We start from the raw sequence: 225668 nt of genomic DNA, 5'->3' as shown, positions 1-225668 counted from the left end.
AGAGATTTTTCCTCCTTCTAGGCAACATTGTTATCCTTTCAGGAGGCAAAACAGTACATCCATGTCATGGGGAGAATGGAGAGTTTGCTATTTGGGGGCGAGGGGGGATTTCCATTTTGTGACTGGCAGAGAGAGCAGACAGTGATAGACCTGGTTCAGAGATAGCAACATGGCCTGCGCAGGCTGTGCTCCAGCTGAGGATACGTAAGGTGACAATGAGACTTTGCAGTTTAAACAGAGAACATCACTAAGGTTTAGGCAAGGTGCACATTATTGGGGTTGTCTGAGTGCTGCCCCTACCTGGTGCCAGCAGAGTCTCGAAAATGGCTTCTGCTGACAGGCACTGCGTGTGTAAATTAGTGTTGGGGAGGCAACAACCGCTGGATCTGGAGTTCCCTCTGAGTCACTTTCATTAGACATTTCCTAGACAGCATCTTTGCAGCCAACCCTGGCAGGTGTCTGTTGGGGAGGAATGGAAAATTAAGATAGACCCACAAGGGAGGGATGACATTGTTGTGCATCCTTATTGATTCCTAGAATTTAATTGGAATACTCTTCCTGTCAACGATGGGTTAATTTCCTTCTGCTCGAGATGCAAAAAACCCATAAGAATTGCTGAGCTGGATCAGACCAGCATCTTTTCCATCAGTGACTAACTAGTCACTAACTACTCAATGGTATTTCCCTTGAGTCGCAGTGCATCATATTTGCAGTCACCATCAACCCTCCCCTCTCCTCCCCTCCCTTGCATGCCATCCCTCACTCACTCCCTCCCTAACCCTAACCCTAACCCCTCCCCTCCCTTGCATGCCACCCCTCCCTTCCCCTTTCTCCGCTAGGGTGGGTGGGCCATGTCCAGATGCCGGGCCCCCTCCCCTTCCCTCCCTTGCATGCCATCCCTCACTCCCTCCCCTCCCTTGCATGCTACCTCCCTCCCTTCCCTTCCTCCCTCCTCCACTGCTTAGGGTGGGTGGGCCATGTCCAGATGCCGGGCCCCCTCCCCTTCCCTCCCTTGCATGCCATCCCTCACTTCCCTCCCCCTCGATCTTGTACCTCTCTATCCTGCATTGGTTAGACCTCACCTGGAATATTGTGTAGAAAAAAGGGGTTCCATTCCTGGCATAAGGCCTGATCCTCAGGGGTCTCACAACTTAACCATTCTTCTGTCAGAAGCTGCTTCAAGGTGGGGACCACCAGACAACCACAAGCCCCACCAGACTTACCCACTTTCCTTAAACATGGGGCAGGTGCCACATTGAGAAATTTTGCTCAGAAGAGCCACATATAACATGACAAAGAGTCACATGTGGCTTCCAAACCTCTGAATTAGTGTCACTGAACAATATAATCATAGGAAACCCACAAGCAGGGTATAAGAGAATAGACGTATGACATCTCTCCTCCTCCTAACAACTGGCATTCAGAGACACTGAACCTGGGTGCTGAGTTTAGTCATCATAATTTATAGCTATCCTTCATAGATTTGTCAAACCCTATTAAAAGCTACCCAACCCAATGACCATCAGTTCACTCTTATCTTGTGATCACAAAGCAGGATATTTAGTAGTATAGGTGCCAATTGAAGCCTTCTCTCAGATGGGACTAGCAGTTCCCAGCAGCATCCCCTGTCAGCATCATTCTGCAGGGGATGCTGGGAACTGTAGTCCATAACATCTGAGGGCTGCAAGTTTGACACACCTATGTTTCTCTAGGTATAGGTGTCAAATAATCTCGTGCCAGATGGGTTACTGGTTGAAAGTTCCTGCAGCTTCCCCGCCAGCATCATCATTCTGCAGGGGATGATGGGGACTGTAGTCCACAACATCTGGAGGGCCACAAGTTTGACACCTGTGCTCTAAGGCAGTGATGGTGAACCTGTGGCACGGGTGCCAGAGGTGGCACTCGGAGCCCTCTCTGTGGGCACACGCACACAGAGTTCGTTATGTGGGGGCAGAAAATTACACACCCCACACACACATATCTAGACTGGCCTGGGGCACTGAGCACAATGTGCACGTGCTGCGGTGAGCAGGGAAGACCCGGCTGGCGGGCCTGGGGCCTGTGCTCCGGGTGGTTGCTGCCCAAGGGGGACGGGTGGTGCAGAGGAGGCAGAGATGCTTGAAGGGCACAGAGAGGTGCACGTGGGACTTGCTGGAGGCTAGAGCAGGCTGGCCCCTGCTTGAGCGGGGGCGGGGGGGGCGGAGGAAGAGGGAGCCAACAGTTTTTTTCTAAACTAAAACCTAAGTATTCAGGTTAAATTGCCGGGTTGGCACTTTGCGATAAATAAGTGGGGTTTGGGTTGCAATTTGGGCACTCGGTCTCAAAAAGGTTCGCCATCACTGCTCTAGGGTCAAGCAATATGTATGTAAATATATACGGCTTTTTTCGTTGCTTGGCTTCAAAATTATTCTATTAAATTATTAAGCCAGAATTACTTTTCAGTGACTAATGACTTCCAATATGTCCACTAGAAGGTTCTTATCTTCAGTCACTGAAACAAATGCTGAAACTGCAAATATTGAATCAAGGCATCTGTTCTACATATAGTGAAGGATGCTTGCCTGCTGGCAGCTGTTAGTTTACTCTTGCCATGCCACTTTCTAGCAGAGTCATATTTCTTGCTAGCTAGACCATTCGTCCTAGATATCGTATTGCCAAACTTGGCATCAACAATCTGTGTCATTCAAAAACACAGTGTGAATATTAATCTTGTCTTGGCATGATATACTAATCAATGCTCATTTAGCAATGATATCAGGCATAAAGGTTCAGCCACCAAAAAATATCAGCTGCAACATCATCCTTTGTAGACTTCAAAGCAACTGAGGCATCTGAACTAGCAAATACGATATAAAGGCCAGAATATCAAATATAAACCAGGGAAATTCAAACTACAATCTGTGCCTATCCATAAAGCCTACTGGGTAACTAGGCGCCAGTTACTCTCTCATTTAACCTAATCTACCTCTCAGGATTGTTGTAATGGTTACAGTTAGTTCCTATTTTTCTTGCAGCCAGCAATAAATAATCAATTACAAATGATCAGTTTTTGTTCCCTTGAGAGCAGAGGTGTAGGTGTGTAAGTACTTTTTCATCTTGTGTCTGTCAAAAGCCACTACTTGTTATTTATATTATCATCATTTCATAATCCTACTTTGATTGTATAATGAAGCAGTAACGAGTAATAGCTTTGGCTAGAGGCAAAGTAAAGAAGCAATATGTATAACGCCTTTCCCAAGAGAATAAGAATTGATATTTTATCATTTATAAATGAATGCTGCTGGTTACTAGAGAAAACAGTAATAAATTAGACTGAAATAAAAATAGTAAGAGGGAAATTACAGGGAGAAGCGGAACTGTACTGAATGGAGTTTGTTTCCAAATAGTCATTTAACAGGATATGGTCAGTAGAGATGAATAAGGGGGGCGTATTTGTTTACTAAACACATTTTAGGCCAACTATTAATGGAATTATCAACATATCTTATAAGTAACACATGAAATGCAGCAAATCTAACAAACTATTCAGCATTATATTAGATACCATGTGGAACCCAGTTTAAATTCTGTTTCCATATGGTTTTGTAAGAGCAATCCTTCCATAGCAGAGAGCAGCTTTGGTGTTGATAATCTCATAATGACAGGATAAAAGTCAATGAGCTCCATGGCTGAGTGGACCTCCCTAGTCAGAATTTGAATCTGGGCCTCCTTGGTCCAAGTCCAGAACCCACGCTCTCTCTCAACTGGATTAATGTCATACCTAAGAGGCTTTTATTAATTGATCAACAAGGATCAATTACACATCCAATAGAATCAAAACAGTATAGATTTTCCTGCACTTTCCCACATTGTCCTGTATTCAGAAATCACCCTTTCAAATACTTTCTCAGAAAGAAACATTTGATCTACATTTTTAAAAAGCATACAAGGCAGAAGCATTTATCTTAAACATTCCCTTCTCATGCAGTTTTCCATACACTGCACATTTGTGTGTGAGAGAGAGGGGTGTGTGAGAGTGTGTGTATATATTAAAATATGAGCTAGATTTGAATCCAGTAGTGCCTTAGAGACAGGCAAGATTTGGGGGGTTTGAGAGTCCAAGCATTAAACATATGACTCTTACTGCTTGAGTCTGCTCAATGTATAAACTGTCCCCAGGTTACACTGAATGAGAAAGCAGCAGAACTATCATTTTTGTGCTGCAGATGGGAGATTTATATTTGTTTATTAAAATATTTATTCACTGTCTTTCCCTTGCAGCATAAGGCAGCTTACAATTCCTCGATTAAAAACACATAAACCAATGAGAAACAGGGACTTCTACTCTGGGCCCCATGCTAGCAGGGGCCCTGACCACCCAAACCCCCCCAAAGGTAGAAGGAAAAGAAGAAGAGTAGGCTCTTAGTTCTACTCATGTCTGAGTGTGGATCATATTTAATGAATATATTAAGGCTTCAGCTTCTGTAACCTTTGCTTGCTAAGGAATCCATAACTGCTAAGCAGGACAGTCATGTCTGCAGACATGTGTAGTAGAAGACTGCAAAACTTGCAAGAAAAACCAGACATGTCCAGTACAACTGGAATGTATATGAATTAATGAATTTAGGGTGCAGCAATATGAAACCTTATTTGGAATAGCCTTCATGCTTGTTTCAGTGTATAAAAGACTTCCTTTGGCACAGAGTATAAACGGCATGAGCCTCGTCTCTCTTGCCAGGAAACAATAAAGTTTTATTCCTGGAACTTTTGATGGTCCACGATTTAGCTTTTTGCTCAACACGACCAAATGGGGCTTGGGCAACTGACTTCCAGGCATAGTGACTACTCTCCATCTTGCACAGAATGAGTCCCGCCCTTTGCTTGGTGCAGGTGAGGGGAGACAGGGGGCGTTTCCCCACTTACCTTTGCTGCCCTTTGCTGTGTGCTACTCTCAGCCATGGTGCATTTCCTCTGGCTAAGCCTTAAGCGTCTCTCCATCGCACTTCGCCGCTTCTGCCAAGCAGGGTCATCAAAAGGCACCAATTTGAAGAGCGCCAGGGATGCCACGCGCTGAGTGGGCGCGAGAGCGGCAGCGTCGGGGCAGCTGCGTTGTCGCCGCCCCTGTAGTGGGGAGTGCCAGGGGACCCCGCACTACTTGAGGAGAGTAGCGCGGGGCTTAAGGTAAGTGGGGAAAGGGCCAAGGATTCCAGAGTCCCATGCTGGGTTTTTGCCCAAGGCCCAAGACACACTCTCTGCATATAAGACCAATTAACTTCCCCCCATCCCAAGAAAATACCAGCAGCTTAAGACTGATTGAAAGTCCTTACAAAAAATGTCTTCACAGCGCCTCCTAAAAACATCTAAAGGTGGTGCTAAATAATAAATCAAGATAGACAGCTATTGCCTGTAGTTTACCCCACTTTTCAACCAAAACAAGTTACCTTCTCAAACCACATACAGCAATTAAATGTAATAGAAATATCCATTCAAATATAACTTTTTTTGAGATTTCAGACCAGAGATGATAGAAAGACTGCTGGCCACTAAAACTTCTCCTTCTGGCCTTGCTGATAGCAGCTAGTCTCTGAAAAGAGGGAAGCACTCTGCTGAAGCCAGAAATGAGGATGAAAATGGAATCACTCTCTTTTTCTGACAGTCTGTTCCTTTGCTGGAAAACAAGCGGAAATTCATCAGCAACTCCTACAATGGAGGTAGAGCTGCCAACTTTCAAGACAGCTGCTGTAGCGGGCTCGTTATCAGCAACCTGATGTGAAGACATTAGCAAGTGAACCAATGTCCCGTGCAATGAAAAGCTTTGCCTGCTGACTTTGGGACAGCCATGACGTTCTGAAAGGCACAAGAGTAAGGCAGGTAATAATCTTAGGACAGTGGTGGCGAACCTATGGCATGGGTGCCAGAGGTGGCACTCAGAGCTCTCTCTGTGGGCATGCGCAAACAGAGTGCCCCCCCACACACACGCACACATCTAGGCTGGCCTAGATGCTCGATTATTAGCATTTAACCTAAGGCTTAATTTTGGGGAAGCAGTGTAGGTAACCCTGTTAAGCACTGTTAAACCCCACTGATTTTCATGTGAAGAACTAAAGCGCGATCCTTTACCTGGGAGTAAGCTCGGTTGCTGCCAATGGGGCTTGCTTCTGAGTAAACCCTCCTAGGGTCGTGATTCACCCGTTGGAAGAGTTGTACGGTTGCTTCAAAGCAAAGCCACTGACTTCCACCAAGCTTACTCCTGAGTAACGCACGCCTCAGAGCCAGACGTTTTTTCTAAACTAAAACCTCAGTATTCAGGTTAAATTGCCGTGAGGGCACTTTGCGATAAATAAGTGGGTTTTGGATTGCAATTTGGGCATTCGGTCTCGAAAAGGTTCACCATCACTGTCTTAAGATATTGACCATAAATGAATGAAGCTGCTGTGCACTGAACCAGACCTTTGGTATATTAAGAACAGTCTTGTCTACTCTGACCAGCAGTAGTTGTCCTGCATCTCAGGAGGAGGTATTTCACATTGACAACTACCTAATCTTTTTAACTGGAGCTGCCAGGGATTGGCCCAGGAATCTTCTGCAAACAAAGGAAATGCTCTGCTACTGAGCTGCAGGGAAACTCTTTGCTATACTCCGTTCCACAGAAAGATGATAGTTCCGTCAGTTGAGATGGAGCAGCTGAAAAAATTGTATGCTTCCATATTAGAAATATAGTCCCGAACAAATATTAGAATTATCATTCATTTTTATATGCTGCCTTTGTCAAAACTGTTATTTTGTGCGTAAGAAAAGTGGAATATAGCAGCCTGCCAAATCAGAAGGATGAGGCAGAAGGAGAAACTGAACCATATTCTTCCATATGAACTATTTAATCCCACTAACCAAACTGAAAATATTTGTTTCCTGTACTGACCAGTGTACGTGCTAATACAACAACTAGATTGGCTGCAATTGTTCCGTGCAAAGAGAGAAACCAGCTTTATCCCTGTTTTGAATTGGAACAAACCCAGAAAGTCTAGCAGCACTTCCTTCACGCTTCCTTCAGTGTTTTCCCAAGATTTCCTTCCTTTGAAGAGCTCAGCAGTCTGTCCCGTTTATCAGCATCTCCGGTCTCATTTGCAGCTTGGGATGTGGGCCATAGCTTCATTGCATAGTCTGGCTCTATCGCTTTTAACTATGGCCAGCTTGGGATGAAAAATCTACCCTCCTGTGTATCTTTTTAAAGCGTTGGCTAGTATATTATGTTAAGGTTGTGAACTTTTTTCTTTTACTTGTCCTGATTACAATATTTTCTGAATCTTTGCATCCTTTACAAGTATTCTTTGTAACACCCCTCTCACCTTCTGACTGGGATAAAAAGACTCCGGGATCTCCATTCCTACTTGTGTCTGACAAAGAAAGCTTTGATTCTGGAAAGCTTATACTTTGAAAATCTTGTTGGTCTCTAAGGAGTCGCTGAACTCAAATCCAACAGGCAATAATATTTATCCCACCTAAAAAGCTTCACTAGCTCGGTGTGCAAATCAGGTTGGTGTTAAAGCAGTGTGTGTCAACCCTTCATTATATTCTAGTTGCCTCCTGCAGTGTCTATGAAACAGGCCTGGTTTAATATGGACTCTTTTTATTTAGTTAGATATACCCCGTGTTTCTCCCCAGTTACTTACACTATTGTTTTCTCCTTGCTCCATTTTATCCTCACTACAACCCTGTTGTAGGGGTGCATTAGCGGACCCAGTAGAGCTTCAGAAAGTGCACAGGAATGCCTGCGCCATCTGTCCCCTCCTGGGCTCACACGTACGCACATCATGAGATCTCCCAGACACCCAGGTCACAAGATACCTGAATGTGGATTTGACCCAGACAGGAACGTTTCCCCCTGCACGTACGCAGCCCTCCGATGAGTCATGAATTGCACAACTTTCTCCCGCTCTCCCGCCTTCCCAAAACCCTTAATAAAGGTGCCAGGGACCCCAGCTCGGCAGATTAGCCTGCTCAGCCAAGCCTGCCGCTGGCTTCTCTCCACCGGATCCTTGATATCGCTGCGTCTCGTCTCATTCATTGCGTCGTCCGTAACGACTGCACCCTGTCATGATGTCACTGGTGACATCACTCCCTGTGCCCCCAGAGGTGCTGTCAGCGTGTCATCAGAAAATGCCATTTGGGGGAAATGCTCTGACATTTGGGGAAAACTCCATAGAATGTTGCCCAGAGGCCAAAAATGCCCCCAGCATTCCCTGGCACTGCACTGATATTGTTTCTGGATGCCCAGGGTGCAATTTCAGTATATTAGGATGCAGCTGAAATTCCCCATTTTCTGCCATTTCCCCGCCACCAGCTAGTGAAGAGGTATGGGGAAGCACCCGCTGGGGGAAGGGCAGCCCCGGGCAGGTTTCTCCAAGTAGTTGGCCACACAATGAAAATTCAGCACATGAGTTATAGGACTGGTCCACTCATGTATATTCATAATTTAATTTCTTATATTATTACACAGTGATCAGTAACTGCATATGAGAGCTGATTCCACTGCAAAGTATCATCTCTGAGATGACAGTGGGGTATATACAAGTTCTAACACTGTTGTTTGAACTACGATGGCTCATTGAAACATACAAGTCCTGCAATAATTATCTGTAGTAATTGACCAGGTTAAACTCAGAGGTGGGATCCAGCAGGTTCTCACCAGTTCCCAAGAGTGGGTTACTAATTATTTGTGTGTGCCGAGAGGGGGTTACTAATTGGGTCCGCTTTTCCATCTCCACGCCCTCGCCTCCCCGAGAGGCAGACTGCCTTTGAACGTGAAGGTTCCATATAGCAATTGCGACTAATAATGTAACTCCCTGAACTGGGTTAATCCCTTTCACGTACTGCAATTCATTGATTCTCAGCCTTTCGTACCTCTTATCTCACCAGTCTCTATCAAAGAACCTGTGTGTTTCACCATTGCTGTATTCAGATTTGTGAGTTGGGGCATTTTCTATAATGTGATGATGATTTAGAAATGACCCGGTGCAAACAAATTTTTTGGGGTCGTGTTGGGGTGGCTGCCCATGGGAAGGCATCCAACTCAGGTTTTGCCCAGGGCTCAGGTTTGCCTAGCTACGCCTCTGCCCCCTTTGCTGAGGGGGGGCTGGCAAGGGAACCTGTTACTAAAATTTTTGGATCCCACCACTGGTTAAACTACAGCATGAGTGACTATTTGGTTGGGAAACCTTTGGTTGGGAGCAGAAGTGGCATCGTGGTTAACAGCAGGTGCACTCTAATCTGGAGAACTGGGGTTGATTCCCTGCTCTGCCCATGAATAAGTATCCGTGAATTCAGCATGACTGACTTTGGAGCAAACATGCATAGGATTGGGCTTCCCATGTGTGAAGGAGTTAAGGAAAGGAGTTAGGCAGGGCCAAGTTTGATTTTGTGAAATAAATTTAGACAGTCTCATTTTGCAAACGGCTATTAGCATGCAATGAGATTCACCTTTTCAAAATCAACGCATTGCCAAACTGCACTGCTAAGAACCTGTGCAAATTTCTCCTTCGGTCGTCCAGCTTTTGATAATAACAACATGAATTATATACCAGTAAAATTCCATTCCTTCCCATTCCATACACCCCTGTTATCAGTTTACTTCATATGTTTCCGGGAACCTGCATAAGGATAAATGCTTTACAGAGTGCTTACTTGGATAAATATGATGACTTACTGGAAACCTGCCCAGGAATGCAGAGGGGAAACCAAGAGGAACAACATAATTTTTTTCACCCAGCAGTCTTTCCTTTTCAACATGACTGTCCAGGAAGAATGACCTGTGCTCTTTTAGAATCTCCTTAATAGTATTCTGTGTAAATTAAAGAGGAATGCAAAGAACCAAATCGGGCCTCAGATCAATGGGTGGATCTATGCTTCTGCCATGTTAGTTCAAAAGGTGGCAGAATGGGATGTCAGTTCAGGATGAGGAAATCAGAAGGGAAACCAAGATAAAAGCATAACAACTTAAAGGGAAAGGTAAAAAGGGAAAGAAAAGCCAGTGAAACCAGCCAAAGCAAGAGGACAGAGTAAAAATGGGAATTAAAAAAACAAAGATATTGTGGGAGATTAAAGCTATATATTTTATTTATATCCACATTAGGATTTGAATCGTGAAACTCAGGGCAGAATTTCTCAGGTGTATCCCTTCCAAACACAATTTGAAGTTGCCAGCTCCATCTTGGGAAATTCCTAGAGATTTGGGAAACATCCTGGGGAGAGCACGGTATAATGCCGTAGGCCCCTTCCGCACACGCAAAATAATGCATTTTCAAACCACTTTCACAATTGTTTGCAAGTGGATTTTGCTATTCCGCACAGCTTCAAAGAGCACTGAAAGCAGTTTGAAAGTGCATTATTCTGCATGTGCGGAATGAGCCAGAGAGTCAACTGGCTAAAATACTGGATTCCAGTTCAGCAGCACTTTAGAGACCAACCAGATTTTTTGGTGCATGAGCTTCGGAGAGTCAAAATTTCCTTCATCAGGTACCTGACAATAAGACTTCTGAGTTTTGAAAGTTCATGCCCACCAACATCTGGTTGATCTCTAAGGGGCTACTGGACTTGTATCTAGCTGTGTTCTACTACAGACCAACACAGCTACCCTCTGAAACTGTCCAAAACACTCAAGAGTGGAAATTCTTGAAGGCTTTTCTTGTAAGGCCCACTCCTCTAGTTGGGATCCTCCTCACAAGTTCTGCTCTCTGAGTGATTCCCCACAGGCCAAATGTAACAGGTTCAGGCAGGGGCGGAGCTAAAGAGAACTGCGCCTGGGGCACACGCATGCGCTGCACCCCTGCTGCGGCATCGCCTGCCCCAGCCATGCCCCGGCCACACCCCAACCACACGCTCGCTGTCCAGGACATTACGCCCCCCCTGCCCCGTTGACGCCCTGTTGGCGCCCCGTTGGCACTATGCCACTGGGTTCAGGGGACTGAAAAAAGCATTATGGGTGAGAAGTTCCCACAGAATACACTCCTCAAACACTTCTAAACCATTATATTTGGCTGAACGGGGTTAAATGAAAGTCATTAAATTAGCACCTATTGACTTTAATCTGGGTTTCACACGCTTCCTGCTTGCTTATGCAAACTATGACAAGCAGGAAGCATTCTATTTCCCCCCCCCCCCCCATCCACCATTATGGTGGATTCTACAGACAGTTGCCATTAGAGTGGATTCTCTTAGGCAGCTGCCATTTTGTGCCAGTAAATGTGTGTGGGATTCTCAAGTGGGGGGATTCTCAAGGGGGGGGATTCTTGGATGGGGGATTCTCGGATGCTTGGTTCGCAGGGAAACACAGTGTTTCCTGTACAAACCATGCTGCATCTTGACACTGGAATCTCAGCAATCCCAGATGGTCTCTGCACCCGCCCTGCAAACAGCAACAAAGGCAACACAGGTTCATTTGCCTGTGCAGAAGCTGCCTCTGTGCTTACAGAGATGACATGGGTGACAACCAGAGGCTTGTTTTAAGTTGCAAAATATTTTATGCTGTCTTTGTGATCTTGCAGGGTTGTTAGCAGTTTGTCGGCTTTAATTTCTTTTATACTTTGGGTGCTGTGTGGTTTCCGGGCTGTATGGCCGTGTTCTAGCAGCCTCTGAAGATGCCAGCCACAGATGCAGGCGAAACGTCAGGAGAGAATGCTGCTAGAACACGGCCATGATCCTCTGAAGATGCCAGCCACAGATGCAGGCAAAACGTCAGGAGAGAATGCTGCTAGAACACGGCCATACAGCCCGGAAACCACACAGCACCCAAGTGATTCCGGCCGTGAAAGCCTTCGACAATACATCTTTTATACTTTATTTTTATTTTTTATTTTATTAAACTTATAGGCCGCCTTATCCCCGGAGGGCTCAAGGCGGCTCACAACATGGCTGTTACATCAAACAGCAAATCAACAGCATAAAACATACTGGCTTATGTTTTGTCAGCATTCTACACTGCAAGTCACCTCAAGCAGTTCGTCTTGAAAGGAAGCACAGAAAGATTTTAAACAAATAAAGAAGAAGAAGAAGAGGAAGAGGAAGAGGAAGAGGAAGAGGAGGAGGAGGAGGAGGAGGAGGAGGAGGAGTTTGGATTTATATCCCCCCTTTCTCTCCTGCAGGAGACTCAAAGGGGCTAACAATCTCCTTGCCCTTCCCCCCTCACAACAAACACCCTGTGAGGTAGGTGGGGCTGAGAGAGCTCCGAGAAGCTGTGACTAGCCCAAGGTCACCCAGCTGGTGTGTGTGGGAGTGTACAGGCTAGTCTGAATTCCCCAGATAAGCCTCTACAGCTCAGGCGGCAGAGCGGAGAGTCAAACCCGGTTCCTCCAGATTAGATACATGAGCTCTTAACCTCCTACGCCACTGCTGCTCCATTCACCACTGCTTCCTCCATTTGGTTAGCATAGCTGTGGCTAATGTAATTGCAATATAAACATTGGTGGGCAGAATCTCTGGCGTTGGCTGTGAGTGACACGTGTCACAAAGGATGCTCATGTTCACTGACAGCCAGTGACATAGGTGTATATATATATATTTATGGGGTGGGTTCGGTAACTGAGGGCTTTCCGGCTGTTCCATTCCATGCATTGTTTCAAGCAAGCCGGACATGTAATGGGAGGGGTTTGAACCCGAGAAAAGAAAAACCCTTACCTTCATCCCTACTGACAGCCATTCTAGATGGCTTATTTCTAAGCCACATGATATTATACACGCCCAGTGACCTCTATCATTTGTATAAATTATTGTGAAAATGCTTGCCAACAATTATGTCATCCCTCTGACAACTGTATATCACTTTCGTATGTAACAGATAGGGAAGAGATGACTTTGAGATTCAGATATTCAGGTCCACTTCTCCCTGCATTGGATTTCCAAACAATTTTTAAAAAAATAATAGTGCAATCCTATGCAGAGTTACCCCAATCTAACCCTTTGAAAACGAACAGGCTTAGATTGGAGTCACTGTTCTTCGGATTGCACTGTAAGACTCATAGGGATACCTGGCTTGGCAGTTGTACATGTAAAAAGGAATTTAGGACTGTAGTTGGTCATCAGCTAATCCTGAGTCAGCAGTGTGCTGTGCTTGTAAAAAAAAACTATTATGATTTTAGGGTGCATCGATAGTTGTTCAGCCAGGAAAAGTTGTTCAGCCAACTCTCCCCTCCCCAGGTTCCACTGCAAATCTCCAGGCCAGTTGACAGCTCTAGCTGGGACAGAAGGGATCATCCACGCTTTCCAATACATGAAATCTATAATGGTATTCTATTTGTGTAGGGCCATTTATGCATGCACTGCTTATCCCAGGGCTGTTTCCTTCGCAACGGGGTTTCCTCCGTTTCTTCTTTACACGGGGATTCCCCTGCAAAATGTTCCTAGCCAAGCCAAATTGTCATTTTGCCCACCCACCACTTCCTCGTTGTTTCCATGCAACTTCCATTTTGGGGAGCTTTCCTGCCATCTTTGGTCCAGTGTTAATTTGCTGAACCATGTCAGTTTCTTGTCTACTTCGCTGGGTCTACTGCTGGAGTGATAAACCTTCTGATATCTCTGAAATGGTGGCCTGAAGAACTGGGAGGAACGGCTATGGTATCTTGGTCATTTTCACTTTCCTGGACTATGATTATGCCAGCATCTGGATCACAAATCAGGAAAATCCACTACAAATTACATGCTAAAACCTAGACCAATATATGAGAGATTTCCTGAAAAAAGGAGCATTGCTCTGTAGGGAAAATATTTCAAATGAGCTGCCATTTTAAATGAGCTGTGAAATTAGATGCTGGCTGTTCTACATTGTTGGCCAAAGCAGTGCATTTGAAGGCACTAATGAAACATTTGTAGCACCCCTGGAAATAATGGGCCACTATCCACTTACCTCTTCAAATCGCAACGCCGCAGCAACCCCGCAGTGAAAAACCTCCGCGGCTTCTGACCACGGAGACATTTGTTCCCCACAGGAAAATTGCGCGGGCAGCAAAGAGCAGAAGTTCCATGGAAATAGGGGGAATAGAGCGTTCCGATTGGCTGGAGAATTTGTGTGTCATGGCAATCCGAGGGCGGGTCTCCGTCTCGATTGGCTGGAACGCTTTTGGTTGTGATTGGTTTGTACGTGCGTACGTGCGAACGTCATCAGAAAGGCGCTGCACACCTTCTCGCGAGATCGAAATGAAAGCAAATATTTCGGGCAGTAAAACGAAAGAAAAACGCACTCCGTTAGAACCGAAGGTTGTGTCTTGAATGGGCGCTGCAAACCCGCACAACCGTGGAGCTCGAAAGCAAGAAAAAAGCAATGTTGAGATCGCCTTGTTGTGTACACGTCTCAATTTCCGTGAAAGAGATGCAATGGGTGCTCGACACGTGTCTACGTCATCACTTTCAGCGCGCAAGACTTTAGACGGGGACACCCCACTCTAACAAGATACGCTCCCTGTTCCCTGATTGGCCGTGAGCTGCGCGTCACAGCGAATCAGCTGCGTGCAAACAGCCGAGGTTCCCCACAACCCCGCGGCACCCGCGGGGTTTTTAAAAAAGTTAACTGTTGCTTTTAGCGGAGACTTAATTTGCCACGCAGCGGCCACAGTGAGGCGGGAGAGAGGTAAATCCCTGGCAGCCGCGCAGTGAGCGCCGGAGATGTGGGGAGCGTCCAGGACCCCCGTGGCTTTTACAGAGGTGACCCCGCGGCTTATGGTGAGTGGATAGTGACCCAATGTCAAAGAATTGTTAGGAATAATTTCTGTTGTGTCAATGAAGAAAAGAAAACCCTAGCTTAACCCAGGAAATCTGAGTGGTGTCCCCAAACTTGTCCATTTACCTTGAATATTAACTGCTAACAAGAGCATGTGCTAACAGCATTGTTAGGCAATCCTATCATTAGTGGTTCTAATTAAAACACCCTGCTCTCGTCAGTAGAGTTTCATCTAATGGTTGCATATTATCTGCTAGTGCCCCATTCAATAATGACTAATTTCCAGATACGAAAGCGAGCAAATAACCAGCTATTAGGGCCTGAAAGGCATTTTGCTTATCAATTAAAGCCTGCTTTGAAAATGAGTGTTTTTGTAAAATCCTGACTGTGCTGAAGCCTTTAGTACAGGCCAGCAATAGCACAATAGAGTATTTCTGCTTCAGCCAGGTCACAGGGTACGGCTCTAAATGGATGTCACGTTTTCAGTGACAGCCAGCTGAATGGGAGTGTTTATTCATTGATTTAGTTATCAAAACGTTTATACCCCACCTTTCCTCTTCATTCAAGACAGCTTACAATAATAGTTAAAAACATTACCTGCGAAAACCAAAGATAAAATAGCAAACCCCGAATCCCTCTCCTTAAAAGAGTTAAATCTGCCCAAAAGCCCTGGCAAGCCTTTCAGTGCCTCCTGAAGGTTGTCCAAGAGGATTCCCCTTACCTCTTTGAGGAGCCCATTCCACAGAGCTCGAGCCACAATAGAAAAGGCCTGGACTTTGGTCAAAGCCAGACGGGTTACCCTAAATGCTGGGATAGCCAGCAGATGGCTGCCTGATGACCATAGATGGTGCACAGAGCCCCTAGAGGATGGGGCGGTATAAAAGTTTAATAAATAAATAAATAAATAAAAATATGAAAGGAGATGGCCCTTCACTTATGTGGCCCTCAGGTTGTGAAGGGCTTTAAAGATCCTAACTAGCATGTCCATGCATGATCCAGAGCAGAGATGGGATCCAACCAGTTCTCACCACTTCTCTAGAAGTGGTTACTAATTTTTTCTGAGTGCCGAGAAGGGGTTACTAAAGCAACCTCCCTGCCCAATAGGGACTGGAGGTGCGTGTGTGCGGCGGCGCCACTGTTTGAATCCCACCACCATCGGAACCTGTTATTAAAATTTTTGGATCCCACCACTGATCCAGAGGCAAACCTAAACTTGGCACTTATATTCGGCATGCATATTCATTCATGACCCAGAAGCAAACTTAATTTGGCCACACACAGATGTGAAGTTCTACCAAGGGGTAGAAAGGATCTGAAATCTATCAAGGGTTCTTGAAGTCTGCTTCCTGATGAGCTTGTCTGTTGTGATAAGTATCTTAGTATCACAATCACAATAGACCTTCATTGGCATAAGAAGGATTTTAGTAAATATGCTCATCACTGATAATTTCATGCTTTTAAAAAGTGATTTGTAACATGGCAGCAACTTGTCCTGTTTTCACCTTCTAGAAGCATTACCCACCTAAGAACAAATAAATAAAATAAGCAGGGTTGTATAATGGCTACAATGTTGGCCTAGATGTGGGACTACTCTTGGGCCTTTTCTGAGGATAAAACGTAAGCAGTTTGGATCACCATTGAGGAGAAATATAGGGTAGGTATAAACAAATAAATGAAGCATCTAACCCCTCTGCTCACTTATAATGGTTTTAAGTACTTCCTGCTGCCTTGCCATCTTCCTGGTCATGACCAGATTAGTGGTGCCCAGGGACAGAGGGTACCCCTCCATCCCTAGGCAGATACGCCACTGGAAATAACAAGCCGCTGTCCTCCGACAGCAGCAGCAGGAGGAATGGGTGGGGGAGGGAGAATATCAGCTATAGCACAATGTCCCTTCTTTGTCAGCATGTGGTCCAGGGAATTGCTTTGCTCTTTCATTATTTTTGAAACAGTAGTATCGATAAAAGTGCAGTTTGAAGACTAAGCCAGCAATCTTGACTATTAAGTGAAATGAGATCTGTGCCTTCAATGGGATATAATGCCATAGAGCTGACCTTCACAAAGCAGCCATTTTCTTCAGGTAAACTGATCTCTGTTGCCTGAAGATAAGGTGTAACAGCGGGAGATCACCAGCCACCACCTAGAGGTTGGCAACCCCTCCTACACATATATAGCCAGGAGGATAGCCCAGCATATTTGGTATAATTTTTATTTTTATTTCAATATCCTGTCTCAACAAAAGAAAGAATCCCAGTGTGGAATCAATCTGCAGCTAGTTCCTGAGCCTTCGTCTCAGTGGAAAGCTTCACTGCGGTCCTAGTGCCTGCCCAGTTCTGCCCCCCACTTGAGTCCCGATTCTCCTGTTGCATTTTAAAAAACTATTTCAAGTGCTGCTGTAACCCCTATGTCCAGAATGGGTTGACCCAGAAAGGGGTGGAGACTCAAAGCAGCAGAAGGCTGCAAAAAACTGGTGAAGTTGGAGGAAGCAAGGCTACCAGGCTGGGACCTTGAATTAATTCTTTATAAGCTCTTAACTCCTTGTTTAAGGTAACTGCAAAGTTGTTGGGAACTAGTGGGGAGGGAGTTGTTTATTTTTGCTATATTGTAAATGTTAGAATTTATTGTTTCAGGGCTTGCTATGTATGTAGTTGATGGGAGTTCTTTTGGGGACCTTTATCATCATGGATCCCATTCACCAAGCCTCTGAAGTCTTCATAAGCCAACCACCAGCAGGAAGAATTGGACTTGGCATTATCAGTAGATTCTAAATATAAGGACTCGAAATGCAACCTAAAAGGATTGTAAATTGTTCAATGTTAAATGTAAATGCTAAAAGTGTTATTTGTTAAGGAAGTAAACCATTTTGTTTTAAATTTAGTTCTTTGCAACTCCTTCCAAGTTCTGCCCCACGGAACCCACAGGTAGAGGTTACACTGCATCTGTCAAAACCTTTCTTCTGCGCCCTGTTAAGCTTGTTACTATGATAAAAGAGCATTCTTAGTAAATCTAAAGTCTATCAGCAGAACCTGCCTTTTTCAATCAATCATTTCAATCATCCAAGTTCTGCATGGAAACTGGCAACCTTAAAAATGGGTGTGGAGCCCCAGGTTTTGCTAGGAAACTGTAGTGACATAAAATTTAATCCCAAATCCTGATTCTGAGGAATGTGACGGGAGTCCTGTTTATTTTTATGGCCAAAGAGTAAACCAGCTACACCACCGGAGTTGTTATCATGGAGTGCTGTGGAAAATATGTTTCCCTAAGCAGACAAACATAAGGATTTTCCATAACAAATAATTAATAAAATGGGTACTGTAAGCTGTGCCCAGTGATTCTTATGTCTTTAATATATATTCTAATATATTCTAAAGAAAATGCCCCACAGCGTTTCAGATTTAAATGAATCCCACACTGTCACCAAAAAAGGGAACATGACTTCTCAAGAGTACAATGTATGAAGTTCATTTGACAAAAGTCCCATCCATTTCCTGTGTTTTTTTCCCAATGATTAAATTGTTGACATTAATATTTGAACAAATAGGCTAAGGACTTTAACTAGATATATTTTATTCATGCTTTGTGCATTTCTGTTCCAAACTTCTATTAGGCTGTTAACATTTTCAGCATTTTGGGGGGTTTATATTAACACACATTCCACTAAAGGCAAACCTTTAGTTACAATGAACTGTGATCTACTATGATTAGTACTAATTGATTAATGTGAATTTGTATATTATGTGGGTGGGGTGCATTGTTTGAGAATTGTCTAATCTACGTCACTCATATGGATTTTTGCTTCAAGCATGATTCAGCCAAAGCTGAAGATAATTAATTTTACTGGTCTTTTGGACAAAGGTTTCACATGTCTTTCATCCCAGCTATTGGCCTGTCCTTCATCTTCTGCATTTATTGGATGTATTAAAAAAACACACACATGCTTCTCGTGGATTACAGCTATCCCTACCACATTGCAAGTTTTGATATATTGTGGGTTGGCATAAGAAATTAAATGGGAACTTTGGGGGAGTTTTGTGGAAGCCACAGACAATACACAAAGGTCAGCAGATGACGCAGAAAAAGTTTAGAAACACAGAAATGCATAAAATAAATGTATAGTATAGAAGCAGCAGTGGCGTAGGAGGTTAAGAGCTCGGCTGATTCTGCATGGGCCAAAAACAGCAGTGTGAAAACGGTGTGAAAACAGTATAAACCCTTTTACACCATTTTTAACCCTTTTATACCATTTTCACACTGTTTTCACACTGCTGTTTTTGGCCCATGCGGAATCAGCTCTCATGTATCTAATCTGGAGGAACTGGGTTTGATTCTCCGCTCTGCCGCCTGAGCTGTGGAGGCTTATCTGGGGAGTTCAGATTAGCCTGTATACTCCCACACATGCCAGCTGGGTGACCTTGGGCTAGTCACAGCTTCTCGGAGCTCTCTCAGTCCCACCCACCTCACAGGGTGTTTGTTGTGAGGGGGGGAGGGCAAGGAGATTGTAAGCCCCTTTGAGTCTCCTACAGGAGAGAAAGGGGGGATATAAATCCAAACTCTTCTTCTTCTCTTCTATAATACCAATATATTTTATCTTTTCATACCATAAATGTATACAACTCCTTTTTTAAGGTTAAATTTTAAAAAGAGAAAACATTCAGTCTTCTCTGGTAAGAAAGGGGAGCTAAACATTTTTATGTAGATTTCCAGATCATTGGGGGTGGGGGCATTTATAAAAGCATTAAATCCTGTGATGTGGAAGGGATAATTGTATATGTACCCTCACCACATCATCCATCCATATAGGAACACCTTGCTTCTTTTCACTCCCATCTACTGACTTTGTTCATTTGGCAGGGCTTCTTCACTCATCTGCCTTAAAAAAACAGTTTCCAGCCCTACCCAGTTGAACAAATCTGTAAAAATGTACTAGAAATTACACTTGTGTCTTTTGCTTACAAGACAATTAAAAAACAGGTGGGGTGCTGGCAATAAATGGCTGAGAGGGGAAGAGAGGGGAAATGGGTGAAAAGGAGATTTGTTACCATGCTCTTCACACTCACAAACACACAAACTATGCTTATCACAGACACACAACAACAGAGTCTCTCAGACTCCAGCGGTTTTGGAGGTTCATGAGAGAACTGAGAAAATGTAAGGCCTCAAATCTTATTGGCAAAGGCAGCCCACCTCTCTGCTATCTTTATCTTTGAGGGACTTAGAGAAGCGACAGACACTAACAAGCAAAACAGTCAACAGAGCTTGAGTCCATATGTATAAAAAGCATAAAAAAGAACAGCCTATGAAATGCCGTGAATTCAGAGGTGGGATCCAGCAGGTTCTCACCAGTTCCCGAGAGTGGGTTACTAATTATTTGTGTGTGCCGAGAGGGGGTTACTAATTGGGTCTGCTTTTCCGTTAGAGATTCCATTAGGTCCAAAAATCATAAAGTCCTGTTGTTTCCTGTGTGGCTGGTTAGCGAAGGTAGAAAACGGGATAATTCTCCCTGTTGGGCTGTTTTAAAAACATGTTTTAGTAATATGATAATGTTCCTTGTTTAAGGAAAGTATCCTTCTTTTGATTTCTAGAAACAAAATTAAGTATTTGAAAGTATTAAGCATTTGACAGGCAGTCAATTAGAGGAGAAGTAGTTGTTTCTGTTGGCAGTAGACGATAGGACTTGCTATAATGAGTTTAAATTATGGGCAGAAAGATACCAGCTGGAAATTAGGAACTTTTTTTTTTACTGTAAGAGTTTTTTACAGTAACAGAGAAATTATTAATGCCCCACCCCCGGAATGCCCGGCCACGCCCCCGTCGTGCCCTGCCCAGCCCCATTGGCGCTACCCCACTGTTTGAATCCCACCACCATGGGAACCTGTTACTAAAATTTTTGGATCCCACCACTGCGTGAATTCCTCCCCTGCCCCTTCCCTCGTGAAATGATGCTTCTGCATTTGATGACCTATGCATTTTATTGAGGACTTTCAGTGTAGCTGAAAATAACAATGGTTAAATAATTTATGTCGCCACATTTCGTAGATATTAAAGTTGTTGAACTGCATTAAATACACTGCAGTGATTCTGGTCACTTATATATTTTTTTCTTGGTAACCATGGCTATGTTGCATGTAACAAATGCTGCCATTTACATCCACTAAGCATTTACATAATTGTCTGGTTTGCAATCTTTGATTTGTTTCTATGGCACAGATAATTGTGTGTGCTGCAGGGATACATATCTCTCTGGGGGACTGAATGTGTCCCTGTACAGCATTACAGGCACGTTGTTTACAGTACATTTTAACTAGCCCAATGGTCTGCAAGAGAGGAGAGTCCCGAGGGAGCAATACGACCTCTGTCTGGGATTTTGAGTGACAATTTGCTGAGCTGTTAGAAGAGAACCAAACATTCATGAACGGACTGAAAAAGGAAAAGGGGGAAATGGGTCTAAAGCCCTACAGGCTTTAATGCTTTTATAAATGGCATCTGTAAAACATAGTATGTTTATTTTACTTAAGGTGTAAATGTACTGTTCTGAGATTGCACAGGCAGTCTCACTGCTCTGTAAATATAGTTGTATTTCTTGTGTTTTTAGAAGAATTAGAAAAAAACCCTTGATAAACCTAAGTCTGCAGTTTTTCAGTGTGGTGGAAATGAGAAAATCCATATACATGGGCACCTATGAACTAGTACCTGAGCCACGAAGAACCATCTTTCAACTCCCACTCTCCAGAACAGTTTTGAAAGTTATTGTAAATGTCTGTGATTTATTAAATGTATATGGGCCAATCATTTAAAAGATAGCTTTCACAAGGACGGGCAAGACTGACGTCTGAACCAGCATTTGATTGGTGTCCCTCTGACTCAGGTTTTGGCAGCATCCTTGGCCACTAAATTCTTCTTCAGATAAAAGGTCTTGCATGAATTTCAGAAGAGACACCTTTCTGTGGCTTCCCTGATCCCAAATATAAAATTGGGCTTGCAAAGGCTACAGGGCAAAAATATTTGGAAAAATCTCAGTCAAAAGTTGCCTCAGAAGAATCACTCGTTGGTACCACACAGAAGGGCACTGTTCATGTTTTTATGTGGGCTAAAACCAGTGCTTTGTGACTTCTGTGGAGAACAGCAGCTGGGACAAACTTCTCTGTGTAATTGGTCGTTGTGGGCTTTCCGGGCTGTGTGGTTGTGGTCTGGTAGATCTTGTTCCTAACGTAGGACAAGATCTACCAGACCACTGCCACACAGTCCGGAAAACCCACAACAACCAGTTGAGTCCAGCCGTGAAAGCCTTTGACATTCTCTGTGTAATGACTCATTCAAACAGCCATTTCTTCTCTCCTATAATTCATATAATTGGACATGTAATATACTTTGGTCGAGTATATCTATGATTTGTCTAGAACAGTGGTCCTCAACCTTCCTAATACCCTTTAATACAGTTCCTCATGTTGTGGTGACCCCCAACCATAAAAGTGGTATATATAAAATATAAAAAGACCGTTTTCCGATGGTCTTAGGCAACCCCTGTGAAAGAGTCATTCGACCCCCAAAGGGGTCGTGACCCCCAGGTTGAGAACCACTGGTCTAGAAGAAGGTCAAAAATACCAGATCTTCACTGATGGAACTAGAAAACATCAGCCCAGTGACCTGTGGGCACAGATATGAAAGAAGGCTCTGCATGAAAGCTTCAGTACGCTATTAGCAGGGATGTCGAATGACTTTCCAGATTCTCTCAGAAAGACCAGTGCCCTTCAACCTAACTCATCCCTCAGAGATTAAGTTGCAAATATGTTTGATATTGGAAATCCGAAAACACGAGATTTAAGAACAGGGGAGCTGACCAACACTAAATAGGTCACCAGGGCCTGAGAATGGATATGGTAGCACCCAGCCTCAAGAATATTATGCTTTATCCTCCATAGACTCAGTAGGAGAAACTGCTACCTATACATGTTTCCACTAAAAGAACTAAGTGCAGTCATGTGTTCTTCGGTGGAAGTTAAATATACATACTTCCACATTTAAAAGAGGTCCACATTCTCTTTTACCTCTAAAGAATCTTATTTAACTGGCAGCTTTGTCAAAACTATTATTCTCTGCACTGTTAAACATAGAATTTTGATAAAAGAACATTTCTATTGCCTTGAATGGCTATCAGCATGACCTGTATTTTTCTACAGATGGACCTGCCATTTTCTTTCCCATGGTGGGGGCAACTGTAGAAACATAAAAGTCTTGCTGACAGCTGTCTGAGGCAATAGAAATGCTCTTTTATCACAGTTCTATGTTTAACTGTGCAGAAAATAATGGTTTTGATGAAGCCGGTGCTTAAATAAGATTCTTTGAAGGTTGGAATGGAGGCGGGGGGGCAGGCACTAGGACCCAGACAGAGCATTCCACCACAAAGAAGGTCCAGAAAGATGTAGCGGATTAATTCACACATCTCCTGAGACCTTTTTGTGGAAGAAGGTATACTAATCACTGTTCTTGGCTGCCACCAATTCAAGTGGCCAGAAGCAGGTACTGCAACTCACTATATTCACTTCCCAATAGATTCTGCGGAACATCAGGAGAAAATACTACTGGAACACGGCCATACAACCTGGAAAACCCACAACGTCCTAGATTCTGCCTTGTTACCTCAGTCAAAGGAATGTCTCCTGAGTGAATACCAAGCTGTTAACACGCTGAACTGGCTAATGTGTGGTCCCTGTGTGTTCAATGCCTGCCTTATTTTGCCCCACCCTGCGTTGGACAGCATCTGTTCAACCGTTTCTGACCTCCCCCTTCATAGAGTTCCACTTGAGCCTTGAGATCTCTGCACCCTTAACAGGAAGAAAACGACCTTTTAGCCAAAAACTCTCATTCTAGTTCATAATTTACTTTTTTTCCTAGGCTTTTAATTAAAGAGTTGACCTTTTCAAATAATTTTTTACAGTCTGCTTCTAACCTCAGAGCTGTTTCATTGGGGCTAATTTAAAGCTATTTTATGTTCTTTGTGCATTCTTGTGTTTTCAATGCTGTGTTTTAAATGCTGTGTTTGGTTTTTGAAGCTGGGAATTTGATAAAATCTTTCATAACGTCTGCTTTATTATATTTTGCTTTTTAAGCTTCCTTGAGCAGCTTCTCTGGAAAGATCACATAGACATTTCCAAATAAAGAATTTGAATGAATTTGTCTTAATTTGGGAGAAAGGTGTTTTGTACAGTTTTTTTAAAATGGTACCTAAAATTATAGGGAATGAGTACATGGGAAGAGAATATTCTTGTTGCTGGCTCTAAGTTTTAAAGAATGGCTGCCAGAGATTTCCTGCCCTTCAGCATAAAGGAAGGGAGAAGTACCCATCTGTTCAAGCAGATTAAAAAAAAATAACGATATCATACATAAGTTCTTAAAATCAAATTATGTATTTGTGCAACTTGCCACCAATGATGTCACAAGAACAGTCCAGTACGTGCCTGTACCAGTCATGACCATATTCCAGATAGCAACTGTAAACAGCTGGACCCCTCCTTCTGCTAAGAGGTGCCGTAAAGGGGGACCAAAGACTGGCATGAGAGCAAAACACTTCTTCACACAAACTGGATGCCTCTCAGAAAATGTTGGGATCTGTCTTGTGTGTCAAGCCTGGGCAGGAAGGGGGTGGGCAGCAAAACTTTTTCCCTGACCCTTAGGTGTGCCTTTTTGGACAGCAAGGGCTACCTAATATCTGCTGTGTCACCCTAAGGTGATTTAATCAGTGCTCCAAGCAGACCATTAATTAGCTTATCTCCACCTATCCCAGCAATCAATCAGTATTTAAGAGATTAGCCCAGGTACTCTCATGGATTCTGACAACTCATGAAGCCTATACAGTGGAACCTCGGTTTTCATTGCCTTCGGTTTTCATCGGTTTCGGTTTTCATCGATATTTTCAGTGAAAAAGTTGTCTCGGTTTTCATCGATTTGCTTCGGTTTTCATTGATTTGCAGTCAGGTGCAGGGGTTTGTGGAGAAAAATCACCCAGACAAAGCTGTTGCAGGCCGTGTCTGCAACTTGTTTAATGACAATGTCTTGCCCCATTTCAGACAAATCTTAAAGAGGCGTCAGAAACAGACCTCTTTGGACAGCTTTCTGGTGCGACATTGGTCCACTGGCTCTGAAGCTGGTCCTAGTGTTATTGTTTGTTACTGTTTTCAGCATTAAGCACTATGTTTATTCACCAAAAATGTGTTTTTGGTATGTTTTTTGGAGTACCTAGAACGGATTAATTGGATTTACATTGATTTCTGTGGAAAAGTTTGCCTCGGTTTTCATCGGTTTCGGTTTTCAACGATTCTTTTCGGACTGATTACCAACGAAAACCGAGGTTCCACTGTATTATTGTTGGAATCCTGGAAAAGCAATCTATTCTTTGTCTCTGACTTTCCTGCCAACTTGACTCATACTGCCTTAGGACCCATGTGTGGGTTCTGTATCCATGTCCACTCCCACTTGTGTGTGGGCTCTTTCCTTAGTTCCTGGAAACACTTCCAGTACCGGTAACACTTCAGACATCCCTTCAAGATGTCTATCACCCATCCCTGAAACCCTATTCAACTTCCTCCCTTTTTAGTTAGCCCTTGTATGCTTTGCATGTGTGTGCTCATTGCCTAAAATATATTCCTTGTTTTCAATAATCATCATTATTAATGAAACCCAATTTGTTAACTGTACAACTACCTGTTCATTTGAGAGTTTTCACCCAGGATTATCCGGGACATGCAGGTTATCAATCCCAGTTAGTCCCTCTCGCTCTGTCTCTGCAACTAATTCCCCCAATAAAAGTGGAGTCTGCTACCGAGGGTAACATGTTCACAAGCAATATGGAAGCATCAGCTGATGAAGAAAATCTGGGGGGTTTTACATCAAGAAAACCGTGTGTTTCGAATGCAAGGTAAATACAATACTTCTACTACAGAAGTACTCCTGAGTGCACTTCCTTATTCCACTCAATAGTTCATCTGGAATTGTTCCAATTTAATAAGCAAGGTTGTACATAGAGATACAGTTCTACTGCAGTCCTTATTGGCATTTCCAACCACTGAATTTTACTTTTTGCTGTGTTATGAATACAAAATGTACAGGGTTTTCAGTATCCAAGAAAACAGAATGAAAACACCCCATTTCTATTGAGAATTATGGCCAATGGCAGCCTTCTGTTAAAACACTGTAGTTCAGATTTTGTGCGTGTGACCCTAATCCTTTTCTGTCTCTCTGAATGTGTATGATTCTGGTAAAGAAACAGTGCTCCGACCTTGCTTGGGAATTCACTTAACAGTGTCCCAATTCTGCCATCTAGAGAAACAATATGGAACTAATAAAGGAAACTAATGATGTAATCCAATGTATGTTTACTTAAAAATAAATTCCACTAAGTTCAATAGAACTTTATACCCACACAGTATGCACAGGACTGCAAACTAATGTATAATTAATATATTCCAACTGCTTGAAAACACCAGAAAACACCATGGCTTGACATGCTATCAACAAAGAACAAATAAAAAGAAAACAGTTTAGATATCATTGGATTCTTGGCATTTTCCCCCTGAGGTCTACTTACCTCATAATGGGTTTCATTCATCATAGACCATATACAAGTTCTTTCTTTCACAGAATTTGTAACTAGGCATGGAATTATATGAATCATTGTCTGTACTCAGGTATGTTACTCTACACAAGGTTTTTCATGCACAGCAGTGTCCAATTTGTACATTCATAATGGAAGAAATCCTATCTTTGTGTTTTCTGTCAGGGAGATAGTTTGCACTGACTTATGAATGGAAAAGGGGTGGGTGGGGAGGAAAACAGCCTTGAGAAATGCACAAGGTGAAAGAGTTCGACTAAAACAGTGTATCCTATTTTCTAGAGAGATCCCCAGGGAACACAGAAGGCCAGCCAGTGTTTGGCGTGCGATTTCAATGTGCATGCTGGAATTCGAAGGAAAAAAATATAAAAGGCTAATAGGTTCAGATGCCAGTCATATGGATATGAAGCATCTATCGATCTGTCAGGGAGAACAAATTAGTTATTCTATCAACCCCAAATATTCAGTGAAATATTCATACAAAACCAATAGCTGGACCAACCATTTCTCACTCTTCAAAGGTTGCTCAGAGGAACGAAGGGAGTAGCCATGTTAGTTCATTAAAATGTCCTCACCACAGTGGCGTAGCACCAATGGGACAGGGGGTGCGACTCCCCAGGCAAAGGCGTGGCAGAGGCGTGGCTGGGCAGTGATGGGCCGTGGTGGGGGCATTCCAGGGTGGGGGTGGGTGCTGCTGCGGCAGGGGCGCAGGGCGCGCACGCGCCCCTCCCTCTCCCTCTGCCTCACCATTCCTATACAGAGTTGCAGGTGTATGTTATGTTATATCAGAAGTGAAAGACTGGGTGAGGGAAGATTAACTTTCCCTCACCTCTTCCCAATTTACTTTCTTTCAATTGTAGCTTCAGGCATTTTTCTGCCCCGCCAACTAAAGGCTGGCATTTCGGTCAGGCTGGGGCCTGTGGTATGATGAATAATGGGGAGAAAATGCCAGTGAGAGATCACTTGCCCTCACCCATTCACACATTTTAAATGCATACTCTCTGACATACCTACTTGAGCACTGCAGTCATCTTCAGAGGGCCTACTTCAGGTGCTCCTGCCTTCTTAGATTTGGCAGCTGGCAAACCAGGACAGTACCTTCTTAGCAGTGGCTCCAAAACTCTGGAACTCTCTTCCGAGGGAAATTTGCTATCTACTGCCAGTGGGTGAAGACATGCTGAACTGGACCATAACACTGGCACGCTTACATTATGCTGCCACACCACTTTCTGGTGCTGGTACTATTGTAAATGCCCTTTATGCTGGCACAGGTGGCATTTATGCCAACACTGGCGTCACGCTACCTCCATATCACTTTTGGCCCCCACCCTCTGGATTGTGCTGTGAAAGGCAGGTACTTAACCTAAGTAAAAATAAATATAAATTATTGCCTGGTGATAATAGGAAGAAAAGGGATCCTTGGGAGAAGAATGTGGGTTTGAGCAGAGGCGTAGTGCCAACGGGATGGGGTGGGGTGCAACGCCCAGGGTGGAGCTGCGGTGGAGGTGTGGCCAGACCATGGAGAGGGCATGGCCAGGCTGCGGAGGGCGTGGCAGGTAATTAGATTAGAAATTGGGTTCTGTTCCCCACAATCAATTACATGGAAATATGCTATCAAGAAGAGGTTAAAATATTCTTGGTAGAATTCCTTAGTCAATTAGTATGTTTTATGAGGCAAGACTCTTTTCTATCAAGTAGTAATGCTTTTCTTGGTAAACTGTGTGAATTGGGCTTTTTGATACTGATAATATATTCAATTATTACTCTGTTTATTGAGGAGAATTTGTGAAGCTATTTTGTGGTAAGATTGGTCTGTGCTGCTTACTGCTTTATATTGAAGTGTTCTTCTCTATATTATGGGTATATCTCCACTATTTGTTTTATGGTTTACAATTATTTGATAACTAAGCAAAACCCTAAATACAGAAGTTTAATTGTATTAGCAAAATGCAATTTGCCTCCCACGGCTTATTTTTATTGGCGGGCTTAAAGGCATTCCCCGGTTCTTGCACATTCTTGTGCTTCTGGAATAATAGAAACTAGATGTTAAAACTAGATGGAGGTTTTTTTTTGTTAATTCTCATGTTCAATGTTCTAATAATTACATTAGCTTGAAATTGTTGTCGTCTAATGATATGGACTGGTTGGACGCTGTTGCAAAATGTCTTTTAAATAGTTGCTTTTAAATAGTTGTAAAATTCTATCGATCTGTTTGTTGTTTTTTTCTCCTTTTCATCCAAATCTTACGAACCTAAGGTTGAAGGAATAGGAAATAATGAAGTTTCATTCAACTGGAAATACTATCATCAACAATAAACACAATCACATCTATATTCTACTAGAATTGCCATCCTTCAGATGGGGCCAGGAGAGCTGGAATTACAACTGATTTGCAGAATACAGACATCATTTCCCGGGAGAAAATGACTAATTGGGAACATAAGAACATAAGAACTAGCCTGCTGGATCAGACCAGAGTCCATCTAGTCCAGCTCTCTGCTACTCGCAGTGGCCCACCAGGTGCCTTTGGGAGCTCACGAGCAGGATGTGAGAGCAATGGCCTTCTGCTGCTGCTGCTCCCGAGCACCTGGTCTGCTAAGGCATTTGCAATCTGAGATCAAGGAGGATCAAGATTGGTAGCCATAGATCGACTTCTCCTCCATAAGCCCCTTTTAAAACCTATCCAGGGTGGAGGAATTGTGCAAAATGCACTCACACTCCTGTGGCAACATAGTCCAAACACCAATCACGCGGTTCAGCGTGAAGAAGTGTTTCCTTTTACATGGTAGTCCTAATTCTTCCCCCCAGCATTTTTCAGTGTGAAATTGCCCCTGGTTCTAGGTATTGTGAGAAAGAGAGAAAAATTTCTCTCCTTGCCAACATTTTCTACCCTACGCCATAATTTCCGGAGACCTTATGAACTTCAACTTCCCTTTATCCCCCTCAGGCAAGACGTCTCCTCTCCAAACTAAAGAGTCCCAAACGCTGCAGCCTCTCCTCATAAGGAAGGTGCTCCAATCCTTCAATCATCCTTGTTGCCCTTCTCTGCACTTTTTCTATCTCTTCGATATCCTTTTTGAGATGTGGCGACCAGAACTACAGTTGCACCACGGCTTTATATAAGGGCATGACAATCCTTGCAGTTTTATTATCAACTCCTTTCCTAATTATCCCCAGGAAGGTAGACTCTGCTCTCCTCAGGCTCTGCCTCCAAAATCTCCAGGAATTTCCCAAGATGAAATTAGAAATCCTATATTCGACTTTTCCTCAAAGGCGGGGGTTCCCCAGATTGGTGGGATTCAGCAGGTTTGCACCACTTCGGCAAAACCGTTTGTTAAAATGGTGCTTGTAAAAAACCAGTTGTTAAATTATTTGAATCCCACCACTGGTTTCCCCATCTTGGTCGATTCCCCACTTCAAAAAAGAAAGTAGATACGCACTGTTTTGGTTCGCTTTGGGATCTTTTGAGCACGGTTTCATGGTCCCCACTGCAGCTGGTTTTCAAAAAGGTGTACTTTCAACAAGGTTCTAAAATACCGCACACTGAATGGTGGGAGGAGCGGCAGAATCGGGGTGACTGCGTTGCCGCTGCTGGTGTAGTGGGGAGTGCTGCAGGACCCCGGGATGTTTGCCGTGAGGAGCGCGCATCTAATGGTGAGTGGGAAATCGACCCTTGTTAAGCTTATGGGTACTCTTGGAATTTTGAGAATAAGGTGTGCTGTCAGCTGGCAGGGCGTGGTCAGGTCCAGCCCCACCGGGCCAAGCAGGCAGCAGGCAGCAGCGTAGTTAGAAAACAATCCACTGGGTCAAGGCAGGTGGCAGGCAAAAGCGTAGTCAGAAGACAGTCCAGTGGGTCAGGGCAAGCAAAAGTGTAGTCAAGAGTCAGTCCACAGATCGCGGTAAGGAGATCCGATAAACAGGCTGGGAATCAGAGGTAGACCAGGCACATGGAGGCAACAGGTAACATACTCATTGCACCCAGGCAGAACCAAGCTCAAGGCAAGGCTTATATACAGAGCCTGGCCCATGGGGCTGGGATTCTGCAAGGAGTTAATCCTCATCAGATGCAGACACTTCTATCTTCCCATATCTTGCTGCAAGACAAGCACTTCTCCTTTGCTCCTGCAGTAGCTGCCTCCACCGCTGCCTTCTGTGCACAACTGACTCATTACTGGGTTCCCTAGTGAGATCTGCAGGCTCTTCCACCTGCACGGCATCAGGCAGGGAAAGGCTGAGAGTTGGCTCTGCTGCCTGCTTTTCCTCATGAGCTCTGGCTGCACCATGTTGTCAGGTTCTGCATCAAAGTCCTCTGAGTCCTGGTACCCAGGGGCTGGCTCATGAATAAGGAGTGGGCTTTATCGCAAAATGTCTGCCACAGAGGACAATCTCAAAATGGATGCAATGGGGTACAGTGGCCAAACTGCTGAGGGGACCGGGGGGGGGGGGCGCGTCAGGCTAAGCATCTGTGGTGTATGTGGTTGTTTCATGAAGACACAAGTGTGATGTTGCATGCACTTTTATAAAGTTGTCAATTGCTCCAATGAGGTGGAAGAAAGCCAGGATTGGTCACTGGCTGTGGGGAAGCAATGCTTTCTTGAGACAACAAATGGATGACAGGGAACCCATTTGGGATGCCATTTCCAGGCCATCATGTACAGGTACATTGCAAATAACCCTGCCAAGTAAATTTAGAGAATCACTGGTTCACAGTCAGTCAATGGGGTTTTTGGTGAAGCAGAAATTTGATCTTCAGTCTTCCCAGCCAAGTGCAACATGCATTTTGTTAAGCAACACTGCCATCACAGCCTGCCTAATCTCCATAGCTGATGAGAGTCTGTTTTCCAGCCATCAAGCATATCTGAGCCCTCATGTTATATGAGGCTAAAGGTGCATTTTAGTAAGTGCTTTAGCTGAAAATCTGTATTGATTTGAGTGAAACTTTGCTTTTAACTTAGTGTTCTTCAGACTGTGATGTTAGGTCCCATTAATGTTAATTCCATTTTAAGCTCTTTGAAAAATCACAGTAGGCATTATGCAGCCAAAGGTGAGAACTTTTAGATCCCTTTGATGTTAAGATTAAGCAAGTGCATAAATCTTTCCCACTGAGATCAGTGGGGCATAAAAATGGTTAATAGCGGCTATTTAATGAGGGCTACTATTGAATGGTCCTGTTTTCTTCTTTTCACTGTTTAATTGGAAATACTGTAAAATAATTTGAAGCACGGATTATGCATACACATGGACATGCTGAAGCTGTATTTAGGACCTATTCACAATACTTTGTACATCATTCTTCTCTTTGAAAAAAAACAGACTTGGTAAGTAGATGCATTTGGAAATGAAAAAGAAGTATTCAAAAGCTAAGGATAACCTAGAACCGTCTTCTGCAAATGTGCTTATTTTCCATACGGAGGATTTTCTTTTTTACACAGATAAAGATTCAGTCCTATGAGTTGGAATCCCGACCAGCAGTCTGACTTTCTAACCATTTATTTTGGGGTTTTTTGACTGCTTCTTTCTAATACAGCCTCTCCCTGCAGAGGACTTAATTTGAGTCAAGAATAACGTCTGATATGAAGGCATATGTAGAATACTTTTCCTTCATTGTACAGTAACCATGTATGTCTATTAACCCGGTGTTAGGTAGAAATAGTTTACAGGCAAATATAACTCAGGAATTGGCAATCCTATACAGTACCCTTCTTAGACCACTGACTTCAATTTACTTAGAAGGATCTAACTCTGCTTAGGATAGCACTGAAAACACTGATTGGCTGTTTACCAGATTACCCATAGCTAGCTCTTGCCCCCAGTGGTGGGATCCAAAAATTTTAGTAACAGGTTCCCATGGTGGTGGGATTCAAACAGTGGCGTAGCGCCAATGGAGCTGGGCGGGGCATGACGGGGGCGTGGCTGGGCATTCCTGGGGCGGGGCATTAATAATTTCTCTGTTACTGTAAAAACTCTTACTGTAAAATAAAAAGTTCCTAATTTCCAGCTGCTATCTTTCTGTCCATAAATTAAACTCATTATAGCAAGTCCTATCGTCTACTACCAACAGAAACAACTACTTCTCCTCTAATTGACTGCCTGTCAAATACTTAATACTTTCAAATACTTAATTTTGTTTCTAGAAATCAAAAGAAGGATACTTTCCTTAAACAAGGAACTTTACCATATTACTAAAACATGTTTTAAAACAGCCCAACAGGGAGAATTATCCCGTTTTCTACCTTCGCTAACCAGCCACACAGGAAACAACAGGACTTTATGATTTTTGGACCTAATGGAATTTCTAACGGAAAAGCAGACCCAATTAGTAACCCCCTCTCGGCACACACAAATAATTAGTAACCCACTCTTGGGAACTGGTGAGAACCTGCTGGATCCCACCTCTGCTTGCCCCGCTCTAGTGCAAAAAATCATGCTAGAAGTGCTCTCACTTTCCATGGGGAAAGCGAGAAGCACTGCGGGGGGGGGGGGGATGCAAGAGGAAGTACTTTGGGACAAGAAATCTTGCCCTGATGCGCTTCAGCTCCTAGTGAACATCCAGAGCCCCCTCCATAATCAGCCATGAATTGTAATCTCATCTGCCCCTACTCTTCAACTTCCCCAACACAGTTGTGAATCTCACCTCTCAACCTTATGCCGAACAATATCTCTTGCAAGAGGTATCCACCCGACAGCTTAGCGCTTGGTTGGTGCTGTGAAAGGGGAACACTGCTTTAGGAATAAAGTCCACATGACGCTTGTCACTTCAGGAAAGAAACTGAAGTCCTTTGTTGCAAAGGAATGCCATACTTTGATAGAAAAGGAAGAACAAGCATTCTGTGTGGCCAGGTCAGGATGGATAGAGATTCCTCAGAGCGCAGCTTTCCCTCATGTTGGTTAGAAAAAGAAGCAGGAAGAGAAGAAGTTAGCTGGAAGGATGGAAGGGACCCCTAAGAATAGCATTCTAGGTAAACAAATAGACAGCAGCGGAATAGACAAAAAGGAGGATACAGGAACTTGGAGTCCTTCACTTCCAGGGACAGCCCATCCACTAGAGGGCTCTAGGCAATTGTCAAGAGAACAAGTGGTGGAGGGTAGCCCCCCATGGGCTGCTCTCCTGCTGGGGGAGTATGGGAGAATGATGACAGTGGGCAGGAATGTGGAGCTTGGATACCTTAACTTTTGTTGTGTGTGTGTGAAGTGCCATCAAGTTGCTTCTGACTCATGGAGACCCTGTGAATCAATGTCCTCCCAAACATCTCCTTGTTAACAGCATTGCCCGGGTCTTGCAGATGAGACCCATGGCTTCCTTTATAGCAGTGGTTCTCAACCTTCCTAATGCCGCGACCCTTTAATACAGTTCCCTCATGTTGTGGTGACCCCCAACCATAAAATTGGTATATGTAAAATATAAAAAGACCGTTTTCCGATGGTCTTAGGCGACCCCTGTGAAAGGGTCGTTTGACCCCCAAAGGGGTCGTGACCCACAGGTTGAGAAGCACTGCTTTATAGTGTTAATCCGTGTATTATTGGGTCTTCCTCATTTCTTGCTGCCTTCAACCTTTCATAGCATTATTGTCTTTTCTAGCATTTTTTGTCTTCTCATTATGTGACCCAAGGACAACAGCCTCTGTTTAATCATTTCAGCTTCTAGGGACATTTCAGGTTTGATTTGACCTAGAACCCACTTATTTGTGTTTTTGATGGTCCATGGTATCCATAACGCACTCCTCCAACACCACATTTCAAAGGAATCTACTTTCTTCCCGTCAGTGTCACTGTCCAGCTGTCACACCCATTTTTCTAACAGGGAATACTATGGCATGAATCAACTTGATCTTGGTTGCCAGTCACACATCCTTGCACTTAAGAATCTGTTCTAGCTTCATGTCTCCCTTTCCTACTCTTGATCTCCTGGTTTCTTTTGGGTGCAGCAAGGATTTTATATGCCTACAAATGGAGGGACCATAAAATTCCAACAAAACAAGACTAGATTTTAAAAGTCAAATAATATGCAGAGATGGCAAGGCTGATGGTGTTTATAAGAGACAAGAATGTGGACAATTTCCTTGAAGACTGGAAACCCTCTGTGGACTACCCACTGATGACCCAAGGCCCTGTTCTCTGCAACCAGAGGAAGCCATCTAATACCAAACCAGATGCCCTTCTCATCCTAAAGTTGGCAAGGGCCCCATAGCCATGAGCATGGGATGGGGCGGGCGGGCGTAGAGCTTTCAGAGCCAGGGCAAGCAAGTCCTAGAGATTTGGGAACGGAGCCTGGGGAGGACAGAGACCTCAGTGGGGGGCACAATGCCCCAAACTCCAAATCATCCTTTTTTCTCCAAGAGATGATCTGTAATTTGAGGGTGTTACCGCGAATTGCCAGGTAACAATGATTTCAGCTCAGCAACTTAATGAGGCGCAGAGAGCAAGCATTCTTCAAGCAAAAGGATTTTATTGCAGGTGGTGGTCACAGCTCGGTCAGGAGAGAATCGCGCCCTTGCAACGCAGCGCAAGAACTTTTATTCCCAAACTTCAAAGGGGGCAAAGGGGAGGTGAGGAGGCAAGTCCCTCGACCCAAAACACCAATCATGAAACAAACAGTTTTCAAACCAGATACAGTTACACTTTTCTGAATGGAAAGCCCAAATCACGCTGTCAGGCGTCTTCCCGCGGGATTTTGCAATGGTCCTGAAAGGACAGCAGATAGCGTCTATTGTCCGGGAAACCCAGATGGGCTCACTGCCGCACCCAGCTATCACCTATCAGATGGTTACACCCTTCAGAGATGCCCCAAGGCTCCCGCCTTGCTCTGCTGTAACAAAAGGAAAGTTCAAACTGTCCAATGATAGCTCCTGCACGTCTCCCAACGGCTGGGAGACCTCTGGGTGCTGGCCGCAGGTTTGATTTGTAATTCCAAAGAGGGTCGTTGTCCTTATCAAAGAGTCTGCTGGGCGTTGGTCTGAGCCACATTCCAGAGCTCACTTCCTTGTTCCTTAGTATCAGACCTTAACTGGCTATTGCTTTTTACTATCAGACACAAATTTCAAAAATAACATTTCTAACTTAAACATTAGGAAAACCTTAAAGGATAAACACACATACTTATACGTATAGGCACGACTGTACCTATATACCTACTGGCAGGGCTCACTTAAAACTAATAGAACCTTAACCTGGCTGAAGAACCTTGTTAAACTAAAATCCTAAATTGTAGGCATAAATTCAACTAAAAGTGCCTTTTATTCCATCCTAGAATGGCACAAACACAAGGGAAATCATATAGCATTGGGGCAAACATACAAATACATTCTTTGTGAACCTTATGAAGGCTTCTGACCCACACAGATCTCCACATCCTGGCTAAAAGCCAGTGTAGCTTAGTGACTTAACTTCAAGAAAATGTTTTTTTCAAAATTCGAATCGGTAACAAGGGCATCTGTCATGATGACCCTCGCCAAAGTTAGATCGGTTCCCTTCTCAGGCTTTTGGCCAGAGAAAGAGTGGGATCAAGTCAAGAACGTTATTTGCCTTGTGTACGTCCGAGTGAAACAGCCTCTGCTTTCCTCCCCCTTCTCCTACCTCTTTCTTTCCTGGGAACTGAATGTCTCGCTTGAGGGGGAGAAATTATTCCCGCTGAGGACATATAAACCTGCGCCTTGTCAAGATCTACCAGTGGTTCTCAACCTTCCTAATGCCGTGACCCTTTAATACAGTTCTTCATGTTGTGGTGACCCCCAACCCTAACATTTATCCATTTTACAGATGGAGAACACTGAAGCAGAGAGTCTTAGGACCCCCAAAGGGGTCCCGACCCCCAGGTTGAGAACCAGCCAGTTCAGACCACAGAGTTATTTGCTTTCCTAGGCTTGTTGTCAATAAAACAGGAATTCTGCATCTAGGGTACTGACTGGTTCCTGTGATTGAAGAAGGCTGGGGCTCTGACAGCATCCCCAAGTCCCCACGTGGAGGAGGCTGGCCTCCTCCCTACTTCCTGCTCTTCCGAAATAAAGCCTGGCTGCTTCTTCCTCCGCTTGGAGAAATTGCTTTCCCTCCCTCCCTCCGGCCGGTCGTCCTTGCAAGGACCATCGTTGGCCACAGCGCGTCGCCTTCCTCCCAAGAGCCGCGCTGGCTGCGCGCCCCGGTTGCGCGCTCGGCTTCCCAACTGCGCTCGGGAGGGCGAGGGGGAAGGAGCAGCAGCGGCAGCAGCAGGAGGAGGAGCCGGAATTGTTTCCCGGGGCTGGGAAAGCGTTTCCGGAAGGCTGCCTGCATCCCGCACCGGGGCTGGCGAAGGAGGCGGCTGGGGCGGGCGACGAAGCGAAAGCGACCTACGGCGCCGGCTGCTGCTGCGGCTGCAAGGTCGGTCTCCCGGGCTAGGGCGGGCGGGCGGCGGCGGCGTGGCTGGCTGCGCTGCAGGCGGCCACATCTGGCTCTTCCAGCTGCCACATCTGCAGCAGCGGCGGCGGCGGCGCCGGCTTTGGCGGGGACGCAGCCACCTCGTTAATGCGGCTGCTGGGGAGGGGGGGAGGATGCATAAGGGGAAGGGGGAGTGCCGCTGCTCCGGCAGGAGGCAGCTGGCTTTTTGGGGAGGGGGCATCCCGCGAAGCTTCCCGGCAGATCGCGCCCTGCCTTGGAGAGGTGGCAGGGGTGGCCTCCGGAGTTGTTCCGGAGGGGACCGTGGAGACCCGGGCGAGATGCGCATTGGAGTCCGGGTGGGGAAGCGCTGGGGCGGGGGCGACTGCGCTGCAGTGGGAGGCCGAGCGGATTTGCAAGCTGGGTGGGGGAGTCAAGGGGGGGAAGCCAGGCGAGGAAAAGGCAGGCTGGGGAGAATGCCGAGACGGAGTGGAGAAAGGCAGGGCGGTGAGGGCAGGGGGCGGGGGCGGTCTTGCATTTCCCTTGCAGCTCCTTCCTGGGGACCTGGATTCTCAGCACCTACTTGACAAGGCTGCGGCTCATTGACTTTCTCCCAAGGCCCGGTCAAAACGTCCTGGCTCAATCACATTATTGTCTCCCATATGCCTCCAAAGCATGCTGTGTTTGTGGCTCCCTCCCGATTGCTGCATGCTTTTGGGACAGAAATGAAGACCACCACCACCACCCCCATCATTGGTTCCTTCTTAGTGACCTCCATGGGGGGGATGCCGTGTGGTGTTCTTGATCAGGGGTCAGAGGATCTGGTCAGTGATGATTTCTCCCTAAAAGACTGTCTGAAGGAACCCAGCGTTGGCTCTGGCACTGTAAGGGCAAGGTTGAAGGTGTGAAGTAAAGAAAGAGCACAATTATCCTAACACCGCCATTGCTTTGCAAGGGACGTGTCAATATGCTGGGTTTCCTGCACTGTAATCCCATGGATGTCCCAGTGGAAAACAGATTGAGGCTGTGCATCTGGCATCACCGAGATCTTGCAAAGATGGCCAAAGGCAGCTTGAGTCCAGACTCCCAACGGCTAAGGGAGGAAATGACTTCTACAAGACGCAAGAGGTGTCTGTCCTTTATTTAGAGAGTGCTGATGCAGGGCCCCAGCCGGGGCTATTTTTGGACTGTTTGGTTGCTTGCTTAATTATTTATTGTATTTTTGTATCCCTCAAATTGGCTCGCAAAGCAGGTTGTGGAAAGGAAAACCACAACAAGTATCCCTTACACAGTCATAAAAAAGATGCTGTGAGGGTTTATTTCCCCCCAGGCATGTTGGAGGGATATTTGGCTGCTGCCTCCTTATCTTCTGACCTCACTGGAACTGAAGAGCGACCTCTTCATTGGATTTGAACCCTGTCACAAAGGGGGGAGACCTTGGTTGCTGATTTCTGCCCTCCCCTACCCCCACCCCCCCATAGGTCTCTAGTATTGTAAGATGTGCAAATACGGAAAAACTGCGATCAGTAATCTATTACTCTAGTTCAGTTGTCATTTTAAAAAACAAATCATTGTTTCTTTTTCTGGCCACTGTGTGCCAAGATGCTGAAGTGGTTGACGAGCATCTGGTACTTTCTTGAGTAATTTAAATCATACCCTAGATGTAAGCTTCGTCTGTTCTTCATTGACTTGTTCTGCCTCTTGCACACCCATTTCTATCAGAGTATTCACAACCTCAGGATTCTCCACCTGTGGGTCTTGGTACACTTTGTGAATTCAGTGACTTCAACTTCTTGGTCACAACTATGTTTGTTGGATGTTATGGATTAGGCTCTTATGGGGATAATTTGCAAAGGTGCAGTTAGCCAGAGCAAGAGCCCCATAAGAACCTAATCCGTCACATAGATGATATGTGGTCACTAATCCCTAACCATTGCTCCAACAAGGCTTGTTGGAAACCTCATTATCCAGAATGTCTTGGAGGGTGGGACATATGTGACGGATTAGGTTCTTATGGGGTTAATTTGCAAAGGTGCAGTTAGCCAGAGCAGAGCCCCACAGTAACAGCCAGAGCGCAACCTGATTGGCTGGGCTGTAAGGGTATAGCTGGCAGCCACAGATAAGGTGCGCTGTCTGCTATAAAAGCTGAAAGAAGCTTGTCAGTGAGAGATGGGGCTCTTTTCTGTCTAACTGCACTTTTGCAAATCAACCCCATAAGAGCGAATTCGTCACACTCAGCAAATCAAAGAACCTTTATTCAGAAATCACAATTTCACCAGTTTTAAGGGATGCCTCTTAATTCTAGAATTCCATGGAATATTATGACCCATCGTTCTACAGTTTCTTATTCTTTCTAGGGCTACTTCACAAAAATTCTCAGCTGGCCTCCATTATTAGCCAATTAATATATTGAACTGTGGAAGTATGTTGGAACCTTCTTAACATTTCGTCATGATGCTTTGAAACATTTACTGGAACTGATTTCAGTGAGATGGTTAAAAATATGTTTGTAGATCTCGGGTACTTAGTTGTGTGATACCAGGGAGAAATACCTGATAAAGATAATTTTTAAAGTTTTAATCTGAAGTCTGCGCACCTTTTACGAAGTAAAAAAAGCGTGTTTGCTGCTTCAAAGCTAATTGCCTGGCCTTACAATGGAGATATTGAAACTAGCAAATGAAGTCCATTTCTTTCTTTTGTTTCTTAAAGCATGAGGGTTTCACCCACCCCGATAGAACTACTTCATTTAAGCTAGATTTTGCTCAAGCAGGTTAGTAGGCTAGACTTCATTCAGTGCACTATTTTGAAATGTAACATTTAAACTTCTTATTAGTTTTTGTGTTAGAACTTTGTTCCAGTTAGGATTGCAGTAAATCGGTGACAGATATAAGTGAAAGGAAGACTTGACTAAAACACCTTTTCTGAGACATTTTGGAGGTCCAGTTGGTCAACCTTGGTGCACACTCAGTGATGTCTCCTCAGAATCCTGCTCAGGTCTATTCAATGGGGCTTACTCCCAGGAAAGTAACTGTAGGTCTGCACTGCTTGTCTCTTCCATGTCACACAAATATTAAGAGGCTCCTACCTTTGGACTTTGGTTTACTTGCAGTATTACTGTTTTCCCCTGTTGTCTTCTCTGCTACTTCTCATTCTGTTCTTCTACAGTCCAGCCTGGACCATTCAACCAGGCCTGGTTTTCTGAGATTGTTGTTTATTTCTCATTGACGTTAAATCTGTGTATTTTGAGGGACCTGTATTCCCTGTAGGTTTTAACTGTTCCGCTTCTGTTGGGGGTGTGATGGAGGGTTTGTAGTTGATTTTATTAAGATGTTGACTTTATCCCATCTTGCTGATGCTGGAACAGAAGAAGTTGTTTAGTGAGTTTTTATCCCATCGTTCTTTAAGAGGCCCAGAGTGGCAAATATTGTACTTCCCTGCTTTACTTTATGCAATAAATTAGGTTAATCCAGGATTACCATTTGCCATCTTTGGGTGGGCAATATCTCGACTGATGGGCTGTCTGACTTGCCCACCATTTTGACTGCTGAAGGAAATGTGGCTGGGGTGTGTGTGAGACGAAAATGGTGTTGTGTAGTGTGTCTGTTTTCAACGTATTCTATAGTAAGAGGAACGTTTGGGCAGCCGTCTCTAATGGTTGAAGGTTTCTGAGCTCATGTACTGCTGTATAGTTAGGCAATGCCTGTAATCTAGTTCTGACCCAGACTCGTGGCTGATACTATCTCCTTTCTATATCATATTTGCTGGCCAGCTTCATGTGTTTAAAATTGCTGTGCTGAAGCTGGTTAATGGCACCCAGTGGGATCACATCAAAACACTTATTGGTTAATGCTGCTCTTTTAGTTTATTTATTTATTAATTATATTTATATACCGCCCTCCCCCGGAGGGCTCAGGGCGGTGAACATGAACATATAAATAGAGCACAAAATAAAATCAATAAATCTCAAGTAAGTAAATAAATCATAAAGAAATGGCTCTATACAGATTAAAACCATTAAAACCCCATTAAAAGCAGTGTATTAGTACCAAAGCACAACAAGTGTACAGCAGCTGGCGACCTACTAACTGATCCCCTAAAAGATCTCCTAAAAGAGGGAGGGACAGCAGGGTCCACAGATGTTAAGGGGGGGGCGCATCAGCGGAATATCTTGGTCTTGCAGGCCCTGCGGAACTCATTGAGATCCCGCAGGGCCCGCACAGCTGGAGGGAGAGTGTTCCACCAGGCAGGGGCCAGAGGTGTGAAGGCTCTGGCCCGGGTGGAGGCTAGCCGCATCATGGAAGGGCCAGGGATCACCAGCAAATTGGCCTCTGCGTTCTACAGTCAAGCATTTGTGATATTTGGAATATTTTCTGATGAATTTCCCTGCCTGTAATAAACCTATAGAAACCCCAAGTTCACTTTCTGAGATTATTTACTACAATAGTGTTTGGTTCATTTGATAGCATGTGAGATTTTTAACAAGGTACTTCCCCCCCCCCCCCCCCCATCTCCTCTTTAACTTAAATTTTGTTTTCATATTTTTTTTTGTAAGTAATGATTTCATTCTATGATGCCTGAAGTGGGTTTCTTGAAAGAGCATAATATTCCATAAATTACTTTTGCATGTAGGAACATACAAAGGTTCCTTTCTACTGAGTCAGACTGCTGGTCTGTTTTGTTGCATGCTTGTCTACTCAGATCTAGGGAATGTGAGGAACTAAATTTCCCGCAGGCAAAGCATTTGTTTTATCATTAAACCTTAGACTTTATAAGATTTATTTGTTTAAAGTGATATTCTGTATACAAGGTGGGCTAGTCATCCATAATATTGTGTTTCCTGCATGTGTAGGAAACACCAGTGGGGCGTAGTGGTTAAGAGTGGTGGATACCAATCTGGAGGGCCGTGTTTGATTCCTCACTCCTCCACATGAGCAGCAATCTCTTATCTGGTTAGCTGGATTTGTTTCCCTGCTCTTCCACAAGGAACCTGCTTGGTGACCTTAAGCTACTCACAGTTCTCTCAGAACTCTCTCAGCCCCACTTACCTCACAAGGTGTCTGTTGTGGGGAGAGGATGGGGTTTTTCCTTGTAAACCGCCTTGAGACTCCACGGCTGAGAAAGGTGGGGTATAAAAAACAATTCTTTGATTTAAAGAAGAGTTTGGAATAAGAGTTTGGATTTATATCCCCCCTTTCTCTCCTGCAGGAGACTCAAAGGGGCTTACAATCTCCTTGCCCTTCCCCCCTCACAACAAACACCCTGTGAGGTGGATGGGGCTGAGAGAGCTCCGAGAAGCTGTGACTAGCCCAAGATCACCCAGCTGGCGTGTGTGTGAGTGTATAGGCTAATCTGAACTCCCCAGATAAGCCTCCACAGCTCAGGCGGCAGAGCTGGGAATCAAACCCGGTTCTTCCAGATTAGATACACGAGCTCTTAACCTCCTACGCCACTGCTGCTCCCTCCCCAAACCATCTCAGCTGAGCAAACCCCTGCTCTACGTAGGTCAGAGCCTTCGGACCTCTTTCTGCCATGGCTTCTATTCTGTGGCTAGAAGGACGTGTTTCTCAACATCCCCCAGGTAAGATCAAAAAAGAGCATGAAACTGTGCCCTCTTCTCATTGTGACATCCCAGAAAGGAGCATGACAGAAGGTGTTGCTAATATCTGACCACCGGAGTACGGCTGAGGTTTGCCAGAGCTGTTGGAAGAGGGACGTTCCTTATGGCTTGGTGAGTGACAATTAGCTGATCAAGAGCTCCCACCTTCCCCACAGATATGCCGCTGTGCAATTAATTTAGTTAATAAATACTAATAGTTTGCTTTAAAAATTAAAAACGAGAACAAAAATCAAATGATAAAAGGATCCTCAAAGGAAAGTGAGACTTGTTTAAAGATGAACATCTTAAAGGGAGTCAGAAGAAATGTTTTTTGTGCCTGTGAGGGAGCAGAGTATTAAAAGACTTTGCTGTTACACCTGAACAAACTTGGTAAATAGAATTTAAAGTCGGCCAAGTGACTAGTATTTTACAATTAAGAAGGAAATAACAACGGGAACCATATATCCCATCCTGAAGCTCTTGACAAAGGACACGGGAACTGGAGGGTGACTAATCTGGTTCCCATCGTTAGGAAATGAAGAGGGTGGACCCAGAGTAAACTGGAAGACCTTGAAACAAAGGTACGTTAGCAAAGGACACAGTGGGATATATTTATAGGTCAATACCATTTCCAGAACGGTCAGAATTTGTATAAATTATTCAGTTGACAGCATTTTAAAAAAAATTATATTTCTTCAACTATGCTCAAAGGAGTCTGAGTGCGTGGAAGTAAACTAAACCTGGTTATCAATGCAGCAAAATTAAAGGAAATTGGTAAAGCAGGGCAGAATAAAATCTAGGGATCTGACCTTTATGCATCCCCAGTAGCCTGCTGAAAAATGTGTTATTTTAACAAAGTTCATTTGGCATGCTATTGTCTCTTGGCCTGATGTTAATTCCTGTGTCAGAACCTAATTTGGGGGCTGTCACCTGGTCCCTAACCTAAGGAATACATGTGCGGTCTTTTTCCTCTTGCTGACTGTTTACTTCCTTCCCCAACTAAACTTTCCGATTTGCCTGGACTAATATCAACAGGGGGAATGCAGCACAGGGGTTTCCAAGATTTGTCATCGCAACCCAACCTCCCACATATTAAAAAATAACTGACCATGCATTCTCTGATGTGATCTGAAATCAAATTTGCAAAAAACAAAAAAAATGCCCTTTTTGTATTGTTCAGTAGCAACTGTATGAAATTTCTGCCATGAGCTGGGCTTTGTGAAGAACCTATTTTCATTATTTAATGGTTGTGTTTCATTTATGGTGCCGGAAGTTTGCATGTCACAAACCTGTTACGCGATAACCACCTTGTTCCTGTGAATCCGGCTGATGTTGCTTGTTCTAGAACCCTGGTCCTTTTGGTCAAGAGTACTACAAACCAAATCCAAATGATAAGATAACTGACAAGTTCTAATAGGCAGCCTTTCGCCATCACGTAGTTATGCTTTTAATCTACTTTATGGTCTTGGGTTGGGGGCAACAGCATGGAAGAGTTAGGCAGGAATGTAGTCCTGATTTAGTGCCACAAAACTGAGGGGAAAAACCCAAGACAATATAACCCCACAGGAAGAGACGTTTGATTTCCTGTCTCCCTGTACTGTGTTGGTTCATTCCATCTTTCATGGATTTCAGTGGTACACAAAAATGCCTTTCAGTTATACAGACTGCGTTCCTTTTAAAGAAAAAAAAATACAGTTAGCGGTACCGGTAAATACGCCTTGGAATATATTCCTAGAAGATGCTATTATATAGTCTAGTCTGCTTCAGCCAAGTAGCATCTTCAAGTTCCCAATCTAACCAAGTAATAACACTTGAGGTGATCTAGTATAAAATCAGCATTTGGTTTAAGGAACTGTGTGCTAAAGTGGATCTGTGAATTTGGAACTGGACTCCGAACTCTCGGATTTCTGTTTTGACAAATGGTATCACTTCCAAAAAGCTGCTAAGGTCTACTTCAGGAAGTACAGCGGAAGTCTTAAATTTGGATTATTTGACTGGCATGCATGTGTCAGCATTTAAAATAAGACTGCCAAGTTCATATTAGGTAGACAGGACAGCTGCAACATTGACCGTAGATCTGCTTCATAGCTGAGTGGGGAGATTTTGCGCCTCATAATTAAATTTGGATTCTTTCTGCACTCTTGATCAGTATTCTGATCAAGAAGGTAGCTTCTCACCTTATATCCCTGCTTTTGCGTCGTCTTAATGTCATAAACATGAATGTTATGAATGCAAAAATGTCTTCACGCTTCTTGGAAATGCCATTATTAATCCAGCTTGATCCAGAATGCAGTGCGAAAGTCTTCGGTGCCCTACTTAAAATTTTGCAGCTGAGTTGGGGTTCATTTTTAGGATTTAAGGGAGAATTCATATGGATTAATTAATATTATTGTAGTATCAGAGGCTTAAATGGTACAGAAATGCTGAATGCAGGTATCTCAGGATAGCGTTCACACATCAGTGAATACTGCATTTTGTGGCACCGTTGTAGTAATTTGTATCTGGATTATTCTGTGTGGGTAGGACAATCTTGTTGGAAAAGGTTGGCTATAACAGAAAGAGTGCACTATCCTGCAATGTGAGGATATTGTCTTGGGTATGCTTAAATAAGTCATTGCTTGTGAGATTCTTAGGCCGTTTCTGCAAAGCGGCAGGAAACAGGTCTCCACCTGCATAATTCATGCCAGTGTGCAGAGGCGGATTGTCCTGTTCATTTACCTCTCCTCCCTGCGCAGCTCTGGACGGTTGGAGGGACACGCCCACGCTGCCCTCCAACCTCCGGTGTGTCCCTCCTGCCGTCCAGAGTGGTGCAGGGAGCAGAGGTAGGTGAATGGGAAACCGGAGGGATCAAAAGTGGCGCCCTCACGCTAGTGCACTTTGCACTGCACCAGCGTGAAAGCGCCACTTTTGAAAAAACTCACCCAGGGTGTGAGTTTCAAAAGCAGCGTTTTTGCGGCTGTTGGGGTGTGTGTGTGAGCACGGCACTGCTGCAATGCAGCAGCACCAGCTGTGCAAACAGCGCCCCAGGGACAGTGTTTTTACGATCCCTAGGGCACTGTTTTTTGCCTGTGCAGAAACAGCCTTAGATAATTTCTCTCCACTAGCTAAATCTAATTTGGTTTCCGCTGTGGGATTGCATTGCATGCCCTCAGAGACAACTGGGGTAGTGACTTGAGTGTTGGACTAGGACTGGGGGACCCAGGTTTGAATCCTCACTCCCTCATGAAGCTTGTGACTTTGGGCCAGACACAATTTTTTAGCTTAACCTTCCTCTTAGGGTTGTTGTAAGGGTAAGATTGAGCAGGAGAGATTGATGCTCGTTGGCCCTGAGTTTCTTGGAAGAAGGATGTGGTAAAAATGTAGTAAAAAATAAATCACTGGGGCAAATATACTTTTAAATTCTGCATTCCCCTTTCTCATTTTAACCAATCTTTAAGAGTATTCCTGAAGTTTTAAAGATAACGCATCATTGGATGATTGATTCCATTTTTACAAATCTTAATTGAATTGCATTTGAAATCAGGCTTTTTGGATTTGGAACTGTGGACTTGCATCTTTAAGAGCCGGTGTGGTGTAGTGGTTAAGAGCAGGCAGACTCCTATCTGGTAAACTGGATTTTTTCCCTACTCCTCCACATGAAGCCTTCTGGGTGTCCTGGAGCTAATCACAGTTCTCTCAGAACTTTCTCAGCCTCACCTCCTTCACAAAGTGTCTGTTGTGGGGAGATGAAGGGAAAAGTCAATAGCAAGCCTTTATTGGCATAGACAACAGTACAACAATAATTTTAAAAAGGATTAAAAAGCATATACAATACAGGAAATAAATGTTAGGTCGAAGGAAATCTACTGCCATTTAGTAATTTCCAGGAGAAAGTCTGCCACTATCATACAGAGAGAAGGATCAGGATTGTCCAAAAAGTAGTGTAATCTAATTAAATCGGGGAGATGGGGTAAATGTAAAGGAGTAAGATTCACATATTTGGATCTGATTTCCTTGAATCTGAGACAGTGTAGTAATTGGTGGGCCAGAGATTCAACTGAGCCATTGTTACATGGGCACAATCTTTTAGCCTTTTCTTGCTTATTAAATCTACCATGTAACAAGGCAGAAAGCATAACATGAAACCTGGCGAGCATTATGGCTCTCCTTTGAGCAAGGTTTATTAATCAATGAAGGGAAAAGGAGTTTATAAGCTGCCTTGAGACTCCTTAAAAGAGAAAGGTGGGTATAAATCCAAAACTCTTCTTCCTCAGTGAAGGCTGTTCCTGTCACGGATTCTAAATGTAGTTGGAAGAATGCCGACTGAGCAGCTCATGGCACAGTAGAACTTGCCACAGAAATGTGAAAGTTGTTCTGAAAGAAAAGGTAGTTTGAGTTCCTCTATAAACCAAGAGAATAAAGTTATGGAAGAGGGTGGACAATGGGAAATGTTATAGCTTGAAATGCACATTCTAATAGACTGTGGAAGAGGAATATTTCAAAAGATACTGTGGATGAAGGCCATGTTTCACTGGTACATGTCTTTGCATGTACAAAGTCCCCAGTTGAATACGTGGACATGACTGGAAGAAAGGCCTGACAGATGAGAAGGAAAGTATCTAAAGAATCTGAATTATGAAACAGCAAGCTCGAACCGCAAGAATGATGCATGTCTTAAATCAGAGACAGGACTTCGGGTCCAAAAACAAGAGTACCCCAATGTGACTGGAGTTGGTAACATTTGTGAATGACACCAGCTGGAAATCTGAGAGCCCGCTTCTTGGAGCGAGCCGCAAAATAAAAATGCGGGCTTACTTTTGAATAGCCCTGCTTAAGATTGCTCCCACAGTTTCAGCATAATCTTCTAAGGAAATACAAGGTAAGCACTCCAAATGCGAGATCTATTGGCCATTTTCAGTGTTCTTGGAAGACCAGTGAGTCAAAACTAAAATGTAGCTGTGGCAAGGATTTAAGTTCCAGAGCAGGAGTGAGTTCCTACCAACGTTCTCTGTGCAGCCACTATATTGGTGCTGAGTCGATAAGAGGCTGGCCGGCATGGGGAGCTCTCCCAGAAGGCTCAGTGTTGTGCAGCACTGGGGAACTTCTGCGCAGCACTGGTGGAACACTTAGAGGGATTATTGGAGCAGCCGTGGCGTAGTGGCTAAGAGCAGTGGCTAAGAGCAGGTGCACTCTGATCTAGAGGAACCGGGTTTGATTCCCAGCTCTGCCGCTTGAGTTGTGGAGGCTTATCTGGGGAATTCAGATTAGCCTGGGCACTCCCACACAGGCCAGCTGGGTGACCTTGGGCTAGTCACAGCTGTTCGGAGCTCTCTCAGCCCCACCCACCTCATAGGGTGTTTGTTGTAAGGGGGGAAGGGCAAGGAGATTGTAAGCCCCTTTGAGTCTCCTACAGGAGAGAAAGGGGGATATAAATCCAAACTCTTCTTCTTCTTCCTATCCGTTTTCCCCAAGCCATTTCTATTCAGTCCATAGCATTGGGTGGATGAGCAGCTGACAGGCATAATTCATCAAAAAAGACCAAAAATGGGCTGCGGGTAAAGATGTCCTTTCTTCTTTCACTGTTCTAATGAGAACTGTAGTCCCCCATAGCTGCATAAAAAAAACAGTTCACAAGTCTCCCATGTCATGTCATATTTGGCTTTGAGAATCACCTTTGTTGGTAGACATGTAATATTATGGTACTTAGGTGTTCACACCATGAGTAAAGACACTGCAGTTCAACTTTTGACGGGCTCACACTGTTTTATGAGATTTGTCAGCAGTTTCTAACCTATGAAGCTTTCTAATAACAGAGTGTGTGATATCTACATAGTTGCTTTCAGAATACTTCAAGAAGAATTAGAAGCAATCAGATGTTTTACTGGAAAACGTAGAGCGTAGCTCCAGGGCATTTTGCGGGTACAAACGTGTTACTTTGCTAATTACAGATCTGATGTAAAAAACCTACATAGTTCTACTTTTCTTCTTCTTCTCCATTTACTAGGGTTCTCAGGAGAGGAGATATTATACTTGTGAAGCAATTAAGCCTACAAAAATAATTTCTCATTTCCACTTCTCAGGGGATTTTCCCAGATTCTCATAGTGTCATCATCCTTTTGTTGTGTGTGTGTCCCACAAAGAGTAGCCTTGGGGAATGCCTCTGTTGGATTGGTTGGGCTGCGTAAGGAGAGAGATGTCTTTAAGGAGAGATTGTATGGGGAGAGAGTTAGGGTCAAAAAGGAGCATGTTTGAATATATGGAAGATCAAGTTGCAAAAAAGTAATGTTGTTAATAGAGTTTCTTGAGGTTATTTTAAAAGATACTATTAATGTTATCTGTGAATGACAGTCTCCCCTTCCTCTTTTAGGATGCATACATAGGGTTGGATCTTACTAGCAATTCTGCTTGATCCAAGCCAGCATGCTCTAATGCTTAAGAGCAGGTGTACTCTAATCTGGAGGAACTGGGTTTGATTCCCAGCTCTGCCGCTTGAGCTGTGGAGGCTTATCTGGGGAATTCAGATTAACCTGTGCACTCCCAACACATGCCAGCTGGGTGACCTTGGGCTAGTCACAGTTCCTCTGAGCTCTCTCAGCCCCACCTACCTCACAGGATGTTTATTGTGAGTGGGTAAGGGAAAGGAGTTGTAAGCCCCTTTGAGTCACCTTACAGGAGAGAAAGGGGGGATATAAATCCAACTCTTCTTTTTCTTCTTTATTTCCCTGGTAGATTCTGAAGCTGCAGTTATGATATCAGGTAGGTTCATAGCGTCTTTGTCAAAACAGCTGTAATTTTTTTTCCTGGCCAGCTGTTGAGCAGAGTTAATTTTGAAAGGTCCTTGGATGTATTTTCATCACGGGATGGTAACTTTTTATTTCATGGCTTTAATGAGACTTTTAGTTTCTTGGAATGTGCACATATTTTTGTTTTGTTAAAATGGGTAGTAGTGTGGGCAGGATTGTGTGATTGGTAGTAAAGGTTCAGTTTCAAGAAATTTCAACAGAAAAAAAGAAATAAATAAATTTGTTCTTCTGAAGGCTATAGTGATACCAGCAACTGAATGGATTCAATTTCCCTCACATGTTTGTCTCTTCTCTTAAGAGGTTGATAATGTCACTTGCTAGTTTAACAAAAAAAACCCCCAGCTTACACAAAATTCCCGTGCTTGTGCAAAATTTAACTGATCCAGCCTTATCCTGAAAGAGAGGTTCTTTTCTCAGAAAACGGCTTACAAGTTTCTGTGTCTAGCTATTTTAGCTGCAGCTAAAATTAAACTAAATAAAACCTTTCTCCAACTACATTTTCTCTACTTAATGGTCTTACTTTGGTCCAAATGTGAGTTTGTTCTTGAGGTCATGGAGACTTCTTTTATATGTCCTAAACAGTTCTGACTATTTTTGTAAGTGTTATTATTTACATCCATACTGTTGAGAATGTCTTGTTCAGGATGGAATGTCAGGCTAGGGCAGTGGTGGCGAACCTTTGGCACTCCAGATGTTATGGACTACAATTCCCATCAGCCCCTGCCAGCAGGGGAATTGTAGTCCATAACATCTGGAGTGCCAAAGGTTCGCCACCACAGGGCTAGGGTTTGGAAGATTTGACTTTAGATCACCACTCTGCCATAGAAGCTTGCTGATTCACATTGGGTCGATCTCTCTCTGTCTCTCTCTCTGTCTCTCTCTCTGTCTCTCTCTCTGTCTCTCTCTGTCTCTCTCTGTCTCTCTCTCTGTCTCTCTGTCTCTCTCTCTGTCTGTCTGTCTGTCTCTCTCTCTGTCTGTGTGTGTGTGTCTCTAACCTGCTTTGCCAGGTGGCTATTATGGGGGTGAAATGAAGAAGGGAAGAATGCTTTAGGGTATCTACTGGGGGGAAAAATGGGGTACAAATAAAATTTTGTATATTGGATAAATAAAATCTTCCCACTTAGACAATTTATTCATTTAGGTCTCGCTTGGTTATCTGTTGGGTCCTATTTTAGCTATCCAAGGGTTTTCCTTTCACCTAAAGACAACTTAGTCTGGATGGACTTCTTTGGAATTAAAAAGGTAAAGGTGCAAACCCTGTGCAAACACTGGCTCATGGGATGATGTCACATCACGACATTTACCAGGCAGATTTTGTTTATGGGGTGCTTTGCCATTGCCTTCCCCAGTTGTCTACACTTTACCGACCTCAAATGGGTGGAAGATGGAGCCAACCTTGAACCGCCTACCTGATTCTGTCAGAATCAATGCAGCGTGCCACTCTGTGCCACGGGGCTCCTCTTCGGAATTAAATGGGCCCAATTCTATTACATCTGCAGGAACAAGCTACTTTAAATCTTAGGGTTGCAAATACTAGTTTGGGAAACTGCTGGAGATGCTAGGTGATATATAGCGAAGATGCACAGCAGGGATGCAGTGCCATAGAGTCTGCCTTCCAAAGCTTCTTTTTTCCTTTGGGGGCTTTCCCCACTACAGAAGGGAGCTAAGGTCGACTCGGTTACCTTCAGTGGAGGGCGATTCCAGGCTGTCCCCACAGCAACTGAGTTGGCCCCCTGGAACCGAGCTAAGTGGGCGGGATCATCTTGGTGCCTGTTTCGCTCCTCGATCGTGATTGGCGCTTGTGTTACCGCGGGAAACGGGAGCGTTCTTTTTTTATATAGTTTACAGTTACATGCGCTTTCTGCCTGCCACGACTCTCCCGTTCTGCGCATGCCACAAAAGCGGCTCGTGATTGGTTGAACAGATGAGGTGTCGTTTCGATGCTTCCCCGCTTCGAAGCAGTATCGACCTTGTTCCGGCAGAAAAGTATAGGTCATAACTGCGACAAGGATGTCGCAGTTCTGAAGGGGGGGGGGGGCTGAGACAAATCAATGTTGAGCTCGATGGCAGTGGGGATTCACTGAGGCGAACCTAGGTAGAAACCAGTTCAACTCTGTCAGTGGGGAAAGCCCCTTGGAGGAGCTGAACTCTGTAATTCCAGAACTCCAGACCACACCTTGGAGTGGTAACTCTGGAAGGGGCCCTGGTATAATCAGGTCCAGTGCTTTTCAACACAGATATCTTGCTGGCTACTTAAGTGACAGGTCTGCCTAAACTTTTCTATCATTATCTACTCTGCCTTCCTATAAAACTAGCTGCATATTTGAGCATAAAGACCCTTGAATATGACTTATTTCTGAGCAAGTGTACCTGTCCCATTGCTTTGAGTGGAACTACTTAGTTGCACCAAGCTGACTCATCTTGTTTCTGTTACGGCGCTGCCTAGTAACTTTTAATAACTCCAGACCACCCAGCTCTCGGCAGCGCAGGGGAACACAAACGGGACCCGACACAGCGAGTATAGTGAATAAAAGGAAGGTTTTATTGAGATGCTGACCTATGTGTCAGCACCTCTGCTCCACAGCAACTGCCACTGCCTAGCAGCTTTACAACGTCTTAAAATGCCCTTTCTCCCACCGGGAGTCCGGGGGAATCCAGGACAGCCCACCACCATTCATTAACAAAATACACAGTAACCAATCATGCATTTGCAATACATGGGGACCAGTCAGAGTTCGATGGGCAGCCCCTTCTTGGATTTCGCGGCTGGAGTAAGGCGAGGCGATGACGTATGCACTGGCGGGAAGAACACAAAGAGTCCCTTGGGTGCCTGGGGTCGGGAAACGAAACTTGATGACGATGGCCCCCTTATCTGCCTGCTGGTGAGATTAGGCAGGGTGAGGCGCTTCTTCCGGGGGTCCCCTTTGTCAGCGTCCATTAAGAGTTTTACAAGTGAAAGGGACAGGCTCAGGTGGAGCAGGGGTGGATTCCTGCCTTGAGCCAAGGAGGTTCCATGCAGACGCAAATACAGAGGATACAAAAGATAACTATAAATCCTATTTTCTATCTAACACAGTTGGTTCCTACCTATCTAATACAGAAATAAGACATTGTTTCGTCTTTATTCAAAACCAGTCCAGAAGTGGAATAAAATCACTTCTGGCTCTGCTATCATTTCCAATGCAATATAACTCCCTTAATTGAATTTATGACTTGTATCTTCCTTGAAGGGAGGGAAAGCAGCATGGTGTAGCCCAGGGGTAGGGAACCTGCAGCTCTCCAGATGTTCAGGAACTACAATTCCCATCAGCCCCCACCAGCATGGCCAATTGGCCATGCTGACAGAGGCTGATGGGAATTGTAGTTCCTGAACATCTGGAGAGCCGCAGGTTCCCTACCCCTGGTGTAGCCTCATCTTGCCTGGTTTTGGAAGCTAAGCAGGCTCACTGCTTGAAAGGGAGACCACCAAGGAAGGCTCTGTGGAGTAACACAGCGGCAAACCACCTCTGCCTCTCACTTGCCTGGAAAGGCCCTTGCCGGTGTTGCGATTTGATGGCACTTTTTACACACAGACACACACCCCTTTCTTCAAATGTTGTTCTGTTGCTTGTCTCTAAACCTCAGCTTGATATCCTTGGTTTGGTTCTGTTTTATTAACAATGATTGATGTATCACAGTTTTACAAATGGGTTTTATTCTTTTGTTTCTGGTTGGTTTTTGAAACAATACATTGAAATACTGCAATGTTGAATTGGACAGATGTATGTTCCCTGATATCATGAATTTAAAAATGGACACCAAGAACATGTAAATGTATTTGAGATATACAACATGAAGAATGTCAATAGTTTATCACTTCAGAAATTCAATGTTTGATCCATTGATCAAATTAAAGTCCTATAGTCACAGTTTTTGTTAACAGATACCTGTAGGTGTATCTGTTGCACTCAGGTAACCATGTAAGAATCTTCTCCTAGTTCTGTCTCTCTCTTATGCACATATGATCCTAATCCCTAACTCTAATTATCTTCCTCCATCATAACCCATATTTCCTCAGTCTCCTGCAGACCATCTCCAGAGAGATAGCCTTGATACCTTTCTACTTCTTTAGCAAATAGGATTCTTGTGGTACTTTAAAGACTTTTTCTGCTAGTGCAGGGGTCTGCATCCTGCGGGTCTCCAGATGTTCATGAACTACAATTCCCATCAGCCCCTGCCAGCATGGCCAATTAGCCATGCTGGCAGGGGCTGATAGTGGACCATGTTTCGGAAATGCTGGAGGTACAGATCTTAGCTCTCAGAATCAGGTAATTTCTCCTAGAGAAATTTACTGTCTTCCCACCCATCACTGGATCATTTTCTATCTCTGCTCTCTGATTCTTGTGCTAACATTGGCAAGACTTCAGTTTCAGAATGATAATGCAGTATATGTTTCTGTGACATGAGAGAGGATTCTCCCTCGCCCCACCTTAGTGCAGCCTCCAGCCATAGAAACCTTAAGAAATGCTTCTGATGGTGTGGTCTCCACTTGAGAAAGGCATTTGAATATTGCATGCTTCTCCAGGACTCCATGGGTGGGAACATGGGAGGTAGTTTAATATGGAGTTCTGATTCTGTGAACTTAGGCAGATTATGAGAGGGGATGCTGTGAGCCAGTCCCTGGGAAATGACAAATCCAACATGGACTCTGAAGGCACTGTGGACCAGGCAACAGATCCAGCTTCAAGCCCTGTTCTGCCTGCCAGCTCCAAGCTGTTCCCTGGCACGCTGGGGGCAGAGCCGGGAGCAGAGCCTGGTTCCATGCAGCTGAGAGAGTCTTCAGTTATTAAAATATTCATATGACAGACGCACAACTCTTAATCAACAATAAAGTATACATATTATAGATATCACCAACAAAGCAATGAATAAAACAAATACAGGGGATCCCAAAGACAATACTAAGATCAAGTCTCTGCTATAAAGGTATAACTTTCAAAGAGATCCACTAATGGTATTGGTGCAAAGGATACCAGGTGTCTGATGCCAGTAAGTATTCAACTTCAGCAGATAAACTTCGCACTAGAGCCAGACAGATTGTTTTCCCCCTTTTGTAAGCTAGATACTGTCTTTTGCTCATCCTGTAATTCTGTTGAGCCATCAGTTGCCTCAGACAAGCTGGATAAGGAGGGAGCTGCATGAAGAAGGCAAAGACAAAGGCAGCAGCTATGTGCTAAAAGGAGAAGCGCTTGCATTGCTGTTCTCTATGGCAGAAGGCTCTGTGAGCTGGAGGCATCTGCTTCAGAGGACTGAGTCATCACGGGATCCTGGTCCCATTAGGAGGAGCGTTTTACTTCAGCGCTGTCTTGGGCATAGCTCAGCCTGGGTGCAACGAGTGTACTTCCTAGTAAGCTCGATGTACCTGGTCTCCTTCTGAACTCCGGTTCTCAGCCTGCCTGCCTGACCTCCCCTCCATGCTTTGATTTTGCCTTTGCTTGCTGCCCGCCTTGACTTTGGATTTCCTGACCACACCCTGGCTAACATCTGGCAGCAGCACAGGGAGAGCAGGAAAAAGGAATCAATGCTTGGCTCTTATGGCCCTTTCTTACATGCCCAGGGTAATGCCAATCCCCACTTTGGGGTCAGAAAGAAATGTCAATCATAAACAGCAAATCCCCTGTCTGGCTCTAATACAGAATGAAAAACTCAATTTTAATATAAACATTTTAAAATACATCAATGAACATATAAACTATACATACAATGGACAACAACAACAACAATTCGAGACCCCACATACACTCATGCACAAAAAGGGATAGAGATTCTCTGAACCAATGTGTACACAACAAGTTTCTACTGGTCAATCTCCAGCCAATTTGTTCACCTCACAACCGTGCACAATTCATTGAATATGATGTTCTCATGGTAGAGACTTGTGTATACATTGGTTCAGAGAATCTCTCTCCCTTTTTTTGCATGAGAATGCTTCTATAATAGTCTCAATGTGTTGTTGTCCATGTATGTATAGTTATATATTCGATGATGTATTTTAAAATACTTGATAAAATGGAGTTTAATTATGTCGCTCAGACATAATTGTTGTTTATGATTGACATTTATACTGTCTCAGGCTTTGCTTTGTATTGCATTGGTCAGAAAGGAATTTCCCTGCAGGTCAGATTGGCCAGGAATTCTGCCCCCCCCCCCCTTCCTCTGGGCATGGAGCAGGAGTCACTGGGGAAGGGAGTGAGGTAGTTGTGAATTTCCTGCATTGTTCAGTGGGTTGGACTGGATAACCTTTGAGGTCCCTTCCTGGTCCATGTTTATAAAATTAGTAACTTGTACAGTATCACTCTGTGAGCTTTCATGATGATGTAAGTATTTGAACCTATGAGATTGAAAGAGATGTGGTGGTTGTGGGGTGGGGGGCAGCAGAAAAGGAGAAATGAAGGGGAAGCGAGGAGCATTGCTTGCCCTTCGTGTGATCAGCTAACTCTATAGACAAAAATATTCTCCAAAGCAAGGTTTGTTCTGTTGCCTCCGAAATAGTTCTGTTTAGTCCCTTTTTACATAATCCTTGTTCACAGCCAGAGCCAGTAATTTTGCCAGCCAACTGGAAGTTTGGTAGGGAGAAGCAGGGTAACTTTCCAAGCCAGGAGCGCAGTTGTCTTGGTAACTAATGTGGCTCTGTGAATTCCTGTTTGTTGTTGTTCAGTGAAGGCTTAGTGGCAGGTAACCCATCACCAGCTGTCTTTCCAAGCCAAGATGATTTGTCTAACTGTCTCCTCCTGTAGAGAGGCGGCGAGGTTCTGTTTTCAAAGAGAATTGGATGCTAACGCAGCCTCCAGTACACCAAAATGGCGGAGATGAGAGTTATACCTGGATTAGATAGGATAGGTCAGGGGTCGGCAACCTTTACCACCCAAAGAGCCATTTGGAGTCGTTTTCCACGGCCCTGAAGATCAACTGAGCCGGAGGCGGCTCCACATGGAGCTGCCTCCCGGTTGGTCCCTCCCACTCACCTTTCCTTCCAGCACTGGGAGGCGGAGGCGCCAGGACAGGGAAACCCCCTCTGCCTGACGGAGCAGGCAGCCGCCTTCTCCATGGGGCAGAGGGGAATGGTGGCTGTGGGGATGGCAGATGGGGGATGGTGGCTGCTTTGGAAGGACATGCCCACAGTACCCTTCAACCTCCAGGGGTTGGAGGCAGCAGCGTGTCCCTCCAGCCCTTCTCAGAGCAGTGCTGGAAGGAGAAGATGAGTGGAGGGACTGGAAAAGCAAGCCCTCACGCACCCGAACGCCTCGGTTCGGCCCCTCCACTCACCTTTCCTTCCAGCGATGCTCTCCGACCTCCAGGCCACGTGGAGCCGCAGTCTCAGGCTGAAAGAGCATGCAGCTCTGGAGCTGCAGGTTGCAGACCCCTGGGATAGGTGGTTAGGTGTCGCGTTCTTTCAAAGGACCATCGTTCATTTGAAGGAGGTCAACTTTTGCTCCTAACTGTGGGACAAGGACATTTTCCCAATAAGAAGAGAAGAAGAAGAGGAGTTTGGATTTATATCCCCCCTTTCTCTCCTATAGGAGACTCAAAGGGGCTTACAATCTCCTTGCCCTTCCCTCCTCACAACAAGCACCCTGTGAGGTGGGTGAAGCTGAGAGAGCTCCGAGAAGCTGTGACTAGCCTAAGGTCACCCAGCTGGCATGTATGGGAGTGCATAGGCTAATCTGAATTCCCCAGATAAGCCTCCACAGCTCAAGTGGCAGAGCTGGGAATCGAACCTGGTTCCTCCAGATCAGAGTGCACCTGCTCTTAGCCACTACACATGCTTAGTTTGGGTTCTTCAGAAGGAGGTACAAATTACCCACACCTATGGATATGGCTATATGGTTGACGTTTGGGGTAGCATTTGGGTTCAAAGTATGGGAAACTGCTTAGAGTTAGAAACGCTACACTGAACAAAATGCCACATGGTTTCCAGTTTCATCTGGGAAATCCATCAATCTGCACCTGATTTGCGGTGGGCTGACGTCTGGTGACAGGCTGTTGTTGAGTCTGGCTTTGCACTGTAAGCTTAGTGGGACACAGGCACTTCAAGTGCTGCTGATAGTACACCTCTGTTCCCAGCTCTACAAATCTGTTGACTGCAGTTGAAACCGCGTTTCCCCGAAAATAAGACAGTGTCTTATATTTTGCTCCCAAAGATGCGCTATGTCTTATTTTCAGGGGATGTCTTATTTTTTTTCTGCTTGTTTGTTAGGTCAGGCATGCTTCAAACAAAAAACTTTGCTTTCACGTCTTGGGATGCCTTATATTTCGCTTCAGCAAAACCTCTACTACGTCTTATTTTCTGGGGTTGTCTTATATTCGGGGAAACAGGGTAGCAATCCCCCCCTTCTAAAACCGATCCCATCACTTTTGGTTTTCCTGCCTTTTGCCTGTGAGAATTCCCTTTCTTGTAACGTGTGCATGCATTATCTCATACCTGGGAGAGTGAGACTGTCGCCAAATCCTGCACTGCTTTGGTTCCCCAGTCTCTCCCCCTTCCTGTTTTGCCTCCATTTCTCTGCCAGCTTAGCATCTGGCTCATCCCAAGCGTCGGATCAGCAAAATGCCAGGTTTTCTTGTACAACAGTGACAGCTGCCCATATGATCTGCCTCTACCAAAACAGGCTTCTGAGGCAGTGTGCTGATTTTTGTTCTTCCTCTTTGTGCTCTGCCAGAGAGGAATAGATGAACTGTGAAGGTTTACTGAGCTTGAATCTATATTTGGTCTTGCAAATTCCAGACATTGCCTGTTTGTTTTGGCATAAGCCGGCCAGTGGCACTTCCTCTGAATGCCTTGACTCAGGAAGTTGCACATACGCGTTCTCTGTGCTACAGCTGAGTTTGGAACAAAAATCTGAAGGAAAAGAAGAGAAGAAGAAGAAGAGTTTGGACTTATGTCCCCCCTTTCTCTCCTGTAAGGAGACTCAAAGGGGCTTACAATCTCCTTTCCCTTCCCTCTCAAAACAAACACACTGTGAGGGGGGTGAGGCTGAGAACGTTCTGAAGAACTGTGACTAGCCCAAGGTCACCCAGCTGGCATGTGTTGGAGTGCACAAGCTAATCTAGTTCACCAGATAAGCCTCCACAGCTGAAGTGGCCGAGCAGGGAATGAAACCCTGTTCTCCAGATTAGAGTGCACCTGCTCTTAACCACTACACAACGCTTGGCACTGATGGAGATCCCCCACCCCAGCCCCCAAGCAGTCTCATCTAAATCAAATAGAACATTGGTTTGTACATGGTACCAGACATCTTTGTTCTGCAATTCTCCGTACTTTGTATAGTGGATGCCTCGAAGATTAGCCCCCCACAATAACAAAAACTCACAGAAATGATGCAATATGCAGGCGAGGGGGAATGGAGAGTGAGCTCACAAAATGGTGCCAAGGAGAAAGTTTGGGGATGGCAGAAAGGCATGGAAAAACATTTTAAAGAGACACCGTTTTGAAAACTTTTCAGCGTAGATAATAGTTTTCAAAGGGGATTCACTGAAAATGTTTTGAGGCTGGAAATAAAACATTTTCAGAACCAAAGGGGAGGGGAAAAAAACAATGTGAAACTCCACGGAGGAAACATTTTATTTCCTGCCTCAAAATGTTTTAAAAGGTTTGTGTGGAAATGTCCTGTAATGGCTGGCATGGAACTTTACCATCCTTCACTTGTAGATCCATTTTCCACTTTTCATTCATTTTTATCTCCCATCACATCTGAAGCTGTGCAGAATTCCTCAGGGGTGCTCATTCATAAAACATCATTGGTGGGCTTCCTGTACTCTTGTGTTGAGAGCAGTGTGAGGGCTAAGTGACTGCCCTTTGAACTATGAGGTACCTCGTTCAAATCTCATTTCTGCTGCAGTCATGGGGGGGTCCGCTGTCTGTTTCAGCTTCATCTCCCCAATCTAATTAAATCTGCAGCAAGAATGATCTACTGTAAAGGGTAGTTAGACAGGCCAGTGCAAAGAACTTTGACCATTCCAAGCGCTATCTATTATTGTTAGGATTTATTTATTTATACAGCCAAAGGCCAACAAGGAAAAGAAAGAAAAACAGCAATAACATCTATATTCCGTTCCCAGCATACATGAAAACCATATGTGTGCAAATTACGACAGAAAGCATCCAATCAGCATCATTGCCATTAGTTCAAATATGAGTATTTGGCAACTTCATGCCTTAGCAGGAGTTTCCATTTCTTTTAAACCATAATACAAAATTTTGCCACCTGCTGAGATACATGAGAATATCTCTTTGAGCACGGTTTTTTATATAAAAGGTATCAAAATCAGACAACCCCACCTGTAATGTTGTGTTTTCACGGAGATTAATAATTAATTGAAGAAGGCGTCCATCTATATTAGCATCTGCTAACTTTGCCCAAAACCGTCCCCATGAAACATTATTAAAGGCGGTCTTCAGATCCACAAATGCAGCATACAGAGAACCCTTCTTAGTCTGCACATTTTTCTCCAACAGATAATCTAATACCAGACAATGATCTAATGTCGAGTGACCTTTGCGGAAACCCGCCAGTTCATCTTCTAACAGATTTTCCTTGTCCAGCCAGGCAAGGAGCTTTATACTCCAGTATTTTGTTATCCAGTTTGCTCACCATGTTGAGCAAACTGATTGGTCTATAACCGCCAGGGTCCGACGTTGTACCTTTTTTGAATATAGGAACTATAATGGCTGCTTTCCAATCAGGTGAAATATGAGCTGTGCTATTGATGTATGAAAAAAGCTGGCCCCAAATTGACACCCATCACCCTATATCTGTTTTCAACAGCTCTGAGGGTATAGAACTGTGGTGGCGAACCTTTGGCACTCCAGATGTTATGGAGTACAATTCCCATCAGCCCCTGCCAGCATGGCCAATTGGCCATGCTGGCGAGAACTGATGAAGTATGGTCTACTAACTATCCTGGAGTGCATGGTCTTCCACTAATCTCAAAGTCATTCCCTGGAGCTTTCCCACCTTTTAATTGCATGATCATGAGTTTGACTTCCTCCAGGGTTACTGGTGGCCAAGGAGGGATATTTGACATAGAAGAATGGTGCCATATTAAAGCCTGCTGGTCATTTAGAGGTCACAAAAGTACTTCTCCCAGATCATCCTTGAACTAGAGTGGACCATAGTGAAACTTACCAATTTGGGTGAAACTTACTATTTTGGGTGAAACATAGTGAAACTTACTATTAACTTCCAAAAAGCTGCTGTATCATTACAATTTTCCGCTCTGATTAGGACCTGCCATTTATTATGTCTATCTAATTTTCTTTTCCCTCTAATCAGGGATTTATAAGCTCTTTCCCCTTCAAATACATGAGTGTGAGGGATAAACCCTCCCCCCCCCGTTAACATCTGTGGATCCTGCCGTCCCTCCCCTCTTTTAGGGGATTGGTTAGTAGGTCGCCTCTTGTATTATTTATTGTATTTGATATTAACACGCTGCTTTTAATGGGGTTTTAATGATTCAAAGACTATAGAGCCATTTACTATGATTTATTTAACGATTTGAGATTTATTGATTTTATTTGTGCTCTATTTGTATATTCATGTTCACCGCCCTGAGCCCTTCGGGGGAGGGCGGTATATAAATGTAATAAATAAATAAATAATAAATTTTGAAGCCATTACACAGTTTTTGAAGATTTTATTTTGCTAACACACAATCCTGATCAAACCATTGTTTGTTATATGTCCTTGGATAAACTACTTCTCTGCTCTTTTTCGAAAGGAGGGGTTTAACAGTTTGTACAAGTTCATCATAGGTATTTAAAATGGACCCTACCTCCTCCTATTTCTTTAAGAACTTTGCATTCTCTTACTCATCTCTTGAGTCAAACCATTTAGAAAATAATTTTTTCCATGTTACTATTCCATTTACATCTCAGTCTGTTTCCACCGACAGCTCTATATGCTCAGTCTTAGGATATGTCAGGAAATCACAAATTATGCTGTACACCAAAATGAATGGAAAGTGATCGCTTTCTATTCGGGGGCTGATTGTGAAATGTTTGATTTTATTCTGTATTTCTCACGAGACCAGAAAATAATCAATTGTTGATACTTTAACACCTGACCAGGAAGTAAATTGGCCCGGATAGTCTCTTGGTTGAGTCCCATTTAAAATTATTAGGTTATATTTAGATGCTGCTTGATATAGGTATAAGCCTGAGTAGTTGACTGTCGTATCACGAGCAAGTCTTTGCCTGTAGGTGGAAGGAATCTCACTATCCTCAAAATAGAGCCCAAATCTATTCATCAACATTTTATCATTCTGTCCTATTTTAGCTTTGAAATCCCCACCTATAATCAAATGAGCAGTTGGATAGTTTTGTTGAAGCTGGGGTAACATTGCCACCACTTCATATCACCTTGATGTCACCTGAGCCTTAACTTGTTATCAAGGCCCACTTACATGAGGTGGGTAGTCTCTTAACATGTAACTATAGACGAGTAGAAATAAAAATTCCCAATCCACCTGATGGCCTACCACCCCCACCCCCCTTAGTACTCGGAGTTGCCTCTAATACTACCGAATAAAAGGTATCACTCATCAGGTCTCTTGCAAGAGAAGAATGTCAAACTGCTTTAAAAATAATGAAATTAGTATCTGCGGCCTTTGATACCCAACCTGCTGTGTTCCATGACATCATCAAAATTGATTTTCAATTTAAATGCTCTATTTTATCCAGGGCTCCAGTTGCATCATCCACCACACAGCCATTTCGCATTGGAGCTTGAGTCACCATTGGGTCACTGTTATAATTCCTCTCTTGTTGAAAATCAACAGGAATGGGGCTGATCATAGACCTGTGGTGGCGAACCTATGGCACTCCAGATGTTCATGAACTACAATTCCCATCAGCCCCTGCCAGCATGGCCAATTGGCCATTCTGGCTGGGGCTTATGGGAATTGTAGTCCTTGAACATCTGGAGTGCCATAGGTTCGCCACCACTGTCATAGACGGATTGTGCTTGCTATTGTCAGATAGCTGACCATTTGCCTCCAGAGGACCTGGTTGAAGGATGTATGTCGAGAGAGTTGAGAGTGTTAGTTCCTTAAATTCTTGGGCCCATGTCTTTTAATCTCTGGTTAGGTGTAGATCAATCTGTAATACTTTTTGAGATCTCATATCTACTTCATACTTGTGTGGTTTCTCTATCTTCTCCGTGGGTGAGCTCCCTTCCTGCGAAGCCAACTTTTCTTTCTGTTCTGACGACTCTCCCACGTTGAACTCATGTGGTTTCTCTATCGTCTCCATGGGTGAGCTTCCTTCCAATGAAGCCAAAATTTCTTTCTGTTCTGCTGACTCTTCCAATAAAGGAGATACTGGGAGATTTGTTCTTAAAATCATACTAAGTGCACCAGCACCTGGGTTGAGGTTAATTGCCATTGATTCCCTCAATTTATCTTTTAGTTCTCGCAATCGGTTCGTTATTGCTTCTTGGTCTATCCTGGGTAGGTTCTTGAAGGACTGTAGTAAATCCTCCTCAATTGAGTTGTCCAGGTACATTGCTCCAGATGGTAACAAAGAGGGTTGACTTCCAGCATGTTGTATCACATCCTTAGCTTTCCCAGGCAAAACCGAATTCACCAAAGGCAGCACTAATGAATTATTGAATACCCTTGTTACTTGTATGTTAAAGGATTCCAGCTTCCTTTTCTCTTTTAATAATTGCTGAGGGAGTTTTTGTGTACTGGAAGTGAGATGTATTTTCCAATATAAACCATTAGTGTTGAGAAACTCATAGGTCTTAAGGTCTATCCTCTTAGGACTATAATTAAGGATATAAACCAGGTGCTGACCATGAAGGTAAATGGCCTCTATATGGGTGGATTAGCAAACAAATTTTGTTCTTTTGAAGCATTAGGCTTTGTAAATACATGCTCCCTTGTTGTGAGTTCAGAGTTCTTAAGTAACACCAATTGCTGTAATTCCTTATGAGCCAAATCAGTTTTCAGAGTAAGTGCATCCGCCATAGATTGCATCTCCTTTAGAGACTCAAAAATTTGGGAGATGGGATTAGCTGTTTGCATATCTCTTTAAGAGCTCCTTGTCTGACTCCTCCGAAAAGTCAGGCACTGAATACTTGGTCTGAGGATACTGCCTGTGAGAAAATGACTCTTGCATATTAGTGTATTGTCGAAGACTTTCACGGCCTGATTCATCTGGTTGTGGTGGGTTTTCCGGGCTGTGGTGCCATGGTCTGGTGGATCTTGTTCCTAACGTTTCGCCTGCATCTGTGGCTGGCATCTTCAGAGGTAAATCACAGAGGGAAGTCTGTTACACACTGGGTCAAATTGATGTACAAATCAAACAAATGTGATTGTTTCCAGGGCTTTAGCTGATGAAAGAGATCCAACGTTTGTGGAGTTGTAGCTGGTTTAATAGATTAATTGGTTAAAAACGCACACATGTCCATATGAGAAATACAGTGCGGTTGCTGTTGATGGATGCTGTCTGCCTTTGCTGCGGCCTCGTCCTTCTCTCCTTACAGGAAAAATGGCTGTTCTAAGAAGGTATTTGCTAGCTTCACGTTTTGAGTAGTGCATGTACTGAAAATAAGGCTTTTAAATACCTACTTCCTGATTAAACCGAGGGGTCTTTTTTGTCCATCCAAATGTTCTAAAAGGGTTGAGTTATGGGTTACTCAGTGTTGCAGGCTTGGTTGTTTCTGAGATTGATTCTTCCTTCTCGGCACAGAGGAGGACAAAGAATTTTGTAACAGGCAAGAGCCCTTCCCTTGGAATTCCTAGGCAGGCCTACTTATGTCTATTCAGCTTTTATCAGGCATAGTTCACAGTCACTTTCAAGCTTATTTTCATAACCCTCCGGGCTCGAAAATTGACTTATTTAAACTGATCTCCCGAGGCGGCGGAGTTCTTGTTTGTATGTATTTGCCTCACGTTTATGGCCAGAATGAATAGGTCAAGGATTGGAAAGCACTTCAGACATGACTAGCTGATCCTGTGTATTTTTACTCCGAAGTAGACTTCACCACATTCAGATGAAATGAATGTCGAATCAGCATAAATCTGACAACCCTAAAATCAAAAGCACACTTGATTTTTGGTATTCTGCCCTGTTCAGGATAAAGATGAGAAGAGATTTGTGAATTCATTTGCCATTTCCGGGGCCATCTTTGTTTTAGAATGCTCCATTTGTGTCCCAGTTCTGTCCCCATGGCACTAGAACCCACACGGAGCATTCTAGAACAAAGAGCAGGAAATGGCAGATGAATTCACAAATCTCCTCCCATCTTTATCCTGAACAGGGTGTAAAAGCAGTTCATCTTGGGCACGTTTGGCGCCAGGTGCTTGTTTTGAATACTGAAATGCTTCCTGACTTGGGCCTACAGGACCAACTCACTCCTTATGAGACAGCGTAGCAGTTTTGTGCTTTTCAGCTGGGTTATATAGCACAGTAGCTACGGTGTCTGCTCGATTCTAGGATTTTACTGAGGCCATTCCCATGGATAGACATGTATGCTGGAAAAGTAACAGAGCAACCTTTGTGCTGTTCTGTAGGTGGTACCAGATGGAATTATAACAGTTTAAGGGCTTGTAGTAGCCAGAGGGGATTTATAAGTGGTTGAGTTGAAGACAATCCAAACAACCGATTTTTGTGCATATTAGATTTCTTAATAAATAAAAAAAATGACATTGTTTCTGATTTATTAAGTGTGAAGGCCTGATATTGACTTGGTTCGCTTAGGCCTGACAAGTATTTGGAAGGGAGACTCCAAGGGATACAAGGGTCAAGACATGGAGGAAGGCTGTGGCAAACCACCTCTGAACATATCTGGCCTTGGAAACCTCACTAGAGGTCGCCATACTTCAGAAGACTGAGGCGATTGTACACACCATAGTGAGAAGGGGCGACATCCGGTTTTGCGTGATCAACTATTCCATGATATGTGGATCAGCTCTGATACATTTCTGTGAAATACAGTTAGTAACCAAACATGCTGCGTAACTGCCTCACAGGTTATGGGATGGGCTAGTAGGTAATGAATATTGACTCATACTGTATGATATGATAAAGCCAAATTAATCCTTATTTGGCTTAGTCAAGAGGTACATTCATAGTGTTTAGTCTCTGGCCATGTAAGATATAGTGAGTCAAGAAATATGTATGTGGTGCGGGTCTGTGTGGGCTTGTTACCGCGCTACCAGGGTAACTTTTCAGTGATTCAAAGTGATTTCAGCTCCCGGTAGCGTGGAGGAACAGAACCGGGACCCAACACAGCGAGTATAGTAAAACAGCAGGATTTTATTGAGATGCCGACCTAAGTGTCAGCAGCTCCTTTTCACACAGCAACTGCGCTGCCTAGCAGCTTTACAAGACATTATATATATTTTCTCCTGCCGGGAAATCCGGGGGATTACAGAACAACCCGCCACCATTCATTAACAAAAGTGCAGGAACCAATCAGAGTCGAGAGGGCAGTCCCTTCTTGAATTTCGTGGCAGAATCCAAAGTGAGGCAATGATGTAAGCGCGGTTAAATCCAAGGCGGGAAAAACACAAAAGGATCCACAGGGTGATCAGATCAGGAAACGAAACCTTAGGGCAGTGTTTCCCAACCTTTTCAACGTCACGGTACCCTTGACCTCACTCTTCATATCTCACGGTACCCATGCCATCCCCCCCCATCTTACCCTCCCAGTGCCCGTTCTTGCCACCCCCCCCCCACACCTTCTGCTCCCAGGGTGAAGGGAAGCACTCAGGGGGAAGTGGCTGCTGACCTTGCGGCAGGCCTTGTGCCCCCCCCCCCCTCGGGCCAGCTCCATGTCCTTGCTGGCTCCGGCAGGAGACACCACAAAAGTAAGGGGGGGCGGTAGTGTTGCCGCGGTACCCCTGGGACATGCTCACGGCACCCCAGGGTACCACGGAACCCTGGTTGAGAATCGCTGCCTTAGGGTATAGCGCCCTTATCTGCCAGCTGATGGGATGAAGGCAGGGCAATGTCCGGAGGCTTCCTTTATCACAGTTCTGATCTCAGTTTTGTGAATGAAAGGAGATTACTGAGGTGGGGCAGGGTTGGGCAATTGCCAGCATTCCTGCCTTGAGCAAAGGAGGTTTTACACAGATACAGAGAAAATCCTATCTTCTATCTAATACAGAGCTTATTTTTGTCTAACTACTCAAAAATAAAACACAGTTTCATTTTTATTTGGGAAACAAAATCGGAAATGGATTTCTTTATTTCTGACACCGCTTTCAGGCTTTCAAGGGCAGAGGCTCACTGCATGCTGGGAGCAGGGTGGGGCTCCATGCTTGGGCTTCCTACATTCAGAATTCATGTGAGCAAATTTAAACACAGCAATATTGCCTCTGTATTAGGTCCCCAAAATTCAGGGTGGCGGTATCACAGGGTCTGCTGACAAAGTTTACTGTATTCCTGTCTGCCTGCCGGACTTCCTGAGCTTCCGTCAATCCTTTCTCTGCACCTGTTAGGTTGCTTCCTCAATCCTGGACTACCTTCTGACACCTCCCTACTCAAACATAAGTTCCTTTCCATTGATTGGCTCCAGGGGTATGGGTTAGCCCTCCCACCCCATTCCTCTTAACCCTAGGTACGATCCTTCTGCTTTGACAGCTGCCATGTGGATCAGCCAGCCTCTCCAAGCAGTGGGCATCCCAGGGCAGACCCGTCCTATTGGGTCCAGGGCAGACCTCCTCCCAGTAACCTCCCCCCAGCCCGTTTGCATCCGTCTCCCCTTCTTTGTCAGACGCAATGAATGTCTAGGAGTGGACGTATCCTCCCTGCTGGAGGCGCCCTGGACTTACCTGGGAGCTGTAGGATGCCAGTTTTGGAATGTACAGGGGAGCCGACTGAGACAGCGGCAACAAGAAGCAAAGCTGCAACAGGAGCAACACAGATGGGACTTTTACTGCTATATTTCATTCAGTGCCAATAGCGGTCTGCATTGTAGCTTGGCCAGGGTGATCGGAGTGGGGAAGAGGCTGCAGGCACGCCTAAGATTCTCTTGAGGTCTTACAAGATTACTAGGTCTCGTGAGATTTCTGGCGTGTGGGTTGAGGATTTGTAGCCTACTGCACTGGCCACATAAGGGGCTTATATTTCTGAGTAAAAATCTAATTAAAAAGTCTTTTTTCTTCTTTGCATTGACACAGCCTGCTTTTTTGCACTTTGAAGCAGGCCAGAGGAGTGTGACTAGGCCTTCTTTCCAGGTTGCTCGGGGGGGGGGGGGGCAGCAGGGAGGAGGAGGAGGAATTAGGTGCTGCAAACTCCCTTCTCCTGAGCAGTCCTGGGCAGGAAAAAAGGTATAATGAACAAGGGAGCTGTGGAGGGCCGGGGCTTTGAACCCCACAATGTTTACTGATGGTCTCCTCAGAGCTCTCCTTTCCACTTTCCGTTTTAGGTTTAGATTTTTGGCTCTTGTGATTTTTGATCAGAATTCTTGTGATTCTGATTTTTGATCAGAATTCCATTCCATAGAACAGATGTTCCCTATGAACTACAATTGCCATCAGCCCCTGTCAGTTGGCCATGCTGGCAGGGGCTGATGGGAATTGTAGTCCATGAACATCTGGAGAGCCGCAGGTTGCAGACCCCTGCCATAGAAACTGTGGCTCTCCAGATGTCAATGGACTACAATTGCCATCAGCCCGTCAGTATGGCCAAATGGCAGGGCTGATGGGAATTGTAGTCCATTAACATCTGGAGAGCCATAGTTTGCAGACCCCTGCCTGAGATGAACGGCCCTTGGTGGGAGGGTATGGGTTTTGCTTTAAGTCTCCCATATTCGCATTCTGAGAGGCACCAATAGTACCTAATTTGACTTTTTCCATTTGAGTTGTATGAACTTCACGATTTATTCGCCCAATGCTTTTAGTTGCTTCCTAAGTGGAAAAGTTTTCAGATGTGGTTTACTAAAACCCAGTCAAATGACGCATCTGTACTAGCTTGTTTGGAAACGTGACCAATCGGCATCTCCCGCAAGAAAATCCATCAGCGTTTGATTCTACCTGTAGAACTGCTGTGGCTGGAAACCAGTTCTGTGTAGAGCCAGCCGTGAAAAGCTGGTTCATATGCTTTTAATTAAGTGCTTCCCCCTCCCCCCCCAAATTCAGGTTTTAGAAAGCACAGTGTTAAGAGATTATTCTGGCCCTCGGGCACCCTTGATGTACAAAAGCCAAAGAATGTTTGTCTCTGGTTTAAAGTAAGTATTTGGCTCGGGTTCAGTTTGCCCTTTAGCAAGGGATGACTAAGGGTACGCCAAATCCAGAGAGATATGTTGGCATGGCCTTTTTGGCAGGCTGAGTGATCGTTAAATAATTTTTTCCTAGTCCTTCGTTTGGCTTCATAGAACTGTTGGTTCCAGCAATTTAGCTGGCATCGCTTTTAATTCATAGAACGAAGTCTGAGTACTCTTAATAGCTGTGTTCTTGTTCTGTCTCCGGTGGCACGTAAGCATGGCTGGAATGTGAACCCTTATCACCACAAGGCGAGAGAATTGCTTATATGGGTTCCTCGTTGAATGTAGCACAGTTGCAGCGGATGATTCATTTAATAGCTTGTCATTTGTTCACTGATACAAACAACTGTAAACAACCCTTGAACTTCGCTGAATTGAAATGCTAGTAGACTTTGATGCTTTCTCATAATTGCCAAACCTTTATAATCTAACTTTTAATCCATCACAACTGGAAACTGGTGCTCAGAAACAATGTGAGTGTCTTGCATAAGCTGCATAAGTTTGTGTGTGACAGTGAATACCGAGCTGAGATAATGGAGAATGCCTTTGTGGATACTGAGCGCGAGTATAGTTATAGAACACTGTGGAGATTGTTGGATACAATTAAACATGAATTAAAGCAAAGGGGCGGTGCCATTTAATGGAAAAGCCATAACAAAGACAGTTAGTTTTTGGCCTTGTGTTCCCTCCCCAGTTTTGTGTGGCCGGCTAGAATAAAAACTTTTGATTCACATGTAACTGAAGTAAAAGAAAATACCTTTTCCTTAAATTTAAAATAAAACTGAAGTCGCAAGCATAGCAGATAAAGGGAACTACATGAAATTTCCTGCTAGAATTTCTCCTTGTTGTCTTCTGTAATAAACAAAAGAAATCATAGTTTTAAATGAAAATTTGTTCTCAGAGATTTTTCTTTACAGAACTGTACACTACAATAACCCTGTTCCAGATAAAGATTGCCAAGAGATTTGTGTATTCATCCACCATTTCCTGGACGGTCTTTTTCTAGAATGCTCTGCTTTGGTCCTGGTGCCTACGTAGTTCTGTCTCCGAAGCACTGGCATCTTAGCAGAGCATTCTAGAACAAAGACCACCCAGGAAATGGTGGTTGAATTCCCAAATCTTCTGTCTTTATCCAGAGCAGGATATAAATGGACTCCAGACGTAAGTGCTGACATTGCCCCGGGAGTACCAGAGACAGTTGGCTGAAAGGTCAATGTTTTCATGGTTCAAGATGGTTCAAAATAGGATCTATACTGGCAGGAGTAAAAATGGTGTATCAGTGGAGGATGGGAAAGGGTGTGAGTGGATAGCAGACAGCTAGGCACACGAACCTAAATGCTTACTTTTAAACAGGATTGATTCATAGCCAGGCTAGGCTAGGGAAGACTGCTAGAGGCTGGATCATATCTGTACTTAAAGAGGAGAATTTGGCCAAGATTCTTCAACAAATACTGACTCACCATCCTGCAAGTCGGTGAAAAGCCCAGAAGGCTTTGCTCCAAGTATTGCTCATCCTTTCATATGTTGGAAAAAGTCTCCCTTTCCAGTAATCCTTTCCATTGGAAGATCTATTGACAGCGCAGATATGCTTTCTGGAAGAATGAGAAATTAGTCCTGAAAAAAAAAGACAAATAATTTATCAACCATTCACAATCTTTTCCCTTTCCTTTCTCTACTGTGATTCAAAACTAAAGAATCTCACAAGTTTAAACCAGCTGGTTTTATTTAGGTTCCGGGACTGAAAACGACTTTAAAATGGCAAGCGGTGCTTTTATTCTTCATTAGTCGAATGTGTACGAGTTGTCTGAAAAGAAATTGTTTTCTTGGAGACCCTTAATCAAAACTCCATTGCTGTTATGTTCAAGCTTAGAAAGCCAGCATTTAGTCAAGCTTGTTCGACATTCCTGAGGCACCCATACTGCATATTCTAAAACCTCCAGAGAGCTGAGTATCAAAGAATGTGGTATTACAAGCAGAAAATATTAGTGTGAGTTTTTTGGTAAGTAGTGGATCTGTAGGGAGCCGTTCATGAAATCATTGGAAGGCATGGGAATTTTGGTCATATACTTGTAGAGTCACAAACAAATTAGGCGTTCTGATTTTTGTGAAATTATGGTGAATTTGCAGAAAGCTGATGTTTCATATTTAGGTCTAATGCCAGTTATTTTATGAAACATAGCTTTGCCTGTCTCGCAGGTAGAAATGTAAGAACACGGTGCAAGTATAATGCAGTGGTTACACTCTAGTGGCTGTTTGCTGGGCAGTCCTGGGCCAGTTTTATTGGTTGGTGAAGATAAAATAGGAGAAGGGAAAAGAATGCTATACGCTGCTTTGGCTCCCATTGAGATAAGGAGGGTATAAATATATGCTGTAAAGTGTCAGACCACTCGAAAACTGTGTTTCCGAGTTGGCGGGTTGTCCAAAGAATAAACTAGATAATGCATGATTCTGGTTGGGACATCTGTGGCATGGAGGGAGGAGAGGCAGTTATGGGAGGAAGGAGTTCTTTGCCTTCCCCTCCTGCACCATTTTTCCACCAGGGGATGTTATTTGGTCATTGGTTCCCAGCCTTTGCCATTTGGGGTTAGAAAAACAGTATGAAGGGAAGGCAAGAACTCCTTCCTCTCATGCCCTGGTATCCCTGTCACGATATGGGCAGGAGCTTGTGAATATGCATATGTGTATCTCAAAGGGCGTTGTGCCGCTTCCTGTCCTTTTGCTCACCAATCTTTAGATTGCCACCATCCAAACTGGACTTTAGCCTGTCACATTTACAAGCAGTTTAGGGCACAAGCAACAGACTCTAGGTTGTCTTACATAGTTCTTAGAAAACATTAGAGGCAGCAAAGGGCAGCCTTATCATAAAAGAAAATTGTACTCATCGTTCTAACAAAGAAAAAATAATTAATGGATTCATTTTTCCAGCTTCCCTCAAATTTCTACTGTTTCTGATCGGGCAAACTGAGAAAAAAAACTCTACTATCCCCTACCCAAGTGTGCATTCCTCCTCCTAGACTTTTAAATCTCTGACATAAGACAGATCGATGGGAAAGGCAGACTGGCCCACTGTTTTATGATCCTTCCTATCTGCCATGTACGAAATCCTGACCCAAAATCAGGTCTACGAATGATTTAGTACCGGGTTCCCCACGAATGTGCAGTGAGCTTCGGGTAAGAGGCAGTCCCCTTTCAGCTGTGCTCCACTCCTGAGACGGATGGCTCTCCTTTTTCTTGGTACTTTTAGATGATGGAGGGCCAGCTCTGGAACCAAGCTGGGAAAGGACAATGAGCTAAGAGAAAATGAGCTGTTCTCTTGGAGTCGGAGACCTTCTCAGCTGGGTGATTTCCAGCCCATCTCAGGGAGGCAGGATCAAAAACATCACTTCCTGTTCAGGCTAGGACTCCTCCTCTCCCCAGTTCTATTTCCTGCCTGAACAGGGAGTGCACTGATCCTTTGGACTCCTTAGCCTTTTGAGTGAAATTTCCCCCTTTCTGTGTCTCTTCTGTGAGTGTTTGTTCCTTGTTCTCCTTTGTAACGTCTTTTTGTGTCTGTGTGTAGGGAGGCTTGGGGAATTTCCTTCTGTTGCCATGGGAGTGGACATGCTGCCCTGCCCATCATAGGCAGTGATATCAGATCAGCTGCCACCTATTGCCAGGCACTGAGGAGAAAGCCCTTGGTCTCATAACAAACTCACTGAGGAAAGGGGAAGGCTGCTTGCAAACAGCCTTTGTAATTCATTTTAATTGCCAGTTGCTAGTGGATTTTTCATGTTTCAGACACAACCATTTTTACTCCAGGCTGCTAATGTTTTTATTTTTTATTTTTCATACAAAAATGAAATACAAAATGTGTCCCTTTGCAAAGTAGGGTTGGGCTGTTATTGTTTTTAAAACTAATTTATTCCATCTTCAGGTGTCCTTAGCACTTCTGAATTGCTGTAGTCTGGTGTCTGAATTGTCTTCAGAGCTTGGAAAGTGCCACCTTTTTCCATCTTTTTTTTGCAGAGTATTCCATTTTGGCCTCTCTTTTTAAAAAAATGTTCTAACACTGGGCTGTAGTACTGGACCAATACGGGCAACATACCCTGTTTCCCCGAATATAAGACATCCCCTAAAAATAAGACATAGTAGAGGTTTTGCTGAAGTGCGAAATATAAGGCATCCCCTGAAAGTAAGACATAGCAAAGTTTTTGTTTGGAAGCATGCCCGACGAACAGAACACAGAAAAATAAGACATCCCCTGAAAATAAGACATAGCGCATCTTTGGGAGCAAAAATTAATATAAGACACTGTCTTATATTCGGGGAAACACGGTAGCACTGAATTGCTATGGGATCTGCAACCTGCGGCTCTCCAGATGTCCATGGACTACCATTCCCATCAGCCCCTGCCAGCATGGCCAATTGGTCATGCTGGTAGGGGCTGATGGGAATTGTAGTCCATGGACATCTGGAGAGCCGCAGGTTGCAGACCCCTGATAGCACTACAAAGCAAAAGCTAGACTGTTCCCCCCAAAATAAAAAAGAACATGCCGCAAAAAGGTGGGTGGGTAGGCAAGCGCCATGGTTTGAAACAGGCAGAACACTTCAGATACGGCTCACCAACTGAATTTAAAATGCTATCTGAAAGCTCCATTGCCACATTGCTTTACATGGAATCAGGCCACCTGTAGATGACATTCAGTTTTGGATGACCATCAGCAAACAATTCACAGGAGGCAGTATTTGAGGACCACAAGCAGTCATCTCCCTGGAAATTGCCTAAATGCCTGGAAACTGAATCACAAAATAGGGAAAGTGTGGCCAGTTGCCACTGAACTCCTTTACTTCTGTCTTAGCCTTGAAGGGAAGGCCAGCGTCAAGATTATAACTTCTGATTCCTATGTACAAATGTTGCCAGCAATGAGGAAGCTGGCCTTCCTTTGCTGCGTATTCTTATCAGTGGAAACCAAACCTTGCTACCAGACAACAAAAATACAGCTAAATCAATCCACATCCTGTTTTCCCTGAGGAAAATAAACAGCTTCAACAGGAGTTTAAGGACAAGTGTATTATTATTAGTATTATTTGCTGAAAGAGGAAGGAAGAGAAGCCGTTTTGGAAATAACAAAAATGAAGGATATTTCATAACATCTTGGCGTTGCTGTATTAAGAGATGTCTGAGAAAAAATCTCTACCATAAGTTTCTACAGAATTTCTTTAGGATATCGGTACTGGGGATCACCTTGTTTGCAAACCTCACCTCCTCATTAGGGAGCCATATTGTGAAGCTCATTTAAATGCCGTTAAGTCAAGACTGGAACTCCTGGGTGAAGAGTATCTTAAAACAAAAAAGAGTTTCAAATTTGGCTTAGGCTTTTAAATCGCCAGGTATGTAGGTGGGCGTGGCTCAAGCTCTAACTAGGCTCTCAGTCTGAGATGGTTCTCTCTTCAGCTGCCTTTTTATACCTCTGACTAGCCTTTGCCCCTTGGCCACACCCACAACCTACCCACCTGATGAGGTGCCTCATGAAAGCTTCTGTAGGTCAACCAACCACCTCCCAACTCAGCCAATCCATTAGGTCAGCAATCCATTTCAGTCTGTATGACACCATCGTTCATACAGGAGGCTGATATATCCTACTAAGGAAAGTCAAGTTGTTATTTAGCACTACATGGATTGTTTTCCGCAAAATTGGTAGGTATTATAGCCCCGTGGCTTCCAAGCAACCATATGACTGGAATGTCTAGGTGGAAAGGTGGAAAAAGACAAGATGAATTTTATCACCTTTGACATGTTCACCACTCCGCAACTGCTAGAGTAATACAGTGTCACTCACAAGGTTATAGCTGTCACTCATCTAAATCACTCCTCAGTCTACTTTCGATAAAAACATTCTTGCCATCTACTCCGCTTGTCAGTGAAGCAGACTAATGGATGAAGCCCTTCTGAAGAGCTTGATCCTAATTTTATGACACAGAGAATCTCCGCTTGAATGTGCCCTTTGGACAGCTTACAAGTCTGTCTGCTTTAATATCAGCAGGAATGTGCACTTAGATCTGGGTTTTCCAAAAAAGGTGTTTTAAAGTTCAAAGCTACCACCCTGTTAAATTGGATGGACCCTTTTATATTTTTGACTTTCAGATTCTCCCCCTCTCCTACTCCTATCCCCCTTCTCTTTCCCCCTTCTTTCTTTCCCTTCTTTTTGCCTCCTCCCTTGATATATCAAGAACTAGGAGGTAGGGCGAGAGTTTCTTTGAATCGAGAGGAGGTCCCTCGTAGAGGCCCCCTCCAATAATTATATTCTGGGAAGTCCAAAGTTTTACGTTGCCAAGCTGTGGATACTCAAACGATGTAGGTTTTTAAAACTGAAATGCATTGTTAGAGGGTTTCATTGTTTATTGTGTTTTATATCATGACAATGTTGTTCAACACCCTAAACCTAGGATAGGGAAAGGTATACATTTGAATAAAGTAAAAAAAAAGTAAAGTAAATTCAGTTTTTCATGCAGCTTCCCATATACTTCTGTCCTCAACACATGTATGGTTGACGCCAACATGAAAGATTGCATGATACAGCACTCCTGTGATTGTACTATGAGTTCACTTTGAACATGTATACACTGGTCCTTGGGCTGTGATCTTAAGCAAGCAAACTAATTTGGAAATCAGTCCCACTAAAGGCAATGCAATTTCCATTTGAGGAAATGCACTCAGACTAGCACAATAACACAACAAAACACACTGAACAGTGACTCCTGAGAGGGTCAAAACAGATGTTGCAAGCACATCCAAGGAGGCCCTTCTGTTTTCAAAAAGAGAGCTCCCACCTGGGAATGCCTTTTAACTATACCATAGAGCCCAATTCTGATGAACATTATCTTGACCCGGAGACATAAGATGCTGTGAAGCTTACCCGGGAGTTCCCAAAGCTCTGGGAGCAGCGCTGTTTCCCGGAGAAGAGGACCAAAAAATGCCCAACTTGCCAGCAGAGCCCATATGAGTTTCCTGCAAGGAGATAATCATGCACACAAGATGCAAAGCTATTTGCAATAACATGAGTTGGGCAATGAAACCAGGAAGACATTCACTCCACTCTGAATGGGGGACAAACTGAATCACAAGGGAATCACTTCCCAAATGGAGGATTTGGAAAGGGACTTCCAGCCAGCTTGGGCAAGAAGGGCAAGATCTGAGCATCCTGTTACATATGCTCAAGCTGGGAATTCAAGCTGGACCAGAAGATGTCACTCTATATCTAAGTTCCAGTAGCTTGCACCCTTCCCACTGAAATAATGCCAAGTTAATAACTGGAAGCTCTAAAGCTAGGCTAGCGAAAGTGTTTTTACTTTCTTTCCTTAGATCTGCAACCATCTAGAGATGTGCGCTGGCATGTACTATGCAATAGCAGCAAAAGTCCATTTTAGGAGGCCATAAAATGGGCTCCAGAAAGGATGAGTGGGGAAAGTGCCAGCCAAGTTCCCTGCCCACCATCTCCCGGGAACCGCGCCACCTGTCCTGCCCCCCCCCTTCACGACTCACCATGCGCCACCTGTTGGGTCGGGTGCATGTGTAAATGAGGAGGGGTTATAGTAGGCCAAGCAAGAATGCAGCTTGCCACCCCTGTTCCGGCGGTGCTGCTTGGCTTTTTAATGGATTGAGGGTGCATGGGGAAATGGGGAGGGGTTCTGGGGGGGTGAGCATGAGAGTGGCTTGCTGCCCCTGTTCCGGTGTGCCGTTTGGGTTTTAGGTGGGTGGAAGGTGAGTGTGTGAATTGGGAGGGCTATGACCACAATAAGGGGTTTTATGTATTATGTTTTGATCCCGACTTCCCTGCGGCATGCATAACTGTCTCCTTCCCATTTATCTTCATAAACAATCCTACGCGGTAGCCTAGATGAAAAAATGATTGGCTCAGTGTCCCCAAGTGCAAATATACGAAGTTGCCTTTTACTGAATTTCCACCCTCGGTCACTAATTGTCGGCCCAAATCGGCAGGAGCATTCCAGAGCGACATCTATAAAAGGTCTTCCACATTGCCTACGACCCAATCCTTTTTACTAAAGTTACGGGGAATCTTGCTCGTATAAAGCAAATATTCTACCACTGAGCTACGGCCTATTATCCTGTGCTTCATGCAAAGTGGAGACTGGGATTTGCGGTCTCTCCAGTCCAAGTGGCAACGCTACCGAGGCACCATAATAGCTCTTTAAAAGGCACATTGCATATTAACATAAAATGTTTACCCAAAAGCTACATGAGCAGCCTCAGAGCAAAGTTGGAGTAAAGCTCTTGGATCACTTAGGCCTCTTCCACACGGGCCAATAAGCACAGGTCTAGGACAGTAAAAAACCCGTTTGAGAGGGGGGACTTTGCACAGATCCCGCCCCTAAAACAAGTCTGCCCCATTTTATTTTTCCCAAACTGGTTTTTTTTTTTAAAATCGCGAGTGAGTCTTTAAAAAAACCCAGGGCTGCAGCAGTTCGCGAGTGAACAGCTGGACAGGAGGCGCTTTATTCACCACTGTTTTCCTTTTATTTTAAATTTTGCGGCTTACATCTGTGTAGTTACGCAAGTGCAGATGGTGGTATCGTTAGACATCAGCATGGCTGTGGAGGTTCATTTGTGCGTGCCTTGTAGCTACGCATGGGCAGAAAGTAAATTTTTTAAAAGACGCATCTCCGTGCAAAGGTGCGACAGCAACCCGGATTATTTCCGTGGGCTCCAATCGCTGCCTGCATGGATGCATGTAAATGTGAAAACAGGAAAACAGGTTACTTTATCCCAACTGCATCCAATTACACATTTGTTGTGTAGAAGGGACCTTAACCAGCAGCGAAGCTCCCAGGGGACGGGGGGGGGTGCATGATGCACCGGGCGCACGAATTCGGATCACGTGAGGGGGCGCAAAATCCCCCGGCCCCTCCCCCTTTCCCGGCCCCCCCAACGCCCCCCACCACCTACTTTAGAAAACCAAACTGGGCTGGAGAACAGGCTTCCTGGTCTCCTGGGAAATGTAGTTCCCACCATACACGCCTGTTCTCCAGCCCAGCTCGGTTTTCTAAAGTAGGTGGGAGTGGGAGGGGGGCGCTGACACGGGAGGGGGGGGCGCCGCGTGGGGGCCGCCAAAAAGCCAGAGTGCGCACCGGGTGCACTCTGGCCCAGCTACGCCACTGGCCTTAACCATCAATTATGCTCAAAATATTTTTTTTAAACTGCCTCAACACATCCAATTTGCCTCATCTTTTTCAACAGTTTCTCCTAGCTTTGTTTTGAAGATTGATATAGAGCAGGGATTTGAACAGAACAAATTTTGGAAACAGTCAGTACAATTTCATGGAGAATGACAGTAGTCTAAACCTACTGATCTCAGTGTGCTTGGACTGGACTTACTCAGCACAGGCTAACACTGTCTCTCTCTCTTACAGTACTTCCCAACAAGGCAAGCAGTTCAGTTGACCAGGTATTACTTGGCAGAATTGCTGAATAAAGAAATCAAAGCCACCAATGCAACCCAAAATTGGCTGGCAATCCGTGCGGCTGGCCTCGACCCGGGCCAGGGCCTTTACGGCTCTGGCCCCTGCCTGGTGGAATGCTCTACCTCCAGCTGTCCGGGCCCTGCGGGACCTTGGTGAATTCCGCAGGGCCTGTAAGACGGAGCTATTCCACCGGGCTTTTGGAGGGGCTGGCCGCGGTTCTATTGCCCCCCACTGAAACCGGAACTAAGCTGCCTTTTCCATCCTGGTAGGGCCCTGATTCCATCCTGGGCCCTACCTCTCCTCCCTTCTCCTTTGGCCTTTAGACCGGGCGCCTGTGTGTGTGTGTTTACACAACCTTGTTGTTTAATCTGTATTTATTGTTTTAATTGCTGCTGAATTTTAATGAGTTAGATTTTATGTTATATTGATTTACTATTCTGGAAACAGTCATGTTGTGAGCAGCCTCGAGCCCTTTGGGGATGAGGCGGCCTATAAATTTAATAAATAAAAATAAAATAAATAAAATAAAAACTAGGATTTACTAATCCCTCACTTTTCCATACACATAATTCATCCCAGTCTATTCCGCTTTCTCTTTCTTCTATTAAGCTAATCTGGAGTTTTGTCAGCTTCCTAATACCCCTTTTAGTTTTGGAGAAAAAGACCCCCACCACAATTATTATACTGTTAGCAGCTCACTTGGATCACAGAGCCCCACTACGAGTGACAGGCTAAAAACTGGAAGAGGTGGAAGTACGCCCACTCAGGCAACCTGCAAGCAGCAGCTGACAATGGAGCTGACAACTGAAAATGACTTTCAACTTGACTTGCAGGAAAGTCAAAGGCACAATCTGAAATGCAGGAGGTGAAAGTCTAACTCTGTTGGACAGAAAAGTCAGGCAAATGAGTTTCTGGGATTCTGCCAGTTCAAAGGTTTGGCAATGTCTGGCAATCCAAAGGGCCAGTGTTGCTCATCTCTGGTTTCCTTCTGCACCAGAGAAGGGATTTGGCCCTTTCACGAACTGGCGGCATTCAGACGTCATGAACAAACAGAACGTGGCTCCTTGAACACAGTGGGCAACGGAAGAGATTGTTCCATAAGCCAGGGGTCAAAAACCACAATTTACCTCTGGTTCAAAATACCTCTTTGGATGGGAAGAAAGATCCCCCATCAAACCTAGTCCAGATCTTGGCATTTAAACCTCTAAACAAATTTCAAAAGAAATAGGTCTCCAATAGTATCCCCTATATCAGTGGTGGCGAACCTTTGGCACTCCAGATGTTAGTCCATAACATCTGGAGTGCCAAAGGTTCGCCACCATGGCCCTATATCATGGGAGGCTTCCTGTTGTTTGTGATTTCTGCACAGAATGACATTTCAAGGGAGATTACTTCCTGGTTTCCTGACATCACCAATTCAAGCCCTGAGATCCTGACAAGGTATATCAGAACCTGACAGCATAAACTCCAGCAAGACCATAGGGTTGAACATTGGCCAGGGAACTAAATTCATTAGATGAACTTACTACGCGAGATGTATTTAAATTTTACCGCAGCAGCTGTCCCCAAATGTAACCAAGATGATATAGAGACTTGTCCTTGCAAGTCTCAACCTAGGAAGAGACCCAGTACTGCTCCAAGCAGAATGGACATTTTGTAGAAACCCCTGCATTGTACTGAGCAGTGACTGAAGATGTAGAGTTTCTAGAATTGTTGAAGGCATAATGGGGAAAAATTTCCCCCCATAAGGAAGGAAAAACAGACAATTCAGAGAGAAAAACATATGCATTGCTTATTTTCTTATCAGACATAAATCTATTTCCCTGCTCTGCAGAATATAAAATGCATGATATAAAATTCAGTTAGTGCAGCAAAGGTGTTGGTTTGCATGTTTATGAAAATGCCAAAGGAACAGTTTTATTCCAACAATGATTACAAATAAATGCAAGAGTTAGAAATGAAACGGAAAGCTTCAGCCTTAAGATTCAAAGCTCTGCACCTTTAAACCCTTTCAGATGTCTCCACCTGAAGATGTCAGCCACAGATGCAGGCAAAAGGTCAGGAGAGAATGCTGCTAGAACACGGCCATACAGCCTGGAAACCACACAGCACCCCATGAGAATTATCATTCATTTTTACATGCTGCCTTAGTCAAAATCATTATTTTGTGCATTATTGAACACGCTACTTTGATACAAGAGCATTGCCAAAAATGTATTTTTACTTTCAAACAGATATGGGGAGCAGGGCTAGGTAGGCGTTAGGACCCAGGCAGAGCATTCTACAACAGAGAGGGTCCAGCATGTTTTGTTCTGTGGTGGAAGAATAAACAGCCCTACTATCATCTTTCTGTGGACCAGAGCTGTGACTCTTCTAGACTTACAAAACATAGAGAGGAAAGTAAGATCCCAAAGTATTGTACTACTCAGGGAAAATCAATGCATGAAATGTGCTATGGATTGGCCATGACGGGTAGTTTGAAAAATTACTCTTGGGTGGGTAGCCTAATAGCTCCAAATATTTTTTCAGTGCCTGAAGTTGTGTTCAGCAAATCTCACTTAGAGAGATGTAAAGAGACGTACTTCTGGGTGGACATTTGATGTCATTTTGTTTTGTTTTGTTTTTCACTCTCCATTCTTATCTTTTTTATATATATAAAACCTGCCACCCGGAGTCCAAATTCATGTTCTCCCCATGGATATTATTTATCACCACCCTGTACCATCCTAGGGCCAAGAGTGTCATGGCAACAACACATCTATGGCAACCGAACATCTTGGCAGAACAGCTCCACAGCATCCTGCTTTCTTTTCAAAATGGTCTTGATCTCTGGCTAAGGTTCTATCTGGAATTCACTGCCTCAGAGAGTGGTGGAGTCTCCTTCTTTGGAGGTTTTTAAACAGAGGCTGGATCAGCATATGTCAGCAGTGCTTTGATTGTGTGTTTCTGCATTGCAGGGGGTTGGACTTGATGGCTCTTGTGGTCTCTTCCAACTATGATTCTATGGTCTTTCTGCCCAACAAATACACCTCCAAACGAGTTCTCTAATGCTGCAAGATAACATGGCCAATGTTACATCTTTCAAGTTCGGATGCACAAGGGGCGAGATGTTGGGGGGTAGCTTTCTTCAGCTCCAAGAAAATCCTAGAACTTGTGTTGAAATTTGGAGCAGATATACAAGCAGGTGGAAAGTCCAACACAGCTTTAAAACAGAAGAGTGTCAGTGACGGAGCAGAGGAGAATCAGTTTCATTTGGTCGAGAATTTACTGTGCTTTTATGACCAGAAAGATGTCTGGGGGGCGAGGAGTACCCTCGGGCTTTCCTTCTACACATCCTTGTGATGAAACTGACAGATTCATTAAACTCTGGCACTTCTATACACCTCATTTGCACTGTCTGCATTTTCACCTTCAGGCAGAATATTTGTTTCGGGTTGTGAGACTGGGACTTGCTGATGGGAAAGGAAGACAGGAGGTGAACACAGCCTGATTGTGTGCTGTACGTTGATGGAGTCCGGGATGTTATCGTTTGGTCCTGCTGCTAACAAGGATAAATTGCAGTTGCCATTTTTGTTGGTAGTCATATGGATTAGTAATTAAGCTCTCTGGTGTGAGATGAAGCCTTCGATTTTATGTGCAGATGGGTATCTTCTGTTCCCGTTTCTCTCTCTGATACCAAAGATGCTTAGGTCAATGTATTGTCAAAGGCTTTCACGGCCGGAATCACTGGGGTGCTGTGTGGTTTCCGGGCTGTATGGCCGTGTACTAGCAGCATTCTCTACTGACATTTCGCCTGCATCTGTGGCTGGCATCTTCAGAGGATCTGAAGATGCCAGCCACAGATGCAGGCGAAACGTCAGGAGAGAATGCTGCTAGAACACGGCCATACAGCCCGGAAACCACACAGCATCCCGATGCTTAGGTCGTCACCTGGTTATTCATGCACCTTTAAAAAAATGTGTGTTGTCCCCCCCACCCAAGGTGCTGGGGAGGTAACAGGAGCTTCAAGGAAGCAGGGATTTATAATTGAAGTTTACAAGCCATTGATTTGATAAAAGCCAAAACTGTGTCGGAGACCTGTTTCCATGAAGCCTCTGGTACTAAAGCAAAACCGCGGGTCTTGTGTTGCTTTCCTCAACCATAGGCATGGCGGAACAACTCTGTCTTACAGGCCCTGTGGCACTGCAATAGGTTCTGCAGGGCCCTGACCTTAATGGACAGAGTTCCACCAGGCCAGAGTCGAAAAGGCTCTGTCCCTGGTTGAGGTCAACCGGACAGGCTTCAAACCAGGCACCACCAACAAAATCTTAATTGCTATGCGTAATGCTCTCTGCGAGGTGTATTGAAGGTTTCCCGTCCAAGTACTAACTAGAACCAACCCTGCTTAGCTTCTGAGATCTGATGATATTGGGCTAGCCTGGGCCATCCAAGTCAAAGCTAGTGGTTGTATACTACAGTAGAAAAGAGTAGAACGTAAACTGGCACATGTATTTAAGCGAATTTGATCCAGTTAGTAGTTCAAGATAGACCATGTGGAGGGCTACTAGTTTAAATCTGTGCATTTGGGCAATGTAGAATTAGGATTACAGTCGTCTGTTTTCCATTTGAGCTTGAGGGCATCTGGGATTGGTAGCTGGAGGTTACCCAGATGTCCTCTTCTGCTCAAAGGAGTAAGTCTGGTGGTAAGTCTAGGGCAGGGGTAGGGAACCTGCGGCTCTCCAGATGTTCAGGAACTACAATTCCCATCAGCCCCTACCAGCATGGCCAATTGGCCATGCTGACAGGAAACTGATGGGGTGTAGTTCTGAACATCTGGAGAAACACTCTGATCTAAGGGGTCTAGTTCTCTCAAGAGAATACAAACCAAGTTAGGCTATTTGGTTTGGAAATTAGATTAAGCTGGAGGCTTCTTCTGTTCACATCTTGCTGTTCCTCTTTCTGTTCCTGATGACAAAGGGTTGTACACTGCCAGCCCCACACAATTGGCCATCACAAATAACAATGGAAGGTTCTGAAGCTTTCTTGGTTGTTTCTCCCTGTTTGCCCCTAAGGGGTGAGCAACCTGACTTAACAGATCCTGCAGCTTCTTAAAAACTAAGGCTCATTCCACACATGCAGAATAATGCACTTTCAAACTGCTTTCAGTGCTCTTTGAAGCTGTGCGGAATGGCAAAATCCAGTTGCAAACAGTTGTGAAAGTGGTTTGAAAACGCATTATTTTGCGTGTGCGGAAGGGGCCTAAGGCATCTTGCTGTGATGGATACAACCTGACTTGGTGACTTCTGACTTGAATGTGACTGATCCCTGATAACCTTCCAGTTCGATTGTTTTTGCCCTGTGATGCCACCAAGCGACTCTTCATTTGTTTTATTTTCATTTTGGGTGTCACCAAGAAGACTTGGTTTGCTTGTTAGTGTCAGCACGAGTCAAGTATCTGGCTGTTGTGGAAAGCTGTGGAAAAATTAGCTTTTCAAGCAAAGATGATCTGAGCAGAGAAGGCAGAGAGAGAGCAAGGACTAGGAGAAAGAGATGTGAATAATCAGAAATGGTACGTATGAACTTACTTTTTTTGTGAATGAATAATACCTGTCTTGGACCTGAACCTTTAAAAATATTGGAGCAAATATTCAGAATGGAATAGCTCTCCTACTTATGAGGTTAAGGCAGAGACAGCTAAGATCTTTTTGCTTTGAGACCTTATTTGGGGTGGTCTGCAGCTGGTCAGGAGGGCTATACACAAAAGGGACATTGTCTGTGAGCCTCACTGATCAGCTACAAGGCTGCTTTTCTGTACTGCAAGGGATCTCAAAACAACTTCACAGTCACAATAAGCACCTTGCGAGGTAGGTAGGGCTGAGAGGGAGAGTTCAGAGAGCTGCGGGTAATCCAGAGGGGTCACAGGCAGAGGAGGAGGAAGCAAAATGGGAAGAGTGACTGAGAAATGAGGGAACACTAGGAAAGATGTTCAGCGTTTGACACCTGCTGTTCTGCGGAACCTTTTGCTGGTCATATTTGAAAAGACGTGGCCGTAATGGTTTGGCCTCGGTGTTCTGGTTTCGTTGCTCTGTCATGTTTTAAATATGGGAAACAGGAAGTATGTAAACTTGTTTCTGGATGGTCTTCCCGTATTGTCTTGTTATTAATTGAAGCTTTGTCTAGAATATATAAGAACATCCATCACGTTGCCTATTGGGCAGAAAGTAGAAGCGGAGGCTTCCTGGCTTCTGTAGACTTTGTAAACTGCCCTCTGAGAATAAGCATGGATGCCTTAATCTCGGGCATATTGATTTGTGTAAATGGCTAGCCAAGTAGTTAAGACTATCAAATAATAAATCTCCATCTGTAAATACAATATGTCTGCTCATGCTGTCTTGATCTCTTCCAGTGCAAAAGAGTGGCTGGAAAAAATGCTAGAGGAATTTTTGGAATGTTCTGGAACCAAGTTTTCTATTCTCAGGAAGGACTCCTGGGGAAAATGGGGCACCGTTATTGGATCTTGCAGCCTCTGTTGACCCTCTCTTAAAGGGTCTGTAATGTGCAGATGCATTTCTTTGTGTATCTACCAAGTTTACTTGTCATTGTATTGTCGAAGGCTTTCACAGCCGGAATCACTGGGGTGTTGTGGGGTTTCCGGGCTGTATGGCCGTGTTCCAGCAGCATTTTCTCCTGACGTTTCGCCTGCATCTGTGGCTGGCATCTTCACTGAAGATGCCAGCCACAGATGCAGGCGAAACGTCAGGAGAAAATGCTACTGGAATACGACCATACAGCCCAGAAACCTCACAACAACCCAGTTACTTGTCGTTGTTTGATTCCCCACTTTGCCATGAACTTTAGTTGGGTGATCTTGAGCAAGTCACTCAGTCTCAGTCCAGCCTACCCGACAGGGTTGTCATAAGCAACAAATAAAGGAAAGGAGCATGATATGAGCCGCTTTTGTCCCCGTGAGGGAGAAAGATAGGGTGTAAGTGGAAGTAAGTAAATAAATAAATAACTTTTGACATAGTGATAAAAGAAAAGGTAAATACCTAAAACAAAAAATTAAGAGGCCTCATGAAGAGTTGAATGAATGAGCACAATTAAAAATTAACTGAAATGACTGTAGAACAGAATTAAAAGTACATGGTTATAGGGAAATGCAGTTGAATGGGATTTGTATTTCTGGTTTTGCTAACCGAGAAACCCCTGGTCATGTCAGATCTTGAACACTTCAGGATTTGGGTGGCAGGATTACCATGTTGCTGAGGCCCCTTCCACACGGGCAAAATACAGCGGGTTGCAGTCGGGGTTAAGCAACCCTGCCGTCAGGGCGTTCGCATGCCTCCATGCAGGCAGCAAACGGAGCCCACGGAGGCAATGCGAGTTGCTGTTGTGTCCTCCCACAGAGGTGTGGGGTTTTTTTCACTCACCTCCCTCCGCTGCGTAGCTATGAAGCCAGCCAAGCATGGACCTCCACAGCCCTGCTGCCGTCCCTGTTACCCTCCGTCGCTCCGCAGCAGAGAGGCAGGGTCTGAAAAAAAGGGAAACACATCCCAGGGCAGCCATTTGTTCGGCCGCAGCTGCAAACCACATTAAAACTAAAGAATCGCTGATAGTGTGATTCTTGAAAAACCCAGGGTGGGGGTGGGGGGGGGACATGGGGTGGACTTCGTGTCAGGAGCAGGATCTATGTGAAGTTCCCCCCCGAAACAGGTTTTATACTGTGGCTATCCTGCGTTTATTGGCCTGTGTGGAAGGGGGCTAGGACAATGTTAACTCCAGGGAACCAGAGTCACGAAACCGATGTTTTGTGCTGTTCTATTGAGAAGGATGTGCACCTGTCGTTTCCCCAACCGCCTCTCTGGAGGTACGATCTGACCTGTAATCCAGGTGCTTTCCTTATTCTTACTTTCAGCCTCTTGTATATCCTTCCTTCCTGCAAATAAATAACTTTTTACCCTATTTAAGAGGACTGTGTCAGGGTAAAAAGTCACCTCAGCAAGCCCGATCATTCTGGAGTTTCCATAGTGTTGGTTCAGTTTCCTTGATTTGTGAACAGAAAGCTTAGCTGCCCAACATCCTGTCTGTTTGCTCTTGTCTTTGTTTCTTGGCTTCCAAAGACATCAATCTGTTCGCCTCTGGCTCTCTGAGGCATGATTCTTTCCATTAGCCGTTGCTGGAACAACAGAAGCACTGCCTCGTCCAGAGGGAAGGTTATTGAAACAACAATGTACCCCATTGATTTTGGTGAACCTGTTCAAACAATATGTATGTTGCTCAGAATTAGAAGGGCATAGAACTTGACCACCTACACACTTCTCTATTCCAGCAATTTAAAGGAACATTGGCCAAAATTCTGTGTACTCCAGAGTTACTGAAGGCTTTTTGCTGTATTGTCCAACCAAACTGGGACTGTGAACCTTTTGGCCTGGAGACTGAAAGGTGTAGCCATGCAATGCAGCGGGTGATGTAGAGCCGGTTTAGTTAGTGGTTTTAGAGGGTCAGAATAGGATTTGGGAGACCCGAGTTTGAATCCTGACTCAGGCTAACCTATTTCACAGACTTGTTGAGGGGATAAAATGGAGGAGAGGAACAAAAATATAAGGTGCTCTGAGTTTCCACTGGTGAGAGGGGCTTCACTTTTTTACGCTTTCTTCTGCATCTTTTAAAAAGATATTTATTTCCTTTCCCAAATGCAGCTGTTGAGCTATGTTCCCCATTCCCGGGGAAAGTACAGTTTGTGGGAAGGGGGTCTTTATGACCCCCTCTTCCCTTGGCATTTTTCTGCTGCCTCTTTTCTTTGAGGAAAAAAATACAGGAACCTTTTAATATTTTTCTGCAGAGGCAAAAGTAGCTCAGGGTAGGATTTTTTTTCCCTTTCAAAAAGAAAACAGGAGTGGAAGAAAGATTTTGAGAGGTCTCCTCCACCCATGCCATTCTTCTTAAACAAACAGTCTAGAGAAACAAACATATCTAGAAAAGTCTTATTTTGGGGGGGAAATTGAGAAATTATAATTGAGACTCAGCCGTAACTTATTTGAGTTTATTTTTCAGATAATTATTGTTCTGGTTAATCATCTAGTTCTTGTGATTTTGCTAGAAACACCCTTCCTTGAGATGTTCAGTCACTTCCACTAATTCCTGGTTGAACTTGGATAAGGATGCCTGTACTTACACAGGAACAGTGTTTCACAAAAACCATTCTTCTCAGGCCTCAGTGTTCATTTCCCATGGAGGTTTTTAAAAAAACATATTATTGTTCTTGTTTTCTGTGCTAAAGGAATTGCTTGTTCAAAATGTTAGTGAGAGAGAATGTTAAGTAAAGCAAGTAATTTATTTGAAAATCTCAGTAACTTTGAGGCTTACCGTAAACATAATAAATGGAAGTAGGGGAAATACAAACAAGTCGTGCCTCTCGGGTAGAAGAGAGAAGATTTTTGGATTTATATCCCACCTTTCTCTCCTGTAAGGAGACTCAAGGTGGCTTATAAGCTCCTTTCCCTTCCTCTCCCCATAACAACTTGTGAAGCAGGTGGGGCTGAGAGAGTTCCTAAGGACTGTGACAATCCCAAGGTCATCCAGCAGGAATGTAGGAGTGCGGAAACAAATCTGGTTCATCAGATAAACCTCTGTCACTCAGATATGGGAGTAGGGAATAAAATCCGGTTCTCAAGATTAGAATCCACCTGGTCTTAACCACTACACCATGCTGGTTCTCCCTTTGGATAGCTGCGCAATATTTGACGTTCTTGTCAGTTTGCACTTACCATAGAGTCAAGCCACTTAAGCCTCTCATGATCTATATAGAGGACTATTATCACTTATGATAAATATGAGCATAAATATGAGAATGCCACCCCATGTAAAATTAATTTGCATTTACAGAATGGGTTGTCAGCTCAGGGCTGGGAAATCCCTAGCTTTCTTAGGGTGGAGCCTGAGGAGATGGGGTTGGGGAGGGGAAGGACTTCGCTGGGGTCTGATGCCATAAAGTCCACCTTCCAAAGCAGCCATTTTCTTCAGGCGGACTGGAGAGCAGGTGAATAGTAGATCTCCAGCCACTCCTTGGAGGCTAGCCACCTAAAGTATATGACTAAGTGCTGGAAAATTCTTCCTCGCATGGCAGTGAGATGTGTGAAAGGCACTTTCTATGTGTGAACGAGCATTCAGAGAGTCTGGTTGTGGACAGTTTTTTAAAATGGCAGACTGATAAGAACATAAGAACAAGCCAGCTGGATCAGACCAGAGTCCATCTAGTCCAGCTCTCTGCTACTCGCAGTGGCCCACCAGGTGCCTTTGGGAGCTCACGTGCAAGATGTGAAAGCAATGGCCTTCTGCGGCTGTTGCTCCCGAGCACCTGGACTGTTAAGGCATTTGCAATCTCAGATCCAAGAGGATCAAGATTGGTAGCCATAAATCGACTTCTCCTCCATAAATCTGTCCAAGCCCCTTTTAAAGCTATCCAGGTTAGTGGCCATCACCACTTCCTGTGGCAGCATATTCCAAACACCAATCACACGTTGTGTGAAGAAGTGTTTCCTTTTATTAGTCCTAATTCTTCCCCCCAGCATTTTCAATGAATGCCCCCTGGTTCTAGTATTGTGAGAAAGAGAAAAATGTCTCTCTGTCAAAATTTTCTACCCCATGCATAATTTTATAGACTTCAATCATATCCCCCCTCAGACGTCTCCTCTCCAAACTAAAGAGTCCCAAACGCTGCAGCCTCTCCTCATAAGGAAGGCGCTCCATGATGATCATGTCCCTGGGCTTTTGGATTGAAAACAGTCAAGCGATTTACACTGCAGTCATTCCAGCCATTCCAAAGCCATTCCAGTTCAAGATTGGCCAGGGTTCATATCCTCATTCAGTGGACTCTATTGATTCCCCACCCAACCGCATGAGTGGCTGACTCTAATCTGGTGAACCGGATTTGTTTCCCTGCTCCTCCACGTGAAATCTGCTGGCCGACCTTGGACCAATCAAAGTCCCCTCAGAACTCTCTCAGCCCCACCTACCTCACGAAGTGTCTGTTTTTGGGAAGAGGAAGGGGAGGAGTCTGTAAGTCACTTTGAGACCCTTTACAGTTGAGGATCGTGAGGTATAATTTCCAGCTCCTCCTCCTCCTAGACAATGTTGTAAGGATAGAAGGGAGGACATGGAACCAAGTGTGTGCTGCCCGGAGCTCTTTGAGAAAAGGACAGAGTAAAAACATGACAGGTTATATTAAATTGGAGCGATAGGAGTGATCTTTCAAACTTGATGATCGTGATCAAACCTTTTCCTGCTCTCTGGAAGATCAGTGAAATGGCAAGGAGATTTAGGTGAATACCCAGTCGTGTTTAATACAATACGGTGTGTGGTATAAGGCCCTGATTCTTGTGGAGGCACGCAATTAAAAAGAATGAAAAATATGTCAGGACTTAAAATCTGTAGAGAGGAGCACGTCCACTGGATTGCCGTAGCTAATTGGCAAAATATGATTAGGAAGGGGGCCGGGAGTAGAAGGAGAAAGCGGTGGCTTGCATGATCCGTTCTTTTATTTCCGTGGTTAAGGGCAGCAAAATATCCTGAGCATATGCACACAGTGTCTATGTTGACTTATGGGATTGTAACTGCTAATTTTGTCCTTTTCCTGTGATGCTCAGTGTTGTTTCTGCATTCAGAGCCTTTGAGCTGTCAGTTTTGCTACGCTCTGCAGTTCTGTTTCTTTCTCTCTTTCGCTTCCTCCACTTCAGCGCCGATGAGAGGAAACAGGCAGAGCTGAGTGGCACCGAGACATAATGGGGCTGTTTTCTTTTCCCTTTCTTGCCCTTTGACATAACGTGACAGTCCAGTGATGTGCAGCAAGCTTGTGATATTGTGCTTCTGGGCATCTGGGCTGGAGGAGAAGAATCGCATTGTTGCTGACAGCCAGGAGGTTGGCTGTTGTGTGAGATGATGACTTGGCTGCATGGAACAGCACAGATGTTCAAGGCTAAAGCCAATACCCTAATCTGTACTTAAGTGCAAGTAGGGTAAGTTTTGGATCTGTTGAGCATTATTCTGAAACTCCTTTTTAATAATAGTGGGAACTGCAATGTGGCAAATCTTCAGAGGCCTCTAGCAATCTTCCTTCCTTCCTTCCTTCCTTCCTTCCTTCCTTCCTTCCTTCCTTCCTTCCTTCCTTCCTTCCTTCCTTCCTTCCTTCCTTCCTTCCTTCCTTCCTTCCTTCCTTCCTTCCTTCCTTCCTTCCTTCCTTCCTTCCTTCCTTTCTTTAAGAACATAAAAACAAGCCAGCTGGATCTTTCTTTCTTTCTTTCTTTCTTTCTTTCTTTCTTTCTTTCTTTCTTTCTTTCTTTCTTTCTTTCTTTCTTTCTTTCTTTCTTTCTTTCTTTGCAGTTAAGTTAAGCCTGGCCCTACTTACCAAACGGTTTCTTTTCCAGAGTCCCTATCATACACTGCCTGTGGAATAGTTTCTGCTGGTCTAATACAGGTCACAAAGGAGTTAAAATATCACATAATAACAAAATCTTCATTGATGGTCTAGCGCTGAAGACAAGTGTGTGCCTTCCCTTACAGGTATAATACTAACAGTTGTAATCACCAGGAACAATCATGGCGATATCTTGACGTCTGTAACTGTGATAATATCCCATGTATCAGTTGTGCTGAATCAACTTAAGCCCGTCACATTTGGCCTAGCCTTAACTGAGGGAGGGGACAGCAATGTTGTAAGTGACTTTGGGTTTCCTTTGGGGACAAAAATGGGGTATAAATATTGGAACAAACAAAATAGGTTGGCTGCCTTGCATCACAGAAATACTTTCCTGTATTTTGAGGTAGTTATGATCAGGGTTGTGTATCATTCTGTTATCACAGGACTTTGTCCTGGCATCCTGAGATGAGAATCTGAGTTTTGATTGAAAAGCCAAGCAAGTTTCTATCCCTTGAAATTGTGGCTAATCCCTAACTCAGTCTTGGAAGTCAAAGCTGGGATTAAGCAGGATTTTCCAGTGGACGGGTAAGCAAGGGGGCAAAGCTTCAACTGTTTCACATAATTCTTTCCTTTTCCCTCTGATTATAAAAAGCAGAATAATTTTTTGTAAAATAAGCACACCCACTCTTCATAGTTTCAGATGCAGATCAAATGATTTCTCAGTGCAGAATTTAAGAAGTACTTCACTTATTGTTCAGGTGGGCAATAATGTCTGTGAGGTTATCATAGTTGCCCAGGAATGCGCAACACAGGTAATTTACTACTGGTTGTGCATGGGAGGCTGAATTTGATTAAGAGGGAACCAAGACAAATTGACTGTCTAGATCAGACTCCTGCTAGATATCAGCCCAGAAAAAAATAGCAGAAAAGGACAACCATCTGGGCGTCTGGTACTGAAATAGAGCTTTCTTATGTAAGGAGAATGACAATTGCCAAGAGAACAGAAGCCGTTCAAAAGAAATGGAGGCAGTGCTTTAACATACCAAAAGTCATAGAGACATTAAACAGCTTTTCTTTTAGTTCAGTTATAGCGGAAGTTCTCGTTCCATTGAGTGAATAAAACAAGTTAACCAAGCATCTTGTAGTCTTCATTGATGGACTAATTCAAACTCCTTTTGTGCACCCCCCACCCCCTCCTATTGACCTGACCAGACATGCTGTTGAACATTCTTCAGTTTGCATTGTGCAGTTTCATAGCGCCCCCACCTCCCTGCAATCTAGGAATGAGAAAATGGTTTGGCTGCAAAAGAAGAGCGAGCTGGCTCAGTAATTAGAGAATTTATCCCTTTCTTTATTTTGGTGGTTAATGATGTAGGAGGGTTGTAGAGTTTACTTACCTCCAAACAGCATGGAGCTTACTGCTCCGCTAACAGGCAACTAAACAACCGTATGTTTGGTTTCATAAAAGCTCAGGGCTACTTTTAACCTGGGGCTAAGCTTTATGGGCTACCATGCTGGCATTATTATATTTTCACAAAAAAGGGAGAGCAGGGAAGGGGGAGGGGGGCTAGAATTTTTCAGCTCTGCGAAATTGCCCCTAAATGGTCTTAGGGAGAAAAAAAATCTTTCTGGCTTGCCGTTATGGTAAAATCAGAGTGGATTTTTGGACTGTTAAACAAATACAACAAAGTAATAACGGGTTTCATAGTGTGAAAAATGAAAGCCAGATGTTTTTTTTATTAGCTGTAGAAACAACATTTAGACAACATAGGAATGCCATCAACCCAGTCAGTCACTGAGACGTGGCAGCATGTTGGTAATTTTCACCATGCAAATGTTCTTCCCTTGTTTTTTTTCATATGCCCATCTAGTGCTTAATTTTCAGAATATAGCTTTGGGGCCATGTTCTCACTTCAGAAGCATTTTCCCTTACTTTTTTAAAAATTAGAGTTGGTTTGAGTTCCTGGTGAAAGGACTATGCTTCAAGTACATTCTTTTGTTGCTGGACTAAGCTGCTACGCTGAAAAGGATGCAGGACTAATTTTTGGTGAACTCTGATTTGAATGGAGTGCTGGCTTTCCTCAAAGCCTCCAGAAGTCCTTGTTCGAGCACTCCTGATTTTCTTCTGGTTGTACACTCTTTGTCAGTGGTGGCGAACCTATGGCACTCCAGATGTTCATGGACTACAATTCCCATCAACCCCTGCCAGCATGGTCAATTGGCCATGCAGGCAGGGGCTGATGGGAATTGTAGTACACGAACATCTGGAGTGCCATAGGTTCGCCACCACTGCTCTTTGTCATCACAATAAAGGAGGAGGAACCTGTCACCTTTCCAATACATTTTTAAAAGATCCTGCCTTCCTCCAAGGTGTATAGGGATTGATGTATGTAGCTTTCCCTTCCCCATTTTATCCCCTGTGAGGGAGGTAAACCTGAGAGAGATAGAGAAACTGATCCAAGGTCATCCAGTGTGCCTTGTGACACCAAACTGGATGTTCCAGATCCTCGTCAGATACTCTAACCACTACACCACTTGACTGTCATCCTTCCTTGTTTTTTCTAATCTCTAGGGCTGTTTATTCCAAACATCTCTCTTCCTACATTTGAAACACATCCCAGATGTTCCTAGCTTCCACACCCATCATTATGTTCACTTACTGCAGGTCACCAAAGATCCATTTTGGCATGTTTGGGCAGGCTATGCCCCCTTCCTCTTTTTTCTTTGAGTACCTTGCCGAGCTCTTTGAGGCAGGTCTCCACAACTCCTTGTGTTGTTACAGGGCGCTGTCACATTGAAGCTTATTTTGAGCCAGGCTTCACTAGGGTCTGACTCTAGAATTTGTCTCACTGCCAAGGTAGAGCTTTATGACCATGTAAAGTACCTTCGCAGCCGAACGGTAGAGTCCCTGGAGCAGCAATTTATTGCACAGGGACAGGTTGTTGTCTGGATGGAGAGGGACATACATTGTCTGCTGCTCCCTTCCCCAAACAAAGATGTTATAAGACAGGAACATCAGGCCTTTGGTAACAGAAAGGTACATCTTCTTTGGAAAATTGAAAATGGCCAGAGGAATCAAAAATTTGTGACACATGCAGAGGAAAGTTATAAAGGAAGAGGGTATTTGTCTCTTCCTTTAAAAATAAAGAATAAAATGTCCTTTGTTCTTGACTTTTTTGTGTCAAGCTGAGCTCCTTTACAATTATTGTCTTTGTAGATATGTAAGGCCATTGGGTCTGTTGATTCTCTCTTCTGCTTCTGTGGCTGTGCTTGTGAATGGCCTGCTCAGTCTTGTTTTTGACAGCAACAAGATAAGTATGTCATTTGAATGGCTAAATCTATTTTGATAAAATTAAAAATAATGATGCAGAATGAAGCAAAACATGGTCAGCAGCTCAGAAGGGGGTTTGAGTAGGTCTGCTATGTTTTGGCATATCAGTAGACACAAACAGGAGGTTTAGTGACATTGTCAATGGAAAAAGGAGAATCGAGAGTGTTTAAACTGGGGACCTCAGATTCTCCCTGGGGGTAGATTTAAAAGGAGAATCTGGGAAAATTTGGAGGGTGCCTGCTGTCAGGGGTGCAATTGTTAAGCTAGCAGCACCTAACTTTCAGGGTATATTTAGGAGACTCTCCTAATGATACCACCCAGGTTTGGTGAGGTTTGGTTCATGGGGTCCAAAGTTATGGACCATCAAAGGTGTAGCCCCATCTTCTATTAACTCCCATTGGAAAAAATGGGGGACAGGGCACCCCTTTTGGGAGTCCATTGCTTTGGACCCCCTGGACCAAACCTGGGTGGTATCAGTAAGAGACTATCCTGATGATACCTCCCAGGTTTGGTGAAGTTTGGTTCAGGGGGTCCAAAGTTATCGACCCTCAAAGGTGTAGCCCCCATCTTCTATTGGCTCCCATTGGAAACAATGGTAGATGGGTCACCCACTTTGAGAGTCCTTAACTTTGGACTCCCTGAACCAAACCTCACCAACCCTGGGTAGTATCATCAGGAGAGTCTCCCAACAGATCCCTGAAATTTTGGTGTTGCTAGCCTTAAAATGCGCCCCCTGCAGGCCAAAAACAAAAAACACTTAAAAATACAAAAAAAACACAAACGGGGGCGGAGCTTCGGACATGCAATGGGGGGGTTGAACCCGAGGAAAAAAAAAACCCTTACCTACGTCCTTGCTTATGTCTGTAATTTCTCTACCTCTTAGTTATTTAAATTGTACTTTGTGTTCCTTTCACTTTGATGACCAGACCTCACAGCTCTCTCTCAATGGCTGTCTAATAAGACCACGTGGGAATCTAGCTTTCTTGTGATTGCTTATTAGCAGGCCAAAGCCGTGTGTTGTTATAAGCTTCTTTTAATATAGGTTACTAATAATGCCGAAAACTCTCCTGTTAGAGGATAATCCTAGGCATTACAATTTGCGAGAGTTGGTGATGGAATGGAGACGAGATCCCTTACGTTAGGTCCTGCTGTCGTGTTCAGAGCTGTATTTTGCTACCGACGAATTCTCACTTAAAAGCCTCAGTGTTGCCTGGTTGACTTTTCCCTAGAATCTCTGCACTTTGTAGAAACACATTCATAGAAAGCCCAAGACTTTATGCTTCAGTTTCAAAAACTGTTTTCCTTAAACAGCAGTGGGACTGCGTTATGTTGGGTTGTGTCTTCGTTCAGCCAATAAAAAATGTCGTGGGAAGGAAATATTTGCAGCATTCTTTTCAAGGAGCTTGTGGGTGACATAACTCCGCAGAGGGTTCAGTGGAGATTAACTAAAGCTTACTAGATGAATATTCATAAAAGGCACTATATTTAGTTGAGGATTAATTTGCCCAACACGCTAGCAAAGCGAGTGCTGAGCTCTGGATTTCGAGGCCATCTGGGTGCTGTAGGTAGAGTGGAAATGGAGCATTTCTCAACATAACAAATGTTTGCTAACAAGGGCATCTATATTCTATTCAAGGCTATTTCTACGCAGGGATTTTTTCCCATATGGGAAAGAAGGAAGCTCCCACAACACAGGAGAATACCTGCATAACGTCAAGCTCTGAGCATGACATGGCATCCCTGAAGGTTGTATGCTCAGGGGCATAATGCCCATTGGGCAAAGTTGGCAGTTTCCCAGGGCGCCCCCCCTTGTGGTTGGTGCCAAAAATGCAGGGTTCATTTGTGGGTTTTTTTGGTATTTTAGTGGGTTTCCATTTTTGGCCTGCAGGGGGTGCAGTTTTTAGGCTAGCAGCACCGAAATTTCAGGCATGTTTCGGGAGACTTTCCTGATGCTATCACCCAGGTTTGGTGAGGTTTGGTTCAGGGAGTCCAAAGATATGGACTCCCAAAGGGGGTGCCCCATCCCCCATTGTTTCCAATGGGAGCTAACAGGAGATGGGGGCTCCACTTTTGAGGGTCGATAACTTTGGACCCCCTGAACCAAACTTCACACCAAACCTGGGAGGTATCATCAGGAGAGTCTCTTACTGATACCACCCAGGTTTTGTGAAGTTTGGTGTAGGAGCTCCAAAGCTATGGACTCCCAAAGATGGTACCCCATCACCCATTGTTTCCAATGGGAGCTAATAGAAGATGGGGGCTACACCTTTGAGGGTCCATAACTTTGGAGCCCCTGAACCAAACAGGGTATATTATATTATCTCTGTCAATACCTTTTAACTCAGTGCAACTTACATTCAGTTCTTGTCCTATTATTAGTTTCTTGTTGATATCTCTGAAACCTGTCCATAATTAGTGCTCGGTAGGACTTGGCAAAGGCGGTTGTTGCCAGAGATTGGCATGGTATTTAACCTTTTGCTTAGGGAGTTGTTAATGGCTTCCAGGCTCAGGGCTCAGATGTGATGCATATGACTTGTGATTTCTATTCCTGTGACTTCTGTTGCTTTTAAACTTAACTTGAACATAAACATAACAAACAGCTAAAACTTCTGCCTCCATCTTCTTTTGTCTTTGACTCTTTATTTTCCCCAAGCCTCTCTGTATAGAAACCAAACCTGTGCTACATTGGCTTTATTTGTCAAGAATGCTGTCTGAGACCTGCAGTGTTGTACCGGGCCTAAATGGGGCCCAGGGTCATGACCGCTTCCCCTGCGCTCTCCTGCCCAGCTCCTTGTGTTCCCGTCCCACTTACGGGAGCCAACAGGGAGACTGGGGGAGGGCGAGGCTCGGACAGGGCGGCTTGGATGGGCACCATGGCAGCAGGCCAGCTCCTGGGCCAACCTGCACTGCGGCCCCTGAGCCCCAGTCCCTGAGCCCCGCCCCCTGGCCTCCCTGCAGGCTGGTTCCTACCCTCCCTTGGGGAGGGTATTAGCTGGCCTGCAGAAAGCCCAGGGGGCGGGGTTCAGCAGTATGTGCCCAGGGGCATGGGATATCCCATGTCCCCATCCGGGGGAAGGCGGTATAAAAATCCAATAATGAATAAATAAATAAATAATAATTAACGGTACACCACTGGAGATCTGATGCTAGTTAGTTGACAGCTAGCCGTTACTTCCGGGACAGTGTGGTATGGAGAAAAGCTTGAGAATTGCTAGAGCTTTATTTTAGCCTGACCCTAATACTAATGATAAACCTGTTAAGATTGTGCAGTGAGTTGTGACAGTAACCAAGAGTTCCTCTGAGTTTGTGCTGAATACTTGAAGATTGGCTGTACTTGTGAGGTCAGAAAGTGTGAATTTCAGGGAGGCCTAAAAGAGAGGAGTTCATTAAAAATTGTCTATAGGTGATCTTGTATCTTGAGATATGAAGCCTTCTTTCAACTCCCATGGTGGTTCTGCTGCAGGAAAGACCATACAAGATAGAGGAAGTATCCCTAGGCTAGAGGAAGGCTTCCCAGCTTGCTGAGCAAAGTGTAAGATCTTGGCCAGTAATTATAATTTGCATGGTAGGAAGAACTCTAGCATTTTTTTAAAAAAATCTGATTTTAAAAAGAACCTATTAACTTCAGGATCAAAATTAAGTCTATTATAAACAACACCTTGGGGAAAATGGTTAGAGAGTCTCAATTTTCCATTCAATTAGTGCTCTTAAGTTTTATTATACAGCAGGGGGTGAAGTGTTCTGTCTCCAAGGAATCCTGTCCAGATCTGCAGAAGAAGTTCTGTGCATCTGCTGTAGAGCACCAAGGAATTGCAAAGGATTCTGGGAAAGATCTAGGATGAGCGTCCCAACAAGGCAGTGTTGACCCTCGCAATCGCGTAGTTTGTGCTGAGAGCTTTCACAGCCGGCTGTCATTTGTTCCACTGGATATTTTAATATCTGTTTCGAGTCGTTCACAAATACTGTGTTTAAATCTGTGCAAGTGCCCCTTTTTATTCTGCGCCCTGGAAAGGATATGGGATCTTATTTTGTCCGGAACTTTCTAAAACAGTATTCATACTGGTATTTTTAAATCTGTACTCTACTAATAAGGAGCTTTTAGCACCGAAAGAGAGGGGCTACTCCAAAAGTCATCTTTGGCCTTGGTTTTAACAGGCAAAACATGCTCATGTGATTCTGATGGTCTCCACGGAAACCACAGCTGTAATCTTCACCCTTTACAAGTGTTGAGGGATTGTTTGTGATAGTTAATACCTATCCAGTGGAGAAACACAATTGTCTTTTGTTTCTTTTAATGTCATCCCCTGTTATATTTGTAGTTCAAAGATGACTGTCAAGTTAAGTGATGTCTTTAGGTTCTTAATTTCTGTGTCATCACTGAATAATGCATGTGTAGCTCTAGGATTTGAGGTCATAGTTTCAAGACTCGAGGCATTGAGATAACTTTGGTTTAAAATGTTACAAACCATGGCTGCCCTGGTTATATGTCAAGCATTTAAACTGGCCAGATTTCACCCTCTAACAGCGTTTTTGCTTGGCAAAAACCCTGTTACAGGGTGAAATCTGGCCAGTTTAAGTGCTTGACATATAGCTAGGATAGTTGTGGCATGTAACATCTTCTGAGCATGTTGAACATTTACCTTCATCTGTTCCATACTCTCTTTTTTTAAAATAAATTTTTACTGTATCATTTGAATATTCCATTTTATATTAACACTCTTCTTCATTCGTTTTCAAACAATACATTTTCCCCTTTTCCCCCTCCCCCCTGTTTTTTCTTCATAGTTTTATCAAACAAACAGCAGTAAGTTCATTCTTTGTAATCTCTTCTCCCATATCTCCTCATTGATTCCAGCTTCTTTCATCCAGTCCGCATATATTGTCCATATCTTCAAAATTTCACTCCGTTTATCTTGCCGCAGTTTCTTTTTTTTTGTTATTGTTTCGAAAATGTCCAGTGTCGCTTGTTCCCAGATGTATTCCAACCATTTCTGGATTGTCCATTTTTTCTTTTCTTTCCAGCCTAAAGCTATTGTTGCATGTGCTGCTTTGATCATTATTTTATACATATAGCTATATTTTTTTTATCTACCCTTCTATCCTCCATTACACCCGTGAACATTAAATCATTATTTATCCCAATATTAATCTTCACCAGATTCTCGATATATAACATTACGGTTGTCCAAAATTTTTTTCACTTCTATACATTCCGTCCTGTTCCATACTCCCTGTCACTGCAGTGTAATGGCCTTCAAAATCAATTCATGACAAAGCTTGCTATTTGAGAGGGTTTGGCATTGGAAAGCGGTGAACATCATTTTATAGGAAACCTTGTTGTTAGCTTTCTGAACTGAGGAGCGGGTCTCAATAGGTGTTGGTGACTTCATTTGTTCCCTTGCTTCACAGTTTTCAAATGGCTGGCCTTTTGCTAAGCTTCAAGTACTTTCACAGAACCTGGCCCCCTATGTGTACATCCCAGGAAATAGGGCTAGGAACTGACCTATTGTGCATGGGTCCCGGTAGCGATGGAAAATACTGTCAAGTCAAAACCAACTGATGATGACCCTGTAGGGTTTTCGAGGCAAGAGACATTGCGAGGTGGTTTGCCATTGCCTTCTCCTGTGTAACAACCCTGGATTTCCTTGGTGGTCTCTCATCCAAATACTAACCGGGGCTAATCCTGTTTAGCTTCCAAATTGTTATGAGATTGGGCTGGCGTGGCCCATTTGGGTGAGGACACTTTTTTGATAGTCTTTTAGAATAATTGCTAGGGGTATGTTTGATTTATGTTCCATCACCCCAGCACAGACATCAGTATTGTGCCTTACAGATGTGAATTGGACCGATGTGGAAGAAACAGAGCCACAGACTTATTAAACATCCACATAGTTTGGCCAATGACAGTCAGAGGTTGAGAGCCCAGCCTACAGGAGACTGGTATGAAGAAGTGTTCTGCACAAATCAATTACTGCTCCCTTGCCAATGTGGGTTTCTTTTTGCATTGCAGAAATACGTTGTCTTGGTATTGGATGGCTCTCAACCCTCCCTCATGGGGTCCAAATTCCCAAAGACCTCAATAATGGTTAATAAGGGAGATCTTTTCTTGAAGTTCTGTGTGCCTACTAGGGAAATAACTCAAACAAGAAATATTTGTTTATTGCTCAACTAGGCATTGTGGTTGTGGTAACGCTTATAGTGTCAGAACCCCGTACCAAATTTCTCCAAAATTGCAAACAGAAGGAGGCAAACCTTTACCTCTGGAACTACCCAGGAATCTTAGTAAACATTCTTTCCCTCTTCTTTTTTTAGCTTTTCTTTTTACTTTTTTTAAGGCAATAATTTATGATTAATTACAATAATATCAATTACATATCACTTTGCATTGTTGCACATAAGTTATCTCATTATTCCTTACAACAACCCTGTAAGGTGTGTCAACTTCAGTGTTTCCATATTGCATCACAGTTGCTGGGCTGGGGCTGTTGACTGCTATTTTGAGATGGTGGCCTGCTTAGGACATTTGTGGTCCACTCCTATGCAGAGTTATTTTAGTCTGTGGTTAACAGGGGTTGAATCCAGACTCATTTTTTCCACTGACGGAAGGCAGTTCTATCAGTAAAATGAAACTTTTCAAACTGCCCCCTTCTACAGAAACCTAAACATCTTCTTGAAATGCTGCTCCTGAGGGATGGGAAACCATTTCTGGATTCTACTGTGGGTTGAAGTGGGAAGGAAGGGTAGCAGAAGAGATTCGTCCTGTTGACAGAAGTGAATCCCATTGATGGAAACTGAACTTTGGATCCCGCACACTGAGTTTAAACTAGAGTAAATCTGTAAAGGATTGCACTTATATTGCTTAAGCAGCTAGCAAGTAACATCAAGTTTGAAATGAGGTTGATCCATCCCCTCAGCTGTACCCTTCTACCCATTCTTGGGATCTTGATTTTTAAATTAATTTGATTTTAAATATTTGTATCCCACCTTAGTCATTACTGAAAGCGACTTACGCTGTTGGTAAAAATATGGCCTCAAAGAATTCAACAACAATAGCTAAAATCAGCCCTGTAAAAAATTAAGCCATGGATTACAACAATTTTTTTTAAAAAATCAGGCTAATTGAAAAACACTTAAAAGTATGTGCTTGTTTTTTTCCTGGGAAAATGTGCAAAGAAAAGACACCTCCCAACGTGTAACGTCACTATCCTGTGGTCAGAAAAATCTGTTTCCTCTGTTGTGAAAACAAATGCTGTGAAGACTGATGAATACCACTTTCTCTCTGAGAAATGGTCTGCCATTTAGACACTTTCAGTGGCCAGTTCTCAGTTCATTATGGAAAAGAGCATATGCCAGCCCCTTTCGAGTTGTTATCTTGGCCCTTTGTCTCTCCAGATGTTAAGCAGGCTGACTTTCACTTTCTTCCCACTCTTTCACTTTTCATTCGAGTCCTAATAATGGGGCATCTGTTAGTCCCCTCTGTTTTGACCACTCCTTGAGAAGGGGGCGTGTGTAAATGGGTGCTCTGAACAGCAGATTTAAATAGGTGCTCTGAACAGAAGTGTTAACAGAAGGCCACGATAAACAGAAGTGTCTGTTTATCATGGCCTTGTTGAGGTAACAGAAAAGCTAAGGAAAAATATCTGGGGGGGTTCACTAGACTTGGAACCAGTACCATCTTCAATGGTGTATCACAGAGAGAAGTCTCTGTATGAAACACAGTATTAGTCTCTGTATATAAGTCTCAGTGTATAACATACTTCTCTCTGTGATACACCTCTGAAGATGCCAACCACAGATGCAGGCGAAACGTTAGGAACAAGATCGACCAGACCACAGCCATACAGCCTGGAAAACCCACAACAACCAAAAGTAATGGGCCTTATAATAAATAGCAAACCAACTAATATAAAAGAAAAATGTGTTGTATGATTACGCAGAAATACTCCAAAATATAAAGATCCTCCCAATATTCCAACAATGTGCTGTACTTATCTGTAGTTTATCTTCACAAGATTATATCAGGATATTAATCAAGTGGACTCTTAGTCCATCATTCTTACCTCATATTTGTCTGCGCTTCAACATAATATCCATTTTGGCAAACACCTGAATCAGGAATAATTGCTAGTATGTTTTCTGTTGTGTTTGCTAACTTGCAGGACAGTTGACTTGTTCTTTCTGTCAACTACAGATATTTCTGTGACGTTTAAGAGTTAAAAGAGCAGCTGTCTAAATTTCAGCTTCTGCATTTTTTTTAAAAAGTGAACAAATCAAACATGACATCAAGGAACACACATGCAGCTATCTGTGCTCTGGGGGTTTCCCCCCTCTGTGTATAAGTTTCGATGTTGAGACTAAACACACTGATTGAAATTCAGATTCGTCAAAATTAAAATCAGTCCGTCCCTTTCTTTGCACACACTGTTGCAAGGGAACAGTTCTGTGTACTTGGGAGTGGTTCCATGTAAAATTTTGCAGAGCTGAGTAAATATATACAAAGGCACTGTCCTGGATAAGCATATATGAAGGTGCCTTTACTGACTCCTACTGTTGTATGCTGTCAGTACAGTCTGTCGGCATGATTCTCCAAGATCCCAGGCTGAGAGGTATAATATTTGTGCTGAGATTGTATAACTCAGTGATGGCGAATCTATGGCACAGGTGCCAGAGGTGGCACTCGGAGCCCTCTCTGTGGGCACGCGCACACAGAGTTCATCATGTGGGGGGCGGAAAATCACCCGCCCACACACACACACATCTAGGCTAACCTGGGCCTCTGTGCACACCGCAGTGAGCAGGGAGGACTCAGCTGGCGGGCCTGGTGCCTGTGCTCTGGGTGGCTGCTGCCCGACCGGGGGGGGGGGCGCACAGAGGAGGCAGAGATGCTAGAGAGGCACAGAGTGGTCCGTGCGGGACTTGCTGGAGTGTACAGCAGGCTGGCCCCTGCTCAAGCCAGTGGGGTGGAGGAAGAGGGAGCCAACCGTTTTTTCTAAACTAAAATCTCAGCACTCAGGTTAAATTGCCGGGTTGGCACTTTGCAATAAATAAGTGGGGTTTGGGTTGCAATTTGGGCACTCTGTCTCAAAAAGGTTTGCCATCACTGGTATAACTGAAGGTGGTGGGAGATGAATTGAGGACCTCTCCTTATTGACCTCAAACTGGGCTGCTTGGCAGTATGCCTGACCATAGCATCCCCCCTCCTCCCGAACCACACTCTTTTGTACTTTTCTCATCCGGCAAACAATTCCCCTCCAAACTGTGGGTCACCTGTGGAAGGATATGCTATGTGTGAGACCTCTGACTGGATCTACCTACAGGATGTGATAGACATTTACAGTAATCTTTAAAATATGTAGCAGTCATGAGAAGGGCTTCAATTCAAAAGGGTGATCCAACATTGGAGCAAGATTTTTTCCTTTCAGCCTTTCTTCCTGTTCTCCTTTTCCAGCAACAAAGGAAGGGCAGCGCTCTTCTCTCTTTCACACTCAAAAAGATGGATGCTTCTGTATCTGCCTGTTTTCCTAACAGCAGCTGGTGTGGGAGGAAATCCCCTTGTAGCCGCCTTTCAACATTAAAGAACGTTTTTGGGAAATCCCATTAACTATGTCCCACATAATACATGGGTTTGGAGAACAGCCTGAATACAAGTGGCTCAGATTGAAGGTGAGCATTTAGTTTTCTGGTGCTGCAGGAAGCGAGTAATTTTTTCCTTTTAAAGATAAGTGTCACTTTATACCTTTGGCGTAAGGACGCCCACTTCATCCGATGGAGCATGGGGAAATCATTGCACGAAGCTTGAAAGCTTCAAAATACCACGCAGATATTCACCAATAAGATAAAATAAAATGATGCTCTCTTATCTTTATGGTCACAAATTCAGCGAATAATAAACTACAAAAGGGGAGAATTTCTCTCCCCACCCCTACTTCTGCCACCACCATCAAGAGCTGAGAAATTTGGCCTTGCACAGAAACTTTTACCCAAGATATTTAAATATTTTAAAAATCTGGTTTGATTGTCTGCAGTTTGATTCTGCCCATGTTTGTATCCACTACAGCCGTGGTGGCGAGGAAGTATCCTAAGCACTTCTAGATGTTCATGGACTTGAGCATTCCATGCCCTACACCAGCATGGGCCAATTTAGCCCATGCTGCTGGCGAAGGCTGGATGGGAAGTGTGTGTAGTCCATGAATATCTGGAGTGCCATTGGTTCGCCACCACTGTACTACAGGAACAAAAGTTTTGGGAGTTGGGAAAAGATGGCGCATAGCACCCAGCTAAGATTTCTACTTAGGGATGACATGATCCCACAGAATTTAAAGAAATTCAGTGCTGAGATGCACTGATTTAATAACTTTGTCTAAACCCACTCCTCAGTCACAATGTCTAAACCCAACCTTCACTGAATATCGTTTGGCTCTGTGGCATCTGAGATCCTTTTTCTCCAAGGGAGCCGGTCATTAAAGATGTGTTTAATGAATGGGGGTTGGACTTGATGGCCCTTGGGGTCTCTTCCAACTCTATGGTTCTATGTCCTCCCAGGCTTTTTCAGCTGCGGTGTTGGCCAGTTGTGAAACTCTTCTGGACGTTGTGAGGAAAGCCTCAGAAGGATTTGGGGCAGGCAACGAAGGATTACAGGGAATCGCACACTGGTGTTTTGTTGATGGATGACATTATTGACTCTTGATCGTTTATGGTTTCAAATTTTTGGTTTCCTGCTGTGGGCAGGCCTTTGTACTTCATCGCTGTCAGTAGGAAAAGTGGGACAGAACTATTTTAATAAATTTTAAAACTCAATGTTATATAACCAGTATCCAAAACTGCAGTTTTATTCTTCCTCTCCCTTCTTTCTTGTAAATGCATGATGTAACGAAACGTTCTGTTTTCCCACTCCACAATTAGCTGCCAATAAAATGGGGGGAAGGGAAACCTTGAAGCGACATCCATGAAGTGACAGCCATGGGATTCCTCAACATTACAGGGACAAGAAGGAAAAGAGGCAAGGGGAACGGCTGCTGTATTGAGCTGCAGTCCTGCAAATCTTATAATATCCACTTCCAGCCTTGGCAAATTCCCTGCTGCAGAGAGTCAGTGGCTGCCTTCCAACTAACTGCAGCTCTTGTGTTGAAAGGAGTCTGCCTTTTGACTTGCTGCTACTGCATTCTGATTTGCATTAGGAAATTCTGATGCAAGATGTGAGGTAGTTTCGTCAGGGTTTCCTAAGAATTAATGAGACTTCAGAACTCCCTTACATCCTGTACAATTTTGAACAGTTATTTTCTTAAAATAATAAACTAAAAAAGGGGAGAATTAATACCAGTGCAGTTTGCAAATAAAGCTTTGGGGAGTGTCTCTCAAGCTATCCTTTCTCACATAGGAGTAAGTGTAAAATACAGGGTTGCCAACCTCCCGGTAGTGGCTGGAGAAGTGCAGGGATCTCAGCCCATTGGGCAAGGTGGGCAGCTGCCCAGGGCATCATCTTGTGGGGGGGCACCGGCTAAAAAATGCAGGGTTTGTTTTGGCATTTTGTAGTGGTTTTCTGTTTTTGGCCTGCAGGGGGGCGCTGTTTTTAGGCTAGCGGCACCAACATTTCAGCGTATCATCAGGAGACTGTCCTAATGCTCCTCCCCAAGTTTGGTGCAGTTTGGTTTAGGGGGCCCAAAGTTATGGACCCTCAAAAGGGTATCATTAGGGCAGTCTCCAGATGATACCCTGAAAATTTACAGTTAACCAATATATCCAAAAATGCGCCCCTGCAAGAACATCCCAGAAATTTGCCCAAGAATCTTTGTCCTGCATTGAGTTTTCTGCATTGCTGTCAATGGGGGTCGCAAGCTGTGTGTGGGGGGGACATTTCTGAAGGCACAGTCTCAAAACTTTCAGGGTCTCATCAGGAGACTGTCCTAATGATAATCAGCCTAGATTTCTGGTGCGAAGTTTCTGGGTCAGGGCCAAAGTTATGGACTCCTCAAAGGGATTGCGCCCCCACTTAATCCCCCCCATCCCTTTCCAATGGGAGCTAAGGAGATGGGGCTACCCTTTTGAGGGTCCATAACTCATGTATACTGCTATATACAGTCTTTCTGTCTGCGTTTTGAATGTACTCCTGATTTGTAATTCATAAATGTCTGGTAACGCTCTAGAGCCTATTTTAAATGCCTCCAATAAGGAGTTTATGTTGTTGTTGTTGTTGGGTCCATAACTTTGTCCCCACTGAACCAAATTGCACCAAACTTGGGAGGTAGCAAAAGGAGCACAAGTCTCCCCTTGGATGACACACTATGAAATTTTGGGTGGCTGCATATGTCTAAGAAATGCATTCCTGTGACAGGCAAATCTCTCCAATTACCTGGTGCAAAAAAAGTAATGGTCGTGGTGGGTGGTCAGCCCATGGGGAGGGCATCTAACTCAGGTTTTGCCTTAGGGTTTCCAGTTTCTTCTGCCTCCTCATGCTAGCTGTCTCTTCTCAGGGTAACCGACCCGATCCGGTTTCTGTGGAGGAAATGGTTTCTTTGGGAAGTGGACTGTATGGCATTATACCCCATTGAAGTCCTCCCCAGACTTCATCACCCAAATCTTCAGGCATTTCCCAGTCTGGAGCTAATAAAATGGGATACTTGATGGAAAAGAAAGCCTCTCTCTGACATGGTAGATTTCCATGTACTGGGAATATTTTCCTATGGAGGAGCATTCCCTTTTACAAGCAGCATTTGGTACAGTCCAGGTGTTGCTTTATCACCTCAGTGAGAACTTGGCCTGTGATGTAGTGATAGGTGAATGACAATGATGGGATATCACCAACTTTTCCACTGGTGACCAAAAGAGTATGGCGTCCCCTTTGAGCATCAGAATGTCTGTACAGAGGATCATGGGGAATCGGGGCAATAGTAAGAAAGGAAATTGAATCCAGAGAAGTTTTTTTCAGTGGCTTCTTATAGATTTATAGCACAACACAAATATTACCCATAAGACAGACATATCAAAATTGGAGTTGAACGTTTGTCAAGCAACATTAGTTGGGCAGCAACCAGCGTTTGACTTTACTGAGCCCTGTCTAATTTTGGCTGGACTCCAACCCAGTGCGGATGAAAGATGCTGCCTCTGACAGAGAAAATAAATGTTGTGGTAAACAGGAGGCGTGTGGGCACAACAGAGTCTCTGGAAAGCCTGGGCTCTGTGGTCTGAGCGGGCACAAAATGGGGACAAACAAGAATGTTGAAAGTTCTGTATGCTGACATAAAAGACCCTGGTGGGTGGCACTGAATGGCTGAGGGTCACTGTTGTATGCATATAACTTTAAAGCACATACATTCACCTCACAAGGCGTTTGATACAGTCCCCCAGGTTTGGACAGTATAGGTCAGAATTTTTTTCTCAGTGAGAGGCTTACAACTGCCATCTGCCTAATAATGTCCCAGTGTCTGAGGAAGCTCTCTGTTCAAATATATGTAACTTATTGTATATATATGTAACTTATATACGTAACTTATTGTATCTTATTGTTGTATACTGCCCAGAGCCCAATATATAATCATTGGGGGTGGGCAGTATATTAAATCTAATAAATAAACAAACAAGCAAGCAAGCAAGCACAAGTGGTTTCTGTTTGTTTTGAATTTTTTAATGGTCAGGAGCTCATGGGAAAGAGCCATACTCCCAAATTCCCCTCGATAGGTTTTCCAGGTTCTCCTCCTAGAACCAGGGGGCATTCATTGAAAATGCTGGGTGTTTGGTGTTTGGAATACGCTGCCACAGGAGGTGGTGATGGCCACTAACCTGGATAGCTTTAAAAAGGGCTTGGACAGATTTATGGAGGAGAAGTCGACTCTATGGCTACTCAATCTTAGAATCCCTCCTTGATCTGAGATTGCAAATGCATTAGCAGACCAGGTGCTTAGGGCAACAACAGCAGAAGGCCATTTCTTTCACATCCTGCACATGAGCTCCCAAAGGCACCTGGTGGGCCACTGCGAGTAGCGGAGTGCTGGACTAGATGGACTCTGGTCTGATCCAGCAGGCTCATTCTTATGTTCTTATGTTCTTATGTTCTCCTTCCCACCAGACACTGGCAGGAGATGGGGGTGTGTATAGGACTGCCAGATCTGAGAAACTCCTGAATATTTGGAAACTGAACCAGGGAAGGATGGAGACCTCAATGGGCCACAATGCCGTAGAGGCCACCCTCCAGAGGATCCATTTTCTCCAGGGAAACTGATCTCTGTCGTCTGGTGATGAGTTGTAATTCCAGGGAATCGCATCCCTACCCCTGAGGAGAATCGTGGAGCTTGGTGGGAGTAGTGCTGGAAGGGCTCCTTAGTGACATTCCCAGAAATCTTAGCCTGCTTTTGCTGGCAACAGATAATAGTAAAATGTGTTCCATGATTTGAGTGGATTTCCTTGAAACGTTGCTGAGATATGAAGATATTCTTATTTCCCACAGATTCCCTTGCCTTTTTGCCTCTTGTATTACTAACCTGTCAGAACAGCTGAAATGTACGCATAGCTGACATTTTTACTATATCTTTTGTCAAATTGACTGTGTAGTATTTCAAGAAAAGGGGAAAAAAATAGGGCCCTTGAGCTCCGTATTGCTTTTGGCTTAGCATGCACTTTTTCACCACACAAAGGACTAATAAAAAGGTACTAGAGCTTTATCTGATTTCTGACCCAATATATAATCATTGATATTTCTTGGCAGGTTTCTCAGTGGTGATTGTAAATATTTTACTGGCAAGTGGCCTATACTTTATTTTGCCAGTCAATGTCTTGTCCAAGGTAATCAGAACAACATTAAAAAGGTCATAAAAGCTGTCTGTAGTTTCCTTTTTAGACGTGTTTGAATGAATGAATGAATAAAGTTCTGTTTTATTCTAGGAGAAAGCTTTATAAAAATTGCAGAGCAGCTCAGACCAGCAATTAGATGGAAAGGAAATTTTCTGTGCTAGAATTTCCAGCATTATGCATGCATTTTCTTTTTCTGTGGCAACGGTTTCTGTTTCTTTCTTTGGAGCAAGTAGAATGAAAATAAATAAATGAATAAATAACCAACTAAATTAGCCATGCCCAACCAATCAAAAACTCTGGGGTGCTGTGTGGTTTCCGGGCTGTGTGGCCGTGTTCTAGCAGCATTCTCTCCTGACGTTTTGCCTGCATCTGTGGCTGGCATCTTCACGGCCATTCAGCCCGGAAACCACACAGCACCCCAGTGATTGCGGCCGTGAAAGCCTTCGACAATACCTTAAATCAAAAACTCATTTTTTTAGGTTCCAGGTGAAGAACCAGGTGGGTGAAAGGGGAGGCATTCCACAATTGGTACACCCCAACTGAAAAGGCCTGCTTCTTGCAGAAGTTCACCTTGTTTCTACTACAGGTGGAGGAGGAAACAGGACCTTATATCTCAGTGATGGCGAACCTATGGCACGGGTGCCAGAGGTGGCACTCGGAGCCCTCTCTGTGGAGCCTGCACTTTTTTAGAGTTCATTGTAATGAAGTGAGGAAAAATCACACACACACCACACACATATCTGCGGCTGGCCTGGGCACAGTGGAAGCACAACGCGATCTGCCTTGCAGGTGAGCAGGGAGGACTTGGCTGACGGACCTGGTGCCTGTGCTCCGGGTGGTTGCTGCCCGGGGGGGGGGGTGCAGAGGAGGCAGAGATGCTTGAGGGGCACAGAGCGGTGCGCTTGGGACTTGCTGGAGGCTAGAGCAGGTTGGCCCCCCCTCACTTGAGAGGGTGTGAGGAGAGGGTGGGGAGCCCTACGTTTTTTTTTTTTCTAAAACTAACCCTCAGCATTGAGGTTAGAATTGCAAGTTGGCACTTTGCGATAAATAGAGTGGGGTTTGGGTTGCAATTCTTGGGCTTTTCGGTCTCAAAAGGTTAAACCATCACTGTTTATCTTTTAATGGAGTAGGGCAGGAATTATCTAGTAAATGTGGTAGTTCAGATCTTCAAATGAAGGCTTGGTCCCAGGTCTTTAAAGTTCAAAACCAACAAAGTATTTTATGCAGAAGTTCTCCCCTCACTTTTCTGGGGAAGCCGCAGCAGAACACACATGTAAGAGAACGCTTCAAAATATGGCAGGTGGCATTTCAACCATGTTGATCGGATTGCACATGAAACTGATTTAAGTAAGCTAAGCTACCATTCATTTCCTTCTGTAAGACATTATTCCAGCATTGCATCATAGCCCCTGCATATGCAGTTGTAGATTATTGGCAGTCAAAAATAATCACTGGAGAGTGAGAACAGCCTCCTGTTTTATTGCTATCAGTTAGATGTAGAAAGGAAAGTCTCGAGCCCCTGGGAAAACTTGCTGCATATGAAGTGGAAGATGAGAGTCTCTTGGGTGCATCTGCATGAGCAAGAAGTCCTTGTTTGTACTGTTTTGTGGCTGTAGCAGCAGGAGCACCAGTGCTTTCTGGGCAGTGCTGTGATAGTTTAACTCTTGGTAGCTTGCCCTTTGCAAATGGAAATTGGGAGCTATCAAGCACCAAGGAATGTGGCTTACACAACTTTGGGGAGGGAAGAGGAAAAGGCAACTTGAAAACAACGCTCTGTTGTTTATTGGGACTTCCAATTGGGTGATAGACCTGCGCGTTGGCTCCAAGCAGCAGACCTGGACGCTGGCACTGGCTCCAAGAGGTAGACCTGGGTGCCTTGCCGCCTCTATTCCAAGGAGTAGACCTGGAAACTGAGGTGAACAGGCAGAAAAATTAAGATTTTTGCCCCAGGCTCCATTTTTTTCTAGATACGCCTCTGGTTTGTAGTCTGCCTAGAACAGGGGTAGGGAACCTGCGGCTCTCCAGATGTTCAGGAACTACAATTCCCATCAGCCTCTGTCAGCATGTGCCACTGGCCATGATGGTGGGGGGCTGATGGGAGTAATAATTCCTGGCTATCTGGAAAACGCAGGTTCCCTACCCCTGGCCTAGAAGACTGATATCTGTCCTGGCCCAAATTCCCTAAAACAGCTACAGTAACCCCTTTATGTTTGTGTTGGTTGAATAAATATATAGATAGAGACAGGCACCTTCTTTATCACTGAGAACCAAATGCTGAAACTAATGGTGCACTGCTTTCCGGAGGTGCATTCTCAAGTTGCCGCTTTAATTTATATATGATGTTCTTGAAAGCAGAAATATTTTTCACCTTTCCATTCAGTTACAGTTATTGCTTTCAATAAGTTGAATCCATGAAATCCAGTGTTTAAACAACCTTGACCAAAATAAGAAAACCAGTTGAAAAGAAATGTTAATTTGTATAGTTCCATCTTTTGCTTCTCTAACATGTTTACCATCATACTCATTGTCCATGAAGGCTAGAAACCTCTTTTGAAAATGAAAGCTGAATCAAGTTGCCAATTCCAACTTGAGAAACTCCTGGAGGTTTGGGGGTGTGGTCTGGAGAATGCAGGGTTTGAGGAGGGGAGAGGGCTAGGATGTCTAGGATGGTAACTCCAAAGCAGGCGGGGGGAGGGAAGAGCCAGGGTGCCCGCTCCCCACTGGATCGCTCCCCCCACCGCCTCCCAGTTCCCCGCAGCAGCCCCAGCCTTTGGCTGCTCTGGCATTTCCTTGCTTGCAAGCAAGGATTGCTTAAGCAGTCTTTGGAGCGTTGTCCTTTTAAGAAGATCATAGAGACACCCTGCCCGAGTGACAGAAGCTTCCTGAAACCAGCTGCCTGGAGCTTACAGGAAGGAAAAGATGAGTAAGTGAGGGAGGGAGGCAGCACAGACTGGAAACGAATTGGCTTCGCGTATAAGGTTGAGGAGGAGCTTTTTGTAAAAAAATGTGCTGAAAAAGTCAACTTATACATGAGTATATATGGTAAGTAAATTCATGACCGAAATAAAAATCCACTCAACCAAAGAAATATTGTCTGGTCAAAGTGAAATTCTCTATCTGGGACCAGTGTCTGTATGGCATGCATACAATACAGTACAATAAACCTTTATTGGCATGCGTACCATTTAAAACTGGTACTGCATTCCATAGCTCTCTTGCTGTAGCTTCATCCACTGTGAATTTCCCTCTGACAGTTTAAGCAGTATCTAATAATTCTTTTTTAATAGAGATTATAGGTTTTGTTCTGGCGCATTGCCTGCATGTTGTGACCAAAAATACGTGTGATGTGGGATTTCGTTCTTCCTTTATTGTGTTACTTTTGTTTGAATGTATCAAGAGAACATAAAGAACAAACTGATATTTGTCATGAATTGTTGCCCGTAGGTGTAGAAACTCCTTATTCTCTGAAATATTTGTACCAGGATATAGGTTTGAATCCAAGCAGCTTTTCCATTGGTGATGAAAGGAAAATGGTGTCTCCTTCACGCACACACGCACACGCTGGGGATCAAGGGGGCTTTCATTGACACAAGCCCTGTGGGATGACCGCTGTGGCAAAGAGGGGAGCTGGAAGAAATGGGGCGGGGGGGGGGAGGCTTGCTGGATACAACCCATGAACTGGCTAATATTGTTACAGTTTTCACTGTAGTGAGAAAATAACGTTGACTATTTCTTCTGCCAAGATCTATGGTGATTTGGACAAATTACTATTGTTTACATTCCTATAGAGTGCAGGCTCAGCATCCTGATTGGGTGATTCCCAGCTCATTTCTCAGGAGGCAGGGCTTAAGTTTGATGTCACTTCTGTAGATGGGTTGGGCACAATCTCTTTGGCCCCAATATTGTTCCCTGCCTCAGGACAGGAGGTCAGGTCTCTTAGGAGCCCTCTCCAAGCCCAACTAGAATTTCCTACAAAGGCACCCGCTTTCCTTCCTTGTGTCTTCCTATTGCCAGTCTCTTTTCCCTTGTTTGTTAGCCCACAGCCTCTCACTTAAAGGAGCAGATTTAACTGGGCCCTCTTCACAGTGGCTTCTGCCTCCTTCTCCCCCCCCCCCCAATCGACACCTTTGCCAAGTCCGGCCCGAGGAGGGCACACGCAGAGCCCTCCACCCAGCAGGGCCAGCATAGCGTGGATCTCACCCAGCACCACTCTGTAGCCCTGCACCACCCACCACAAGGGGGGAAGAAAAAATGCGCTTATTAAGCAGCCACATAAAGAAGTATGTGAAAGCCAAGCAGAAACAAGCGAAGTGGCGATATGCGGCAAAGAAGCAAGCCTTGACATCGCAGATGTTGCTCCCATAAAACGCTTCAGCGCCGCCGGAGAAAACGCTTGATCCTCCGCCTTCCCCAAGGAGCACTCCACCGTCTCGATCCGGGGACGAGGATGCGCCCAGCTCCCATCCAGCCCCCCGCCGCTCCCCCCCACGCACTGTGACCAGGGCAGAGAGAGCGTTCCGGCTCTCTTCTCTGGAGGAGAGAGGGCTGAGGAAAGGCCTCTGGCTCGAGGGAAGGCAACTCAGCTCCGGAATGCTGATACAAGCCGGTCTAACTTGAAGGGCTCCAGCCACCTCCCACAGGCAAGATCGGGATGAGAGGGAGGGGATCCCTCTACCACCCCATCTCTTTTGATGATATGAATACTTGGGCCAATTCTTCCCCTGCATTTTAATGAAAGCCTCTTTAACAAACACATTAGACAGTGAAATGTCTCTAGTGACAGAAAAAAAGGAAATCCCAAGCGGAGGGAGCGTCACAGATCTCACCACAGAGATGAACATAGGAGACATGTGGGTCCAGTTCTGACTCTAGGATCCAACAGTCCCATTTCCTCCACGTCCTTTACAGGGACCCATAACCTACCAGAAGAGAGTAGTAGTGATGGAGAAATGTAGTTCTTCCTTGGATCCATTTCTCTGAGAGGAGAGGATACCAGTGTAGAGACTCCAATGAGCAATTACCAAAGATTCTTTAAACAGGAAAATCTGGCACTTATGATGGCTAAAGCCATCTCCAGCTTTGGAACTCCACGATACCTGAGATGCAGAAGAACCATCCACTTCTTCCGGTTAAAAGCCCGTTAAAGGCGTGCCTCCCAAAGGGAGAAAAGGAAATCTTTTCCTCAAATAGAGGGAACCCTACGTGTGCTCTTCCTCTCCCAAAACTTTGCACAGAAAATCAAGAGGGAGTGGACCCATTTAGATATCAATAAAAAGCTATCCCTCACTACTGAAGAAAATGGCAATGTGCTGCCGGATATGTCCAAGCCATGATTCAAACTCTCCCTCTAGTTGGCAGCTTCCTGTAGGTGGCCTCTACAATCCAGGGGGGGCCTAACATAGTTACCAAGGACGGTACAAAGGCACCTTAAAGGCATGGCCGACCCGAGGGAGGCGTCACCATAAAGGGTTACATGACAAGATTAGCCCTTTCCACCAGAGTCTTGGCCCTCCTCAGCCACCACTAGGCGGGGCCGCCCATGCGTTTGGGCCGCCGCATTCTGGGGAGATAATTCCCGGCTGGAACATAGAGGCATCAGGAGAGGGCAATAATGGAAAGGATATTGTGGCTGTCTCATACTGGGCAGATTCTACCTTTGGCGCCTCCTGTGAAGTCCTCTAGAGCCTTGCCCTAGAGGTAGTTGTCAGAGAGCAAAGCCTGGCTCGTGCATGGCAAGCAGATTTCCAATCTAAACGAATTAGAGTGTCCACCTACTTGACTATCGTAGGGGCACGCTTATTTATTTAGAGCTAGATGCAGTCCTAATTGAATCTAAAGGGAATAAGAAGTCCATGCCCTAGGTATGTCAGGCCCTGAAGACAGGGTTCATCCCCAAACCATACACCACGCGTTCAGGTTCACAAAGAACACACACTAGAGCCCCCCCTAGGGATGGAAAAAAGATGGACTTCCTCCAACACTTTCCGTGAGATGAAACAACAATAATTACAGCAGTAATAACTCTTCCTTCGCATTTACCTCCAACTACAGACAGGTAGAGAGTAGGAAAACCTTTCCAACCAGATCGATTCACCTGTGCCGTAGACTATCCAGATCTTCCAGATTCCGGCCAGTCTGCAGCACTTCTTGGAACTTACATATGCGGTAGGGAAATCACGTCGACCCGCTGGATCTCCTGGAGAGGTGGTCTCCACAGCTCACCTAATGGGGACCTCCTACATCCCAGAACTCCACCAGCTTCCAAACCTTCCGGTGCACACGCTAATCCAACAAAGGGCGCTCAGAACACAGCAGGAGCCATCCATACCTCCCTCAAAATCCAAGGCCATAGAGCCAATTTGAGCTTGGAGCGTGGATCAGGAATATACTTCCCATTTCTTTACATGCTAAAGAGGAGCGGGGACATGGCGAAGCCATCTTAAACCCTTGATGCAGTAAGCAGACACATTAGCTTGCTTAATGCGTTTCAAAATGCAGACTCCTGAGATCCGCGGTAGAGAACCTCCTCGACCGGGGACTTCCTCACCTCTCTGGATCTCACCCGGGCGTGCACTTCCACATCCCCCGCGCCGTCCGGCACCCGATCCTTTCTGAGGATTCACGCTGATAGGGAAGAAACAACACTTCAATACAAAGCTCTCCCGGACAAGCCACCTCGCCCGATGTGTTCGGGCAAAGAGTCTCTCCACCGGCTCCCTATCATGCAGCGCCTCCGGGGAACAAACCATCCCACGTCCACCCTTACCTGGACAACATCTTAATCCGATCAAGGAGTCCCAGGGAAAGAGCGAAGGCGGACCTGTACAAGGTCAGTCAGACTGTCTCAATGCGCGCATGGTTTTTTCTTAGCTAAACTTGCAGAAAAGTTCCACCGTTCCCTCTACGCCTTGCTAGGACACGCACCAGACCAGTAATAGACCTGCGTCTGAACACTCTCTTCATCCCTCACGCCATGGAGCTCCTCAAGATCCAAGCGTCTGACAGTGGCCATCCTTTCAGCCAAAACAGTTTCTCTTCTTCCAATAGAAGCCAAACTGATGGGACTCTTCATATCGATCCTTAGATGTCCATCCTTTGCAATGGGGCCCGTCTCCGCGCCAGAACCTCTTCAGAGAAGTTCCTGCTTTTGACCTTTACCAAGGCCTCATCATGCAGAAGGCCAAATAAAAATGCTATCGATTCCTCCAGACCTCCCGAGCAGCGCTAAGGTGCTGTGGTCAGCACCTCAAGAACCTTCTTGCGGGCAAGGTCTACTCTACTGCGAGAACCAGAATACAAAATCTTCACCCGATGCCAGCTCTCTCAGAGGTTGGGAGCACACCTCGAAAGACAACCTCGCCCAGGGCACGTGGACTCCCCACTCAGTCCAAGCAAACTCCCTATCAACCTTCTAGAGAGAGATGAGGCGCAGCAACCCTGGCTTCTCCTTCCCTTCGCCCCCCCCCTCATCCGGGGGGGCGACACGTCTTACTGAGGCAGGGCCAAATGTGGCGACCCAAGCCTACACATCGTAAGCAATCGAGGGAGGGTCTCGATCCCACGTCGTCTCTACCAGGAGTCCCCTCCACATCCCTCAACTGGGCAGAATCCAACCTCAGCTCCACTCTCCATAGAACACATCAAGGGGAACCCTAAATGTCCTTCAGGCCGACTGGCTAAAACCAAGCAGACCAGGCAGGTCAAAATGGAAGCGGAGTGGATGCTGCACCCTTCAATCTCTTCCAACTGATCATCCAGCGATTCGAGACTCCAGAGGTCGATCTCTTCTCCTCAGAAAAAAGAACCACCAACTGCCAGCCGTTCCTCACCAGATATTACCTTATCACCCTGGCAGCGGCAACAGGCCGCATTGACCTCTCGCTTGGCCTCAGACTCTTCTTTATGCCTTCCCTCCCTTTCCCATCATCCCCAAACTCCTGGGAAAATCTGGAGGGAGAAGGCAGAGGAGTCATACTGAAGTAGGCTCCCTTGAGTTTGGCGAGAGGCGACCATGGTTTTTTCTTTCCATTCTGCAACTCTCAAGCCAACCACCTCTTTCTGCTCCCAGCACCTCCAAACAATGCTGTCTCTCAGGGACCCGACGGTCTATCCCAGATCCCAGCTGGTTTGGCTTAACAGCGATGGTACTTGAGGCAGCCTTTAAAAAAAAAGAAAAGTTACTCCAAAGAAGTGTAATGGACACCATGAGTGGCCTCAAGTAAGCCCCTCCACCCCTACGCATCTATGACTCTTCATGGGAAAACATTAGGTCATTGAACGATGGGCCAGAGTCCAACAATACAGATGGGCCAGTATCCCCCCAGGTAGCCCAGGTTCTAGCATTCCTTCAGGGGGGGGGCTTGAGAGGGCCCCTCAGAGCGCCAACACTCAAGAGACAGATATCTCTTTAGCTAATAGCGGCGGTCTGGGCGGCACTACAAGGGGTATAACCTCAAAGCCATTCAAAACATATCGACATAGTGCTCAACTTTACTAAAAGGAGTTGTAAGCCAAAACAGCCATGCCAGTACTTCCCCGCTTTTCCGTCATGGGAAAACTGAACTTAGTCCTGAATGCACTTCACCATTCCCCTTGAAATCCAATCCAATCGGGTTCGTCCGATGAAGCTCCTTGTGAAACTAATTTTCTTAGTAAGCCATCACACTCTACCCAGAATTTCCGAACTAAGGAGACCCTCATCGATAAAACTCTCAACTGTGTGTGTTCCACAAAAGAAACAGAATTGGTGATGCGCCCTAAGACTCCAAGCTTATTCATACTCTTCAAAAAAAGTTGAAACTTCTCCATTCCATCCTAAAAACAAGAAATCGAAGTGCTCCCCACTTTCTTCCCTTCACCAAAACACCCCAAAAGGAAATTCTGTAGCACACCTGCCTTAGATGTGGGAGGGCTCCTAAAAGCTTACATCATTACGCGCACTTACGGAACATATCAGAAGAGAACAGAATCGCTTCTAATTAATGTGTCCGCACCTAACCTGGGGAGCACAAATGTCTGCCACGCTGCTATCAGCACAGCAATCAGAATCTTGCATTGTACTTAGGAAACATACAGATCGGTAAACATACCCATACCTCCAGGAATCACAGCACATTCTCCACGAGGAAGCGTGCAGCTAATGCAGCACTTAGGCGAGAGCCTTCATACCAGTGGAGGACATATGTAAAAGCAGCTACTTGGTCCTCCATCACAACATTCATTAAAACACTACGGAAGGCTACAGTCACTGGCTGGACAGCGAGGCCGCTCTTTGGTCACAGGGAGTCCTAGAGCATATTTTTTGGTGAATAATCCCCACCCCTATAGGGGGACACTGCTTTCGGGGAGGGTCCCAATCAGGATGTGCCTCCGAGCCTGCGCCCCAGGAGAGCGGTCCCACTGGTAGAGGCTTACCTAATTCTGAGGGGGGGCCTTCTCTCCTGAAGCAGAGGCCTTCGAGAACATCCTGGCCCTCCCAAAATATTCACCAATTCCTCCACATGGGACTCAATAACCTGCCGTTACCCTAATCTAACAGAGCATCCTGGACTAGTTAGTCCCCCAAACTTGGGTCCAATCCTCAACCCTTCTAGTTAGGAATACACAGATAAGTCAATTAGACTCATAGTGTTGTACGTTAGACACCGTTAGTGTCTAGTTCCTTCAATTGTTACCCTATGTTATGATTTGTTGCTTCCTGTTGCTATATTCCGTGTGTTGTGCAGATTTCTCTCTCTCTCTACTCCTACGTTACTCGCCTACTGGGCCCAAAGGGGGGTGCCCAACTCCATCTACAGGAAGTGACATCAAGCACCCAGTCCTGCCTCCTGAGAATGGGTTAGGAAGTACGCCCAATCAGGATACCCTCAAATTAAGCCCCATGGGAGGAGAAGGCCCTCCCCCTCAGAATTAGAATCTACCAGTGGACCGGTCCCAGTCTCCCAGCTGCCAAATGAGAAGGCAAATGAGTTATCTTAGTGAGTTGTTATGAGCATGAGCAACGCAATGACTGTAAAACTCAAATCTTGGGTGCAATACAGTTGTTATATAACACAAACGTGGTTGTATAGCAGCTGTGTAATTCTAGATGTTTCTTAAAGTAATATCCTATGCATTACGCCATTTAGAGTTTTGCAGTTATTCGGGGAAAGAAGCAAAGCAGGAGTGTCAAACTTTGTGGAGCTTGTAAGCAAAACTGGAATGTTGAGTACTAAAAAAAAAACATGGCCAAAAATGGCCACTCCATGAGCAGGGGTCAGTCACGGAATATTCAGAGGTTGTAAGTCAAGTATCCTTCTGCGATGGGTTCTCTGTGCTAGGGGGATATGTCCTGGATTCTTCTGAAGCACCTCCTGTTATAGTGAGATGGAGGTAACCCAGGACTGGCTTCATGCTTTGGGAAAGACAGAAGTGGACACCAACAAACATGTCAGCGGGCAGCATGGGATGTATGGGTGCCATACTGGAGAGCACTAAATTACAGCAAACGATATTAATTACTTCTAAGTTTTGGCACAATGTCAGAATTGAGGGTAATTTACCAATTACTGAGCTGTCTAGAGAAACTTTATTTAAGACTAAAGTCAGTTTCTGGAGAAACACAGAGGTGGAAAAAATCCCAGACTGCGTATCCAGTTACCGTGTTTGCCTGGAAATTATTTACGCTTATCAGTGGGGGACAAGCGCCAATGGTAAATTTGCTCTGCATCTATAGTCCCAACCGTTCGTCTCTGTGGATGGCATGACTATGAATAATTTATAAACAGGGCTATATCCAAAACTGTGGGAGAAGGTCATTAGCATTTTAATGAAAAGATGCAGGCATTATACTAAATCTTTGCATTCTGTTTTTCTTTTTCCTTTCCTTTCTCTTCCCCCAGTAAAACAGTTCTGCCGTATTCTTTGAAAACCGCTGAACACTCGGGATAATGTGCTGACTGGCGCTATGGGCAGGCGATACCCAGGGGCGCACTATCGTCAAAGCAATTCATGTAAGCATGCAGATCTCTTCACTACCTGCCCATTCAAACAGCAGCAGCCACGAAACCTTGTAGCTTATCTGGGTTGACGTTGGGCTGACTTAAGTCTCTGTTTTTACTGCCATAAAAGTAATGATTTACTGGTAATTATTCTTTATACTTTCAAAAGATGCTGACAGGGCAGTCCTCGGTAGAATTATGCCTTTTTAAACCCACTGACTTCAGTGTACTTAGAAGGGTGTAACTCTGTGTAGGTTTGCACTGTAAGTTCTGTAGAAGAAATGTGAAAGTACAAAAACATATTTTTTTTTTTTGCAATGAGCTCTAATGGCGCTTAAGCTACATTGTGGGATTTTATTGACTTTGGAAGTTTTACTTAATGTTGTACTCCACCCTGAGCCCGATTGGAGAAGGGTGACCTTATAAAACAGGGGTACGCAACCCGTGGCTCTCCAGATGTTCATGGACTACAAATCCCATCAGCCCCTGCCAGCATGGCCAATTGGCCATGCTGGCAGGGGCTGATGGGATTTGTAGTCCATGAACATCTGGAGAGCCACAGGTTGCAGACCCCTGTTATAAAACAAATGAACAAATAAATAAAATGTTGGATCCAAAGCAAAGGGTGGAAGTTTTTGAATACTAGTTGCTATTACTGCTTCATCTAACTTATATAAGCTGCATACACAGCATCAAATAAGTTTATGGCACCTTTTGTACAAATGTCGCATGCACGAACTCACTTCGTTCCATCCTAAAAAGAGCCAGTGTGGTGAAGTGGCTACGAGCAATGGACTTTAATCTTGAAGAACAGGGTTTAATTCCCCCCTCCTCCACATGAACAGTGGACTCTTACCAGGAGAACTGGATTTGTTTCCCTGCTGCTACACATGAAGCCTGCTAGGTGACCGTGGGCTAGTCACAGTTCTCTCCTTACTCTCTTCAGCCCCACTTATCTCACAAGGTATCTGCTGTGGGGAGGGGGAGGAGTTTGTAAGCCAATTTGGTACACCTTACTGTTGAGAAAAGTGGTGTACAAATACAAACTCCTCCTCCTCCTGCTCTTCCATCCTTATGGTGGAATTCGCTGCCAGTGGATGGAGTGATGGATACTAGAATAGACAGCTCTAAAAGGGGGCTAGGCAGATTCATGGAGTAGAGGTCCGTCAATGGTTACTACCCATGAGGATTAAAGGGAACCCCCATTGTCAGAAAGGGGGATTTAGGTTGTAATTTTCAACCTGCTCTTCTGAATTATAGACAGCTGCTTCTGCACTGGCACAGAACCACAGGTGTGACTGCACAACTGCCAGAAAAACAGATTCCTTGCCTATAACAGTTTATTTCCCCCTCACAACATATTAGTATATTCCCAAAGTATATATGGCTAATAATAGTAAAAGTCCCTAAGCCAGTGGTGGCGAACCTTTGACACTCCAGATGTTATGGACTACAATTCCCATCAGCCCCTGCCAGCATGGCCAATTGACTATGCTGGCAGGGGCCGATGGGAATTGTAGTCCATAACATCTGGAGTGCCAAAGGTTCGCCACCACGGCCCTAAGCCTTCAGACCTGCTACTTTGCAAGGTCTGTCAAATGATCTCAGGAGGCTGAATCACAAAGAGGGTGTCATGACCATCCACACACACACAAACACACACACACACCCCTCAAACTTTAGAAATGTGTGTTAAGGCTTCACTTCTTTGCCGTTGCATTGATTACACTATTAGCACCATTAGTTTTTTCCTTGTTATTTTTTTTTCAATATGGTATTCTCAACAGAATATTTTGAACTGTTTTCTCAAGAGTTTGGTAGTCATCTTTGATATGGCTTGGGTTATTTTTTTTTAATTTGAAGTTTCCCCACCTGACTTTCCTTGTTGCAGACTGTGGAGGTGCTGCTAAGACAGGTGCAGGCTGAATTTAAGCCCATGGCTGTAACACATATGTTTAGCTTTGTGTCTGTTTAAATCAGGGGTCTGCAATCAGTGGCTCTCCAGATGTTCATGGACTACAAATCCCATCAGCTCCTGCCAGCATGGCCAATTGGCTGAACCAGTAAGAGGAGATTACAAAAAGCTGCTACTCACTTATCACCCGCTAGACTTGTTCGTACCTGTATTCAGTACCCTCCAGGCCTGGCGTAGTGCCCCATCGGTTCATATCCTGGCCAAACTAGACGTAGAATATGAGAGAAAGAACCAACAAAAATGGAACAGAAAGGACCGAGTTAGAGGATATGAAGCTGATTTTTAAAAGTTGCACAAAGGCCCCAATTCCAGATAATGTGGAAAAGCAATGAGTAAAGGAATCGCTCTTGGGTAGCTTCAATTTTAAGCATTATTAATCGCTTTTAAACCTGTTGCTTGTCTAGAGTCCACAGGTTTTTCCAGAGGAAAGCAGAGAGTGATGTTTTTTGAATTTCAGCTTATTTGCAGTAAATGTAATTATCAACACATAAAATTAAATTAGATTGTCAGTCGGTTATACTTTACAAGCTATAACCTTTCTCCTGCTCTTTGTGATAATACACGTGGCTGTTTTATGGTGGCTGTTTGTTTGGCTTTGGAGAATGACTTTGGAGGTATGGCTTTGTAGCATTCTGAAATGGAAATGTTATAAGTGCTCTGATGTATTGGGAGCTTACCTTCACTGATTTCAGCTGAGCATTCCATAAATGTTTTTTGAATGGAAGACCTAATAAATTCTCCATTTTGTGACCAGCTTCTCTGCTTAGTATAATTTAGTCCAAGTTCAGCATTTTCTTTCTGCCAGGAAATCTACTTTGGGGTGAATTTTTTCCGGCTTCTGTATGAGAAGTAAGTTTAAAGAGCCATGAAACGTGCTTACCACTGCCATTTTGTTTGTGGAACGACAGTCTATTTTCACAGGTAGCATCAAGCACAGGTAAACGTCTATATCAGTGGTGGCGAACCTTTGGCACTCCAGATGTTATGGACTACAATTCCCATCAGCCCCTGCCAGCATGGCCAATTGGGCTGATGGGAATTGTTGTCCATGACATCTGGAGTGCCAAAGGTTCGCCACCACGGATCTATATAATAGTGCAGTGTCGTTTAGAAAACCACAGGTGAGTTTCACCAGGAGGAAGCACGACAGAGTAAAAGAAAAAGTTTAAAAAATCAGACAGATTATCAGTGGCGATAAGAAGAAAATATGGTAATTAAAATGTGAAACTCAAAGGATGAAAAGTAAACTTCGCTCCGAAAATAAGTCTGGCTTCTAAATTTTGGGGGTGGCTCCTAAGGCTGAAGAAAATTTGTCAAAGCCTGTGGAGAGGAGAGTGTGAGGTGTTGCACAAGATCTTGTGCAAATCTACGTTTTTACTTGCACATTGCTGTGTCCAAGCTGCTGATTTCACATTCTACCAGATGCCTCTGCATGGAAAACCTATTCTGGAATCTGGTGGAGTGTTGGTTCTGCTACCAAGAATCCTGACTGTGGTCATGACACACACTGGAGACATTTCCCATTAAAAGGAACAGGAAACCTCACAAAAGCAGCATTTTTTCTATCAGGTCTGTCTAGGACCAGTTCCTATAAATAGTGCCCATCCCTTTAGTGTTGGTCTTCTGGAGTTATGTCTTGTCCAAGTTTGAATTCAGTTGTACTAAGTGCTAATCTGCATGTTGAAAAAAGAATAAAAGCCACTCTAATAAAAGCTACCAATCTTGATCCTCCTTGATCTCAGATTGCAAATGCCTTAGCAGACCAGGTGCTCAGGAGCAGCAGCAGCAGCAGGCCATTGCTTTCACATCCTGCACGTGAGCTCCCAAAGGCACCTGGTGGGCCACTGCGAGTAGCAGAGTGCTGGACTAGATGGACTCTGGTCTGATCCAGTAGGCTAGTTCTTATGTTCTTATGTACTTTGGCAAGACTCTTTTGCCTTTCACAGTTGTCTAAAAGAGGAGGCTAAACCATAGTTTGTAATTACATAAATAGGATTGCCACTCTCCAGGTGGAAACTGGAGATCTCTTGGAATTATAACCGAGATCAATTCACCTGGAGAAAATTGCCATTTTGGAAGATATATTGTATGGCAGTTTGTCCCACTGAAGTCCCTCCCCTAACCCAAGCCCCACCTTCCTCAGACTCCACCCCAAAAATCTTCAGGTATTTCCCAGCGTAGAGTTGGTAGCCCTACTACATAAATGAGTCTGGAGGATCCTCGGTGCGTGTACACCCTTCTGCCTATCTCCTGCCCTTGTTTCGGGCTTCATAATTAAAGTATTTTGCTTTTGTGGCAAACCACAGGTTGTTGTACTATCAGTGGTTCTCAACCTTCCTAATGCCGCCACCCTTTAATACAGTTCCTCATGTTGTGGTGACCCCCAACCCTAACACTTATCCATTTTACAGATGGAGAACACTGATGCAGAGAGTCTTAGGCGACCCCTGTGAAAGGGTCGTTCGACCCCCAAAGGGGTCCCGACCCACAGGTTGAGAACCACTGATCTAGATCAAAACTGTGACATAGATCCACTTCCATGGGTGGAAGCATTTCTGATCCCAAGCTGCAACTTTCTCTCTTCCCCTTTGCAGCCTGAAAGGTTTTCACAAAATACTGTTCTTCCAGGTCTCCTGGTTGCTCCATTTTGATGGGCATTCTGTGCTGGAAGGGAGATCAGTGGAAGTCTGTCCACCTTGGAAACACTCCTATGAATCCAAGTCTATTACTTGCTCCCCCCCCCCCCACCCCAATCCAAGCTCTGGTTTAATCTTGCCTTGGAATCCTGGTTTTGAGGGCAGTGAACCAATCATACTAGTTCATTCAGCTTCATTCAAATTTTGGTTTTCTCAGAAGCAGCAGTTTTGGTTTACTCAGCCATGCATGCAAGTAGAGGAAGGGCGGAGGGGCATATATGAACCTGAAGACCCCTCCTTTTGTTCATATGACAACAAAATAGTCCTCCTTAGGTTTGCTGCTAATATGAAGCACTGTAATATGAAGCAGTTGAAATCGGGGGGTTAATCCAGATAGTTTTTTTTTGACATACAGCTATTAAGAATTTCTAAACATTTTAGCTTTTAGCAGTTTGTGTGACTCGGTGCTGGCTATTTTATTTTTGCTAAAAGAAATTGTGTTGGAAATATGAGCTGATGTTCAGTTAATGTTGGGCTTCCTCGATTTTTAAAAAATGTTTCCAGTGTGCTTTTTCTGTCTGTGTTTGCAAGGGTTGTCTTTACAGAATGAATAATCCCGCTGCTATTTGGCAATACCCAGTATCTGTAAAAGACCAATAAATGTGCTGTGCTGGCTTTAGCATGTGGCTTTTGTGTTTGTTTTTAATTTCTTCAAATGATCCCTCTTTTCAGATTTCAAATTATAATCTCTTTCCTGATCCATTGCTGAAGCCCAGTGATCCATGTCAGAAGTACTTACAGGTTTGATGCCCTTTCACATATTTTAATGGAACAGCATTTTGCCTCGGTCCCTCTTGCTGCCTAGCGCATCATTTTGCCTTAACTTTGCACTTAAGGATTTTAAGAATATGTTTCTTCTTTCTCTCTCTATCTGTCCTCCTGTTTTCCCTTCTTGTAACCAGCCAGCTTTCCCTAAACCAAGTACAAACATCATGTCAGTAGCTTAATTCTGGAGCAAGTCAAGGGGCTGCCCAAACCCTCCCTCCCTCCATATTAGCCTCCCACCCTTTCTGGCCCACAAATTTCTCATTGGTGGACTTAACTGTGGCTAACCATTGTATCAGCAGCACAGTTAATCGTGAGAGGAACTACATTTTATCACCCCAAAGCCAAGATAATATGAAACTAGAAGGAAATATGTGGGGTTGTATCAGGAATACTTAATGAGTGTCACTGTTCTACACCTGGGGTGTGTGTGTGTGTGTGTGTGTTATAGGTTACAGGGCTCCTCTATAGAGTCCTTGCAATATGCAACCTTTCAATTCCAGTTATTTCCTGAGGTTTGCAAGCGGTTGTACAAAAAGCAACTGGAGAGTAGTCCCTTTCAACTGATGAACTGCATATTTTTCTAATGAAAATAGAAACATTCTCACAATAGATGTGGTTGAGAGGGCTATAAAATAGCTGAACGTCCCCAAAAAGCACACTATCAAGATAGGTGGCTAGGACAGGAATAGAAAGGAAAGTAGTAGACTTTTTCTGCACAGGTGTACGTAATCCCCTCCAATTTCCCCCGCAGGTAGAATGGAGATGCTGTTCTGCTAGGGACAGTAAAGGGACAGAAAAGGGGAACTATCTCTGTTAAGAGGGATCGTGGGAATACATTTGTTAAGGCCTAAAGTGGGATGTACAAATGGGTTTAATGGTTGGCTAAGAGCAGAACCTGGCAAGATGTTGTAAGTTCTGACAATGGAGTCTGCAGAACTTTTCCACTTTCTGATATGTGTGTATTTTGGGGGGGGGGGGGGGGGGGTAATTTCACTTTGAGACCGCATGGTATAATGTATTAAGATCTGAGAGATCAATTTTGAATCCCCACTCTGCCATGGAAGCTTGCTGGCTGACTTTAGGCCAGACTTTAGGTCTAAAGCCAATTGGCCAGCATGGGGCTGATGGGATTTGTAGTCCATGAACATCTGGAGAGCTGCAGGTTGCAGACCCCTGACGTAACCTATCTCACAGGATTGTTGCAAGGATCCCGTGAAGTAGGGCAGAAAAAAAATTTGGCTGCTGTATGGCTCCTTGGGGAGAAATGAAGTAAAATGAATTTAAAAATATGATCAGACAGCAGCATTGGTTGGATGTGCAAATGTGTTACATTTTCTCTGTGATGTTTCCCGCACCTGAAACTGCCCTTTGGAAGCCATCTTGTCTTGTTGTGGGAAGCGTAAATGAACCAATTGGGACTGTTTCCGTTTAAGGAAGTGGTATGAGGCAGGAGGCTTAATTCTTCCTCCAGCCCCGATCAGAATTGGGCCTTTTGCGCCTGATAGTTGAAGGAGGCAGTTGGGAGGCAGTGTCAGGACCACAGTTCGTTCCCATTGTCATGTTTACTTTAGCCCTAAATGCTACCAGGTGTTGTTAACCCTGTCTCCGTACTGCCAAAAACTGAGAATGTCAGCCCTCATCTGCCTTACAAATCCGGCTCTTCCGTCAACTTCATGTTTGCTTTGCAGTTAGGTCTTTCCAAAACTGCAGACTCCTGCAGGTTGAATCACAACATGTTCATGCTGCTCATGGCTTCCTGTCTCATTTCCCCTCCTCCTTAAAGGGAGATGGAAGAACGATGTACCCTGCCTTGAACTCCTGGGAGGAAGGCAGGATAAAAATGTATTTATTCATGTCGTGCAGAGAAATTCTAAACCTGCATTTTTGCTTCCACTGTTCAAGAGTTTTTGATTCCTTTTGAATTTGAGTGGTGTTGTGTGCAATTTCACGAAGGGGTGGTTGAAGCTCATGGCTGTTGCCCAGGGTGTCTATTTATTTATCTAGATATTTATGATTGGCTTCTCTCCCTACTGGGAACCCAAATCAACTTGCAACTTGGTTCTCCTCTCTTTGGTTTGTTACGTTCAGAACCACGATCCTGTGAACTAGTTTAGGCCGAGATAGTGTGACAAGCCCAAGATTATCCAGCTTCATGGCAGAATTTGGATCTGGGTCTTGTTGATTCTAGTCCAGCCATTTTCAACCAGGGTACCGTGAGCATGTCCCAGGGGTACCGCGGCAACACTACCGCCCCCCCCCCTCATTTTTGTGGTGTCTCCACGAATGGGCGCCAGCAAGGACATGGAACTGGTCCATGGGGCAGGGCCTGCTACAAGGTCAGCAGCCCCTCCCCCCAGTGCTTCCCTTCACCTTGGGAGGGGAAGGTGGGGGGTGTGGCAAGCAGGGGCAATGGGAGGGGAAGGTGGAGGGTGGCGGCAGGGGTACCGTGAGATATGAAGAGTGAGGTCAAGGGTACCCTGACCTCGAAAAGGTTGGAAAAGACTGTTCTAGTGCAATACTCTAACCACTATACCAGCTGATTGACGCAATGTGAAGAAGAGTTTGGATTTGTACTCCGCCTTTCTCTCCTGTAAGGAGTCTCAAGGCAGTTTACAAAGTCCTTTTCCCTTCTTCTCCCCACAACAGACACCTTGTGAGGCAGGTAGGGCTGAGAGAGTGCTAAAGAAGTGTGACTAACTCAAGGTCACCCAGCAGGCTTCATGTGTAACAGCAGAGAAACAAATCCAGTACACCAGATAAGAGTCCCCCACTCATGTGGAGGAGTGGGGAATCAAATCTGGTTCTCCAGATTAGAATCCACCTGCTCTTTTCCACTACACCACGCTGGCAGTAATTAGTGGTGTAAGAAGCCATAATTGTTTCCAAGTAGAGAGGCAGACCCCAGAGAGCATAAATAGAAACCATCTAGCACACAGGTGTCAAACTCGCGGGCCTCCAGATGTTATGGACTATGGTTCCCATCATCCCCTGCGAGCATCATGCTGGCAGGGGATGATCGGAACTGTAGTCCATAACATCTGGAGGCCCGCGAGTTTGACACCTGTGATCTAGCAGAAGGACTATTCTGATCATGTTGAAATCTGCATATCACATATTAAGAGAATTGAGGTTTGGCATTTCACATCTAGGTTAAACAGTCTAAAGTTTATGGATAGTTTCATATAGCTCCATAGCTCCATCATGTGCTGCTTAAAAGTGAAAGCCCTCAGGCACCATAATTTGGGGGTCTCCACTGCATGGCAGCAGCCGAGCTTTGATCCATCTTCTTTCATAATACAGTGGAACCTCGGTTTTCATTGGTAATCCGTCCAAAAAGAATCAATAAAAACCAAAGCCGGTGAAAACCGAGGCAAACTTTTTCATAGGAATCAATGTAAATCCAATTAATCCGTTCTAGGCACTCCAAAAAACATACCAAAAACACATTTTTTTGGTGAATAAACATAGTGTTTAATGCTGAAAACAGTAACTAGCAATAACACTAGGACCAGCTTCAGAGCCAGTGGACCAATGTCGCACCAGAAAGCTGTCTAAAGAGGTCTGTTTCTGACACCTCTTTAAGATTTGTCTGAAATGGGGCAAGACATTGTCATTAAACAAGTTGCAGACATGGCCTGCAACAGCTTTGTCCGGGTGATTTTTCTCCACAAACCCCTGCACCTTACTGCAAATTGATGAAAACTGAGGCAAATCTATGAAAACCGAGACAAATTTTTCACTGAAAAAAATAGATGAAAACTGAAACCGATGAAAACCGAAGGCAATGAAAACCGACGTTCCACTGTACAACATTACCTGTTGTTTCATGTAAATCTTATGTCAACTTGTTCCAGTTTTGAGTTCTTCCTCTTTGGAGTTATGAATATCCAAACTGTACACAAGAGACATTGTACTATACTCTGTTTCACATAAAGATGTTAGTTCGATCAGTTGAGGTGCAGCGGTCGAGAAAATGGTATTCTTCCACATTAGAATATAGTCCTGAACGAATGTGAGAGTTATTCATTTTTATTTACTGTCTTTGTCAAAACCATTGTTTGTGCACTATAGAAAATGGTACTTTGAAACAGGAACATTTTTATTTTCAAATGGATGTGGAGAGCAGGGCTAGGTCGGCACTAGGACCCAGGCAGAGCATTCCACATCAAAAGAGGTCTGGCATGCTTTGTTCTATGGCAGAGGAATATAGAATCTACTAACATCTTTATGTGAAACTGAGTATAGTAGAGTTGCTATGTCCTCATCAGGACATCCAAGATCTGCAGCTTTCTATCGCAGTCACATTTTTTACTTCAGTACCTCTCAACCTGTGGTTTTTCTTTACCTGGTCTGCATCTTAAATACCTGCTCTTTCAACTACTGAGAATTTACAAGCAAACGGTATGCAGATAGCAGCAAACTAGAAGAGGCTTGCTTCACATTCTAAGCCCCTACATAATCATTCTTCTCTTTAACCCTTCAAAACAGAAGTTGGATGAAGCTGCAATTTCTCTTAGTGATTAAGATTTTTTAAAAAAAACCAAGTGAAAAATTGGTTTCTCTCCTGCCCTTTTAGGTAGAATGAGACTGGAGAAACAGAGAGGTCTTTTTCTGTCAGTAGGGCTATTCCTTTTTCTCCTATAACTGTACATCGAGAGAAATTGGGATTGGGTGTTTGGGGTCTGCAGTTTCTCCCTCCATTCCCCCATCATAGAGTGAACTGAATGTCCAGTCTTGTGTAACATGTGACTGAGATGTGGGGCTAGGTGGTGGGTATAAGAGCCTGCCGTCCATTTCTGATCTCTTCTTATGTATAGTCCAGGGTGAAGGGCAGGGGAATGTTGTCTAAGGAGTCCTCCCATCTTTTCAAACTGCTGGTATTCCAAGTTTCAGATGCAATGAAGCTGCCTCTGAGGTCCACTCCGCACAGCAAATGTATAATGGGTTGCAGTCAGTGACCCATTTCCCTGTTTTCACATTCACATGCATCTGTGAAGGCCGCGATTGGAGCCCATGGAAACAGTCTGGGTTGCTGTCATGCCTTCACACAGAGGCGCATTTATTTTTTAAAAATTTACTTCCCACCGATGCGTAGCTATGCAGGCATGCACAAATGAGCCCCCACAGCCATGCTGACGTTTCACGATACATCCATCTGCACCTGTATAGCTACGCAGATGCAAGCTGCGACATTTAAAAAAAAAGAAAAATGGAGGCAAATAAAGGGCCCCCTGGCCAGCCGTTCACTTGTGAGCGGCTGCAACCCAGGATTTTCGAAAAGACTCGCTAATAGCGCGATTCTCAAAAAAACCGGTTTGGGAGAAATAACATGGGGCAGACTCGTTTTCGGGGCAGATCTGAATGAAGTTCTCCCCCCAAATGGGTTTTCTACCTTCCTACACCCGTGTTGATTGGTCCGTGCAGAAGGGGCCTCAGGGGCTAGGGTGAAGCTTTTGTTGAGTTTAAAAGGGCTAGATTCTCTCTCTAATATCTACAACTGAAACAAAGTAGCTGAAGTTGTAATGTTGTTGTGATCCTTTTCTGTGTATCAGTCCTTGCAATATTTAAAGTAGTGGCCAAATAATGCATTGTGAAAACACATGTTCCTGGTATAAAGTAGGCTGTTACAGTGTTCTGAGGTGCTATAAAATCTTATGGATTTTGTATATGCGTTGAAGACGAGAAGCAGAAAAATAGTTTGGATTTATACCTCGCCTTTCTCTCCTGTAAGGAGTCTCAAAACGGCTTACAAACTCTTTCCCTTCTCCTCACAACAAACACCTTGTGCGGTAGGTGGGGCTGAGAGAGTTCAGAGGGAACTGTGACTAGCTTAAGGTCACCCATCAAGCTTCACGTGGAGGATCAGGAAAACAAATCTAGTTCACCAGATTAGAGTCTACTGCTCTTAACCACTACACTATGCGGAGTCTGGAAAAGTAATGTAAAGATGATCAGGCTGGCTTCCATTTCCTTTCTTTCTTCTTGAGCCACATTTTAAAACATATAAGCCAATTTGCTCCATGGAAACAGGCCTAAACAAACCAAACAGTGTTATCTGTGAGGAGTGGACAGCTGGACCCATTTACCTTCATCCCATTTTAAGGAGAGATTGATGAACTGTTGCTATACTACAAGATTCCATTCAAGTTGGTATTTAATAATCACACATGTTCTGTTTTTTGTAAACAGAACTGCAAAGATCTGAGCTGCTTTGAATTTTACATGGTACCATGATACCCTGGTGTTTGCTGTGTCACGCGCATGTGTGAAAGGAAGACATGTAGAGGGAAATGGGGGTGTGGTATGATTGGGTCTGCCTTCGTGGCTTACTATATTTTGTGAAATGCATCTCTCTCTTTCATAATTCACGTGTTTGTTAGTATTGGAGTTCCCTCCGTGGGATGTACTGTCGCTTTGAATGTGGGAATCATCACCATGGCTTTAAAAAAGATCAGATATTGTCATAGAAGATAGGCCTGGCCATGGCTACTGCCATCTCAATGGTCAGACTCAGCATCGCATATTCTAATATCTGCCTCATTTGCAGATATCTAAATCCACAGATTGAGGCCACAAAGAAAGAAGACAGATAGTTCTGCAAATGTGAGGGACCTGCATAAAAATCTGAAAATATAAAAAATCGTGGGGTTCATTCAACCCAAAATCAATAGTGTTGTCTGCGCATGCAGAGATAAAGCTCCAATGTTGTTCCAACCACCATGTCACTGCAGCGATGAAGCTGCAGGCAGACGTGGCTGGAATTGATGCCACCATTAAGGTGTGAAGAACCTGGGCAAGCAGCCGCCCACCGAATTGCTGATGTGGGGAAGGTGCCAGGGGGCTGCCGTCATGGAAGCACAAAGCTGCTAGGGGACCAAGTGGGCTGCTCTCAAAGCGGTGAAGCTGCCAGGGGGCAAGCTAGCCCCCGTGACAGACAGAGGCCAAGTGGCCGGATGAGCCATTGTTGCTAATACAGCAAGGAGAGTTATGGTGTGAGAGAGGCAGAAAGGGAGGAGAGACACTGGACATGGGTGGGGGGAGACAGAGAGGCAGAAAGTAAGAGGAGGGGATGAGGGAGGGAGAAAGAGAAAGGCACTGAGAGAAGTGGAGGGGGAGGCTAGAGGAATTAATGGTGGGGGGATGGTCACTCCCACAAGTTGCTTGTGGGTCAACCCTTGTATCTCTGCATGCTAAACACTAGGGACAGACAGTGGGGGAAAGTGGCCGCCATCTTTTTATGGGCTTCCCCCAGTCCTGTTGGCTGCCCGTGGTGAAAAATAGCATGGGGAAACAGAATGAATGTCTGGGCTCAGTGACACATTATGGTTTATTCCATGTTTAGTTTAAAGAACTTGTTTTTCTATTGCAAGAACTTCCTGTATTTCATTATCAAGGAGAAGGACAGTCTAGGGAGAGAAGAGGACTCTGCTTCCTCACCTGTATTCGTGGTGGACAAAACCACTCAAGGTTATATTTATGGGGACTGTGGAGGGAGGGAGCAATTTTTGATATAGCTTTTCCCATTGGGGGCCAAAGCGACAAGAAAGAAGAGAGGGCAAGGAAGAACTAACCCCCATCTTCTTTAATAAAGCATCCTGCTAGCTACATTTGCAAAAAGCCATTCAACATGGAAGAAATTGTAATACATAGTTGGACCCTGCCTCGTCCACCACATCCTGGTATTTTCTTTCTTCGTGTCCCTGGATTGATGATCTTACATGAAGCAGTGTCTGCCTTCTTTTTCCGATAGTGATTCATTCTCTCTTTTTGATACTTTAGTATGAAATGCATAAACAGTGGTGCATGGAAGAAGTGCAAGGATATTTTTACTATGTCTTTTGCATATGTGTACTACCAGCTCAGATCTGACTTCTGTGGGCTTAAGCAGCTGTATGTGCTTCTGGGCAGATCGTCAGAGCTAACTGTTCATAGGTGAAGATAAGATGTGCCGGATAAACATATTAGAAGCCTTGACCCCTCAATCTGGGCAGACTCGCCTTTAGCTTAAAGCATAGGTGTCAAACTCGCGGCCTCCAGATGTTATGGACTTTAGTTCCTATCATCCCCTGCCAGCACATTGATGATGGGAACTGTAGTCCATAACCTTTAAGGCCCTTCGCGGCTTGGGACCCTCATACCTTCGTGACCGTCTCACCCCATATGTCCCGGGTAGGCCTCTGCGATTGGCAGAGGCCAATTGCCTGTTGGCCCAGCCCCTCCATGATGCGGCTGGCCTCTCCCCGGGCCAGGGCTTTTAGGCCCCTGGCCCCTGCCTGGTGGAACACTCTTCCATCAGAGGTGCGAGCCCTGGGGGATCTCGGTGAATTCCGCAGGGCCTGTAAAACAGTTTTGTCCCACCGGGCCTTTGGTGAGGCCGGCCACGGATTTTCCCTCCAGGATGCCCCTGTGTTGCGTGCTACTCCATCATTGGCACGCCCAATATAACATCTAATTAGCACTACTGTCCCCTCCCGGCCTTGGGATCGGGCGCCATATAATATTGCTTCTGTGTTTTTATGGTTTTATAGATTTTGTAAATTGTTTTAAATTAACTTAGTTATTATTGTGTATAATGTTGTTTTTGGCCTGCTGTGTTTAATGTTACTATGTTATTGTTGTTGCTGGCCTGCTGTACGCTGCCCAGAGCCCTTCGGGTATGGGCGTTTTAAAATCTAATATATAAATAAATATATAAATAAAATAGCATCTGGAGGGCCGTGAGTTTGACAGCTATGGCTTAGAGCAGTGGTGTCCAACTCTGGCGCTAACAGAGGTTCTTGGACTACAATTCCCATCAGCCCCTGCTGGCATGGTAAATGGCCATGCCAGCAGGGGCTGATGGGAATTGCAGTCCATGAACCTCTGAAGCACCAGAGTTGGACACCCCTGGCTTAGAGATACTGCTGCTTATTTAGTGGTTGTGTATGTGGAGAGTTTGGTGGTGTTCTTCCCAATTAACTTGCACTCAGCTTGTCTCATGAGTATTTCTGCTTCTTCTTTAGTGGACTCTGGTGTGGATACCTTGGCGGGGTTTATGGCAAGCAACAGCACGACGGACATTGTGAATCGGAACGGTCCCGCCACTCCGCCCAACACACTTCTCCTGCGCTCCTCTCACAATGAACTGCTGAATGCCGAAATCAGGCACACGGAGGTCAAGAGCAACACCCCTCCGAAATGCAGGAAAAAATACGCGCTGACTAACATTCAGACAGCCATGGGCCTTTCCGATCCCGCTGCGCAGCCCCTCCTGGGTAACAGTTCCTCCAACATAAAGCTGGTGAAGAATGGCGAAAACCAGCTCAGGAAAGCTGCCGAACAGGGGCAGCAGGATCCTAATAAAAACCTGCCGTCTCCAACGACAACTGCAGGCGTCAACATAACTTCTGAGAAGTTGGAGGGGAAAGAGCCAAACCAGCAGGATTCTTCAGGCAGTGAGATTCTGCCCGCCCAGCGCCTCAGAACCAAGAGCTTCCTCAATTACTATGCAGATCTGGAGTCATCGGCCCGGGATGCTGACCAGAATTACGGGAACAGCCAAGTGGCAGGAGGGGAGAAATTCTCCTCGCAACCCAACGGTCAGGCATCGACGCTGATCGTTAATGGCGACGCCTTGCCTCGGAAACAAAACAAGCCAGCAACTCCAGAAGACGGACAGGTAGCCACCGTATCGTCAAGTCCGGAGACGAAAAAGGACCGCCCTAAAACAGGCGCCAAAACAGATTGTGCCCTGCACAGGATTCAGAACTTGGCACCAAGCGATGAGGACTCGAGCTGGACGACGTTGTCGCAGGACAGCGCGTCTCCGAGTTCACCCGATGAAACAGGTACGGATGCTTGCTTCCATTACGAGATTTGGGGGAGGAGGAGGAGGAGGAGGAGAGGCATTACATGCTAGAGTAAATCCCTCACGAAGTGTAAAGGTTAGGCCAATATATCAGTCAGTTTCAGGTGTTCCTGCTGCAATTGCAAATATTGCTGATCTTAACATTTTATATTTATAGCCAACTTTTTGCCCTTTAGCTGTGCAATAACTCATCACTAAAGTTTGCTGAAAACTTCATTCTTGGGGTCTCATAATTGACTCTGGTAGAATCAAAGGAAGTATCGCAAGTCCATGAATAACAGTGAACTGGTGGAATCCCTGCTTGGAAGAGTTGTGGTTGATGCATGCAATATAATGATGAAATATATTTTTATTTTTAAGAACTTGAACATGTGATTTTTAAAAAATTATTTTGGTGGGGGGGGGGGGGGGGGGGGGGGGGGGGGGGTGGGGGGGGGGCGAGGGGCTGGGGGGGGGGGGGGGTGGGGGGGGGAGTGGGGTCGGGGGGGGGGGGGGGTGTGGGGGGGGGGGGGTGGGGGGGGGGGGGGGTGGGGGGGGGGGGGGGTGGGGGGGGGGGGGGGTGGGGGGGGGGGGGGGTGGGGGGGGGGGGGGGTGGGGGGGGGGGGGGGTGGGGGGGGGGGGGGGTGGGGGGGGGGGGGGGTGGGGGGGGGGGGGGGTGGGGGGGGGGGGGGGTGGGGGGGGGGGGGGGTGGGGGGGGGGGGGGGTGGGGGGGGGGGGGGGTGGGGGGGGGGGGGGGTGGGGGGGGGGGGGGGTGGGGGGGGGGGGGGGTGGGGGGGGGGGGGGGTGGGGGGGGGGGGGGGTGGGGGGGGGGGGGGGTGGGGGGGGGGGGGGGTGGGGGGGGGGGGGGGTGGGGGGGGGGGGGGGTGGGGGGGGGGGGGGGTGGGGGGGGGGGGGGGTGGGGGGGGGGGGGGGTGGGGGGGGGGGGGGGTGGGGGGGGGGGGGGGTGGGGGGGGGGGGGGGTGGGGGGGGGGGGGGGTGGGGGGGGGGGGGGGTGGGGGGGGGGGGGGGTGGGGGGGGGGGGGGGTGGGGGGGGGGGGGGGTGGGGGGGGGGGGGGGTGGGGGGGGGGGGGGGTGGGGGGGGGGGGGGGTGGGGGGGGGGGGGGGTGGGGGGGGGGGGGGGTGGGGGGGGGGGGGGGTGGGGGGGGGGGGGGGTGGGGGGGGGGGGGGGTGGGGGGGGGGGGGGGTGGGGGGGGGGGGGGGTGGGGGGGGGGGGGGGTGGGGGGGGGGGGGGGTGGGGGGGGGGGGGGGTGGGGGGGGGGGGGGGTGGGGGGGGGGGGGGGTGGGGGGGGGGGGGGGTGGGGGGGGGGGGGGGTGGGGGGGGGGGGGGGTGGGGGGGGGGGGGGGTGGGGGGGGGGGGGGGTGGGGGGGGGGGGGGGTGGGGGGGGGGGGGGGTGGGGGGGGGGGGGGGTGGGGGGGGGGGGGGGTGGGGGGGGGGGGGGGTGGGGGGGGGGGGGGGTGGGGGGGGGGGGGGGTGGGGGGGGGGGGGGGTGGGGGGGGGGGGGGGTGGGGGGGGGGGGGGGTGGGGGGGGGGGGGGGTGGGGGGGGGGGGGGGTGGGGGGGGGGGGGGGTGGGGGGGGGGGGGGGTGGGGGGGGGGGGGGGTGGGGGGGGGGGGGGGTGGGGGGGGGGGGGGGTGGGGGGGGGGGGGGGTGGGGGGGGGGGGGGGTGGGGGGGGGGGGGGGTGGGGGGGGGGGGGGGTGGGGGGGGGGGGGGGTGGGGGGGGGGGGGGGTGGGGGGGGGGGGGGGTGGGGGGGGGGGGGGGTGGGGGGGGGGGGGGGTGGGGGGGGGGGGGGGTGGGGGGGGGGGGGGGTGGGGGGGGGGGGGGGTGGGGGGGGGGGGGGGTGGGGGGGGGGGGGGGTGGGGGGGGGGGGGGGTGGGGGGGGGGGGGGGTGGGGGGGGGGGGGGGTGGGGGGGGGGGGGGGTGGGGGGGGGGGGGGGTGGGGGGGGGGGGGGGTGGGGGGGGGGGGGGGTGGGGGGGGGGGGGGGTGGGGGGGGGGGGGGGTGGGGGGGGGGGGGGGTGGGGGGGGGGGGGGGTGGGGGGGGGGGGGGGTGGGGGGGGGGGGGGGTGGGGGGGGGGGGGGGTGGGGGGGGGGGGGGGTGGGGGGGGGGGGGGGTGGGGGGGGGGGGGGGTGGGGGGGGGGGGGGGTGGGGGGGGGGGGGGGTGGGGGGGGGGGGGGGTGGGGGGGGGGGGGGGTGGGGGGGGGGGGGGGTGGGGGGGGGGGGGGGTGGGGGGGGGGGGGGGTGGGGGGGGGGGGGGGTGGGGGGGGGGGGGGGTGGGGGGGGGGGGGGGTGGGGGGGGGGGGGGGTGGGGGGGGGGGGGGGTGGGGGGGGGGGGGGGTGGGGGGGGGGGGGGGTGGGGGGGGGGGGGGGTGGGGGGGGGGGGGGGTGGGGGGGGGGGGGGGTGGGGGGGGGGGGGGGTGGGGGGGGGGGGGGGTGGGGGGGGGGGGGGGTGGGGGGGGGGGGGGGTGGGGGGGGGGGGGGGTGGGGGGGGGGGGGGGTGGGGGGGGGGGGGGGTGGGGGGGGGGGGGGGTGGGGGGGGGGGGGGGTGGGGGGGGGGGGGGGTGGGGGGGGGGGGGGGTGGGGGGGGGGGGGGGTGGGGGGGGGGGGGGGTGGGGGGGGGGGGGGGTGGGGGGGGGGGGGGGTGGGGGGGGGGGGGGGTGGGGGGGGGGGGGGGTGGGGGGGGGGGGGGGTGGGGGGGGGGGGGGGTGGGGGGGGGGGGGGGTGGGGGGGGGGGGGGGTGGGGGGGGGGGGGGGTGGGGGGGGGGGGGGGTGGGGGGGGGGGGGGGTGGGGGGGGGGGGGGGTGGGGGGGGGGGGGGGTGGGGGGGGGGGGGGGTGGGGGGGGGGGGGGGTGGGGGGGGGGGGGGGTGGGGGGGGGGGGGGGTGGGGGGGGGGGGGGGTGGGGGGGGGGGGGGGTGGGGGGGGGGGGGGGTGGGGGGGGGGGGGGGTGGGGGGGGGGGGGGGTGGGGGGGGGGGGGGGTGGGGGGGGGGGGGGGTGGGGGGGGGGGGGGGTGGGGGGGGGGGGGGGTGGGGGGGGGGGGGGGTGGGGGGGGGGGGGGGTGGGGGGGGGGGGGGGTGGGGGGGGGGGGGGGTGGGGGGGGGGGGGGGTGGGGGGGGGGGGGGGTGGGGGGGGGGGGGGGTGGGGGGGGGGGGGGGTGGGGGGGGGGGGGGGTGGGGGGGGGGGGGGGTGGGGGGGGGGGGGGGTGGGGGGGGGGGGGGGTGGGGGGGGGGGGGGGTGGGGGGGGGGGGGGGTGGGGGGGGGGGGGGGTGGGGGGGGGGGGGGGTGGGGGGGGGGGGGGGTGGGGGGGGGGGGGGGTGGGGGGGGGGGGGGGTGGGGGGGGGGGGGGGTGGGGGGGGGGGGGGGTGGGGGGGGGGGGGGGTGGGGGGGGGGGGGGGTGGGGGGGGGGGGGGGTGGGGGGGGGGGGGGGTGGGGGGGGGGGGGGGTGGGGGGGGGGGGGGGTGGGGGGGGGGGGGGGTGGGGGGGGGGGGGGGTGGGGGGGGGGGGGGGTGGGGGGGGGGGGGGGTGGGGGGGGGGGGGGGTGGGGGGGGGGGGGGGTGGGGGGGGGGGGGGGTGGGGGGGGGGGGGGGTGGGGGGGGGGGGGGGTGGGGGGGGGGGGGGGTGGGGGGGGGGGGGGGTGGGGGGGGGGGGGGGTGGGGGGGGGGGGGGGTGGGGGGGGGGGGGGGTGGGGGGGGGGGGGGGTGGGGGGGGGGGGGGGTGGGGGGGGGGGGGGGTGGGGGGGGGGGGGGGTGGGGGGGGGGGGGGGTGGGGGGGGGGGGGGGTGGGGGGGGGGGGGGGTGGGGGGGGGGGGGGGTGGGGGGGGGGGGGGGTGGGGGGGGGGGGGGGTGGGGGGGGGGGGGGGTGGGGGGGGGGGGGGGTGGGGGGGGGGGGGGGTGGGGGGGGGGGGGGGTGGGGGGGGGGGGGGGTGGGGGGGGGGGGGGGTGGGGGGGGGGGGGGGTGGGGGGGGGGGGGGGTGGGGGGGGGGGGGGGTGGGGGGGGGGGGGGGTGGGGGGGGGGGGGGGTGGGGGGGGGGGGGGGTGGGGGGGGGGGGGGGTGGGGGGGGGGGGGGGTGGGGGGGGGGGGGGGTGGGGGGGGGGGGGGGTGGGGGGGGGGGGGGGTGGGGGGGGGGGGGGGTGGGGGGGGGGGGGGGTGGGGGGGGGGGGGGGTGGGGGGGGGGGGGGGTGGGGGGGGGGGGGGGTGGGGGGGGGGGGGGGTGGGGGGGGGGGGGGGTGGGGGGGGGGGGGGGTGGGGGGGGGGGGGGGTGGGGGGGGGGGGGGGTGGGGGGGGGGGGGGGTGGGGGGGGGGGGGGGTGGGGGGGGGGGGGGGTGGGGGGGGGGGGGGGTGGGGGGGGGGGGGGGTGGGGGGGGGGGGGGGTGGGGGGGGGGGGGGGTGGGGGGGGGGGGGGGTGGGGGGGGGGGGGGGTGGGGGGGGGGGGGGGTGGGGGGGGGGGGGGGTGGGGGGGGGGGGGGGTGGGGGGGGGGGGGGGTGGGGGGGGGGGGGGGTGGGGGGGGGGGGGGGTGGGGGGGGGGGGGGGTGGGGGGGGGGGGGGGTGGGGGGGGGGGGGGGTGGGGGGGGGGGGGGGTGGGGGGGGGGGGGGGTGGGGGGGGGGGGGGGTGGGGGGGGGGGGGGGTGGGGGGGGGGGGGGGTGGGGGGGGGGGGGGGTGGGGGGGGGGGGGGGTGGGGGGGGGGGGGGGTGGGGGGGGGGGGGGGTGGGGGGGGGGGGGGGTGGGGGGGGGGGGGGGTGGGGGGGGGGGGGGGTGGGGGGGGGGGGGGGTGGGGGGGGGGGGGGGTGGGGGGGGGGGGGGGTGGGGGGGGGGGGGGGTGGGGGGGGGGGGGGGTGGGGGGGGGGGGGGGTGGGGGGGGGGGGGGGTGGGGGGGGGGGGGGGTGGGGGGGGGGGGGGGTGGGGGGGGGGGGGGGTGGGGGGGGGGGGGGGTGGGGGGGGGGGGGGGTGGGGGGGGGGGGGGGTGGGGGGGGGGGGGGGTGGGGGGGGGGGGGGGTGGGGGGGGGGGGGGGTGGGGGGGGGGGGGGGTGGGGGGGGGGGGGGGTGGGGGGGGGGGGGGGTGGGGGGGGGGGGGGGTGGGGGGGGGGGGGGGTGGGGGGGGGGGGGGGTGGGGGGGGGGGGGGGTGGGGGGGGGGGGGGGTGGGGGGGGGGGGGGGTGGGGGGGGGGGGGGGTGGGGGGGGGGGGGGGTGGGGGGGGGGGGGGGTGGGGGGGGGGGGGGGTGGGGGGGGGGGGGGGTGGGGGGGGGGGGGGGTGGGGGGGGGGGGGGGTGGGGGGGGGGGGGGGTGGGGGGGGGGGGGGGTGGGGGGGGGGGGGGGTGGGGGGGGGGGGGGGGGGGGGGGGGGGGAGGTGGGGGGGGGGGGGGTGGGGGGGGGGGGGGGTGGGGGGGGGGGGGGGTGGGGTGCCCTAGGTTCGCCGCCATGGGTTTAAAACCATAATAGTCCATCAGCCTTTGGCCTTCTCCAGCGAAGTACTCTTTTTTTCTCTGAACCCATTTATGCCTTTTCAGTCTTTTAACACTAATCCTAAAATCGACAGAGCCCCTTTGGCAGTGGTTATTTACCACTTAAATGGTATTTTGCACATTCTCAGGGGAATTCTTTTCCCAGGCGTGCTCCAGCAAGGGGGCATGCAATTGATAGTGAAAAACTGGTGGAGTGAAACGAAGTATTTATTTCTCTGCTTCCTGACCCCCACCTGCTCTGAGGCAAATTCCTCATCATGAACCATGGAGGCAGCCCCCCATTCGTATAAATCTCCCTCCAGTTTTCTGCCAGAGGTTCTCACTTGCCAGTGTGGACATTAATGAGGAAAGCAACAAACAGGAAGGAAGCGAAGAGCTTTGGGAGAAACGATTGTGGGAAAGACTTCTTGCATTCCCTTTTCCTTCCTACGCAATCTGGGCCAAAACTGCCTGCAGATTTTCTCAGGTGGCCCCCCAAAGAAAAGGGCTAGAGCAGTGATAATTGTGAACCTTTTCGAGGCTGAGTGCCTTAATTGCAACCCAAAACCAACTTATTTATCGCAAAGTGCCAACACAGCAATTTAATTTGAATACTGAGGTTTTAATTTTTTTAAAAAACGGTTGGCTCCAAGGCACACATTACTTGGGAGTAAGCTTGGTGGTAGTCGGTGGCTTTGCTTTTAAGCAACCATACAACGCTTCGAATGGGTGAATCACGACCCTAGGAGGGTTTAGAAGCAAGCCCCATTGCCAGCAACTGAGCTTACTCCCAGGTAAAGGATTGCGCTTTAGTTCTTCCCATGAAAATCAGTGGGGTTTAACAGCACTTAACAGGGTTACCTACATGTCGTGCCCAGCGGCCCAGGACAGCCTAGATGTGTGTGTGTGGGGGGATTTTCCACCCCCTCACAAGACGAACTCTGTGTGCGCGTGCCCATAGAGAGGGCTCTGAGTGCCACCTCTGGCACCTGTGCCATAGGTTCGCCACCACTGGGCTAGAGGGTTTTGTTTAATTACAGCAAGGAACTCAGGGAGGGGGCAAGTCATGTTTCTGAAGGGGCATTGCCCCTAAATATCCCTCTGTAGCAATGCGTTAGCACTTAACTCTACGCATGACACGTATTAACCAAAGGCCCAACTATTACGTAAGGAGGTTAATAATGGACTGTAATACTGGGAAAATATTCTTCTGTTATACATTTACAGTGCGGCATTATTAATACTGTAACGGTTTTATTCCTTCAGTTTGGGGATTTTTTTGCTGAATAAAAATATCTGGAGCGTTCGTATCCAAATGAATGTTTCCTGAGGTTTTATTAAAAAGTAAATTCTCATTAATTCTTTCATTTAATTTTTACTTGTATTCAACAGGCGTAGAGCAATCTCCCCCCTTCCCCGCCAGTTTTCCAGGTCATTTTGTCTGATCCGTGGTTGGTTTTGCCTCGTGTATTGATTCCAGGAGAGAAGAGGGCCTTCCCGATGAGAGCAGCACTCTCCCTAATAGAAGGCCTTTCACTAAATCAATTTCTACCGTTGCTGCTGCAGTGCCCCGTTGACGGTTAGGAGTGTGCAGAGGGATTTTTTTCCCTTTTTGCTTTCAAGGAGCGGATCTTTGCAGTCAATTTTGCCGAACTCTTCCTTTTCCTCTCTGCTGTCAGGTTTGCAGAAAAGAGTTAGGGATAGGAATTCTTCGGGGCGGGAGGGAAGGATTTGGCTTTGGGCTGCCGATGAGCCGATTAAAACGTGACGTGATGGATGTTGGTGGGGTCTGCGGCTTGTCAGTTTTGAGCAGAACCAGTCAAGAAAGACTCGGGCATCTGGTGCGTTGGAATCAGTTCAGGAGCAAATGCATCCGTTGCATGCGCAGCCTGACTTAATTCCTTTACAGCTGTCTTGGTTTCTGGCATATGGGAGGGAAGAGAGTCATTTATATGGGCAACATGTGGTTGTTTCCACTCCGAAATGCACAAGCTGTCAGATGGCCTTTTTCCCTCCCTCCCACCCCAAACTCCACTTTAGTCAGACTGATTAAATAAATGTCTGTTGTATACACACTTTACTGGAGGCTTTATGGAATGGTTGGAACATGTGCTTTGCAAACGTAAAGGATGCTAGTGGCAGATCAGCTGATGCTGAACGTTGGAGGAGCAGCTAGCAAATGTAAGGGGCATATTGTGTTACTGGACCAGCTTGTTAGTACAGGATTGATATTTTGTTAGAGCAAACTGATTCAGTTTTGATCACTGGGGAGGAAGGGGTACAATATTCCTCTCAGGATATTCCTACAGGAGAGAAATCCAATTCTTCTTCTTCTTCTTCTTCTTCTTCTTCTTCTTCTTCTTCTTCTTCTTCTTCTTCTTCTTCTTCTTCTTCTTCTTCTTCTTCTTCTTCTTCTTCTTCTTCTTCTTCTTCTCCTCCTCCTCCTCCTCCTCCTCCTCCTCCTCCTCCTCCTCCTCCTCCTCCCCCTCCCCCTCCTCCTCCTCCTCCTCCTCCAGTTGTTTTGCATCTAACTGTTTCTAGCTGCGTCAGAGAAGTTATTGCCAGAGAACTAGAACAGTTATTGCCATCCAAACGACAGGTTCTTCTATTTGCAACTTACGACCGTCAAGTGATCTGTGGAGTTCTGATTTGTTTCCCCAAGCTTCCTTTCCCCAACCTGCTGTAATTCATCTCTGTCTCCACAAATCTCTCAAAACAAGACACTGTCCACTGTAGTCATATTTTTCAAGTTCAAGGTAAAATATCTTGTTGGTATGATGCAGGTTCGGTTTTGCAATCCTTTTTGTCATAGGTTTGACTGATAACTGGGGATTATTCTCCGTCTTAGAAGGATGGCATTTAATCACTATAACTTAGAGCCAGAAATAACTGTTCATAATCCAGTGAACAGAATTATTAAAAGGAGAAATTTTGTGCAAAGAGTAGTAATTCGGCTTGGTTTGTGATTTGCAGGAATACTGTTGATACCGGTAATATACTATTACAATGGAATCTTATTGAGGGTGGTTTTATAAAAGTTTTGTATCTAAGCTTATGTTATATTTTTCAGCATTGTCCTGTTAATATAATTGCATTGTATTTATTGTTGGAACTGGATGCTTGAAGCTTAGATAAGTTACCTTTAGGCAGTTGATGGAGTACATTTCCTTGCTTATTTAAATTCCAACTGCCTAACCTTTTTAAAGGTGAAAAGCTAAGGAGAGGAGAGTGGCGCTTTAGGGGTTTTTTTCACTCAAAATGCTGGAGAAATTTTTACTGCCACAATCGTACATTACAAAGTTGAGGGCAACGATTTCAAGGCCAAGCAAACTGACCAAAGCCTGTAAATAAATAGATGTTCTAGATCCAAAATGGTTATATAAAGAGTGATTTTTGTAGCTCTGTCAAAAATGAATCAGCTTAGTTTGGAGATATGGAATTGTTAAAAAAAAAGGTAAAGTTTCCCCTTCAGTCGTGTCCGACCCTGGGGTACCACTGCGAGCAGTGATTTCATAGGCAAGCCGTTTTTTGTGGGGTAGTTTGCCATTGCTTCCCCCGGCTATTCTTTACCCCCTAGCTATGTACTAGGTACTCATTTACCGACCAAGGAATGGATGGATGGCTGAGTGGACCATGAGCCAGCTGCCAGCTGCCATGGAATTGTACCACAGCTCAAATAGCTCCCAAGCCCCCTTCCCCGGGTTGCATGGCTCCAGCTGGGATGTGGGGATCCCCTGGATCCCCCAGTATTGCATCTGAGCTCCATGCTACAGAGATCAAAGCCCCTAAATGGATTCTTTGAGGGTGGACTTTATGGTATTGAACCTCTCTGCGGTCCCTCTTCTCCTTAGGTTCCATTTCCCAATCTGGATCTGGCAACCTTATCCCCCATCCCGTGCCAGTGGCCGGGGAAACCTAGCAACTCTCTCCCCCCCCCTCCCTCCCAATACACTGAACAAGATGTAAAAATCTGCTTGGGTGCAAAGACTGCCAGACGAACTTTCTGCTGTTACTCCTCATTTAAATAGGAAACACTACTTCCTTCAAAGAGTGAAATAACAAAAGCAGCAGGGTCTGCAAGAGGGAAAGGTTCTTGGTTACCTGATGAGGCATAGACACTAGAGTGAAGGACTTCAAGCACAGAGTCCTGGATTCAAATCCTAGCTCTGCTGGTTTCTCATTGTAGACTCCCCATTGCAGGAAAGCGCCATCTTTTTTATTTTTGTTTGTGGAGGATGCAGTGCCCTGGAAAAATGAGTGTTCAAACCATTGAATCCGTGACAGGCCGCTTTATAAGGGGATGGGGCAGATTCTTGCAGTTATTAGTGTTATATTCTTATACTATTATATTCTTATACTATTATAAGTATTCTTATACTATTATAAGCATCTTATTTAAAATACCACTATTTTTATGTAGGATGGGGGTTGGTGATTTGTATAGTACTGTACTGTGATGGAGAGATGGGTGGGCCAATCAAGTCTGCTTTTGAAAGTCTTGAAAATTCGCCTCCGCTGTGAGTGTGTGCTGACCATTGGAATCGAAGCAGACGGACAGCAACATTTACATTCAATCATAGTGCAGCAGTGGTGTATTTACCTAGGGGACATGGGGTACCCTATGTGCCTGGGCGCCCCCCAGTGGAGGGCGCAAACATTTCACGTTTGTGTTTTTTTGTATTTTTTGGTGTTTTTTCAGTTTTTGGCCTGCAGGGGGCGCAGTGTTTAGGCTAGCAGCACCAACATTTTAGGGATCTTTCAGTAGACCCTCCTGAAGATACATCCCAGGTTTGGTGAGGTTTGATTCAGGGGGTCCAAAGTTATGGACTCCCAAAAAGGGTTCTCCATCCCCCATTGTTTCCAATGGGAGCTAGTAGGAGATGGGGGCTACACCTTTGAGGATCCATAAATTTGGACCCCTTGAGCCAAAGTTCACCAAACCTGGGTGGTATCATCAGGAGAGTCTCCTAAAGATACCCTGGAATTTTGGTGCTGCCACTGTGAAAAATCTTTGTGACTTCAAATCCGCACATGCTTATTAAAAAAAGGTGTGTGTGTTGATGATGATGACGGTATTATTGTGTGATGATGATGGTATTGTTAGTGTTCTCTGTGCAGAGTTGCCAAGACATTTTATGTAAGCTGAAACATCAGAATGGCACAATGCGGAACAAACGCATGAAAACGATTCTTTTCAAAACATCTGCAAAACATTCTGCAAACGTTTTAAAGCCTTTGTGCGGAATGGAGTGAGGTTTGCCACAGCCTGCCTTTGTTTCACAATCCTGATACTCCTTAGAGGTCTCCCATCCCAATACTAGCCAGGGCCTGCTTAACTTCAGTGATCTGTCAAAATTCACTTCCTACATGGACAGAAAACATTGATCATGCTGGCAGAGATCTGGAGTATTAAGATCAGTGGTCAGTGAAAAAAAAGAAAACACAAGGGAGGGGATGGTCTATTCCAGCCCCCAAAGAATTTATAATATCATGAAGGGGGAAATTGGGGTCAAGGCAAAATTTTCCAGCCTTCATCCACACTGTTCCTTGTGGGACTTTAATGTGTCTTTAGGCACATTGTAATTTTTTAAAGGAAACTTACACATTCACCTAATGCATTTCCTTGTATGTAGAAGGTGAGGCTTTTAAATAAAAGTAGAAAAATCTTTAAGCACATATTATAAATAATATTTTGTGGTAAAATAATACTTTTTTGTATCCTTTTAAAAATGTTTTTATTGTTAATGACAAAGAAAAAAATAAACAAAATACATAAGATACAAAATACATAAAAATAGAACAGACATAGTGACATACTTTTTTGTATCCTGAGTAATGGTAACAGCAATACAGAAATAATATATTCCTTATTTAAATAGGGTTGTCTGGTTTATAATATCTTATGGGTTGCAAGCAATGCTTTTTGATAGAATTAGATAGGAACTGTGTTTTTAAAGTATAAAGCTGTGCCACCTGGTGGACGGAATAAAAAATGCAGGTTGGAAAATAATAGTCAGAAATGCTCAGGTTGCATTTTCTAGCGAGCTGTAATTTCTCATTTTCACTTGAGTATCAAAGCGCAACTGCAGACAAACTGTTTGTTAACATTCCTTATCTGTAGATCCACAGGGGTGGCCTTTGCTTTGCTGCAACAGCATTTCTTCCCCTATTTTCAATGTATGTTTTCTGTGCAGAAAATCTGAACGTTTATTTATCCTTGCCGCAAAATACGGTTGCAAGGATTTACGGGATGATTTCTTAGCACAAAGAACACAGTTTCATGTTGTTCTGCAAACCAGAAACTGAAAAGAAGGTGTTGTGTGGGTGATCACTGCACAAATAAGTAATCAGCAAGAGACTTGGGGGGTGACACAATTGCTCTGGGGCACTGGATTGATCTACCCAATTATATGGCCTGTTCTATGTAGGCCTATATCCTAAAAAGCCTTCATCTTACTTTCATGGCTCATCCTCCCAACAGAAAAGCCATTTAAGCTGGAAAAAATTTCTGCAGTCTGTGGTAAGCGACCACCCATTTCTGGCTAAGCTTGTTGATGGGGAACATCATGCCTCATACAGGTGCATGAGGTAGAAACTGATTTGGTGCCTCTGTGGCAAGTGAGTAGGGAGGCTGCAAAACGTCTGCCTGGTCATGTCTCCAAAAAGAGCAAGGCAAGAGATAGGCGTGCAGAACCTAATTTGTGAGTGAGAATAATGAGGGGCAGCCCAAACCATAGCCTGGGATGGCCGAGGACAACCTGAGGACTTTCTGGTGCAGCAGGGAGGCAAGGAAAACAAAAATACCCCCCCCCCCCCACCATGGAAAGCCCTTCACAGGGCTAAATGGAGTTGCACCACCCAAGACTGTAGTTTGATGGCAGTTAACTACTGTAGCTATTCTGAAAGCAGCCTCATTTCATTCTCTTGCAGTATTTTTTTTTCTCCCGTGCTGTTCTGTGGGGGGGAGGCAGTTGGCCATGCTGGTAGAGGCTGATGGGAATTGTAGTTCCTGAACATCTGGAGAGCCGCAGGTTCCCTACCCCTGTGGCTGTGTTGTTATGAAGCCAAGTCCAACCCTTGGAGCAACTTTGTATTTTTAAATATATTATGTATCTTTTAAGCCAGGCTTAATACGGTCATGCAAGAAAGCAAGAAAATATGGATGTAAAATTGGAAAAGCAATCAGGTGGCGCTCTAAAAAGTCTGGAAGTGACAGCAGTGGCTTTAGAGTTACCGCTGTTGCGTCTGAATTTTTCCCGGAAGTGACATCATCATGTTCGCGGTGGCACTTTCCCATCCCCACCCCAGCACTTCTGAGGGACAGCCTGGCAACCCAATGGTGCACTGTAGATAAATATGCAATTCTCTTTATGTAAACTCCCCACCTTCTTGAATCACGCAAGAAGACGTATTATCTATATTTGAATGTTGTGTTAGAGACAATCCTGGTCAAAGTGAAGCCAATGGCACTATGATGATCAGAGATACCCATCCTTTGTCTCTTTTTTTTTTGCACCCATAAAGCTATTACTGCTTGGTGACTGTTGACCTTGTGTAACAGCCTTGAGATGCCTGCAATACAAGACAAGATATCTTCATGAGCTTGCAAAATAATGGAAGAGAAAATTGGCTTCATTTTATTGCACCGCCAGGTCAGCCATGCCCTAAGCAATACTGCTGCCTTCTGCAGTTTTTATCTCTGTCTGATTTAATTGAGGCCAGCCCGTGATTCATGTTATGGCACTTTTTGATTTGCTGTCCTTCCCCTCCTGAAGAAAAAGCAGTAAACAGGAAAGCATTAAAAATGTTTGTTTTATTTGTGGGAGGGGGTTTCCCTACAGGCGCCAGTGACTACCCGAGGCAAAGTATCTTTTTACGTTACCATCAGGTGGCAGTTAATTTCCCCCTTGTTTTGGGAAGGCATTATGGCATCATTTCACTTCCACCACAGCAAAATCATCACAACGTGAAATACAAATTGGATTCCCAAATCTGCTTTGATCACCTTGCCAAATTCAGCATCTGAATCGGAGCGTATTGTGTGGAGTGGAGTTTAGTGCCACTGTAAATCAGAGCAGTGATGTAGACTATCTGCTGGAGGGGAGAGTTATAAGACAGCAATATATTATTTTATTCAGGTTTTATTACGTCTTGTACTTTTTCAGAACTACAGAATGCCGGGGTGACTCTATAATCTTCCACGGGCGTGTCCTCTGGCTACATTTCCTGACTGGTGCATTTTTGTGGCATATTTTTACTTTTCTGATGGGTATGCCGAAGGGTTCATGCTGCCGAAAACATTTTCTGTCATCTGTTATGGTGACTATTTAAATTAAGCACTGTTTTTTTTCCTATCACAAACTTTGCTTTCAAGTCAATTTTTTTTCAATAAGCCTTTATTGGCATCCAGAACATACAATATAAATACAGTTAAAATTACTAGATAAAACTTCGCACTGGATCATAAGTTCAGTTCGCAAACCTCAGCCAGAAACTTTGCCACTGCGAGACAACAGTCAAGGTCATTACAGTTTAAGAGCATATTTACTTTATCAAGCTCTGTCAGAGTTTTCATAGAGTCAATGATTTGTAATAATAAGCTGGATCTTGGATTCTGGTAAAGTGGGCAGTGGAGGAGAATGTGCGCAATGGAATCCAACTGCCCTGGGCTGCAGGGGCAAAGCCTCTTATCGTTTGGTAGACCCTTGAGTCTTCCTCTATGTAGCGAGGATGGCATAATGTTGAATTTAGCCAGCATGTAGGCTCTCCTATATATAGGGTTGGTAAGCACTGCAATATAGTAGGCTGGGTTTCCCTGCACAAATGGAATTGCCACGTTCATTGGCGAGCAGGATTTGTTGGCCAAGCTCTGCAGTTGTTGATAATCCATTGCTAGTAGCCGCTCTTTGATGAGGGCAAATGTCTCAGTAAGGGTTAGCATGTTCAGAGAGTCACTATCAAAGCCCAATTCCCCAATCTTTGTTATGCTTTCAAGTCATTACTTTCTTTTTAAAAAATCAGGCACAAATATGTGCTTGCTTGTAATAATCCGTGGAAGACCTCCGCCCCTTCTCCCAACTATGAATATGTTTTCCGGGTTAATAACTCTTTAGTTGAGAGGGGATCCCCATTTTCATTAAGATGGCCCCTTCTAAAATGTATGTAGACTAGTCTTGTAGAAAACATGCACTTGTGTGGGCTAAGAATAATTTCCAGGTTCAAGCAAGGAAATTACATAAATAGGAAGAGCTGGTTCTTGACGTCTTTCTGGATGTTGAACTATGAGTAGCTAACAGGCGATGTGCAAAATAGGCTGTTTTTTCTAGGGTAGTAACTTTTATGAATTTCCATAAAAGGCTTTGATCAGTGGAAAGAAACAGGAAATCTAAATGGACTGCAGGCCACAACAATTTGAGATTATTCCATAGAAATGCTATTATTTCAAGAGACACACTGAATTATGATAAAATAGCTGTAAAATGTAAATGTAGTCAGATGTCCTTATTTCTGAGACATATCAACAAATGGATTTAGAGAAAGAAAAGGAAGCAACCTGAAAATCATGTCAAGAGCTTCCTACTGTTTTGTGAACTTTGTTGGACACTTCTTCCATAATAAGGCTGTTTTGTTGTACAAGGTCAGCAGCTGCTAAAGAGAAAATCTGAAAATATACAAATATACAAAGGCTGTTTACCAGAGGCGAAGCAAGGGGGGAAAGCACCCAGTGCAGTGGTGCGTTCTCTGCCCCCCATCCCTCCCCGGAACGCCCTCACCACACCCACACAGCGCAAGCCGGTGTGTCTTCCCCCCATTCCCTTGGAGCTACGCCTCTGTTGTTTACAGCATCTACAACATTAAGGCAGAAACTTTCCTCAAACAATGATAAAATTCTCAAGGAGATACTTCAGGGTACTACGATTTGGGGTCAGAGGGGATATTGGTTCCATGTACTGCTTTGGAATACCTGTGACATGTAGAGAATGTGCATCGTGACTCAGAACAGATACCCATTATTCCTGTCTCCTTCATATAGAATTGTGAATGATGGATCTTTTCTGACATCTAAATTGAGCCATCTGTGCCTACCCAAAAGTGGAAAAAGAAATTTACTTCTTGATGTGGTTTCCATGCATTTTTTTCCTCAGACTATGTTAATAGCAATGCATTTTGATTTGTTTCAAAGCCACTAGGGCAGAATGGGGTATAATTTTTAATACAGAAACTTTTGTAATAAAAAATTTATGCTTTTATAGTTCTGTACTTGGGCAATTAGACGTCCATTCTAAATTCCATGCAATACAGTTGTATTTAATTCATTGAGGCCCATTCACTTGAAATGTTCTGTTGTCATTAGCAGAGGCTTTTTGCAACTGTATTATCCAGCTTGCTCTAAAATCCGTGTCGTTTTTTGTTTGCTTGTATTTTCTCCAACCTCAGATTTGCAGAAGTCTGTTGTGCTTGCTTGTTTTCAAGTCAGGTCGTTGCTGGAGACTTCTGAACTTCAAAGACATTCGTATTTGGTTTTGCAACCTTTGTACCGTGCTCTAGTCATGAATAATTACATGTAAATTTCCTTTAATCTGTGCAGAAATTGCTCAGTATTTTAGATTTTGCCATTCTATAGGGTATTTTTCTTCTTCTTTTAGTGCTGTCAAGTCACGGCTGACTTTAGAGCAGTGGGTCGCGACCCCTTTGGGGGTCGAATGACCCTTTCACAGAGGTCGCCTAAGACTGTCTGCATCAGTGTTCTCCATCTGTAAAATGGATAAATGTTAGGGTCGGGGTCACCACAATATGGGGAACTGTATTAAAGGGTCGCGGCATTAGGAAGGTTGAGAACCACTTGCTTTAGAGTGACCCTGTAGGTGAGAGACTTCAGAGATGGTTTGCCATTGCTTGCCTCTGCATCATGCCCCTGGTATTTCTTGGTGGTCTGCCATTCAAGTTCTAACTCAGGAGCAGCCCTGCTTAGCTTCTGATCAGATAGTGTGGGACCATCCAGGTCAGGGCTCTTTGTATAGTACAGGGGTCGGGAACCCGCGGCTCGCGAGCCGCATGCTGCTCTTCCGCCGCTGTTCTGCTGCTCCATGAGCCGAGCCGCGGGGCCCATCTTCACCCGCCCTGCAAGGAGCAGGGCGGGCGCTTCACTCGCCCGGCAGCCGGCCAGGCCGAGCCGCCGGGACCCTCTTCGCCCGCCCTGCTCCTTGCAGGGCGGGCGCTTCACTCGCCCGGCGGCCGGTCAGGCCGAGCCGCCGGGCCCATCTACGCCTGCCCTGCAGGCGGGGGGTGTGTGAGCGGGTGGTGGGGGCGCGAGCGAGCAAGTGGGCGGGGGAGGGTGAGCCAAATGGCTCTTTGAGGGGGAAAGGTTCCCGACCCCTGGTATAGTATCTTGATTGAATTCTAGCTACAGTAGTTCGCCTTTCCTCTCAAGAGATTTATATCTGTGATACTACAGGAAAGGGAAGGAAAAATGCTTGCTATGCTAATGTTCTTCTTCATTAGGTCAGGCCAATGGTGTATCAGGCCTAAATGGGCCCCAGAGCCATGACCACCTCCCCACGCCCGCCCCCCCCCGGTGACCCATTTACGGGGACAGGGCTCGATGGCAGGTGGCTCTGGTGCATGCTGTTTCGTTACGGGGTGGGGGTGCCCGGCGACCCTTGCGTAACAAGACGGCATACGCCTGGGGACATGGGAGACCCCATGTTCCCATTAGTGGTATGCCACTGGGTCAGGCAAATCAGAAAGAATTGGTCTGATCGTAGCTTCCAGTTCTAGTTTGGGGGTCAAGCGCAAGCCATAAATCCTTCTAGATAAAGGCAGAATTTAAATGAAGCTGTTCGAATTTTCTTTCATATTACTGATTAACTGACAGTAATTCATCATGCATGTATGAATGCTTTTTATAGGTAAATGTTCAAATACTTTGTAAAATAACAAACATTTCATTGAGGTGCTGTGTGGTTTCCGGGCTGTATGGCCGTGTTCTAGCAGCATTCTCTCCTGACGTTTTGCCTGCATCTGTGGCTGGCATCTTCAGAGGATCTGATCCTCTGAAGATCCTCTGAAGATGCCAGCCACAGATGCAGGTGAAACATCAGGAGAAAATGCTGCTAGAACACGGCCATACAGCCAGGAAACCACACAGCACCCCAGTGATTCCGGCCGTGAAAGCCTTCGACAATAAATATTTCATTCTCTTTTTTATGTTTTGGTTATCACCATATGACTGCGTATCTATATAATTTGAATTTGGGTGTTTGTGAAACCATTTCACGTGTTAAAAACAATGCCTTGACGTTGGATTTTTATTCCCAGCAGATATATGGAGTGACCAGTCATTTCAAACAGACCCCGACTTACCATCGGGCTGGAAAAAAATCAACGATATAGCTGGGATTTATTACTGGCACATACCAACAGGAACAACCCAGTGGGAACGTCCCGTCTCAATACCAGCAGATCTTCAGGGCTCAAGAAAAGGATCGCTTAGTTCTATCACCCCTTCTCCTACTCCAGAAACTGAGGTAAAATTTGCGCGCCTACATGGAGCATGTATAGGGGTGGAAAGATGTTTGAAGAGATCATCACAAAAATTAGTCGATTGTGGCCAGTTTGTTTCATTGAATGAAAAATTGATTCCAGTTACGCAGGCTAGCTACTTGTTCCTTCTATGTGATTCCCTCCAAATTGCTGGCAGATACAAGGGGACAAGATAGAGCTGCAAACCTCCAGGTGGTGGCAAGGGATCTCTTGGGATTACAACTGATCTCCAAGTGACAGAGATCAGTTCACCTGGGAAAAATGCCTGCTCTGAAAGGTGGACTCTATGGTATTAAAACCTATTAAAGTCTCCCCTCCCCCCCCCTTAAAACCCTCAGGTTACATCCTCAAAATCTCCAGCTTTCCCAGCCCGTATCTGGCAACCCTGGGACAGGGAGAAATGTAAATATAGATAAGGATTTGCATAAATGCAATTTGCATGGGGTCCTGTTGTAGAGCCACCTTATCTGTACACAGGATCCTCCTGACCTGGAATGGTGGAGAAAGATTGGTTTCCTCCAGTGGTGGGATCCAAAAAATTTAGTAACAGGGTCCCATGGTGGTGGGATTCAAACAGTGGCGTAGCGCCAATGGGGCTGGGCGGGGCACAAAGGGGGCGTGGCCGGGCATTCCAGGGGTGGGGCATTAATAATTTCTCTGTGACTGTAAAAAAACTCTTACTGTAAAAAAAAAAGGTTCCTAATTTCCAGCTGGTATCTTTCAGTCCATAATTTAAACTCATTATAGCAAGTCCTATCGTCTACTGCCAACAGAAACAACTACTTCTCCTCTAATTGACTACCTGTCAAATACTTAATACTTTCAAATAATTTTGTTTCTATAAATCAAAAGAAGGATACTTTCCTTAAACAAGGAGCTTCACCATATTTCTAAAACATGTTTTTAAAACAGCCCAGCAGGGAGAATTATCCCGTTTTCTACCTTCGCTAACCAGCCACATAGGAAACAACGGGACTTTATGATTTTTGGACCTAACGGAATTTCTAACGGAAAAGCGGACCCAATTAGTAACCCCCTCTCGGCACACACAAATAATTAGTAACCCACTCTCGGGAACTGGTGAGAACCTGCTGGATCCCACCTCTGGTTTCCTCACCCTGCATTTGACACCTTCACCTCAGAGAGATCACAGTACTTTGTATTCTGAAACATAAGCCCTTTCTGTGGTTAATGTAAAGATTCCTTACAGCAGACATTCTTTGAGGGCATCGTGAGGAGCTTTTTCTAAATCAGGCAAACAGAGTTGAAGCCTCCGCAGGCATAAACATGGGTGAATCGAGGCAACGTTTATTTTTCCAGTCTGCGGGAGCTTTTCAGGTCACCATGTCATCTGGGATCCCTGTGGAACCGCACTTCAAGACTAAACAAAATCAAATAAATTGGGGCTGGCGCGCTTCCTCATGTCTTGAGTCCCGGCCATGTTGTTTAAAATGAAGATTGTCCTTAAAGGGAAGACGTTGAAAAGAAGCCAGTCGTGTACAAAGAGGATTCCACTTGGAAGAAATCTGGAATAAATAATGCTCTTCCCTACGATACAGCAAATTGAAACCAAGTAAATCCAAACATCCCGAAGACATACTGTCCTTATTAAATTTTATTGCCCTTTTGGATTTCCTGACATTTTTATATTGATACCTGTTTTTTTTAATTTATTTATATGTATAAGCCGCCCTCCCCCAAAGGGCTCAGGGTGCACAACATGATAAAACAGCATAGTGTTTCCATTCTATTCACACCCAAATCGTATAACTGGAAAGTGATCTGGGCATCTGAAATGTCCTTGTGTCTGTCAGCCTTAACCCAGAAATGTGTCTACGTGGTGCTGGAGTTTTCATTAGAGCAGTTATAACAAAGGTCTCCATCATGAGCTACCCGTAGCTTGCTGGCTGCCGCACAGTCACTCATGCATTCCCTAGAAGACCCAAGAAAAGACTGTGAAAAGATCTCCCCTCATTTTTGTTTTTTGGGGGTTTTAAAGCTTTTATTCCATAGGATTGTTCTGTGTGCATCTTAGCTGATGGTTCCTTTCTGGGCTGCTCCTTTCCTAACCTCCGTTTCGAGGTGGAGAAGTAGCTCAGTATATGTTATTAATTACCACAACACAGAAGAAGGAGGAGGAGGAGTTTGGTTTTATATCCCCCCTTTCTCTCCTGTAGGAGACTCAAAGGCGCTTACAATCTCCTTGTCCTTCCCCCCTCACAACAAACACCCTGTGAGGTGGGTGGGGCTGAGAGAGCTCCGAGAAGCTGTGACTAGCCCAAGGTCACCCAGCTGGCCTGTGTGGGAGTGTACAGGCTAATCTGAATTCCCCAGATAAGGTTCCACAGCTCAAGCGGCAGAGCGGAGAATCAAATCTGGTTCCTCCAGATTAGAATGCACCTGCTCTTAACCACTGCGCCACTGCAGTGGTTTATTTAGGCTGGAAGAACCTGGTGGTGGCTTTGGATGTACCACAAATAATTCTGTTGCCTGCATTTTAGTTGCACATAAATCAGGGACAGCCTTTCCACTAGGAAAGGTAAGACATCTTACCTTATGGAGCAGATTTCGGGGTTCCACTTTTTTTCTGCCATCAAGTTCCACCAGAGTTAGGATTTTGAAGACATGACATGTTCAGAGGTGACCATTTATTCCTTTGTGGACTCCAGTCCAAATACTAACCATGCCCACCCAGTTTAGTTTCTGAGATCTGGTAACCTAGGCTATCCAGGTCAGAATTTAGAAGGGGTGGGGGTTCCACTAAAGGGCAGCTAATGGTCAATTATTTAAATTATTATATTTTCTTATGGGGTATCATCTATGGGGTACCCTTTAGATTTTATACCACTGAGATGTCCTATCTGTTATGACAGTAATATCTGGATTAAAATGCATTTAGCAGGAACCCTACTGGCTTTCCTCTTGTTCCTTGGTTGTAGTAATTTTATATCATAGTTACTATTCAGCTTCTCTTAGAATCTACCCAGCACTCATAGACATTGTCTAAGATGAATGTTTAGGCCTCTCAGCTCAGCAAGCCTCTTGAATATATTTTCTGAGTTGTCACTTTCCTTATTATTCCCTTTTTTCTCCTCATTTTCTCTTGAACATCCCATCCCATAGCTTACTTGTACTTTTGTTATGGAAAATGTGTGGGTACCCCTATTCTTCCCTCTTTAGTCATAGTTCAAATAGTTTGAGGGTGGTTATTTCCACTGATACATTTTTAAACTTTTGGATTACGTAGAGATATTTTTGGGACTTTGGGGTGCAAGAAGAGAGGATGATTTTGACCTGTAAATGCCTGTATAAAGAAAGAAAATATACTTCCTTGTTTCTCTTGCTTGCAGTTTTTTTGCAGCAAGGTTTGTCTGTATTTCTTACTAATCACCTTCCTCCATCAATGTCTCCCCTCTTCCCTTTACGTTGAAATTCCCACTGACTTTTAAAAAGTTGATCTAGTGCCTTGAAAGAACAAACAAATTGCCAACTTAACAACATCCCAGGGAAATGAAAACGCAGCCCTCCCCAAATTTCTCTTAGAATAAGCCAAGGAAATTTGACCAAGTTCCACGTGTGGTCCCCTTTCATTCAAAGTTCACAATAAAAGGGTGATCTTATTTTTTTTATCTGGTTCTGAATAGTGTTAACTTTCTTTTATCTCAGTTATATTTCTTGGCAAATAACAATTGAGAGGTTCCTTTTTCTGAAGCCCCTTCCGCACACGCAAAATAATGCGTTTTCAAACCACTTTCACAACTGTTTGCAAGTGGATTTTGCCATTCCGCACAGCTTCAAAGAGCACTGGAAGCAGTTTCAAAGTGCATTATTCTGCATGTGCGGAATGAGCCTGAGTGTTGCCACTGGTACTCAATACCATGACCCAATGTGAAGGAGAACCGGGCAGCAACATGGAGAATCAAATGTCCAGAGGCATTGGTTTCAGTTATGTAAATGTCCATGTATAGAAAGCCTCTGCTTGTATTTTTGGAGGAGATACTGATAGGTTCTTTGACCAGATGGTATCCTGTCATGCAAAGGAGCAGCAGTGGCGTAGGAGGTTAAGAGCTCGTGTATCTAATCTGGAGGAACCGGGTTTGATTCCCAGCTCTGCCACCTGAGCTGTGGAGGCTTATCTGGGGAATTCAGATTAGCCTGGGCACTCCCACACACGCCAGCTGGGTGACCTTGGGCTAGTCACAGCTTCTCGGAGCTCTCTCAGCCCCACCCACCTCACAGGGTGTTTGTTGTGAGGGGGGAAGGGCAAGGAGATTGTAAGCCCCTTTGAGTCTCCTGCAGGAGAGAAAGGGGGATATAAATCCAAACTCTTCCTCTTCTTCTTCTTCTTCAAAGACATAGTTGAGTCATTATCTCCACAGTTTTTCTTGTAATGAGGAGGAAGTGAAAAAAACCCAGACATTAATTGTGAAAATGGAAAAGTCGCTATCACAGTACAGTCTTGATCAGTGAGTGTGCATATAGTTATGCTGCTTAGCGTATAAAACCCAAGTTGGAGCAGCAAATTTTTAATAAACGAGACAGAGCAGTATAAAATTTTGAGTCGGCCCTGATTGGGTTGGCCCATGATAGGTTAAGATGCTGAATGTTGAGGTGATCTGTTTCCCTAACCCAACCTGTAAATATCAATGCTAACAACGGTGTCTTGTGTTTCTTTTTTGTTTCTCCCTTATTTTCTTTTTTCTTTTTTTTTTAATGAATGTGCTTCTTCCTGTGTGAATAATCATATGTCTAGAAACAGCCATGGAGTGATTTTGCTGTACTGAATGGGGGAAAGATTAATAGTGACATTTGGAAGGCAAGTATATTGTCAGATTTCGGAACACTTTGATCCTTTTTTAATATTTTAAAAAACAACATTTTGCATGGCCGTGGCTGCATATGTCATTTTTCTCTCTCTGCATATCACTCATAACATCTAATCTGACAGAATTAATGGGGAATTCACTAGGGGAGGTTTTGCTCACAAACGGGTTGCCTAATTTTTAATCTTTTCACACGGCATACATCTGTTCAGGTCAGCAGGGCAAACATTCACATAACGAAAGAGTGCCTGTGTTTAACAAGCGGTACTTTGAAGAATACGTGCATGCCTTTTGTCTACTTCAGCCGAAAACACCGTGTCGCTGCTTTGCAGGAAGCCATTTTGTTTTCCTTTGAAAATGTAATTCATTCATTTAGGTTAAATTCCTAACATCCACGTGAAAATGCCATGTCTTTTCTTTTAGGATCTTCACGCGGCCACGGTGAACCCAGACCCCAGTTTGAAGGAATTTGAAGGAGCGACGCTGCGTTACGCTTCTCTGAAGCTCAGGTATGCTGTTGTTAAAAATCTCAGCCCTCGGTGCATAAACTTGGTAATATGTACCGTTGATGTCAATAAAATTTACTTTCAGATCAGTGTGTTCAAGACGGCAGCCTTAGACTGCTATTCTGAGCAAAATCCTTCCTGTAGAACAGACCCACTCAGCCAGTTCTTGACCACCCTGGCTTAAGGCTTATTCCTGATGGGAACAAACATTTAAGAAAAGTCACTTACTCAAACAGCGTATATTCAGACACTGAATGCACACTTGTACGTTCAAACACAAATATGTGGGTGGGGCAATAATGGATATGGCCGGTATAAAATTTCTGCCATCATGGTACAGGGAAAAAGCACAGCCGCAATCTATGGAATGACCATCTATATCAGGAGTCTTCAAACTATGGCCCTCCAGATGTTCATAGACTACAATTCCCATGAGCCCTACCACTTGGCCATGCTGGCAGGGGCTGATGGGAATTGTAGTCCATGAACATCTGGAGGGCCATAGTTTGAAGACCCCTGATCTATATGCCCGTAACTGCCCAATCACCACATTAGATTAACAATGGAATGTTGTGATCCAAGGAGGACAGTGGTACTGCTGCTCCCATAGTGAGACGCCTTGAATTAGCTTTGAAAGAAGCAATGTCATGAAAAGATTATGGAGGACCAATTCATGCTGTGCCACGGAGAGAAAAATGACCGCTTTTCTAGAAAGCAGAGTAGTTCTGGGATGTCATTTAATTTCACTGAACACGGTGTGCTGTATGACCACTTGATAGAGGCTGAAGCTTTCTTCTAGCCTAAAAAGCTTTCCTCCAACTTTAAATGGCTTTTCCTTAGGAAAGGTTCCTTAGGGTGGAGGTAGGCTCCAGTCCTTCCTGTGAGGGAAGAAGTGGACAGAGGAAACCTTCCTTGATAATACTCAAACAATGGAGCAAACTAGACAATTCTAAGGCCACTCTGGGATCTGCTATGAGGTGGTTGCAAGGTCCCTTGCAGGATACAGGCTGAAACTTCCAAAGGCACCATCAATGGCCTTTATGTTGTCTTAAGTTTGAGCTACATCATCTTGTTGTACAGTAAGGTTAACAGAAAAAGGTGAATTAGTTTTTACACTTCAAGAGTAGATCTATATGAGAATTGGAGGTTTGTAGTTCCATTAATATATCAGTACATTTTTGACTTGCCCGTCCTCAAGAAGATAAGATAAACTTTAATGTCATTGTGCACGCACAACGAAAATACAAACATCCCCCGATGCACATTTCTGCAATCCTCACACCCCATCTTCCACAGGTAGCTCAGGGCAGTATACATGGTTCTTCTTTCCTCAATTTTATCATAACAGTAAACCTGTGAGCTTCATGAATTTGGACTCCCTAGTCTAGCATTAAATCCACTACACTACACTGGTTCTCAGTACAGAGATGTGATATTATATAGATTGGTCAAGAGATTGAAGAGAAGGTGGTGGAAAAGAACACTGTAGGAAATACTGAGCTAAAAATTGGTGCAAGTTGGAAGGTGGCATTCTTAAAAAACAATTAGGCATGTGGCTTGGCCTACTTACAGAAGCCATCTGTACAGAGAACTCTGTTAGGACAGACCATTTTCTCTTTCCCTCCTTGAGTATACTGGTGGTCTCTTGTCCGGATACTTCAGATCTGTGAGCTAGCCATGCCTTAGATGTGGATACCATCCACATGTCATAGGTGCAGAAAACTCTTCATGCTGAATACTTGCTGTAAACATGTTGCATCTCTTTAATACTTGACACGGAGCCTAATTTTAGAATTGTTTCCACAACAGAAATGCCCCACAGTGTGATGAAGATGATTCTGGCAGCATCAACAGTGATCCGGAAGCCAAGGTTAGGAAGCAAACGATTTTTGATAAATGTGACTCTGTGAAGAATGTATGCAGTATGTACCAAACTTAATAACGTGTAATTAAAAACAAACCACTGTGTGCAGTTACCATAGTTTAACAAATTGACATTAACCACAGGTGGTGTCTTATTAGTACTGGAATGAACTAGTTTCCACCATGTCCATAGATCTTTGTGATAAGATTGGTTTCTAGTTAAAAGGAAGATGTTGGTTGTCCATCTAAAAAGCATAGCAGCAGTATGACCCCTAACAAATTAAAATCTGAATGGGTAAATGAGAATCCTGTACCCATTATTTATTATTTATTTATTTATTTATTTATTATTTGATTTCGTATACCGCCCTATCCCCAAAGGGCTCAGGGCGGTGAACAATATAAAAGCATATATAAACATAAATATATAAAAGTTTAAAATTTTCATTCTAAAACAGTATCCCACGAACCCATATGCAACCCTCCCAAGAAGAGTGATGGGTCCCGATGATGTTAGGGACCCTATACAGCAGGGGGAGGATGAAAGCAGGGCAATCTACACATTAGTGTAGATTGGGACCCAGAGAATCTCATGTTCGTGCAGAATGCAGACAAATGCAGCTTTTTGTAAATGTCCAAGCCCCCCTGAAGGATCTTCTGACTTTCAGGGGTCACAATACTGGGAGGAAAGGACTGATATGGGAAGCAAAGAGTCAAAAAGCAATATGGGGATGTTGTGTTCTGTATGTTGCCCTTTGAACCCTAAGTTATTTTCATTTTAGTTTTGCAATCTTAGGAAGTTCATGATTTTGAGGTTGGCAATACCAGCGTCATGGTTCTTTCTGGTTTCATACACTGCTTTTTCCTCCTGTCAATGCTTGCATCCACACAAGCAGTAGCCGCGGATCACAGGATTTAGCACTCTGCCAAGCTGTATGCAGAGGAGTCCTAAACACTCTCTGAGAATTCTTTTCTTTGACCGGATCTGCGAGCATCATTATGTGTGACCCACTCAATGTCCAGTTAAATTACACAGACGTAGAGTGTCACTTTTGGACAATTTTATAGAAATTTAACTAGACTTGATTCTTTTATAGAAATTTAATGAGACCTGGCGACCAACCACTCTGAAGGGGAGTGTAGGAGAGGGCCCAGCATCTGGTCAAGGCCTATCCGTGCTGGAGGGAGTGTGAGGGGATCAAGCATCTGGTCGGGGTCCACTCCCACACACACCAGCTGGGTGACCTTGGGCTAGTCACAGCTTCTCGGAGCTCTCTCAGCCCCACCTACCTCACAGGGTGTTTGTTGTGAGGGGGGAAGGGCAAGGAGCTTGTAAGTGCCTTTGAGTCTCCTGCAGGAGAGAAAGGGGGGATATAAATCCAGACTCTTCTTCTTCTATTTCAAAAAGCACCTCAGAAGATTTGGCCGTGGAGCCTTATGTGCTCGGCAGTGACTGTTTTGAAGGCATTCAGTAATCAGGAAGGGCAAGTTTCTGTTTGGACTGCTGGTGAAGTATAGTGCTCAGAGGGATTAGAACTTGGAAGCTCTAAATTTAGATTTGAACTCACCGTGAGCATATCTGCATCTGCTTAGGTGTCCACAAGCTCGAAAAAATTAGGGGGAGTTAGTGCGCCGCCTGGGGATCAAGTTCTAGCAGGTGATGTCAGCAGGCTTCTGCTCAGCTTTTCGACTGGGATGCATAGGGTCCCACTTCCCACACTGTGTAACATCATGAAACATGAGCCACAGCCAGTGTTCCTTGCTTGGGGGATGGGTACTTTCCTTGGGTAGAAACCCCATCTCTTCGCCCAGCACTGAGTGCCGGCTCAGCAAAGCTGTCATCAGCACCAAGACTGAACAGAGAAAGTTCAAGTTGCTTTTAACTTTTATTTTCCTTCCTGAATTGTCCATCTTGATAATCCCTTTATCTCACTCTGTGCTTTATAGAAAATAACTTGCATGGTTAAAAATGCAAGTCTGGTGCTAATTCTTCCACCAAGAAAGACCTCATGGTCGAAACACTGCAGTATTACTGCAGTATCTGGGTAGGAATGTCATAAAGTCCCAGCACCGAAGGAGTAAGAGACCGTATCCTTAGAGTGGTCACTCCTGAATAATCCTTTGAAAGGTTGATCCCTTGGAATAGAATAATTTACTTATGAGATCAACTAATGAAGGTAAAGCTGAGAAAGAATTTAGAACTCACAAGAGACTATGGAAAAGTAAGATGGCTCAAATGTAGATGAGCGGTTTGTCACGAGCCCTTAATCCTTCTGTTTACCTAAGCCCCTAAAATTGCCTTTAATCTGTCCACGTTTACCAGACAATCAGAAAGGTGAGGATGCAGGTTAGGAAGCAAATGGAAATGGCCGCCACCTTGTGGACTAGTGTGAGAACTCTACCTAAGACAAAAGGCTCTCCTTTGGAAAGACGGCTGTGCAAGCTCAGAGCAGAAAGATCAGACACGGTTAATTCAAGATGACCTGCATGATTTTTATAATTTGGATTTTAAAGCAGTTTCTTTGTGCCTCTTGCCACATTTTTTGATCAAGGTGGGAGGACAAAACTTTCAAGTTGGCAAAGTCACCAGCAACACCCCAAAAAAACCCTTCCATCATCCAGTTAAGCAGTATGTTTTCTTAGTCTACCGTACTTTTTAGTATGCAAAGTATTTTGCACTCTTCAAGAATCTTTGCAACAATTCCTCTTTAAGACTACTTAGACTGAGAATGAGTGGCCAAGATCTTCTCACCCTAGTAGAAACTGGATCCTGGTTCTTCTGTGTTTACTGTGCTTTCCATTTCTCCTTAAAATAGCACTAAGATCATTCCATGGTAGGTTTCTTTGTGTCTATTAGTGTTTCTTTGTGTTCAGTTTAATTTTGCTATGTTTGTCTGAAGCAACTTCGGTAGCTGCTTTTAAAAGTTGTCACATAATCCTGCCTTCCTCTTCCCACATAACTGTGGTGGGTTGGAAACCTTTTTACCTTTTAGAAGTTGATGGTTTTCACATTAACGAATGTGTGATTTTTGTGGTTAGCTGCTTGTTTACTTATTGTGTTTGTTTAAAACATTTATATCCTACGTTCTTAGAGAACTGTTTGCAGTGTCTCACAACAAAGAAAAGATGAAATCGTGAAACTTAATATGTAAACAACTATTAAAAACCAACGTATATCGTCCAGAAACATAAAAGTGTATATTTCAGGGAATTTTTCCACACCACCCAAGTTTTAAGTCCCTTTGAGGTCTGCATGAGTTAGCTTGGGGAGCAGACATTTTCAGAAATTTCTCCAAACCAGTAGCTGGTGTAGAGAGCCAAGAGGCTCAGGTGGTTGATTCAAACTTCCTCTCAGCCATAAACTCCATAGGTAGCTTTAGCCTCTTGCCCACACCCAATTTGAGCAATATGGGGTTAAGGATAACAGCCTACTTTGCCAACCTGTCATTGCTGAGATATTGTATGGGAAATAAACAAAAAACCTCTAGATTTATTTTACACTGTTGTTTCGTTGCTTCCCTGTTTTGTGATCAGCTGCTTTGGATGCGCCTACTAGGCAGAAAGGCTATTACCTACATTAATGAACAGAGTTCACGCAAAAGAGCATTCTTTTGTTGAAGGGTCCATAGGTGGAGAGAACCATCCATATTCTTAGAAATTAAAAGCTGTAGTGTCACAGTAGTTGTTGCCGATTTCAGTAATTCTCGGTCTAAGTATATACTGGCCAGTTTCTTCCGGATTTCTGCTCACCATTTATTGAATGAAATGTTTCTCTCTAATCTATGTGGACCATGTGAATACCAGGACTTCCTAAATTCTGAATTTCCTGCAACTCATTTCCTGCACCTCATAGTCAACCATTCATATTCCTTGGCGCATGTATGTTTGTATCCAACATATTTACCAGCCTTTACACAGATTTGCTCGCTGTCAGTTTAATTGTGATTCTGTGTAGTATGTTGGGAAAAAGGATTCTTTGAGAGTCATTGATTCATTCTCCCTGTCCCTTGGAACTACAAACCCAAGTCAACAGAACTTCTGGGTATTCCTTCTTGATCACCCCTTCCAAAATTATTTATGACCATGTTGCAAGTGCTTTAAGTATACAATAATCCTTTCCCTCACTCCATAAGAAGCGAGGAAGCAATGCAGCCTTCTTAATTCTGCTTCCCACAAGCCATCTGTGCTAAATCATGTGATGGATATCATGAATATCTCACAATGTCTGTTTTTGTGTTGAGCATCTTGGTGATTTGGTTGAACATTCAAAAAGAGCAGCATTTTTAATAGTTTTGCATCTGCTCAGTGGGAGCATTTGGCATGGCAGAGGACTGGATGGTTGCTGCCAATGTTAACTTGTACTCAAACCCCAGATGTTCAAGGGTCTCCATTTGTAAGCTACAAAATATATTTATCGCTGTTATTACGTATGTCATACTGTTCAGGTATGTGAGGTATAAGCAGCAGAAATGTAGCATCTGCAAAGAGGGTACAAAAGGCACATTTTGATACCGGTTGGATATTTTTAGATTGCTTCTGCCATTTTCTTCATACCATTCCACGTCACGACTTCCCCCATTATGCTATTGATATATCACAGGTCGACATCAGAAATTAAATGGGAATTTGGGGGGAGTTTTGCGGAAGCCGCATTTGACATTCAAAGACCAGCACAGGACACAAAAAGGTGTAGATACTCAGAAATGCATAAAACATAAGTATAGTATTGTATAATATCAACATATTTTATCTTTTAACACCATAAATATACACAATTTCGGTTTTAAAGTTAAAGAAAAGAAAAAAAAATCTGATTTCTTCTCTGGTATGATGGGAGAGCCACAAAATTTTACACCGATTTCCAGATCACAGGGTGTACCACGCCGCTAACCCCATCAATGTGGAAGGAATAACTGTATTTGGGAAGTGTAAATATATTCTCTTACATGAATTGAACGTTCCTTTTTTTCCCAACCTAATATGGCATGCCACTGGTGCAGTGACCTTGCCACTTGCGGCCACCAAATGCGAGGTGCACTCTTTTTTCCCATGTATAAATAAATCTCTCTATATAAAAAACTAACAGTGACTTTGTTAGTCAAGCCCTAGCGCCGAAACAGCTGGACGAATCACCCCCAAATTTTCACATGACTTTCCTCCCTGTTGCGGGCAGGTAATCAAACCTTCAAATCGCCGAAAGTCCATACCTGAGCCAGGTAAAACGTCTTTTTCCTGGCACACCAGGCCATGAAGCTGTTTGTGTTTAACTGTCACCCTTAGAATGTTCGTGCGGCATGTCTGTGGCCTGAGGGGTTGGTATGCCCTTACAATGTTCGCGCAGATGGCCAGAGATGAGCAGTTAAAACAGTAAATAGGTAATACTGTTAGGTAATACGAGTGGAAGTGAAACACATACACACTTTGCCATGTGAGACGTCAGGTGGGGTTCCCCCCCTCACACACAGGTAACTTTCACTCTCTGTGCCTCACCCACTGCTACCACACAACACACATACTCTCATACACATCCAGCTCATCCACGCACACCTCACTCTGCCCTCCCTCACATCCAACCACCACTTACCCACTTCCTCACCCATATTCGCCACAGCTGTCTTTTACTAAAAGCGAGCTGGAGTTTGCCTTTTTCTTCTAAGAAAATCCACGGGGTGGGGGCAAACCAAAACTACTGGCTCTGCTTCTTTTGCACATGGCCATTTAAGAACCCAGGGAGCTGGCCTCGATCTGAACGCCTCGCCACCCTGCCTCTGCTGCCTGACTGAGATAGCCTCCTTGCCCCAGTTCTGCCTTACCCAAGCCAGTACTGTGTGTGTCAACCAGCCTCATGGACAGTGGGATTTGCACTCTGGACAGTTCCGTTGTGGAAAGGGTTACCTTATACTAAAAAAAACAAGATACCACCATATAACAATGTGAATTGAAAAGGGAAAGAGGGATTCCATTTGGCCACCCCAAAAGGCTATGCTGGGGATCATTGGACCTGCATGGACATCTGTGTGGGTTGCGGACTGTGATGAGAAGGACAATTGCCACAGCAACGTGTGGCTGGGCCCCGCTAGTATATAATAAGTGCCAACTAATATTTATTCCCTTAATTCTTCCCCATATGGTAGCTGCCATCAGGAATATAAATTCCACACCCTCCCCTTTATCTCCTTTTGGCAGTGCGCACAAGCTTATAAGGCAAAGTGAATGGCTTACGTGGTTCAAAGGAAAATAGGATGGGATTCCAAAGTTTCTTCAAAGTAAGATTTTATTTATAACCGATAGGTAACTTCAAGGTTCCAAGCAAAGTATTTACAAAATGAAATAAAATTAAACTGAGGCAACAAATACTTTGAGGACTTCACTCAACAAAAATTCACTCTGACACTTTCTGACAGTTTCTCTCTCATAGTTCTCTCAGACTCTCTGTATTTATTTTGTCTAACAGTTTGAGACTCTGACTTCCTCTGTATACCCTTCTGACTAAAGCTGTCACAGAGCTTTGATGTTCTATGACAGTGGTGGCGAACCTTTGGCACTCCAGATGTTATGGACTACAATTCCCATCAGCCCCTGCCAGCATGGCCAATTGGCCATGCTGGCAGGGGCTGATGGGAATTGTAGTCCATAACATCTGGAGTGCCAAAGGTTCGCCACCACGGTTCTATGACTTCTCACCCTAACACACTCACTAGTGTTTGCTCACACAGAGCTTTGACTCATTCAGTCTTTTCACTCAGAAGCCCTATCACATTTTGCTATGCCCACACAGAGCTTTAACTCTCTCTGATTAGAGTTTTGACACTCCCAGCCCTTTTATTCCGAAATCCTGCCACCTTCTACCAGTTCCAGCTCAACGCTCCCACAAGCACACTCCAGACTCAACCAATCATATCACTCTCTTCTTTCCCCCTCACTCCCCTTTCTCTCTCCAACTCAGCTCTCAGTGTAAAGTTACACACACACACACACACACGCACAAATCATTACAACTGGCTTTATACACTTGCTTCTTCAGCTGTGCTCATCTGTTTATGCCAATGGAAGCAATCCTTGTTGGTGATTTGTAACACTGGTTTCATTGTAAGCAAAAAGGCTGGTGGAGACAGGATTCAAAAGGCTACCTCTTGTCAGATTCAATTTCAGGAGCATTATGAGCTCAAGAAGCTTCCACAGGGGCTGCCAAAATTAATGCATCTCAAATCTGTGTCTTGGACCAACTCCACTTCAGTAATGGCATTTAGCACAGTGAGTGCATTACGTGGTTACTGTGTTTTTTTTCTGTCTGAATGGAACATGGCCATGCAAATCATGGCTCCTGAAGCAAAATAAACGTTGGCAGTTTCTGGATCACACGGATGGACCTGTTGAACTCCACTGAAGTCGCCAGTAGGACATCAGATATGTGGGAACCTCTTTGTGAAAGCACAGTTTGGGCTCAAGCATTGATTTAGTTAGAAATGGAAATGTCCAAACGGATGGACAATTTCCTTCCTCAGTATCAATCCTTTAGTATCAAAGGGTTCTTTGAACACCCCTCAGTCCTTTGGTAGGGCTGCATCTTAATTTTTTTAGAAAGGACAACTGGGGACCTCCAAGACTTGCAGGGAGAAAATCTCATCCCCCCATTTCCCCCCCCCCCCCTTGCCAGGGGACCAAAGTAATTTCCTGACTCTGCTGCAGCTGACCCAGATCTCTTGTGTCCTCCAGAATATAGGGGTCATTAGATGGTCTGTGTGATGTAATGTAATTGCAGGACCTGGGCACCCCCTGTGCCTCGCCTTATGTGGGTCTTAGCTGGGCCCTAGCCTTTGCCTAGCGTGGGGCTTGCCTGGCCATCACCCTGTCTTTTGTAGGGTAACTGCTATTGAATTTTACCAAGCAGCCAGGCTTAGGTGAGATGCAAGCCATATGATATAAAATCACCCCATGAGTGCTGCCTCAAAGTCCAAAACAGCCTGAAAAGTGCCCTGAAAAGTGCCTCTGCCTTTTACTGATAGAAGGCAAGCCTTCTACAGTTGCCACTGAGGACATCTCATTCTTAAAGCTACAGGCACTTTTTATCATTTGGGGTTTTTTAAAACCTCCCCAATGTTTGTTTGGTTTTAGATTTCAATTTTTTCTGCAAGCCTGGGGTACTTTTCATGTTGTAGAATCTGTCTTGCCTGTTCACAGCTCCAATTGCTAGTTTTAAGTATCCTCAGATTTGGCCATTTTGCTATTAACATATGAATAACAATGATGGTATTAAAACCACAGTAGGCATGCTAGTAAAAGAGAGAAGCAGAAGCATATGGTGGGGAAATGGTGCCCAGAGACAGCCATTTTCTAAGTGCCCCCCGTGACACCAGGGGGCGGGACTCAGGGGTGTGTCCCTACCCCAGAGCCCCACCCCTGGGCCTTGCTCCCTCTTCCCGGCTCACAGCCAGCAGCTGGCAGTCCCTTCTGCCCTCCTGTCTGGGGAGAGCAGAAGCAACTCAGCTCTTCCTCAGCTCTTTGCTTTTATAAGCTTAGAAGGTGGGGCCCCACCCCCAGGCGGAGCCCTGCCCGAAGGCCCGCTCCGTGCTTATAAAAGCAAAGGAGCTGAGGATGGAGCCTTTCAGTTGCTCCTACTCTTCCCAGAGGGGAAGGCAGAAGGGGCTGCTGGCTGGGAGCCAGGAGGGGGCGAGGCTTGGGGAGGTGTCCTCTGGCTTCCTTGACCCTGCCCATGTCAATGATGACATGGGCGGGGCCAAGGGTGCCCAAAGATGATGAGTCAACAGGAAGTCCTTGTCATCTTCCTGGTCACATGGATGGCCGATTTTGCGGCCCCCAACGTGACCAGATTAGTGGCACCTGGGGACAGAGGGTACCTCCCGTCCCTAGGCAGGTACGCCACTGGAGAGAAGACAGACATAATATTCAGGAATTTAAAGCTCTCAGAATGTGCCTTTACAACTAACTGGCAGGTGAGTATATCAGCAAAAGGTTTTGACTTCCCTCACTGTCTCCTACTCCTGTTGCTTCAGGAGAGGACATTTAGCCAAGTGTCCTTCAGCTGGGTCCCTCAGCTTGCTATTTTATTAATTCTCCGGAGCTGAAGTGAAAAGATATGGAGGAGATGGCAACACAGCAGAGAGGAATGGCCAGAAAGGGGTATTCCCACATAGAAAGAATTCTCTGTGTAGTTCTTATTGCTTGCGTGAATGCAGAAGTATTCATTGGTAACAGAGGATGAACGCAGCCGTTTCCCCAGCACTTTCCTTGGCCCACGATGACTGCAGTTCCCTCACTGCCACCAGAGGGCTTATTCCAGAATTTTTAAAAATCGGTAATTAACAGATCAGTATTGTACAATAACATTATAAGGACCTGTTGCAACACTTCGCTAGTTCCCAGCTTTTATTTTGCTCATAGCAAGTCTGTAACTTTGTGTTGCCAACTCACAAGAGGGGAAATGTGCAACCTGCACATTTTACCTTATAACTGTGCAACAGAAATAGTTAAATTCTTCTGGTGGGGGGAAATAAAGAACACAGGGGCTGAGGTAAGGAACTTGGTGCTGATGTGGCTGAGACTCACAGCAGCGCACGCTTTCCCATCCACACAGTATCCAAATCGCGTTGACTGTGCTGTTTTTAAGAGATCGTATTAAGCCAGCCTTGGGAAAGGTCACAACGAAGTGGGAAATACAGAAGCAGGACAAATAGAGGAAGAAGTCACGTGAATGCTCCAGGACACAGTAGAACATTTCTCAATCCACTGATATGTTTGTCTGTTGTTTCAGTTTTGAAAGTACAGTGGAACCTCGGTTTTCATTGCCTTCGGTTTTCATCAGTTTCGGTTTTCATCGATTTTTTCAGTGAAAAAGTTGTCTCGGTTTTCATCGATTTGCCTCGGTTTTCATCGATTTGCAGTAAGCTGCAGGGGTTTGTGGAGAAAAATCACCCGGACAAAGCTGTTGCAGGCCGTGTCTGCAACTTGTTTAATGGCAATTTCAGAGAAATCTTAAAGAGGCGTCAGAAACAGACCTTTTTGGACAGCTTTCTGGTGCAACATTGGTCCACTAGCTCTGAAGCTGGTCCTAGTGTTATTGTTTGTTACTGTTTTCAGCAGTAACATAAACACTATGTTTATTCACCAAAAAATGTGTTTTTGGTATGTTTTTGGGAGTGCCTAGAACGGATTAATTGGATTTACATTGATTCCTATGGAAAAGTTTGCCTTGGTTTTCATCGGTTTCGGTTTTCATCGATTCTTTTCGGATGGATTACCAACGAAAACTGAGGTTCCACTGTACACTGATGCTTGAAAAATACTCCCTGCACCTTTCTGTATTATATTTGACTTCTTCCAAATACGTTGGGAGAGACCTCTGGAGTATGATTAGACCGATCTTTTATACCAGGGTAAAAGCAAGATAATTATTTGCTTTTTATGTTTGGAGCTCCTTCATGGATATTTTTATGAAGTGGGCAGGGGAAGTGGGCAGGGTACAACTATTTTAAATAAATCAGTAATATCCAGAGGATGTTTAAATTATTGCAAACTGTATTTAAAATAAGTTTGAAGCTCCTGTAGGTGACCTCTATTCTAAGCAGTGAAAATGTCTAAAGTAGTTGTTGAGTTATCGATCTTTTATTAAGGAGATTTACAGGTTTGGGAAGATTTGATCTCATGGTTCTAATTCACAGGCTTTATTTTTGCACACATTCCTCAGAATTGTTATATTGGTTGCAGCCAGAAATTGTAAGACTTAACAAAATGTGTTTGATTCTAACCACTTCATTAATAAACCTAAGAATGCAAACTGGAAAAATCCAGCTGTGACTCGATTACAATCATCCGTTTTATTATTTTTTAATAACTTGTTCCAGTAAGTCTGTATTGCCAGACTCCAGAGATATCTGTTAAAAAAAGAGCAAGCGAACTGTGAACGTTCAGCTGTAAACATTCCTCCCACATTTATAAGCAGTATCCCCAACTATTTTAACCAATTCATGCAGAGCAGATGCCTATTTTATTTCAGACTAACGCAGACTGAAATTGTGTAGCATTCACAATCCATGGGCAATATCTAAAATAAATAGATTTAGCAAACTCTGTTCCTGTGTCTTTAGCAGGTAAAATCTTTCTTTGATGAATCCCACACACGCCAGCTGGGTGACCTTAGACTAGTCACAGCTTCTCAGAGCTCTCTCAGCCCCACCTACCTCACAGGGTGTTTGTTGTGAGGGGGGAAGGGAAAGGAGATTGTAAGCCCCTTTGAGTCTCCTACAGGAGAGAAAGGGGGGATATAAATCCAAACTCCTCCTCCTCCTCCTCCTCCTCCTCTTCTTCTTCTTCTTCTTCTTCTTCTTCTTCTTCTTCTTCTTCTTCTTCTTCTTCTTCTTCTTCTTCTTCTTCTTCTTCTTCTTCTTCTTCTTCTTCTTCTTCTTCTTCTTCGCAGCATGAGAGATGTCTGTTTCACTTCTGCATGTGATGTTGCTCTTAAAGTGTAGATGCAGGGCCAGTTAAAAATGTTGACTGCCCCAGATATGTAATATAGTCCAAAACCCGTTGACCCTGTTGAGGTTGTTGTATTGTATTTTGGCAAATGCTGTAGTTAAATGAGTGAGTTCTGATGGAATGAGCGCTCTTCATTGTTAGGATCAGTTAAATTGTATTCTTTAGAAACTAACAGTGCAAGCAGTAGTTCCAGGCTGACCTTCACCTGACCAAGTCCTGCTCTAAACTGCGGGCTTCAAGGTGGAGCCTGCAGTTTAAATCTTGACTCGGCCAAGACCAGCCTTCAACTGAGCCCCTGCCCTGAATTACACATGGAATTTGGGGGCAGGGGCGCAGCTGGGCCTGGGCCCAGCCCTGAACTTCACCCCCCCTCTACATAGAGTTCAGGGCAGGGGAGCAGTTCAGCGAGGGTGCAGGACTTGTGAGGGAGGTTCAGGCTAGCTGGCACCCCCCTCAAGCAGTGCTCAGGGCATGAATCCTGGCTTGCCCCATGCTTGTTACACCCTTGCTGGCAGTAAGTGAACAGGAGGGTGAAACACCATGAATGCAGGAGCAGAGGAGGCTCAAGTTTGGGCAGCTGATGTAGTCAGGAAGCTAGAAAAATGCAAGAAGGCCACTTAGGAAATATGGAGATATGGAGAAACTGGAGCAGACCTTGCCTTGGGGAAGGGGGGAGGGGAAGGAGGCAAGGAAGACAGGCAGAAACACTTAATGGAAGTGGGGATGTCTGTCTGATGAATCATGTCCTCCTTGCCTGTTTTCACATCCCCTGAAGATGCTCGGCATGGTGGCCTTATATCACAGGTGTCAAACTCGCGGCCCTCCACATGTTACGGACTACAGTTCCCATCATCCCCTGCCAGTTATGGACTACAGTTCCCATCATCCCCTGCCATCATCCCCTGCCAGATCCCAACAATGAAGAGCACTCGTTCCATCAGAACGCACTCATTTAACTACAGCATTTGCCAAAATACTGGCAGGGGATGATGGGAACTGTAGTCCATAACATCTGGAGGGCCGCGAGTTTGACACATATGGTGGCCTCTGTATGTTTGGGGACTAAATCCAGCCTCCTCTCCCCTAACTATGTCATCAGTGACAACCAGTGGTGAGCAGGGAAACATGCTCAGATCTGAACATCAGTAGTATTTGGTTTCTGAGCCAGCAGTAGGAAGCTGATATGAAGTCTTCTGTTACAACCAGAACACCAAGTGGCCAGTGGGTTACAGTGGTTAGAATGTTGGATGAGGATCTGGTGTCCCCCAGATTTAGCGGATAGATATTGGGACTGTGAGTCTGGTGACCCCGGTTGGATGAATGTTGGACGAGGATCTGGGAGACCCCAGTTTCCAATCCCCCGTCTGCCGTGGAATTTCATTAAGTGATCTTGTGCCAGCTGCTTTATCCTCTCAGCGTAACCTACTTTCCAGGGTTGATGGGTTCAGGATGAAGTTGGAGGAGGGAAAAACAGCGATGGAAGCTACTTCGTGTCCTCCTATCTAAATCACAATAACCATAAGTAGTTCTGTTAACCGCAGCAAGCCAGAGTCCCTGGTTTAAATCTTGGCTTCGTCACAAATTTATTAGATGCTCTTATTAAAGTCATAAGAACATAAGAACAAGCCAGCTGGATCAGACCAGAGTCCATCTAGTCCAGCTCTCTGCTACTCGCAGTGGCCCGACAGGTGCCTTTGGGAGCTCACATGCAGGATGTGAAAGCAATGGCCTTCTGCAGCTGTTTCTCCCGAGCACCTGGTCTGCTAAGGCATTTGCAATCTCAGATCAAGGAGGATCAAGATTGGTAGCCATACATCAACTTCTCCTCCATAAATCTGTCCAAGCCCCTTTTAAAGCTATCCAGGTTAGTGGCCATCACCACCTCCTGTGGCAGCATATTCAGCTATAATACGCTACCCACGTCTGTAACACAGGGATGCCAACTCCGACCTTGGTTTTTGCCAGGGCTGCTGAGATAATATATGTGAGGTAGCCTGGGCACTCCAAAGAGCTATATAAATGCTAAGTATTATTACCTTTGTATTCACAATTAAGTGCAGGCATATAAAACAAATAGGCCGGCAGCAGACAGAAAAGCTAACATTCTGGCAGCTCATTGTCCATGAGGACCTCTGTTATTCCACCTTTTTGCTGCCTTCCCCGCACACTTTCTTCATGTCATTACATTATTTAACAAGGCATTTTACCACAGAACACTGAACAGATGTATCTTAGGAACCGCATTTAGGTCAAAAACTTAACTGTTTCTTTTCGCAAACGAGAAGTCTAGGAACGAGAAGATCAAGTCAGTTCCCAGCTTCAGGAAGACGTATTCACCAATCACGCTCAAATGTATTTAGAACAGCTTACAGTTGCACGGATGTAGAGATTAAATGCTAGAAAATGTCAAACACTGCACAGCTGAAAGGGGGGGAGCAATCCCATGTTAGGAAAGGAAATGAAAAAGGGATATATTAAATTAAAATGCAGCCCTCATAACCGAGAAGTCCTTGACATTTATCCCATTAAGCTGTTAATCACCTAATCTGAACTGAAATCAATTGCATTGATACTGTTTTTCTTTTCCCATTTTTCAACGTCGAGATCCTTGTTCAGAGTTTTTAAAACTCCTCCATTATATATTAAAAAAAATAAAGAGGCAGCTGTTCACATCTTGACAGAATAGTTTTCTAATTCAGGGAAAATGAGAGCCCCCAGAAGAAATGGAAGGACAAAACCAAATCTGTAGCTAGCTGTGAAGTCACCGTGCCGATTTTGTAGTTAACAGTATTGCCTGGGGGGCACTTTAGTAAATGGTATCCGTCTTTTTCCCGTTTAATCATTTATTCTGTGGTTCTGTGATCAAGGACGCCGCAGTATCTCCTCTCCCTTTGTGTTTTGCAAATGACGCTTCACAAGTTGTGTGATGAAAACAGAAAAAGGAAAGGGGGACGTTACAGTCCCTTTGATTAGAGAATCGCAGAATAAATGAATAACTATTTAGCCGCCAGAAGATGTGGATTTAGTAAAGTGATTCTGTGGCACTTGATTGCAGAAGTCTTTGTGAAAAATAGCGCATGCCCTGATCCACGCATCTTTATGTGCATCTGTGCGCCATGCAGGGACTGGCAGGCGTCTGGGGCCAAAGCATTCTTCTCATGGCTCCGCCCCTTCAAGGTCCCTGACATGAATTCAGCGTAACCGTTTTATCTGACATGAATGCAGGAACAAGATGGGTCGCTTTGGCCAGGTTTACTGTGACTGTTGGTGATACGTTTCGAGAAAAGAAGGCCTGGCTCCTACACAAAAGGAGTCTGCCTCAAGGCATCACCCTGAATAGATTTATTAACTTTGGGTTTTGTAGCTTTGGACACCCTGGAAGAATAATGAATAGGCCAACAAGTTAGAAAATATGTCCTTTTGTATGGAAATCCGACCGAACCAGCCTAACAGTGCCGTCCTAAAGAGATTGTAAGCCCATTCATTTCAATGGGCTTAGTCTGGAGTAACTCTACACAGGATTGCACTATTAGAATTTTCTGGCACAGGATAGTAGTAGTAGAAGAAGAAAAATATCCCCCCTTTCTCTCCTATAAGGATACTCAAAGGGGCTTACAATCTCCTTGCCCTTCCCCCCCCACCCCAACAAACACCCTGTGAGGTGGGTGGGGCTGAGAGAGCTCCAAAGAACTGTGACTAGCCCAAGGTCCCCCAGCTGGCATGTGTGGGAGTGCACGAGCTAATCTGGTTCACCAGATAAGCCTCCACAGCTCAAGTAGCAGAGCGGGGAATCAAACCTGGTTCTCCAGATTAGCATGCACCTGCTCTGAACCACTACACCACGCTGGCTCTGAACCACTCTGAACCACTACACCATGCATGAATGGCCGGTATTTCTGCCTCTTCCCAATGCCACCTTCTCCAGAAACGCAACTGGTGATTTCACCTCTAGGCGATATGTGGGTCCCATACCTTGTTCTTCTCCCTCCAAGGATGGAGGCATGGTTTTCCTTTTACAGTGAAACAGAGACAGCTGCCTTTCTGCCAGATGTAATATGTAAATAGCTGTCGGTTGAGGGAGGAGAAGGAGAAACTGTGGACTTTGGGTCCATTTATGAAACAGAGGACACAAAGACAATTATTCTGCATCTGTGTTACAGCTCTCTACTAGAGTACCTCTCATTGTAATGTCATTGACCAAACAAAGGCGAATTTTGTCACAGAATTTGGGTTTAAACCCGTTCCTGTGATCAGCTAGGCCAGGTGTAATGCAGGTTATAAAAGTTCACAGTGTTTGTTGCGTGGAACCCAAGGACCTCTGTTATATAACAAGCGGGTGTTTCCTTATGCTGTGCTACCATGAGAATTCTCAGGTTCTACTTAATACATTTTGGTACGCTCTGTAAGTCTGAGAACAACCTCTTTGGGCCCAGTGTGTGCTAACAGTTCCTGGTCAGTACCATTCCGGACAGCAGAAGGGCAGAATTGGGGCAGTCACAGAATTGAAATAAGCTTCTGCACATAGAAAATGAAGATGTCAGAGAGCCAAGGCCTTCTCCCCAAGATGCTTATTTTTTACATACAGAAATTGGGAATCACATACTGCTATTTTATAGACTAGGCTCTGGAACTCTCTCCCCAGGGAAATATGTTTGTCCTATTGCAGTTGTGGTGAACCTATGGCACGGGTGCCAGAAGTGGCACGCAGAGCCCTCTCTGTGGGCACGCGCAAACAGAGTTCATCATGTGGGGGGAAATCGCCCCCTACACACACACAACTACGCTGGCCTGGGCCGCCGGGCTTGTTTATTAGCATTAAACCTAAGACCTAGTTTGCGGGAAGCAGTGTAGGTAACCCTGTTAAGTGCTTTTAAACCCCACTGATTTTCATGCGAGGAACTAAAGCACTATCCTTTACCTGGAGTAAGCTTGGTTGCTGGCAATGGGGCTTGCTTGTGAGTAAACCCTGCTAGGGTCGTGATTCACCCGTTCGAAGAGTTGAATGGTTGCTTCAAAGCAAAGCCACCGACTACCAACAAGCTTACTCCTGAGTAACGCATGCCTCGGAGCCAACCGTTTTTTCTAAACGAAAACCTCAGTATTCAGGTAAAATTGCCCTGTTGGCACTTTGCAATAAATAAGTGAGTTTTGGGTTGCAACTTGGGCACTCGGTCTTGAAAAGGTTCACCATTACTGTCCTATTGCCATCTTGTGCCAGATGGAAATGTCTTTTTTTGGTTTCATTTGGTTTCATTCAATGACTCCTCTTCCTTAAACAATATATTACTTGGGGTGCTTTGTGGTTTCCAGGGTGTATGGCCGTGTTCTAGTAGCATTTTCTCCTGACGTTTTTGCCTGCATCTGTGGCTAGCATCTTCAGAAGAGACGCATTAATTCGTATTTTTGTGTCTGCATATTTTAACTCTCTTTTTAGTTGTTTTAATGATGTGTGTTTTGGTAGGGATTGATTCTAATAGTTCTAAAAATGTGATTTTATCGTGTGTGTTTCAATTTGTTCACTGCCTTGTGGTGTCAAGAACCAGACAAATAAAACCTACTGGGACAATAACATGTGCAGTAGGCAGAATATAAATCTTGTAAAATAATTTTTAAAAAATCAGATGAACACTGTGTAAGTGGAACACAGCAAAACATCTACAGTCAGATTTCTACTCCAAAATTAAACCGGATTCCAAGAGAGAACATTGCACAATTGATTGATTCCAAGATGACTAAAAAATGCCAGCACCAGTGCCATTTATTAGCCACAGGGGGGCAGCATCACTAAATACTATATATGTGCATGTATTGGAAAGACTCTGGAGGGACATGTGAAAGGGTATCTATCCTATTTATCGTTGCAGGCTAATCTAAACATAAGTTTAGATCCCCGCCCAAAATATAAATGTGAGTGTTTCTATCTATGTTGCCAAAGGAATGAAAACTCAGTGAAATCTTGGAGTGAGATCTGTTTTTTGTTACTGAGGCTAATTATGATGGTACTCACGTCCAAGATGGGGAAATTAGGCATGCATGGGTGTACATTAAATTGTACATTTTCTGGTGGCTCTTTGTGGAGTGTTGCAGTTCAGATATGTTGTCACTGATATGTCGGTACATAAAATGGATTGGAAATTTGGAACCTCCACGGACTCATTTCAGCTCCTTGCTGTGCTGGATCCATGTCTTGCCCCTCTCTTGTATGTTCAGCTCAACAGAGTTTAAGATATGATTGGAGGCCTCTGAGGTTGCTGCTATTGGTCTGGGCTGTCCTAACCTTCCTGTTACAACCTACATTACAGTGGTGGCGAACCTTTGGCACTCCAGATGTTATGGACTACAATTCCCATCAGCCCCTTCCAGCATGGCCAATTGGCCATGTTGGAAGGAGGCTTGATGAAGTAGATCCATAGATCTCGGTCCTCCTAAACTCTAAGCCCTGGATTAAGGGACCATCCATTCCCTCCAATAGCACCATTTTTTTTCAATTTTTCTTCCCAGCTACCTCTTAGAAAAAGCAATTCTCCCTTTGCAGATGGTCGTTTGCCATGGCCCTTGATGCCATTTCTTGAGAGCCAGTATGATGTAGTGGTTAAGAGTGGTGGACTGTTACTTGGAGAACTGGGTTTGTTTGCCCTCTCCTCCACATGAGTGGTGAACTCTTATCCGGTGAACTGGATTTGTGTCCTTGCTCCTCCACATGAAGCCTGCTGGGTGTCCTTGGACTAGTCACAGTTCTTTGGAACTCTCTCAGACCCACTTAGCTTAGAAGGTGTCTGTGGGGAGAGGAAGAGAAAGGAGTGTGTAAGCCACCTGGAGACTCCTTGGAGAAAGGTGGGGTATAAATCTAAGCTCTTCTTCTTCCCATCAGAGAGGGATGCGGGTGGTCCCTCTGCTGCCCACCAGCGGTCTGACAGCTCAGATGCATGCAGAGAATATTACCCAAACTGGACCCAGAGAGGGGGAATTTATAGGGTGCGCAGGCAGGTAAGCAAGGGGTCTTTTGCCAATGTACACGAAGGCTTTCTTCCTGTGCAATATTCCCAAAAGAAAAAAGTGACAGGAGACCAATCAATTAAAATGGAATATTTATTTACTAACACTGACACACCACTAAAGGTTGACTTCTATTCGCCTCTAATATTTAAAACCACAAATACAACTACAGAAGTGAAACTCAGAATGAAACCACCCTCTGCCTCCCAATAAACACACCTGAAGCTGAGAATGGGGGAAAGGAACGAAAGGGAGGAGGAAAGAATAGGGAGGGAAAGAGGTTAATGCTACCTGATCCAAGGTGAGTTAGAGGCTGAGAATTGCAGTGGCTCGATGCAGTAGAAACCCAACGAGGAGAGAAAGGTTCCTGCAAAGCAGTTTCAGTGGTATTCAGGCAGCGGAAGAATCTTGGCACACTTTTCACAGGCCTGGACTCAGTGCCATACCTAGGGGGCCATGAGGGGCCTCGAGACCCAGTGTCTGGATCACGTGGGGGTGCATTTGGCCACCTGCCTGCCACCACTGGCCACCTACTACCGTCCACCCAGCTTGCCACTTGCCCTTCACTGCCCACCACTTACCAGGTCGCTTGTTCACCCCCCGCTCACCCACTGGTCCACTTCAGTTTGGGAGGGTGCAATGTGGGGGGAGGTGCAGTTTTGGGAGGCACAAACAGAACTTGCCCCCCCAAGCGCCATTTTCACTAGATACTGCACTGCCTGGTCTAGCTCTTTTATGAGGGTTAGGGTTAGGGTTTGGCATGGGACTCAGCTTTCCTAGGATCAGGATGGATTCAAGAAATAAAGTTTGAATTTTACTTGGCAGTTGGAAGATAATTTTAATTGGCGGTTGGAAGGTAACTGCCACACTTCAGTAGAACGAGGAAATGACACCTGACGTTAGTCTATTGACAAAGAACGGCGTTGTTGTTTTTAAATGAAGGTAAACTGTCTTCTCAATGGCCCATCATGAATGGATTGGATATCAGGCTCTATTTGAACAACAGCTGGTTTGGAGGTGATACTTTTCCTCATCGACTGGAAACGGCCCATTTTAATGAAGCATCCTGAGAAGCAGTCGGATATGACCATATTATGCATGCCTTGGAGGGTATATAAATGCTTTATGTCTTCTGCCTCCATGCTGGAATGTGCTCTGGCTATGGCAGGCTGGATGCCAGCTTTCTGAAATTTATCCCAAGGATCAACACTGCACGTAGGATTTGGGGGGGCGGAGTGAGGTGGGAGGGGGATTCAAAACAACTAAGTGGAGATTGAGGATCAAATTGGGACGTCTCAACTGAGGAGAGGACAGGGGCCTTTCGAGAGGTAATAGGCCACGCTATGAGGCAGGGCCGTGAAAAATGACCTCACATCCTTCTACTTGCTACCTCTGGCTAGGGCACCGTTAGTGGCAGTATGGCTGGAGTGGCAGTAGACCAAGGTTTCTACATTATCCTGAACAGGTTTTATATGAGAGAGAAGCTGCTCTTTGCTGGACCTCTGGGCCAAGTTTCTGTTGTAATTGATACCAGCATGGCCTCTCTGTCTTGATCTCCTCTCATAAAGAACCAGACAAATAAAACCCATTGTAGACAATGACATGCGCAGTATCCTTCAGGGGTTCTGAAAGACAATTTTAATTTAGTTGAATGGTGCTTTGTGGACATGTCTGCCATTCAGAACTAATTTGGTATTTTCTTCATTTTCCTTTACTTTCAGAGGTTAAGAGAAGAAGGGTGCATGTAACTTTTGCAAGATATGTGATGAAAGTGTTGGCATAGAGCCGTGGTGGCGAACCTTCGGCACTCCAGATGTTATGGACTACAATTCCCATCAGCCCCTTCCAGCATGGCCAATTGGCCATGCTGGCAGGGGCTGATGGGAATTGTAGTCCATAACATCTGGAGTGCCGAAGGTTCGCCACCACTGGCATAGAGCTGTCTGGTAGCCGTGTGACAAAGCGACTAGAAAGTTATACTGTGATCAGCGAAATCCATGTTCACATTCTCACGCAGGCATGGAATTCACATGGTTACCTTGGCCATGTCTCTCTTTCTGTTGCTCTCAGCCCTGTCTACCTTACAGTGTTGGCTTGCAAACAAAATGAAAAGTAGATATTTATGCAGAATGGAGAACAGGGAATTAAAATGTAAAAAAACAGGTGGCAGGGGACCAGGGAACATGTAAGTTGAAAAAGACTAGATTTCCGAGACATTGATTTAAAAACAACAACAACTTCCATTGTTATCTATAGTTTCTTGAATTTTTAAAACATTGTTTGAAAGAAACAGCAAGCAGTTGTATCATATAGTAAATCACAGGGACTAACTATATGCTTCAGTGGGGTTTTTTCCTCGCAGGTGCATCTGCAAAAAAGAGAAACATATGCCTTCCAGAAATATCTCTCTCACATGCTGTGACAGCTGGGTTAGCTGAGCATCTTTCTGGGTTTCAAAAAAACCCTCTTTATAATTAGTTTCCATGTCTTTTAATAATTTGCATTTCATGTCTTGAAAAGTGTGGTTCCCTCAAACACAGTTCTGTCTCTCCTTTAGCTGTCTGGATTTTTTCTTGTCTGTTCCCTTTGTGGAATCTATGGTGTAGAATGGCGGTCTAAGACAATAAACGTGTCTGTTTAAATCATGGATGTCAAATCTGTCCCCCTGCCCCAATTTAGCGTTTTGTCTAACATGCTTTATAACGGCCTGATGCTACTCCCTCACCCTTCATCTCTGCCCCACTTTTGTTATTAGACAACAAATTGTCACAATTTTCTACTTAATTATATGCTTCCATTTGCATCTCACTTCTGTGATTGCCTGCATCGTCGTGCCTCTCGTCTTGTGTAGTCTGGGCTCAGAGTGCTACCTGGCTAGGTTGATCCACCAAAGGAAATGTGGACTTGCGATTCTCGGATGTGCATACATCCCTGTTCTACAAGCCTCTCTTGATAGAGAGTTTCGAAAGGACCTTGTGTCATGGCTTGGGACCCCACAGTTCTACAGGAGAAAGTCTAGCATTCAGCTTCTATATTTTTGGGTTGCGAATATGACTTCAGGTGTTGGCTTATGAATGCATTTCTTTGGTCTACACAGGTTGTGCTTTTTCTTTGACGTACTTCTGTCTACATATGTTGGGAGAACCACACCTGGTGCGTGTGTTTCCCTTGAAAAGTAGCAGAGCGGCACAGAGGCTGAACACAGGGAAGCTTACCTGAGCACACATGCGTGGTTGAGCTTGCTAGAGAGAACTTCAGACACAAAAGAAAGTCGGAGTCATTTGTAGTTTCTAGTCTAATGAAAAGAGTATTTATTAGTGAACTCCATTCTGGATAGAAAGGTGGAGAGATAGGTTCATTATCTAATCTAATCTAGCTGGATGGAGGCGGATGCGTAGGAGACACATCCTCTCCCTAGGCATGGTGAAGGTAAGATGGAGAGGTTCGAGAAGAAGGCGGAAGCAAGGGAGGAAGTCCCTAAGAGTATCAGTCTACATCAAAGGGATAGAGTCAGCATGATAGAGTAAAGGTGACAAATTCCTAAGTCCCTATCTAGCCACTAGCTCGCTAGTAAAAAAAAACCCTCTGTAGGATGAGGCAGGAAACAGCGTAAAGTCCCTTTCTTCCAACAATAACTAGCTGTGACTTGTTTTTATTTTTTTGCTTGTAAGGTGGCCCTCTGGGGCATGTAAGTGTCCAATTCAAAGATGGATTTAGGTGGTTCATTTGCAGGGGCGTACTGCTCAGGGGGGCATATGGGGTCAAATGTCCCCGGGATGTGGCCATTTAGTCACTTGGGTGGAGGGATGGAAAATCGCCCCCATACCCCTCCTCCCTCCCCCCCAGGTCCATACACTGACTGCAAGATCTGGTGCAAAAAATGTTGTTTGGTCATGGTGGGGGAGGGAAGCCACCCATACATGGGGGGGCATTCAGATTTTGCACCAGGCTACATTTTCCCTAGATACGCCTCTGCTCATTTGCATCACAGACTCAGCATAAAGTGATTGCACCCACATGGAGAGTGTCTGACCGCACACCTAGGCGCATTTTGCCGAAGCTGCAGCTGGTTGAAAGTGCGTGACTGCAGAGGTGAGGTTAAATGGACCTCACCAAATAGCCACCCAGTGCAAGTGACCAGTTCACCATTAGCTTTGGAAACAGCACAGATGCTGGGGTTCTGATCGCAAAGAATTTCGGCACCTCTCAGTTTCATAAAATCAATCAGTCTTTAGTTCATTTGTGAGCTTCTCTGTCCTAGAGGCTCTCCCGGAAACCTCCCCATATGTAGATATTTGACATGGCAAAATAGAAAATTAGAGTGGAATGTGATTTACATTGACCAAAGTTAAATAGACCAAAATGCTGTGAAATGATACATGGGAACTTGATCTTATTGTGAATATTGTTGTCAGCCACCCTGAGCCTATAAACCAAGCTATAAATAAATAAAATAAATAAACCTGCAAGAGTAAATTTTGTGCACCATTCAGAGGGGTAGCCAGAGTCTTGCATTGCAACTGGATGTCAGCAAGTCAATACCAGGTAATTGTATTTTGTTAGTTTTGCATAGTGAATAACTTTATTTCTGTGTGATTAAAAGATGCCGTTTTCCACTCCAGGGGAAATAATTAAAAACTAGTGTTTTGTCTTATACGGTAACTGATGTCTGAACATGGGAAGGTCATTCAAACAAAATCTTCTCCAACTCAAGGGCACTAAAACTTTTTCACCTGAGTGCTAAAGGGTTTTTTTAATCATTACCTTGTATGTTGGATGAAAAGGCTCCGTTGGCTGGCATTGACCCACAGGCTATAGCTTGCTCCCTCCCCCGGTCTAACCAAAATAAACGTGGAAGAAACATTTCCTGTAATCCTAGAATTTTTAGCATTGTTCATTGGATCTCTTAAACTGACTGTTGGTATTTTGTGTGTGTGTGTGTGTGTGTAAGAAAGGTGGTTTATATAAATAAATATATTTATCTATATTAGAAGAGTTGAAGAAGAGTTTGGATTTATATCCCGCCTTTCTCTGTAAAGAGTTCAAAATGACTTAAAAACTCCTTTCTGTCCCCTCCCTACAACAGCCACCTTGTGAGATAGGTGAGGCTGAGAGAGTTCTGAGAGAACTGTGATTGGCCCAAGATCACCCAGCATGTGTAGGAGTGGGGAAACAAATCCAGTTCACCAGATAAGTGTCTGCCAGGCACGTGGAGAAGTGGAAAATTAAACCCGGTTCTCCAGTTCAGAGTCCACCACTCTTAACCACTACACCGTGTGAGAACTGGACAGAGAGAATATCAGATTCAAGGGCACCTGTCCCTTTCTCTCTGTCTTAGTGTCTAGTGACGGGGCTGCCTCCCAGCATCTGACAGCCTGTTCCACCCTTCTCGTCACAGATGCCAACCCAGGGACCCTGGAGCCCCCCACAACTGGCAGCCGTGCCCTCAGACTTACCAACAGGGGCAGGGGCCTCTGGGAGAACTACCAGAAGGGCCTAAGGACCAAGAGCAAGCCTCGGCAATTCCAGGGAAAAGGGTGGCGATAGCACAGCCCTGGTCAAGCTGCAATCAGCAGCCTTAGAGAGCGGAGCCAGTCCAGCACAGCTTCAACCTGGCCGCAATCAAGTGGGAGGGTCAGAAAAGCTGAAGAGCCACTCCCAGGCCAGCAGGGCTCAACAGACAGCTCACCAACCACTAGTAGGCTGGTGCAGGGAGCTCCCAGGAGGGAGGGAACCTCCTGAGAGGGATACAAGGAAGGCAGGGAAAGAGGGAGGAGGCTGATATGGTGCCAGGGCTCAGGATTGCAGGAGTGATATTAACTGCCTGACAGAAGTAAAGAACTTATAAATGGAAGCCAGAATCACATCTTCATTGATCCAAAAGGTAACTGAGTTCCTGCAAGGCCAAGGTGGGCTACCCTGCAGGGGTGGTGAGCCCTTCGGGGATAGGGCGGTATAAAAGTTCAAGAAAAAAATAAAAATATAAATAAATAAATAAATAAATAAATAAATAAATAAATAAATAAATAAATAAATAAATAAAGGCGGTGTTCACAGTAAGCAAATTAAAGTCTTGTAAAGATTTGGATTTTTCATGGTTTAATGTTTCCTTCTTCAGCAAAAGTGTGAGTTGACATAAATTTAGTGAATCAAACGAATACCATGGTCTTTTGTGGAAGCCGTTTAGATTTAAAATGTAACACCAACGTCTCATTTATTTACAGTGCTTTGCCGTTCGATCCTTGGGATGGGTAGAAATGGCAGAAGAAGATTTGGCTCCTGGGAAAAGCAGTGTTGCTGTAAACAATTGTATCCGGCAGCTTTCCTACTGCAAAAATGATATACGGGACACAGTTGGCATTTGGGGAGAGGTAAGAAAGTTCTCATCCTCTTTCCTAGAGGCACCTGCTTGCTGCTTCATCCAAATTCAGCTTTGGGCAGAAAGTGCAAGGAAGAGACACAAGGCTTCGATGATCCTCTACAACTCTCTGTAGTAACTCTGGGAACCTGGGGTCGCTATAGGATCTGCCTGCCTGCCTGCCTGCCTGCCTGCCTGCCTGCCTGCCTGCCTGCCAACTACCTACCTAATTACCTACCTACCTATTCTCTTATCCATCAAATTTATATCCCGCCCTATCCCAGCAGGGCTCAGGGCAGGTCACAATAGATTAATAACAGTTCATTAAAACATTTAAAACATAGAACCATACAAAAATTTAAACAACAATGCTTTAAACGCCCAATAATAACAGTACAAGACTAAGTTGTTACAGAAGACAGATGGCCGAAACTTAGTCCCTTCCAGATCATCCTGATTTCCCTCCCCCACCCCCACCCCCACCCGCCTTAGAAACCGAAAGAATATGATTATATTCTGTTCAATCTGGCTGGCTAGGTGGGAAAGGCCTGATTTGGGCTTCAGGGCATGTGTTTTGTGGTTAAGAGGATTTTCTCTTTCTTTATAATAAGTGCGCTGCTAGATCAGACTAAGGGTCCACCAGACCCTGCTTTCTGTCTTAATTGTGGCTCATGAACAAAAGCTAGAAGCCTGTCTAATTTGACTCGAGAATCTGGGGTTCAGGGACAGTGGTCCCTGGATTTCAGGGACAGCTGCTATGAGCTACCACAACTTAACAGTTTTCAAAGCACGTGGCCCTTACCAAATCTTGTGGTATTATATTCCAGACATTAAGCCTGACCTGTGTTAAACAGTATTTTCTTTTTGTGTGTTCTGTCAGTTCATTTCCTTGGGTCTCTGAGTTTCGGTATAAGAAAAGTAGAAAAACTTCTCTATTCTTCTCCAAACCATTCATAAAGTTGGATCCCACCCATTGTTTCCATGCACAAAAGTGGAGGAGCATTTTTGCTGACACCCCCCCCCCCCCTTTTCACATGGCAAACCTCCGCTTCATGCTGGTCCTGGAGCAACAGCATTTCAAGAGGGCGTTTTGGGCAGTAGTATAAGTCGGGAGACAAAGAAACTGAATTTTTCAGCAGCATCAAAGCCATTTTGTGATGGCACAATCAGCCATACCGCTTCAGATGGGGAACATTCATGTTGTGTTTTGGAACAGAGCTTGTTGTGTTTTTAAGTAGTTCAGTGTGTGCATTTTGTAAATTGTTCTGAGCCCTTTGTGTTTCTAAATATTTAAATAAATAAAATTCTAATAAACGTCTATTAAATAAAAACTCCTTGCAAGTGAACAGTTTGAACGTTAGAGATCGTATTCTCTTCTTTTTCCTTATTCTTTTTGGGGCGGGGGAGGCATCAAATTACAGTTGACGGGTGGGGTTTTTGAGGCAAATGACATTTGGAGGTGCCTTGCCGTTGGCTGCCTCCACATCATGACCCTGGTATTCCATGGAGGTCTCCCACTCAAATATTGGCCAGGGCCCACTCTGCTTAGCTTCTGAGGTGTGATGCGATTGGCTATCCAAGTCATATGAAAACTGTAAAATAGTACAGTTTCTCACCTGCAGTCTATTCTGCCCTTTCAGCACTTGGCTATCTCCTTCTATTGTATATGTAGACCAGACCTCAAGAGGGAATGGTACTTGATAATTTTTATACTCACCAATTCTCTCTTGAGAAAGCCCCCATCCCTTGGCTATTTTCTCAGAGCTGGGTCTTCTTCCAGAGCCAAGTTCATTGGGATAGGAAAGGAGAGTCAGCAGATGGGGCATGGGTTCCTCCCACCTACCCATTCTCCTTTGCTAATGCCACCTATCCCCTTCCCCGAGTTAGTTTTACAAATGACAAAATTGTGCTTGGTTGATTAATTGATCATTTTAATGTTTGACTTCCCTCAGGGAAAAGACATGTATCTTATCCTGGAGAACGACATGCTAAATTTGGTTGACCCCATGGATCGCAGTATTCTTCATTTTCAGCCCATCGTAAGCATCCGTGTCTGGGGAGTAGGCCGGGACAATGGCCGGTGAGTAGATTCTTCTTGGTGCCGAAATCAGCTGGTGTACAATGTAACCTGTGCTGCATAGCGTCCTTGTAGCCAACTGAATGTGTGTGTCTGAAGAACAGTTACATAGATGTCAATTCTTCTCGTAATCGAACCATGATTAAAAGAGTGGAATGAAACCTGAGCAGCCTCTTCTCACAGGTGTGGCTGTAGGTTCACTGGTTAAGCTGGTGGGGCACCAGAAGACATTTTGTTGCTCTGTGGCCCAAGTAGATCTGAAGTTTCTTATTCATAAATGCCTCCTTCCTGCCTAAAGAGAAAATTACAACCTTGATGATATTTCTGGACCAGTCAGCAACTTTCATTACCATCCATCATACTATCTAGACCGTTATGGCTATCGAGGGCACTGTGCCTGACATAAACTGGAGGCCAGATAATGCTGAGGTGCTGTTGGTCGACAACAGGGTCCATCAGGGATCGTGGATCCACCCTGAACAAGCAACTTGTCAGCTTCAGGGGAACTTAGATCTGTGCTTACAGGTGCAGAGCTCCCCTGAGCTATGTAGTATTGTTTCTTATCTTCAGCGGCTACGCCTGCTATGGCTCTTCCTTGAGTTTAATTGATACTTTCCTTGAGATTAATTAATTACTTTGGCCATGCTGTGATCAGGCTATGCCGCTCTGTACTCTGGGAACTGCCTTTCTTTATAATAGGGTTGCCGACCTCCAGGTGTTGACTGGAGATCTCTCATTATTACAACTGGTCTCCAGGCGACAGAGGTCAGTTTCCCTGGAGAAAATGTCTGCTCTAGAAAGTGGACTCTATGGCAGGGGTGTCAACTCATTTGTCACAAGGGCCAGATATGACATAAATATGACTTGATTGGGCCAGGCCTGGGAGGAGGGTGGCTGCTTTGGCTGTTGAGCCCACAGTGGGCTCGCCAGCCCAGAACAGCACTGGGGGAGGTGGTCGGCACTGGGCGGGGCCTGCCTCAGCTGGTGAAATGCAGCATGTTTGCCAGCAGAGGCGTAGCTCCAAGGGGGCAGTGTGTGTGTGACACGCTGGGCATGTGTTCCTGCGGGGGTGTGGCAGGGGTGAGACGGGGGTGTTCTGGGACGGGAGCAGAGGATGCACCAATGCACCAGGCACTCCCCCCCCCTTGCTATGCCTCTGCTCGCCCGTGCCATAGGTTCGCCATCACTGCACTAAAACCTCAGATTAGTGAGATAAGAGGAGCGTTTCCGTGTTTGTCTAAATGTATCTGCAAATCATTCCTTCAAATTATAAATGTTGAGTCTGGAGACGGAACTGTTAGATGAAAGATATGGGACTGGGAACCCATTTCATCTGAAGAACTGCATTAAGGGCTGGGGGGATGAATGGGTAGTTTGCAGCAGAGACGCAGTGGGGAGCGGGGGATACTTAACCTTTTCCTTGCCTTCCATCTTTATAGCAGGGAGTCCCTTTCAAAAAATCCCACGTGGCCCTAACTAGGGAAATTATTCTTTTCTGTTCCCTGTCAGGTAGACAGTGATTTTGATGACCGCAACAGTAACTCGTACCTTTTATCTTGAATATTAAGTTATTTGAAAGTCATTGCTATCTTGAGGACCTTGGGATTTTTTCCCCCAGACTTTTTCCTTGTAGTAATTTATTTGACTGGATTTCTCTTTGGAAGATGAAAAGCTTTTTAATGGTACCTGACCAGATGATTTTCTAAGCCATGTGCTAATGAAAGATTGATGAAAAACAGCGATCTGCTGATGAAAGTTTAATCTAAGGATGCGTCTGCTAGTGCACCTCAGGCAGAAAAGCCTTCTGGGAGATTAATAATTCCTTCAGCGCACTCTCTGCTGTTATCTTCAAGTCTAGGTATTAACTTATTTTTAATTCTGTAGCACGGTGAGAAAACGATTCATGATTTACTTGACTGTTTTGCTGACTGAAAATGGTGTGATTATTTTACATCCTGAGAAAAGGTGTGACTTGAATTCTCTTAATCATGACATAAAATACCATATTTTGCTGAAGCTATCTAAGCCGAAGGAAAACTCCGGGCTGCCCGTGTCAAGGGGGAGCTAAACAAAAATGAGACCTTGGGAGGGAGGGGGGAAGATTAGTGTCTGTATGTTGTATGTATCCCATCTGCAAATTTGACTTGATGTTCAGCATTAGCATGTGTTTACTTTTCATCTTGCACTATTTCACACGTGGGGGGGAAATCCGGTCTCTTTGGCCATTAGTGAAACAAAAATCTCGATCTGTTAAGTAACTTGCCTAATGTTAGAAATAGCTTCCAGGCATAACAGAAAAGGTTGAAAGACGAGCAGTGTGGTGCTGATACCACGCTGGCTCCCTGCAAACCATTGTTGAAAAGATAAAAGACAAAGAGGAAGCGTTGGGATTAGGAGCGCCCTCCCCTTCCTTCTCCTCTCCAACACTAATTCTCTTCTCTCGTCTCTTGTATTGTATTAGAATTGCTTATGCTAGCCACGTTCAGAATTTTCAAAGAATACTTCAAAATCAAACTCAAATCCTGGTTAATATGAGGACCATGTTTAACATTGGGGCAGGTGCATCAGTTAGCCAGGGTTAAGTCTATGGAAATTTGTTCTAGAAAAAGAAAAGAGTGGTGCAGGCTAGTTCCTGATTTGTCAGCTATAGTGTGTCAGGAATCAGAATTACTTCTGCTCCGGGCCTAAAAGAAGAACTTTACCATGGTCCATATGTTTTTATTGGATTGTGGCTTCAGGGATAGTTCATATTTATGTGTTTTCTAAGTTAGTTTTAATTGTATTTACTGTACCTTCAGCAGCAGCAGCAGCAGCGTAGTAGTAGTAGTAGTAGTAGTAGTAGTAGTAGTAGTAGTAGTAGTAGTGGAAGAGGAAGAGGAGGAGGAGGAGGAGGAGGAGGAGGAGGAGGAGGAGGAGGAGGAGGAGGATTTATATCCTGTAGGAGACTCAAAGGGGCTTACAAACACCCTGTGAAGTAGGTGGGGCTGAGGGAGCTCAGAAGAACAGTGAATCGGCCAAGGTCACCCAGCTAGCGTGTGTTGGAGTTTACAGGCTAATCTGAATTCCCCATATATGCCTCCACAGCTCAAGCGGCAGAGCGGGGAATCAAACTCGATTCCTCCAGATTAGAGTACACCTGCTCTTAACCACTCCGCCACTGCTGCTGTTGGTTCAGAAAAATCTGCCTTGTTTTGCATGTTCCTTTACTCAGAATTGTCTATTGTCCAAGCTCTGATGTCCCAACTCTGAAAGAACCATCTGTCTCAAATCTATGAACTAGTTTCTTTGGATATAGAACTCTGTTTATTTTTTTTACATCCTGCTGATTTAGGATCCAGATTTCACACGTACTTTTCTTGCACAAACCTGCATGCACAAAACAGATTCATATAGAAGTAGAAAGTAGATGTTAGCAGAAGGAAAGTGGAAACATTTTCCAGTATAAACTATGAAGCCCATTCTAACTCTTATTCCTTCATCTTTCTGCTCTGTGCTGTGAAGGCAAGTGGAAAATCTGCATTCCCCAAAATAGGTGCCACGTGCACACTAATCCATTCACTTTTCCCCTTCCTTTATCCCCTTCCTTTCATGCATTTGAAAACTAGGTCATAGACCACTGTGTGCTGTATATCTTTTCCTTCTTCCCGGTGGGACCTTCTTTCAAGGTAGTGATGATGCAGCCTCAATGTTGCTTTATCTGCATCCTGTATGAATGTTGATTGTTGTGGTAACTGTGCAATCACATATAGGTACTGTGTGTGTGTAGGCCTACTGTGAATATTTTTGAATATTTTAATTAAGATTTTGAAGACATAAAGAAAAAAACCTGTACAAACCAAAAACCAACCAAACAGGAGAAGTACACAAACTAAATAAAAGCACGTTACAAAGGGTACCTGCACCAAATATTAACAAATATAGCCCCTCGGGGTTAGGGCAGGGTGTAAAAAGCAAACAATTGGAGCCCACTGCTCTTAACAACTACACCACACTGGCTTTATTACAAGTCCACCATTTATGATAAAAGGACTCTTCATGCTGTGCAGATTGTTATCCTAAATCAGGTCTGCCCCTTGGAGTGGGGAGTTAGTGGGGTCAGACCTGACTTAACAAGAGGAGGAGCAACCAGGATCTTTTCCACCAGAGTTTACAGAGGTGGTTTCCACAAGAAATCTACAGGAATCAGCAGTAAAAGTTTAACAATTTTATTAGAAACAGTAAAATAAAAATGCAAGCACACAAATGGTCAATGCACACAGAGAATTCACACAGTCCTAGAATATTAATAGTGTTGAGAAGAAAGGTTTGGAACAGCGATGGATTTGGGGGGAATAAAGGTAATACCTGGTCTCAAAGAGGATTTGGTCCGATGAGCACAGTTCAGCTTCCCACACTAAGCTCTGATAGAAGAATAGGGAAGAATGCAATGCATTCGGATCACTATTTAATCAGACAGAGAGTTGTCCAGGAAAATGCTGCATGGAATAGTATTGCTAGACTAAAAGCAGTCCAGGAAATACTGAACTCTATGGACTGGGTAAGGAGGCTAGATATAGGGGAAAACAGGCCCTAAGTGACTCTAATCTTCCCAGACCAAAGCAACTCTTGCCTTCCAGAGGGGAGACAAGAGAACAGTGTTTAAATTAAGCGGTGAATACTTAACTTAACAGTTGGTGCTTAGGTTTGATGTTCCAAGGCAGGGAGTGCTGGAGATAACTAGATTTTTAGAATGACGCTGATTTAATAACAGCTTTTGGACAATGCCACTGTAAATTAAGGTGGTCTTTGGAGGGGTTAGTCAGGAAACTAAAAGACAAGGTTAGTGCTTGGGAAAATAGCTGGCAGGAACTCTTGATGAAATCATCTCAGCATATTTTTTGTTTCACAGAGTCAGGTAACCTGTGGCTAAAATGGAATGGGCCAGGCTGAAGGTATTGCCTTTTCCTAATTGCTTTAGGAAAGGGTGAGGCAAGCTGTTTTGCAGGTTGATGCTGGCGGGAGGCTAGCCCAGGCAAGTTTTCTGTCCTTATGGGTGACACTGAGTCAGTGTAGTAGATGGCATCCATATTGGCATTACATTCCTAGACAATCCCTTAAGGTTGGCAGGGTAGGTAGAGATGCTGCTGTCTTAAAAACAGGCCTCCCCCACTTACCATGGGTCTATCTGGTAACAACATTTCCAACCAGTATTCGGAAATGTTTAATACATTTTTGCCAATTTCTCCAGTGACAAATACCACATATGCATCATTTAATAAAAGCTCTCTTTAAGACTACTTAAGTAAAATTGAGATCTTTTAACCACATTTTCTCTCATTGTTCCATTAGTATATTGTTCCCAGAATACATAGCCCATTTCATTATACAAACTATCATTTGTTCTTCTGTTTCAAATCTCAACAAAAGCTTATTCATTTTAGAAGTAATATGATCATCATTCAAACACAATTCTACCTCAAGTTCAGTCACAGAATGTTCAAAACCATAGGGTCTTTTATCTGCTGTAAATCTTGATGATTCTCAGTAAAGGAACCAGTTCCCTTCTGCCATTAATTGTTCGCTTAATGTCATTTTACATACTCTTGAGAAATTTAAAATATTACAATATGTATCTACCTATTTTTAAATATAATGCCTGAATAAGGCATGTGGTGAGAGTCACATAGGTGTTTTTTGACATCATCTAGATTTGAACTTGCCCCTTATTCTCAGAATGACGTGCCTAATATAATAATTATTTTTTAAAACTTCCTGAGTTAAACTTTATCATACCATAAAGAAACATTCCATCCAAATCTCAAATCATGTCCTTCTAAATCAGTGGTTCTCAACCTGAGGGTCAGGACCCCTTTGGGGGTCAAACGATCCTTTCACAGGGGTCGCCTAAGACTCTCTGCATCGGTGTTCTCCATCTGTAAAATGAATAAATATTAGGTTTGGGGATCACCACAACATAAGGAACTGTATTAAAGGGTCGCGGCATTAGGAAGGTTGAGAACCACTTTTCTAAATCAAGCAATCTTCTGTTTCTCAGGATAATTCTTTCATCCAAACCAAACAGCAGGCAGCAAAATACATTTTCAGTTCAAATAAACCTGGATCTCCTCTTTTCTTTGCATCTTCCAAATTTTGTATTTAATCCAGGGTTTTTTCCCTTGGCAGACAAAATTTGATATTCCCTTCTGTCATTGTTTAAATGGAGTATGAGTTGCCAATACTGGTAGTGTTTGAAACAAAAATAATATTCTTGGTAATACATTCACCTTAATCCCAGCAATGCTCCCCAAGAATTACCTTAATTCTGTGTTTTGACATCATTATTTTGACATAACACAGTTCATATTTGTCAACATAATACCCAGATATTTGTCTTTTTTCAACTTTAAAATCTGTTTTCCTTGTCAGCTCCTTTTGATTCTGTAGTGTCATTTTTGTTGTTAAAACCTTCATTTTCTGTTTATTGATACACCTCTTTCTTAATTTTTATATCTCTCGTTGAGTCGTATATCCCTATTCAGTACTTCAAGAACTAGTATAGACAGGAGAGGCAATAGTGGGTGACCTTGTCTTGTTCCTTTTATCTACTGTGAAGAGATTTTTCATAGAATCAATGACTCATTCCACACATGCAGAATAATGCACTTTCAAACTGCTTTCAATGCTCTTTGAAGCTGTGCGGAATGCCAAAATCCACTTGCAAACAGTTGTGAAAGTGGTTTGAAAATGCATCATTTTGCATGTGCGGAAGGGGCCATGGAGTTGGAAGAGACCACAAAGGCCATCAAATCCAACCTCCTGACATGCAGGAATATACAATCAAAGCACCAAGTTCAAGTCGGAAGTTCAGCAACTCCTGAGGGTGCTCCGTCCTCCTCCCTTCACTATTTTCCCACCTTTTTTGCAGCATGGTAAAAAAGGGGGTGAAGTGTCCTTCCCCCAGTTCTCTCTCTGGTAGCTCTGAGGGAGGTTAACCTCTCAAATCTCCATTCCTGTTCTCCAAAGTTCTTCTGATGAACTTCTGTTCATTAAGAGTTTTTTGTCAGTACTGCCTCTGCAGAGCTGAAAGCCCAGACAATGGTACAAAAAGCTCTAATAAAAATCCAGGTCCTGCGGGTCCAAAATTCCCCATAGATGACCATGATAAATGTTTGCTGTGCTTCAGCAGAGACCACAGTGTCTTGCACTGCTCAATAAGCCAACAAACCACACCTTAAGTAAGGCATGACAGTAGCTCTGTGGGTAAAAAAACCCCACTATCTGGCAACACTCCGGAGAAAGGTTCTCTGTAAGATTATTGTAAAGACAGTGGCCCTTTCCGCATGGGTCAATAAACACAGGTTAAGGGCGGGATAAAACCCACATTGGGTGGGAACTTCACACGGTTCCCGCCCCTAACATGGGTCTAACCCACCCCTCACCCATGCTATTGGCCGCAGGGAGGGTTAAACAAGAATTGTGTTATGTGTGATTCTTTTGTTTTAACACCACACAGCCGCGGGCCAAGCGAATGGCAACAGCTGTGAGGCACCTTCAGGGGCTGCAATCAAACTAGAGAATCACAGCCCCCACCTCCCACCTGAGGAACCATGCAGGGGGAAATGGACATAACATGGCCCTGGGGGCGATCCAAAACAAAACATGCCTCTGTGTGAAGACACATGCTCCATTTGCATGGCTGGCTGTTCATGGGACAGCCAGCCATACGAACGATCCAGGGCAGGGACAGTTCACGTAACCCACCTCTCAACCAGGTTTATTGGCCTGTGCGGCAAGAGCGTCTGAGAAGGAAAGGTAGGTCCAGTTCTGTATAAAACCTGACTACGGTTGTGATGATGGTGAAGAAGGTTAAACCTGGGAGAAGATCTTCTGCACCACAGCTGTCGATTATCCATAGATCTTGTTGTATACTGAGCAGAGGCAAAAATACTGTTGGTTCCAAGCTGTAACTTGTATGACGGCGCTTGTTTCTCACCTAATATGATATTTGCGTTTTCTTGCCATATGCCTCTTGGTGTGGACAGATGGGCAAGGGAATCCAGCAAATCGTAAGGCAGTCACAGGAAGGAAGGGAGGAGTCGCACGTGAACATGGGAAGCTCAAGGCTGTAATTTTTAAAGCCCTGCGAACAAGCGGAGAAGAGAAGTGACAGAGAGGCAGCTGAGAAAAACAACTCACTGGAATTAGAGTAATAGGGGATGACAGCAAGTGAATGTACGGATCCAAAATCTAGCTCTACACTTGCATTAGAAGAGCAGGGCGGGTAAGGAGATGCAAGAAGGAAGGCAAACTGGGACAAGCAGAAGTAATATTAAATGAATAAAAGAAACAAGAGAATAAAACCCACATGGCATATTTTGTTCCTCTGTCTTGGTGTTGGATGGTTAGAGTCATAAATGTATCACTTCTCATGCACTAACAGGGCAATCCAGGAGGGGGCAGTTTTGTGGAAGCCAACTAAAGTGGGCTCGACCCCCCGGGAATACCCCAGAAGACCCCCACCAACGCTAGCACAGATTCCTTCAGCAGAGGAGCATTGGTGCAGCAACAGCTTCCATTTTTGGGTGCCACAGAGCAGCAGTGGCGTAGTGGCTAAGAGCAGGTGCACTCTGATCTGGAGGAACCGGGTTTGATTCCCAGCTCTGCCGCTTGAGCTGTGGAGGCTTATCTGGGGAATTCAGATTAGCCTGTACACTCCCACACACGCCAGCTGGGTGACCTTGGGCTAGTCACAGATTCTCCGAGCTCTCTCAGCCCCACCCACCTCATAGGGTGTTTGTTGTGAGGGGGGAAGGACAAGGAGGTTGTAAGCCCCTTTGAGTCTCTTACAGGAAAGGGGGGATATAAATCCAAACTACTACTACTACTACTACTACTACTACTCTTCTTCTTCTTCTTCTTCTTCTTCTTCTTCTTCTTCTTCTTCTTCTTCTTCTTCTTCTTCTTTAGTATCCTGCCATCAGCATTAGTACCCATCCTGCCAGTGTATTTGCCCCTTCTACTAGTGTACAGGGTGCTGGTCAGCATGCCCTCGCACTGCCTCCACAGCATGCCCTTCACACCACCAGCGTGCCCTTGCTCCGCGTCCACAACCGTTTCACCCTCCCTTCCCACACGGATTGCACTCTTGGTGTTTTGAAATAAACCCTTATTCAGAAGTGCAGGAAGCCTTTCGTCTACAAGGACTTCAGTAGCGTTGCTTGTGCAGAACCCTTTGAGAGCCTCAGAGCTAGAATGATGGGGGCTATTGATGCCTGTGCCAACATACAGGCAGGGGCACTCTAAGAATATTTCCTGGAAAATAAGCTTCGCCATAGGCTGCGCTAGGATTCTGAGACATGTTTAGGATTATTTCCTGGCAATGATGCTTAAACTGAAATAATTCTTGATGTGAAGCATCAAGAGCAATAAGCCAAGAAAGCCCTGGCAAAAGGGGCAATCCAGATTTACATGTCTACCCCAGTTGTTCGTTGTGGTAAACGAGCAACTGGAAGCAACTTTTACACTCTGGAAACATGGTGTAAGAGCCCTTCAACAAAATGAACAATTGAGCACTCACACAAAGAAAGCGTTTATTTATGTAAACAAAATATTATTGCAATAATTGAACACAAGCAAATAAAATATTATTGCAATCTGTATATTTGATATACAGCCCTTTGGGGGAGGGCGGTTTATACATACAATTATTATTATTATTATTATTATTATTATTATTATTATTATTATTATTATTATTATTATTATTATTATTATTATTATTATTATTATTATTATTATTATTATTAAACCAGTAAAGGTGGTCCCAGTGGTGATCGGCACACTGGGTGCAGTGCCTAAAGATCTTGAACGGCACTTAAAAACAATTGGCGCTGACAAAATCACCATATGTCAGCTGCAAAAGGCCCCCCTACTCGGCTCTGCACGCATTATTCGTCGATACATCACACAGTCCTAGATGCTTGGGAAGTGTCCGACGTATGATGTAATACAAAATCCAGCATATTGATCTTGCTTGCTGTGTGTAACTGTTTTGTATCAATAATAATAATAATAATAATAATAATAATAATAATAATAATAATAATAATAATAATAATAATAATAATAATAATAATAATAATAATAATAAAAAATTATTTAGAACATAGGCTAAGGAATGGTTGAGTATCTTCTTTTCGCTTGGCTTTTCCCCAGATTTCCCTGTATTTTTATAGGACCTGTGATCACTCAAAATTTGATTAGCAGGATTCCCATGTGGTGGTAATGGGCAGCCGGCAGCCCCTGGCCAAACTTGATCCCCCTACAGCAGTGATGGCGAACCTTTTCGAGACCGAGTGCCCAAATTGCAACCCAAAACCCACTTATTTATCGCAAAGTGCCAACACGGCAATTTAAACTGAATACTGAGGTTTTGTTTAGAAATGTGTTACTCAGGAGCAAGCTTGGTGAAGCAACCGTGCAATGCTTCGAATGGGTGAATCACAACTCTAGGAGGGTTTACTCAGAAGCAAGCCCCATTGCCAGCAACCGAGCTTACTCCCAGGTAAATGATCGCACCCAGGCCAGCCTAGATGTGTGTGTGTGTGTGTGTGTGTGTGTGTGTGTGATTTTCCGTCCCTCCACATGACGGACTCTGTGCATGCGTGTCCACAGAAAGGGCTCTGAGTGCCACCTCTGGCACCCGTGCCATAGGTTCTCCACCGCTGCCCTACAGAGTACCATCTGGCCTCTTTATTACCAAGCAATGACAGAGAGATTTGTGGAATGACATGGCCTCTCTGTGGTGGGAGGACCTGCAGTCCATGTTGCGGTCAGGAGGGCTTCAAACGGGCCCTGCTATTAAATTACTGACTTGCCAGTGCTGTTTGTTGAGCCTGAAATGCTGCTTTCCTTCAAATACCAACATTGACAAACACATTGATATGAAGACATCTTGGTTTAATAAGAAAAAAAAGCATTCCAGGTGACGCTTAGAATATAGAACGAACAAACACCTTTATTAGGCATATAAAAAACAACAACAAAAGTACGATTATTGAAAGAGCGAGAAAGGATGTACAGCAAATAACTAAATAGTGTTAGCACAGGAACCGAGTATGCTTAAGAGAAATGTTGCAGTTTTTTCGAGTACTTCGAAGTCAGTGTTGTTCAAAAGAACTGCAACTTTCAGATTATCTGGGCCATCGAAGGAATTCATGGAAACCAATTGCAACAAAGGACCTCTATAATGTGCATACGTCGACATACAGAAATAATATGGTTGATTGTCTCAACCTGTGTCTGACAATGTGGACAAATTCTGTCTTGAAGAGGAATCAATATATAGCTTAGAATATAGTACTACTTTAACATAACTCATGCAGCTTTATTGTTTCATGAAATCATAAGTTTAATTAGCACAACCCTGTGAATTCCAATAGCTTGCCTACAAGTCCATGGACAATTGTTTAGATTGCTCATCAAATGCCCTGCAGTGTGGTGTAAATATCACCTGTAACTTAATATGGCTTGAAGTGTAATGGTTTCTGAGTATTTTACATCATTATTTGTAGATGGTAATATAGAGAGCCAAATATTCATTGCTTGCAACCTGGCTTTCTATAGAAAAATTTTTTAAAATGTAAACTATATGAAGACCATCTTTGCATAGTTAGCCAGTGGTTCTCTCTGTACTGCTGGATCAGATTTATTTGGTTGGGGTCTGCAACCTGCCCCTCTCCAGCTGTTCATGGACTACAATTCCCATCAGCCCCTGCCAGCATCCAATTGGCCATGCTGGCAGGGGCTGATGGGAATTGTAGTCCATGAACATCTGGAGAGCTGCCGGTTGCAGACCCCTGGCTTAGAATGATGAGCATGATGAATCTCTCTTCTTTCTTGGTGAGACTCATGTCTCCGAGACATGCCCAGCTTGCTGTCTTTTTGCTCTGAAGGCTAGACATGAACAGGCTTCAAGGCTTAAGACCTCTTTGTGGAAAAAGTATCTCACTTGGGTGGATGCTCCCTCCAGTCAGTCTTCAAACTGTATGCCTTCAACTTCTTCAGTCCCTATGGTTCTGTCTGGGCTGTTTCCTATCTCAACGTTGGGGGCTATCTCAGCTTCGGAGCCCCCTGTTAAAAAGACCAAGAAGAAGGTTGAAAATATCTCTCAGCCCAATCTGTTGAATTCCCAACCCCAGGACTCGTCACCAACGCATCCACCAGATGCCCCAGAGGTCTCTTTCCATTGGCAACCACCATCATAACCTTGCCATCGAGACTGATTTCTGATGCCTCAGTCAGACCCGCTGGTTCATCAGACCAATGACTCTTGCTTCTTGAATTTGATCTCTTGTTATTTTCTTGACTCCAAGATACACTTGTTCCATGATGTCCATCTCCTTGCCACTGCCCATCAAAATCACCTCTGCATCAGAGACTCTATCAGAGCTGTGTTTGGAGTCTGAGAGTCTTTTGCCAAGGCTCTCACTCCTGCCACCATCAATCATCATTGTCTCTTGTCAGTCTGCAGCTCCTCTGTCATCCAAGGACACCTTCTCTTATGTTCAGCTGATGTTCATTTCCCTCATCTGGAGATGATGTTTTTGAAGTTCCTTGGATGGAGGAAAAAGGTCCACATCAGTAACTCATTCATCTGGTCAAGCTCAAGCTTTTCATCTCCTTGATACCCCATGCACCCACTGGATCATGTCTTCTCATGTCACATCTCTTCCACTCATCTCCAATCAATTGTTCAACATCCTTCAATGCTGAAACGTGATGATTCCATCATTTCACCGCATCTGCATCGAGATCCCATCAACAGTCATTCTTCCAAGTCAAATGTTAAATCTGAGGACGCTTCCATGCCTTCTCCTGAAGACCACATCGGAAATCCATCTCCAGTTTCTCCAAAGGAAGACCTCAAGCTCTCTTCAGAGCAATTGATCTGAATATCTAAAGCCTTGGACATTGATTATGTTCAGTCAGATACGAGATCTTCAGATCCAGTCATGAGTGTCCTGAGCATCGCTGATATTTTCATGCAAGCTATATAGCCAGACAGGGGACTGTTTCTAAAGCCCTACCAGTCATTTCTTGGTATCATAGACAGCCCAGACCAGGGGTAGGGAACCTGCGACTCTCCAGATGTTCAGGAACTACAATTCCCATCAGCCCCTACCAGCATGGCCAATTGGCCATGTTGACAGAGGCTGATGGGAATTGTAGTTCCTGAACATCTGGAGAGCCGCAGGTTCCCTACCCCTGGCCCAGACATATGGAGCAGTATAAGGGTAAGATGGATGCCAATTTTAATTGAAGGACTTTGTTACCTAGAGAGTACCTAGCACATGCTTTCGCCCTCCCAACTCAAGAACGCACAGCAGAAAACAATGCCTTCCCTGAAGGTTCAGCCACTTGAATCTGGAATACAACCTCTCAGCCTTGAGAAGGCACACCTGTCTCCGATCTCACAAAGGGCTTTCAAATTCCCACACCCTGGTTCTGTCAGCAGAACGGCTAGATCACCGGAACCCTTTTCTCCCAAACGTTAATTGAATCTTAAATCTGCTGTCCAACTATAGGAGAACCATCAACCTTCTGGATTTTGTTTGTTTCAACAAGTTCATCCACACTTGGAATCTCCTGATCTTAATTTCATCAATGCAGCCCAAAATTCATCAAGAGTTGGATGCACCTTAGTCTTAATCCAGTCAAGCCTTTTCCCATACCATTGGGAACAGAACTTTGATTCAGGAAAAAAGGCCCTCTTATCAAAGCCAGAGGGTCAGCTTTTCCTTTGACTAGACCACCCAAACAAGGGCAGTTTGCCCTTGGATCTTATTTCTTGTGCCTGACATTGTTTTCCCGTGAGCCGCATTGGCACCTTCTTGGACTTCTAGATCAGTAAATATTGCTCTTCCCTCAATGCCCTCTTCTGTTTCCTGTACCAATCACCTTGCTTCACATCAGCGGTTCTCAACCTGTGGGTCGGGACCCCTGTGGGGGTCGAACGACCCTTTCACAGGAGTCGCCGAAGACTCTCTGCATCAGTGTTCTCCATCTGTAAAATGGATAAATGTTAGGGTTGGGGGTCACCACAACACGAGGAACTGTATTAAAGAGTTGCAGCATTAGGAAGGTTGAGAACCACTCCTAGGCTTCTTGAAACTCAGTATGTGTATGTTTGCCCCTTGCATGTGTATCTTCATTTTTTGTGTGGACTTCTAAGGGTTTTTGTGTAGATTTCAAAGGGGAATGAACTCTGTATACATAGATGCAAAATCTCATTACCCAATCTCTTGCAATGCAGTCTTTTCCCCAGCTTTCTCCTCCTGGATGTTAACGCTGACATGTTTTAATTTCAAGCTTGTACGTACTGAGGATAACATGGTGTCCTGCTGAGTTCACACAAAATGTGAGGGGTGTTCAACATTTCATAGTATTATGTGCAATTTGCTCTCTGGCGGGAAAGGCAAATCCTGTGTCTTTGATGATCAGAAAAGCCTTCCCATGCATGCTAATTTCTGTTTTCAGTTTTTATTTCTTAGCACGGAAAAGTCAAATGCTAAAGTAGATGTATTGGTAAGCCAGTAAAAGAATAGTAATAAATCAGTCAGACATGAAAGAGTTCTGCACAAATAATGTTATATTTTAATGACCCTGAAAAATCAGCCTGCATTGTATCTCCCGTACAGGACTGCTTAATGAAGTATCATCAATCTTATGCATCATAATCAAATTTCCTAAAAACAAATACACTCTTCTGACTATTTAAATGGTAAACAGTATGTAGCCTGAAGGACAGCTTTCATGGAGCTTAAAATGATGTCCTCCGCAATACCATCTATCTACACGTTGCTGATACAAACAAAACTATCTTCTCGTGCGCTTAGAATCAGAGATCTGTTTTCAGCATCAGAACCACGTAAGCACAGAGACAGAAGCCCTCTATCACAGCATCAAGCTTCCAACAGTAGCCACCGAGGGAGTGACAGATGACATGCAATTAGGGCAACAGCCTTCCTCCTATGATTTGTCTCCAGTATCTGGATCTCCAAAGTGGAGAGAACCATTGTCATGGCCGAGAGACACTCATAGACCTATCCTCCATTACTTTGTCCAGTTCTTTTATTAATTTTTAAGAAAAAGAAGCAGATTGGAGGCGAGAGATATAGTGCCTTCAATTATGCTACACTGTGTGCATATACAAAATGCTTTTCTACTCAGTACTGTTAGCCTATGGTTCGTGAACATTGGGTCATGACTGTCTTGCCGGGAGATCACAAGACTCAAATTCCTGAACTGTGATAGGAGCTATGACGATTCCCGACTTCCTTTCTCACTTAACTGAGCAGCTCCTTTATTTTTTTCTTTGTTTCTGTCTGTCCCCTCTAGATGTTCAAATGAAAAACCTTTGTTGGTATATGCCGACAGATTGTACATGAGAGGCTGATATTAATTCACAACACGTGAACTATTTTATTTCAATCTAACAGGGAAATGGTCAAGTCAGTCTGTCAGGGAAGTTTCAGTTTTAAACTTGTCAGGTGAAAAGGCAACAGGGATGAGGGAAACTTTGTATAACTGTGTACAATGGATAATTCACAAAAACATAGCTGTTCTACCAACAAGTGCATGTAACTGTTGAGGAATCACTCTTTAGATAAACAGATTGTTGTTTGACATAAAAATTTCTATAAAGTCTGTGGAGGTGGAAACATACACACAAGGTTCCAGTTTTCCTTCTCTAACACTTGATAGGGATTGCCTTCCTTTTCCTTGGAGCTATTTCCCTCGGGGAAGGACTACCAGTTTTACTTCCCTATGTCAGGATCCTCCTCTGTTCTTCACTCTCCTCCTTCTCCACCCCCACCTTCCTTCCTAACCTCCACCTGCCTTCCTTCAGCTACCACCCTCCCAGATCAACAGCAGGATTTTTTTTTTGAACCCCCATCAATCAGGGTACTCAGACCAGTATAAGGCATCTGCAGTTAGCTGTCCATCACAGGAGTCTCTGGGTCTCCCCTCCCCCCAGTAGTGGGAAAAGGAGAGAACCTTTTTTTCTTCTCCTTCAACTTGCAGTCTCATTCATTAACAGTGTCTTGACTCTGGTGATGCAGAAGGGTTTGGTTGTAGCATGTGCCCCTTACCTGCACCACCAATAGTCAGGTCCAGACTGTGCCAGAGCCGAAGATACCACATGCACTGCAGGGATTCGGCTTGTTCCTGGTTGGTGAGGAGTCAGGAGGCAAAGGCACAGTCTGAATCCCTCTTCTCCAAGATCCACGCGGCTCCGGCCAGGTCTGAGCTGATCCTGGCCGATGCCACTATCTGAATTGATCCATCGTCGGTAAGGACCAGTTGAACAAACATGAAAGATTGCATCCAGCCCAACTCCCTATAGAAGCGATGGGATGACTCTTGAGTAAGTAGTTGTATTTTGCAGCTAGTGTGAGAATTAGAATTAGTATGTTAGTCACGTGTCCCTGTTGCTTACTAGCTTAAGGGAGAGGCACAGGTGGAATATTAACTAGCTTGCTCAAAAGCCTTCGAGAAGTTGGAGGGGATTCAAGATCTGTGGATGTCTTAGGGGCATCTCTGAAGCCAGTTTTAGAAAAGATTGTGCCATGTGTTGTTGAACGTATGTGACGGTTTCTCTGGAAAACAAAAAAGCCCTGTTTAGCATGAGACTCATATAGGCAGCTCCTATTGTGTGTAGGCCCGTTGGCAACAGAGGTCTGATAATGGCAGGCGTTCTTGCAGCGGGGCAGTCTTGGTTCTTGTCCAGTGGCAGTGTCTGGGATCGTAAATCATGTTTATTTATATTCAGATTTGAAATGAGGCTCTGGTGTAGCTGTGCAATAGTTGAAGTTTTTTTAAATCACCATGCCTACTTTTGTTAAACAGTCACTGTGTTGGCAGTAACTGTAAAGCAGTGGTTCTCAACCTTCCTAGTGCTGCGACCCTTTAATACAGTTTCTCATGTTGTGGTGACCCCCAACCCTAACATTTATCCATTTTACAGATGGAGAGCACTGATGCAGAGAGTCTTGGGCGATCCCTGTTAAAGGGTCGTTCGACCCCCCAAAGGGGTCCCGACCCCCAGGTTGAGAACCACTGCTGTAAAGGAACAAAAGCAGTGATGGTAGGCTCTTCCTCTGCGGGAAGAGACGGTTTCCCCTTGTGTATTTAGAGTAGCCAGCAGCTTCTTCGTATGGGAGCGTTTTGGTCTTGAGCACAGGGGGACCATTCATGCATTTCAAACTGTGTTGTAGTATTAGACGAAAAGGAAGAAAGACTTGATCTAAGATTTTTGAAATCCAACAAAATTGTAGGAATAAATGTGTGTAATTTTAACAGATTTGCACAGAAGAAAGAAGGGGTTCCTCACTCTGCGGCTCCAACATGACTATCTTCTGAAGTAACTGGAGCTGCTGGCAGGAAAAGGTAGATGTGTCTCAGTGATAGAAGCATTCGGTTCAGACTCGGGCACCTCCCTTTAAAAGATCTCAGGTAGCAACATCTCTGCCTGAAATGTTGGAGAGCCACTGCTAGTCAGAATAGACAACACTGAGGCAGGTTGGTGAATTTGTGCCTGGTGCGGGGCAGCTTCATATGTTCTGATGAAGACTAGCCTCCCAGTCAGAACTGCACGCACGTAACGAGTGTATGAACTGGCAGCTACCAACCTTCTGAAGGTTGGATTGAAGTTGCTATTGGCTTCCATTGCACCAGTCGAGTTTGAGATCATTTTCTGATGGAAGTCATCTTTCCACTGAAAAAAAGTTTCCTCGGAGCAGAGAAGGATTTCAGACTTGGCTGATCAGAGCAGTAGCTTACAAGCCAGCATTTGCCAAACTGTAGCACCTCATAAATTAGTACAGTAGTAGCAATTGCTCCTTAAGGGCCAGCATGGTGAGGTGGTTAAGAGTGGTAGACTCTGATCTGGAGAACCAGGTTTGATTCCCCAATCCTCCACACAAGTGGTGGACTCTAATCTGGGCAACTGGATTTGTTTCCCTGCTCCTACACATGAAGCCTTCTGGGTGACCTTAGACCAGTCACTGTCTCCAAACTCTCTCAGCCCCATCTACCTCACGAAGTGTCTGCTGTGCGAGGAGATGAAGGAGGGTCTAAGTCACCTTGAGACTCCTTACAGGACAGAGAGGAAGGGAAGGAGGGTCTAAGTCACCTTGAGACTCCTTACAGGACAGAGAGGAAGGGAAGGAGGGTCTAAGTCACCTTGAGACTCCTTACAGGACAGCGAGGAAGGGAAGGAGGGTCTAAGTCACCTTGAGACTCCTTACAGGACAGAAAGGAAGGGAAGGAGGGTCTAAGTCACCTTGAGACTCCTTACAGGACAGAGAGGAAGGGAAGGAGGGTCTAAGTCACTTTGAGACTCCTTACAGGACAGAAAGGCAGCTATAAATCCAAACTCCTCCTCTTCTTCGTCTTCGTCTTCGTCTTTGTCGTCGTCTTCTTCTTCTTCTTCTTCTTCTTCTTCTTCTTCTTCTTCTTCTTCTTTATATTTTTGAACGTCTGTGTGCCTGCACCCCTGGTTCTCCTTGTGAGCACTTCCTTGCTACTAAATGCTATACTGGCTCCCAGGGTGGAGAGAAGAGAACAAAACCATGCATGGCGCCCAGTGCACCCCCTGAAGAACTTCTGCTGCACAAACTGTGGTCTGCTTGCATCATTTCCTTAAACAACCAAGGATGGTCGTAAACTGCCAGATTTGCAACCCGTACCATATACCTCCTTCCCACTCAATGTAATTTAAGGTCACTTGTCATTCAACCTAAGCACTCTTTAAACCGAGCATTGGATTCCTTAAAAGCAAGCAAAATGTATGCATCACTGGCTACTTCACTCATTGCACTGCCTGGTTGTAGGTCTCTGAGGAGCGTCTGTGTGCAGTGCATGTATTTTTAAACACCCATTTTTTGAGATTTCCCTTTCGGGGTGTGTGCAAACCATCGTAGATGTAGCATCTTAAAAATGTGCAGAGAGCCCAAGAATGTCAGTGTTATTTTGGGCAGCAGGCAGAGTATATCGTGCATGTACTATTCCCAGTCAGCTGAGAAACGATGTTCTCGTTTCGCCCTTCTTACATCTGTGCCAGGGACTCAATAGTTAATTTGGGCAGCCAATAGGAAGAAGGGTAGTCTGTAGTATTGTCGATCTGTTTGGAGAGTGAGGAGGAGCAGAGTTTTCCGTAGCCAGAAGGGCACCGAACACAAAAAAAGTGCTTGAAAGCAGTGGGAAGCGAGGAAGCTCTTCTGCCTGAGCTGCTGCGTGGATCAAGAGCGGCGCCTCCTTCCCTCACAGCTGTATCCAGTCACACAGCTGCGCTTGCCCAGCCAGCGAGGAAAGGAGGCCGTCTTGCCGAGGAGAGTTGCGGCTGTCAGGATTTTGTCCAACTTGATGCAAAATGAATGAGCTGCCGTGCCCCCGAGGGGATTTGAGGCTGGTCGCTGAAGTGGGAGTTTATGGCTGAATGGCAGGAGTGCTTCACGCACACAGAGATATCTGTGCAGATGTTGAACAGCGAACCGCAGACAAGGCAGGGAGAGCTGGAGCCGGCAGTCCCCGAGGTGCTTGGTGCTAGGAATTCTTATTTGCTGCAATAAGGAATAAGGTAAGAAACTTACAAAGAAAGCCCGTGTCTGTGTTGGGCAGTGCAACACTGGACCGGTAGTCTTTTATCTTCTCTAACTGGGTGTCTGAAGAGTACAGGTCCATTTGTTTAAAGGTCTGGCAAGGCAGGTGGGCTGTTTCCTGTAGGAATGCTAAACCGCCGCTCTCATCTCCTTCTTTTCAAGAAACGACACTTGGCGGTCTTTGGGAAGGAGCTGCATCTATAATAGCCAGATGTTGTGAGAAACTGTAAGGACCACTCCGGGCTCTTAATCCCTCCTTTGCTTTCGGACTGTACACCGACGAACGTTCAGAGGCATTTATTGTTTGGTGATTCCCTGACCAAAATACCTGCTGTTCGTCAGCCGCAGCCGCCAGCTTTCTAGATCGACTTGCTTAAATTGGCGCTTTTTGTAACAGCTGGGAGGTAATTCGTTCTTAATCACAGTATTGGACGTAATGAGCAGGAAACACAATAATTGCCCAAATTGGCAGTGGCTTTCCTGAGATGGCGTAAACTGACAGGTATCGGAGCTTGTGCCTGTTTGTGGTGCGTCCGAAATTAGCAGGATGCACCTGGTCTTTACTAAATTCATGGGCATTGCATTCCAAAGTGATTTGCGAGGAAATCAGCCTTTTCACAAAGATGGATTATCCATAACTTGGGATGTACCTTCCTTATACGTGGCTAACAAACCCTTAAATATGCATGTGTGATTTTTGAGTAAAGAGATGCACAGTCAGATGAAGCGTCTCTTGTTTTCTGATTTGATAGGACAAACTTCATGAGTTAAATGTGCTGGATGAGCCTGCATCTGTGAAAAAATCTCTGCTGTCTTAGTCCTTTCTGTATCTGTTGAAGAATGTGTTAACGAGGCACATTTTATTGACCCGTTAATTGATGTATAGCTGGGAATCCTCATTAAGATGTTGGAGTGTGAAAGCAGAGGATGACAAATAAACCCACATCCATCTTGTCCTGCCCTCCCCAATCACTCTGCACTTTCATTCTTCAAGTGACATGTGTTGTAGAACCTATTGGCATTGCCTGTTGTGTGCGTATTTGGTTACTGAGTACAAAAGAATATTAAGGAGTGCTGAGCTTTCACTCTGGTGTAATGAAAATCCACAGCAAATTGCATATCTTAGAGCAATGACTTTAATTGCGTATTTGTAGTGGTTACTTTTCCATTAACATAATTTTAGCAGCTGGGAAATACGGTCTTGTTATTATTAATCCCTGAAGCATTTTGTAGGAGGTGAAAGAACAGTAAATTATTTACTCTGGAAATGGAGCGTACTTTCTTTTTTTTCCTAATGCAATCCCTGTGCTCTATACATGGAACAATAAAGTCGCTCTGATAACCTGTACGTACAATTTATGTTTAACAACCAGCCAAAATAGATGCAAGAGTGGAACTATTTTAAATCTTGCTTGGCTGAAATATTCATGAGAGAGGCTGAAGTGATATTTAAAGTTTGTGGCACAGGTCAACATTTAGGCCATGTAGATATTTGACCTTGTCATAAATAACATCTTAGAACAGGTACTAAGGGAGCCTTATAATCTCATTCTGTTAATTTTGTTCCCAATCTGGTATGATGATAAAATAAAAGCTACCCTTGTGCGTGTGTGTGCGCACACGCGCGCTGAATATATTGGGCCATGGTGCTGATTCAAATAATGAAAATATTCAGTGATCCAAATTTACGGTATCAATGTCATGAGTCCCATCAAATGCTCCATTTTAGTTTTAAAGGATTGTTCATATATATGTGGCTTGCTCTTTCAAATTAGTTTGTTTCTTATGTAAATGACAGAGGTCGATTCCCCATGGGGGAAATATCCTGGGATTGGACCAGAACCATAAAAACCAGTACCTTTTGATCCCAGTCTGTCCCTCCCCACCGCAGCCATGTCTGCAGAGAGATCTTGAGTTGAAGCTGGGATCGAGATGTCCACCTCCTTTCTGCGATCCTGGGATCACCTCAGGGGCTCTTTTGTTGCTAGGACAAGATTGGCTGTTGTTTTGGGGCGGGAACATGAATGAGTATTCCCTTTTTTGTTTTCCGTAACGACCATGTAGCTACGTCATCACAAAGCATAGAGCGTAAGGAGGCATATTGAGTTGCGCGTTCCAGTTTTTTCCTTTGCATGGTCGAATCTTCAAGGCCAAGAGGAACATATTTTTTAAAAGGCGTGTTCCTGCAAGCCCTGAGTCACCCGTCCTGAGCATGCCTAGGCCACTGTGCTGTGATTGGCTGACTGCTCAAACAGAGACTCAGGGCGGGAAAAATAACACAGGACGATTCCCATGATACCGACCTCATCCAAGGATCGTCAGAAAAGTACCACCTTCCTGGCGATTTTTGAAAATCCTGGGATGAGGAGGATATCTCAGGGCAGGACCGGGACAGAGCCGAATTTGGTCTGGGAGCCATGGGGAGTCCCTCCTTGAACTGGAATGCCTACCATGTGTATCTGGGATATTTCCCCCATGGGGAATCGACCATAAACTCTGACACCTCCCTGGTATGAAGGAGCTAGCCCCAAGTACTCTGCCATGATATCCATGAGAAATCAAATATAAACGAACTAGGAAATGTGACCAGTTGAAAGACTGTCTTGAACACCTAGACAACGGCCAAGTATGAACTTCTTTGTGCAAACCTGAACTGACCCATATTCCAAAACACTTGGCCAGATATCACTTATTTTTAAGAAAAGGCCCTTGATTTAAATGAGTCCTTTGTATTCTGGGCTGCAGAACGTAATTTATTCCCTTTATCTCAGACACTTTAGCACTAAAGTGTCCCTTGTTAGTGAAATATTGAGTAAGAGACCCCGGCATGAACCACATTAGACCATGCCAGAAGCTTTGCTGCTTTTGAAACCCATTTAGGCTGCTTCACATTACAAATTCAGCGGATACAAATTATAGATTTAGAAAGTACCATTGTGTGGCCTTAATATGCTAGGCAAACTCATGTGCTTGTTTCACTCCATGAACACGATCAGAGTAGACCATAGGGCTGTGGTGGCGAACCTTTGGCACTCCAGATGTTATGGACTACCAATTGGCCATGCTGGCAGGGGCTGATGGGAATGGTAGTCCATAACATCTGGAGTGCCAAAGGTTCACCACCACTGCCATAGGGGGTCATGACTGGTACCTCATCCCTGCAGCACGTTTTTGTATTGGATATTCATTGTGGGATGAACAGTAGAAGATGAGGAGAAGATAGAAGAAGATGAGGAGAGGCTGCAGCGTTTGGGACTCTTTAGTTTGGAGAGGAGGCAGCTGAGGGGGGATATGATTGAAGTCTACAAAATTATGCATGGGGTAGAAAATGTTGACAGAGAGAAATTTTTCTCTCTTTCTCACAATACTAGAACCAGGGGGCATTCATTGAAAATGCTGGGGGGAAGAATTAGGACTAATAAAAGGAAACACTTCTTCACGCAACGTGTGATTGGTGTTTGGAATATGCTGCCACAGGAGGTGGTGATGGCCACTAACCTGGATAGCTTTAAAAGGGGCTTGGGCAGATTTATGGAGGAGAAGTCGATTTATGGCTACCAATCTTGATCCTCTTTGATCTGAGATTGCAAATGCCTTAACAGACCAGGTGATCGGGAGCAACAGCCGCAGAAGGCCATTGCATTCACATCCTACATGTGAGCTCCCAAAGGCACCTGGTGGGCCACTGCGAGTAGCAGAGAGCTGGACTAGATGGACTTTGGTCTGATCCAGCTGGCTTGTTCTTATGTTCTTATATTCTTATGATGTTGAATTTGTGCTATGGGTCAGTTGCATCTATAATGTGAAAGGGCCTATAGGTTCTTTAGCTTTAAGGCCTGTAACCTACTCATTATTTATTGAAAAGGTAGAAGCAATAATTTTATCCTATATTAAGCAACCTTTGTTTCAGGCTTTACAGATAATGTTATTGCGGGTGTCACGCTGTGTCATCTCTGTGGCATGCAAATTAAATCTCGGAGGCCACCGTTTTGGGATCTTGTCGTTATTTTTTAAGGCGAGGATCAGTAGCGCTTCCCTAAAAGGGTGCTGATGCGATAATTTATTCATTTGTCAGAATAAGATCAGCTTCTTTAAATTCAGTCTTTCCTGCATTGCACATTTTGTCATAGTTGGTCTTGAGAAAGTCATGGTTCATTTATAGTTTAGGCTGAATTGAAAGCTGCTTCCTATAAAATTTGACTAGCCTTGAGGAGAATTTCTTGTAAAACACTGAGAAACATCCCGCCAAGTCTGAATCATCTAGGTGTGAAAGACACTCGTTCCGCAGGTGCTTTCTTTTACGTGGAATTAATTCTTAAATCGCCAGACAGGCAGGCCGTCTAAGAGAACTGTGATTAATTTCCAGACCAGAATATTTCCTGTGAATGTTTAACCTTCAGGGTGCAGGGGTAGGGAACCTGCGGCTCTCCAGATGTTCAGGAACTACAATTCCCATCAGCCTCTGTCAGCATGGCCAATTGGCCATGCTGACAGGGGCTGATGGGAATTGTAGTTCCTGAACTATCTGGAGAGTCAGTATATTCCCTACCCTGGGTTCTGGACTAAAACTTTGATCCTAAGCATGTTGCTTTACAGTAAAATATTTTTTAAATGTTACATATAATATAAAGAAAAAAGTGCATATTGTGTTCAGTGATGCTCCTGGTTAAGTAGAGAATTATAGTATAGTGGTCAGTGCACTGGACTAGGATTGGGTGAGGTTTGGCCAGTCATTCTCTCTCTCAGCCTAAACCACCTCACAGGATGGTTGTGAAAATAAAATGGAGGCAGAGAGAAATGTACTCCAGGCTTTTGGGAGAAAAAATGCAATACGATTTAGAGAGAGGATCCATAAAGAGGAAATACTAGCTCTATTTATATTTGTTGGTCTCTGGGGTGTTTGTTTTCTTTTTATGCTTTCTGCTCATGTTAGGTGTACTCTGAATTTAACAAAATGTCACATATGCACTAATAGGATACGAATGCTGCAGTATGCATTAATTAGGAAAATGTATTTGGGCATTTTGTTTATCTCCCACCAGTTTTCTGCTTAGAAGGGTCAATACAGAATAACGAAGCCCTTCTCTTTGTCTGCAAGGCATGTTATTTCGCCACTTCTGGGACAGTCTCTGAGATCTGTGTTTTGAAGACATTTATCCAAGGAGGAAGTTAAAGCCTGCCATAAGGGACCTAGGGAACTTGCTTTCTTCTTTCTTTCTTTTCTTTTTTAACAAGTGAGACTCCCAAGAAATTTGAGTTTCCTCTTGACTTCTTAGAATCCCATATTTTGTTCTTGTTCAGAATTCCAAAAGCCCACATCACAGACCATGTTGCTAATATGAGAACACGCAAACAGCTTAAATGTATTGTACTAGAGGAGAGCCTCCACTGGTGGCGTGTAATAAATGATATAAAGAAAAAGATTTGGCTTAAAGGGAATAAAGAACTGGTTTCCTTGACTGATATAGAGAGGGTTTAATAGAACACATCTTTGGACTAATGCTAGAGTGCTAGGATACCATTAGAAGAATTCACTGGACATCCATCAGTAATCAGTAAAGGGACTGAGTTCCTTCCTCCCTCCGTTAAATACAGGCAGGAACAGAAGGATTCCCTTGAGGGGAATGCTGTGGCTCATAATAATGACTTTCCTATAAAACCAATTGACTTGGCACATAGATCATCACAGAGTTATATCCTGGAATATTGCCAGTTGGAAAGGCAAACGGTATCCTTGTAGGTTATTTTTATGTATGTGTAAAAAAAAAAGAGAAAAACAAATATGTTGAGATTATTTTAGATCCTGGCCTCTGTTCTGGCTAGCACTAGAATTAAAATGCAGTAGCCAGAGGAAAGGAGGGAGGAATCCTTGTGTTCACTTCACAAGATTTGCTAATCGGTGTAAGTGCTTGCTGATCTTCATGATCTTTGAATCATTCTTTTTCACTATACACTTTAATAGGCTCCTCCATTCTTGTGTATGGTTCATTTATATGGAACCACATTGGGCTCATTTATGTCTTCTTTATGTAGGATAGAAATCATTGCAGCGGCTACCTATTACTTCCATGCAAATAAATAGTGCAGTGCTTACTGTCTGTAGCAGCCAAAGGACCCTAACTGTTGGACTCTAAAGCCTGGACGGAGAGGATCCAGCAATAGTTTGAAGCATCATGGGGTCTGACATGAAGAGGATAAAGGAATCTAGATTCAAAATAACGACTTGCACCCTCCCAAACAAGAAGCCGTACTGTTGGAGATTAAAGTTGCATATTCCAATTGAGATCACAGCATCCTCTTTTACTGCTTCCTTCCTCATTCTGCAAAGGGAGAGCATCATGGACATTGCCTGGAAGAATTTCTTGGCAGAAGGCTATGCCCACAGAGGGGAAAACCAGAAGAAACCAAGCTGTAAAGTCACCAAATGAAGTAGCAGATGCCTTTGGAAGCACATTGACTTGGAACGTTGCTATGAAGCAGTGTTGAAGCTAGGAGAGAAAGTCAGACCTGTGTATTTTGGGAAGAAGAAACACAGAGGTTAGCCATGGAAGAGTAAGATGACAGAGAGGAATTTCTTTCGAGTCCAAATTTGTAATTTCTAATGTAGAGACTCACGAGGAAACCAGATTGTTGTATTTTTTAATTATGCAAGCATCCACCTCGTTTTTTTATTTTCTTATGCATTGGATAACTCTGATGCTCAATACCGGGGATGATCACATCAGCCAGGGTGCATTCATTTACTATTCTTCATGTGAAACCATCCCACCTTCTATAAGTTCTAGAAGAAAGAACTTGGAAGCAGCTGGAGTTCATGAAAACAGAACACCAACTGTCAATATTGACTGTAGTGTTGTTTTGCTGTAAGGTCATTGATTTTGTAATATTGGCTATGCTGTGTTTGTTGTTTGGTAGGGTGATCTTGGATGGATAATAAAAATGCTCCAGGTGATTTGATGTGAATTGATTGAGAACTGTACGAAAACAGTATCAGTGTTTAGCTTTAAAAAAACTACACTAAACTTGTTTCTTCCAAATCTTCAGATTTATGTCTCCATCATGTTCAGTTTTGGCTATGCCAGGAAAGAAAGCAGGGTTTTTTTGGTGGCAGGATCTCTTTTATTGGCCTGTCAGCTAAACCTCTTAATTTAAAAGATGCTTCCGGAGAGGTTCTGGAATTTTGAATTTCTAAGACAGCCAAGTTAGTCCCATCTAAACCATTGAAATGAATGGGCTTAGGCTGGAGTAACTCTTTTTTAGGACTGCACTGTCAAGTAGAAGCATGCACTAGATTTTATTGAGTTGTTTTGGAATATGCAACCGTTCTCATATCATTAAAAAAATGCAGAACAATTATCAGATGTAATGTCCAATAACAACATGCCAGAGGAGGCGATCTGACTTCCTGGAAGCATCCCCAATACACCCCATTGATGTAGCTTGGGGGGGGCTGATCCTGGCTGGCTAGGCGGTGTCCCTACCTCCCTCCAGCACTCCATGTCGTCCCTCCCCGAAGCCTCACATTACTCGGGTGAGAAGAGGGAGCAACAATCCCAGATTAGGAAGGGAGTGTACCCAGAGGGTGGGAGATCCAAACATGGAGTTCTCACCAGTTCGAGGAAGTAGAGATTTACGTTATTATTTGTGTGTGCCAAGGGGGGGTTACTAATTGGAGTCTGCTTTTCCGATTAGAAATTCCATTAGGTCCAAAAATCTGCTATAGCAAAAAAAGTCCTGTTGTGTTTCCCTATGGCTCTGGATTCGTGCTTAGAAGGTAAAAGCAGGATAATTCTCCCCTGTTGGGCTGTTTTAAAAATGCATGTTTTAGCTTAATATGCAAGTGAAGTTCAGCTTGTTTAAGGGAAAGTATCCTTCTTTTGATTTCTGAGAAACCAAAATTAAGTAATTATTTGAAAGTATTAAGTAAGTGATGTTGTGATGACAGGCCAGTCCAATTAGAGAGGGGAGAAGTAGTTGTTTCTGGTGGCAGTAGACAATGGGACTTGCTATAATGGAAGTTTTAAATTACTGGACAGAAGAGATACCAGCTGGGGATTAGGAACATTTTTTTTTTTTTACAGTAAGAGTTTTTTACAATGCTGAGGAAATTCATTAATGCCCCCCGGCCCCAGCCCCATTGGCATGCCACTGTTTGAATCCCCACCATCACTGGCAGAGACCTGTTTACTAAAATTTTGGATCCAGCCCCACTGGGTGTAATCCGTTCTTCGGTCAAGGGTATACGATAGCTGTGCTTCCCTGCTAGAACCTCCAAACAAGCTCAAGGTCCAGATGGAATGTTATATATTTATTTAGTTGAAAGCATTGCTGTTCCATTACACAGAGAACCCCCAGCCTGCTTACAGATCAGCAATCCAAGTTCTATGCCCCAGATCCATAATCACGTGCTTTGAAATGGCTCCACTGGTGTAGATTGATTGCCTGTGGAACAGATATTAGCACAGAGCAGATCCTTGTTATTAGTCAAAGCAGGATCAATCATGCAAAGTAGAATAAACTTCAGCACAAATTATACAAAAGAGAAGGAAAGAATATGCCACATTGTTTAGATTTGCTGGACTGCAGGATTGCAAAATCTAGGTTTGGTGATTTGCAGAATATGGGCCACCCTGGGAGTATATATCTTTGTTTTCACCGACCTTAAAACCTTCTGAACTAGCATGGCTCTATGAAGCTATCATAGATTACTTGCTGTGCAGAGATTTGAAGATTCTAACCTATGCTCTTTTTCAAGTGAACTTCTGAGAATATTTTCCTCCATTGGTCATAATGGAGAAAAGATGTCTGGAGAAGAGAAGGTTAAGGGGTGACATGATAGCCATGTTTAAATATTAGAAGGGATGTGTCATGTTGAAGATGAAGTTTGTTTTCCTCTGCTCCAGAGTCTAGGACACAGAGTAATAGATTCAAACAATGAAAAAGAGACTCCACCTAAACATTAGCAACAACTTCCTGATGGCAAGGGCTATTCAGCAGTGGAATATACTGCCTTGGAGGGTTGTGGAGTCTCCTTCTTTGGAGATTTTTAAACAGAGGCTGGATGGCCATCTGTTGGTAGTGCCTTGATTGTGTGTTCCTGCATGGCAGGGGGTTGGACTGGATGGCCCTTGTAGTCTCTTCTAACTCTGTGATTCCAATTGCCTTTGGGCCAGTAAACTTTATCTTGCTATTGATATTATCATTTCTGATTTTCTTTAATTTGATCCAAAGAATCCTGAAGAGTAATCTTCTTTACTGAATGGTCTGTGCACAGAAGAATTAGGATGAAAGGAAACAACTGAAACGACTTAAGTTTTTAAATTTCATGATCAGGTAGCGGCCTGCTCTGTGGGACAGAGGCAACACACACAAGAAAAGAACTCTAAACATGGAAATGCTGGCCTGGATAGCCCAGGCTAGGCTGATCTTGTCAGATTCTGGAAGTTAAACAGAGTTGACCCTGGCAAGTATTTGGATGGGAGACCTCCAAGGGAGATTCCAGGAGTTATGGCATCCAGAACTTACAAAGATTGTCAAATTTCAGGCCCTTCATGACCCTCCAGTTTATTTATGGACTACAGTTCCCATCATCCCACCTGCCAGCATCATTGTACTGTGGCAGGGGGGAGTGATAAGGCTATGAATCCATAACAACTGGAGAACCTGGAGTTTGGCTACATATGAAATGTAGAGGCAGGCAATGCAAACTACCTCTGAATGTCTCTTGCCTTGAAAGCCCCATCATGAATCACTACAAGTCAGATGTGATCTGACAGCAAAAACATTAAAAAGTGTTGGAGTTTAACACACACCCACCCCTTTCAAATAAAGTACGAGATGTTAATAATGATGAAACAAGTTCTGTATTGTAGTGTAGAACCGTGATTTCCCTCACTATTTGTCTCTTTACATATGACCATCTCTTGGAAATTCAAAAATTAGAGTGACTTGCTTTTTCTCCACACCTCAGCCAACTGCCTCCCTTATATGTGTGGGATATTGTTAAGCCTAGCTCTCCCTCAGCACTGATAAGCGCGTGCTGCTTGCCTTTCTAAATTCAACTGATACCTGCGTGTTTCCAAAAATACTGACTAGAGCACAGCAGGACTTCAGTTGGAATAACAGTGGAGTGGAAATAAAAGCAGTGGCAGTGCACTGTGGTGAGCCAAAAAGGAATAGTGTTTTGCATGTGTTAAATGTGCTGGATGGGAACTCTGTGTGAATGCTTTCTAACTTTCTGCTCTATTTTTCCATGCTTTTCCTGGATTCAGAGAGAGGTAATCTTTTGATTCTCCATTTTTTTCAACCTTCTGTCACCTCATAGTCAGTGTTAGCCATTATTATTGTGCAAATCCTGGTATATATTGAAGTATATGCATAACTTGATTATAGTTGTGTTCATGAGAAATTATGTATCCTTTTCAATTGTAAAATATTTAAATTGTTAAATATGAGGAACAGAGGGGAGATGCCTTATCAGTTTTCAAACCCACTCCTGACTCACTCAGTGGTCTTTATATTAATTTTCTTACTTAGAATTACTGCACTGAGGAGACAGTTGCCTAGGAGTTCTTTCTTCATGGAGGTCCTTCAGGGTCTCAACTTCTGTCTCTTCCCACACACCATCCACTTTGTGTCTCTCTTCTCTAATACATTCCCACCATATCACTGAAGGCCTTATGGTCCTTCAAGGCTTAAGAATCAGCATGCTGTGGGTAGGGGGAGTGTACAGGAGTAAAAGCAGGTGGGTGCCCCCTCGCAGTTATTTCTAAAGCTGCAGTTAGCAATGCTTAGACTTAGTATATTTTTTGTAAGTCCCAGTTGAGTTTGAGGGTTTATCATAATTATTAGTCTTTGAGGGGGGTGAAGAGGGCTAGATCACCTGTCAGTTGCTGCCGTCCCTTCAAGCCATCTTTCTGTTTAGACCTATCATGTGCACATGCACAAGTTGCAGGGGTGAAATCAAAAAGATTATTCAGCTGCCTGCCAGGAGAAGCCAACGATTGTGTCATGGACCTCAGTGCTTGTGAAAGTCAGTAGCTTTGATAACACAGATGAGCTCTTCTCTTCAAGGCTGAACTCTGTGCAGAGTGGCAGTACAATGTCTTCTAGTACAGTCTTCTGCCTCTGCCCTGGAGGAAGTTTTACTAAGGAATGATTTTGAGAAACTGGTTTTTCTCAGTGTTCACATTTTATGAACTTCACTGAGGCACTGAAGAGGCGTTCCTTTTGTGATTCTGGAGTTCAGGTCCACAGATTACATAAAATACTGTAGTGGGCGTAGCTGTTGGATACTAACTAAGGGTCTGTACGCACTGCAGAACAATGGATAATTCAGAAGATGGAAAAGGCACACTGTTCTCTGGTTTTACTACAATGGTCCCTTCTGCACAGGCAACACAAACGCGTTAAATGAATCTGGGTTGCCCATCTCACCTTTCTCATGGCGGATGCGGCGGCCATCCAGAATTGTTGGGAGCCTGGCAACGGGATGTATCTCACAGTATAACGCTTTGCTTCCCTGAGAAATGTGCATTCAAGAACAAATGTGCATCTAAGACAAGAGTCCCCAATGTGGCACTGGTGGAACCATGGGGCCTGCCAATACCTTTTCTGGAGCCTGCCAGGTTTTTAGGGAGGTGGGGCAGGTAGGGCTTGTGCTCAGCAGGGCTTCTAATCGACTCTTGGAGTTTTAATTGTCTGTCCAAATTTTCTAAAAATGTTGCTTCGGCAGCAGCTGCCACCACAGCACAAGGATCTGTGTTGTGTTTTGTGGCTGGTTTCTGCCTCTTCCATCAGTCATTTTCCGGCAGCCATTTTGTAGCTGCATTCACCATGCTGTGACAGAATTCCAAACATGCCCACAGGCTCCAAAAAGTTGGGAACCCCTGATCTGGGATACAAGCCTGCTTTGAGTGGCAGGTTTCTAAAGACAGTCTCTGTCTTTCCTGTTTCTCAAAGAATATATAAAATAGTACAGCGGTCCGTGGCTTCTGTGGAGACCATGGTGCCTGCTGACACCTTCCTTTCATTCCTGTCAAGTGTTTTGAGATAGCAGGTGGGCTAGTAGCCACTGACTGTTTTTTTAATAGCCACTGACCTTTTTTATAGTAGTCACTTTTTTAACATCCTCCATTGGTGCCAGGAGTTAAACAGCAGCCAAAGGAACTGACCTCAGGAAAGTTCTGATGCAGACGTCTCTATGTTTGCAGTAGCAAGGAAAGAAACTTCACACACACACACACACACACACACACACACACACACACACACACACACACACACACACACACACACACACACACACACACACACACACACACACACACACACACACCCAACTCTTGTGATGAGAACTAGAAATTGCTTGGCTTCGATCCTTTCCCAACCCATTTCCCCGCAAAAGCAGCATGAAGCATGCTAACGTTGGTTAAAGTTGTAACGTTAAAGAAATTAAAAATAAATAAAAGTCTTTTCTCCAAGAAACTGTTAGTTCTGTACACTTGTGTTTTCAATTCCTAACAAAGCAGGGGCGGCAAAGTTTGAGGGGACTAAATACCTTGAAATGGTTGAGGGGACCCCCTCTTGCTTGAGGGGACTAAATACCTTGAAATGATTCTAGGTTGGACAAGGAATAAAATCTGCAGCAGGAAACAAAGCAGAAGGTGTTTTGATCCTAGTATGCCCTCAGTGTATAGCTGGTGGGCTAAGCTAGTTTTGGTGGATCCCAAATTATGGAAATTGTCTTATCTTTTTACTCATTGCTCAATTTAAAACGGAGCCACTATTTTAAAAAAGTTGCCAGGTGCTGTAGAGCCCACGAAAGGTAAAGTACGGTCCCGGAAGAGTTTTCTTATACTCCCATGCCCTGTTTAGAGGCTGGCTTTTCTTGCAAAAGAAGGCATTTTCTAAAATGCTAATTTTTAATGCTTGTATTGTATGTTCTCCGCCTAGTGATACCTTGGTAGGGTCAGTAAATTGGACTGAGCAGTTATCCTCAGATGAAGCCACAAAAAGTTGATTAGAGGACGGGGAAAATCAATAAAACATTATTATAAGCAAAGCTATGGCTTCATTTCATTAACCAGCTGTTAACACACAAGACTTTTCTTAATTTATGGTGTGGAGGTCAGTTTATTACAGAACTGGGGTGGGGGAGCGAATCTCTTCAATTAAAGGAGAATGCTAGCAACACTTAACATGAAAACATAAAAACAACTCAATTTTTAAACTCTTCTTCTTTTAAAGAGTTATTTTCTGGAGTTACGTGACAGATTTTGGACTGCCAGGATTATTTAACAAATGCTCAATTGCCATTTAACAGTGTAATGATGGTAAAATGCAGTGAAATAATTTACGGGAACACTGTCCAGCATGAGCTAAGCCAGGTGTAACAGTAATGCGGTAAGCCCATAAAAACACACAACATTCTGTACAACCGTACAACTCACAACATTCTGTACAACACACAACATTCTGCCGAAGTGGTGTGAACCTGCTGAATCCCACCACTGGCCCTAACAAGAGATCCAGTCACAGATTTCCTGGGGTGCGGGGTGGAATTGGGTTGGATAAGAAGAAGAAGAGGAGAGGTGGGGGAGGAGGAGGAGAAGTTTGGATTTATATCCCTCCTTTCTCTCCTGCAGGAGACTCAAAGGGGCTTACAATCTCCTTGCCCTTCCCCCCTCACAACAAACACCCTGCAAGGTAGGTGGGGCTGAGAGAGCTCCGAAAAGCTTTGACTAGCCCAAGGTCACCCAGCTGGCATGTGTGGGAGTGCATAGGCTAATCTGAATTCCCCAGATAAGCCTCCACAGCTCAAGTGGCAGAGCTGGGAATCAAACCCGGTTCCTCCAGATCAGAGTGCACCTGCTCTTAGCCACTACGCCACTGCTTCTCCTCTTGTGCAATGCCTCACATAAGGCTATTAACTCTCCCTAATGCCATTTTTCCAACTGTGATTCACCAAAATTGCTGTTTGCTCCAATGGGGAAATGTATGGCTGTCCATAAACATTCCTCACAAGGCAAACAGCAAGTTTGGGGGGAAGGATTGGGTTGCAAGGAGAAAAGGATATGTGGGGAGGGTTAGCAATGCACTTTTTGCTTTGCTCTCCCAAACCTGTTCTGCTCCCCCCACCCTCCCCCACACTGGTTGCTTCTGAAATAGTTTCAAGCAGATGGGAAATCCCTCACAGATCTCCAGTTAAATAGTTTGGCCCTTAAATCGGAAAGATGATTGCTACCACTTAAGCACGTGTTTAGCTCCTGGCAAAGATGTTGGAGCAGAGACAGAAGAGGAACAGGGCAGACATAATTAAGACAGTGACCTGGCTAAATGTTGGTTATAGGAACTGTCTTCCAAAAATGAGGCCCTGATCTTTTTAGCCTTGAGGTGGTTGGAATTGGACCACACGCAAATAGATCCGAAGCGAGCCAGAATAGCTGTCCATGAGGGCAAATGAAACAGCAAAATACTCAATAAACCATCTGCCACTGTCACACACCCCGGTATCTTTTTACCTAAGTCTACATTCGGAGCCTGTGTGCTTAGAGCCAGATTGCATGGGCTCCTGTCCTGTATCCTGAAATAAGTCTCAGTTACTCGGTTACTGTGACCTCCATTTTCCTCCTCAGTCATGCACGGGGGGCTAACAATAACTTTGCTGAATCATGCCGAGGTCCGTGTGATCCAACGCGTTGTTCATGGGAAGCTTATAAAAGAAAAGAGCATCTTGAATCCCCGGGAAGCAATATGGCTGACGTCACATCCTCAGTAGGTGTGCTGAATGCATTTTTGTACTCGAGGTGCATAAGTTTGGATGCCTGCTCAGCCTTTAACCTCTACAGGGTGACTTTGAGCTAGTCCAGGGGTCTGCAACCTGCGGCTCTCCAGATGTTCATGGACTACAATTCTCATCAGCCCCTGCCAGCATGGCTGATGGGATTTGTAGTCCATGAACATCTGGAGACTCTCAGGGTTGTTATGAGGATAAAATAGGGCAAACACATGTATGTCACAGTTCTTTGCAGGAAGGTTGCAAATGTAGTTTATTGCCCTTGCTTCATTAAAAAGAAGAAGAAGAAGAAGCCACAGTGCAAAAGGCAGTTTTCCCAGCAAGAAGCAGCGGCTTCTTCCCCAAAGTCGCTGTCTGTCAGCATGAAGTGAAGCGAATAGAACTGAGGGTAATAGACCAAGTGACCCATGGAGGATTCCATAGAAAAGGAAGTGGAAAAGAAAACAGAGGAAGGTTATAGCAGCTTGTTTAAGAATGAACACGTCTTGCTCGGCAAAGAGAATATCCTCTTGACCTCTTCGCATGAGATTACTGCTGCCCTGAATGTACATCTTGGTGACACAGGGCAGCAGGGGCATGGAGCTGTCTGATGGTTCGCGCCGGAGAGATGTGTTTTGAAACAAACCTGGCTGAGCTTCTCCTCTAAGGCTCAACAAGCCCCCCTGCATCCGTCAGACGGGCTCGTGAACTACGGTTATTGATTTCCCTCAAACTGTCTCGTTGAGTTGATTAATTATTCAAGCCCCCACCATCCTTTGGACCTTGCTGAAGGAAATATCCACGTTGGATGGCTAATGGTGATGGATGATTTGGTAGCAGATGGTGGCTGGGATGCGTCTCTTCCCCCTCACACGTGTGTCGAATAGATGAGTCTGGCTGAGAAAAGGGAAAGGATCTTCTGACGGAGTCCCTGCGCCTCCTGAAAAAGTGGTGAATCTATGCACTGGGCTTGTGTGTTTACCGAGTTGCCCATTTTATGCTGCTTTGCGTTTCAAACCTCCAGGCAGACAGTTAAGAAGAACGGGGCTGCCCGGGTGGCATTTCAGTGGAGCAGGGAGGGCATGCGGCTTTTTCTTGCTCAGAGGAAAAAATGTTCTTGGTAAGGTTTAAAGACCTTCAGAATTAATTTTTTTGAAAGCAGTGTAGTTTAGAACTAGTTGTTGCGGTTGCTTTTAAGCATGGTATAACTATAGCAACAGGAGCAGCAATGGCGTGGGAGGTTAAGAGCTCATGTATCTAATCTGGAGGAACCGGGTTTGATTCCCAGCTCTGCCGCCTGAGTTGTGGAGGCTTATCTGGGGAATTCAGATTAGCCTGTACACTCCCACGCACGCCAGCTGGGTGACCTTGGGCTAGTCACAGTTCTTCTGAGCTCTCTCAGCCCCACCCACCTCACAGGGTGTTTGTTGTGAGGGGGAAGGGCGAGGAGATTGTAAGCCCCTTTGAGTCTCCTACAGGAGAGAAAGGGGGGATATAAATCCAAACTCTTCTTCTTCTTCTTCATCGTCCATGCACGTCAAAGCATCACATACTTTCTCTTAAGCAAAAGGGGTGCATGCCATATGTACATTTATATTCATAGTGTCACTCCTGACGTCCACTGGAGGAAAAATTGCATCTGATCAGAAATGTGTATGTGTGTAGGGGTGTGCAGGGTGTGCGTGCGTGTGCACACGCATACACTGTAAAGACGGTAGTTCTCTCAGACCTCTTTAAAGGGCTCTTTGGAAGAGGCTGGTCAGGGCATGAAGCCGAGCTAAGAAATTGTGGAGCAGAGCAAATGCATCTCTTCCCACTCCGCTCATTTTTCCACATGCAGGCCAACCTCAGACCACCAAGGGATTGCTCGGTAGCAGACGTGCCGGGATAAGGAAAGCGCAAACAATGCCGTCTTTTCCTTTCCCAGACTTCTCCATAGAGTAGGCAGGGAAAGAGAACCGCTTCAGTTCCCACTGATGAGGAGAAAAGAAAGGGGGGTCTGATGCTCGGCTCAAGCTTTGTCAGAGACCAGAGCTTAATTAAACTAATTATAGTTCGTATGATTGAATGCAAATCATTCTGTTCAGAGTGGGTCCTAAAAGTGGCTTTCAAGCGATGGTTTGAAGCTGGCTTATTAAGCCCACTTCATTTTAACTCTGGGTTTGCCTGATATATAAACACAGTCAAACTGGTTCAGTCCCGGCTTGTTCCTTGGAAATACCTCCCAGGCTACAAAGAGAACGCTGTGAAACCAACGTTTGTAGAGTTGGGTGGTCGTCTGCAAGTGGAATTCTGGTTTCACAGACTAACTGTGCTTAAAATAAACTGTGGTTAAAATAAACATGATGTCTGCATGGGATCTGAGACCTCAAAAGTGTGGGCTGGTAATAAATATTTGAACCTGGTCTTTTTGTTTGTGGAGGTCAATGATTCTAATACGTTCATTCGTTTTGTTTTACGCAGAGACTTTGCTTATGTAGCGAGGGATAAAGACACGCGGATTTTGAAATGCCACGTCTTTCGATGTGACACGCCAGCAAAAGCCATTGCCACTAGTCTGCACGAAATCTGTTCTAAGGTACGTTTGCTTTCTGTCCCCTTTTCTCTAGAACAGTGATTCCCAACGGGGGTTCCGCGGTACCCTGGGGTGCCGTGAGCAGATCCCAGGGGTACCACAACAACGCTACCGCCCCTTCCCTTTGCGGTGTGTCCCGTGGGCACCAGCAATTATGTGGAGCTGGCCCAGGGGCCAGGGCCTGTTGCAAGATCAGCAGCCACTCCCCCCCACCCCCCGTGCTTTCCTTCACCCTGGGAGGGGAAGGTGGCAGGGGCTTACCACCTGTAGGGTACTGTGAGATAAAAAGAGCGAGGTCAAGGGTACCGCGATGTGGAAAAGGTTGGGAAACACTGCTCTAGAACTTATTTAAGGCCTCTGGCTAGCCTGCACTATTTTTAAAAAAAATGTATTAAAACCAAATAACAGCAGGGTCTAAAATACACGTTACTAAATACATACGACATCAAAATATACAAGTTTGAACTGCTTATTTTGGAGAGAAAAACATTCCTTTTTAAAACTCTTCGGACTTTTCACTGTGCAGTAGACACTAGCTTACACAGGAGAATGCACTCCGTCGGCTTCTCCAGCCACTCCGCCTTTGGGTGATTGTATTTTTCTTCTAATTTTGGGCAAGTATTAACCTTGCTGATATTTCAGCATTAAGATCAAATTCATGGACTTCTCTCAGGAGGAAATCTATGCAATTTCGACAAGTGACCTTAAGGGATGATGGTAACTTTTTCCCTTATACCTTGAGAGATCACCGTTGCAATCTTGTGCCAGTATTCTACTGCTTTGCTGCGTTCCCACCATAAATGTGCCAAATTTGCACTTGCTGGCCCACATGTCCAACAATCCCCTTTTAGCCCCTTGTTACATTTTTGCTAATTTAGAAAGTAGCAGGTAACCTGCACCATTTAAAAATGGCTTCCTTGCCCTTCTCTCTCTCACTCTCCTGTAAGGTTGCCACCTCTGGGTTGGGAAGTACCTGGAGATTTTGGGAGCGGAGCCTGCAGAGGGCAGGGGTGGAGGGCGGGGAAGAACTTCAACAGGGTGTGAATGCCATAGGCTCCTTCCAAAACAGGGGAACTGATTTTGGTTGTCTGAAGATCAGTTGTAACAGCAGGAGATCTTATTCTTCTGCCCTCCCAAATGCTAAGGCACCAACAATCCCCCTTCAGTCTCATCTCGCGCTAATTATAAGACTATCTCTGTACAATACGTTGAGATATTAGGAGCTCATTTTAACCTAGACGTTGGCAGGAGGAGGTACATTTTATACAGACAATACTTATCCTCAGGGCAGTTAAAAATGTGAAACTTCCTGAGTGGTTGTGTCCATTTTTCCCATTGGACACTTCAGTGTTGCTTTGAGGGAGAACCAGCGTGGTGTAGTGGTTGAGAGCAGAGGCACTCTAATTATTATTATTGTTGTTGTTGTTTATTGGTTTTGTATACCACCCTCCCCCGAAGAGCTCAGGACAGTGAACAACATGTTAATATAGTAGATAGAGCACATTTAAAAACGATACAAAAGTACAACTTTAGTATATGGCTCTAATAAAGTTAAATAATTTAAAACCTATTTAAACAGCGTTCCAATATGTCGCATCTCGTGTCTGATGGCTAAAACCCTCTCCGGGGTGGAGAGGTCGGTCTCTCAAATGTTCTAGGACCATCAGAGGGGACCATCAAAAAGTATGGGGGGGGAGAGGAACTGCATCAGCGGCTGGTCCCTCCAAAAGCCCGGTGGAACAGTTCAGTCTTACAGGTCCTGCGGAACTCGCCAAGGTCCCGCAGGGCCCGGACAGCTGATGGAAGGGAGTTCCACCAGGCAGGGGCCAGGGCTGTAAAGGCCCTGGCCCGAGTGGAGGCCAGCTGCATCACTGAGAACCTGGAGAATAATCTGGAGAACGAGGTTTGATTCCCCGTTCCACTTGAGCTGTGGAGGCTTATCTGGTGAACTAGATTAGCTTGTGCACTCCAACACATGCCAGCTGAGTGTCCTTGGGCTAGTCGGAGCTCTCTCAGCCCCATCCACCTCACTAGGTGTTTGTTGTGAGGGGGCAAGGAGATTGTAAGCCCCTTTGAGTCTCC

The 225668-nt window shown here is 45.3% G+C and overlaps 1 protein-coding gene and 1 long non-coding RNA gene across 2 annotated transcripts; both read left to right on the top strand.

The window, feature by feature from the left end:
• Window positions 1-36468: 36468 nt before the first annotated feature.
• On the top strand, window positions 36469-186599 carry LOC125440310 (amyloid beta precursor protein binding family B member 2-like). Its single transcript, XM_048510063.1, has 8 exons — window positions 36469-36638; window positions 119112-119222; window positions 133652-134476; window positions 152255-152460; window positions 157723-157808; window positions 159615-159675; window positions 184382-184528; window positions 186468-186599. The coding sequence occupies exons 2-8, from the start codon at window positions 119177-119179 to the stop codon at window positions 186597-186599; spliced, it is 1503 nt and encodes a 500-aa protein (XP_048366020.1). The 5' UTR covers window positions 36469-36638; window positions 119112-119176.
• A 19195-nt stretch (window positions 186600-205794) lies between these two features.
• LOC125440312 lies at window positions 205795-223589 on the top strand. The gene is made up of 3 exons (XR_007245667.1): window positions 205795-206213; window positions 216507-216512; window positions 223475-223589. It is a non-coding gene; the product is annotated as an uncharacterized LOC125440312 (long non-coding RNA).
• The last annotated feature ends 2079 nt before the right edge of the window (window positions 223590-225668 follow it).

The sequence above is a fragment of the Sphaerodactylus townsendi genome, linkage group LG10, assembly GCF_021028975.2.
Source record: "Sphaerodactylus townsendi isolate TG3544 linkage group LG10, MPM_Stown_v2.3, whole genome shotgun sequence".
Lineage (NCBI taxonomy): Eukaryota > Metazoa > Chordata > Lepidosauria > Squamata > Sphaerodactylidae > Sphaerodactylus > Sphaerodactylus townsendi.
This window is presented reverse-complemented; position numbering and strand designations above follow the sequence as displayed.

Bases quoted from the DNA above. Each gene is read 5' to 3' on its own strand.
- LOC125440310 (XM_048510063.1), top strand. From the start codon at position 119,177: ATGGGCAGGCGATACCCAGGGGCGCACTATCGTCAAAGCAATTCAT. The intron at 134,477-152,254 runs GTACGGATGCTT...TATTCCCAGCAG, and splicing joins GAGTTCACCCGATGAAACAG to ATATATGGAGTGACCAGTCA. The intron at 184,529-186,467 runs GTAAGAAAGTTC...GACTTCCCTCAG, and splicing joins CAGTTGGCATTTGGGGAGAG to GGAAAAGACATGTATCTTAT.